This window comes from Bactrocera oleae, chromosome 3, assembly GCF_042242935.1.
Source record: "Bactrocera oleae isolate idBacOlea1 chromosome 3, idBacOlea1, whole genome shotgun sequence".
NCBI lineage: Eukaryota > Metazoa > Arthropoda > Insecta > Diptera > Tephritidae > Bactrocera > Bactrocera oleae.
In genome coordinates, this window is record NC_091537.1 from 21,892,544 (window position 1) to 22,180,901 (window position 288,358).

The following is a 288,358-nucleotide window of genomic DNA, read 5'->3' on the forward strand; positions in this document are numbered from 1 at the left end:
ATTTGTAAATTCCATTCCGTCAAAACTGCGCCGATGTGCCGGCCAATAATGAATCAAGCCAATTTTTGATACCATGTTTTGATATGAGCCTTATTCCATTGAGGGCCTTTGGCGTCGACTCGAACAAATGGTAGCCAGAAATAGCAAGATCTGAGCTAAAAGGTTTGTGAGTGAAACTTTTCAGCCGATTGTAAAAGTTCATAATACAGTACGTACTTCTGATCTCACCAAATGAATAGCATTAACTTGGCAACATGAATATTCAGTTTTGCCGTTGATTTGGTGGGTTTGTCAGGTGTCACATAGGATTTTATGTTTTTAGGGTGGTCGTAATGGACCCTATTTTCATCACCAATCGCAATCCGATGTAAAAACCACTTCTTTTGGTAGCGTTCAAGCTTTTAAACGTTTTGAAATGGATGTTTATTGGCTACAATCTTCATCGAGTACTCTTTATAATATCGACATTGACATCGACGCCACTGAAAGGTTCGCTTGCCCGAAAAAAAAACAAAAATATGCTATATATTACCTGCGAAAAGTGTGTATGTAAGGAGCAGTGGCGTAGCGTGCCTTGTCAGGGCCCCGTATAAAAATTTTTTTGGAGGCCCCTTTATGGAGGTAAAGATTTTTCACAAAAGAAAAAAAATATTGTGAGAAAAAATATTTATTTATCACATAATTTACCCATTTTACAAATAAAAATCGAATTTTAAATATTCACTCTCCTTGCCTTTTTTTCGCCAAACTGATTTATTAAATCATTTATGGCTGATGATGATTTTAGTTTTTCTAAAGTTTCTGCCTCTATGGACAATAGTGAGATGTCTGACAGCCGTTCTTGTTCCATCGAAGTTCTTAAGTAATATTTTATTAGTTTTAATTTTGAAAAACTTCTTTCTGCCGTTGCGGTTGTTACTGGAAGGGTCAAGAATAAAAAGCATGCTGTGATTACCTCAAGAAAACTGGATACAAGACTATTGAATTTTACTAGCAATAATTCAATGAGTTCTTTAATGGAATAAGTTTTTTTAATTTCAGAATTTAAGCATGTTTTTAGAGCCTTTAATTGGTCACAAAGATTAAGTGAGATGTCTTTACTGTATTTAGCAGACAGTTTTCCGGAAGCGTTTAATATCTCTTCGCTTGAAGAAGATAGGAGTTTCTCCGGTTGTAATATTTCGAATATACTACTCAGGTTGCTAAGACTCTGAAATCTTTCTTTAGTTTGAGAAATTAATATATTATATCTAAACAGCAATAGTATACATTGACTTTGAAATAGGATTCCGGGTCGGAAATTCTCTCGTCTTGTGATAACTCATCAAAAAAACGCTTCGTTATCTTTCGCCTACTGTTTTTAAAAACAGTTGTTACCCCCCACTCTTTTGCTAAATCTTTGGATTCATTTAGCAAACTATTAAATGAATTCTGATTTCTTAATTGGCACAATCTATTTAAAAGATTACTTAATAAAATACTAGATTTCTGTAAGTCATTATTTTCATGCTGTAGAGCTTTAGAAACAGGATTAATAATTTCAAATAGTGCAGAAAAAAATGTAACGAGCACTAAGAAATCAAAACTCTCTAAAATATTAATTATACTTTTACATTCTTCACGTTCATCTTTTTTATTTGAAATTAAATTTAGTTGGTACAAAGTTTTCATGATTAGTAAAAAATTTTTCTTTACTGCTAATAAAGCGTCGTTCCTAGAAGACCATCTGGTAGGACATACCTTTTTAAGGGTAATCAAATATTTTTCAGATGAATCGTCACTTAGCATAGCCCAGCGTTTTATACTATTGCCAAAAAAAGTATATATTTTTTCTAAATTATCGAAAAAAGTCGATACTTCACGAACATGTCTCGCAGCATCGTTCAAAACTAAGTTTAAAGCGTGCGCAGCACAATGAACATAATCGGCATTTGGAGCATGCTCTTTTATTAGGGTTTGTAATCCTCCATACACACCCGACATAATATTTGCTCCATCGTATCCCTGTCCTCTACATTTAGTCAAATCAATTCCATATTCTTTAGTCAAATTTAAAATGACAGTTTTCAGACCTGCAGCACTGCAATCGGTTACTGCTATAAATCCTAAAAAGGACTCACAGATTTTTATTTCTTTAGGCACATTATCATCATTTTCTGTAACCGAGATATATCGAAAAACTACAGATAGTTGGTAAATTTTTGACAAGTCTTGTGTTGTATCCAGAATTATTGTCAGAAATGGAGCTTTTTTAATTTCTGAGATAATATTGTTCCTAACGGTGGTACCAAGCAAACTAATAATTTCGTTTTGAATCGTAGGGCTTAAATAATTTATTTCACCTTTCGGTTTTAGAAGAAGTTCTTTTAAAGTTGCATCATAGTTAGATAGCAGACGTGAAATTGCCATAAAATTGCCAGAATCAGAATCATGCCCCCTCAAAGGTAGATTACAAGATACTAAAGTAATTATAACATTAATTATACGATGCAGTACATCTCTCCAGAATGTAATTTTACTATCGATTTCACTTTTCAATAGAGTATCGATGGTATTTCCTTGCAACCAATTATTATAAGAGAGTGAGGCACTAATATGCTGCTGTGACTTTTCATGGTCAAGAATAGTTCGTGTGAAATTGCTTCTAACCGAAACACCGTTAACACAAGCAGAGGAGTACGATTTGTTTTGACGATCTGCTAATAACCAACAGAAGTGACAGTACGGTTTGTTTAAAACGTTAGAATAACATAACCATGGTCTTATAATTTTTATGCCTGTCTGATTGAAATATGAATAATAATAAGCCGAAAAAGGTCGGTTATTTTCTGAAACTTTTGGAAATGGTCCTTGTGGTTTAAATGGACCTAATTTAAAAATTATTTTTCGTTCGCATTCAGTTAAATTTTCACCAAAATTTGCTCTATCTGATGAAATTATATTACAATCTGCAGATATATCAGAATCGTTGACTTGGGGTTCCTCGATTTCTGGATGGACATCCGATAAAGTATGTGCTTGGCTTTCTTCTATTTCCGGATGGATAATTGACGAAGAACATGCTTCAGAAGAATCTAAAAATAAACGAGTAATTGTTAAAAAATAAATACGAATGCCTTGATACTAAACTAAAAAGAGTTATATATAAATAAATAATAAATACTAAGGGTCACAGTAAGAGAGTGTTCAGTTCAGACGCAAACAGACTCTACGCGGATTGTGCTCGTACCTATTAGTAGATACAAAATCACCTGCAGCCCGTCCGTGCATTACTATACACCTGCGTGCTATTTAAACGCAGCGCGTAGTGTAGTGGCCATACAAAACGAGAACCCGAAAGCGAGTCTGCACATCTGAAGTTCTCAACACGCAATTAACGATACGATACGGACTGATAGACAAACAACAAAACAAATCGATCCTATAGATAAGTCAGAATTTTTTTTTTTTTTTTAATCACGGAACCCTAAAAACAGTATAATTGTGAAAATCGAGGGGGGAGACCACTTTTTGTGACGCACAGATGGACAGACCGAAATTAAAAGATTTCCTTGTTTATCACTACGGGCCCCTAATAAATGGGTTGGGTAGTACTTACCTTTCCAATCTAAATCACTCACAGTATCTTGTCTCTGAAAAAATGAAGAAATTTTGGGCACTTTTTTTATAACCTCGTCCCTTTTCTGTTTAATTTTTCTTTTCTCAGCGCCGCTGGGATAATCTCTTTACCTTTCACTCATTTCTTTTACAAATCGCTACTAATACTGCTAAACCAGAAGAACATTAACACATACAACATATAAAGCGCGTAAATAAACAGTGCACTGCACTCCGTGGTTTAACATTCAATGCAAAGTACAGCAACGTACACGTACATCGCGATATCGATGAAGGATTCCCGGGGATTCCCCGCTGAGTTGAAGATGAAGTAAGTAAAACGGGGAAGTCCCGCAGCCCGCCATAACGATGTAGAGTGTTGCCAACTTTTGAACGCACGCTTAAGGCGGGAAAAAAAGGAATTGCTTAGAATTTTGTCATTTGTAAAATAATATAAATTAGAAAGTTTTTATTCTTTTTCCTTACACACTTTGGGGGCCAACGTGGCCCGGGGGCCCCGTATAATTGATACGGCAAATACGGCGGTAGCTACGCCCCTGGTAAGGAGCATTGTAAAACAATTGTTTATACACAAGTTATTATTAAAAACTTGGATACAATTTAAATTTGATATGAATAAAAATAAATTTTTTCGAGTTAAAGTAATCCATATTCTATATTTATCACACATATGTATATATATGTTCCTTGGTTGGTTTTGCTAAATAAAAAAACTTGGGAATTTCTGTTAAAAATATAAAGTATATTTTATTATTGTTGCTAAACACAATATGCAAATTTAACAAAGCTTTAGTTTTTATACCGGAATACATAAATAAATTTACTGTTTGGCTCAAATTTGCCCCGCAGAACTTTAAAGTCAGTAATTTTTAGAACGTATGGTTTACAAACCACCATTTCAGTAATAATACTTTGGCCTTATAGCCATATGTACATATTTGAGCGAGTAATAATATCCTCGCCACGCTTTCCACACCACACCTTTGGCATACTGATCCTTCGGAAATTCTCCTCCTAAATACCTACCGTTTAGATTGCTGATAATAAAAAAAATAATACATAATTTTATATGAAAACTCCATATGATAGAAAATAATACATGGATAAAAAAAATAGTAATATTACCTGACATGACATTTTTGATACCACCAAGCTCCGGTATATAGTATTGCGCAGTTATCACTATTCTTGTCATTATGACTATCTTTAGTTGTGAATTTTTCCCCGCGATGGGTAGAGAAGGAGTCACCGGCGGTGCCTGAATATTGCCCAAGCGCAATTAACTCATATTTATCCTGAGCACTACCAATGGCGAAACTCTCGTACTTGGCAGCACGTTTCTCATTTTGAAAATCCTCTAATTCAAACCAAAGCTCATGGGCTCGCGAATGTGTCAACGCATGTATTTTATCCAAGCCGAGAAAGAAATTGGCATTCAAATCACCGAAACCGTGTTCATACTCGAACCACCCACGATAAAAGTCGGTGTCGTTGCTTTGTCGACGTTGAATTATAGTCCACGGTTCACCGCCGTTAGGATCACGAAGGCAATAAACAAAGAAAGCGTGATGAAGGTATTCAGGCAGATAAAGTTCATAAATGCCACTTTCTGCATATCTTCCGTTTTCTTGACGCATCGCTTCGGTACAAGAAGATGACTTTTTGATTGAGGGGGGCGCTGCTTCTAATTTTTTCTTATCTTCATTCCTAAAGTAAACATTTGTAATTTGTACGATTGTATATGAATTGTGAAATAAATATAAGCTGCTTACAACTTCGCTGTAATTTTCGAATCTAATAATTCCAGATTCGTCTTTACTTCACGTAGAAGCTGCTCCTTCATCGCCATTAATTCACTTTGCAAGCTAAGAAACAAAAGCAAACACTGTAAAGCCATATTAATACTCAATAACTTAAAAATAGATTACCGCAGATTATAATTCTCTAATTTGAGGCTCAAGAGCTCTACCTTGTTGACCGCGCTCTTCAATAAATCGTCATCACAAAGATAGGTGACAAATGGCTAAATAGAAAGCACACAAAAAGAAATTTTAAAATCAATATATTTTATTTAATTCAGCTTAAATACCGCAACATTGGCGCTACTTTGAAAAGGTGTCGAACAATTCACCAAATACAAAAGATGTCCACACAAAATGAACAAAACGATCAAACGATGCGCCATTCTCAGTCAAACTGAATGCGAAATTGATGATTGCGTTGTAAATACTCGCACTTGAGTAAAGAATTATATTGTTATTATAAATTAATTACTCTGCTGAAAATCATTTTGTTATCTGCTGAAAATCATTTTGTGTATATACAAGTACTTATGCATGTACTTATTTGTCGGGGATTTTTATTATGAGAGCGGAATCAATCTTATATTAGTAGTGAAGTAGTACTTAGCAAATGCGGAAGCGTAGTCTTCGGTGCATTATCGATGTATAAGTATACATTCAAATACATGGGAAACGACTGTAATACGATTTGATAAGTGGGTATGTCCGTGAATTTTAGAAAATTGGGAAAGAGCAATATCAATCGCTAATTCGATTCTAGTTTTTGAAATATAAATCCTGCAGTCAAATTAAAACTGATACTGTAGAGGGTATAGATTCGTCTCGAGCTTAAATCTAGTCGCACATTGTTTATTTATGACACCTAGGTGATCCGAAAACGGAGGATACCATGGAGAAAGTCAACAATCTCTGCTGATTAAAGATGCTCGACCTTAGCTACGTCGCAGTAGGTATCCTAAAAGACCACTTGGGTTATACAAGTACACTTCATGAAATATTTTGAATAAGGAAACTTTCGTTGCATTGGGTGCCGTGTGTGCTCACTTCGGACAACAAGCGAAAAAGTGATACCACTTTATAGTATTGTTTGGGACTGCTTAAACGCAAACCAAAGAAGTTTTTGAGTGGTTCATTGTCAACGAAACGTGGAATCGACTCACAAGATGTATTTTGCATTGCATTTCTGGAAAAGGGCAAACCGATAACATCACTCACATTACACCGCATTACTGGGCCGAATTGCAGAAAATCAGCTTTTATTTTCCAACTTGAAAAACCACTGACCTCAGAGAAATTTGAGTCGAATGAGGAGATTATCGCCGCCACGTACTCTTACTTTGCAGACCTCCAGATATGTGTTTGCAAATGACTTCAAAAAAAATCGCCATTTTCCAAAATTTTTTAAATCGATTTACTAACTACGCTTGATCCGAAATACAGCAAGAATATTGCAAAAAACATAATCTGAATGAAATAACATATCATATTTAAGGAAAAAAATAGGTCTAGACATTTATCTAAACGTATGTATTACCTATCACCTCAAAAAATGATCGATTCGCAAGCACCCACAGAAATACATTCGAAACGGCTGAAGTAGAAGTAAATTTGTATTCTAAACTTTCAATGTTTCTCAATGTGATAGATCCCTTTTGAAAGTGGTCGAAGCAGTTTGCTGCAACTATCTTAATTAAACATATAAGTATAAGAAGAAAAAAATCTCATTTCGGCTGTACTGAAGTTAAATTAGTCTTCATTTGTATGGCAAATATATGCTTTAGTGGTCCGATATCGGCGGTTCCCACAAATGGACAGCTTCTTGGGGATAAAAGGTTGTATACAAAATTTTAGATCGATATCTTAAATAGGGGGACTAGTTAGCGTATATAAAGACAGAAGAACATGGCTAAATCGACTCAGCTTGCCTTGCTGATCGTTTATATATAACATATACTTTATAGAAATTTCATGGCAAACTTAATATACTCTTTCTAGGGGTAATTATCGAGCTGAAGGATTATATCGATTTCCGTAAGGCTGTTCGTTCGTCTAAAAATTCTTGACAAAACTTGTTTTAAATTCCATTTATTAAGAAAAACTTTTCAATAATAGTACTTTGTTCTCATAGCCATACATACATATATACTTGTATGTAAATACTTATTTGAGTGAGTAGTTATGCCCGAGCTATCACTTCCCACCATTCCTTTGCCATAATTTTCCACTGGAACATGTCCTCCTAAATATAGACCATTCAGATTGCTGCAAATGGTACATAATTTTAAATGAGAATGCAGTATGATACGAAACTTGAGCACACCACCAAGCTCCCGTATATAGTACCGCGCAGTTCCTATCATCTTTGTCATTATCATTATCTTTAGTGGTGAAATTTAGGCCACGATGAGAAGTGAACGAATGGCCGAAACCGTGTTCATACCCTATCCCCATCTATCGTGGGTACGATAGCAGTCGGTGTCGTTGCTTTGTCGACGTTGAATTATAGTTCACGGTTCGCCACCGTTGGGATCTCGAAGGCAATAAACAAAGAAAGCGTGATGGAGGAACTCAGGAAGATAAAGTTCATAAACGTCACTCTCTGCATATTTCCCGTTTTCTTGACGTATCGCTTCGGTACAAGAAGATGGCTTTTTGATTGGAGGGGCGCTGCTGTTAATTAAACCCTGAACAGGAAAAATTAAGTTTGCCACGAAGTTTGTAACATCCAAAAGGAAACGTCGGAGACCCTATACAATATATACATAAATGATCAGCATGATGGGCTGAGTTAATTAAGCTATGTCCATCTGTCCGTCTGTCTGTACATACGCGAAATAGTCCCTCAGTTTTTAAGCTATCGGTCTGAAATTTTGCACCTGTCTTTTCCTCACTAAAAAGCTGCTCATTTTTCGGAACCGCCGATATCGGACCATTATAGCATATTGCTGCAATACAAACTGAACAATTGGAATCAAGTACTTGATCGATGCAATCTCCGAAGAAATTGTGTAGAACGGGTGACTATAGCATATAGCTGCCATATTAACTGAGCGATCGGAGTAAAAAGCTTGTATGGAAAACTTTTTCATTTGACGAGGTATCTTCACGAAATTAGGCACGAGTTATTATTGAAGGCAACAATGTATTATCCGAAGAAATTGTTCAGATCAGATCACTATATCATATAGCTGTAATACAAGTTGAACGATCGGCATCAAGTTCTTGTACAGAACCTTTGTATTTGTAAAGGGTATTATAACTTCGGCGCAACCGAAGTTAACGTTTGTTCTTATCCTTATTCCTAAAGTAAGAATTTGTAATTTGTACAAGCTTATTATGAATTTCTAAATAAATATTATATTAGCATCTTACCACTTCGCTGTAATTTTCGCATCTGCTCCTTCATTGTCATTAACTTACTTTGCAAGCTTAGAAATAATCAAAAATATAAGAAATAAAACGAATTATGTTCAATAAATAAATTAGTCCTTATTAGTCCGTAGATTATAGTTTTCTAATTTGAGACTAAAGTTCTCTTTGTTGACCGCGTTCTTTAATAAATCGTCATGACAAAATTTACCTTACTTCAATGGAAAAAGTGGAGGAAAAAAATAAACATTTTAAAATATAATTGTTCTTTTTAAAGATATACGAGTATAATATATATAAGATGTCGAACAATTCACCGAATACAAAAAGTATGCTAAGCAAAATAAAAAAAATCTCTTTCAATCGGTTTAATTATTTCTATGCACTGATTACTTTCTTATCAAATCTATGTGTATAAATAAATAATATTTCTTACAGATGTGTATTTTATACTTTTTAATAAACAATACTAAGCAAAAAACCAACGAGTATAGACCGTCTAAATTTGAGCGCAGCTGAATATTATATGTTCCCATGTAACGAAATATATCTAGGAAAACTTTATTGTAAAGAATGCCACATTTGAATAGATCTTCGATATCGAATATATTCGAACTTTGTAATCGATTTCTTCATTTTTAGCATTATAAGTGTTAGAGGCACATTCTTACTTGTTTTCTTTTTCTTTATTTTGCTTAATAGTAGAAATATGTATTTATTTTGAAATTTAGGGCTCTAAGATTGGAGCCATATTTTTACGCCAGTTTGAATTTTTTATATGTGCATCAAAAATGATGGAAATGGAGATTACAAAAGTTTAGTTTCGGTAGTTGCATTGATTCCATTTTACAAGAAAATACAGCAGTTCGTTTAGTTACGAAGTATAAAGAAGTAATGCACGTTTGATAGTTCTTATCAATTATAACGAAGCTAGTCGTAGTCTCACGCTCTATCTTTCTTGATTTGTAGTAATATTGTTTAACATTTTTTACTTCCTAATATTTGCTTTTACAGAAGGGAAATGATGTTACGTTTATAATAAACACAGATTGATAACTGATTTGTAATGAAACTGCACAGTCCACTGCGTACAAAATAAAGCCAAAAATTGTGCAAAAATATTGTTAATCTTAATGTTATTCGGAGTCGGCCAGACTCGAAATAACAAATCACTTACACATGCATCAGAGTTGCATCAAGTGTGAGAAACCATATTTTCCACAACATATTATTTAATCAGTGCGACCACTTAATATAGATTTAAAAATGCGCAATGTGTTAAATAACTCAATTGATGGGTTGTCATAACAAAAAGTACTTAGTACAACTCAAAACTATATTTTTACTGAATTAACAACAAAGCATTCCTTAACAATTTTAAGAATTTAGCAATATATATTAGCTGCAAACCATTTTGTTGTAATTTTCAAATCAAATGATTCCAGATTCATTTTTACTTCACCAAACTTGAGTGACGGAAGTGCTATAACGTTCCAGGAACATATGTACAATATAGACCCTGAACCGGGTATATTAAGTTTGCCACATTGGTTGTTACATCCAAAATTAAACATCGGCGACCCTATAAAATATATATGTATATATCTATATATATATGTATATATCTATATATATATGTATATACAAGTATCAGTACATTATCATATCTCTATCCACCCGTCTGTCCGTCTCTCTGTATACGTGAACTAGTCGCTCAGTTTTTGAGATATACTCGTAAACATGAAATTTTGTGCACGTCCCTTTCTCCCCAAGAAGCTGATCGCATGTGGGAACCGCTATAGCGGGCCACTATAACATTTAACTGTCATACAAACTGATTGACCAAATTCCAGTCCTGGTATGCAAATCTTGTTTATTTGACCAGGTATCTTCCGAAATTTGGCATGGATTATTGTCTAAGGCAATGGTGCAATCTCTGAAGAAATTGTTTTGTTCGGACCACTTTTGCATATTGTTGCCACACAAAATAACCGATTAAAATCAAATCCTTTTTGGGGAATCTTTTGTATTTGTGAACGGTATTATAGCTTCGCTGCAACCTAAGTTAACATTTTTTCTTGTTTAATAGGATATTCATAGTTGTATACATACTCGTATTTATTTGGTATATTTTAGCAGCAGCCACAGCCTTAGCCGAATTTGATTGGTCAATGGTTAGAGAGTAGCGAATAGAGTTGTTCAAGCAAAGTATTGTGGCAGTACTTGCGGTGCATTAACAGTCCTTTAACGCATGCGCAAAGATAGCGATTAAGTATTATATATGCCAAATCGATTCGAGCAAAATTAATGAAGGGGCTTTTGTCGAATATTGAGCTATGCTATATTTAATAATGGTATTGTTATCTTGGAATATAAGATATTTTCAATTCTGTTAATAAAGTTGAAAATCATTGTTTGTTGTTTTCTATCACCATAAAATCGGATATGTCTATTATTTCAGAAACTATAAAAGTATTTGTATAAATTATTTTCGTCTATTATGTAGACTTAATACACTCAACTTATTCACGTTTATAAATACTGAAGGTTGATAATTTATTTGTAATGAAGTCCAAAAATCTACTGCGTACGAAATATACCCAAAAAATTTAGCACAAATATCACTCGATACCGAAGCGCCATTCTCTGTAACAGAAGTTTGACGGAAAGTAACGGTACTCTGAAAATGTGAGGATAGCAGTACCCCAATTGTTATACATAAGAGCAACTAACTTTTTGTGCAGTAGTGTCGAGATAATAAATCGCTCACACATATGTACATATATCAGTGCTGAGCAAGCATATATCGTAAACTCAGAAAGCATAATAGAATCTCAATATTCAAATTATTTACATTATACAGGCCTTTTAATTTACAGGCGTCTAAGAAACCCTTCTGAAAAGTGTGAGGTATATCTTCAAACTAAGCATTCTCTTTTTAAAAAAGTTACCGCCTACAGAAAGTGGTTAACCTAAGCAAAAGAAATGCAAGAGATAGAAAACATAAGACGCTTTCGGAAAGCTATTAATTTAATTAACATTTTGGTATAAAACAAATATATGATTATTTCATATTATCATTTACTAAAAAACTATTTCAATAATAATACTTTGGTCTTATAGCCATATGTACATATTTGAGCGAGTAATAATATCCACGCCACGCTTGCCACACCACACCTTTGGCCAACTGATCCTTCGGAAGTTCTCCTCCTAAATACCTACCGTTTAGATTGCTGATAATAAAAAAAATAATACATAATTTTATATGAAAACTCCATATGATAGAAAATAATACATGGATAAAAAAAATAGTAATATTACCTGACATGACATTTTTGATACCACCAAGCTCCGGTATATAGTATTGCGCAGTTATCACTATTCTTGTCATTATGACTATCTTTAGTTGTGAATTTTTCCCCGCGATGGGTAGAGAAGGAGTCACCGGCGGTGCCTGAATATTGCCCAAGCGCAATTAACTCATATTTATCCTGAGCACTACCAATGGCGAAACTCTCGTACTTAGCAGCACGTTTCTCATTTTGAAAATCCTCTAATTCAAACCAAAGCTCATGGGCTCGCGAATGTGTCAACGCATGTATTTTATCCAAGCCGAGAAAGAAATTGGCATTCAAATCGCCGAAACCGTGTTCATACTCGAACCACCCACGCTAAAAGTCGGTGTCGTTGCTTTGTCGACGTTGAATTATAGTTCACGGTTCACCGCCGTTGGGATCACGAAGGCAATAAAAAAAGAAAGTGTGATGAAGGTATTCAGGCAGATAAAGTTCATAAATGCCACTCTCTGCATATCTCCCGTTTTCTTGACGCATCGCTTCGGTACAAGAAGATGACTTTTTGCTGCTTCTAATTTTTTCTTATCTTCATTCCTAAAGTAAAAATTTGTAATTTGTACGATTGTATATGAATTGTGAAATAAATATTAGCTGCTTACAACTTCGCTGTAATTTTCGATTCTAATAATTCCAGATTCGTCTTTACTTTACGTAGAAGCTGCTCCTTTATTGCCATTAACTCACTTTGCAAGCTTAGAAATAATCAAAAATAAAAGCAAAACTTCGAAGTCATATTTATGTTCATTAAATAAATTAGTCCTTACCGTAGATTATAGTTTTCTAATTTAAGACTCAAGTGCTCCAATAAATCGTCATCACAAATATAGGTGACAAATGGCTAAATAGAAAACACACAAAAAGAAATTTTAATATTTTTATAAATTATTTTATAAATAATATTTTTTATTTAATTAAGGTTTAATACCGCATCATTGGCGCTACTTTGAGAAGGTGTCGAACAATTCACCGAATACCAAAGATGTCCACACAAAATTGTCCAAACGATCAAACGATGCGCCATTCTCCGCAATTTCAGTCAAACTGAATGCGAAATTGATGATTGCGTTGTAAATACTCGCACTTGAGTGAAAAATTGTCTTGTTTTTATAAATTTATTACTTTATCGAAAATCATTTTGTTATCAAATCTGTGTATTCATATGTATATATTTAAAAATTGCACTACTGAAGTGGTACCTTGCAGGTGCAGAAGCGTAGTCTTCGGTTCATTATCGATGTTTAAGTATGCACTCAAATACATGGGAAACGGCTGAAATTCGCGGTAGGTCCGATAATCTCCTAGCCTCACCGCTTCGATGACGCCACTATCGAAAGCGAAATTTTATAGAATGCTCCTGTCAACAGTTGAAACAGAAAGTGAAATGAAAAGTGATGCTGTATAAAATATAGACTCGGCTGGCCCATTGGCGAACTGTCAAAAATTGGATTAAAGAATTTATAGGTGGTCGCACGTCTGACAACAAGTGCAAACGTGAGACCACTTCACACTGGTGGACCTAGAAAAAAGTGATATTCCACTATAACAACGCATCGACCCGTACCTTCACTGTCAACACTGCCAAATTGGTCGTATGAGAAAACGAAATTCTACCCCTTACCGAATAACTTTTATTTCCAAACTTGAAAAAATCACTCGCTGAACAGAAATGTGAATCGAATGAAGAGATTATCAATGCAGATTATCAAAACGGACTTCTACAATACTTTGCAGACATGACTTAAAGAAGAATAATTGTCTATAAGAGAATATGGATGCAAAAATAATACAAGCACATAAGTAATTCTAACTTCGCTACTTCGTTCAATATATAAATATTTATAGTAGTTATATGAGAGTTTTTAGTTTTTTGTATGAATTCAATACTGTTTTTTTTTGATTAGTTATTGCCGAATTTAATTTCAATTCCGCACAGTCAATCAAATGCAACTCCTAATAAGACCTAAGAGATCAAACTCATTTAACTATTATACAAATGCAAATATATAATTAAGTTTCATTTCCACAATTTCAGTCAAACTGAATGCGAAATTGATGACTACATTTTAAGTATCCGAACTTGGGAGAAACCCTTTATTTAATTACAATGATGAGCTGCTGAATTAAATGTTTGTGTATATATTTATTTGCATTGATCATGCTCGCCATAGGGCAAGATTTCACGACTGTGTCTAGAAGCAGAATTAGCTAAAAACTTGGATTTCCAGACTATTATCGACGCATTCGCAGCCGTCAAAGCTCGAAAAGCCTACTTCTAAGTTCCAAGTAATAGGAGGGGGATTTTAAACTGCATGTTCAAAAACTTAAACAACAACAACTTAGTCAACATATTTCATAAGAACCGTTTTTTCATGGATTAGGTCGATAAATAAATGTTTGAATGAGTCTCCCTTCATATTAACTGTCAAGTCTTGCTGTCTCTATATTCATATATTCTGGTATAATCTGAAAAAATATCTTTGAGTGAAATGTATGTATGAACTAACTTATACATTATTGACTTTCAAAATCATACAAAACAAATTGTTCCACCCAACATTAAAAAGAAAGAAAATTTAACACAGATGTGATGAGAGCATAAAACTCTACGTCGTATTTGACTTATCATTCAAAAACATTGAGGTAGTAAGTGGGAATATAGTTAATAAAATGTATAAAATATTAGAAACATTTCTGTATGGAGGTGGCGCTCCCCTTTTTACCCCTGTGTCCGGTTTTTATTTCGGCGGACCTGCGTATAAACCATAAATATCACAAACCACCACCACGACGTCGGCAGACCGTCCGATCCAAATACATTTCTTAAATTTGAACTCATGTGCAAAAATGACAATATTCTAGATATTACAATTCTTGCTCACATACTACTTGGTGAATGCAAATCGATGTGTTGGTCTTTTTTTGGTTATAAATGGCTTGTGAAGCTGTGAGATTAATTCTTTTCATTCAGTTGATATTCCACCCTGACGAACTAACGAAGTTAAATAAAAATTTTGCGTAATCTTTACTCTGAACAAACACCTACAAAACAGTTTTAAAATCTTGAAAATACGCAACGTAGTTTTTACGATGGAATCAGAGGGGCGTGCTATATTATGATATATAAAATCGGACGAAACCATTAATGGGGAACCCTACCGCAAATCCGGAATCCACAAATTGGCAGTAAGATGAAAAATGTTAAAGCTTCGGTTTGGCAAAACTGTGAATAAAGCTATTATAAATATTTTTCTTAAATAAACGTTCAACATTTGAAAAAAAAACCATGATTATATAGGGTGATCCATTTTAAGGCTCCCTACTTTTTAAAAACAGAAGGCAGAAAATTAATACTAACGGGAAATGTTTATTATCATTCGAAAGAACATTCTTTGGTATTTAACTTTTGAAGATTATCTCTTTCAAATGTTGGTCGCGGCTACGTCTCAGATGGCCAAATGTCGCCGAGATCCCGAGCTTCATATTCAGGCATCATATAGTCGGTTATCATTGCGCGATAACGGTCGCCATTGATGGTTACATTTTCACTGGTATCATTTTTGTAGAAATATAAACCGATAATTCCACCGACCCACAAACCACACCAAACCGTTGTTTTTTCTGGATGAAATGGCAGCTCTTGAATCTCTTCAGGTTGCTCTTCTTCCAAATGCGGCAAATTTGCTTGTTTACATACCCATTGAGATAGAAATGGGCCTCATCGCTAAACAAACCGAACTCTTGCGTCGTTTTATAACTAATGATGAGACTTGAATCTACCGCCATGATCCTAAATTGAAACAAAAACATTTACAGTGGACTGAAGCTGGTTGTTCAGCTCCGAAGTGAAATCACAACGATCAGCAAAGAAGGTTATGACATCGGGTTTTTGGGATACGAAAAAGAATTTTGCTCATTGATTATCTGCCGAAAGGTAAAACAATCAACTCTGAATATTATTACAGCCTTTTGGATCAGCTGGATTAAAAAAAATGGTGAGTAAAGCTCTGGTTTGCTGCACAAAAAAATCATTTTTCATCAAGACAATGCACCTGCTCACAAAAGTGTTTTTACAGGGACAAAATTCAGCAAATTAAAGTACGAATTGGTTGAGCATCCATCGCATTGATATTAGACGATGAATATCTCGTAAACGCTTAAATTGTAAAATTATAATTAAAATTTTCTATAAGACTTTGAGCTTTGCATTTTAAAATTACTTTTTTTCATATATTGTAGTTATAAAATTCAAAACTCTAAAGACAAATTTGCCACAAAAAAAAATTTACAATAGTCAAACTTCAACCGTTTATATCTTTTAAATATTAAGTGTACAAAAAAAATCGTAAGAGACAATTTTGTAGAGCATTCAATTTTATACAAAATCTATTAAGCGAAATGTGTTTTCAAGTAGTTGGAAGCGAGATTTGAATTTTTCTAACTAATAATACCGTTACAATTAAGAGCTCATACTCAAAAGCTGTCTATGAACCAATTTTTCAGAGTACGAAGCAAAAAAAAAACTTTTTTTTTTTTACCCACAATCCATACCATCTATCCAGTAGTACAAGTGCTGACACTAGCTAACACATAAATAAATACACATTTTTTTATATTTATTTTTAGTTATTTTCAATAATATTTCATTTATTCATATAATAATTTCATGTGTTTATGTAAGTGCTGAATGTTATTCAATGCTCAGAAGTAGATTTGTAGATTTGTTGTTGTTTTTTTTTTAATTGTAGATTATGAATTGCTATGCCTTAGATGTAGTAGTTGGCGAGTATACACCGCACGAACATACACACATACATAGGTAATGATAACATAGATTTGCGACTTTTCTCGTATATTTGTGTAAATCCGCGCTCACTTCATTAACAAAACACAAAATTTTCTTTTTTTCTTTTGCATGTATATATTATGTATATTTGAATAATTCTTCAAAAAATAAAAATACTATTTTAACAAAACCAAAATAGAAAAAACTGTTATATGCTACATACATAAATAAATATATGCATTTATATACACATATAAATATATGTATATAGTATGTATAGCATAACGCTCCCTACTAATAGGCGTGTATAGGTAAATTGTAATAAATTTACATACACATGTATATAAATGTTTCAACTTGAACGTGAGTAATTTTTTATTATGCTTCATAATTACTTTGCACTAAATATGTATTTAAACTCTTTTGCTACTACGATACTGTTTGTGACTCAAATTTGTAAGTTCTAATTGAGTTTGCTTGTGTGTTGGTGGCGAAGCAGAGTGCACATAAGGTACTTGCCACGCCACACACACACACACGCAAATGTGCTGTAAATTTTTATATTTTTTTTTTTCTAGACACTATAATTTTTATTATAATTTTTATTGTTGTTGTTAATTAAAATTTAACAACTATCAGTAACGATACGTCTATAACCTTGCAAAGCGTGTGCTTGTACTAACTTATTTGTTGTATTAAAAAAAAAATCATATCTTTATGTGTATATAAATAAAATATTTACAGCGCTTTTTTTTATATATTAACTGTAAAATTATAGCGATTAACTTTACAGCGGCGCACAAACTACTGCTTAAGGGTGCTAGACACTGTGTATAGTGTTAGACTTAGTAACTTAAAGGTAAGTATGTATGAAATAGAAATCGTTTGTTAATTAATAAACTTAATAATTCAATGCTTATATGTTTAGAAAAAAAATCTTAAAATTACTTATATTTGTATTTGTAGTGAAACAGTGTAAACATAAACGCTCGTTCATTGGTATAAATCATTGCTTGCGCGCTTTTGAGTTTTTATTTCAATATTTTAATTTTTATTTTAATTTTGTAAAATTTGCCTTATTCAATTTGATTCATTCATTACTAATCCTCAGCTTTCATTTTTTAATATATTTGAATAAAATAAATAAAAACATTAAAAAAATACTGTAAAAAAATTAATATGATTTCATTGCATTAATTGACCAAAGTGTACTAATAAAAAATTTTTCACACTAAATTTAATAAATTTCGATTGCAGCACAAAATTTGCCTAAAATTAACGATTTGCTTTAGCGCATTAACTAACTGACAGTTTTACCGAGCATATGTGACGCATATGCCACTACATACAACGCAACTTGCAACTTCGCTACTTCGTGCAACATATATAAATATACTATGTGTGGTATATGGTATACTACAAGTATAATGCTTGAGTGTTGATGAGATTTTTTAGTTTTTTGCATACATTTTCCTACTTTTAAATACAGCTGTTATTATTATTAATATTTTTTCTTTAAATATAACTATATTAAATTTTTGGTGTAACTTTTTGTGTTTGTGTTGAATTAACCCATTTCGTTTTTGTCTCGCAATCAACTCCTTACAGCCATGCTCTGTCACCGTTTCAGCGCACATTTACCACAACTATAATACAGTTATTTGTTTTTGTTTTTTGAAGAGCCAAGCTCTTCGGCTCCTCAACTCCCCACACGAGTGTTTGACACGGCACAAAAGGATCCTTACGCATTTCGTTTGCTTGCACCATATTTTAACGTGATTTGCTAAGCAAATACACGCTCTCAATAACTACACACACACACACTCAGATAAACACACACACGCGCACTATCTCACAGCAAGCGTCCTCCATTAGATTGGTGAGATGGATAGTGGCGCTGTTGCGGAATCGGGCATATACTCTTTCAGCAGGTCGCGTAAACGTAGTATCTCCTTGCCGGCGGCAGCTAAATCGCCTTGCAGCGAGAGTTCGCGCTCACGTAAACGTTTGATATCGCGCTGACATGTCTGCGTATAGAGAAGAAGAAGCATACGTTTTACTAAACGATTTTAGTGTCGAAATAAGTGCGTATTCAACTTACCACATTCTGTCGGAGCAAATCCAATTTGTCGCATTTGAGTCGTGTGACCTCTTGCCGCAAATTCTCCACCATCACAATTGTTTCGTTGCTTGGCGATGAGCCCATTAGGCTTTGTGAGCCATCCAGACATAGCGCACAGGCCGCTTTCGTCGATGACATGGCTTCGGCGGAAGACATCGATTCCAGTCCGGTGTCACTGTCGATGTAAACGGCACCGCCATCTATATGACCCATCATCGGATCGAGATCTACGCTATTCAAACTGGAGTCATCGCTGGTTTCGGACATTGTGGCCACGCCGGCGCCACCGTTGACTGGTGCTGAGGCGTTATTGCCGTTCTGCATATCCTTGGCTGAAGCTACACCGCCCAAATTTGCGTTATTGTTGTTTATGGTGTTGCTGCTGCTAAGCGGGCCGCGTGAGGTGATATCCGGCGATGAAGAGGTGGAGTCGTTCGACGATTTTGATTTCGAGGAAGATTTCGAAGCGGTGCGACTGCATGCCTAGAGAGATAGATAGATAGGAAGAGAGAGAGATATTGTTAGCTTTTTAGCTTCATAGAAAAACTACACACGCAATATTTACATTCAAATTCGGCGTCTCCGTTAGACTGTTGTCCTTCTTCGAAGTCGTCGACGAGGCGGATGAATTCATCTTCGTTGAGACGCTGAATTTCTCAACGCTGGGTGCTATGTTGCCGGTATCAACACTCTGTGAGCGCACGCGCGAAATGAGTGCTTTCTTTACGGTGTCTATGAAACGCGAACCGGCTGTGCTATTCTCTGACTTTGGTGTTTCTGGTGTTGGGCTGACAGTTACGCCATTCGTGAAATCTGTACCCAAAAAGTCACGCGTTTTCTCCTTCAATTCCTCCACTAGACTTTGTAAGAGCGAGGTACGCGTGCGCAATTCTAATTGCGCGAATTTCTCTGCCTTATAGCAGGCATTCTCAGCATTGATCAGTTTGGTCAGTATAAACTCTTTGAAGTCTTGGCCTTTGCGAAAAACAGCTGGATTGGGTAGTGTCGGTCCGAAGAACGGTACATCGTCACGTGCTGTCACACTGACCTTGTAGCGTGTATTCGGAGTATTTGGTTCTAGCGGTTGTACTACGATAAAAGCATGTAGAAAATGACTGGCGATCATGTCGGGTGAGAAAGGCGTATTCGATTCCTGGAATACGATCGCGACAATATCATTGCCGATATGTCGTTTGCGCTGCAGCTGTTGTGGATCACCCTCGGTGTAGGGTAACATTGTCGAAACGTGAAACATGATTTCGCGTTCCTTGAACACTTCATATATGGCGGTGTCGCCAGTGTGTCCATTCTGTATATCTAGACCACCACGATAGCCCTTGTGATCCTTCAATTTTATACGCTGACCTAAAACATCTAGGAATTCCTCAAATGCGGGCGATGAATTGTTGTTGCTAAAAAGTTCCTCCTCCGTAGTTTGTCCATATCTTTGGTATAGCACACCGAATTTAAAATTCGAGACCAACACATGCTCATCATATGCGGCAATCAATTGTGATGCCTTCGAACACAACACCGGTACAAAGTTCTCCACAGTAATTTGCTCATTTAACAGTCGAACAATTTTACCGGGTGTCGGATTGGGTGCCATACACGACATAGGTATTAGTTCATGCATTGTACCGGTACGAAGACGCAACAGTATGCGTGCATGTTCTTGATTTGCTACATTCTCTGTTTTAATTGATATCAATATCGGTCCAAGTAGATCATCTTGACCTACAAGATTCGAGTGTTCGCGCGCCGCATAAAAACGACGATAACATTTTGCCGTATCGTCTGTCTCGAATTTGGCCATCCAGGTAGTTTGCGGCAACATCGGATTGCCACGCGCATCAAATGAGCATTCATGCTCGGTGCCATCTACCCAGTAGCCGCCGTTCAATGGTAAAATAATCATTGGATATGGTGCGGTCTTGGCGAGCGCATCCTCCAACAGACGTTGTGAGGCAGGTATAGTGGACACAATCGAAGATTGTGAGGTCTGTGAAGATACCGACGATTGTGACTGATAATGCTGGCCATTAGAGAGTAACTGATTGGCAACGCCAACACCATTTCCAGTGCCTGAAACCAGGCCACCAATGCCACTTAGTTGTGGTGAAGCAGGTGTGGAATTCGCGGCTGTCGTAGACATTGAATGTCGCAGTGTAGAGCGCGAGCCGGAGTGTTGCAGACCATTGTGGTGAGTAAAGTTGCCAGATTGGGTGCCTTCGTGCGGGTGTGGTACACGTTCGTCATTCGAAGTGCGATGGTGCGCCTGCAAGTAAAATAGAAAAGGAAATTAATGAGTATTATTTTTGGAAAATATTGAAATTATTTTTTGTTGCTTTGGCATTTCTTCAGCTGTCTGAGCTCTCTACAATAGCTTTCGCTAAGTACTACTACGGTCAGTGGGTCGAAATGTTAAGCCCCTGTGTGTATTTTTTTTTCACTTATTATCTCCTATATTTTGGTCCAGATGCGGCAGAGAAATACTTCCGGGACCGGCTTGAACTGAATGTCGAACCCGATCAGTAAGATATAGAACCTTTCTACTAGGCGTTGCTCCAAAAATGACACAACTATTTTGTTACTCTCCGATTCGAACAGGAATACATCCCTGTAAGGACAGCCCAAGGCCGGATTAATTCAGTGTAAATTCTGATAACGTAAAACCGAAAGTCGCGAGACTTTTTTGCGCTAAGTTCTCAAAAAAAAGGAAAAATATATCACCTAGTCTATATCCGATCACAAGTTGTTCTAAAGAGCACAGACTGCTTGCGACAAAGTGCGACTATGGCAATATCTATATAATATATCTTCCGACCCAATAAAACCATGTGTGTCGCTTAAACCAATGTAATGATTATTTGCATACGATTACCATTCCAAAGAGCGCAGGAAATGAGACATTGGCGACGAACAAGCGCCGCTTGGGGTTGAATAGGCCGCTGGAGCACCATGGCAGGCCAACGCCGTGGGCAGCAGACATTAAGGCAGCATTATATGATTGCAGTGTCATATACATTTGTACCTATGTAGGCAACGGTATATACATAGGAGCGCATGGTAGCGATGGAGGAAGAATCCACAAGAGAAGCATCTACATGTGTGTATGCATGTATGTATGTATGTCATTTATCATTTCCAACCAGCGCGTTGTATGCCTGTTTGCATATTTTAAAATTTGCCTACTCCACAAATACAAATACATTTACATGCATACTTGCATGTAAAACACACGCGAGTATAAATTACATTTGTACGCTTGTAAATAGTGAATTTATATTGCTTGCCCTAACAGGCGCGTTGCATGCATCAAGCAGACAGCGTTGTCGGCAATATACGGAAAGACATAAAGGAATAGGTAAATTAAGCGTTGAAGAGGAGAAGAAGCATTTAGCAGCCGCGGTAGTGGCCGTTAGTGGTAGTGGCAGCGCATTCGCTTTGCTTACAATTTTAAGCGCTAGGAAATGACAGCGCACAAGCCACAATAACAATAATGTTGAAAATGGCGACACATGCGACAAAATATTTGCTGAGGTTAATGATTATTATTGGAAAATATAAATATCTGTGGGTTTGCAAAAATACATAGTATATGCCGTATGGTGATGATTAAACTTTTTCAAATTTCAAAAAAAGGTTCAAATTAACATTTTTCTGGCACGCTACAGTCAATAACGGTTAAATGGTGTTGCACAGTAGTTGAAATTGAGTTTATTTTCCCACATTTTTCCCTTTCGCGGTTACTGCACATTGACATATACCTGACACCCTTTAAGGGATTAGGTCAGCCTCAAAACCGGTCTAACTCTGACAATTTATTTCCGGCGTTAGAAAAAATTAATCGAATTTCCCTCATTCAAGCTTTTTTTAAATATACATATGTACATATATTTGACAACTAAAAGAATTTTATCTTGAAATTTGAAAAAACAAATGGAGGCTAGTGAGGAAATCTTTAGACACACCTCAATCAAGAGCGCTTCAAAGTTGGTACATATTATTTTATTGATTAATTTTTGGAAAGTCCTTAACTGACTTAAACCCATAAAACTTATTGAGTGGAATTAAAAAGGATTTGTTTGCGATCTTCTAATATATTTATGGCTACGTAAGTATTCGGTTAGTCAGGTTAGTCTGTTAGACAAATAATAATAATGTACAGAGAATTCACATAAAAATTGTCGAATGAGAACCAGCCTAATGTATTATATTCTTACGTATATGGCAGCAATAATAGCTAAGCCGTTAACTGCAAACGGAAGGATTTGACAATAAATTGAAAAATCGCTTATAAAATGTTTACATTTAACTGAAAAGCAACGTACGACAACAACAAAAATACATTAGAAAAACAAACGTACACATTGCAAATTAATAACTTCACAGAAGAAAGCCAATATATTACTTAAAGAAGAGTTTAGACGATTTAACACTCGGCTGAGTTGTTGTAAAATTTTTATATATTTCGAATTATGCCTTAGAACCTTTTTTGATATTTTTTTTCATGCAAACATATAATTTTTAATTTATACAAGTGTAAATAAGAAAATAATACAAATATAAATATAAATAAAATAAGTTTAATAACTAAGATTGCCTTGCAGAATTGCTTAAAATGGAGTTAGGCAGTTACGTTTTTCATAAGAAGAATATTTGTAGAACTGTAAAAGATCATATCAAAGCTTTTGCAGATAGAGTCAAATGAAGTGCAACAAAAAATGCTCTGTTATACATACAAATGCATAAATATAAACATTGTATGTATGTACATATGTATATACGAGTTTGGTGTCGAACGAATCCTACAATATAATATACGGTGAATTGTGGCAAAGTCTATGTGCTGACACAATTGTCAGTTACAAGCGTTTATTTGCCAATGTTTAGAAATATATACTATATATACATAGATGTAAGCATGTATGTACATATATACATACATATTTGTATGTGTGAGTCTTAATGGCAAATTGCAATACAGAGTCAGTACCGATCGTATATGGCTAGGTATAGTGAGCGTGCCACATATTGTGTATACTTATATAAGTATACAGATACTAATGTATATCTTCCTTCATTAGGTATAAATATGCATGTAGATACAACCATCCGCTGCGACATTTGTTGCCTTTTGGCGCTTATTGTGGCTTATTTGAGTTCAACGCGCTTCACAGACATAAGCATATACATATCTAAACATAACATACAAACGAATATTAGTGGTAACACGTATGTAGGTATGTATGTATTTCAGTTGGGATTATGTCCACATTTGGCCATTTTCCAAAACACACTGTGGCGCGCAGACAAACTCAGCACAACACCCGGAGAATTCCAAGAAGTGCTCCCCAAATGATGTCTTTTTTGGTTGGTGTCGTGGTTATAATTATTTGATTTCCTAGAAATATATACAACAACATGGAGTTGGTGCATGCTTACATATGTAGCAAATTTTATAAATATATACAAAACTACCTATGTATGTATGTATGTAACACTTTTCTGAACGTTGGTAGAAAATGCTGATAGTGAAAAAAAATGTTTGAGAATTTTCTGCTACTGCTGAAGTTTCGATGGTTTCTTTGAGTCTTAAAACGCCAACTGTGTACATTTGGCAACCTTATTCTGGTGTTTCTCATAAATTTTTCGATTATAATCTATTTTGTGGAGCTCAAAGGTGAAATACATACATATGCAAAATTTTCATAAAGATATTTTTTTTTGTCTTCGAAAATTTTTCGTTTACAAAATTTTCAATTATACATACACATGACAACTGACAAGCACTGAATCGTGTTACTCTACAAATGGTTTACAAATTATAATAGCTAATAGACACACAAATATTGATAACAGCCAATAAATTGCTTGATGGCGTCCGTTGTTGCCGCGCTACCACTGTGAGCGTCTGAAAATCTATTGCTGAATATATTATATATGAATTCATATCCAATGAACTCTCAATAAAAGCTTTGTTTATATGGTCGAAAATGTGAGTAGAATACGGTATTAACATATGAATGAGGCTAAAAATGTTGAAAAGGTATTAGAAAATTTATTTATAATCGCTTGAAGCTTTGAAGTCTCACTTGTACTAAATTTGGGTCGAAAAGCGAGTATTTAAATGGCAACAGCTTATAAGCTAACTGATATAAAAAAAAAAATTATTGAACTGCAATATTTATATGTAATAATTTTAGTTTGCTGCATTATGTTCTTCGAATGCTTGAGTTAAATGCAATAACTTTATTTTTTTTAGCTAAAATTTAGTTAGCTGTATTTTATTCTTTAAATAACTGGTATAAAATTGGTATATGTAGCATAAAAATATAATATGAATGTTTATACCAGTTGCTAAAATTTATATGTTCATTTTATTTGCATTAAATTCAGTAATTGCTGTTTTCGCCTATAAAATTTAAATTTTTGATAGCTAATAAGCTAACTGGTCTAAAAAATTTAAGTTTTAAATGAAGACATGAGTTCATATAATGGCATTATGTCTTCGGGAACAAGAAATGTGGCAAAGTGGACATACAACTGGCAAAGCTGCAATAACTGACGTAATATGTACAATATTAAATGTTTATACCAGTTGGTGAGGTATGTATGTATGTTCATATTTAATTGTATTGAATGCAGTAGTTGCATTCAAAAATACAATTTTAAATATTTGAGCCAATAAGCTAACTGGTCTAAAAAAGTTTAAGTTTCGATAGAACGGCAAAAGTTTCAAATAATGTCAATATTTCTTCGAGGCCTTGATGTGTGGAAAGTCTAACTTAAAACTGGTATAAATACAATAACTGGCGCAATCAACATATAACTGGTATAAATAAAATAACAAACATAATAAATTGAATATCCAGATTTAATACCAGTTAAGCGTTACCATACTGCATTAAATTTAACTATTATACAGTTTTAGTTGTCGTTTATCGTTTTCTCAAGTAAAATTAAAATTTTGACAAAAGAACACAGCTCAAACTCGGCTTAGTCTACTCTAAATAATAAATTTCTACTCCGTTTGAGGCACAGACTACTCTATATACTATATTTATATATACTTATCTGTCGCTTCAAAGTTTTAAGCCGAAAAGCAAATAATTGCACCAGGCCGTATCACACCCACACCCATTTAATTGCAGACAAAGGAAAAAGTTAAACAAAAACCAAATCTTTATTGTTGTTGGTGTTGCTGCACTTTCGCTTTTCGCTGGAGATGAACTTGTTTGTTTGCCACCGCCAACAGCGTGTGGTAATGAAGAGGCGTTTTACTGTCTGCAATGGTATGAACGCATTTCGCCCTAACTAACGAGTGGGGCACGAGCGCATGAGTCATCAAATTTACTACATAACACCACCAATGTTTCGACTTTCGAATTAGAAAACGAAATGAAATTTCAGACAAACCCAGATAAAAGATAAGGGAGCGATGCAGTTGATAACGAACGAAACGGTGAAGTAAGTTTTGATGATGTGTTTATTTTTATTTATTGCTTCGTTGCTCTTTTCGTAATTTCTTGTTGTGACAGGGAAACCCTCACAATTAACGCAAGGCAATTTAATAAGAGTTTTGTGTACTGCCACAGGGCACAGGGCGACTCTAAATGACTGCTCAAGTGACAGCTGACGATTGTGATGGGTTTCCAGCATGTTAATCACAGTTATGTATAAATGTAAATATGTGTAGCGTACTTTTTAGCGCGAAAACTTGCTAGACTCTGTAGAAAGTGTCGCAAATTAGGCCTAAATCGCCGACAACTAAGAATTATAATTATAGAAGAGACGTTTTCGAAATCGCTACAAATTAGCTATAATGAAGCCATAGACATACATACACATATAGTTGTCTATATAAATACATACACTTTTTGTAATCATGACTTGTTGCAACTCGTGCGTAATTGGCGAAATTAAAGCAAATCATCACATATGTCGGTCTATGGTTGCTAGCAATTTGTTAAAATTACTACTTAAATACATCCGTTATGTCAATATTAAGTCTACATGTACGCTTACATACATATACATACGCATATGGTTATGTATCTAGCTTAGTGTTCACTTTTCCGCCACGACAAGCCGACCGCCTGACAACTCTACTAAGCAGTTGTACTTGTAGATTAGCCTGTATACTTACTTCCATACCGTTTAAAAAACAGCATAATTACTTCTAAATTAGCATTTTAAAAATGCATTATTCTTCGCATTAATCTTCACTTGTGTCAACGAAAAAAAAAAATCTTGACTCTTGTGGAAAAGATGCCGGCGAAAGCTGTGCGCTGCGCATATGAATCGTGCTCCAGAAACTCGGACACACATGAACAGCATTAAACATATAAACAACTGTTGTTGTTATTGCTCATTACACATAATATTGAAAACATGTGTGCTGGCATATCAAAGCTGGAGACACAACAGCGTGTGCCAATTTAGCGTTAAGGCCGCTTAAACGCTTTTGTTGCGGCAGTTAAGCATGGCAGAACTAGAAGTGACAAGAAAAAAATCAAGAAATGAACCAGCAAGTCTCTTCACAGAATCATCTTCATCATCGTCATCGTAATATACTTCAAAATAAAGGCAATAAGTCGCGAGTGTAGCTATCAAAGCATTATTAGCGGCGTCAGCTACAGACTCCGTTGTGGAAAGTGGTCCATGACGAACGGCATTATTTTGACGCAATGCCGAAAACGAAGCGTACAACCAGTTTTAACCCACTTGAAGTATGTTGAACATTAAAATTTAGGAAAATGGGTAACAGGTCTAAGCAGCTGAGTCTGTAAAGGTAAAGTAGCGTAACGGTATATTGTCTATTGCTGAACTTGTTGCTTTGGTGAAATGAAAGTTTCGCTAACAAGAACAACAAATGATCTCAATAATTCCATTACACCGATGAATTCATATTTTAAATCATCACAGAGACATTTATCACCATTTGGGTCCATTATATATCAATTCTCTTAAAAATATATGGGAGCTTTTAAGCTCATATTAGGTATTGATCTAATTAAATTATATCGCTACGAAAAGTTAATGTGGATAAGGGCGCCCAAAAAACATGGAATGGTAATCCTTTTCGTAAAAGGAGAAAATTTCAGAAATTAAAATTATTTGATATTTGCACAAAACTTGTTTAAGCTTTTTTTGACAACTGTTAAATAAAAACAGTACTATTGTAGTATTGGTATTGCAGGAGTCTAATATGAAATTACATGAATGAGAAATTCTAAATTTACTAACCTGCAGTCAACACTCCACAGCCACTGTAAAATGTATTATTATTATTCGAAGCAAAGAAACAAATTTTAAAAAAGTTCAGAGTTTTAAGCTTATGCGCTTTTAAGTTTCTATGAACTTTTGTATGGTATATATTTTATTACTGTTGTTCATAAATAATTATTTGTTGATTTCAATCCGCAATATTACAAATTATGTAAAAAAAATGTTTATGTAAGCTTAAAGCTTTACGCTTCTACGAAATTTCTTATGGTTGTTAGAGGATCATTAAAAACACGTTATTATTTTTGTTGTTGTTAAACAATTATTACCTCAAAATTATAATGTTTTTCTGTCTATAAAACTTTCATTTTGAATTTTTATTGTACTCTTGATCGCAAAAAGCTTATCATATAAAATTTTCCAAAAGCTTGTTGGGAGTTAAAAACTTGTAAGCTTTCAAGCTGCTAGGTACAACTATGATATTTATATTGTTGTTCTCGTTTAATATTTTTTTATTTTAATCTTCAAATATTTTTGATCTACAAAGCTTTCATTTTACATTTAAAAATTAGTCTCCAGGTAGTGTAAACAAATAAAAAGCTACATTTTTAACCCCTTACTGAACATTTATTTCAGCAGAATTTATTAATTCAAGACTAAAAATAACAAATACGTCACTCTACAAAAAATGTATACTCCCGCAGACTAAACAAATCCCAGAATAAACCCTGAAAAAGAGTATTTAAGCATGAAACAAATACATAGAAAAGTCAAAATTTAAAAGCTCACTGAAGTCAGCGCATAAAATCGAGTCATTTTAAGCACGATTTTTTAACTGTCAATAAACAAAAGCTGCACAATTACACAACGGGATGTATATCCATCAGCACTTCGTGGAAAAGGCCTGATGAATAGACGAATTCTAAGTCAACAAAAGTCAACAGCCGCTTGAAGGACGCGCAAGTAAAAAAATGCTCATTAATTCCTGGCACTTGGAATGTATCACATATGTGACACCCTGTCGCAGACACAAGGATGAAAGCAACGCGAGAAAGAAGGGTCGGTAAACGATCGAAGCGAGTGTTAAACGAGTGCATACAAAATCAGTACGATTTTATTTACATACATTAAAATTTATTTAGAGAGCGTGCGATTACAAATGCCGAGCTGCGAACGAATGCCGGTGGCGGTGATGGTTGTGGGGTGGATTACATTGTTGTCGTATGGATATTAAAACAGAAAAAAATTTAAATAAAAACAGAAATGAATAAAACACCAAAAAACGAATATACACTTCTAAGAAGAAGTTTTTTTTTTTTATTTATTTATCCCAGGATACAAAGTACATATTACATATAAAGTTTAAAGGGGGAAGATCAAGTGTGTGCTGACGTGGGTGCAAACTTACAACGAATGGACCTAAATGAAATGTAAATGACATTGGCAATGCTGCTTTGACTGCTTTGCTATTTTAATGTTGTTGCTGCTGCTCTCGTCACTCCACATCATTTTGTGGACCAATGCTCCGCACTGCGAGTTGTTGAGTGATACGCAAATGAAAATGCGCGCAAATGCAATACAAGGCGACAAGCGATGACAGCAATGAAGCTGCAATAGCGGCACAGCACAACAGTAACGGTAAATTGCAGGCTAGGATACTGAGGAAAGCAGCAACACATTGACATTCAGTCGCGGTACTCAGACATGTGTCATAAAATTGTGACGACACCACCGCGTACCCCACTCTCTCTCTCGGCGTGGAGGCGATGTAAACGAGCACCTTATCGACATAAATTTGTGCACACTTGTAGATTTCTCACAATATTCAGAACGAATCGATTTATTTTTGTGCATTGAAATGATGCGCTCACACGCACTCTCTTACGCATATGAACCCCATGTGCGAGTGGATAACCATTTGTAAACTGCACTAACAACTCGTAAATGTAGAACTAGTCGATGTCAGCGTTATAAAAAATATATTAGTTATATGAAATTTATATTGTTTTGATTTCATCACAACTTCCTCAGTCCTCAATGCAATTTAAGAGCAAATTCTTTGTTTTTCAAAGGTTTTTAGCTTTTTCTGTTGGCAAATGTGATAAATTGTTATGTTTTTTATTAAATTTTTTTATTCTCTTTATTTCTTTATTTTTTTTTTTAACTTTGGAATATGTTGGAAATTCCTCAACTTTGAAATCAGTGCATCATTATCTCACTCTATCTCTTTTACTTAATATACTCAAGCACTAGTTTCCCGCCTGTCAAAAGTTTTCACCTTTTGAAGTTAGAAATTATAGAAAATTATATAAGTTTACTCATAATTGAATTCGATGGTCAATTAATCTACTGTCTCTCTCTTTTATTGATCAACAATTTTTTATAAAAGTTTTCAGAGCAAATCGAAAGCAAACTTTACATTAAGCAAATATATTAAGCTTTTGGTGCTGGAATATGGTGAAAGATTTTACACTTTTGTTCAGATATCATTTCAAATGTCAATTCCATGCTTCATTAACACGCACTCTCGTACCTCTCATAATTATTTTGAAAATAGTCCTCAATATAATTCAAATTAATGTTAGAATGTCTCCCTCTCTCTCTCTCCCTCTCTTTATATTTATTCCACTCACATAAAACTCTAAAATGAGTGAGTTATATTACTCTCTGAAACTAGTTTTCTAAGCAGCTCTTCTCACACACAATCTATTACTGGGTATATATTTCTTTATTTAGTTTATGCTTACGCCTTGGCCACCTATAATTTTGGGAATTATGACCGAATTGTAATATGTGCTTAGAAGCTAAGCAAACGTTGGCCTCGAAGTGCAGGCGGTGAATAGTCATTGTAAATTTGAATGCGTTTTTAGTACGTACTACAAAACTCGATGTCTCTATATACATACAAATATATAAGTGCATAGATATATGTATATGATATTATGTGATTTAATTTTTTCCTGCTCTTTAGTTTTCTTCTTTTTTTTTAATCTCAATGTAGTGCTGACAAATTTGGTAACACTAAATATATTACGCATATCACGCCTGCCACAACGACAGTAACTAATAAACAAAATTTGTAATCACGTGCGTTCTTTCGTAATGCTTTTTGGGTGTCTCTGTTTTACGTTTAAAATAAAGTTGTTTGCTTGTAAGTTTCGCGTGAGCAGTGTCAGTCGAAAAAGAGTAATTTTGGATGAGTGACAGTCACAGTGGTTGGCACTGACATGATTTATGGGCGTGTACTATTTTTGGTTGCCATGGTATGTCATGCCACATATACAATATAAATATTATGTACTAGTTAAAATATAAGAACAAGTTGAAGAAATGCAATATTCAAATTGGAGTCGGAAATTATGTGTGTAAGAAGAAAGGTAAAAGAGACAACAGCACGACATGTCTAGCATAAAAAGTTGCGTCAAAGTTTTAACAGCACAATGCAACTTTTTTGAGAAGAAATTTTTTTTAACAATTTACAAAGCTGAAAAAATGTCCACAGCAGCAGCAAATGTTCAAAACTTTGTCTTATGTATTTATTTTTAAATAACTTTTCATTGTAAGAAACGCATTTTGTTTATAAAAAAAAAGAAATAAATAAAAAAATTTCTTCATCAAAACTGAAAGTTTAATTTAAAAAAAAGAACATTTTTGCGCATAAAAGCGTGCTATATTCGCAATCTTAATATTCGACAGCCCCAATTTTTGTGTTTTTGTTGTAATTCCAACATTGTGCCTTGCGGTCATGATGCAAAATATAAACATTAAATCCGCTATGACTGCGAATATCGCTCGAAATTGGCACTACTGCGGCTTTTGCTTGCCACAAAAATAACTTCCAGCTGCGCGCCAACATCAAGCAAAATAATTGAAGAAGAAAAATTTCCGTCGAAATGAAGAGCGAAACAGGGCAAAATCATATGACCAGCGCAGTTCGTGCTTGCTCTATTTTAAAAATGTATAAACATTGCGACATTAACGCAACAGCGTTTACAAAATCTCCACACCAGCGCTGGTGGCATTAGCGGAATCCGCTGAAATATTGCGGAAAATACACGCAGCAAAGTCGAAACGAACTTATCTCGCTTTATTTCGGGTCTCCTTTGTATACACTTTAGTCATATACAAGTATATCACACAGTTGTTGAGTGCACTGTGTGACTAATTTTAAATCCACCAATAGTACCTCTCACAGCTCCTCACCCACTCTTGCGCTCACTCGCAGCAGCGAGATTTACAACTGTTTATCGCTCCCCTTTAACAATTTGTGGGCATTTGATAGCCGAATACAGTAAAGTGAAATGAAATAAGAGATTAAGCGACAATGGCACAAAGCGTTTGGCATTATTTTGGATTAGCTTTGGCGAGTAATTTTCGTGGTTTAGTAATACTCTATGTATATTATACTATTATGCGCAGTAATAATATTTAAATAGTAAAATATATAATGTAGCATTTGCAAGTTATGTATGTGCCAACTGGTTAATGTGTGGTTAATATGCAATGTGTTGAAATTTTGTTCCAAGCACAAACTGTGTATAATATTAAATGTTAATTTTAGGTATGGTTGAAGAGCGATTTGCATAATAAAGTCGTCTTTACTTTAATTACTCTCTTTAAATCCTTTTTAATTATGAGTGTGTGGTCGCTGGACTTGTTTGGAAAGTTCAGATAAAAAAAATTACAAAATTTAAAAAAAAAAAGAAATTAAAGAAAAACTTAAAAATAAATATATAAGCAAGAAATTTAAATTTAAAATTATTAAAAACTATAGAACTCAAAAAAAGTTGAAGAAAATATCCTCAAAAATAATAGAAACAACTTAAAACTTTTAATATACTATGTATGTACATTTAAAAATAAAAAAAATATTATTTAAATGTTTGACTGTTTTAAGGGAAACTTGTTTTTTCGTTTGAATTTTATATTTAATAGTCTTGCATATCTAAATGATCAGTATGTGGAGCAGAGTTGATTTAGGCACGCCCGTCTGTCTGTCCATTTGTATACGCGAACTAGTCCCTCAGTTTTTGAGAGATCGATCTAAAATTTTACACACATTATTTTCTCCCCAAGAAGCTGCTCTTTTGTCGGAAACGCCGAAATTAGATCACTATAGCATATAACTGCCTTACAAACTGAACGACTAGCATCAAGTCCTGGTATGGAAAACTATTCTATTTGACGAGATATCTTCATGATATTCGGCATGACTTATTTTCCAAAAAAATGAAGTAATCTCCTAAGAAATTGTACAGATCGGATAGTTGTAGGATATAGCTGCCATACAAACTGAACGATCGGAATTGAGTGCTTGTATGGAAGGCGTTTTCATTTGACGAGATATCTTTACCAAATTTGGCATGGGTTATTATACTAAACAACGGTACAATATCTAATCAGGCTGTTTAGATCAGACCACTATAGCACATAGCTGTCATGCAACCTGAGTGATCAAAATTAAGCCCTTGTGTAGAAAAATTTTTTATTTTTGAAGGGAAAACTAAATGTGAATTATTTCGGTCTACACTTTATATAAAATATTGCATTATTGATGCTTTTCACCTCAGCATTATCTTCACAATGCCTTGGATGTTGTCTTCAATATGCACCTAGCCTTATACCACAAGTTGCTTTAAATTAGATAATAATATTATATGCATATATTAATAGGATGGAAATCTTGTTTATTGGCTTCTCAGATACGGCTTCGATCTACTTTTTTATAAATATATATACCATAATACATATACATAAGTAGTCATAGTTGTTATCAAGAGTCTCAAACAAACTTACTTGGTTAAAGTAAGGATAATTTGATAATTTTCTAAAACTGTTTTTTAATTTATATTTACATATGTATATATGTGGAATTTCTAAAATTTGAAATCTTTATTTTTGACTACCTCCTTATAATTAATTTTAAACAATTTTCACACACATATGTATATAATTTTTGACATCACAGATCTATGCTTTATATGTCTTTTTCTGAATATCTACATATTTATGATAGATATAATATAAATAATTGTCCATATTTAAGTCAGTGGGTAGACAACGAATTGCTTCTTAAAGACCTACTGTTGATGCATACATATCTAGATATCTGCAAAGAAACACACAACCCAGATTTGACACTCAAAAACTAAATAGAATTGGCAAACTGGAACTTATGATAACCACTAAAATTAAATAGCAACAAAAAAAAAGCACAAGCAAACAATAATAAATCTACTGCATATGAAAATATTAAGAACAACAACAGCAGCATGAGCAATTTTCATGCATAATTTATTACTTAAAAATAGTTTAAACAATGCTTATCCATTTCCATACAAATAAACATGTTTTTATGGACAGCAGCGCCCACCTGCGCAATTCATTTATTTTGGTCTCAAATAAATTATATATATACATACATATGTATGCAAGGCAAAGTAGCAGACAAGTCGTTAAATGCTGTTCGGTAGGCGTTTAATTTGCTAATGACAGTTTAGTTTACGCTCACTTAGTCACACCAGACAAACAATTTGTTAAGTAATAGTATGTACAAGTATATACATAGCATATATGTATTCTCATATGTATGTGTGATAAATATGGGCATGGCGCATAAGCCGCTATATTGTATGCGCTTTGTTGGGGTGTATGTATGCATGCATATTGGTAGCTAAACAGCTGACACACCATCAGCGATTACCAAAAATGTCAACTTGTTCGCACGCCCATTGAATAATAATCACAGCGGCAACAGCAACAACAACAACATGAACGAAAATTATATTATTAGCTCAAATACAACAAAAATAATAGACTAGAATGTCATTTAAGTAGTCGTTAGGTGCAATAACTGAAAGCGAGTTTATCGCTGCTAACCGTTTATGGCGGAGCTACAGTACATATTATATATATGCTGCAACAACAACAATAACAGTAAGGTAAGTAGCACATGACGTATGATTTGAATGTAAATATGAGCATTTATAGATATATAATTAAATAAATACTTGTTTATTATGTATGTACTTGTTTATTATGTCTGCAAATAGCAGATATATATGTATGTATTTCCAATTATATATTTTATCATTTTTTTATTTCAAATCGCAGGAACTTTGAAGAAAGCTTAAGTCTGTAAACTAATTTAATGATATTATACAAGTATATGTACATAAATTATTCATATTACATACAAACATGCATACATATGTATATACATACATAGAATTTACAGGAACTTTCTCCAAGAAAAAATAATTTCCCTTCAATAATTGCGGTTGCTGTTCTTTTGTCATATATTATATTATATTATTTATAATAAAAGTTGATTTCACATGAATTATTCATAAACTTATTAAATATAAATAATTTATAAAATTTTAGATAAACATATATATACCAGCTGATTAAATCAAATGCCATTTTTATTTGAAAATTTACACCATTTTTATACTTTTCTTCAAACAATTTTAACATCAGAATTGCCTCCTTTCTCAACTTACTAAAACGTGACATTTCTTCTGTTGAAGCATTTGAAATTTTTATGTGTTTAACTTATTTACGTTTTGAGATCCTTTATAGACCATTATAAGGTTGGGAACAGTGATTAAGCCGAAGTAACTACCTTCGGGGCGACAAAATTGCTCGAAATAAATTCTCGTAAAAGCTTCCGAAAGTGTCATGAAACATTTCATTGTGCGCTATACTGGTATCAAAATATATTTAAATACTTTTTATGATTGAAAGTTCGAATTTTTTTGTATAACAACATACGAAACTTCCTTTTTTTGGTCATAATATACCTAGAAAAGTGCTCTGGATTTAATTTTTTGTATAAACAGCAGCATTGAGTCTACTATTGTATTTTTGACACCTTATTCGTAAAGGCGCATATTTTATTGGATCTGGTAATACACGTCGCCTTCCTTCCGAAAGCCGTTCCCACGGCAATCGGGTTTCTGCGAACGGTACCCCCGAATTTCCTTCCGGCCAAGGGCTGCCAACTCGGTGGATTTCTCCAAAATTATTTGAAGAATATTTTCTGCTGCTACAATAACAACGAAACGAAAAATTCGGAATCCGCCCGAAACGTAACCAAGATACGACACCAAAGCTTCCACGCTTCGGAATGTCTGCTCTGTAAGTAATTTTTCATTTACCCAAACATTATAAAAATCGAATTAACTGATTTGCATTGCTCACCCAACACTAACCACTTAGTTACCACTGGCTTTGTTACGTTTTCTGTGCCACTTGGGGCGCTGCTCTTATTTTGGGTTGCGTCATCGCTGCGGTCACTGCGTAATGTTTTTTTTTGCTGTACGCTTCGATTGCTTTAGTCGGCATTGCAAAGTGCAGTTGATAATATTTGTTTTTGTTTGAGTTACAGTGGGTGTTTTATAATTTTACAGGTCGCCGGGCAGCGGCGGGTCGAAACCTCAACGCTCAACTTGCTTGCGACATGGCAATGCCTAAACCAAACTCGATAGCGGTGAGTTCGAGCTGTAGAAATAAGGCTTGAGATGTAAACATGCAATAACAACAGCAATTTACATTCAATACAACAACAATAGACATATAAAAGAACAACAACAAGCGCCAGCAAATGTTTTGATTACGTGACTATGTGTCGACTGGCAACAATGCAGAACGATCTGCAATAAATAACAACAACTAATCAAAAGAAAACCAACAAAGTGGAACTTACAATTTCTGCACCTTCAAAGGCGACCCAAAGCTACACTCGCACAAACATACTACATATCTTTAATATATAAAGGCAGCTAAAACGGATTGTGTGCCGCTGTATGACCAACAGATCCGCCAAGCGACGATTCACGCACGACTGCTTGCTGAATATGCCGTGAGAGTGGGAGCTGCGCTTGGGAACGCTCGAAAGTAAGAAGGAATTGAAGCTTTCTAGAACGACATGCGACAAAACATAGCAAAAGGGTGTGGGTGCGTTTGCGCAGGCGCAGTGTTGCTCGCAGCAACCACTTTTTTGACTCTTATAATTATTGCATTTGTTTATTTTTTCAGGTAATTCAACTCTTAACTTTTACTATGTGCGCTTGGTCAACAGGCGTAGTTACCAACCTAAGTCTATATTTTTCGTTAACTCATGACCGTCGTAATAAATTACATATTATGGGCGGCGAGGAGTGAATCGAAGAGGCAGTGGCAAAGCCAGACGACGCATTGTGATGTGACGCCTCACTTACTCATGAGCAAGGGCGACGGTGCTGTGTAATAGCTCTGCGTATGCGATAATGTGAGTGCATGTCACTGAATACATACATACAAGTATAATTTAATGTATATTGCTATGCATACGCTTTCAACTTATGTTAGGGAACTTGAAAAATGACAGACATTGACATTACACCAACAAAAATGGCAACAAGCACTGAAAAGCCTTTGTGTGGAACGTGTTAAGTTCAGACATTCATGACCCTAACTAATCACCTAAGTTCTTTGTTTTCCAACACACTTAGCTGCTTGTGAAATTATTTCAACTTGAATTACTTTAATGGCGCACATGGATAGTCGACAGAAAACCCTTTCCCAGCAGAAAAGCCGCACAAATTATGCGACGTCCAAAAGCACCGTAGCGTTGTGTCTACGTCTAACTTGTTGATGAGAATTCGTCAGCGAAGCGTAAACAACAAAAGCGAATTTTAATCAACCACTCAGTGTGGCATTCTGAGACGTTTCATTAAAGCGCGCCAGGCAGGTACAAGGGCCCCAACTAGTTAGAGACAAGTTGAGTAGTGAAAAATGTGTCCGGGTGTGTGTGTGTGTGCAAAAATTTTGTGTTAGGCGCTGAAATATAATAATCATATATATCTATATACATATAAACATATATATATATATAAGTACATATGCATGTATGTATGTATATAATAGTGGTAATAGATTTCTTCCCAGCTGCTCCCACTTGTTCACATTTAATCTGCGAATCGTATCAGCGTTACCTGGGAAAATTGTGAGGCTTTATTGTTAGCGAGTTAATTGCTTAGCAGCCGGAAATGTCAAAATTTTAACAGCTTTTAGGCTGCGTGATTTTTTAATTATAAATTTTTATATTTTTAAATCTTTTTCAGCTTTTTAATTTTTTTACGCAGAACATAAGTTTGCCACGAAGTATGTACCATCACAAAAGGAAACGTTGGAGACTCCCTTACTTTTTGAGATATCGATCTGAAATTTTTCACAAACTTTTTCCTCCTCAAGAAGATAGTCATTTGTCGGAATCGCTGATATCGAACAATATTGCATATAGCTGCCATACAAACTGAACGATCGAAACTAGATTCTTATATGAAAAAACTTCTTATTTGCCGAGATATCTTAACGAAATTTGGCAGGTATTTATTATTCAAGATAACGCAACAATCTTCGAACATTTTTTTTAAATCGGTTCACTATAGCATATAGCTACCACATAAACCGAACGATCGGAATAAAGTGCTTGTATGGAAAACTTTTTTATTTTACAAGATACTTCACGAAGTTTGACAATAATTTCTTTTCCAGTTAACGGTATAATATCAGAAAAATTTGTGCAGATTGGACCATACAAACTGAGCAATGAAAATCAAGTTCTTGTATAAAAACTTCTTCATTCGTATTTGTGAAGGGTATTCTAGTTTCGATGCGACCGAAGTTAACAGTTTTTCTTCTTTTTTATATACTTTTTAATATCAACTTTTGTTTTCGTGTTGTTTTTCAGCACAATCTCTTGGTTTTAATGAGATAAAATATACGTAGTTTTTTATCATTTTTAACAGCCGTTTGTTAAAACTATTCCTCAAGAGGCTCATATTCACATTCACATGACATGTACAGTATATACGAAAACTACATCAACCAGCAGCTAATTTATTAAAGTGGCACAACTTCCGTGTCTTTGCCTAAATAGCAAAATACTTAGTGTGTTAACAAGTTTTTTTTTATTTTTGCAGCGCAAGTGTCTACATTTCAACTCAAGTACAGTCTGTACACTAAGTATGTTGCAAAATATGTTAATTCAATCTAAAAAAAAAGACATTTATTTGTGATTTCATCTAACAACGTCAACAAATTAGCTTCACTTAACAGTTCAACCAACTTTATATCAAACAAAATAGAGTCAATATGCTTGCTACATTAAATTAATTACAGCTACAACCACACCAAAACACTACGAAATTAGCGCTGTTGCAAATCCACCACAAAAAAACAAGGGAGTTATTCGCTAATGGCTCACGCGCACTCAAAGTATAATTTACATAAAAAATAAATAAATAAAAAAGGGGGTACGTTGTGATTTTTTGTTATCTTGCTTACAAAAGTGTCTATAAAGCATTTTTGTTGCTGTTGTTTGCCTGTTATCTCAGCAAATAGATCGATAATAAAATGTTCATGAACTCTAAAGTGTTAGCGGCTTTTTATATAAAGAGTTGTTGTGACGTTATCAGCTTACTGAAAGGGGCCAATCATTGCGACGCAATATCTCCTTTTATGAAACGTGGGTAAAATAATCAACAGGCGATAAGTGGATATATAGCACATACTATATATGAATATTGTGATGAAACTCAGCTATCGCTGCAATGCGGAAAGGTATCGGCACAGAAGTGCAATATAATTATTTATAGACATGCTTGGGTATTTATCAAGGTAATTATTAGCAAAAGCCAATTGTAATAATTTTTTTTTTTTTATTTATTTATTTTATAAAATTGAAGTTCATTGTTGACTTCGCGCACTTGTGCAGAGCAACGATAATGCTTACGTTTAATTTAAGTTGGGCTATTTCTTAGATGGGATATTTTAGGCTAAGTGAAATTTGTAAAAAATCCGTTCTGACACTGCTCGAACGAAGCCTAAGCACTTTAACCCTTATGTTAGTAGTCGGAACAGGGTACCCACCGCGGTGTATTTGTGTGAATAGCTTAAAAAAATTCAATATTTCATTTTAAGCTCTCAAATCGTCGTTTTTAAACTTAAAAGAAAGCTATTTGTAAGTTCATTTATTTTTTATTTTTTTTTATTCTACGTTGTTTTTTTTTTCTTTAAATTGTCACTAACTATTAATATTTGAAGAAAAAAACTTTATAGAATTTTTTTTTTTTTAATAAAATAAACAAAATAATAATAATACTCAGATCGGTTGCTAAAAGACGTCGGTAAAGTTGGTTACTAACATGAGGGTTAGGGGTCTAATACATACTTGGTATACTAAATAATACAGAAATGTGGGTGATATTGCAAGAAAAAAATACAAACTAGCAGGTAAAATTTGAGAAGATGTGATATGCACGAACTCTGGAGCTCGTCACGAAAACGTAGGATTGTCAAAACCATATTTTCAGCATATTTTTACCAAAATTTGCTTGAGTGTCTACACTCCGATGATAAGTTAACCAGTGTTAGCGCGCACTTCTCTAAAAGACAAATATTCAAACCATCCAATGACGATTTAAGAACAGCTGTTACCACCTCGTACAAGATAGCGAACACTAACGAAATTTACTAAACTACTAGTGTGGTACGCGCCCAACGATTGAAATAAATGTTCACGAGGTACGTGAATATATAGTAATCGGGATCGTGGTAATTTTTAATTACTTTTCGATAACACCGAATTGTAATTGAACCAAATTGTAATAAGATTTATATAGAATCTGCTAACTGTTCTGCTCCCAAGTGGAAACACACGCAGCAATATGATTAACAGAGCCCAAGACTATGTGGAACCAACGTTGTCATGATCAGCTGATACTAAACGTACAGTTATATAACACGTACACACTGAGTACTAGCGTGATGCTTTTTTACTTACTCACGGAGTCTACAAAGTATTAAGTCAAAAATATTTCATCTGTAAATTACGAGTTATCACTCCAGTTTTGTATGCTTAATTCCGAATGCATATGCATGCATATGACAATAAGACAGTTAATCACATTTACAAATACGCATGGTATATATACACTCAAACCTTTGTGTAAGTATTCATCACTTAAACTATGACCTCAATCATAAAATTTCGCACTACAACCAATGTAAATATTTATCCCTGCAGCCTGGTAAATTCATAAATTTACAATCACACCCCAAACAGCGTAAGAGTAGTGCTATGAAAATGAGGTCAACCAAATGGTACAGCGGCAGCATCAACAGCAACAGCGACAACAAGCAGCAAAAGTAGCGGAGAACAACGAAAACGAAGGCAATTATTTGTTGCAGAGGCTGCAAGCAACATTTAGAATGACGTCAGCAAAAGTACAGCACTGAATTGAAAGCGAAATCAATAGTTGGGCGGGCACATAAAGGCACGAAGGTGTGTGAGTGTGTTTGCTTATGGGTATATAAGGGCCAATGTGAGAACTGAGTCGAAGAAGAATGGTGGACAATTTCATTTTCACTGAAATCGCTTTTATAAAAAATGTATTTAAAATATGTTGAAAGTGAAAGAAAAAATGTATTTTAGGATAAAAAAAAATGTATAATAAATAAAATGTAAAAAACAATGTTTCTTTTGTAATAAAAATATGTCAAACATTATTTGTTGTAATGAAATATGTGGAAAAAAATATTTTTTGCAATTTAAATTGTAATGAAAAATATAAAGGATATATTATTTGTGAAAAAATATGTATAAAAATTTCTTTTAATAAAAATATATAAAATTATTTTTGTAATAAAAAATGCAAAAAATATTTTTTGGAATAAACAAATTTTTAAAAAATAGTGTTTGTAATAAAGGAAGTGTTACAAATAATTTTTATAATAAAAACACGAAAAAAAATAATTTTTGTTAGAAATGAAAAATAAAAAAAAATATTTTTTATATTACAAATAATATAAAAAATTGTTTGTTTGTATTAAAGAGAGTACAAATAATATTTTGATAAAAAAAAACGAAAACAAATAATTTTTGTAAAAAATTTTGGGTAAACAAAATATTTTGTGCAATAAAAAATTTAAGCAAATGTGCTTGAATTTTCATGTCATATATATATATGTAGTTTGCTCATATCAGCCTTTTATACACTCCATACAATTTTTTTGATTAAGAATACTATGAATCTACATATTCACCTTATAAATGCCATCAGTGCAGATTTATCTCCCAATAAAAATCAATACTTGCAAATTAAATTAATGAAAAATCACTGTTGTGAAATCTTTTTGCAGATATTATTGCCTTTTCAAAACTGCAACTACAACAATGTGCCAGCATTCGCACGGCAAATGGCGAATTTCCAGCAAGCTGGCGCCACAAATGCAAACGAGCGCATACATACATGAGTATTTGTGCGGCCCGCATGTTTCCTATCAGCCACAGTTGCACTGTACAAATGCTAACACAGGCAACTTGCCACTTTTAAAATGCACCACAATAGCAATAGCAACAACAACAAGCCGTAAATTGCGGTTCGTGTATTTAACTCAATTGCCTACAGCGCTCAAGAATTGGGTCAATGTACGCTTACTCCCTGATGCCTGCTGCCTGCTGCCTGCTGCCAGCAGCAGTCGACGTGTTCTGTAGTCAACAGTAAGCAGCAAGCAGCTCATTGTAATTTTCGCACACACTCCTCCCACTTTCCATATTCAAAGCTCAATATTTGCATTTCTGCAAACACTTGGCTGTCCATAGTAATTTTCCTTTCTTACAACATGCACATGTATGGTATGTATGTGTGTGTGTGTGTGTGTGTTGCTATTGTGTGCGGTGAAAGAACGAGAAAGTCTAGAGGAAAATGAATTTACACACACATACATACATACATATGTACGCCAATCAGCTCAAGAATGTGTAAATAGCGAAAACGTGATATTTGCATCCAAAGCTGCTGTGCGCTTTACATATTTCACTATACTTATTTGTTTTTGCTTTTTTTGTCTTTTTTCCAAGCTGTCGACAAATATTTGCAATATTATGGAAAAGCAATTGCAATCTGTGCATACAAGGCAGCCACCAAATATTAGCTCACCTACACATACTCTACGCTGTTTATCTGTGTCATGTGCTTGCGTGTGTATGTGTGTTAGTAGTAACATAATTGCAAATGCAAATATTAAGTGTTTTTGCAAAATATCGAAGAGTCAAGCGCTTAAGTGCACACAATTGGCTGCGGAAGACCTACATAGCAGTGTCACTTTGCTACAATCTAAGTGCTACTTCTAGTTTATGAATGTTTTAAGAATTATGTTATAGGAATTCCCGGTTTAATTTTTTAACATCATAAAAAAATATCTCTTAAGCGGCTTATGCTACCATAACCCAATAAAACATAATATAATGACACATAACATAACGTAACATACCATAACTTAACATGACATAATAAAATTATAAAAATTTTATTTTTTTTAATTAAAAAAAAACTAGAGAAAAAACTAGAATAACATAGCATACTATAACTTAGTGTAATATAATATAATATAACGTAACATGGCATACTACAATTATAATTTTCTTTTTAATTTTAAATAATTTTAGGTAGCATAGGAAAACATATCATTACATAGCATAACATAAAGTAACTTAACATTACATTTAAAATTATAACTAAATTATAAAAAGCAAATATGACGCAGGATTACGTAACTTAACATAACATAGGAAAACGTAGATGACATAACTTTGAGTAACATAACATGACATGACATAATAAAATTGTATCTTTTCTTGTTTTAATATAAGGCAAAATAGCAAACTTAACTTAACATAGCATTGCTTAACAAGACATACCAAAATTGTAACTATTTCATTTTATTTTTAATTAAAAAAACGGAACGTCACATAATGTAACTTAACATAACATAGGAAAACATAGCATGCCATAACTTAGCGTAACATGACACACTAAAACTGTAAGTTTTATTTATTTTTTTAATAATATAAGGCAACTAAACTTAACATAGCATAACATAACGTAACTTAAAATAACGTAAAAAGGTGTATTAAAATTATAAGTTTTAATTTTTCCGAATTTTTAAATAACATAGCGGATCATAACATTCTCAAACTGCATTCATCATTCTTTACCTCTACGAATCAAATTGATGAAAAAATATTCTCACATTGCAAATAATTTTTACGCACTTTGCTCGCCTATATTTCATAAACATAAAAATTTATAATTTTTATTATTTTTGTTTTTTTTGTTTAGTCATAAGCAATTTGTTTGTTTACTAATAGTTTTCTCAAGTACTCCAAATACAACACTCATAAGCAAACATGCTTATTTATCGGACAGCTTTCTGCTGAAAAGTATGCGCGAAAACCACGGCAGCAACATTGATTTCTTGGCTTTTGTGTGCTCGTGGCTTTGTGGTGCCGGAGGAGTCATCACAGCGCACAGAATACAAACATATAATCTGCGTGTATGCTTATGTATACAGATGTATGTATATTTAGGCGTGTGATTATTGGCGATCCACGGTCCGAAGCGATTTGTGGCGTGCGTTTCGCACTTAATCCGTCAGCACATTCGTCATTAGCAGGCCTTTTATCGATATAACAGCCGTTGCCATATCGCTTAAGTATACATTCATATGTATGTACTCTATATAAAACATTTATGTATATTTGTGAATTTCTATAGCATTTATTTCAACCAAAGTGCTTTGTAGCCAACGAGTAGTAAAGGGTGTTTTTTAGAGGTATAGAACTTTAAATTGCAATAAAACAACGATGGATTATTCGATTGACATGAATTTTATTTATCCGAAAGATAATCTTGTGGCATTATATAATATAATATTTTAAATATGATTTCTGGTATATGATCGGCATGGCTGGCTCGCATGTAGTCCAATCTGGACATCCAATTTTCGATGACTTTTTCCAACATTTGTGGCCATTATTTTCGAAGTAAAATTGCACTATTTGCAAGCGTTGTTCAGGCGTGAGTCTATTCATGATGTATTGTCAAACCAAACTGAGAATAAATCACTTGACAGCTGTTAAATCGGTCGCTATCTTGAACAGTAATGCCAAGGTAAAGTTCTATACCTCGAAAAAAACACCCGATATAAGTAGATATATATGGTATTAAGTCATGGACGGCTGTCAGAGAACTTTTTCCCTATTAAAACTGTAGTCATAGAATGGCAGATGAAAGAAAGCTTTTGAACATAAAGTAGTTTAATTATGCAATGATTTTTGAACATTACATGTTTTATGGACATTTCAAAATTTAAAGTGCAAAATATTTGTAAAAAATGTTTTCTACCTTTTGGAAAGAGTTAGCAGTGAATTACAAAAATATAAGATATTGCGAAGTCTTTAGACCTTTAAAATAATATATAATAATATATGTATGTATGTATGTGATGAGTAAATATAAAAAAGAACTATAAAAAATATTCAAATACATTTTTCAAAATTATTCAAAAAAATATATATATTTAAAATTTCGTAAGCATATTCACTCTCCAAACACTCACAAAAACACACCAAACTGCGTCATTGTCTTAAAAAATATTGCCTACATTCAGGCACATAACCCACTTATAGCAACTACACTATCATAATAGCACGTAACTATCAAGGCAAATTCGCTCAAGGTATTGAACGCACGCGAAAACGAACATACGAAGGTTACTCGCCATTTAAATAACAGTTTAACAAATGAAGATATGCATATATGAATACTTATACATGTGTACATACATATATACTTGTATTAACGGAGGCAAAACTCAAGTTGAAAGCTTGAACGCACCTGCTTTGGTTATTTATTGATTGCCACTACAAAAAATTGTGAGGTGAAAACGATTGTCTTTTTTTTGCACGCAAATCAACCGGCATAGTAAACCAATTAAGGAGAAAAGAAGAAACAATAAAAAACTGGAAATATAATATTAACAACAAATTTCAACACACCCATCTGCTTAGACACAATAAAGAAAGAAGAGAAAAAAGCACGAACATTGAAAGGTGCAAAAATAGTTTTTGGCAAAGCATATATCGATGTGTGTGTATGTATGTGTTTATGTGTGATTGCTTGGGGCTTTTGAATGATGACTAGCACCTGGCGCTTACCTACCATATATGATTTTAAGATTTTTTTGTATGAATTAGAAGTTAGTGTGCTAACCAGATGCTTCTCGTGGTTTTTTTTTAATGAAAATGCAATTTTATTGTAAGGAAGTGTCACAATCAAAAGTATATGACAAATAAGCAAAGACTTTAATGTGGAAACGCAGTTTCTATTTCAGCATGTCTTAGCATGTTTTGGATATATCAAAATCGATCACCACTAACTGCTGGATACATCTATTGACAAACAGCGGGAACTTAGTTGCGCGCCTAATACATGAAATTCACAACTTTTATTTTATTTTCAGCTTTTTTAATTAATTTCGTTATTTTTAATTTTTCATTTCAAAAAAAAATTATTCATTTCATTATTTTAAATATAAAAATTACAAAAAAAAATTATGAAAATAAAAAACAAATTTTTTTATTTAAAACTGTATTATAAGTTTCTGCTTTAGACTAATATTTTTTAATATCAAACCTTTTGTTTAGCATACATTTACATGATATTATATCACCTAGACTCGTAGACACCCAAAGGGGTCAATGTTTGGTGCATTCGTGCATTGCGTGTTGCAATCAATAAATACAGTTTTCTTTGAAACGTTTTCTTTTATACTGCATTTATTTAATATTTTTTATAAATTTTTTATTTTTTTTATTTACCCTCCACCACTTAGGCATCATTTATGCCATAAATTAAAGGTGGCAAATGCATATTTCATTTTTAAAGGTGGCTTTAACACATAACTGGACACGCTATTTTACAACAACGCGCAAAATGAGCGTGGCGTGGCTAACTGCATGTGTATATATGTATGTATATATAAACCAAGCTTCTTATATTAGTGCAAAAAACTATACAACAACAACAAAATAAAGATTAAGAGTTTGGTGTTGCATGAGTAGCATATAGGTTGTATACCTAAGTACATACATATTTATATATATAATATATACTATATTTGATTAGTTTTATATACATTTATATACATATTTATCTATATACCATAAAAACACATTTTCTTTATAAATGAAAACAGCAAGGTGCAAATATGAAGGGATAGTACATTGCTGCACATAAATTCATATATTAAAAATTACACACACACACACATAGTTACTTGCAATTGGTTGCTTGCATAGACAATGTGTGTAAATATGTATATAAATAACCGAGTTTCAGATCCAAAAACGAAGCTACAAAACTTATGAAAACAGAAATAGATATTTATCTATTTTTGCTTATATTTCAAGCTGTCAAGTGGGCGTGTTAAACAGAAAACTACAAAAACAATAACACAGACAAATATGTAGGTGTCCATAAATTTACTTAAATTTGATTGGGTTTTTTGTATATTTTTACTATTTTACAATCAAAATGCAAATAATAAATGGGGAAAAAATTAATTATAATTAGACATTTCGAATTTATCAAAACTTTCGGACAAGTAATTAATTATTGTTATTTTTTCTTAAATATTTTATTGTTATTTATTTTATTTTTATTTTTTTTAACTACATACACTTTATACAGTGTGAAAGGTAAAATATATATATGTTATAAACTTATTATTTGGAAACATAAAAGTCTCTGATTATCTAAAAAAGGTGATCTAGTAAAATAGATTTTGTTAAATTCGATTGTGCTGAAGCATGACAGAGGCTTAAATGTTTACAAAAATAAAGGTTATGTTGAATGTTTTTATGAATAAAAAAAAATTAATTATATATATTTGCGTAACAAAAATGTATAAAAAAATTTTTAAAAAAATTATATATTTTAAAAATTGGGATTGGAGTACTATATTTTTATTTTCACATTCATAAAATCCACAAGCAAATATATTTGTTTGCTATTTTTTTTTAGTTTGTTTATTTACTATTAATTATTAACTTTAACAAGGTACATTATTTATAAAAAATTCTGTAAATGTTGGACGTTTTAAATTTATTTCAAAATTTCATTCAAAGAGCGAAAAATACCACAATATTGGAAAAATTAAGAAAAACCATTATATTTAATATAACGGTAATTAAATAATAAAAAATATTTTAAAAATTGAAAATTATAAAATATAATAAAATAAATAAATAAAAATAAAAAATTATATAAAAAAATTTATATGTTAAAAACTTTAATTAATACATTTTTACTTGGATATTATGCAACTTAAAAAAATTATTAATTTAGTTTTTAATGTTTTTATTTATTGTTTTTATTAGTTTTATTATATTAGATACTTCATAAAATTAAAACCTCTGCTTTTTAGTTTTAATTTTTATAATTCTAGAAATGTTAAAACGTATAATTTTTTTTCAATATTTTTGGTAGGTAAATAATTAATTAAAAAAATTAATGTATTGTTTTTTTTTTTGTAATTAAAAATATTATTTATTATTAATATTATTTTACTTTTTATAATTTTGTTTTCGTTTTAAAATTCTAATATTTTATATTAATTTTTTTATTAAATTTATATCTTATATTATATTAGTGTTTTGTTAAAAGTATTTTCAGTTTTTTAATATTTTTTTTTACTAAAACATTTATATTGGTCCAAGGTGTAAATTAAAAAAAGTGTATTGTGGTTTTTACTAAAATTATTATTATAACTATTATTCTTTTTTTTCTTATTATTTTATTTAACTTTATATTTTTGTAATATTTTTATATATTTTTTATTAAAATTATAATTTGCATTATTTTTTACCTTCTATTTAGTTAATATGCTATATTTTTAAATTTTTTAAATTATGATTTTACTAAAAAATTGTATTGATATCCTGTTAAAATCCTATACTCTTGGGGATTTTAATTATATTAAAAATTTTACTTGTTCATTTTTCTATTTAGCTACAATTACAGCGAAAACAAATATTATCAAAACGAGCTTATAAATTACAGTTACTGACAGCTTAGAGTGGCCACCTTAAATGTTATCGCGCAAAGCATTCGTGCCACCATTAATATTGCCATACTCTGTTGTATCTCCGCATAAAAAGCAATAAAAATCGTCATAAATCTTTATAATTACTAAAATGTACAGTCATATTTCATATTTTAATGTTTTTTCTTCGGTTGCTTTTGGTCAGCAATGACTCAATGAATTTCAAATAGAGGTGTTGCAGGTGTGAACGCACCTTAAACGAAATAGTTAGCTTCTTTCGCTGATAGACGTCTGAGTGGTGTTTTGCACGCAGCCTCGCCAACTAGCAACAATAACAATTCATAAAAGCAGTCTAGTATACTTTCTTTTTCAATGTAAACAAAAAATAGAAATATAATATATGTGCATTTACGTGTAAATGAAAATTTGATGAAGTCAATCACGTAGTTTGACTTTCGCATAATTTTAGAAATTTGCTTAAAAGCTCTTGACACTTTGACGACTGGCTATAAAGCAAATTAATAGATTTCTGTTTACTTTCTAAATTTTTTCTTGAAACTGTGGCAAACTGGCCAAAAGGCATTTAAATTCAAAACAAAACCAAAAAAAAACAAAAGCAAAGACGTCCAAAAAGCATTTAATTTTTATAAGTTTGGGTGTATTAGAGATAGTGAATGCAAGAAAAAGTGTAAAAATTTGCATACGAACAAAGACAGCTTTATTGGCGCTGCCCGCTTAACAAGGACACTTTCAAAACATACACAGAAATAAAACAATTAATAATCAAAAAAATCACAGTTAATGAAATCAATTTCGAATTTTTAAGCCTAGTTGACTGTTTTTAATTTGTTTGGACTTTTGTCGCAGCCACCAAACCCCTGTAATACTAAAATATAGTGAATTAGTCAACCTTGAGTCCAAATATATTCACGTTTTGTTTGCTCAAATCGATTTTGGTTCGTTGCTCTGCTATCTCGCCTCAGCACGACGTCTTTTCAAGCTTTCAATGCTACTGTATTTATATGGGTCTCTGCTTTAAAATCAGCTTAAATCAAGGTTAACATATGTATTTCATTTAATTTGGTCTATGATGTTGTCTGCTGCCTGTTTTGAGTTTGTCTTTGTTTCTTCTTCGCGCCTAATTTTTGGAATTTTTCGCATCGTTCAAGTATTCGGGTGATTATTTTGTGTACAACGCAGATTTATTTGATTGATTGTTGGATTAAACGCCAAATTTGTTAAAACCAAATAAACAGCAATTTTATAATTACACGGCATCTGCTGGCAACAGCAGGTTGCTCTAATGGCAATTTTTGCTAAGTAAAAACTGTGTTTCGAGTTGCTTGTTGTAATTAAAGTGTTAAATATTAATTGAAATATTGGTATGAGTACGAGAAAAAAGTATTGAATAGGCTTTAGTTTTCAACAATTAAAACATAAATGATTTTGTTGTTTATAAGATTTAGGTTCATATGTATTAGGGTGGAGTGAAAAAAAAATTTTTTTTGCTTAACCTGAGGGTAAAATTTTGTAGATAATAAAAAAAAATTTAAAAAAAAATAATTTCTAATTAACAGGCGGCTTACTCACTCTTAAGGTAAATTACGGGATAACATTTTTTTTGAACAAAATTTCACATATATATAAAAATTACCGAAAAATCGACTAAAAATTTATTTTAACGCTTAAGGAAAGCATGTTGTCGTTTAAGACTTTTTTTAATTTACCAGAAAAAGGACTCTCCACAGCTTCTAGAACAGTTATCAAAATTATTTTACGAAAAATTTAACTCGAAATTTACTTTAAAAGTGAGTGGGCCTAGATGTTTAAAAAAAATTTTTTTTCCAAAAATTTTCTTTTTTTATAATCTACAAATTTTACCCTCAGGCTAAGCAAAAAAAAATTTTTTTTTTGCTCCACCCTAATATGTATAGTGTAGAAATATACTTAAATATGATCTAATGTAGAAAAAGGACTACTAGCTATCCACCAAGATGTGTAATGTTTACGTTCTGTTTGGTTATTATTGGTCTTGAAGAAACTGACGAAAAATTGGAGCAAATAATATAAGGTAAAAAACAAAATATATATTAATTTTGAACAAAAAACCTCGTACGAAAGATGCCACTAGTTTTACAAAAGTCTGAAAGGCAAAAATAATCAGAAATTTTTTTTTCTCTCATTTAATTTTTTTTTCTTGCATAAACCCTAAAACATATGGCTTACTTAAAAATATTGAAAAATTCTGTTGAAAGCCACATTTTGCAAAATTTTTAAGAAATTTTGTCGAAAATGTAAAAAAAAATACTTTTACGAAATTAAAAATTTTTTCTTGTTTAAACCTATAACACATCTCTTTTGTTGAGAAATATTGAAAAAAGTCGGATGGAAGCCATATTTCACAAATTTTTTAAAAAATTTATTAAACATTTGTGTAAATGTAAAAAAAACAAAAATTTTTACGAACTTTAAAATTTGTTTGGTACTATTAAGCTATTTTCTTGTTTAAACCAGTGAGAAATTTCGTTTCCAAAGCTTAAAAATTTTTGAAAATGAAATAAAAGTTTATTTTTTTAACAAAAAAAAAATGACAACTTTTATATTTGACTGTAACATTTTTTTATTTAATTATTTTCTGCGTATACCTAAGTCTAAAAGAAATTTATTTACTGAGAAAAATTAAAAAAAAAGCGTTTGAAAATTAATTAGAATAAACTTGGTTCAAAAATCTTTTAATTTTGTTATTAAATAATGCGAAAATTCAAATAAAAAAAAATGTTACTGAAAATGATTGTGAAATTATAATAATAACATTTTATATTGTTGCCATGTATCAGAATATATAATATTTTTTGCAAGATTCTTACGTGAAATATCATTTTCTTATAGGTTGTCATTAAATTTTTTTTGACGGAATTTAATTTGTATTAATTTTTTTTAATTTAGAATTTAAATCTTGATTTTGAAATTTTAATTTTGATTTTGTTTTATTAATTCAAAAATTTTGCAGCTAAATGCTTCAAACTGTACACAAAACGTGAAAAATTCTGAAAATTACTGTATATATATTTTTATTTATTTTTGTTTTTTTAACAAAAATTCATGAAAAAGTTCAAGCTTCATTCACAGCAATTTTACAGCTACTCAATGGCATTTAAATTAATTAAAATTTTTAATGAGCGCCAATGTCTTCCTCAGCAAGAATTTCAACACTTCCTCTGTCTAATTGTATTTATATGAGCACATGAGAGACTGTAAGTACACACATACACGCATACAAACACACAAACACAGATGAGAGATGAGTCTGCCTACTATTTAAATGTTAAGATTTAAACAAATTATCTTTAAATTACAAACAAATGCCATTGTCTGCCAAAAGACAATGAACGTACAATTAATTACGTGCTCATATCAAGAGACTGCGAAGTAAAAAGTGCACACATGTCTTCACCCGAAAACAATGTCAAATTGATGCAATGCAAATTCGCGATTCGAAGATACAATGAGCACTGTTACAACGGCAAATCAAATGTGCAGTTAGTTTTCTAAATGCTATTCTCCAAAAGCAAATAATAAAAAAAAAATAATAAAAAGCAACCAAAAGACACACATGCTCTTCAAAGACAAGGCAATACCATCAGATTTAACTGAATAGAAGAAAAGTGTACGAAAAAATCTGTGCGAAGAAATCTCATTGTGGTTGAATTGAATATTTAATTTCTTATTGTTTTTGCTTTGTTTTTGGCGCTAGCTCCAAGGTAGTCGTCATTGTTGGGTTGTTGAGGCCCAAAACCGCTAACTTTGACGTTTGAACCCCAACTGTGTTGAGCAAAGTGAAAATACGAGCGTACGTACATAGGTACATGTGTGCGAGCGACCAAACGAGCAAAAATCGCAAACAACTAAATTAGCAACGAAGAGTTGAAAGAAATCTACTTTTTGTACACAGTCTGTAGACTTCTTATGTGCTATTTTGCTTATCTTTTATTTCTCCATCTATTTTTTTCGATTTGTGCCGGCTCCCTTTAAATGCTTTCGCATTTTTCGATGTGTAAATTACGGCGTTAAAGCCGTTGGTTGAGTTGGTGCGGTCCACAAGAGTGCCCGATAACTCTGCGGAATGAGGCACACGAAGATATTTATTCAATTAGAAAAGATGTTCGTGGCTGCAGACGTGACTGGAGGCAACTGAAATACCAACGTTGCTCTGTTTTTATTCGTTTGGTATTACGAAAGAAATATAGAACAGAAAGGTATACATAAGTGAGTTCATATACATATGTAAGTATTAATGTGCATGCGAATTTGAGAGTGAATCACATCGTCAGTTAATGCTCAAATTAAGTAAGAACGGTGGTTTAAATGCTGAAGTTAAGAATTCGCTAAAATTCTTCTTAATAATTGCATGTTACTTTGACTAATATTAACTGACTTTTGTTTCCCAAAATTTGGAGAGTATTATAATATTTTGAAAGAAAACCCCCACTCTCTTGTGTTGAATTCAATTGAACACAGTATTTTTATAACATCAGAGCAGATATTAAATGTAGAGAATGGGAAGTGGCGAATCGAACAAAAAACTGGCATAAATCAAATAGACGTAGAAAGCCATTATACTATTTTGATAAGGAATCCCCTACTTTCTTGTGTGGTATTCAACTGAATGACATAAGCTCTTTAGCAGAACACAAAAGTAGGGAATGTTGAAGTCGAAAGCGATGGTATCACTTTGATGAGATATTTTTAAACTCTCTGAAACTAGCATAAATGAAATATAGTACACAGTGTTGGAATAGAAATAGATTATACCATTTTAGTTAAGGATTCTGGTACTCTCTTGAATTGAATTCAACTGGGTAACTTTGTTGCTGCTTTCACTTAAATTTTTCACAGGACAGAGAGCGGGTACTGGCGAATCGAACAAACAACTGACATAAATGAAAAAGGACTAATAAAGTGTTCTTATACCTTTTTTATTCAATTACAAAAAAGTACAACTCGAATATAATGATCAGATAATTACCGAATCGAACAGGCAACTGCCATACATGCATTGTGTCATTATAATCAAATACGAGTTAGAATGAATGAAGATTATTGAGTTCTCCTCACAAACTTTCGTGCTCAATTCAACTGGAACTAACTCGTTTGCGGAATCCACAGCACTTTGAGGCAAGCGAGCTCAACTTAAACTGAGAGACTAAAGAATCGGCAATTCGAAGGTGGATACTCAGACATACAATACATACATTTTTTAATTATTGATAGTTAACAAATATTTTTTTTTATCACTTCTGCAATGTAATGAATTAAAAAATTTCACTTTTTTCCACAGTTTCCCTCACTTGTAATTTACATTTGGTTTCACACTTTTTACGCGCGTCAGTTGGCAATTTCGTTGTGAAATGTGGCAAATTAGTGAGGGAGCGATAAAAGTGAAACAAGGAAAGTGTGCGCATAAATTGCCAATTACGAATGACTTACTAACTAAACAAACAGTTAGCAAATTAACTAGTTGACTGCCTTACTGGCTCACTGTCGGCACTTCGGCGTGGATGGATGCATGAATGACGGGCCAACTGATTTGACGCAGACAAGGCAATGAAATGTGTGTTTGTTGTTATTTGCAGAAACATCGCGGTATGTTGAGTCACGATTCACACTAATACACATACATACATACTCGTATATGCATACAGAGATTTGCATTTGTATGCACTAAGCTGAAAAAAATAAAAACAACAGCAAATGCAATTTACGCAACGAGATTAGCTTCTAAAGCGTGAAAACTACATAATTGGTTTTTTATTCGAAAAAAAGGTGGATTAACATTTACTTAGCAATGTACCGTTATTGCTGTTACATGTGGAATTAATGAAGGAATTCTCGATTTTGCAATTACAGCAGTAAGCTGACATACACAGGGAAGTAGTGAGTAACTGAATACAAAAGAAAAAGTGTTAATTGAACGAATGAATGAAAATATTTTAAAAAAAAATCCTTTCTTGCAACTTTTTTGATCTTTTAAGACACTTTTTTTTTGTCTAAGTGAAGAAATATTACTAAAAATTAAATTACTAAAAAATTTCAACCTTGAGCAGAACTGTGTATATATGTATGTTTATATATATTTCTTCTTCTTCTTTTAATTGTAGAAAAAGTTGTATAAACTATTTTCTAACAGTAAATATTTATTTCGAAAGAATTCTTTTGAAGGTGTTACTATACACAGAGTTGCATTTCTTATAATAAGTGTCTCAAATATATACCAATATTTACGTACTTTCATATAATCTGTCGGCTTTTCATAAAAGTCCAAACAATAATAAGAAACTTAATAGCTTCGAGTATAGTAATTGCAAACCCTGTGCAGCCGCTGTGAAAACGAACAATGAAAATATATGCGCCAACAATTGGAAATACAAAACGCTCAGCACTCAGCCAAATAGAAAAAACATGTCTAACCGACAGTATATACTTTTCCAAATACAAATAACACTTATATTTACATTCTAATGTTTATGTAATAGACAGAAGCTTACATGCCCTGTAGGAAGAAAATGCCATGGTGCTGACATTGCGCTGAAATAGCTGAGGAGAGTTTTCAATTGTTTCAGTGCGGCCAAATCTATGTAATTTTCTACAGTTTCTTTTCAGTGCTGCCAGTCTGTTTGAACAGCTGATAAAAGGTATTATGTTTGATAAATCGAGGGTACCTAATATCTAATATCCTCCTATCCTCTAATCCTAATATGATTTGGTACTTTTAAAATCTATTAATATGTCTGCAAACAAAAAATTTTCCAAAACACTCTTTTATTGGTTTAATTATGTTTCTATTTTAATTTTCCCACGAAAATTATGCAAAAAGTTAATATGGATAAAAAAAAAGGTTAATATTATATATAATATATCCTGAGCAAAAATTTTCTTCGCAAGATTTTCCTAGAGGGTCTTAGAATTACAACAAATATATTTATATCATAAGCATAATACACATAACTATATTTCAGAGTAATAAATGCGAACAGCTCTTCAATTTGTAAAAGTACTTTTTATAATAAACAACAACAACATTTTTATCATATTTGATATCATTTTATGTAACCAAATCACTTGCGAAAAGAGTAACACAAATAAGATATTATACATATATACAAAGCCTTTTGTTTCTAAATTAATTACTTCATCTTGTTTAGCTTCGGCTGCTCGCTCCTCAAGGCCGTTTAACGTGACTTTTTCAAGCGCTGCACTGTTGTTTTTGTATGTGCTTTTCGAGTGGCAGCTATTTAATTACACAGTGACATTTTTAGGCATCCAAGCCGATCGAGTTGACAATCAAAATTGGCGCAGATGGTCACCGGTCACCGGTTGCCAACCGCTGCACGCAATTTGTTGTTTGAACACCCTCAACTGTTCGGCTTGGGCGCCATAAAAGTCGCGTTCTACGCGTTCGCTTATTTGTGTGGAATTTTTCTTGCGGTATTTACTACAATTAAGCAACAATGCATAGAATTTGCAAAAAAAAAATCGTTTTCAACTTATCGGCCACACAATGGAGCTGCCGCTGCTGTGCGCATGCGTCGCCGTTTGAAGCGTTCAGCAGCGAATGGACGCCATAGAGAAGCGGCAAATGTGTAAGCACAAGTGGGTTAAGGTGTCGCGGCGCAGAATGAATAGTAGAATTGAGACCACCAGCAGCAACAAAACGGCAAATCGGCTTAAATGGTATTATCAACGCGCATTTTCTAATTGTGATTTCTTATTCAGGTCTTTGCTTAATTATGATTTTAGCGAAATTTCGACTTTGGCACGCTTCTAATACAGCCATATATAGACAAAGTGTATTTGATCAAAGTCGCGCAAAGCGCTTATACCGTCTGACTGAAGCCCGCATGAGACGCGTGTGCTGTACGCATTAAACGCCTTAGAATTGCGTGTCTGGCTGGCCACTTAGCGTTGACACTCGGTCGGCTTGCAAAAAAAAAATGTTCAAACGTCCAAGCGTTATGGCCTTGAGTGTGAAAATGACCTCTCTGCCTGTTATTTCTTTCAGTCGTATAGTTCACACCGTGAAAATAGTTGTCTAAGCACAAGCGCGTTCAAAAACATGCAAACATTTCGGATAGTATTACCATATTCTCTCATTCGTTCGCTTTAGTCGCGTTTTAGGCGTCAGTGCCATTGAACTTTTGCCTTTGCTGCGACGCATATCGCTTTGACAGTTATTAATTAGGCTGTCGCAAAAGTCGATTTGAAATGTCCCTTGAGTAAACACAGAGACAGAGTAATCGCTGAAAACACACGCCGAAAAGCCTGCTGACTTTCGCAGCACATCAATTACTCCAACACACAACTGCGCATGCTAGCTTAATTACATGTAACTATGTACATATGTAAGTATATGTAAGAATATATTTGTATATATTCATATATGTTTGTGTGTATATAGTAAGGACCAGCACTGTACTAGCACATTTTCCATTGCTCTTCTAAATTTCGTTCCCAAGCGGGTCAAGTTTCCAGCTAACAAACAAACTAAACCGACTAACTACATATCTAAATGGCTTAACGCTTGCGCTTTGACACAATTCACTAATGACGTGTTAAATATTTGCCAACGCATTAGCATTACTTATGCCTAACTTACATACTAGCCGAGCCGAGCATTCGCGGATTGAGGCAACACAAATAAAAATGTGCTCGCAAAGCGCTCGCATCAAATTTGATATACAAGTATGTATGAGGTAGAGAGGTCAGGTCGCTTGTGTTTAGCCAAACAATACAGTTAGATGTAACAAAGTAATTCGGAAAATTAAATTCAATTTTTATTAACTTTTTGTCAGAATTATTTTTGTTCTTCATAGAAGTCTTTACATTCTATTTTTGAAATGAAGCAAAAAAACTGGAAAAATATGGTGGAACTATATTCCAAAACTTATGTACATTTTAATCCAGCACTTACTTTGTTCTTTGAAGAAGCGTTTAGATAAAAATTTTCAAATAAAGAAGACGGTAGAGAAATTGTGTTAGATTTATGTTTTCCAAAGGCTAAATAGATTTTTTATAGAGCTGCTTCCAGAATTACATTCATTTGTGGTTTGGAAATCGGAAAAGCGATATGTTTTTGCCATTGTTGGCGAAGAAACTAAGTTATCTAGCTTAAGGACAAGTGCTCTCAGAGAAATAAATTACACTGCCTAGGATAAGCATTGCTTTTGCTGTATTTTAATAAAGCTCTGTTTCATCTGAGGTTGCGAAAAGATATAAAAACCCGTGCAGACTGCCAGTTGAATTTGAAAACAATCTTACTCTTTTGGAGAGTTCATGAACAACAACATAGTTTTTTATATCGAAATATTCATTTAAAATGTGGTGAAGTTGCACAGCAACTTGAGGTCATCCTATTTTCATCTGAATTGAGTTCTAGAATACCGAAGCTTAATCAAAGATAAGATCATAGATTATTTGAAACATATATTCTATAATATATTGGCTTAGCTCTCTAATAGCTCTTTAAAAAGCACTGCCACAATTAAAAATATATCAGGGGCAAATGCAACAGAACACTGACTAATCAAACTACCCACGCATACACACAATGACCAATAAATAACTCATAAATTTCATTAAGTAGGCAACTCAAACAAAACTTTGCTTTTGTGGGTTATTAAAATGAAGCTTTTAATAACACCAATACACATACAAATGCACACATGCATCTGTAAACATAAATTACCCTAATGAAATTCCCTGCTGAGCGGCGTCTAAAGTTTCAATGAGCTGGTCGCTCGTTGGTGGGCGTATATGATTCATTAAAAATTAATTTGACACGAGTGTTTGAGCCTTTAGCTGCAGTAAGGATATAATTACACACACACATAAGCGCATATGCGTGCGGATGTTCGTGTGTTGGCATATTTTGATTGGCATGGATTAGACTGGTGGGAAAACTAAGTAAATTAGTTTGATTTCCCTCCAAAGGCAAATAAATAGGCGCACACACACATACACAACTTATTAACGGGCGGCTTTATTAATGACCAACAACAAACAGCAAGCATAAATTTCGAAACCAAATAATGGCAACATGGCCTAGTATAGAATGATCAACAGTGAATGGATTAAGCGAGTATGTAATTGTAGACGAGTTTGTAAGTGAAGTGCCTGAAATGATGTCTTGCGGCACGACAGCGGCAAAATATATTGGATTAGGTCATATGCATACACTTACATATACAAAGAATGAGAGAGAATGGCAAATTTTGTAATAAAGTAATAAATATTGTAAATGCGGATAGTGAGTTATAAAGGTATATGTGTATATATGTGTGTATACTGTAAACACACCCTAGCGGGATGACGCCATTTGTGGCGACATGGTCTATGATTTCACTCTTGGTGAGACGTGCTAGTGTTGGTCTGCCTATTAGAAGTGAGTTCTTTAATGCATGCATTAATTACAGTATTGATTAAGTCATTTCCTTTTGAGAAAATTTACTTAATTTGAAAAACAAATGGAATTGTTTAGTAATAAAAAAGTTTTGAAATTTATAAATAATTATAAAGGTAATGTAAATCCGGAAATGTGAGTAGCTTTAGCACATGATGATCACAGTATTTTTCTAAGGTTAGTCAGTTTTATTAGAGTTAGTCAGTTTATAACCGTCAGCAGACAGAAAATAACCGGAATTATTTCTATTTTTCTGTAATGCATAAACAAATGGATATATATACATATTATACAATATATAATATATACCTTTTTTTCAACAGCATTAAGTTATATTATTTATGAACTAAATTAGCTATACGAGTAATTTTTTTTTAAAGAAATCATGACTAATCCAATACATCATACCCCCAACCAAAAATAAAAAAAACAAGTAGCACCAAATGTTTGCATATTCACCCAAAAACTATACCAGTTGCCTCACCATGTTTGGTAAGGTAATATGAAACCAAACAGAAAAGGATGTACTATTAATCGAAATGAAAACTTGAAGGCATATGTTGCCAAAAAATAACAGCACAGCAGGCAGAATGAAAGCAAAAAAGAGCTGAATTAAAAACTTGATCAACAGCTTCAAAAAAGGTCAGATTAGATGTGTATATTAATTGCACATGTCTATATGTATACGCATACGGGGGTAGACCTCAGTGGTAGTATTTGTTGGAATATAAGATAATATTCTCTACATATTAATCATATAACAAGTAAATGCAAAAATATATACTAAATTAATCACCTTAGCATAATGTGCGGGTTTCAGTACGTCAAATTCACTGACAGTCATAGTCAAACCAATGACAATCAGCGGTTGTCTTCTATTAATAGCTATTTATGACACCAATAAAGGGTTGAAACTGATAGCTTGTTGTCATTTTATACGTATTTCTCTCCAGTGGAAACAGTTACAACGAAACTGCAACTGCGAAACTAACTTTTTTGTCAGTGAATTTGACTTAATGAAAACCTCTCATTATATTTAATGTAATTTACTTGTTTTTCAAATTTGGCTTTTGAATATTTTGCAGTGGCAAAAAATGCATACAAATATTGCCAATATAGCTTAGTTCTGTGTGTCAGTGAATTTGACACAATACAAACCGTGCTTTAGATTTTACGTACTTTAAACATTATTATGATTTAATTAAACTTAATATACTCTAATAGATAACAATTTAATGAAAATATTACTTTCAACTTAAATAAATTAAAACTTAATAAATTAAAATTAAATAAATCGAAAAATTTTTAATTCCCAAGAAGCTGTCAAAAAATTATAAAAAATGTTTAAACGTATAAATTTCTTATCTTATATTAAAACTAACTGTTTATTGACTATATTATTATTGATATAATAAATACTTTTGACATTTTCTAATTTACAATAAAACATCAATTAATTTTATATTTTTTATAAAGAAATGTATCTCTTAAATATTTTTATATATATTATATATATTTTATATATTTATATATAATAAAAATTTTTTTCCTTCTCAAATTCCAACTGCTGTCCATAGTATTCAATCGGTAAATATTTAAACTCCACTTTTCGCTGCATGTGCCAATTCCGTTAATCAGCTGCCGTTGCGTCAACAACAGCTGACCAAAAGGAACATAGCAAAAAAAGTGGCAGCACTGAATGGATTATTAATTTGAAATTGATCGAACCACAAAAACAGCAAAACAAAAAAAAAACACACGACCAAAAGTTATGAATTGAGTGGCGCTGTGAAAAAACTGGGTATCAATTTTATATTAGCAGCTGGTTCCGGCGTAGGACAGCGCAAGACATATAAATATATTATTGCGTGCTGAACGTACATATAACTAAAGCAAAAACAACAACTATAAATGGTGTTTTATATATGACAACGGTAAACAGATGAAAAGTGAAAAATACCTGACACGTTCTACGCGGCAATGATACATGGATACGAGTGTACTATATATGTAATTGTATATATATATCTATATATAATATAAATATGTATAGTGTATAAATATGTATGTAAATATACTTACTCGTATACAACAAAATCTAACAACTAACTAAAAAGCCAGTAGAATAAAATATGCACGAAAAAAAGGTTTACAAGGTTGAGAAAAAAAACCGTTTAATGAAGTAAACGGTTAAAAATAAATAAGTAAATAAAATTAAAAAATGCGACAGTTGTGTGTTTAGCCGCCGGTAATGGGGATTTCAGGCTAATTGAGGGCACTACTCGTATTTGTGCAGCTGTTGCCACTTTGACGGTTGACAATAAACACTATCTATGCCTTTTTCAAATTTTCTAGGTTTGTAAGTATGTATATACAAATATACACAAGTATTGAAATGAGTTGGATGAGAGGGTAATTATCGAGCACACACGCCCGCCACGCGTACGTCTGCACGATAAGCCCTAACATATTGGTAATTTCTCCTCATATTGATTAGTTCAGATAAATGCTTACCATACATATATACGAATGTATGTGGTTATTTGGGTCGCAGCAAACAAAAACAAATATACATATTATTAAATAATAAATATGAAATGGCATTGCTATTGAAAATAGGCAAAATAAACCCAATAAAATATTACAACTTATTAGTTTTGTTGTTGAAGTCTATTTCTAGCGAAAAAATATTGCTATATGCCACATATGTGTGTATGTATATATTGCACATTACTGTATGTATTAACTAGCGTCTCGCATGAGAAAGCCAGTCAACTGGGGGTTTGCTGTCCAACTTTACTTTTAGTACGTTAAGCGCGAATTTATTACCCGAAACTTTGGTCAAATCACTAAAATATTGGATTATATTAGCTATATATTACTGTACAAAACTTAAGAGAATTTATAACATTATTATTACTAGTTTCAACAATATTTAAGCGAAAGTTTTCAATGTGTCAAATTCAATGAGAGTCGTAGTCAAACTAATGAAAAAAGTTGTCATTACACTAGAGTAGAAATTTATGAGAACAACACGTGGTAGAAATCATAAATTATTTATGATATTTTATTAATTTTTCTCGCAGTGATAGAAATTACAATATTATCAATTTAACTAACTTTTCAGCAAATTTGACACAATGAAAAATACGTATTATATTTTAAATATTTTCAGCGCTTTAAGAGATAATATTTGGCATTATAATTTAATTAATTGTTCTCGAAAATGTGGAAATACATACAGACAACGAAATTCTAATCTTGGCAATTTATCTTTTTGTCAGTGAATTTGAGCAAATGACAATCAAGCCTTATAATTTATATACTTTAAACGCTTTAAGAAAAAAATAATATATAGCATTAAAATTTGCATGTCAGCTGTTTAATTTTTTTCAAAATTATTGAAACACATACAATAAAATTGTAGTATTGTCAGTTTAGCTAACTTTTTGTCAGTAAATTTGACATCATGAAAACCGAGCATTATATTATATATATTTTAAGCGCTTTAAGAAAAAATATTTAGCACTATAATTTGATACATTTCTTTGAAAATGTGAAATCTTAAAAGGACATTGTAATATAGCCAATTTCTTGTTTTGTCAGTGATACATGCTTTGAACCATTTGAGAGAAAATACTTAGTATTAAAATTTTAATGACACTTGTTTAATTTTTCTCAACGTAGATAGAAATTATAAAGTAGTATTGCCCATTAACCAATATTTTCGTTAGTAAATTTAACAAAATGAAAACCGCGTGTTATATTTAACTTTTTTAAACGTTTTAAGAATAAGTATGTACCATTAAAATAAATTCTGCGATCAAACCACCATTAAATTATACTTATATTATTGTTAGCTATATGCTAAAAAAAAAACTCTCAAAACATATGCTGCGGGTTTTATAGAATATTTAAGACAAGCGATACTTGAACGAAATGTTTCTCATAATAATAAGAATAATGTTTATCGGGTCATACTTCTTTAAAGAAACCGTCGTAACAGTAACCATCAATGGGCACCGTTATTTAAAGATGTAGAATGAGTTGTTTTACCCAAAACAGCGCCGAAGACGTATCCCTTTCAACAGCGTTTGGTTCCAGCAAGATGGAGTAACTGCACACATAGCCAGACCGGTTATTGCGGAGCTCCAACGAAAATTTGAAAACAAATTAACAAGGTCACCTAACCTCACTGCACCAAATTTTTTTATGTGTAATTAGGTGTCGCATATGCGTGGCTGAGCATGGAGATAATTTACAGTCCATAATTTTTAAAAATATTTAATTATATAAAATAAATTAAAATAAACTATACAACAGCTAAAAACGCTTGCATTGATTAAAAAATAGTTATTACGGTTCGTTTTTGTAGCACGATTCGTGAGCCACCCTGTAGTTTAAAGACAAGCTATATAATCATTCTCGAATCTAATAAATAAACATTACGCATATCATCAATATTATCACATTTGATATCTCATTTACAACGTGGTTAACAGACGTATGCAAGTCATTAATTTGTTACCTAAAAGCTTCGCTGTGCGCATAAAATACAACAACAATAATTAATGTATGGTATTGGCTTCGTGGTGTGGCACAACTTCAACTAGTCAAAATTAATTAATGAGGCATCTGGGAGATGCTTAACTAACACAAGCACACACCCATATATATAAGTATATATTACGACTTATATACCTGAAGTAAAGTCAAAATTGAACAACAAAAAATATGGACTTGCAACAATATTCAGAAATCTAGCACAGGCACAGCTAAGAATGTTGCAAAGTGGCATTTGAACGGCTTGTCCACCGTTAGATAGCTTGAAACATGCCCCAGCCACTGTGTAGTCTAATGCGACAAACGCAGACAAATTGTCAGCCAAAAACTTGCAGCATAAACAGGTCTCTCTTTAGATATGCAGTATGCAGTATGGAGCAACCGCCTTTCCCTTTTCGGCCAAACATGAGGCCATGAGGACGACTGAAACACATGAGCATGAACATGTTTTATAACAACGGTAAAAACACCAACTTGCCCCTACAGAGCAGTAGAGCTGACAGTGTGGTGCAACGAGTTTAGATTGGGCAACAACTGCGGCAGCAGCAGCAGCAGCATCATCGTAATCGGCTTTATCGACATTTTGCTGCTAGCCAACAACAGCTACAGCAACAACTTTTAATTTTTTTCGTTTTTTATCATTTGTGGTTGCAACAAGTGCACGAGATGCAAATGTGTTAGCAGTTGTGGGCAATAAAAATGCAGTGGCCAACATTACGGGCGGGAAGTTGAAGCTAGTACGGTATATATGTACATTTGTATACTATATATAAGTGTTTATATATATATATATATATATATATATGTTTATACCCGCGTGTTGGTCGCTTGCAACAAGATTACGCTGCATAATGGTGTGAAAATATGTAGTAAAACCGTTATTTTTGCGCTAGCAACACAACAGCAACAGTGAATGCAATATTAAAAACCAAAAAACACCAACAACACACATAGACTATGTGTCTCAGTATATAGCCGCACATTAACTTTGACGCTTTGTAGTAGCCATCAACATGGCTGAATGTCACACATTGACAGCAGGTAACGTCATTAAATGCAGGAAGCATATGTAAAAAGCGCAACTTTGTTTACGTCGTCCATAAAGCAGTGGCGAAATGTGTGGAAAAAATGCGAAAACCCCGCAACAACTCAGCCACCAGCTTAGTTTAGCCAGCAATTATAAAGATGTTTAAGCTTAAGCCACATTTTAATTGAAGCTGTTGTTGTAGTGCAAGGCGATTGTGTGGGTTGTCAGCGGGCTATAAACGTGTGAGCGTTGAAGCTTAGTTGTGGCATGCAATATTTTTGTCACTGCAAATTTACGGAGTGTTTTTATTGCAGTTTTTTATTTATATATTTTTCTTTGCAACAGCACAGCCATCAAAAGAAAAATTGTTTAGTGGAGTTAACGGTGTTAAGTGCATGAGAAATAGTAGATGATGCGATCAGTGATCATCAGCAAAGCATATCAGTTTAATTATGTTGCTCTGTTTATATATAAGTGTGTACTAAAACACATAGATACCTCTATAAAAAGGGAAGTTATGGCGGTAATTACAGCAACAGCAACATCTCGCTGGGAAACATCAAATGTTTTGCTGTTGCAACAGCAGTTGAGACCTTTCAAATGACTACATAATGCACACCTGCAGCGTAAACAGTAGTGAAGGTTTGCAAGATAGCTATCGCTAGCTCTAAACCTGTTGCAAGAAAGGTAATTAGCGAGATAATCTATTTTTTAGGGTGAATTTTGGAGTTTTCACAGCTTTCTCAGAGTTGAAATAATATAATCTTTAATTGCAAGATTTATCGCTAAGGGAATTAAAATAAGCTGAAAAATTTCGAAATATAGTCTCCACTGGGTTGCTATTTTTTAATGCAGCTGATTAAGTACAATTTGACATTGCAAGAAAAAAATTAAAAGACTGTTGAGTTTTTTAAGTTTTGGTCTACATTGTATGTCGTAAGAACAAATTAATTCTGAAATCGAAAAAAAATTGCGGGTTGAATATTTTTTAATATAATTTTGTACTACATAACCTTAATTCGAGTTTTTTCTTTAAAATTAAAGCAACTAATTATTTTACGACGCCAAAACTATGAAAATTTTGAGGTTTTTTTATACCGGCTGTATAATTTGATAGTTACATAACCTCAATAAATTTTTTTATTTCAAAATTTCGTGTTTTCTATTGCAAAAAATAAAGAAAATAGCGAATAACATAATATTTTTGACTTCTTATGTTCCAATGCAATTATTCATTTTTATGCAATGCGCTACAACCTTTTTTGTAAAAGTAATCAAAAGTAATTACTTTTTATGACAAACAATTTTATTTTCATTTTCATTTTGCGCAATCATAAAAATATTTACGTTAATGATTTATCGAAACACACCCGAACAAACAGTTATGATGAGCTAAAGCCAATAAATTGCAGTGTAAGAGGGAAATTGAAGCTAAAGTTTCGTTTTAGTTGGGTAACATAAATCATTTTTTCAAATCATGTAACAGGCGCGCCTACATGAAGCAGCAAAGTTTCGAAAAAAAAAAAATGTAAAACAAAATATAAGTATATACAATATATCTCTATATATAAACACCGTTATGTGCCTGTATGTACTTATGCGTTGCACATATAATTTTCTTTCTTAATTTCTTTAATCTATGCAATAATTCATGAAAATCTGTCACCGCAGCTACTTTCGCAAATAAACCGCAACAACAACAACAAATTGCAACGAAAAAACTTATAATCACGCAACGCACAACATTTCTGACAAAATTGCCACATAATTTCTTCCGTTATTGATGTGCCACTTGCTGTTGTTGTTATTATTGTTGTTTCCACCACTTTTATTACAGCCAAACAATTTTGCAACAAATTATGATTCATATTTCTCTACTACCACTCAAATTCAGCAGTAAAATAAGTGAAACGTGGGAATGTGGCACATAAAGCTCACATACCTTTATTGTATCAACGCATACAACAATAACATAATAAAGTTGTAAATATTTTTTGTATAAAAATGCAAAATATTTTGACAGTTAAATACACTAACTTCTCAATAATACCCATAATAGGGAGTGGGAAGCGTGAAAGTCTGTTGAGGTACGGCATAGCGCACCTGCGTCGCCGCGCTGATGTCATACTCAATGTTGCAAGAAGCGGAAAGTAAAGCAAACGGAAGGAATATTAAAAGTTTTTTTTTACGCTTGTTTTTACATATACATACATTGGAAGATATATACCATATAAATATGTTGTTGTTGTATTAGTATATGAAACAACAAATATTGTGGTGAATGCGAACATTTCTCAACGAAATCAACAGCGTTCCCGATGTCATTGTTGGGCCACTTTATTTCCGCCGTCAATAATGCGCTCATTGTCTTACTTTTCCCAGCAAAACAGCAAATTACTGGCTCCCACCAGCACAAGCATTGGCTCAAGAAGGGCTTCGGTAACGTTAGGGCATGGTTGCTTTTGAGTTTGTATTACCAACAACAACGGCAGTCGCAACAGTCACTTGATAGCCGCAATTTGCTGTATGATGAGCCAAAACAACAGCTGGTGCAGGTCGTAGGGATATACAATATATACGTATGTATATTATAATAATCACATATACGTATGTACTATTATATAAATATGTATGTATATATGTATTTGAGTGTATATAATAATCAGCGCCGGTAAGTACTTGCCACACCGCCACAGCTACTTGAGCACTTGGCATACGCTCTATTAGTCAGTTTGGGAAATATACTAAATATATGTATGCATGTATATATGTACGTTGGCATTGTCAGGAAACGGTATCAGATTTCCTGTGCCATCTTCTACATGCTCCTTGCACTCTGTATTCCTGCTGCTTGTTGGAAATATTGTGAAACCGCAAGGCTGCCTACATATGTATATGCTTGCCACATGGTCTATATATTACTGTATGTAAGGCAAAAAAAATAAGTAAAGTCGCCTGGGAAATTATGACATGCCATATTGAAGTGGGAATGTGGAAAATTTCTGTTAGTGAAATTGCAATGCTAAAAAAATATAAAGGAAAGAGTACAAAACAAAAAAAAATTAATTTTAGTTTGTTACAAGTTGGATTTGAACAGCGGTAGAAGTCACAGCTAGCTTTACAGATATATAACAGTATATAGATATGTATTTATAATTGTAAGCCCCTTATTTCCATTTCGTATGCAAATTAATATGCTTCAAAAACAATTCAAACATTACCTTATTGTTAATGATACACGGCTTATTTGGCGGCTAATTCTGTTTTATTCTTGTACAAAGCCCTACCTCAGTTCCCATGAAACCTTTCCCTTATTACAGTGAGAAACAATAACATGAGACACAAGTAATTAAGCTTACTAGCTAGCGAGAATTCACACAATTATTAATTGCTAGCAACGAAATATTTTTGCAAGGTGCAATAAAATAAAGTCATTTACTTTTATTGCATGAAATTGTTGCAAAGAATTGGCTGAGAGGGCCAGCAGAGCGCTTATAAACCACAGAGTATGCAGCAACAGCTGTTGAATTGAGTCACTACGAGTGAACTAGATTTGCGTTTTGTGGATACTTATTATTTTATATGCCGAAAATTACGCAAAAGCAATAAAAACTTATATTACAGCTTTAAAAATCATATTTAACTAGTCAGGCACTAGTGCTGGGTGGCTAATCAGCAGAATAGTCAAATTTATAACAAACATCCATTTGTTAAATAAAAGATTTTAGATGCATTGAGACCAAATATGTCGAAGTAGCTTCACTAATTATTGCTGCATTAACAAGTAAAGTATTACCAAGTCGGTGAGATGATAAGTATGGTAGAAATACTAGTAATCTGATTCATTAGCTGTTGCCTCACACTCCATTGACTTCTTTGTGTAAATTTTCTCTAGCGTAATTGTTGAATTCTACATTATTTTTTAAATTTTTATTCAATAATTACTTCAAATACCGTTAGCGCTTAATTACATTTTAGCCGAGACACGCACCACAAATGAGAAGTGATACTCAACAAAAAATCAAACGAAAGTAATAGCATCGAGTAAAATTTTTATAAGTGTTTATTAAAAAAATTATAACTGATTAAGAATTATATTTGAGTGTAAAGATAAGAGGAAGCATGAAGCATTCAAAATTAAGAGGTTTATGGAAATTGAGCTCAAAATTCTGCAAATGTTAATATTGATATGAATAATAAAGAAATGTTTTTATATCAAATAACGGGTTCTACTTAAAAAATATTAAGAAGAAAAAAAACCATATAACGGTTTCATAAAAAAAATCAAAACAAAAAGCATAGGCTGAAATTTTTATTTTTATCTCAGCACAATAACTTGTTCTCTACCTTCAAATGTGGTGTGACTAATTTTCTTCGCATATTTTAATTTCAAAAATCTTTTATGCATTTAAAAATAAACAAATATTGTTTAAATATAATTTCTACGTGATATTCTCAAGCTCAGCACTATGTTACTTTCAAATATCTTCGCCTGAGTAAAAACTAACAGAAAAATTTAAACGAAATCTGATATCGCTTTCGGTAGCCAAGATGACTCAGCCTGCCCAGTCACCTTTTTGTAGTTAAACGAACAAAACTGGTCAAAAAACAAATGTAAAACCTAAAAAAAAAATTCGAAATTGCGAACAACAACTTACTTGACTTCAGAAAGCTCTTAAGTAGCAACAAATGTTTACTTTTGCGTATATAAACCGTTAATAAAGTTTTTTGGAAATACATACCTGCAAAGAAAAGACAAAAATTTTGTAAATATTTTATAAAACAAGGCATAAACATATTTTTCAAACCTAAATAACATAAATTCTAACGAAAAAAAAGGTTACCGCGCTAATATACCGTCAAAAGAATTTGTACCTTGTTTTAGCATTGAAACCACATGAAAAACTGAAACAAAGAGTGATACTATTACATGTATATAAGCATACATATATATTTACATTCTATTATATGAGTATTTTAAAAACCTGCAAGACGCTTTGTAAAGGTCGCTTGTGGTTTCCGCTAAAAATTTTGCGCTCGTATTAGCAAAATATAAAAAGTATTTTTACGCCAAATTTACTTAACATTTTCATATTCAATAACATGAATGCATACGCGTTAGCCTTAGTAAGCAGATAAAATATGCAGCCCTTGTTGGATTTATTACAAAACCGCTTAAAAGGATTTTGCGGTACATTGCGCCGCGTGGGGGCGCTATTAGGCCGCTTCATACACCTAGTATGCTCATATATAAAAATATATGTATGTATGTATATATGTATACATATATGCTCCCATATGTGTGTAGCCAAGGGATTTAACTTTTCAATAAAACCGCTAACTTTGTTCCCCTAGATCTCAAATCAGTTCGGAGTAGGTTGTGTGCTCCCTTTGACACTCACCTGGCTCATGTGCTTTGAATTTCGTGTGGGTGTGTTAAAGTTCTGCACGTGCGGCTAACTGTTTCCCCTCAACATAACACCCGCCCGCTTTGTGCCATTAGTATCGCGGCCCATTCACTACAACTTGGGGGGTACGCGCGTGCATGCGCCACAACGAATATTTCAACTGAAAATCATATTGCGTAAAGTTTCTCAACAACTGAAGCTAAAAGGCAGTCAATTTAAAAAATTCAAATATTTAGCGAAACATTTTAGATGGTTTTTTGGATGCCACGTTTACGAGTTATAAATGTGTGATTTGCTGGAAAAAATAGGTCAGTTGTTGGATTCAGTGAAAATAATAAATTAATTCTACATTCGGCAGCTGTCGAATACATATGAGTATGCGCAAAATAGCTGGCAAGTGATATATTGCAATGCAATAATAACAAAACAGTTGTTGTAGTTGGTAGTGGCAACAGAAAGACAGCTGTTTGCACAAGTGCCACGCTGCACATGCATTTCGGAGCTGAATTCCATATCTATTCACATATCATGTATAAATGTATATACAGCATACATAGAGCATGTATAACGAACGACATATCTACATAACAAAAACCAGCGTAAGAATAAAGGAAGCGACACAGCTGTTCGAATTCACGAGAAGCACTTACAAATACACACATACACAGTAGGTATGTGTGGCAGGTGAATGGTTGAATAGCTGGCGTCAGCCAAATGAAGGGAATGGGAGAAGTAGCATAACAAAATAATGCCTCAAGTGAAATATATATGTATATATACTATATAACTGCCAACCGATTGCATAATGTAGCCAATTTAAAGCATGAAATGAAACTGAAAAGGCAGGAAAAGAAATATAATATATTTTTACAGCACTTATGCAATATGAGTCTCCTTCAAACATAAGTATGTATGTATATATAGTATTTTCTTTAACTACGGTTAGAGCCACATATACCATATATAGTATAAATACTCACAAAAATTTATATTCATATTTTCTTAGCAGCAATTCACTTTAAGTCGAATAAAACACAAGAAAACTACTCACTAACTAACTTTTGGAAAAACACTTCAAGTGCCGTTAAGAGATAATTGCAACATCCTGACGTCTCGCAGCCGGCACAGCATAGTAGAATATATATATATATATATATTTGTATACTTGATATAAGTACTTAGAGAAACCAATAAGCCAAAAGTTTGTCGCGAAGTACGCAAAGTGTTCTGATCAAGAGCGGCGATAATGAAAGATTGTGGTAAACGTAGTTAGCCTGTGAAGCCAACCAGGCTGCGGACACTATTCCTAACAAGCGCTGCTAACTAACCAAATCAAGCTAAATGAGCACGAACGAAAGGCAGACTCATTAAAATAGAGATACGTGGGCAATGAGTGCAAATGAAGCGCTGTTGCACGAGGAAAGGCGATGACTATCCGCAGTATCTATGTATTTACATATATATACTTATATACATTTATATACATATGTACATAAGTATCATATATATTGGTCTCACGTAGCTTCAAAGGACTAAATGTTATTGCCAGGGCAGTGCAGTTGAGGATAATTTGCAGTTAGTTGTTGGGCGGGCCGTCGTTAGCAGGATTTTGGTAAACAAAAAACGAAACTACTACAGTTCATTTAGAATTATAATGAATTTTGGGGCAATGTATGGCTTGAGCTAACATGTGCTATGTTTGTAAACATATGTACATATGTAGTAACGAAACTGTAGTAGATTTTCTTCCAAAAAACAACTTTAAAAGTTATATAAAAGAAGTTTAAGCAAGCAAACTAAATCTATTTGGGCTAAATGTTGATGATTTTTACTTGAGAGAGCAGTAATTTGTACAAAAATCTCTAATTTTATTTTCTAAAACAGTTACTGTGAGAGCTAGTTTCAGGACTAAAAAGATAATTTAAAAATAAAGCTAAATTAAAATCACTAAAATGTATGGAAAAGAAGTGGTGATCTTATCATAAGAGCATGCAGTTCTTGGATTGTTCGGGAAAAATAATTACAAAGGTTGATGTTCATAATCTCCGGACTACTTAGGTTCAATGATTTTAATTCAGTAGCTGGAATGTTACAATACATCGAAAATGAGCCAAAAGTTCTCAAGATTTTTGTTGAGATATCCACAGATTTTGTTGAAGTTAGGAAACACTTTTACGCCATTGTGCACTCGGACACAACTGTTTCTTCGCCTGTAGTAAGTGCTACAAATTTTGACCTTTTCTAAAAATTTGGAGAGCACCCAACATAAAATAAGATAAGTTAGCGTTAAAGCGGTTTAAATATATTTCTGAAAACCACATATTTTCACCGTTATGATCTCCGAAACACTAACAAGAATGAAATTGGGTTTCCAGCGGTCTAAAACAAACTTTAGTTAACATTTTGTTTACTCTCCGAAAATCTTTCTCTCTTTTTCTCTCCCTTCGAATATAGTTTTCGCTCTCTTCGAACATATTATAATATATTATTTTTTTTTGGAGTGACAATCAAATAATAGAAACAGACATTCGAAAGGTATGAAGAGAGAGAGAGAAAGAGATATATACGAAGTAGTTTTTCATTTACTATAATTTTCTTCAAAATTCTTTCCAGAAATGCTACACAGTCAACTTAAAAATACAATGGTGGGGTTTTTTCCCAAAAATACTTACGCAAGAATATAAGGGACATATTCTCATATATACTCTTTATACCTAAAAAGTTCAGATGACTCTGCGCTTATTTATCTTAACATCAGCAAATACTCCTGTGCATGAGTGAAGCTGCCACAAAGTCGCCAAAATCGCTGAATTGCAACAGTGAAGCAGCAAAGCAATTAGAAAATGGGCATGTGAGAGAGAGAGAGTAAGTACTTATATAAGTATTACATATGAATATGAAAGCGCTTAGGGCAAAGCTTTTAAGGTGTAGCTACAAATACTTCTATGTTGCAGTTATAGCTATACATATATATGTAAAAAAGTACATAATATTTATTTGCTTTTGTTCATATTTTAGGCGTTACAGAATTGTTTTTTTTTCTTGTGCCTTTGCGAAATTCTCTCTCTTTTTCTAGAAATGCAAAGTTGTTTTATGTGATAAATATTTATGTGTTTAGGGATGGTTAAGGAAAATCACTTGTTTTAAAGGGTTAAGGAGAAGATAAAAATTTAACGCGAATAAATTTGAAAAAATAATATTAAATCAAAAGTAACTCGAAGTATTTTAAGTGATATTCTAACCCTCTTTTTACACCCTTATATACGCGAATTAATCCTTCCGTTTTTGAGATATCGATGAAATTTCGCACACGTCCTTTTCCCTTCAAGAAGCTGCTCGTATATCAGAATCGCCGATATCGGACCACTATAGCGCATAGCTACCATACAAACTGAACGATCGAAATAATGTTCTTGTGTGACTTTTTTATTTAACGGGATATCTTCACCGAATTTGGCATGTATTATTTTCTAAGGCAATGATGTAATCTTCGAAAAAATTATTCAGATCAATATTTTGTATTTGTATTTGTGAATGGTTTTATAGCTTCAGTTTTTTCTTATATGTTAAAATGACAACACCAACAAATATTTAAAATTAAAAAAAACATACTGATTACTTTTGGAATTAATCTACCAATAATTCTCAGTAAATGCTCTCAGTTATAAAAACATGTGCTACGTATATGTTATTAACCGATTTTCATAAAGAAATCACCAGTCACGTCAACTGATTTGCCCTACAAAAAGTTCGTTATAATCCAGATTAGTAACATCTTGTTCCAATATGAATTATAAGTGCTCCATTTAGCAAACGATTTGCACCTGTATTGAATGGAATGGTATTTAATAAACACAATTGATTCTATTACACCAATAATAAATATAAAAAAACACATACTATCCATATATAGCCACTAATAAAGCATACCCACTACAATTTATTGTGTAAACACATACATACATACACACAGATATATAGTATATCACCCAGAACACACCCTCATTCTATTCGCCCCCAGAGTTAGTTTTGCGTCATTTTCATGAACGTCGAGTGCATATTTGTTTTATTACTCGTCATGGCGCACCTTAAAGCAACAACAAGAAAAACAACAACAAAACCTACATATGAAACTATGCATTTAAGTCAAGCTAAACTGTGTACAACTAAACAAAGGTGGGTAAAGAATAAAGAAACAACAAGCAGTGGGGTATGAATGTGGCAACAACAAAATAAGGCTAAGAAAATTACAACAAAACAAATGTAACACACATTACTAGAAGCGGGTAAGTATTATATATAAGTAGATATGTACATGGATATGAAAAACGCTTGGCTCAATGTGGCTTTTGTTGACGCCACCAACATTATGGCCGCTTGTTGCTATTGTTATTACTGTTGGCAACGGTGTCGTTTGGCGTAAAGTGCAGCGTTGCTATTTTCCCGGCCTGTACTGTACAAAAAATGCCACGCTCAGCTTTTTGCCGTGCGGCTGTTATTATTGCTGCGGCTTAACGGCACATAGCAGAGCAGAGCGTTGCGGCTGCCATTATTTTCTGCAATGTCATGCCATAATGCAGATTCGTATTAAATTATGCTTCGATATGTACATATGTATGTATATTTGTATGCATGATTCCATGCGCCACAGCATAAGTTGTTGTGTGGGAAAACTTCTTGCGGCCAAGAGCGAAAATATGGCTACAAAACATTAAATGGAGGTGAAGCAATCGCAAAAGCGACCCCAGCAAAATGGCCAGCGGCCAATTATCAAAGCCAACGAGCGCAAACTTAACCCGCTAACGTTCATACACACACATGTTTGTATGTGTGTAGGTGTAGAGCGAGCGGGTTCTGGGCGGTGTCTTGATATTTCTGACTGATGTTTCTTCAATTTCTTGGTGACACACTTTATGATGCGCTGCGCAGAGGTAGAGGCATTTTAAATGTCATTTGTATGCTAGAAAACGTACGCGGACTCACAAAAAAGAAGAAGATCATGTTAAGAAACAAAAATGAAAAACAAGAAAAAGCGTTAACTTCAGTTGCACCGCAAATATAATACCCTTTACAAATACAAAAGATTTCTTACAAGAAGTTGATCTTGATCGGTCTGTTTGTATGTGTAGTGTAGTGACACGATCTAAACAATTTCTTTGGAAATTGCACCTTTGCCTTGGACAAAAATCTATGCTAAATTTCTTGAAGATATCTCGTGAAAATAAAAAGTTTTCCATACAAGCACTTTATTCCGAACATTCAGTTAGTATGGCAGCTATATGCTATAGTAATTCGATCTGAACAATTTCTTCGTAGATTGCGCCGTTGCGTTGGATAAAAACACATGTCAAATTTCGTGAAGATTTCTTGTCAAATAAAAAAGTTTTCCAAACAAGGCCTTGAGTTTGATCGGCCAATTGTATGGCAGCTATACATATATAGGCTATACTATGTTGTCCAATATCAGCGGTTTCGACTAAGCAGCAACTTCTTAGGAAAAAAAGGACGTGTGCAAAATTTCAGATCGATATTTCACAAAATTCAAGCCTAATTCCAGGATATACAAACAGCTATACGGACCTGGCTAAATCGACTCTGCTCATCATGCTGCTCATTTATATATACATTTTATAGGGTAATCGACTTTTTCTTCGTGGTGTTCAAAGCTTCGTTGCAAACTTAATATTCCCTGTTCAGGGCATAATTAGAGGCACGAAGAGCAAATGGGATACATAAGAACTGATTGAGGCACCAAAAATAAGAAGAAATCAAAAAATAGATGTCACGAGTTGCTGTTTTGTATTATGCTGTACGATGGGTCATACTCTTTATGCTGGTGACTCAAAATATCCCCAGCTGATTGACGTTCACGATAGTGGTTGGCTGCTATTCTATGACCATGACTATTGAACGTGGTCTAAAAGCGGCAAGAAAACAAAGCAAGTCTTGTAGAAACGCGGTGGCGCATAAAAGAACATTAGAGCATTTTGCGTATATAAAATAAAGAAGAGACAGATACAACCAAATGTATAGAATTACAGACAACTGTAAGACTATGGGTTTAAAACTTAATCTTAGCTAAGCGCTCTCAAAGCTTTACAGAATACAAAAATCAACCTAGCGCCATTGTAGCTTTCAGTTAATAACGAAACAATATTGATTTTTGTGTAACGAGTGGGCAAAACAGACCTCAATTCCTTGATTGATTTCGTGCTTTGCGAAAATAATGCTAGACATTAGTTATATTCTATTTTAATAATTTTTTCGTGTTTCGTTTTCGAGTTATTTATCATTTTTGCTATTTTTAACGCAAAAAAATTAGTTGCCATTTCGTTATTGTTTTTATTTTCATTGGTTTAATCGATTTTTTTCATTTTCCTTTTTTCGCAACCACTAGCTCACGCTCCTAGCTTCAATGGCCATAAAAATGACATCATAACATACCTTACATACGACGCGCAATAACACTAACTCGTTCAACTATTTATAACAACAATGGTCTGACACAAACACTGACAGTCGCCTACCAAGCGGTGCACGGTATTTTGACATGCGTCTTTTCGTGGCGCGACAGTACGCTGGTTGCCACCGAGCAGCAGACGAACGAACATTTACTCAAATTCCAAAAAATATAAAAACAAAATCATAAAAATAAATATAAAAAAGTACGATAAATGAAAAAAATCTTAAATCAAACTTAAAGAAACTGAAACTCCGCATGGAGTCGGAATGGTGGCAACTTTGTGATGGCGCAACAAAAGCGCCAAAACGTCGCTACCTTTTAGCTGTCATTAAAAACGTCATTACCAGTATTGCGCCAACAACAAAAACAACAAACAATTGATAATTGCGACGAAACATTTACGAAAATAATAGACGCGACGCAGCCTGGGTGATGACGTCTGGCGGTTGGCGGGAACTTAGCTTGAAGTTCGCCTGGCGTGCGGCCTAGTACAAAGCTTTTGTATGTATGTTTGTAGATTTGTATGTGAATTCAGCACGTTCGCCATCATTCTACGCCTGTCCGATTGTTCGCAAAGCTGTCGCAGAAACGTCGATTAAAGATTTAACCGCGTTCGAGCTGACGACCAAAGCCATGCGCAGCGCAAGGCATTGTAAGCGGTAAAAAATGCCGCCAAACAGCTTTCACCTGTACTAGTGGTAGTGCTGTGTATAGTTTATGCGTCTAAGTGATAACTGAGTTCGGCTAGATAGTTAGCCGCAGTGGCTAAGATTCGAAAGCCAGAGCGATTAGCGTAATTTTGGGTTCCGAGTAAACGCAAAAGTAACACGTGAAGCTAAAAGCAATAACAAAAACACCTAACAATAATTTTTAAAGCAATTACAAAATGGAATGGCAAAAATATGCGAGCGTTTAAGTAAACACGTCTCTAAAAATGTAGGCATTTATAAACGATGCCATTGTATGGAAATCATGCTTGCGAGGTGTCAATGGCGCATCAATTGGACATTTACGCTACAAATTTTCATGAACAGTCTTAAGTTTTTAGTAGCCGACAAAATAGTGATCGGTTAACATCGTGATTATGAATTTTAGACCTAAATATCGTTGTTAGACTCATTCAAATATTCGATTATCCGAAAAATCTATAAAATAAATGGAAATCAGTTCTTTTGAAATCCATATTCAAGACAGCAAACCAGTTCCCAGTAACATGTTGATTTGCGGCAAGGCAAGTTCATGTTGCTCTCACGCACTCTCTGCATTTTGCGACCATGAATAATTTTGATATTTGATTTTTGTACATCACAATTTTCCATTATGTTCATTTTTCGCATACGACTTTTTGTGTATAATTTGCTAAAACTAACAACTGTAGACGATCTGTTGTGCCTTTGTACATAATTTTATAATTTATTTCATACTACGTTTGACATCAATTGACAACTTGAACTTGAACGATATATTAAGATGCAAATTGAGAGAGACAACAACACAATTAATATGATGTGGAGCTTAAATTTGCTGTCAATGGCAATCACGAAATTCAAAACTTCAACTAGACTGTTATTATTGTGACACATACATATACTATATATGTATATATATATATATATTTTTTTTATACATAGTACAAGTAGATATACAAGTCTAGTGCTTTTTAGTGCGCACAGTTCAAAGGTTAGGATGGGTTATTATTATATGTGATTTAAAGTGATTTTAGGTGGCTATATATTTTTTTTATTTATTTGTTGCTTCTAACTCTATAAGGCATATAACATGCTGTCAAATACATAAATACACAATTTTCTACGTCCCTTTGCAGTTAAGTTAACAAATTGGTTTGAAAACAGTCAAAGTGATAGATGAGCTAAACTATTAGACACTCAAATCAATATTTGTAAACAATGTATAATACATATATATGTACATATGTATGTATATGCCCCACTAAGAGTTAAAATGAAAGTGTGCGAGCATTCCCCTACCTTTTTTGGTGTTCACCTACTAATGTTTGCTTATAAATATTTCTTTTGACAGCAATTAATGACGTTTGGTTATCAGAGAAAATCGAAAAAAGATAATTTAAGTTATATGTGAAAGTAAATAATAATCAAAATAATAGATAAAAACAGGTCGCTTTACTCCTGTACAGTTTCGTGGAAATTTGTAGTGTGGTGGAAATTGTCAAAAAAAATCAGTAGTCATAAACTAGTACTAAAACGAACAGCCACATTTTCGACTGTTTCAAATATTATTAACGACAATAACAAGAAAGAAAATATTATATTAAAAATTCGAAATATTATATTACTACAATAACTCTTAAAAATTTACTAGTAAGAAGTGTATAGTATCGCCTTGCAATACTACGATATAATGTCAAATTTGACAACTGCTAAAAAGTGACAGCTGAAAAGTAAGCGAAAATTATGATCTCGGAAATTATGTAGTGTGCGAGATGCCACTATCAAAATTCATGACAATTTAGAGCAATATTTTCAAGTTACTGCAACAAAAAATTTAAATCAAAGAATTTACTGAATTTGTAGAGTACTCTAAAGGAAGTTCACTTCATTTCGTTGTTCCGGGTCTCCGTTTGGTATGTAGATAAATTTTTCTTCGCATCTATTATGGTAAATAAAATTAAAAAAATTCTTAACAGCTGTCAATAAATGCAAGTGCAAGTACGACCACGCCACAAAAATTATATTGATTTTTACACCGCACTTGCAAAACTGTCAAGTGCATTTGACGTCATAAATATCAGCAGTGTAAAAGTGACATTTCCATAGATAAGCAAAAAGGAAAAAACAATGTCAATAACAACACAGCTTATTTGCTGACCATAAAATCGCCGACAAAACACGAATTATTGCCCGGCTGTTGACGGAAGATAGTCTGCACTGCAAATATAGTAAAATAAACTAAGCAAATAAGTTTGTTTGTTGTAAATAATATTTTTTTTTCTGATGTCGAAAGTTTCTGTTAGTTTTTTCAGATTTTGCAACAACAGCTAAGAAATCAGTCACACAAGATGTCAACGCCCAGAGCAGTATTGAATAATGAATAATTAAAGAAAAAGAAAATATAATTAACAAAAACTGCATTTCACATGCCATTAAAAATACCGCAATTGATTTCAAACGCGTTGACATTAACGCATTCGTCATTGTTACGTGTCGGCGCACCAATTCGCCAACTCACCACCAACGGACGAACGCATGGTGTTGTATAACAAAGTTGCTTGACCATTTTTGCAGAATTGCTGAGTCGCGATTGTCAATTTTATATAATAACTGCACATATTTGTAAATATGCATGTATATACATATATAACTATATAGTATGTAAGTATATAGAGAGGTCTGCATAGGCGTCCATGCTGAGCCCACCATGGTCAGCGGCGCCTAGCTGGTGGCGAAAGCACCGCGCACCTCATTGCCAATTGTCATTACAGCTGTTGACGGCTGATCGGTGCTAAGCAACTGCCGCTGGCCAAAGACCAAAAGGCGAAAATGTGGGCGCTATTATATAAACTTATGGAAGTAAGTACACAAGCGACTTTATATAACAACAATAAGTAAACAGGGAATACTAATTTAAAGCAAAAAGTAGATTTTTATCGAAAAAAGCAGCAAATAAATTTTAATTATATTTTTTGTTGACCTAACAGCAGCCCGCATTGAAGGCAAAGAGATTTTGAGAAACCTACGCCTGCACACACACGCGCCGTTTCCGCCCAAAAGTTAAATTCAGTCAGCTCTTTGAATTCAAAAATGCTCTTTTATAACATAGTGGCACAGATATTGACAGGATGTATGCAAATTAACGTAGATTTTTATGAACACATTCTTATGAGCAGCTTCAATTCACATTTCTTTTGCTTTTTAGTTAACCTTTTAATGACTTATATATATACACACATTATATATATGTAGATATATGGTATGTATACCTAGATGCGCGCTTTAAGGTTACTCAGCAATTGCTCAGGCAAATCATAGTTGAAATTTAAATGACTTACATAGAAATCATACAACTGAACTCAATTAAATTTTCTAAATTAGATTTTTTTCATGCTTGCTTAATTTATGAGAATGCCTCATACAATTTATGGCTCTTAAATAAATTGAACAATCAGAGATTGCGAATTTTAAAAACCAATTGACTTCTGAACTGATGATGGCATAAAATTGGCAGATTTAAAAAATCGTAAATATTTTAGTCTTGGAAAGTTGAAGTGCACTAGAAGGTTTGAAATTCGGTCTGAGAGCGTAAAATAAGAGTTTTTTGTTTACCAAAATGCCGGTTTTATTCAAAACTACATAAGAACTACGCCTTTTATACGCCACTCGCTTGTATATATTCTCCACTTACTTGTTAAAATGTGCATTAGAAAGCCACAAAAGTTATACAGTAAGCAACAAAAAATTTCAATTCAATACAAGAGAGAATGTGGATCCTCATTAAGGCCATATAAATGTTTTCTATTCCACATATTTTAATTTATGCCGTTTTATACCAATATAGGTTAGTATTTGGATACCTTAATAAAGTCATATAAAAGCTTTCCATTCAGTCTATCTTAATTTTATTCATTTATGCCAATTTATACCAGTTGCTTGTTCAATTCGTTACAATTCAAAGTTTGGCGGTTTGAAAAAAGGTAGTAGTAGTATGACTTAAGTACTATTTTTTAAATTGTTTTGCCGCTAAACACAGCTTTAATTTTTATAGAAATATTTGAGTTTAATTCTGTAATTAAATAACAGCTTTTACACAAAATATTATCTTCCAAACAAACTGACAGCTTAAAGAAAAACCATTAATTAATTTTAACTGTTCTTTTTTGGCACATAATTAGCTAAGTCGTCATTCTAGCATTTTTACCAGAATAAAGGTATGTAACAAAGATTTGGCTAGCTAAACCACTTTGCAAAACCAGTTTGTAGCAACCGTTTGTACAATAAGTATGAAACAAAGAACGGCGGAGCGAAAAACATTTTGTTGGAACATATGTGTTAAAAAAAATTAGTTAATTGAATATTAAAAACAAAAAATCAATAAAATAAAGAACTTCCTAATTTAAGTTGTTAGAATAGCTTATGTCAAATATTTTACAAAAGGCCGAAACTGGTCGAACCGTTAGTATAAGTATGGAAACTTACTTGCCAGGCAAAAAATATTGAAAATAAATTAAATACAAAAATATTATATTATATATGAACGTTAAGCTTCTTCGATGATGCAACTTCTAAAGCCAGTTTCACTTAGGCAATTTCACTTAAAATTATTTTAAATAACTGGATTTAATTTATCAAAATTGATGTTTCAGAATAATAACATTATTTGATTCAAATTACTGCTTAAACTATATGTTGCCCTTGTTATTTGTAAAAAAAAAAAAAACATTTTTTTAAAGAATGATTTTTCAATTAAAATTTTGTATTAATCAAAAATATAAAATTTACTAAAACATTTACTTCAAACTGCTCTTTTTAAGTAATTTCTATATTCAAACAGAATTCTCGCTTATTTTACTCCATGAACTAAAAATAGCTCTCAAATGCATAATGCCTTTGGTATGAGTTCTCCGTTGAGACTTGTCACAAATAACACAAAATCAATTTGCATCTCATTTGGTATTTTTATAGAAAGTAAGCACAAAGCTAAAATTACAAAACGGCGGCAGAAGTCATGAGAATATAGTGAAAGAGGACAAAAGAGATATTTGCAGCTTACAGACACGTGGGTATAAATATTTGTGTTAATATGTTAAAAAAGCAAAAGTCGATTTAAGAAAATTGGTTGAGTTCAAGTTATACTGACCATCTTACGCGAGACTTGAAGTTATTTTTGCGATAAACAGTATGAAAATATGCAAGTTATGATCGAACAGAGACACAAAATTACAACAGATTTGTACACAGAAATGAAAATAGCAACATAAGTTTTTTTGGAGTGAAGCTATTTTGGCATATATGGACTTTTTTAACATTTAATGGATCAAAATAATAATACTTATTCTTAGACGTGTTTTTCGAAAGGCTGTATTGTAAGAGTATAGATCATCCAGAATCTTTAGACCGCTATTCACTAATGAGTTATGCAAGTGATTACGGTATTTCTATAAATAAAAAATGTTAGCATATGCACTAAGCATATCTGAGATATTTGTTTGTATTTTATATATATGTATATCCGTATTTTCCAAATGTCATTAGCTACTGCCACATCTCACGCTGCATTAGCTACAAAAAAATGTCATATATATATAATAGCATTTGTTGCTTGTAATTGACCTTTTTGTCTCGCATGCAACCCGCATGAAGCGCTCAGCGAATGAATGCAAAAATTAGTGGCAGAAAAATGGCAAAAGCCAGCCGCACTCAAATGTGGTGAATCGGTGAATTTCTCCGAGGCGGTCAGCAAGGCAGCAAAGTGTGTGCACTTGTGTGTGCTTTGTTTTCAATACGATTTCAAATAATTCAAAACAAATTCCTTACACATAATTGAGCATTTTGTATGAAGTAGATAATTTGCAAGCCGCTTGAATGAAAGTTGTGTTTTCGTATTTCTTTTCAAATTTGAATGAAAGGAAATTGCACTCATGTTGATATGTATGTACAAATGTGTGTTTTTATACATGAATGTAAGTATATAAATATATTTTTATGCATTTGAAGTGGTGTATGCAAAAACAGGATGCAGTTGCTGATGAGAAAATGCAATATTTCATTGCATACATACAAATATATGTATACGCTTGCAAACGTGATTGATTAGAAATGAAAATGAAAAGTTAATTACAAAATTGTACGTGCTTTGCATGGACTACTTACACTTAATGCAACTAATTGGTGGTAAATTGTAAATATGTATGGTTATGCAAAATTAAAAATAACACATGTATACGTATGCATGTTTGTATGTATATAATATATATATGTATATACATATATAGATTTGTGTGCTTATTATTAAAATTTTTCTGTTAAAACTTCTTATGCATTTTTTATAAAAATAAATTTTTGTTGAAAATGTTTATTTTATAATAATATACTTTTAACAAAATAATTAATGATTTATTTTTTTTTACAAATTTTTTTTATTTTTAAAATAACTTATTTTTGATGAAAAATACTTTTGTTATATTTAACAATAAAAATTGTTTTATTTTTTTCATGAAAGCCTTTTTTATATTCTTGCATCAAAATAGTTTTAGGATCTATTTTTTTTTTTGTTTTTTAGAAAAATAACTTACATATTTTTGATGTATTTAATTTAATTTTTTTATATAAAATAAGTATATTTATTATTTAGGTAAAAATTTTTTTCATATCAATATGTTTTTTTATGAAAATATTTTTTAAATAATAATATCTCTTTAACAAAATAATTTTATAATTTTTTTTATAAAATATTTTTTTTTGATGCAAATATTATTTATAATTTTATTTATACTATTATTATTTAATTAATATTACGTTTTTTGATAAAAGCTTTTTATAGCAATGTTTGTTTTGATTGAAACATTTGTTAACTAATTGTAATTTTTTAACAAACTAATTTTTCTAATCTAAATTTTATTTTGCCAATAACAGTTCTCCACTAATATTGTTTTTTTTTTTTTTGTAAAATAAATTTATATTTAAATTATATAATTACATATCCAAGCACAAATCACTCAGTGTATGTTGCGACTCGCTCTTTCTCAATTAAAATTAATCAAAAGCATTAGAATAATGCAGTTCCCACACACTTACCCGTGCTTTTATTTCTTCACTGACTCGTCAGTGCAAAAATCAATCAGCTTGATGTACAGCTAGCAGCCTCCATAAACAAATGCTCAGGTATATTACAAGTTAACATATATAATTGTTAGTAGGTATGTATGTACGTTGAGACAGTAAGCTCAACGCTGTCGCATTGTGGCACCTTTGTGACTGTCCGATTCTGTATGCTCATGCGATAAAAATGTGGTTTACATTCACTTTTCGCTAAGCAAGTTACTTATGTAAATACATATACACGAGTGTGAGACAAATTCGTAATATTTGATACACTGAGAGAAAGGTGAGAATTTAGTTTGGGGAGGAAAAAAAAATTAAGAAAAAGCTAAAAAAATGCCGAAAAAGAGACTTAAAATTCTTGAAACGTAATAGTGGAAAACTTTTTAATCCAATGTGGTTGATCAACAAGTTTAGTGGCCCAATATATATGTATATTACTTCTGTAAATTTTTTTCATTGATATTTGATTATGGTTATCTGGTAACGCTTAACTCAATTGAAAAATTATACAGTCCAATTTTGAAGAACAATAAATTTCCAACAAAACTGTGAGTTTTTCAATTTAAAATGCAATTATAAAATTTAAAAAAAAAGTTGTGTCTTAAAATAATCAAACTTTAACCGTTAATATATTTTAAAGGGTTAGGTTTAGCCAAAAATCGGTAAGTAGTTTTTTGGAAGCGCGGTATGAATTTTTCTATCTTTATGTCAAAAAAATTCAATGAAATTGATTTAATTTTTTTTTTTGTGAACATAATAACATATATAGGAACCTTCGATAATTTTTGCATTTTGGATTGAATATTAGGTCACAGCTAACAAAATTTACATAGATTCTTTATTATAAAATAAAATAAAAATGTATTTTGTCTATCAACTAAAAATAAATAATTATTGTAAAACCAATTTATCGAAATATATATTTGTTTCTATAGCTTTTAGTTATATAATTTCATCGAATTTTCAAACTTTTTTATTTTTAGATAAAAACACTTATTTAAATGTCAAAAATATTACAAAAAGGTTTCAATACTATAGAGACTTAAATATTCATGTAAGTACATTGTTTGTATGTATTTTAATTTTCAATATTGTCAATTTTTAAGAAATATTTATTACTAAAAAACCACCAAAAGCTTCATATCTGGTTAAAAAAAACTGCATTTTTAACAGTGCATTATTTTCACTCGATAGTTGATTATGCAACTTGAATATAAAATTCTCACACACTTTAATAAAAAAAGGCAATAAATACTAATAGCAATAAAGCATGTTTCCAGTGTGCATAGGTCACTTACGTAACTTGGATAAATAAACTTGACTTCTTGTGGAAGGAATAAAAAAATAAAAAGAAAAAAATCAAATAAATACTCGCTAAACTTGATTTGCAGTCCATAAGAGAACTGCAAAATTTTGACAAGAAAAAAAAATAAAACAATTTAAAATGCAACAAAAAATATGTTTTAAATTACACAATTAATTTCAAGTAATTACAATAATATATTTTCAAATACATATGTACATATATGCATTTATATGCCCTCAAGCCGTTCGTCCCAGTTATGCAAATCCCATAATTCGCCGATTCGTTTTGTCGCTGCAGTTGGATTTGGCTTAGCTGAAACGGCTTAAACCGGAATTTTTAAAAACACAAACTTCTTTGACAGCGCCTTAAATGTTGGCAAAATTCATTACAAATAACGCTACAACAACAAAAATGTTGCCAAAAAACCGCAGATAGCTTTTGGGGTTTCGCAAGCAAAATGGCGGCGCAGCGTGACTAGTTTTTAATAAAAGGCTGTAAGATGAAAATGCCACAACCGCAGCCAACTGACAACAGCAACGCCAAAAAAACAAAAACCAACTAAAATCAATTTGAAATGCAGAATTGCTTTACAAGCTGCCAAAAACAACAAAAAATTGTATTTTTCATGCACACAGAAGCCTTTGCGAAAAAATCCAGGGAGAGTAGTTTTTGGTGGATGGTTGGTTGGTTGTTTGATTGTTGGTGGCACAATCCAACCAAACGGCAACTTACTGTAGCAAGTGTAACGGCACAGCAGCGTTGCCACCCACAGCTGTAGGCAATGCAAAAGCTGTGATGCTGTGCAGCTCAAAATGTTGCATATGCCGGCTTGTTTTTTTTTGTGGTGGCAACGTTGCCATAACAGCTCATGCAATTTCAATCAGCAAGAATGAAGAATCTGCCGCACAAACAACGGCATACGGGAGTTGTAGATATGTATACATATGTGTAAATACATACATATTTCTATACGGGCATGAATGTGCATATGTATGTGTGGCATGTTGGCATCAAACTTAACCAACGGGAACCGGTTCTTTTACGTTTTGTCATTGTGTTGTCAGTAGGCAAATCGAGTTTTCTAAAGCTTTAATTAGAATTTACTCGAGTGTGCAACGACATATTGCAGCAACAGCAACACACTCATAGTAGCTGATACTAGCAGCGATCATTCATTCTATGCACACATGTATGTATGTATATAAGCAACTAGCAGCCATTCAAGTAAATAAATCAGCGCGTACAAGAACTTGCGGCTCACCGGCAGCCGTTGCACAGTGGCAAAGTGTAAATTGCGTTTGTGGCATATATCGCATAATGTGCAATATACCATCAAAGTGACAATGGTTAGTCACAATACACACACATACTTATATATACCATACACACTCGTCAATGTGCAACCCGTTTGTAGCTATTTGCACAAAAGGGCCACTACTAATTAAATCAACAGTGGCACCAACGGTAGCACCAACGGTGGCAGACATGGTAGCAAAGCGCCACCATATGTTGCCGCTGCTCCCTCGACGCTGGTGTTGTTGTCCAACTATTGTTTTGTTGTACTTTAGCTGTCGCATTTTGCCTGCCACTCATTCAGTCTGCCTATTTTAGCAAGCGCCTGTGTGTGTGTGCATGTGTTTGTTGCAAACGCATTATGATGCATGATGCATGCATTCAACAGTCACTGCTCCTCGACTCCACTTGGCTTCGCGGCTGCCAGTGCTGCCATAATACGTAAAAGAAAGTTTTTCTGGGTCACAAACGCATAAAACGCTTTTAGGCGACACAACGGCAGCTATGTGATAGCAGTGAGGAGCGTGTCGCAAGCAAGTCGCATTTGCAATGTGTCGGAGGAAAGGAGCTGAAGATGTGGTGGAGCAGCACAGTGGTTGATAAATAAGCTGATGTTACTGCTAATAAGGAGAATTGGCATATGGAAATTTATGAATATTAGTGTTTTAAATAATACGGGTAATGGTATTGGTAATGGTAATGGTATTTGTACCTTTACCTTTGTAATTGTATAGTTATTAGTAATTGTAATGCTACTAACGATATAAACATGAGCAAATTGATGATTTTTTATAATCATGTAATGGTAATTGCATTGGTACAAAGGTTGGTAATGCTAATGGTATTCGTAAATGTTTACTCACAGTTATGTGGTTTATAGTATTAATATTGGAAAGTATTGAATATTGTAATGACATTAGAGGTAAATATTAGTAATAGGTAATGAAGTTTATATTGGCACGTGAAAATTGATAATGATACTGATATTTATATATCGTAATGGTATTTGTAAGTGCACTGAAATTTCTAATGGTACTGGTATTAGTAAAATATTTTTTTTTTATATTTTTGGAATTGGAACTTGTATTGTTATTAGTATTTTTGTTATTCAACACATAATCAGTGTTATCTAAATTGCAATTTTTTTTAGATCAATTTAATATTCCGGCTTATCAATTACATGATCTTCACTACCAACACACTGTAATCAGTAGAAAAATTGCATTTTAATTTCGAAAAATATGTTTGTGTATGTTAATACAACTGCTGTTGCTGTAAAGTTCTTTGCCGTCACTTGTGATTCAAAGCTAGAAAAGCGCGTGCTTACAAATGCTCTGTAAGGCAAACTTTTCGAACAAAACAACAACAAAAACTAAGCAACAACGTAATGCAATGCAGAAGTTACAGTTTTTTAAAACCCAATAAACTTTTAGGAGGATAGAGAGGCAAAGCAAATCTGCAAAGTATGAACCAGTGGCATGAAAAATAAAATGGAAGGGAGGGGATGAAGCAACACGACGCCGAGAACAGATAAAAATCATATGCTTTTAAAGTGTATGCACAAAAGTACAAGCGTTTCAGGGGAGGAGGAGCAATATGGGAAAAAAAGGAGGATAAGCCAGAGATTCTCAAATAGATAAATACAGACAGTAGCGCAGTTGGCATATTATCACTTTTGTTGCTGCGGGATTTGTTGCCAGTTAAAAGGGGATATCGTTGCGGAAGTAGTCAACTACTCGGAATTACAACAACCAATAGTTGTAGGCGTGTAAGATTATAATACTCAGCCTTGCGCAACATTTCCTTGGTTTTTGTGCATTTCTATTTGGTTGTGGCATACATTTGTTGCTGTAATTTGTATGCACTTTTAAAGCGTTTTGTAAAGAGACAGGGAAATACGCAAAAACAATCAGGCAAAAAAAAATTGTAGAAAGAAGTTCGTTGCTCTAGCGGCAAAATATGAATACAAAATTGTAGGTAAGTGTTTATAACGGACATAAAGTAATGAAAATATGAAAGCTGAGTATTCAAATATTTTATGCAAAGAAGCTCTTCAATGTAAAAGTTGGTTGATAGCGCGTAGTCGAGACCACTTAGAAGTTTTCATTAGAAACGAAATTGTTTCTTGTGCGCTTTTTTCTTTTTAGTGCAAGTTTTTTTCTATTTTCGGTTGAGCTTACAAAGCAGAATAGAATCTATTAGTGCATATAATAATCTGCCAGCTCTCTTGACCCACAATTTACACCAAAACTTTTCAATTATTTCTTAATTTCAGAAACATCATAGAATATCCGTTTGTTGACCCACTTTTCCTTTCGTTGAACTAAATTTCGAACGCGAATTCGAATTAACCAAATGTTGCTCTAATTTCATGCGCCGCGCTCGACTGCCTTACTTCAATCAAATAAAATACAACGTTTCCATGGCTTTTCAACTCAATTATGTGGAAATATTGAAACACTTATTAAAGTTCAACGCGCACTTTCTTGCTTTCTCGACAACATAAATCATCGTCGTCGCGCGTTGTGAAGCACAGAAAGCAAAATCAAAGTGCTGTGGTGTTAAGCAGTTAAGAGATTTTCTTCTTTCGTCTACATTTTTTTCAAACCGCATATTTTGTATATTTGACTTAATTGATTTTGAAGCTTTAACAATGACAAATTGTTAAAATTTGACACCATATTTACCGCATGAGTTCAACAAAATCGCTAACGGTTAATGCTGCAGGATATGGAAGTGGTTAGACAGTAAATTACAGGAAAAACACAACGATACAGAATAATACTTTAGAATGAGGTTGGGGCAGCAGAAGCGCTGCGACCGCTTTACCAACCAATCAAGTAGACAGCTGACTATTTAGCTCTAAGAATTGAGCTTATTGCCCATACACTAAGCTCTAATGAGAATTTCTCGCTTTTAATCGCATTAAGCGAGTTAAGCGTTTGAATTGTGCTTAGTCGCCAGTGGAGATTTTAAAGCGCAATCAACTGTTGAGGCTATTAAACCGCTAATAAGTGGCATTCTTGTGTCAATTGAGTAGACTAGCGTATACGAAAGTATAATTAACTACAGTTGAAGTAATTATAAAATGTTTAAAAAAATATTAAGCATACTTTTAGTTTGTATGTAGTTAAGTTATAAAAAAATTATTGAAAATTAAAAGAATGAAAATCTGGTTACTTCTGTCGACACAAAAGTAAAAGTATGTTACTGAAAAAGTAAAAAATCAATACAAATAAAAAATCTGGCAACATCTGCCAAGACACAAGTAGTTAAGTTATAGAAAATTATTTTTAAAAAATCTGGCATATTTTGCTAAGACAAATGGAATTATGTTATAAAAGAGTGTTACAGAAACAAATTTTAATATGGCACCTCTGACAAGACAAAAGAATTAAATTATCATCATCTTTTGTCGAGACAAAACGGGTTGAGTTACGGAACTAAATTCCAAAATAAAATAAAAATATGGCGACTTCTGCCAAAAAAACATCTTATATTGACATCTATCAACACAAAGCTGGTTGAGATATAGAAATAAATTTCAAAACAAAAAAAATTTCAGAATATCACTGGAATCTGGCAACTTCTCCCAAGACAACAATAGTTGAGTTAGAAAAAAATATTAAAAAATCTGGTAAATATTGTTTACACAAATTTGTTGAGTTGTGAATTATTTTAAAAAATATAAACAGTCTGACCATACTTGCCAAGACAAAATTAAATCAACTTCTCCAGATTTTACTACTTCTCAAGGTTTTTTGTTTCCTTTCATTGAAAAACAAAATCTGGCAACACTTGCCAAGACAAAATAAAATCAACTTCTACAGCGTTTATTTCTTCTCGGTTTTTAAAAAATTCCTTTTATTGTAAAATATAAAAACAAAAAAATCCGGCAACACTTGCCGCGACAAAATGAAATAAATTTCTTCAGATTATATTATACGTCAACGATTTAATTACCTTCAAGCATTCATATGACCGTTAGTCTTATTTTCAACATAAAAATAACTTAACTGTATCAATAATTCCATGCTTTTAATTAAAGACATAACTCCATATGAATAAATCAAATTCTTAACGGTTATCTCAAGCGTCTAGAAAAGAGTTAATAGACAAATGGAAAGCAACACTTTCGTTGGCTTGCTCTTTCAAAATCTAGTAACCAATAAATATGCAAATATTTACCAAAACATATAAGCTCATATTAATCGAACGTTAAAGTCAAACCAGAGATACAACATTATTATTATGTATCTGTCGCAGATGCTTACAACAGAAAATTTGGGTCAATGGCACTTGGCAGCACAAAAATGCTTGTAAAATTAAACTTGGCAGCTACTTTGGGTACCAAAAGCGTGAAATAGAATTAAAATGTAAATTTTACAAGTGTCTTTCTCATGCATTTGTGGTGATGAAAGCGAGTGAAATGTCCAACGGCAAGTGATGGCTATAAATTGTTAGTGTTTATGGCACAGTTGTATACAAAAGTGTACGTATGTAAGAAGGTATATATAAATTTGTAAAATAATTTGTTAATTAAGTATATACTTTACATTGCTATGCCATTTTATTGCACACAAATGCACACTTATTTGTGAGAAAAAATGTGCGGCTAAGAAAAATCAGCAACGCGCTTCATTAGCGCGGTCCACAAGAAAAACCAATTTGCTACACTTTTGCTCACTTCGCTGTCGTTATTAAATAATTTTCACTTGCTCAACAATTTACAAAAATAACAAAAAACATTTATTGGTGTGTTTGTGTATCGAAAATGATCAGCGGTGATTTAATAGATGCAAAGCAAACAAAGAGAGAAAAACTTTTACTTTTCTTTGAAATGTTCGTAAATATATCTATATGTATGTATGTATGTATGCACGTCTCTACGTAATAAATAAAGGAACCGCTATGTACGTTTGTTTACCATTTTACGAGACGGGAGATGACGTTGGCGCATCACGCCGGCCAGACAAAGGCATTAAAATTTAAAATAATGTAGTGGTAATGGCTTAAAATTTCTTCCACTTATTTTTCTTACCCCCTACATACATATTTATTGTGTTGTGCTGCTTTTGTGCACAAAAAATCAAGAGGCCCACAAGCAAAAAATAATCAACAAAAAAACACACAGAACGAGAGAAAGGTGATATTTATTGACTCATTGGCATGAATTTCACTTTCCTCGAATGTTTGGCTGAAATGATGATTAAGTGGAGAAATTTCTCCGAAGATGAGATCACATTCAGAGCAAGACTGCGAATTAAGAACAAGTGAATAAATTTTGATTTTGCGTGCAGCTGGGTTACTGTAGGCATGTAGGCTTATAAATACAATATAATATTGCAGAAATCATTCTGCTTAAAATGGTGTTAAAAGTAACCTAGTAAGTATAGTAGTGGCATTTTTTAAAGATAAAAATGTATTTCGGTAACTTTTTAAGCATACTTGGGTCATTTCAGTTCTTAAACTTTTTTAAACTTTATTAATCTTAATTAAATTTAATTTTTTTTAGCTCAAAATAGTTCTAGTTTAATACTTTATTTTTTAATTTCTTTTAATTTTTTAATTTACCTTTATTTTTTATTAATTTTTTATTTAAAATATTTTAAATTTTATTTTAAACATTATACGTGTTGATTTATTTATTTTTTTTAAATTTATTTTAATTTTTTAATACTACTTTATATTTAATTTTATTGTATTTAATAATATATATAATATAAATTTTTTTAATTCTTTGCAATTTTTATATATTTTTTCTATTTGTAATCCTAAATCTCAATGTTGTGTTTTATGTAAAGTTTTTTTATTATTTTAAGTTTTGCACTTCATTTTAAGTTTGAATTATCACATTTCTATATTTTTAATTTTTTCCTTGTTGTTAAAATTTTTTGTTTATTATTTTTTGCTTTCCGTTTTTAAATTTAATTTTAAATATTATTTTTTATACTTTATATTTTAATTTTTGGCAACTTTATAGTTCCTTTTATATATTTTTTAATTACATATTTTTCTGCGAACTAATTTTTTAAATTTATTATTATTTATTGGTTCTATACATTTCTTACAGATTTTTTGTCTAATTTCCATTAAAAAATTTTTATCTTAGTATTTGCAGTTTTTTTTTATTTTTTTATTTATTATTTTTAAATAATAATTTTTTATTTAATATTTTTTTAAACAACTTTTTATATATTTTAATGTTTAATTTTTATTTTTTTTTTTATTTTATTTTAAAGTCTAACTTTAATTAAATTAATTTTTTTCAATCATACTTTTTTTATATTTATAACTTTTTTATTTTAGTTTTAATTATTTTGAGACACATTATTTTTTTATTTATACATTTTCAAAATTTCGGTGCATTGACACACATTTCCGTTTTCTTTTTTTCCGTTTGTCAAGCAATAATCACTTCTTTGCCTCACATATATACATACATACTAACGATGCATATAACTTAAAATCTTCCACTGATTAAGTAATAACAGCGCCTTATTTTGAAAAAATGATGACGAAATGATTTCGTCTTCGAATATTTGTCACTGTATGACAGCGCATTGTCAGACTTTTGGCACCATTTCATTTGTCAAAACGCAAAACACACGACTTTTTGGCAACGAAACGACAATGCGTGGGTTAAAATGTAAAATTAAAATTTTTCTTCTGAGTTTCATGACATGGCAAAAGTATAGAGCATACAAAAGGAACGGTTGATGAAAAAATGTAAATGAAAATGGGTTGAAAAATGGAAAACACTAAGGAAGTATATTTTTAATCCACTTACTTCCTTAATAATTCATTTATGCGAATATAATTTTATTGTATTTTGTATAAAAAGTGTAGTTACTTTTTATACATAAAAATAAAGTTTAATTTTAAGAAACACACTCAACAAAAATAACTGTAAAATGTTAATTTGCGGAGGGTTCTAAGAAAGCCCTACAGATATACTTTACTGTTCTCTACTATTTATGTTAAGAGAGCTTATCGCACTCCTACTGAGTGAGTTGGTGTTGTTTAAATGCATATGATGAAATACACTTAAATCCATATACTTATGTACACATGTGAGTGGTTATACATAGAGAATTCATTTTTCGAAAGCATAGTGTATGTATAAAACGCGAAAAGTAGTAAATAGGGCATAAATACATTTTTACATACATTCTTACATATGTATGCATGTAGGCCTTACGTTCGTAGTCAAAGCTATTGGTATTTGCCATATACATACATCTTTATATACATATATTGATATATATGTAGATAAGTGCATATATTTGCTCACCATATTTTGTCTTATGCAAATAAATAAGCGTCACATACAAATTACTTCAAAATACTAGCAAAATTGCTGTCAGCTGATGTTGACATCAATCCAAAACGAAAATATTAGGCACCACGGCTCGCTCGCTACAAATTTATTTGCAAAGCAACGGGGGTCTACGCTTATCACTGACTTTAAGTGAAATTTCTTAATGTGCGCCCTTCTTTTTTGGTGAGCTATCAGAGACATACATATGTATATATATATATATGTGTGTGTGTGTTTGTATATATCAAACGATGCAGCAAATGTTGCCTAATTAAGAAAATCAGCTGCCTAGTGGCGACAGCTCGAAAGATAGGAAAATGTCGGTAATTGTTTGTGTATATATGTATATTCATATGTTTCAAAATTCTGCATAATATTTACTTTTAGATAAAAAACACAGCAACAACAAAAGTATAAAGTAGCTCACATTAATTTTGAAAAAATGCAATTTTGACATTTATTGAAAAAGCAATGTGACCTTTTTTTCCAACATTATGGTAAGAATTTTTTTCTAAGAAATTTCACTACTTGATAGATTATCCCTCACAAGCATATTTCTTTCAAACAACTTTAAATTGGACTGTATATATATATATATATATATATTTATATATATAATATTATATAATATATAAAATTAAATAATAAAAAATCCAAGAAAAACTCTCCGTTGACCTAAAAATTGTATTTGAAGTAAAAAATTTTGCGATTTCGCTTAAAAAATTTAATAACAAGGAAAAAATTTCTCTTAAGGGGTTACATCCACTTGCAAGACCGGAAAAATTCGTATTTTTGTAAATTTGTTTGAACTTTTAGAATCAGCGATTAATTTTTAAAAATATACTGGATCCCTTTGTTCCTATAGCCGATCACCAGAAGAACCTTCGGAAAAAGGTGTGAAAGGAAAATTTCAAGCCGATCGGTTCAGCCGTTTCAAATAAATTTTCCTCAACGGCTCTGAAAACAGCGTTTCGAAAAAAACACGTTTAAAGTTTTGGTAGCCGAATACATCAAGGAAAAAAATTCTACAGACTCGTTCATATCCCCGAAACTATTTGTCGGATCAACTTGAAATTTTTGTTGATATCGATTTTTTGAAAATTACCTTAAACTGACTAAAATAACTTATGTATTTAAAATTGTAATATGAAGAAAAATTTTATTAAAAATAAATATTTTTTTAATTTTTTGTTGATTAAAATGTGTTCTTATGGAGGATAATATCGAGCAAATTATGAAATTTCAAAAACAAAACTCCACAGAAGACAATGCAAAACTTACAAATATATTTTGGCCATTAAAAAAGTTTAAAAAGAAAATATGAAAGAAATTATGAGAAAATTTTTCTTTCAAAACTATTTTGAAAAAAAAGTTAAGAACCTTTTTAAAATAATGTTTAAGTCAATTGAAATATAATAAGCAAGAAATTGCGGATAGTCCAATATTTACAATTTTTTGCAAAGAATATGAGACAATTTTTCTTAAATTTTTTTTATAAAAAAATTTTAAGTTTATATTTTTAGTCATTGAAAGTTTTCCATGCATTTAATAATATATTAACAAAACAAATCATTTTTTTTATAGTTTTTTATATATAACTGAAAGTAAATAGGAACCAATTTCAAAAAAAAATAATGCTACAATAGTAATCAAAAATTTTCAAATTTATATTTAATTGTATTAAACTCTTAAATACTCATAGATTTATCCATATGTTAATTTGATTACATACATTGTTCTGGAAAATACCATATACATATGCATATGTTATTGTGCACATATACATATGTATGTAAGCTCATATGTGAAAAAGCATGCTCTTTATGCATATTTTGATAGCATATATGTATTTCGAAATTTGTATTGCTTTATTTTATTAATTTTTTTTTTCGAAATTTTTATTTAATTTTTACATATTTTTTAGTTTTTCTTATTTCTTTTTTTTCATTGTAGCACATATACATATGCATTTAAATTTTTTTTTTTGTTTTTGTAACATACATATGTATGTATTTACATACATTTTCATGTTTTCACCATCGTTCTATATTACAACGACGACAAGCCTCATACATAACTCAAAAGTTGTCTCCTATGGCCTCGACAATATGCGCAAGCATATGTATATACATATATATGACTGTATATCTTTACTTTGTGCCACTCTTGCAACATATGTGTCGCTGCAACGCCCCAATCACTCACAATTGACAATCCTTTAACGCTTCACTTCCCTTGGCAAATATGCATAAGCAATTTGCTAGCTTGTCATTCATTACATATATAAATATGATGGCTTATATGCATACATACATATTTATATGTATATTTGCAAGCGCATTGCATATAAATGCAACAAAAGCGTACTTATGCAAATACTTGCATAGATACATATATATTCTACAAATAAGATGCTACATATTTATGTGACTTTAAGCTGAATGTGTACGAGTGCCATTCATTTATGCTGATTTTTTCATCTTAACTGCACTCGAATGCAATGATTTCTTCGCCCATTTCGCCAACGACTTTGCTATTCACATTTGTAATTTGCAATTGCAGTCACAATCAAGCATGCAAATACATACAAACAAACATATAGATATACAAATATATATGTATATACACATATTTATACGTACAATACTCGTAGATGTATACTTGCATGTATGTATGCTACACTCAATCACATGCGGAAGGCATTTATTACGCCGCTAGCACACATATGCGCGTGTGTGTGTGTGCCAGTGCTTGGGTTTTCCTCACTTTTGCTTCCTTTTTCGTTCGTAGCTTCACACGTCGCGTCACATAATTGTTCGTCATCATTGCCATAAATTTTATGCATTTAAATCCTAAACGCGCAGGCATATCCGGTCGCTGGGTCGCTTGGTTGCACGGCAGCCCAATAATGAATTCGCGACGCAGGCGCTGGAGCATACGGAAAGTCACACACATACATACATACATAATACCTGGTGGACTGAAAATCGAAATTTCCTACACGCATACATACACACACATCTCGTTAGCCGCGACTTTCTCACCTCTTCATTTTTTATTGCTTTATTGTTCGGATATTAAGCCGGCTAAGCGTTGCACTCGAAAGGAGCTGTAGGTAGTTGCCAGAAGCAAGCAGCTACGAGATGGAACAGAACGCGAGGAGACGAGACGACGCCAGGAAACCTATATTTATACCCTTAACAGGGTATATTAAGTTTGTAAGACCTAGAAGGAAACACCCGATACCCCATAAAATACATGCATATGCAAATGATCAGAATGACGAGCTGAGTCGATTTAGCCATGTACATCCGTCTGTCTGTACATATGCGACCTATTCCCTTAGTTTTTGGGATATCGATCCGAAATTTTACACACGTCCTTTTCTCCCAAAAAAACTGCTCATTTGTCGGAAACGCCATTATCGAACCACTATAACATATAGCTGCCATACAAACTGAACAAGCAAAATCATGTCGTTATAAGGAAAACTTTTTTATATGACAAGATATTTTCACGAAATTTGTCATAAAATATTGTCAAAACAAAGCGTTACAATATCCGAAGAAATTGTTCAGATCAGACTAATATAGCATATAGCTGCCATACAAACTGAACGATCAAAATTAAATTATTGTATGGAATCTTTTGTGTTTGTGAAGGGTATAACAGCTTCGATGCAACCGAAGTTAACGTTTTTTCTTATTTTATAGACAAAATGCCATACAAAACCTACAAATGAAATGGATATTTGAATAATTCATGATGTGCCAGCATTAGCGTAGACTACAGCAGAGCGGCACGCGTGGCAGACGCGCAAGATCTAGGCGTTGTTGAAAGTTTACCTGTTATATTTATGCTACTTTTACATACAAATAGTTGTGTTCATATGTAAGTATGGTAAGTTGGTCTTACTAGCTACGTCACTGTGATTTTTGGGATTTAACACTTTTAGCAGCGCTTCTTACTAAAGCGGCAGGAAGTATGAGCACACGCGTACACACATGCATATAAGTCTACAAAAAGCAGGTTAACAGACTAACTAAACGTGTAGGTCATTATCCTGCCATCATTCGCCTGCTGTCCGCAGCAGCTGTCCATACACTCATTTACACCTCATTCACCGGCATTGTGGCATAATCGTCAATTTTTATTAGTATTTGCTTGAGTAAATGATTTAGTCATAAGATAAACGGGCGTTAAGTAAATATGCGCATCACAAACACACTTTAGCGCAAACATATTTTCTTGCAAATACAACTCGCTTATTACAAAAATCAATAATATATACACAAGTATGTGTGTGCTCACAATCAGATATGCGCGTGCAGCGAGTTACACAAAAATATATATAATTTAGTATATAAAAGTATCTGTAAATAGATATGCATGTGCACGCTTGCATTTGTGCGCTTATGTGTATTTGTGTTTTTGTTTATTCAAAAGTCCTTGGTGCGGGTTTTTGAACCTCGATTGCAATTGCAGGCACTTGAAAATTCCAGCCACACATCGGCAATGAGTTGCACAGACGTACATATGTGGCATGTGTACTTGCGCTTAGGTGAGTACAAGTATGTTATGCTTGTTGGTTTTTTGTGGTAATGTGCATTGTTTTGCCATTGTCGTCGTCACTGGCGTCTTGCGCTGCGGCAAGACGTCCGAAACCTGAGTTTTAAATTACTAGGAGACATACTTATATATTTCTATATGAATTTACAAAGAAGCATATTTTTTGGTTTAGAAGAAGAACAAAAAGTGAAGTTAGATTGCATTTAATATTTTCTAAAAACTCTGAAAATTGCATAGACTAGTACTTACGCTTTAAATATGAACTAAGGTCAGGTACTAATGTCTCATGAGCCTGAAATCCGAACCAAAGTTCAATTCTAATATCTCCTGAGCCTTGGCAATTTCTAGCCTCAAAATAAATAAGAGTCCAAATATACTAAAAGCCTCTTTTTAATATCAAATATTTAAAAGTAACAAAAATCTGCCAATAACAGTATTGTATTTAGCCAACCTAGATAAAATGTGATTGATTACCGATCTTTTTTTTGAATAACTCAATCAATGTTCTGTGGGCTATGATTTTATATGGTAAATTTTATATAATACCGAATCCAAATGTGCTTCTCAGAACCATCTCTAAAAGGATGCAATCGTGGTACCTGCGTCGCCACTACCCTACAAGCTCAATTGTATTAAAAAAAAGTATACCAAACTCGAAATAAATATATAAAGTTAACCTTTTGAATAGTTTAAGCTACTGGTATCTGCACGAAGGTAGCAGATTCCATTGTGACTAGGTGTCCTTATAGCTCAAATATATCGTGTAAGACACCTCCCAAACTTCCAAAATATCAAGTAAGCGGTATTCATTATAATGTAAGTAACACTAATGAGCTTACGATCCACAATCCTGAGAGCAAGGAAAATATGATACGAGTGGGTAGAATAATGCCAGTTGGCAATAGTCAACCTTGACATAATACAGTCAATTTTTAGACAATTTGGGAACACAGCAAGCTTTCTGAATTGACTGCATTGTCATTGCGATCTTATACCGCTAATATTTTATCTCCCAGACTTTGCGGGCTTAACTTTATTGAGCTTACGATCCCCAGCCTTGAAAGCTCGAAAATTATGATCAAAGAGGGTAGAATCAAGTCTGTTGGGGCCTGAGTCAGTGATCTTTCAATCTTAGATATAACTAATCGGACATAAACTTATCATAACAAATATTACGATTATTTAATTTTTAACAAATAAGCTCATTAGGCTGAATTTACTAAGATAACACCGACTTATATCACATTTACTATTGATATTACGATCCACAACCTTGAGAGCTCAGAAATGATAATAAAATAGGGAAGAAAGATGCCTTTGGAAACCAGTCTGTTTATGAGTCACGGCTAGTCCGGCATTAAGCAGTATTAGTATGACAAAGACTAACACTTCACCAGAGTTATTACGAATGGCAGCCTGACAATCTTCAAATCGTCTTCCAACAGCTAATGATTTGATTAAAAGTGATTTATATTTTTTCAAGCTTCAATTACTGTTTTCAGTCACTGTCACTCTCAGTGGCAAAAGCTGTAACTATCGAAGGTATTTACACCTAACAGTACACTAACATATATATTTATGTGCGGAAACAATGCAGCTGATGAGGAAGTTGGAAGCTTAATTGAATAATACTAAGTAAATATCCATATGAAATTTACATACACACACACACGTGGCTACAAGTTGAGAAATATATCAAAGCAAAAAAAAGTTAAAATTTCACAAGCTTCAAGCGACGCACGCCCACTAAGTAAATGTAGTAAAAGCATTTTAAACGAAATTTTTAAGTTTTCCAACATTAATGAATTACAAAATTCACTCGAGATAGGCGAGCGAATCCACGCATGTGAACACACACACAGCGTCAAATATATTTTATAGGTGACTTTACGGCGTAAAGGGCACGACTAGAGGGGTGTAAGGGGGAAATAGTGCTTGTAACACAGAAGCATTGGACCCAGACGCTTCGCACACTGTGCCTTTTGCGCCTTTGTGTAGATTTATTAGCAAGCAACAGTTGAAGGAGCCGGCTGAAGAGGCAACGGAGAGGCGTATAAGAGCGTGTAGATATGTGGGCACATCAATATATGTCTGGTTGTACATATGTGTGTTTGGTTGTGCGCACACACGCTTCACATTGAGTTCCCCCTAGACGGGCCGCTGAAGTGATCTCTTGCGCCAAGATGAATTAGCGTCTGACGGAGAAGAGACATGAGAAACTTCAAAAATGTACAACAATCTACTTGTATACATGTGTGTGTATGTGTACTCGTGTCTGCATGTAAATAACATTTTAAGACCCTTCCGCATAAAATTTACACACGAAAAATGGAAAAAACGAAAATAATTTGTAGTCGCAACAAAAGCGCAATAACGGTGCAAACGAAAAGTGTGGGCGCAGTTTGACTTACTGACTTGGCTGTTTGGCTGCCACGGTGTCCCAGACTAAAGCTGAAAGTAATGAAAAATACCGCAACGCAGGGCAATTCAACATAACGGAAAATGCATGAAGCAACTAAAAACTTATAGAGCGAGATAATAGCGGAGCAGCAGCAACAGCAGAGTGGGGTTAAAGGGCCATATATTCTAGTGTTGTATTGTTGTTGTTGCTTTTGTGTGCCAACAGATGTTGCAGGCACAACGGTGAGCGGTTGGATGTGGTTATAACCTTATAGATGGATATACTATACTAGTATGTATGTATATATATGTGGGTGTATGTGTATGATTTTTTTAGTGCTCTATGCGGACAAGGTGCAGATTGTTGATAAGCAGATCATTGAGACACAACAGCAGCCCAAAAATATAGAAGCACTATAATATTTATATGTGTGTATATATAGGTGTACTGTAGGTAGATAAAACAATTGAAGTGGATTTAACTGCAAATAAAGCAACAAAGAATTAATTTTCTAGTTTTTTTTTTATCTTTCATAAAGAATCTTCTGTTTGTTGGCTTACTGTTACAAAGCAACATACATATTTATATATGTGTATTTGTGTATAATGCATTTGATATGCGCACAAATGAGAGCGTGTGAGTATGCTAAACAAGTTAATAGCAAACGCATATGAGATAAAGCAAAATCTAATTAAGCAAATAAAAGTGGGCTTCAGACAGCAAACCACAACAATAACAACAAAAACAACAATAATAATAACCGCCGTTAGGCCCGCAACACCGATGAGAATTAATCTAACAGGAAAATTGCTGCACAGCTTCCGAGTGCGCCAAGCGCTTGCACTGCTGCAGCCGCTGCACACCTTACCTACGTGTGGTTTGGGAAAAAGGAGAAAGTTCACGCGCAGCGTTGGCCAAGACGGTAGTCTGCGTGGAAAGCCGCTGATCTTAACTAGCGATAACGGAACAATTCACACTTGCAACGGTTAATTTATATGCGAGAAACAAAAGAAAATTGAAATAGAAAAAAAGCGCTGGAAAATTCACTGGCGGTTTGAAAGCGAAATTCTGAAACAATGCGTGTGATGATGGGTAAAAGTTTGTCCACAGCAACAAAAAAAAAAAAAACACACACACATGCAGCAATACAAAAATACAATGACTTTGTGGCGAGTCACTAATAAACACATCAAAAGTTATGCCGCTGTAAATTGTTCGTGAAGAATAAATGCTTCAAATTGTAAATTATTTATGTGATATTTTATAAATGTATATATAAATATAAATATGTTTATACATATACATTTATTTAACAATTTATGTATGTAAAAGCTACTTTACGGCACAACTAGCTCATAATTTTAGATGGGGTTATCAGTAAGCAAGCAAGAAGCTCATTAAGAGACATATATTTGTGACATTTGCGCGGTTGTATGAGTGCATAAGCATATGCATACATATGTACATAAACATAAGTAAAACCATAGTTGATTGTAATATTTAGACAGCACATGTTGTAATTGTTACTTTTCTTGTGCTGTCAAAATGAGTAGCACATAATTTAATAAACAAATATGAATTTCATTATATGTATGTGTATATATGTATGTACGCACAAAGAGACGGGCATATATAACATATCATAACCAACACTTGTGGGTAAAAATTAAAATTAGCATAAATAAGCTAATGAAATTCGTAACACAAGCTTCAATTATGGTCTGTCAAAGTAGCCAGCAATAATAAATTGGGTTGGAATGGAAGGGAACACGATGAATGAGAGTAGAAATCACAACAACAAGAAAAATGTTAAATTCGGATACACCGAATCACAAATACAAAAGATTACATATAAGAACTTAATTTTGATCGTTCAATTTTTAGGGCAGCTATATGATATAGTGGTCAAATATCAGCGATTCCGACAATGGTCAGCTTCTTGGGAAGAAAAGTACGTGTGCAAAATTTGATATACATGTCTCAAAAACTGAGGAACTAGTTCGTGTATATACAGAAGGACAGACTGACGGACATGGCTAAATCGACTCAGCTCGTCCCATTGACCATTTGTATACCTATGTAAGTAAATAATTCTTTAAGGTTTCCTTCTGGATGTTACAAAGTCCGTGGCAAACTTAATATACCCCGTTCAGGGCATAAATATAAACAGCGACAGCAAAAGGTCACATACTTCTTAAACTCAGTGTTATTAATGCTTGCGATGATGATAAATACAAGTAAATAATATATTTATTTAAAAAAAAAATTATACATCCTTCTTACAGTCGTTTTTTTTAAATTTTATCATAAAACTTTCTAAATATTTTTGGATTTTAATGAAAATTTTAGTTATTGTAACAACAAAAAAATTATTTATAAAAATTTTAGTTATATTTTATATTACACACTTTTTCAAAATAGTGTAATTAATGCTCAAAACACCAAAAAAATATATTATTTCTTAAATATGCTGTCGCAAATCTTCTATGAAAATTACGATATCGCAGTTGGCACTTTAAGTATAATTAAAAGCATTCATACACATATGCATACATACAGACAGATATTAGCAAACTGTTCTCATATAAATTTATGATCATGTAAATTAGGAAGCAAAAAAAAAATGGGCATTGTCATTGAAAAATTTTATAGCGCTATTCTTACTTAACATTTAATTACAATGTTACACATCCATATATAATATATACGAGTACATAATTCTATATAGCTGACTATATATATTTTGAGGATGTATGTAAAGTCTTAACTGCATGTGTCGCGCGAACGCATTAAAATATAAAACAATGAAAAATAATGATAATAATTAAAACAGACATGAAGTACCCAAGCGGCATGCCGCCACCGATAAGCCGCCTACCACCAGAGCAATATTCGGAAAATAATCGTTACAACCACCAAACGATGCGATGAGACGGCTCAAGTAAAGTGTCAACGTGTTTCGAGCAAAAACGCTTTAATGGGCACTTATGTACATATTGGCATTACAAAAACACAAATTAATAAAAAAATGTATTGTGTACGCCTTCTAAAAGAAGTAATGTAGACGCCAGCGAGCAGAGTGCACCCTCACAAATTCTTAAAGTGGTGCGTTGCATAAAAAGTAAGCGAACGCTTAAGATAAGCACAAAGGTCACTTGAATTTATGTATGCGTATGTGTATGTGCGCATACAAGACGACAAAGGGGCGTTAATGCCACTTTATTGTTATTATTATTTATTTTGGTGGCAAAATATTGAAGCGCAAAGCAATAATAAGCTGCGGAAACACGAAAAAACAGTGTTGCAAGTTGGATGAGGAGATAGGGGAAGTGGGTGAGAAGTGCTGCCCACAAGATAACGGTAAAATTTTTCATATGCAAATGCCATGCAGACAATATTCTTTTAATATTGCTCAATAGTTATAATAAAATAATATATTTTTATATGTACTTTATATTTGTATTTGTGTGTGTGAAATGTGTATGTGCTGGTCATACGCGCTTTCGGAAGTGACTTATCAACTCCAGCACATCCGCAAATGAAAACCAACTGTGTTTTATTGTGCCAAGCAAAATGAAAGTTAATTTATTTGCGAGGCTAGAATATACAAAAAAACAAAATTACAACAAAAACTGGAACGCAATTTCATTCATACACTCAGGCCAAATCAATATGAAGGAGACATTTGTAATCTACAGCTGATAACGCGAACGCACTCAAACAAATTAGCACTGCTTGTGACCAAAAAAACAAAAAAAATATACAAAAAAAAAATTTTAAATTAAAAAAATAATAATAATATATTTAAAAAATAATAATAAATTAAACATGATAAAAAAAAATGTTAAAAAATAAAAATAAATTTAAAAAAAAAGCAAAACATCAGAAACAGACACAAAAGCAAACAACAACTGCCTTTCCCAACAATCAACGAAATTTCCAATTAACTAATTTCAGGTGCGCACATTCATTGCAATTCCGAATATTTTGTGCGCGCTCGTATGAATCACTTACCTCACGATTGTTGTTGTTGCCGCCGTTTGCATTACTGTGATTATTATTATTATTGCCGACAGAAGTTCGCGACCCGGGTAGATCGCGCCACCTAAGTACCCCCATGACGGCTTGGCGTACCCAACGTCGTTCGGCGCCTTCAGTATAAAATGCCACCTTCAGATCGGACACAGCGCGGACCAGAACTCAAGCTGTGACCACAGCACGGCACAATAATTTTATTTTTTTTGATTTTTCTTTAGAAAATATCTTGCGATGCTTCCAAGACACTTTGTAGAGAGCGTGGCGTAAAAAACCGCACGTTATGCTCGGCTTGCACTTTTGCTCAAGCGCGAGCTCTCGAAAAATGCGCCTACTGCTTTTCAAGTACCGCGGCGCTTATTGTCATGCAATTGCAGACAACGTGGGCGATATATCCATGGAAGCGTGCGGCCTCAAAGGTTGCTCGCTGCAAGAGTAGGCCGTCGTGGCAAGCTCTGCTGCGCTTCCTTCGTTCACTTTTTTCGCTGCTTGGTTGTGGGCAAGGCGAATTTCGCGCTTGGTAAGCTTGGTACACGCGCGCAAAAGCGGCGCGTCGTGTGCGCTACGTCAATGGGTGGTCTGGTGCACCGCCTTGGAGCGTAGGGCGCGCGCAGGTGCAGGGGCGCGTTTCAATTATGCTGGTTGTAATGCAGTTACAGCCGCGTTGCAGTTTTTTGTATTTTTGAAACAACTTTTTATTATTTTTTTATGTAATTTTTTGTTTTCCACACACAAACACACACACGTTTGGACACTCACGCGCACACACACGCGTTGTATTAGCGATTTTGCTGATTTTTTGCTTTCGTTTTACGAAAATGCTCGCTTAGTTCTTTTCGAAATTTTATTTCATTTTTGCGCTTTGCAGGTTTTTTTATTGTTGCTTTTGTATTTTATTTTCGTTTGTTTTATTTTTTCATTTTTATTTTTCAAACAACTTGTTTGGCAGGTTTTGCAGCACTAGTTGTCGTTGTCGGTATTGTTTTAATTTTATTACGTTTCTTGTTGTTTTTGTTGTTACTGTTGATGTTCAGTTAAGTTTCCAGCTAAACATGTACATTCGAAGCTGGGAGGTCGCGTTTAAGCGTTTGTTGAAAGTATTAAACCATTTCTTATGACTCGCGAGGAGGAATATTTTCTAGTAGAATTCGATTATTAAAGCTCCAACGCTGGTAATTTCTGCTTCCAAAGCGAATTTACATGTCAACATTTGCTTTGAGAAACAATGTTTTTATTTTTTAATTTAAATTAACATAATTTTTGCATTGGACAATATGCACTTTTGAACTTTACACATTCGTTACGACAGGTTTCACTCGCTTTCGAGATTGCTACATCTGTGCCAATACTTCCACAAGCATTATAATTCAATACACTTACGTTTTGGACAAAAATATCTTTATCCACCAGCTTTTCTAAATAATAATTCCTCTAGTTGTAATTATTTCACAAGTTCACAACGCTTATTAACACCTCAAGGTACTCAAAGGTACATAGCTAGTTAATCACCGATACTCAATTGAACAAATTCCACTTGAACACACACACTCGCATACATACGTTAAACGCACGTAAAATGTCAACGTAGCCGCACGTTGTCTCACTTAAACGTCCAATTCGTGCTCCTATTTAGGCCAGATTCAAGAATAACTCAATGAAAGCCAAATAAGCAAGACACAACAACAGCAACACTTCTACTTCATTCACGAAAGCGTAACGTTCGGCGCATCAATCCGTCCGTAACTATTTAACTCCGTTCGAAGCCACGTTCAAATACCGAATAAACAGCAAAGTAAAAAGTATCTCGCCGATACGAATTGCTGTTGGTGCGTTTGCCGCATGTGAGCGCAAGCATAGAGTGAGCGAACAGTAAACAACGCACAAAAAGCAATGACTGCAGTCACAACATAGGGTTGCCAGGTGGTGTTGTAAAGAAAAGTAATGCAACTGAGCACATAACGGTATTTAAATATGTATTAGGATTTTGGAAGACAAAATAGTGTTTGAAAAAAATGTATTTGTTATGTAGTTTTAGCAATTCGAAAAATACTCTCAAATATCTAATTATAATTTTATTATATAAGATTGCGTTAATTGAGAGCGTGCTGCTTCTTACAAAACTATTTTTTAATCCTTGTTTGCCAAATAACATTTTTTTATGTTGTTCACCTAACATTTTTGTGTGTGATTTGCATTCTATTTGCATTATCACTCAAAAACACGCTTTTATTGGCTGAAAAGTGTTAAAAATTTATTTAGGAATTAAAAAAAAACATTATGAGTTAAAAAACGTTTGACAAATTGTTGCTTTTGGACTATCGACACAACGTTATAATTATGTGATTATGATTATGTTATATAAAGAGGGATTTATCTAAATAATTTTAACAAAATATTTTTTTTTAAATTGCTGATTAAATCGGTTGTAAAAATAAAATTTGAGTTCAACAATTGAATCAACGTAGATTCAAGGTGAGCCAAGTTTACTCCAAAATATGTATTAGGCAAGGGTTTTAATTAGACCTCAAATAGTAAATTTGAAAATATATTTTATATTAAATTGCTGATATATACTGCTTTTCTGTATTAATTCACCGAAGTCCTTAAAGTTACCTTACAAATTAAGCTTATGTTAAATTATTTCAAACTAAGCTTATGTAAGAAAACTTTTTAATTTTTATTTAGCGCACCAAATTGTCGATTTATTTTGTACAAAATATTTTTTTCAGTAATCAAACTGCTCATATTTTAATATAATTTTAACGAAATTTCGAATATAGGAGCAATAAAAATTATAAATTGACTTAATATAATCTACTAAAGGCACTTAGTATCAATTTTTTATAAAAAAAAAATTGTTCTGTATTTCAAATTTATCGTTACTGAAATTATATGTGCAATTCTGTCTATATACGGATTATTGTTCAATGTATTGAAGTTAAATTTTAGCCATTAAATATAGAAATATATAATATTTTTGCATGATATATATTTTCTGTGAGTAGAGATATTTCAAAAACATTTTGAACAAAATTTAATTTATTTTTAACATATATTATATAATATAATATATTTTTAAAAACTATAAAGTGAAATTAAAAATTGATTTCAGCAAAAAAAAAATGATTATATAATATATTTTTAGAACTATTGAAAATCAAAGGTTTAAATTAAAAAATTTGTTGATAAATAAAAGCAAAAATAAATCTAAAATTATGGCAATCCTACCGCGCACTCAAACATGTTCGATGGCTCTCGTGCTTGCAGACAAACAGGCGCTTCTGCTTGTATGCTGCTGCACTTAACGGCTCTCTGGAATTGTAGTGGCGAATGTGTCGTGTAGGAAATTTTTGATGTCGAAGCAAATAAAATTTTATTATATCTTCTTTTATTTGAATAAATTATTTTGGTTTTATTAATGTTCTTTGCTATTAATAATAGTTTATTAAAAAATATTTATATGCTTTGCTCTGAATAAAATATTGTATATTTTAATTAAATATTACTTAAATAATTGAATTTTGTTCGAAATATTTATAAAAAAATGATAAAATGCATAATATAAAAATTGTATTTAAATCATGAAAAATACATCCGATTTAGTTGGTTAAGGACTCAGTAAAAACAAAAAAATACAAAAATTTATTTTTCTAATTATTACATTTTGAGGTTCTAAGCTATGTTTTATATAGAAGTTTGTGGTCTTACATATACATACATATGTTAAAACTCAAGTCTGATATTAATGTATGTATATATAATATATATTTTTATATGTGTGCATAAAAATATACATATACAGAAGTATGTAAGATCTTGGAATATATCCAATTATAATTTATTTCGCAGAAATTGTTATTGGGCTGCTTCGTTTCGTGATTATTTAATTTAGTTTAATTCCTTTGCAATACTTTAAACAACAATAAAAATAATATATAATTTAAAAAAGCAGATTTTTTTATTCAAATTCTTAAACAAGCCGCCGCCGATACACCAGAAATGTCGTTGATAAATACGTGTGCGTCACTTCAAAAACACCGTATATAAATATATATTTTGTATATACACTGATCAACGCACCGAAATTATATATACATACATATGTATGTAAATAAAAGCAACAAAAGGCCGACTGTTATCCATAATTGTTTAGAATTTACTATAATTTACGACTACAACAATGGCCGAATTAGTTTTTGTGGCCTTATTTGTAATAGAAGTCGTCTAGGAGACTAATAGCGGTCTAATAAGCATATTCATATACTCGTATGTATATATGTAAAGTAGAACATATGTATGAATGAGTGTTTCGAGCGCATTTTAGTACAAGATAGTACAAACCGACCTTGGCATTCGAGACTCTTAAAAGGTAATGCCGGGAATGCAATTTAGTGCATCTTATTGAATTTAAACAATTTAGTATGTTTACTTTGTTGTTGTGTACAGGCATATATGCTTGCATATACATGTATACATACACACACACACACAATATAAATGCACAAAAATACACTCCACCGCATGCATTTGCCTTACCGCCGCATATGAAGCTATCAACCAGCGCGGATGGCTCTGTATGTATGTAGGTGTGCGTTTGTTAGCCCAAAGCAGTGGCAGTCATATTCCAGTGAAATCAACATGTCAATCTCTAAAAGGCAACCGTAAAAATTTTGTATTTTTAGAAAAGAGATATAAAATCACAGATATATTTGACTTGAATTTTCAACATATGTAAACAAACAATTTCAAATGTACATACATATGGGTATGTACATATATGAGTATCTGTTGCTATTGATGCGCTAGTCGAGACGACTTGCTTGGCTTGTGTGATGACTAATAAGCGTATTGATTAGCTACGAAACGGATACAAAAGCGTAGAATTTAGTGCATGAGAGAGAAAAAGAAATTTATAGCGGTGCTAATAAGTGTCTCCTAATTATTTAATATTCTCTAAAACTGCCAAAACGTGACTTTCCAAAAGTGTTTTCAACATACATACATACATATATTTAGGAATTTATTTACATATGTGAAAATATTCCCGGTTTCTTATCAAAAATTACGTGATCGCCTTCGTTGGCGCTTTATTCCCTACCGCTTTGAAATCTTCAATAAGTAGTTGAGTAACTCGGTCTTCAATCACAGCAATTTCCTCAAAAATTTGGATTTGGTTACTGAGAGAAAGATAAACTTGCACTTTATATGACGCAGTAACCAAAACACATTCTTTTTTTGTTTTTTAGATAAAAATAAGATAATTGTACTTTATATGACTAAGTAATCCAAAAAAAAAAAAAATGAGTTTTCCAAAAAAACTTTATTTAAATAATTTAATAATAAAGTGATATGAAAAGATAGTAGCACTCAATTTATCATTGCAAGGACATAATAAATTACCAACAATAAAGAATCTATATATTCAGAAATACTTTTCATATGTACTTACACATATGCTAACATACTTACAAGCACAAGTACATGTGACTGTAATAAATAGCTGCTTTTGGGCAAGGTGAAAATTGATATGGAAAATAAATGCAGACATTCGTACAAAAAGCAAGACATTATACTAAAAAAGAGCAGCAAAATATAAGTATGTGTGCGTTTATATATGTATATATGTATATATATAAATGTGTATGCATAGATTCAAAAACAATTTAAATTGACAGCGCTAAAGTAAGCTTGCTGCCTTCTATTAAGTGAAAGCATTATGAAAGCTGTAGCTGTAATAATGCATATAAATAATATTCTAACCAAGTCTTACACCAAATGTATGGCAATTTTTTATTATTTTAAAAAATTTAGTCACACAATTTATATATTAGAAAAATATAATAAATTAGTATTTAAAAAGATATATAAAAAACTTCAAGTTAAAACATGTGCGATATATGTATGTATGTTTCAACAAAATATATTTTATAAAACCAAAAAAAACGTCTCATTAAGTTTGTATTAAAAAACGCCAACTAAATTAGAACGCTTCAAAAAACCCCTAGCGATAACTGAATTAATCAAAACACAGAAATCGCAAAATTGTGAGTAATTATCAACATACATAAATATATGTATGTGCACATTTACAAATGCTTCAAGCAGTTTTATCGCTTTATGTATATATGTAATAAGCTAAATTTTTTAACTTAAAAAAAGTTTTTTTAAAATTTTAAATAAATATAAATACTAATTACGATTTTCTTTATATTGTTTACATTTTATTATATATACTTTTTAAACTTTTTACTGGTTTTTTAAGCTGCGCTCCGGGACGCTCGCTTCGCTCGCTCGCCTAGTACCATATATAGTTATTACTGAGTTATTCAAATAAATATTTGAAAGCTGAGTCCTGAGTTGCTTTTGCTGACTTATTTTTAATAAAATGTAATTAGCTATATTAAGACAAAATCAAAGTCAAGTATTAATACATTTTCTCGATCGGGGTCTCTTTCTCTCAGAGAAAACTCTGTCTCGCATTATCTCTCTCCCTGCAAATCTTCTCAAAACACACGTGCCTGTTGTCCAACTGCTTAAAATGTTCTACTCAATGCATACGATTTCTTTCATTCTTTCAAAGTTCAATCTATTATGAAGACATAGACATTTTAAATATTACATAAGCAAACCCCATCTATACGTACCAATATGCTAATACCTATACCTACAACCCAAATGGGTAGCGCCATATGTTCGTCGATTTTCCCACAAATTTTTAATGTATGCACTTCACGACAACTGAACAAGAGTCCTTCACATTTGCTGCACTATAGAGCGCATGGCCACTCAACGGCATTCTCTGACTGCCACCGCTGGCATTTATTTAGCCGCACTTCAGGTGGCCACTTCACCATGAAATATGCATTTGAAAGGAACGCTTTGGCACATCACCGACGCACCGTTCATGAAATGGAAAACCGTTTTGCTGACAGCGGTTGCAGTAGCGCTGCAAATTGAGAGATATGTATGGAGAGAGTGTGGGGCACACGTCCTGTGGTGAGATTAGAGGACACAAAATTAACGTTGGCGGCATGAACACAGAGTGCGCATATGCGTCGATGGACATTATAGGTTATAATTGTTGTTGTTATTAGTTTTTTTTTTGATGTTGGCACACCAACCGCAACACACAAATTAGCAGAAATTTAGCAGGCACATAAATAATTAAGCGCAAATTACAATATCAGAGACATATAAATCTGTATGTAGGTTGTTAATATGTATATATAATATATTAGTATGTATGTATGTATGCACAACAGTGGAAATTATAAGCGACATTCGTGACTTAGAGCACATATATGTACACGCTCACATCGGTATAATTTTTGACTTTCATGTCGCTGGCCGTCACTGCCATGCCTCAGTTCCCCAACAAACAGATTTTTGCACGGAAAATTGTCGGAAAATAATTACAAATTTTAAACATATGGAAGTAAATATTTACTAATATGCGCAAGCACCAACGAATGTCAGCAATAACAACACATCTATGTAACTGAATATATTTCCATGGCAGAGTAGACGAGTCAGTTGCCTGGCACTGTTGCATGCCACGTTTGCTGCGGCGCTCGTATTACACTTTGTCAATTGGCAGGCGAGGCGGCCGCAAAATGTGCCAGCGCAGAGGCGTGCGGATATCGCTACAAGCGTGTTGTATATCATTGACATGACAAACGCGACAACAACAACTAAACAACAGCAAGAACTACAACCAGAAACAACAATAACAACAACAATGCCTATCTTTTCATTAGCACAGCTGGCATGGAAAACTTTCAAATGCAGTTAGATTTGACATATGCAACATGCAAGCAAGCAGAAACACCAGCAACAACAACAAAAGCAAAAACCTACAGCGACTAAATGACTATCATGCAGTGACTACACTCCCACACCGCCACACACACATGCATCCAAGCACATACAATGAAATAAATATCTTTCAACGCCGTCGCAAAAGATCGGGCGGACAACCCAGGCAATTAACAACTTCAACTCTATGTAATATATGTATGTATGCGTGTGCGTTAGAACCAGGCTGCTGAGTCGTTGATGCGCTGCTTACATGGCTGATCCGTAGGCAGCACTGCTTTAAGCCAGGCGAGGCTGTCAGCCAAACAAATAAATTGCGCGCTACCTTACCTTTAAACGACATTTATCTTCGAAGATGTTGTTGTTGCTAGTGTTTATGCTGTTGTTGTTGGCTTGTGGTTACATTGCTATGGCAGAGCGCGTAGTTACAGTACTGAACAATTTAATTTGTGTGGTCATAAAATGTTAAGTGAATGGCGATAGTAACGAAGACGAGAGAAGAAGCGAAAGGAAGAAAAATGAAGAAGAAAAAAATACGAAAATACGCAGCAAATAATTTTCCTAGATTAAGCTGAGGTAAAAGTGTACCTAATGTGGGTGTAAAGCGTGCAAAAATAAGCGAGAAAGACAAATGTTAATGATAATTTAAAAGAAAAACTGCTTATAGAAAATTAAATTGCAGGTAAAATTGTTATTTTGCTCAATTTTTTTTTAATAAATTTCTTGGTGGCTTGTAGTAGGCCCAATCTGAATTATAATTGAATTTAGATAAATATTGACAAACAACAAAACAAAAATAATAAATATAAGCAAATTTGTTAGAAATATTTTTTATGAAAAATTTTTGATACATAAATTGTTGTTACAAATTAATTTAATAATTTTGAATTTATGAAATTTTTTACATACATACATTTTTTTGTAATTATGATAAGTATTTTTATTATTTAGAGCTATTTTTCTTAATAAAAACTGTTGATACATATGCACATACATACATTTTTTATTAATGTTTTTTTTTTAATTGTTAATAATTTTTTTAAGAGTTTATAGTTTATAGCTTCTTTTTTATCAACTTTTTTTTAATTTTTTTTTTAATTTTAAAGCTATCAGTGCATCAGAACTATTTTTCTTAATAAGAGTTGTTGATATATATATTTTTTATGTATATATATTATGTTTTTTTTATGAAAAGTGTTGCTATAATTTTTTTTATATAATTTATTATATATGAAATTGTTTTTATAACTTTATTTTTAATTTTTTAATAATGTAAAATGATCACAACAGTGATTATAGTTAAAAAATAATTAAGAAATATTAAAAATATCAATTTCCTCGGATTATTTGTTCATATAATTGATTTGAATTCAATTAAGAAACTAAATAAATATTTGGGTATGTATTTGTGTTAGTACATACATATATACATATATAAATACGAGTTTATGCGTTTCTTTTTTTCTAAAATTGTTTAACTACAAAAATAAATCCAACATTCCACAATCCCAAAAATCCTCCAAAAATAACCTAACTCACTTATGCGCCTAAAAGCATGCTTGATTACTCAAACTGACGCTGATGTTCTCATAAGGCTGATTAAGTAAACGCATGCACACACACTTGTATGTTTTTTTGTGATATCAAAAATCAGGTGCATGCATATGTACATGTATAATATAAAACTCTTGTGTATACAGTAAACTCCCGTTTTACAAAACTTCAAATTTTCGCCAAACAAAAAAATTCATATTGAAGAACTTTAAAAAAAATATTGTATATGTGTATAAGAACAAAAATACTTGTATCTACAGTAAACACTCGATACACAAAACTTAATTTTTTTCATTAAAAAATTTAAAATTCGTGATAAAAATGTAAAAATATAACTGTTGTTGCTTTAGAAATCCGCTATATTTTAATTGGTTGCCTCTATTCACTTTTGTACAGGTTTCACTGTGCCATAATGACCGCAATGCATGCAATTTAGTCGCGCGACTGCACGCACACGCAAGTCACAAGTACATTATTTACACAAATTTAGCTGTCAAAGCAAATACTGCAAGTATGACAAGCTATGCGTCACAACAACAACTAAAGCATAATACAGCAACACGCGAAATAGTTACTAAAATACAGCGCAACAAAGAAATACACAAACATACAAAAACACACAATTGTTGTTGTCATTTTCCACATAATTTTTTGCATGTTTTTGTTGTTGTAGTTGTTTTTATTTTAACAAGAACGCAAATTGCGTGTTGCAAGGAGTTAACAGAGACTAAAATGGGGAAAAAATGAAACGCGCCAACAACAAAACACCAAACGAAATACAACGAACAACAGCAATATTTACAACGAAATGGAGCAACAACCTTTTGACACACCTTTCGGAGCGGCGGAATGGCGTAGTTCGCGCACAAAAGGCACTGCGACGCCCCATTTTCGCTGCTGTTGTTTCACAGGAGGACAAGCATGAACGTATGGATGTGTATTTGTATGTATGTATGTGTATTTGTATGTATGTATGCAGGCACAAAGTTGCAGAAAGTCAGCAGGAGAAACTTGTTAAGGATAAAAGGCGAGCAAGCATAGAACAAAAGAAAACAGAAAAGCTAGCGACTACCACAATGCTTATGTAATTTTCTAGGGCAGTGCGGCAGTAAGGCGCTTTTATTCATAATTCAATAGCGCTATTTAGGATTTCTAAAGAATTATTGCTCACTATTTAAATGCTTTTATGTAAGTGATTGAGACAATAATTTAAGCACATTAAAGAATAAGAATGGTTGAATATAGTGAAAATATATTCCAAGCTGAATGAAAACTCAGCTATATTAAATACTATTAAATATTATGCTATGACTTGATAAAAGCAAGTATTATTCGTAAAGTATCACACCTATATGGACATATACATGATTCTTTCTATGGCTTAGTTATTTCAAATTTGTGCATCATGCAATTTTCTTCTATTTTTAACTTAATAAAATGATAGTAATGAAAAAAAAAATATAATTAGCAAGTACGTTCTAAGAAACCGCTATTACGATCTTTATAAACGGTTTCAGCACAAAATGTTAAGAACATTCTCTGGTGTTTGTATTTGCTAAATTTAACTGTTAAATTTTTATATGGAAATCATTGCTCGCTCCAGCGCCACCTATATATAGCAAAGTCGCAATCCAAATGATAACTACTGTTGTATTCAGATACAGCGACATCTACTGTCGTAGATGTACACTGCGCTTACAGCTAGCCAACTCTAGAGGCCGTTATCCATCGGTCTATTCTTGTCCAGCAGCTTACTGCGCTGGCGCAAGCATTGATTGAAGCAGAATTTCAAATGCAAAATGGGTTTTGAAGGCGAACATTTGGTAGAAAACGTACTCTCAATGTTTGATTTATATTGCTGCTGCACACACTGTTGTTGCTACAACATTTCAATATTTATTTATTTATATGATTAAAATTGACCATTCTGCCGTGTTATTCATAAGTTATAAACCAAACACAAAAAATTGCATTGCCTTTGATTGCCGGCCAACGGAGTTGCCTGCCTTTGTTTGCTACATTTGATATAGGCCAGTAAGAAGCATTTGAAAATGATAAAAAGTGAAAAAAATTGTAGTATGTTGAAACCAATTGGAAAATAAAATAACAAAAATTAAAGGAAAGAGAATTTCGGTCGATCTGAGCTCGCGAAGAGGAAATGGAGGCGGTTGTTTGAATTTTTAAGAGTTAACAACTGTTTTTCTCGATTCCCGGCAAAACTACGAGTGCTACTTGTGCGAGTATATAGAAAGTTATAGAGCAATGTTGTAGGCAATAAAATGATTTACAACTTTTGTATCAACACTTTTCTTCACATAGCCTAAAATTTTATGTGAAAAATTAAAATTACCAATTTTTTGGTTCTTTATTTTGATCAGTTTCAAAAAAATTGTCTTTCACAAAATTTGGGGTAGACTAAAATTTTTTGGGTATGATGTAATTTTTTTAATTAAAAATATGTTTCTTTTCCCTTTATTTGGACGTAATATCGAAGAAAAACTTTGATTTGCAATCGAAAATTCTCACGTCAAAATAGCATCTCTTTTTTTTTATTTTGGATGATTTACTATAGTAAGTTTTCTCAGAATGCAAAAAAATGCCCACTACCTGACGCAAACCTGATATTTTTTACTCTGTTACTACGAAATAAAATGTCGACTGATACTCTATGACCTATACAGATACCTCCGAGAGGATGACTAAGTGTACAACAACAACCACATGATCTGGTACTCGTAGAAACGAAAAGGAAAAGTAAATGAATGTGTTACCAAAAAGTGGGTTGATGAGTGTTATGCTCTACGCCAACGAAGCATGAGTGCCGAAGACGACGAGGCTACTGGGAATCCAAACAACGCTGTTACTAACCAAAACTTCCAGAGATCTTTAAAATTCTTTTAGCTGACTGTATAATGAAATTGATCGAGAAAGCTGGCACTCTGCATTTATTAATATAATGTGTTGGGCATACTATGTATGTATGTATGTATGTATGTATGTATGTATGTATGTATGTTTCATGAAAATTTGGGTACGCGAAAACTCTATGCAGAATCGGTTCCGCGCGAGATCACAATCGATCGATTCTCCATGTCACAATCAATAGATACGATCGCAAAATGTCATGAATTGATACCATCTACAAATAGCTTATGCATCCAGCGAATTCTTCGAATTTGGCCCTAATGATTTTTTCTTCTTCCCACACCTCAACAAAATGTTGCGGGGAAAAAATTTGAAACCTATTTGGAAATTAGAGACCAGTTGTACTACAAAAATGTTATCCAAAGTTAGAAGCTCACAAAAATTGGTATATACATAGCTCTTGAAGGTAACTACTTATATTAAAATATTAAAAAAAAAAATTTCGACTGTCCTAATAATTGAGGGCAGTCGACCAGCTTGCGTCGTGACAAAAACTGAAACGGAAAAGTACTCTCTGTCCCATATTATTTAAGACTGTGCATGAACAATTCGCAATATGGTAACTACGTTAAGAGCAATCGAGTATATAGTCCTTCGAAAACGAAGAACTATGATATTAGTAGGTACTGTATGCATAGGGAATAATAGCAATATAACCACACAAATCGAAGCCACAAATTCTTCCCTTCACTACTTATAAATAGGAGTATGAATCGAATAAAACCATTTGAAGAGCAGCAGATGCAGCTCATACTAAAAATACGCCAACACATATTTCGATTATATTGGCAATACATATATTTGTATGAATGTATGGTATGTATGTTTGTACTATGAAAAAAATATGCATATAAAGGTACAAGTATATGTGTGTGCGTTATTTTCGGGGACAATGGCAGGATGAGATTGCATACTTCAACAAAAACTTTTATTATTAGACAAACTATCTGTACGTATGACTATTATAATAAATTGTATGTGTTGCTGTAGCTGCACAGTATAGTTGTTGTTGTGGGCAATGTTGATGTTTTTATTACATGTCAATGTTTTTTATTGCTGTCATGAAAGTAATTTTGTCAAAAACTGCTCGAAGCACAGGCACGCTCCACTAGGTCGAAACACATAAGGCAGCAAAACACACACAATATAAAAGATATAAAGGTATATACATGTATTGTCCTGTGCGGCACGGACTTAAGCAGGAGTATGCATACATGCATACACACATATCTTTTTGCTTCTGGCAGTGAACATCTTTGGGCACTGTGCTCGCATCGAAGCGAAATTTGTGCGCCTAATGCCCCGAGGCGCGGCACGAGCAACCTCACATTGCTGCAGTCTACACACAATGGCTAATATATTGCCGTAGGTCGTGGCTGCCGTCAACTGAGTATAGATGATTTGCGTTTTTTCGCTTGATTTTTAAGGATAATCCGAGTTACTTCTTTTACGACTATTTGCTATAGATATTTTTGGCATGTGTGTTTTTTTCATTGTTGAATGCACAAAAATTATTATATGACATTTTTCGAGGCATGTGCATTTTCCGTGCAGCACTCGACGGATTGTCGAAATTTAATGCCACACAGTGTGGTTATAAATATATGTGGGTATGTATGTGTGAAGGTGTATGCGGTGTAATAAAATATACGAGTGGGTCATGCTTGTCACGGAGTCAAAATAATAATAATAAGTGAGTAAGCAGTGCAAAAAACAACGGTATATTGCTAATGTTTTCTGGTTGAATAGATTTCAGTCGTAAAATGCTTGCTACGTTTAGGCGATTCGAGATTTTCAAACAATCGAATATTTTGATTTTGGCCTAAAGTAAACTCCCTCGAATTATGAGATATCGGTATGAAATTTTGCACATAACCTTTACTCTGAAAGAGGCTGCTTACTTGTCTGAAATGCCGATATCAGACCACTATAACATATAGCTGTCATACAAACTGACCAATCAAAATTGAGTTATTTTATAGAAAACTTCTTTATTTGAGAAAATATCTTCACGAAATTTGGTACGGATTAGATCGAACTACTCTGGCATATATATAGCTTTGGAGCAGCTGAAGTTAATGTTTTTTCTTGATCTCTTTTTAAATAATTTACCCATTAACATCGCTCGTAGAGGCCCTCTTGAGAAGCGTGCCTCTGAAGATTAGCGCAAAAACCGCAATTTTTGCATCAACAAGTCAATAAAAATATGTTGTATACACTCAAATACCTGTTTAACAAAGACTGAATGAAATAAACTTGATATCTTATTCTTTACTTCAAGAATAAATTCTCAAAATCCTTTAGGGCTTTAACCAGAGCTAACCCTTACTAAAAACCAACAAACATGCACGGTACAAATTACTTACCTGTGAGAAATAAGCTGGCAGCACACAGCGTTGATCGTCCAGACGAGAGCACTGTACGCGCTCCAACAGCTCGAAGAGATCCTGTGTGGCACCGCGCAATTTTTCCGGACTGTGCGACGCACTTCCGCTGCCGCTGCCTTTTTGCGAGCCCGCCATGAAAGCGTGTTGTCGCCTGCAAATAGGAATGTGAGAGGCGTTATGAGCAAAGTTATTTTACAAAAACAAAATAAACAGAAAAAAGAAAACAAACATAAAATACAAAAAATTACGAGTATTTAAAAAAATATATTTATATTCAGCGCGAAATTCATAAATCCATATGTATGTAGGTGTGTAGCAAAAGCAAATAAGTATATTGAAATAAAATACGACAAATAAACACCCACATGTGTTCAAACAGTGACGAGGGAAAAGTGGCCAAGAAACCCTGCTGGCGCCTCTGGCTCAAACGCACAACGCTAAAATGGTGAGTGAGGCGCCTAGAAGATGTCACAACAAAACCACATAAATAAACAAACAATTGGCATCTTCGAAAAGCGTTTTAAGAAAACGCGTACTTGAAGCTAAATATAAATCAATTGAAAATATGCCTGTTATCCCACACAAGTAGCGCACCTCTCCACCACTCCTATTTCCTTATCTATTTCGCACGTTTGCAGTTTTCATGACTATGAGTTCGAAAAACGTTCAAGTGGTCTCAACCGCAAAGCAGTCATCTTTCATTCGCAGGACTCAAATGTCAGTGACCGAATTTTGTTGTTGTTTGCATTACGAAACATATAGCTGTTTACTTAACTGTGAATTGTTTGGAAAGCGATTAAATGGTGGTTAATACATCTATGTGTCTGTTTTGGGTGCAGGATTTAATAATGAAAAAAAAAGATTTCTTCTCTGACGAGCAAACTAAAACTTTTTAACAACTACAAGGGTTTTTCGGGGTTCGGGATTAGAAAACAAAAAAAAATGTTAGTAATCGAAAATGGCTTTATTATTTTTAAAAATATTCTCCATTAAGACCTATACACTTTTTCATGCGTTTGAACCCATTGTCAAAGCACTTTTGCCACTCTGATTGAGTTATCTCCGAAATATGCGTTCTAAACGCATCAACGCCTTTTCAGGTGTCGAAAAACGTTGACCTCTTAGTCAAAGGAGTCATTCGGTGCCAAGGCAGGACTATACGGTGGATGACATAGTCGATGTATGAAAGCTCGCACTGTCGTGGTGAAAAGTGATCCGTCTTCGTATATTTTTTATCGTATCATATTTTTCTCTCAACCAATCGACACGAGCCTTTTTTTAGCGATTGACAAATTGTGTGGGATCCAACGTGAACAAATTTTTTTTTTACAGTCAAATGTTCATGCAATATTGAATTTATGCTGATCCCACTAATACCTATAGTTGTCTCAATCTCAATCGATAAACACTGGTCTTTATAGAAACAGAAACGTACATTAAGTTTATATACTGTATGTTCTTATGTACATATATATATTTTTTCTTCACACACATACATATACATATGTACATATGTTTTTGATTTCACTTTCGCTCTCCATTTTTATGGATTATTTTCTCTTTAAAAACTTCATGTTGACAAATATTTCTTTTATTGCATAAAAAAATATAAAATGTCAGAAGCACTTTTCAAAGCAACATTAAAAGAATTGCATTATCAACATGCAATGATTTCTCAATCGCTCAATCGGTGGAAATTTACAACCCCAAAAAGCAGTGATTTCTAAGATTTTCGACATGCAAGCTTTAAATAAATTTCTAAGGCATCTAAAGTAGCAGTAAAGAACACTTATGCTTATGTTCTTAAAGAGCATATATGGTACATATGTGTGTATGTATGTGCATGTAAGTATAAATATAGCCAGTGTTCGAAGCGGTGTGTTTGCGCAATTTTCATTCACTCGATTCACTTACACTCGATTCGAGTGGCACATAAAGAAAAGCTGCGCGCTGAAGTACCCTCAAAAACAGTAAAGTTGGCAAAGCGGACAATGAACAAGTTTTTTTTCTCCGCTTACAAAATTGTTCAAAATGTCAAAAAGACCACGAATGGTTTGCAATACGCACAAATGATTTGGGTAAGCCACATACAAAGAGATCCGTATGTATACATGAAGCTATTATATTTGTGGCTTTCTCATAAGCGTGTGAACAATTCGCCAGTTCAAAAGTGGCCAATAAAAGCTATTAAACTAGAAAAATGCGCATTTGATTTGAAATAAACGGAAAACTTGAGAAACTTGAGTTGTTTCTTAAACGCCTACAAGGAAGTAGAAGGAAGTAGGGTATGTTGTTTAAGGGGTTAGGAGAGCTTCGAATTTTCCAAAAAAAATTTAACTTCGGGTGTACCGAAGCTATAATATCCTTCTCAAAATTTCAAAAGATTCCTTATGATAACTAGATTTTGATCGATGATTGTATGGCAGCTAGATATGGTGACTCGATCTGAGCAATTTCTTCGGAGATTACACATCAAACGAAAAAGTTTTAAATACAAGCACTTGATTCCGATCGTTCAATGCATTTGCTAATGCATACGCTATATGCGATTGTTATCCGATCTGAAAAATTTCTTCGGAGATTACACCATTGTCTTAGACAATAACCCATGCTAATCAATCACACAAGCTATAAGATATAGTGGTCCGATATTGGCAGTTATGACAAATGAGCATCTTGGGGAGAAAAGAACGTATGCAAAAATTCAGATTGATATTTAAAAAACAAAACAAGTGACTAAATCTCTGTCTTGAAAATGTGATTACGAAGATTGGCCCTGTAGTCCATAAAATTTTTTTTTATATACACTCAAATGCAATCCTTGAGTGGAAATGAGGAATGTCGCCCGCAAACATTTTCTGTGCCAAATTCGACATTGACGGGCAATGCCCGCCACATATTTAGATGCTTCAAAAGTAGTAGTAGTAAATTTATGAAACTTAAAAACAACTGTTATTATATTTATACATTATCTTGGCTCTCTTTTTATCTTAAATTCATTGTAGGTAACGGTACTAGGCATTTTGTAAAAGAAAACAATTGTAATTTTTTTCTTTTTCAGTTATTCTGTGGGTTCAGAGTACTGTAGTTTCAAAGGAACCGCCTTTCCACATATGTTTTACTAAAAATTAAATAAGATCCATATTTTTATAAATATATTCATTAAAATTAAAATATTTTATTTTTATATTCTGATAACACCAGCACAGAGTTGCATTAAAATTAAATAGTTTCCACACCCAAGTTTCTTTGAAATTAAATTGTAAGGCAAGGAGTTAATAAGGTCTGAATGTGTGAAATTCAATGCTGTTTTTAATCTCAAATTAAATTGTCAAAATGAGAACGTTTTTCAGAACTGTGAACTGGCCTAATGTAAAAGCCCTTATGTAAAAGCAATCTAAAAACTCGTAAAATTTCGAAACTTTTTTCTTTAATATATAAAAAATTTAGAATATGTACAGATGTCTTTAATATTTATTTTTGTACTTAAATATGTGCTTTTCTATACACATATGTATGTATGTATATAGAAATAGAATTTCGTGCTGATGCACTTGCGTCAACACCTTCCTCTCAGCTCTTTACTTAATTTTTTTTCTTTCATATTTTCGTCACACTGTTATTCTTATGCATCAATTTACACTAAGGCATATACACATATGTAAAGGCGCATACATAAGTATGTATAATAGTCGGTGTTGACATAGTTTCCTTGTACAAACACTATAATGGTAATTGTCATCTGGGAAGAGGATGTTTTTATTGCCTTAGAATTTCCTAAATATGCAGCTGTTGCCGCCAACATTCACTCAGCACTCCCCTTAACAGTTACTCAGCCGTTCATCCTTGCACTAATACATGGAAATATATACAATGCATGTGTATGTGTGTGATTCGCTTTGCATATGACTATTTCTTAAAATATGAAAAATACGTCTGTCAAGCGCTTTGTTTTTCTACCAAAATTTCCAACTAAAAACATACATGTATACAGAAAAATGTACCGTTCCGCGCTCGGGCACAAAAGTATGTCAGCAGAAGGACGATTGCAGAGCGACGCGTTGACACTAATAAATTAACACCTACCAAATAAGGCGGAATTATAGTGCTACGCCTAAAGGATATACTTAGAAATATATATATATATGCATACCCTCATACATACATACTTATATACATACACATAGGCATATATACAAAGTGACATACATTTGTATTTCTAATGTTCCTGCAACTGCCGCTTGGCTTACATTTTGTAATGCAACATCACCGTGTTGTTGTTGTAACTTAGTGGTGGACTCTATGGAGCAACAATAGCTGCGACCACTGAGCTCCTGACAGGCGCGTCGCAATGTGTGCGCAATAATGGGAAAGTATTATTTTTAACTGTCTGGTACTCGACTCTGCAGAAATTCAGATTTTAGTGCAGCGCTGTTGATGTGTGTTAGTGTTGTTGTTGGAGATAGCGCGAGTTTACACAATGAAAGTGGCGGTTAACCCATTTCGAGCGGCAAAGAGCTGTTGACAGTTGTCTAAGCATAGGCATATGCAATTATTATTTAATAAGGACTTGAATAATGACAAGATGTATATACTCGTATACAAATGCATATATTATTCCACACATGTTTATATGTATGTTCATAAAAGTGTGTAAATGTGGGCGCACATATACTTATGTGTAATCTCCTTCATTTAACTTGCAAATTGAATATTTATTTAGCAGCTAGTTTAATTAACTTGCGGCAATCTAATGAGGTTGAAGTGAATTAACATGGAATATGAAGTCTGGCAATTATTTGCAGAGTCTTCAAGCCTGATACAACTGAACTAAAATTTCAGTACAAAGTAGAGCCCAAAAATCATTTAAGGGGTTATATCCACTTCAAGCAAAAAGATATGCGTTCTTCTTTTGTGAATTGGTTTTGAAGAGCATTTTAGTAAATGAAAAAATAAAAATATTATATAACATAATCGTATATTCAATTCGGCGTATAATTTTGAAAAACTTTAGATTTGGTAATGATCAAAGGACAAGTAACAATTTTGATTTTTGACAACATGGCGCCTTCCCAAAAAAACATCTTGTTCCTTCGAGTATTATCTGACTAATATCTCAAAACTCACAGAATTCTTCCTCACCGACTCTGAAAATAGCTTTCGAGGAAAACAGCAAAACGCTTCTAAAATTTTGAGCGCCGTTTATACCAAGTTAAAAAACGTTTACATATGTATATGTTACGCTCTTATCTCCGAAACCTATTTCCGCATTAACTTCAAATTTACGGAAGCGGAAAATATACTCTAATATTTGTATCTGCGTCCGATTTATTGATAATCGTTGTTCTTTTTGAAATTCATATGTGAATATAACCTTAAAATTAAAATTAAAATTATTTAAAAAAGTTTTAAATTTCATTAATAAAATTAATATTTTGAATTAAAAAATTACTGAGTTATAAATTAGATATTAATGCTTATAAACTATGCGATCCTAATAAGATTTCTTTAGTATTTCGTTGTAACTAGAGCCGTTTTCGATTCGCCAATTTCTCTGCTCGCTTTGAGTCCTATTCACTCGTTAAAAAGCTTACATATACAAATCCACAACGGGGTAAATGAGCTGAATTCGATACAAGCTGGCAGATATCGCATTAAAATGGTATAACGGCTCCTCAATAGTACTATGTTGTATAAAAGTTTTTACTATTTTAAAAGTTTCAAATGTGAAATATATCAAAATAATAATGTAATACCTATTTTTACTTAAAAAATATTTATTTATTGATTTTAAGCTCTTAAGATACGAACTACGTTATGGATACTACTCAAAGTCAAGGGATTTTACAAATTTTATTTGCTACGAAAAGCATAATTTTTTCTTCAAAAATAGAAGTAAAGGGCATAGTGAAGAGGGCCAAATTTCTCTTCTAACGTTTGCGAATCGACGGAAGCTTATCAGTCACTGTAGTTCACAGTTTTTGAGAGCTTTTTCTCTACAAAAGCAATTCGGCATTTCCTTTAATTTTGAAATTCCTTTCATGGTTGCAATAGCGCTCGGTTTAAAATTAATATTTACCTTATGTTCGGAAATTTGAATGTTATTATATATTTCTTGTATGTAATATGCAAATACGTATGAACACAATGAGCGACAACAAAAGATAATTTCAATAATGAGCGGCACGGCCCCTTCGTCTCTCCTCGTCGTCCCCTCGCTGACAAAAACCGGTTTGAGCGACAAAAAGAATTCTCGTCTGAGCTGCTCTAGTTAAACTGAGCTGCTAAAGATTAGGATTTTCTTTAACTCCCCCGATTTTCTCCAACTACTTTCAATTATAAAAACACATAAAAAAAATTTGAATATTTTTTATACAGTTTTGTATATAAAAAGCAAAAAATCTAGACCAAATTTTTGAAAATTAGTTTATCAATGTAAAGCAAGAAACATAATTTATAAATTTTTGTCAAGCAAAAAGTAATACAAGTATTAACAAAAAAATCTGTGTCACCGAAGCTATATTACCCTTCACAAATGCAAAAGATTCCTTACAAGAATTTGATTCAGATTGTTTGATGAGGCAGCTGTACGCTATAGTGATTCAATCTCAACAATTTCTTTGAAAATTCTAATATTGCCATAGACAATAACCCTTCCCGAATTTCGAGAAGATATCTCCTTAAATATAAAAGTTTTCCATGCAATGACTTGATTGCGATCGTTCAATGTATAAGGCAGCTACTAAACTCCTACTGTGTATGCTATAGTCGTCCGATATCGACGATTCCGACAAACGGCAAAATTCTTGGGGAAAAGAACGTGTGTAAAATTTCAGATCGATACCTCAAAAACTGAGGGAATAGTTCGCATATATACAGACAGACGCACTGACGGACAGACAAAAGGACGTGGCTAGGATTTCAGCTTCCTTCTGAGTGTTAAAAACTTCGTGGTAAACTTAATATACCCTGTTCAGGGTTTAAAACGCTAGATATGCAAAAGATAGAGTTAATCCCAAGTGAACTTTCAACAAATAATAGTGCTCAACGCCAAATCAACATATGATTACAGACAAAGCAAACTAATAGTGACATATTTACTAATGGCTTCACCTGTACTATTACTACAACAAATCCAATGTGCAATTCTGAAGTATGGTAAGTGAGCTTACATATGTATCTAAACTAATTTTTTTGTTGCTGCAAAAATGAGACGTGTGAAATTACCGCGAAAAACTGAATACGGAAATTTGATGAGCCACACACACCCCCTAACGGTACAGCATTAAATGCAAATTTATGCAAATCTGCGCAATTTTCACCACCCCTCTTCCAAAGTGTAATGAAATTGTGCTCAGAACTGTGTATAAATTTGTATCAGTGTGTGTCTGCATGTGTGTTGCACGTGTGTAGGTGTTTTCTTGCGTTTTTTCTCTACTTATTGGCGCAGCAGGTGCTTTTGCATGCTAAGCATTGCTCGTGTTTAAAGTTCAACCGCAACAAAACAATTATTTAATGTCAAATTCTTATCAGTTGGGCAGATTTAAGCCCGTCAACGGCGACAAAAGACAAGAAGAACCCACAGGCAGCATTGTGCTTGTTGTTCTCAGGCATGGTGTTGACAGGCAAAGCGATGAATGTGCGTCCACAAAACATTAGAATGCCATTTGGGTGTCTTCTAAGAAGCAGAAAGAATGAAATGACAACAACAACAACAAAAATAAGGAAAAGAAAGAAGAAATTTCGTTTGTTAGGCCAAATGGTGAATGAAAATTCCACACGTGTACCAAAAGAAAATGCATGCAATACAACAATAACAAAAATGCTTTGCGGAAACAGCACAGATTGGTATACTAACACACATACATGTAAATATGCGCGCATAATAAATGCATTACTATGTTGGGGCATGCAACCAAAGCAAACTTAAATCAGATTTTCTCACTTTTGTTAAGCAAGTGTGTGTGTGTAGTGTAAGTGCGAAAGAATTTCTAAAGTGCCTGTAAAGCAAAAGAAATCGATGTATAACACAGTTTGTAAATACACCACCAGCACCAGCAGATAGTTACGCCGCGGCGAGTGCAACAAATCTCTGGAGGCGCGCAGAAGAATGCAAAGGAAGTGTCTTGTGACAGCCAATGCATAATTAGAGAGCAAAGAAATTTTCGATCTACACACAAATATACATATTTCCTGCAATATTGTCACCGTAGCCATTGAAACGTTAATTGCTTCGAGATCTTCGTAAAGTCCCCGTAACGTAATTAATGCATTCTTCGGTGAAAATCTATTGGAAATAATTTTCATTCAATTATACTTGTGGCATTGTGGTGATGAATATTGCACGAACGTCGGGACACACTGACTATGTAATGTAGAAAATTAAACGCAGAAAATATGTGTGTCCTTATACTAAATGACCTGGAAACAATCAATTGTATGTGAATAATGGGTAAGTGGAATAAAAAAGTTTATGATTTCAGGATCAATGGCAGGCTAATGTATGAGAAAGTATTTTTATTTAAGGAATATGAAAAGTACTTAAATATATCTATACATGTGATAGGAAATATGATACTTGTGCTGCACAGTAGGAGGAAATTTTTTAAGAAGCACTGTAAAAACAGGAAAAAACTGTTAAAGAAATAATAAAATTAAATTATGCTGTGATATCGCTAACTATGACTTTTGTTGCAAATAATACTTTTATAATTATTTAAATTTTTTATTTCGAAGATAATATTATTTGTTTTTATTTTTTAATATTCATTGCTTTAATTTTGGTTTTTGAAATTTTTTTGTGCTTTTCATGCACGCATTTGTGTAACTTGAATAATTTTCTTTTATATTTCAATTCGTTTATTTTCTATGATTTAACTATTTTTAACTTTATGTACCAAATTGCTATATTTTTTATTTAATTATTTTTTTAATAAAGTAATAATTTTTTAAATTAATTAATAATTTTTTATTAAACATTTTTTTTTTCAAATTTGTTTTGTATTAATTTTTCTTTTGAGAAAATCTTAAATATTTTTATTTGTTAAACTAGTTTATATTATATTTTATATACATATTTTTTGTTATTTCCATTTTTGCACATATAATAGATTGTATTTAATTTAATATTGTGAATTTAATTTAATTTTGTTTAATTAATTTAGTGTAACATTCTTATTTTATTTATTAGGATATAATGGTTTTGTAATAATATAATGTTTTTTTTTATTTTATTAAGTTTTAAACTTTAAGTTTTTTATTTTTTTGTGAATATTTTATTTCGTGTTGTTTTTTAAAATAATTTAATCTATTTTTTTTTTTAATTTGATTTGATCTATTTGATAAATTTCTAATAAAATTGTAATTAAGTTTCATTTATTTTTTGTTTGTGTCTTTTAATCATTTTATTTATATATCTAAGGTTTTATGCGGTTGAATTTAATTTTTAGTTCATATATATGTTTTATTTTAGTTTACTTATTGCATTGAATATAACTTCTTGTTTTAATTTATTTTATTTTATTTTATTTTATTTTTTTTTAAATTATTTTGAAAAAAAAATTTTTACATTACTTAAGTAAAGTTTTCTTAATATTATTTTAACTAAATTTATTTCATTTTATTTTTTTATTTATTTTTATTTAATTTCATTGAATTTCATTTTACTTTATTTTATTTTTTTTTATCACTTTATTTAATTTAATTTATTTTTATTTTTTTTTACTTTAATTCAATTTGTTTTATTTTATTCATTATATTTCATTTTATTATTTTATTTTATTTTATTTAATTTTTATTTATATTATTTTATATTTTTTTATTTTATATTAATATATTTTGTATACAATTTTTAATACTTTCCTTAATTTTTTTTTCTATTTATTATTATTTTTCCTTAATTTTTTTTTCTTTTTTGTACTAAAATAAAATAAATTTGTTTTCCAATTTTCTCAGCATTTAATGATTATCTTACAAGTTGCACATATCCTTGCCAGCTGCTCTCTCAAACTTTAATACTCATTCTTTTCTTCACAAGCAGTTTGTAACTGACCAATCACTTAAAGCGTAAAGCAATAAATTTTCTTCCTTGCAGAAATTAAAGTAAACAAGATTTTCTACTTTTTCTCACCAAAACGCCTCTAAATCTACGCAAGTGCACATACGCACATGTATGTATATGTGTTTGTGTAGAGAGCAATAAAGGTGTCCTTATGCAAATTGAAAAAGCAATAAAATCCAATTGGTTAAGGCTCATTTTCAAGAAATGTGTGCACCTTTACAACAAATTTGTGGGTAAATTACGAGCCGGCTTGAGTACATATTTGCTTACTAAAGCCACTAGAAGCCGCTTTCAATGCTTTTTTATCCTTGCGCATGAGCCGCTCAAGAATCAATTGAAAGGGTTATATGCCAAACTAGTTTCCTTCGATATGGAGTTGAAGCAAGATTCACAAAAAACAAGTTTTTGCTACAAACGAAGCGGAAGAGGAGTGCTCGAGCAACACCCAAGAAAATGCTAAGTAGTATCTATTGAAATCGAATTTCCAGTGCACGACAACTCTTTTGTGGTGAAAGTCCTGTCTTAAGCGCTTTGTTTGTTGCAAGTTGTGCAGCTGAATTTTCCACGCTGCATTTTCTCTTAGCTGGCGCATCTTTTCTTTTCTTTTCAACGATCCTTGCAGGATTTTCTTTTGCTACGCCAAATGATTTTAATGACAATTCCGACAACTTGCAGGGTAATAAGCGAAATCCACTAATAAGACAAGCAGCACGGACCGCGCAAAAGGTAGTTCGCGCAGTTGTGGTAGCCACCCTTTCGTGCTACATGCAACGTTGTGGCTTTCTTTAAAGATTTAAAATCCTTCCTTTAGGTCCGCTTATTGTGCGCGGATTTTTGTTGTTCTTGTGTGCTTGTGGTGGCTGTTTGGCGTTTAATAATGCGCGCATCAGCGGATATTAATGACGGTGCATTTCCACCCCATTTCCGGCACGATTTTCTTCGCGTCACTTCGCATGCTCGGACGGTTAGGACTGTCGACAGTTCATTTACCGTTTATACACGCACACAAACCTAAGTTACCACTATTATTATGTATATGTATTTTGTCGAAGATTTTCTCACAGTTTTCTTTTACCGTTTTTTGCAGCTTTTCTTGCGTTTGCTACATTGACTTCAGTTCAACACACGCTAAGTTGTTGTTGCAGAAGGGTTAATCAAAGTACTTGCTGTGTCTACAACTGTTGGCATTAAGTTGCTTCGATCACTGTCGCGTCTTGGGGGGTCATCATTAATCAAATTCACATTAATTTGCTATTTTCACATTGACATTTTCACCATTGTTGCTGCCGGTGTTTGGCGTTGTTTTTATGCAGTGACTTTTGTGCTATCAGGTCCATTATTGTTTAGCCTTTTGTTGTAATCTTGTGCACATTCAAATTTTTCCGCGTAATTTCCACGATTTTTAAATGACTTTTTCCGGCATGTGGCATGTAAATAATGGTAAAAATTACCGTATATACTAAACATTGTATGCAACTCTGCATGCAATTTTCCTATTTCACAATACATTTTATTTTTATAAAAAAAAATATATATATCCCATTGTGCCGCAGCAGGATCACAATGTGTTGCCGTTGCATGAACTGACTAATAAGTCAAAATCTTTTACATCTATTATTATTTTTGACTTTTTCCCCATTAAACACACTATTAATTACAATAGCAACTTGCTTATGCTCGACACTTTGCTATTTCCCACTTAAATGACGTTTCTTTGTGTAATTGTTGCTATGCAAGTGCCGGTGTGTCCTGTCACCGTTAGAAGTTGTGACATTTCACAGCTATTCTCTTAGGCTATTGCCTTTGCTGGCGAGTCTAACGACCAGTTTGCCTATCAGGAGAGTGCATCGCACTTACAGGCTGCGAACGGTACATGTATGTATATGTATGTCAGATGTCCTGCGAGCCTATAGTGTGCACCAAGTGTGAGACAACTGGCAAACGCATGTGTATGTATGATATATATAGAGCTCTGCGTTGCGTTGCGTCGGTGCGCTATGAGTTTTGTGTTGTCGCACTTACATTTCCTCCTTTGATATAGTCTGCTGCTTTGTCGTTTTGACGTCTGTATTGCACTACGTGTCGCTTTGCATAATGTCCTTGCGATTCTTATCATTCTGCTCTATTTTCTTTTACATCCTTTTCCTGTTACAACTCGATGCGTTCACCAGTTTTTTATTACACTTTGCTTTTCCTGCTTTTTGTTGTCATTTCTATGCCGCTTTTCGTCGTCTAATAATCGCTTATTTCAATATATATGTAGGTACTGTAGTCAACTGCGAAATGTACTTATAATTAGACAAAATTAATTAGCCTTCCTCTATAGGAAAACATTACTCTATTGGCAGTTTAATTGATTTGGTACTTTGGCTTTTAAATTTTATTTCATATTAAGTTAATTTTAAGTCAAATAAAAAAGCTTTGGAGCGTTAAAGCTTTCGCTCGACTAGCCTCAGAGCTTTGTTGGTGTTTTTCAGCGGTTACTCAGAACATTTCGAGCATTTATTGTTTTGTCATTCGACTTCAGATCATCTAACAGTCCATAACACATGAAACATTTCCACTGCGATTAATCAATCTCGTTGCATCACACAAAAGTTATTGCATGAAAGGCATGTAAGTATATTTAATATATCCGAATTTTATATTATTTATATATATATGTAAAGGATTCGCGTTTGGTTAAATTACAATGATCAAAAAGAAATTAACCCGGAATTACGAAAACCTCGAGAAATTGTTCGAGCTTTCAATATTCTCTGACTCTCTCTGTATCATTCTCGCGATAAAAAAAGGTAGAGGCGGTTAGAGGTTTTTTGTGCAAGAAAATTTATGCTATACAGACGAAATATCCCCAGAAATGAATTTAACAGTTACATTCACAAGACTTCTTGATTGGGAACATATAGAGCTCGTGATCTCGGCTTCGGTCAAAAGTCATCTTTCCATTGTCTTTGTTGTAGTGTACTTACAGGTATCTAACTTCAGCTTTTTTAGACTTCAAGGGCAATTTAGATTTTTCAAAATTCATAAAAGCCGGAAACCTAAGCAATAGAGCTGACTTATATATATTCATAACAGCCGGTTCTATGTTACTGGATTGACCCAAATTTTATGCAGCCAAGTGCTATTATTTCGAAGCTCCAACTTTGTTTGGTTCGATAAATAACCACAATTTCCTCCGTCCCTTATGTTGGAAAACTAAGGCTGTCTAGATGTTTGAGCAATTTTAGGCTAAGTTCAGCGTTTCTCAATGTCATAAGAAACAACTAGAAGAGCTGATGCAAATTTAAGATATGAGATAAGTACTTTTAGGTTATGTTTAAGTGGCCTGAAGAACACCCAAGATGGGGTTTAAGTTAAAGATCGTCAGAACTGTCGAGTGTAACACAAGAGTGAACATCTAAGGTGGTAATTTAAGCCAAGAAAATGTTAAGCAAACAAATCTCCGGGTAGTTTGCAGCCTTAAAGCGCCAAATATTTCAACTATACAAAAACATTTAAAATAGCTCACAGCCCAAACATTATCACATAATAAAGGCCAAAAATTTTACATTATGTCTTTAACGCCCGAAAATGCCTGAAGTCACTTTCTTTGCTTATTTTGTTTTGTTTACTTCAAAATAGTAAAGGCAAACTTGCCCGACAATGCGTCTGAAAATATGCCATAAAGCGCCCGAGCAAATGCCGCAAAGTGCCAAATTGCCATTACGACGGCGCCACTTTCGACATCCTTCGTCACACACACACACACATACAAACGCACTAAAGAAAATCTAAGCCGCCAGCAAAATTTCAAAGACGCAAGAAACGAAAACATTCTTTCACTTGAACTTTTTCTATTCTTTGTCGAACTTTTTTTTTCCTTTTTTCTTTTATTTTTTGTTACGTTTTTTCTGTAAGGCAACGTTTTGTCTATAGCCGCACATGCCGCTCAGCGGACGCAGGCCGTCAATTGGCTAATAACCAGCAAGCCAAATCGAGCTACATACTATCTCCGCTTTGCCTTCGACTTCATGTGGGTAATAACCGCTAAACCGCGTAACTAGCGCTCCTCGCTTGCTTTCTTTCATCACCGACAGCTACCGGCATTCCCATTCAATTCATTCCATTATTCATGGCTGGTTGCAGTTATTATTTTTATTAGCACAAGTACGAGTCTACTGATATTTGAAAAGCTGAGCCGAGAGAGCGACGAGTCTTTTCACCCAGCGCTTTGCGCCTCGCTGCCGGTTCGTCTAATGTGTGAGTTGACTAACAGCGTTGCTAGCTGTACTAGTAGCTGAGTGTATGCTCGTTAGTGCGTGTGTGTGTGTGTGTATCGTGCTAACCGGCAAGTGGTGTTCTCGGCCACTTTGCATATTAATGACGACGTCGGCTATTACCGAGATTGTTGTCTTTTTTATTGGCATGACTGTTTTGGCTTTTGTTAGTTTTGTTGCTGTTTGAGTTATTTTTCGGTTGTGTTAATATGTTAGTATGTTGGTTTGTGTGCTTTTGTTGGTTATTACGCTAACCCACAATGCTGTCATAACCTGCTCATATGAATTTGTGGAGCTGAATGCTATGTGGCATGCCATAATTGGTGCAACCACGAAGCTGACTTGGTTGGCAAAGATGTTGCATGGTGGGTAATTTTCGTAAATATGATTCTACATTTTTAAAGGTTGATTAAAAAGTTTTCAAAAAAATTTTATCTGAACATTGTATATTTAACTTTTTTTTAATAGGTCTGAAATGAAATACCTTCAAAATTTTGATTAAAAAATAATTTTTTTTTATTAAATTAATTAGAATTTTTTTCAGTGTATAACCAGTGCACTTTTAAGCGTTCTTAAATCGTTTAGGAGTCCTCATTCAATTTATGGAGATGAAGTAAAGTTCTATGCCTGAAAGTATGAGATCCAAGGTGTTTTATCCTTGAACTCACAAATGCGCGAGAGTGAACAAGAAAAGTTTAAGATAATTGCACCTAATTTTTTAACAAGCAACTTCTACAACTGACATCCGATAAGGGTATAGAACCTTTTCCACGAGTCGTGTCTACGTAACCAGAACTGGATTTTATCTGGTCATGGACTATCAATTCGGCTACATTCCTTAAAATTATGTAGGGAATGTTACTGCCGCTGCAACAACAACCGTTCTGCTTTACATTTCTCCCTTTTTCGTTATTTTTACTAAGATCGATTGTCAAAAAATATACATGAAAAACCTAACTCAGTTAAATTCAATTATTCTAGATTAAATTAGATTAATTTAATTTAAGGTGATATAACCGTTTGGTATCTTATCTGTATGTGAATATGCCAGTTGTTTGTTCGATTCGTCACACCCTTCATTTTCCCAAATCGATCACGTTTGTTAACGGATATCATAATTGTGTTTTGAAAAATGTTGAATTTCGAATTTATGGAGATATTAGACACACACGACAGAAAAGAATAAAAAACTTAAATCTGATTAGCAGTTGAAGTAAACCAATTACTGTTATTATTTTTAATTGGTAATATAAGGTAAAGTAAAGACTGCGGTAAGCACTGTGCAAGCGTTTCTGACTGTTTACAGTTTATTTTTATTTTCTTTTATGTAAGTAAGCACTTTAGTCGACTGAATATAGGTGGTTTAGGCTAATATACAACGACTTTCACCGTTTTTTCAATACTTGGTATATTTCTGATTCACCTAACATATAAGAGGTCTTAGTAAAGTGGTATAAGGCTACATAATAAATAATATTATAACTCAAACTATAAAATTGTGCTGCAAAATAGGTCAAAAATCTGGTAATTAATACAAGTAGATAGTCGTATTATTATTCTTCGCACAACTGATAAAAAAGGTTTGAATGTGAAAGCTTTGAAAAAATTGTAATGTTTTTTTTTTTTATAAAAAATTGCAATTTGGTTACAAAAACTCTTGAGATTACTTTCAAAATGTATTTGTAATAGAAAAATTCAAGTATTGAGGTTGTATTAAACATTTTAAAAAATGCGCTTAACTTTACCACAAAAATTACAAAAAAAATAAACATAATTTTTGTCATATTTTTTTCTGAACCTACACACTGTGACATAAATGCCAAGTGCAACAGCACGAACTTGTGATATGGCGAGCGAGCTGTGTATAACACGCGGCCACTCGGTTATGGAGCGGAAGTGTTGCTACGCATCAACATTGTATGCGCTTTAGACCGTTACATGTTTAGTGACACCTCAAATCGGTCACGCGCACTGGACACCCACAATGCCACAATGCAACACAACAACAACTGGATGAGCGAGTGCACTGAAAGCGTAATCGTCAATGCAAATAATAACATTTAATGCAACGGTATAAAGTGACATTTAATGTGCAGACCGTTTTTGGAAGTGCTCGTAATAAAATATACAACTTTATAATCAAAGAACGCTCTGATAAGTAGCAAACTGAGAATAAGAATGAAAGGCAGATATTTGATACTTAAAAATTCGAGGGCAGACAATAGTGTGAGGCACACAATTTTGGAAATGCAAATAAAATATTCACATTACGGCATTCCCCATTTCCCCCTAAAGCGGACATTAACAATTTGTCTGCTTCCGCTCTTCCACGAGGCTCACTTAATTTGGCGCATTTTATGGTGCTATGAATATTTCTTCTATTCCGCGTATGCCAATTGCGATTACAAAGCGTTCAGCGTGCTTTATGCTGCTATTGGATAATACAACAACAATAACAATAAAGTTCGCGTTTCCTTCATGCTTTTATTTCCCAATGTTGGCGGTCATTGTTGGTGGCAGCGAATTTAGTCGTTGGCATAATATTTGGAAAACAACAACAACACGGCAAGAGCAAGTCAAACCAAATAAGACAGCACACAAATAATATGACGCCAACGCAAACAGTTTGTGGCCGCAGGAAACCGCAAAAACTCATTTCAATTAGAAATCAACAGCAAATTGCCAAATTACCTCGCGGCGAGTGTACACAAATTATTTGTGTTGTTGTTGTTTTGTATTATTTGTTGTGACTGAGTTTGAACTCTCCCATGTAAAACATGAAACGGGAAATAAAACGCCAATTGACACCGAACAACCGATTCGCATACAAATTTACAATTTACAGTTGCAAAGTTTGCAGATCAGAGATCAAATGGCGCAAGGCAACAACAACAACGCAAAAACAAACCAGTAAAACGCATAAAAATGAAAAATGTACTCTAGACAAATATAGAAAAATTATCAGATAATTTGCGGCTTAAATTGCTTAACTTGGCCATAAGCGTTATTCAATTTGTTGTTGTTGTTATTATTATTACTTTTTTTTTTGTTTTGTATTATTTTGCGCAACAACAGACAACTAATTGCGCGGTGCAGCATGACCAACAGCTCGCTCGCTGGCTAAGGGTATGCGAAAGTAGTAGGTGGAGTAAAGTACACATGTATGCGTGTGTGCATATTTATTTGCATGTATGTGTGTAATTGCACATGCGGTACGTAAGGCGCTGGCATGTGGGCGCATAAGTGCCGATTGCAGCGCACCAAACTATTTAACCAAACAAGGTCGGAGCCGCCGCCACCAACACTAACACCAACGGCGGCAGCAACTACACAATAATGGCAACAACAACAAAAAACACAATAAAAAGAAAGGCAACAAATGTAGCAGCATCAATTAGACAAACATGATAATTGCAAATAATGTAATGCAATACTTATAAGGACATTAGGGTGACACTAGGACACTAGGGCTAGCAGAATTTTTATATTTAATATGGCTGAAGATTAAAAAATTATTAAAACAAAAGACATTAAAAAATTCAAATCAGATAAAGCAAAATAATTTAGATAGTATTTGTTTGTTTGTTCGATTCGTCACCCTCTAAAGTTTGGCACATTGTACATATTAAAATATTTGCAACTTAAAACTTTTAGTTTAAATCAAATATTTCTTAAACTTAATGAAATTATGTTATGAAATATAACATACGCTGCTTGTTTCAATTAAAAAACAAAAAAAATTAATACGGAACAAATTTATTTTCTTATGGAATTAGCGCATCCTAATGTGGGTTTATATGTTCATAATTTTGCACGTTTAACAAAATAATTTCCTTGAACTAAGCAAATTTGAAATATTTCAGACAAAACTTAGAATTTTAGAAATAATTCCATACTTTTTATGGTCGAAGATCACAAGGTAAGCTCTTAGCTGAAATCCCGACTGTGTAGCAAAATTTATTATTGCGCCTAAACTCCGTTATTTCAATGTTTTGATGTTCGTAACAACCGGAAGGAAATGTCAAAGACCCTATAGAGTATATATATAAATGCTCAGCCTTCGTCCATCTGTCTACATATACGCGAACTAGTCCCTCAGTTTTTGAGATATCGAAATGAAATTTTTCATCCGTCCTTTTCTCCTCAACTCATTAGCTTCAGCTGCTGATTTGTCAGTTCCTGTAAGGAATCATTTGTATTTGTGAAGAGTATTATAGCTTTGGTGCAACCGAAGTTAACGTTTGATCTTGTTTTTGATTCAATTTCAGAATATAATATTTCCTGCTTAAAATTTAAATATACTATAAAACAACTCTTTACTAAAAATTAAAAACAAAATGTTTAAAATTCATCTATCAGTTCATTTTTTTCTGGTTCTACTTGTAGTTCCTTTCAAAATGCTAGAACTTAATAAATATATTCCTTTTGCGTATTGCACCGATTTTGAAATAATCAGGCAAATAATTTTCCCACTGATTTGTGGGGTATTATTTTTTTCTTTACGAAGTTAATAAATAATTTCAAATAATTAATTCTAAATATCTAAAACAAATTTAAAATGTATATATATGTATACAAAAGAATAAAAAATGTTAATACAATAAAATAGTAATATAGAAAGGCAAATTAAAAAATTAAACATTATTAAAGTAAAAATTTTAAAATAAAAAAAATAAACAATACTAAAAAAACTATAAAAAAAATTATAAAAAAACTAAAACTTTTAAAATTGTTTAAAAACATTAAATAAAAAAAGTTAAAAAAGAAAAACAAAGAAAATATTATAAACCAATAAAAATTGTTTAAACAAAATTAAATAATATGAAAAATAAATAAAAATTTGAAACTTTTAAAATTATTTAAAAAAAAATTTTAATTAAATATCAAAGAGTTAAAACATAAATTGAGATCAAAAATTAAAAATAAAAAATATAATAATAAAAATAATAAAAATACTAATATTAAACATAAATTAAAAATACATAAATTAAACATTAATCTGCAATTGTTGTTCGGTCAAAATTATACACAATAAAATAAATACAAAAGATTATATTTTCATTGATTTTATTAATAGCAAGTAAACATATTAAAATATTTTGAAGCTAAACATTGAATGGAAGTAATTTTTCCAATAAAATTTACTCAAAAATATATTTTTTAAGTTAACTAATAAAAAAATGTGGAAAACGGTTGGCCTCAAGGGCCATCCCTCCAACTTCCCTCTAATTTCATACGCTAACGTTCAAATTTCGCTTTTTTCACTGCTTTTGAGCTCTTCGAAATTTTTCGTTTTCGATATCTAGCAAGTAAATCAACCGATTTTTGAGATTTCTCGAAATCTACTGGTCCGATTGGGTCCAAACTTACACGAAATTCAAGTGCAATGAAACCCTTTGGAATGCCGTTTAGTTTATTCAAATCGGTTGAGCAGTTTAATAGTTATAAGAGGGTCACATACATCCACACACACACACATACATCCACACATACATACAGACATACGGACATCATCGTAGAAATGTTCGGGGAAGCTTCCTCGACCCTCAGAACGTCGAGATCTGTTGAGAACTCGATTTTTGCAAAATGGGGTGAAACCAATATCTTCCCGATTTTTAGAAAATTTTCCATTTTCTTAGCGGGAAGTTAAAAATTAAAACAAATTTTAGCAGTGTACTATAAGTCAAGCATTTACCAAATTAATTTTTAAATACGCTATAAAAACAATAATATATGTTTCTGCTTACATGCACACACATCTACACATGCATTCGTTTATGTGCATTTTACGGTAATTGCAATTACGCAGAGCTCTATGGACTATTATGTATCGATTCCCAACTTAATTTGCAATTAGCCAAAAATATCGACATTAATAATATGGCCACAGAGATCGCTGACGCCATTAATGATTGCATCGCCTGGGGCGGCATTGGAGGTGGTGGCGTTGATTGCAACACATGTGTTGCGCTGGGCAAGAAGCGGTTTGCTTACATTTATATATGTTTGTTTACATATGTATACATATTTGTACATACTTATATACTAATGCAATCATTTATGGCACTCACATGACATGATTTGTCAGCACTTGTCGCCGCAGCGTAAATGTCAAGCTGTGCGCCCATCAAATCAAAGCAAATCAAGCGCCGCCTGATTGATGTCAATAATGAAAAGCAAGGCTAAAGGCAAAATAATGTTATTATCAATTTAAAACTATAAACATTTTTTTTTTTTATTTTTTTTTTTAATATTATAATAATTATGACGTGCAACAGCTATAAACAATTGCAGCAGTAGCGGCACAGACAATGACAGACAACGCCCCCAAAAGCGTTAAATTAAACTTCTAACTCGTTTTGCCATAAGAAGTGATTGAAAAAAAACGTATATATGTATGTGAAATAAAAGTGGTAATGATTGACTTGAGACTTGAGAAAATGAACGTTTACAAGCGAACTATCATTATTAACAACTTGCGCGCACTTTAGTGGCAGTTTACGCTAAGAAAAAAATAATGAAAAGAAAAATATTTAAAAAAAAATGTAAAACAAGTAAAAGCGTTAACTTCGATTGCACCGAGGCTAGAATACCCTTTACAAATAACAAAGTTTTCCATATAAAAATTTAATTTTGATCGATCAGTTTGTATGACAGCTATGTATGTATATGCTATAGTGATCCGATAACGGCGGTTCCGATAAATGAACAGCTTCTTGAGTACAAAAGGTCCAAAAGTTAAGACTAAAACGCCTCATCTCGTCACACTGAAAATTTATATATATATTTTATAGGGTCTCCAACTTTTACTTATGCGTGCATTAAACTTCGTGGCAAACTTAATATTTATTTGTTCAGGGCATTAAAAAACAAATAAACATAATAAAACTCAAGTTTGCGGGCGTTTTTATGGCGCTGCTAAATAAATGCGCTGGGTTAACAACAAATAAGTGGAACTATCACACAATGCGCTTGTGAGGCAAATTGCCATTTTGGACCGACAATGAGCTTAAGCAAGAGGGACACTAGTGGTCAATTAAACAAACGCTTTTAGTATTGCTATTAAATGTGGAAAATATATGCACATATGTATGTATGTACTCTATAGATATACATATTTACTTTTCTATTGCATATGTTTACTCAGGCATACACATTATATATTTACGTTTTGTTCAGCTTCTATAAGAATTACTCCTCGGGCGTTCTCACCTTTTCCGATTCACCTTATTAGCTCAATTATGCTAATTAGGCAAGGAAAATCAAATAGAACGTAAATTAATTTATTAGCATTGCTGCCGTCGCGCAGCTTTTACGCGCGTTTACCTTTTTCAATAGAAATAAATTTATATATTTGTATGTAGGTGTATATTTGAGCGTGTGTACGAATTATAAATTCAATCGATTTCTGTTTCCTTTCAAGCTTGTTGAATGATTGCTTGTTTGTAAAGTAATTTATTGCGGACTCGCACAGTTGTTAATATGTCAATTAGTCGTGGTGGTTTGGACTAAATTAATTATGTGTGGTTAAGTGCGTGCGCTTTTTTCTAACATACTAACAGTAGAGAATGTATCTAGAGTGAAAAAACGGATAATATTTATGTTTATAAAAAATATGTACTTTCTGTTTATCTCTATATCTATATACATAGTTTAAAAAAATTAATTTCCAATATGTTTTTCAATACACCACGTGATAAATTTAAATCAGTTTCGCTGTGGTCAGCATCTACTCTCAATAATTTTATTAAATTTTAAGCAAATTGAACAATTCGAAAAGCCATTGTAAGAAGAAAGTCTGATAAATTAAAGGAACAAAAACAACTTATGGTAATCCCGATGAGTTTCTAGAGGTTTTGTACAAACAAAAAATATTTTTAAGGTCCTCACGAGTTGAATTTAAGTATTTATTGGTGTACTACAATATGCCAATTACAGATGACAGTTGTTTTTGGAAAATTTTCATGCATCTATTACTAATATTATAAATGCGAAAGTCCGTTTGTTTGTTAAGCTTTCACGCAAAAACTACTCAACAGATCATCATGAAATTTTGTACATATACTCTTAGAGGTGTCAGAATGAACATATGATACTTTTTATTACAAAATTTATAAATTTTTTACGGATTATTAAAAAAATTATTTTGGAAGATTATATATGTTTGGAAAATAAATGTGAAAATTTTGAAATTGAAAAAAAAAAGTTTGGCAGAAATGATTGTTTGTCGAAAAAATTAAAAATGAAAGAAAACATAAATGTATAAAAAACGTAAATCAGAAAAATAACACAAATATGGATTTGATGCGAGCGAAGCCGCGGGTAAAAGCTAGTAATTTTATAAAGAGTAAAAATATTGAACTACGACTGCTCATTTTTCATAATAATTATAAAATTGAAGGTAAAACAATTTATTTAAACAAATTTTTTTTTGTTTTTTTTTTTTGCGGGTGGCGAATGCTTGCATCACCAAAGCTGCCGTCAGAACAACGGTATGTGCCACTTACAACCCCTCTCTAAGGACCGTCGCCCACTCCGGAACCACATTTCATTGCATCAGGGGGGCGTTCCATTGTACTCTTAGAGAGATTTAAAAATTTAAGGCTAGCTACAATTTCGTAAATAAAAAAATAAGAAGTGTTCAAATATCTTAAAAATTAAGTGTCTTCTGATAAAAAGAAGGCAACTATTCAAAAACCCACAGACTCCTCTAACCGCACTCTTTTTTAGCACTTTATGTTCCTCCCTCAGTCAGTTTTTGCTTCAATGTGCTGTACTTCCAACTGCATTTGGCTATCAAATATTTGCATGTCGACCTTGTGGTCTCAACACGCCTGCTCACATAAACTAGCTACTTTTTAAGAGCACCCTTTAAAAACCGAAAGTAAAAGAGGCAAAAAAGCAACACGCAGACTACGCAACCACAACAAGATATTTATGTGCAATATATCACCAGTTACACGGCTACCTTTTTCCTTTTTACCCGGGTATCATTTTCAATTTCACTGCACAGACGAAATTTCGCTCTAAAGGTCATTCAGCCAATTTACAAATTTTGCACACCCGTTTACGGGACAGTTTATATGAGTGTGTAGTTTTAATCCCTCTTCAAATTGTTACGCGTATTTTTAAAATTAGAGAACGAGTATTAAATGCAGGATGTCTGTTTTAAAAATTTGTGGAAGGGTTGCCAGAAATAAAATATAATAATGGACTCTTTTCAAAGCGAAAAATTATAGTACACATTTTTTTGATAATGATTCGATTTAAAAGGTTAGGTTTATATAGTCTTGATAATCAAAATATTGTTAAACTATTTTCAGTTTTATTTTCTTAAAGAAAAATTTGAATTTTTATCCTTGTTTATTCACACTATTCGTTTTAAAAAAATATATTTATAGACCATAGTTGATAATTTTTGAAAACAAACAAAAAACATAGTACGATGAAACCCATCGGAAACGAAAGAAAAAATAACCAAAATTAAAGGAAAAATAATTTACGGGCGTTCTGAGGTCGGGAAGAGCGTTTAAGGATTAAAATAGCCTTATCTCGATTTCCATGAAAACTATGAGTTCTATAGAAAAAAGTTATATGGCTATGATGTAGGTAATAAAACAGTCTATAACTTTGTTAATCGACTTTTTTCACATAACCTCAAAATTTATGTGAAAAATTCAAATATCCCAGTTTTTGGGTTTTTATTATTAATTTTTATCTTGTACAAAAACAAATATTTTAAAATATTTATGTTCTCTCCTCTATTTTCACCTAATATCGACAAAAAACCCTCATCAAAAAAAAATGCGCAAGTCAAAATATCAGAAAATTTTTAAAAAGTCTGCTGTCTTTATATTTGCTAAAATCTCTACTTTTTATTGGTATACAAATTATATACATTATTGTGCTAACTATTCTCAGAAAATGCATAAAAAGATATTTTCTATAAAAAAATTTTTTTAAAAGTTTAATAAAACAAGTCCCCTTAGAAAACTCAAAAAAATTCTGGGCACATTGCTTCTTCGAAAAAAATTGTAACAACTTTTTCTGATACAGTTGAAATAGAGCTAAAAATCACTTCTTTTAAAAAATTTAAAGTTCTAAAAACTTTTTCTGACCACCCTATTTCTATGAAGCAATTTTATTTTGCGAAAATCATTGAAAGCCAATATTTGCCAAACTGCTATTGACTTTTTCCCTAGGCATGCAGCGTTGTACAACTCATTCGATTGTTTTTTTTAATTTTAGAATGTCAACTCGATTTGATATACGAGCATGCCACATACCCATAATTTTTCTAAGTAACCAAGTATGAATAACTAGCGAAATTACCGAAACTGTTGAAGGCAACATGGATTTACCGGCATTACACTTTTAATATCAGTGGCGATTGATCGCTATGTAATCGCTTGGACGATCGGCAATAGGGGTGAACGCGAGATTGCAGCAGCCGAAAGAGGTGCAAAAAACGCAGCAAAATGCATGCAGGAGTGTATAGAAAATATTTGTGTGTGTGTGTATGTCGGCTAAGCACATGCGTGTTTGTTGTTGCAATGCGTACGGCAAATAAACACATAAAAATGAAAAATAAATATTGAAAGAAAAGAGGAAAATAAATTGAAATGTAAAGGTCGCTTTTGATGATAGCAAATGAGTTGAGCAAAGGATGCTGGAAGGTACGACACACATACATATATCCCTACATATATAAATGCATTTTTTCTGCATTCTTTCCTATGCCATTTGCAACAATAACAATGACTGCTTGTTTGCATACAATTTAATTAAAATGAAAAGAATTGTGGAACTGCTAACAGCTAATTGCACTGATAATATCTAAGCGATTGCGCAGTACTTGGTGGCTGCTGTGTAGATTTGATATGAGAATAAAAAAATGTACAAAAAAAAATATAAAAAATTATGCGAAACAAAAAAAAATAATGCAAAAATAAAAAAAAAATACTTCTGATGCTTTTATAGTGTTCATATTAAAAATATATGCAAATCATTTTTTGGCTTGTGTAAACAATTTATATATTTATGTAACATCTGGCTTTTCCGATTTTTTTTTCGTGCAACATTCCTTGCTGGCATTGTTTATTTCCTGCTTGCGGCTTGTAGTTTTTTACTGTTATTGTTGTTATATTATTTGGCCACACTTCTATTTGCATTTTGCGAAAATTTGCACATTTAATTGCAATTTATATGCAACAACAACAACAAGCGTATATATTACAAGCACCCATATTTACCATATACAAACATATATACACACACATACCTTTATACTCTTGCACATATAAATGTCAGTGTCTGCCTTTTGCGCACCAGTAATTAAAATTTGCATATTTAATTTTTATATGCATGTTTTGCATATTTTCGGGCGTTTCAAGTGGCATGCGAAAATTGTTATCCTGCGCAGTGGTAGGGGGGTGAGAAGCAAAGGCCAAATGTGCGCTAGTATCAACAGTGTATTCTTTTGCAAAAATCAAATGTGTGTATTTGTGTGTGTGTTGGGTATGCTAATGCATATGCAAAGGCTATTAGCAGACGCCAAGCTGCGCTTGTTTGACAAACGTGCTTAATAACAATTTTGCACGACGCTTTGAACTGCTCACGCGCTTGCAATGCACGCTTAATATCGGCACACACACACATACAGATATGAATCCATGCGTATGCAAATGGTAATTCAATCAAAACATTTTGCGGCTTTTTGAAGTATTTTTGCATAAATTATTACGAATCTATAAGAAATTTACTCAAGAAAAACAAAAAAATTATAATAAATTTAAAGAAATAAAAAAAATGTGAAAACAGAAATAGCGAAAAAAAATTAATTTTCAAAAAAAAATTTATAAATAATATATATAAATAATATAATAAAATATAAATATTTTTAAATAAAAAAAGCAAAAATTTCTTTTAAAGGAAAAATTTAATTAAATATAATAATATCTTAAAAAAATTTAGAGAAGTTTGATCTGAAAACTATTCAGAAACAAAAAACACTTTTATAATATATAAAACAACAACAAAAACAAAAATTATTTTAAAGAAAACTCGTGAAACAATATTTTACATAATTTAAAAAACAACAACAAAACTAATAACTTATTTCCAAGAAAACTCGAAAAACAACCAAAATTTCTTTTGAAGAGAATTCGAAAAAATAATATATAAAAAACAACAAAAGGAAAAATTTATTTTAATATCAAAACAAATTTTGAAAAATGTAAAAACAACAATAAAAAGAAAAGCTTCCTTTATACTTACATCAATTTATAGAAAAAATAATAAAAAAAAGTTTTGAAGAAAATTCGCAAAAATGAAAACTATCGAAAAATATATAAAAACAACAAAAAACCGTATTCTAATAAAATTAAAAAAAAAAAAAATTACAGAAAACAATTAATTAAAAACCAACGCAAATAGATAAGGTTTTGAAAAAAATTAAACAAAACCAAATGTGTTTATTATTGACGAATATTCAAAAAAACTTTCATTTTAAAACAACAGAAAAATTGTATTTTGACAACAAATCTAATTATCATATAAAATTAAAAATTCAACAACAAAAACTAAAAATTTATTTTGAAGAAAATAAGAAAAAAAATTTAAAAACAATAATAATAACTCTTTTAAAGGAAAGAAAGAAAGAAAAGATTTAAATTATAGAACAAAAAAATTTTAATTAAAAAAAAAAACATTAACTAAAAAATTTTTAATAATTTTTATTTAAAAAAAAACTCTTCTGAAGAAATTTAAAAAACATTTTATTTGAAGAATATTCAGAAAAAAAAATCAATTAAAATCAACAATGAAAACTAAAAATTTATTTTGAAGAAAGTTTGAAACAAAAATCTCTTTCAAACAGAATAGCAAAAAAAATTTTTCATTAAAAACAACAAAAATAAAATATTAAATTTTTATTTCAATACATACAAAATTTTCTTCATGTGCCGCTTCCGCGCCACCAGTGTATAGGACTCCTTCTGCAGATTATTAATGTACTTCATCCTCTTAGCGATTATATGTTTCAATCGGACAATTTTGTATGTTTGTATTTATTTGTTTTTCTCACAAAGGAAAATTATTAAAAACCAACAAAGCAGGTAACAAATATTATTTGTGTTTCGTTGGCGTTTTTCCGCTTCGAAAAGTATACTAAGAATTAACTTTTTTCTAATAGAAAAGTAGAAAAAGAAAATCAGGTACACAATTTTCAATATTCGTTTGATTTACAGAAGATGTTATGCACATATATGTGTGCGTTTGTGTCGACGGAGGTCAAGTGTGTTTATGTTTGACTTTCCTTTATGGTTTTCATAATGTTTTCGAATTTCGAAGATATTACAATGTACTAAGAGGTTAGCTCTAGCAGGTAGGAATTTAGCTGTGCACTTATATTTTTTGGATCACTGATTGATTGAAAGTAAAGCAGTGATTTTCGGATGAAATTTTTATTTGTATATATTTGGTACAAAAACTGGTTTAGTAGTTATACAACAGCAACAATTTCAAAATATTTTGATATAAAAAACTTATTTGTTTCTTAAATGCTATAAGCAAACAGAATAAAATTGAATAAAAATGTTTTTCGTCACTTTTCATTTATTCTATAATATACTGCATATTATAAATATTGATTTGTATTTATTATTGCACTTTTCATTGTATTTATGTAATTATTCACTCGTTTGCTTCACGTCTCGTAAATACTTCTGTGAATGTTTTTGCATAAGTATAGCGGAAGTCACGTACAAAACGCAAAAAATTCTTTACGCATGCGCTAACGACACCACACAATTCGAAATCTACTTTACTACTGAAAGTAAATTTATTTAGCCGTTCTGTTTGCATCCCCTATGCGCATTGCTGGAAGCGAGGCATTGAACACCGTTTTCGTACGCGTAGTGACTTGTGCGCATGCGCAAGTCGCTTGAGTGCGTACTTCGTGCTACACAAGCGTTTACTAGCCTATTTCGCTTGAGTGTAAACAAGTTTGAAAGCAACAACGAACATGTTTGATGACGTTTAATATTAAACGAAGTTGTTCGAGGAGGTCTTTCTGGGTTGAATATTTTTATAAATCACGGTAACCGTAAATATTAGGTAAAGTAAAAAGTTCGTTCGGTTTTTTATTGATTTTTCAAAAGATGATGACTTTGTGTGCATTTGTCCGATTTAAGTCAAATGTGTGCCGTTTTATTCATAAACTTGTTGCGAACGAGATGCCAACTTCATTATACCCCTCTCGTAGAAGGCTGCGTCCCTATTGGCAAAAAACTCGGAGAGCCAATTTTCACAGGCCTCTCTTGAGGCTAACTTCTCACCGTTAAGCGCATTCGCCATGGACAGGAAAAGATGGTAATCACTTGGTGCCAGGTCCGGACTATAAGGTGGGTTGATTAGGACCTCCCATCCGAGCTCCCGGAACTTCTGGCGCGTCACCAAAGACGTGTGTGACCTGGCGTTGTCCTGATGGAACACAATTCGGCCTCTGTTGATCAAAGCTGGCCTCTTCTGGATGTGTGCTGCCTTCAAGCGGTCCATTTGTTGGCAGTAGAGGGCCGAATTGAGCGTTTAGCCATAGGGGAGCAGCTCGTAGTAGATGATTCCTTGCCAATCCCACCAAACACACAGCAAAACCTTCCTGGCCGTCAATCCGGTCTTGGCCACCGTCTGGGCCGCTTCCCCGAGTTTTGACCACGACCGTTTGCGCTCGATGTTGTCATAAGTGACCCAATTTTCATCGCCAGTCACAATTCGCTTCAGAAACGGGTCGATTTTGTTGCGATTCAGCTGCGATTCGCATATGGAAATTCGGTCCATCATGTTTTTTGCGTTAGATCGTGTGGCACCCAAACATCGAGCTTCTTTTTGAATCCAAGGTTATGCAAATGGTTCTAAACGGTTTTCTGGCTTATCTTTATTTCCTCATCAATTAAATAAGTGCTCACGTGACGGTCTGTTTCCACTATTTCCATGATTTTATCGCAATTTTCGACGACAGGCCTCCCGACGCGTGGTGCATCATTGACATCGAAATTACCGGAACGGAACTTAGCAAATCACTTTTGTGCTACACGTTCGTTTACAGTATCGGGCCCATAAACTAAATTAATTTTTTTCAGCCGCTTTGGCTGCTTTTTCGCCTTGATCGAAGAAAAATTGTAAAATATAGCGAATTTTCTCTTTGTTGGTGTCCATGTTTGACGAGCGCTCACAACGTACTGAGTCAATCAATCGAAAAACTGTCGAAGACAAACTTTTAGCGCCGTATAGTATGACATGATGCGACACGTAACACTAATACTATGGACAATAACGCCATCTCTTAGATAAAAACCGAACGAACTTTTTACTTTACCTAATATAAATGGGAATTTAGCTTACTAATAAGTGGTATTGAGTGACTCACAGGAAAAAGGCTTTTGAAAAGCAAATATATATATAAATGTGGATTCATGTTCACCCTCCACCATAGATTACCTGAATTGAAAGCGTATTGAAGTACAGACACAGCACAGCACACAGCATTAGATCACAAGATTCACAAATAACTCACATTTTATATAATTTCGATAGATATGGATATAACTACATAAACGGTTTGATAAAAATTGAATGAAGTACTACTTTGTGATATATCTGAACTATACAGATCTGAAAGATATGGGATATTATTGTTATAGATCTTTGGCTTAAGGGGTTAGGACTAATCAGAATTTAAAAAAAGATTGATTTTATTTACAAAATTAAAAAAAAAAACAACAAAAACTAAAAACTTATTTCGAACAAAATTCAAAAAAAAATTTTAAAAAAACAAAAAAAACTTCTTATGAAGAGAAATAAAAAAAACACGTGTGGCACTCGGGGATTGCCGCGGTAAAGTTATTGCATAAAATTAATAATGAGATATGTACTTGTATATGTATATGTATGTAGGTATGAGGTTAGTGTATCTTTAATTACTTACTAGCCACTAAGCTTCTGTTGTGTAATAAAGGTAGTATGCCAACATTCATCACAAGAAACCGACAAGAAGTACTAGATATCGTACTTGTGTCGCAAGAACAGGGTAAGCCAATAGAGAGTTCTCGAAGAACACTCCTTTTCGGATCACCGATATATTAAATGTATTATTGAGGAAAGGGCAGATAGAGCCAATAGCTTCAGGAACTATAGAAAACGAGCTGGAAAAACGTATTCCTATGATTCCGGTGTTTAAGCCCAAAAGCACATCCTCGTTAAACGATTCACGGAATCTTGCCGGCAAGCATTAGAGATGGCTTTTCCAATAACACGAAGTAGGGGTAGAATTGGTGGTGTCCCGAACTTAAAAAAATTACAGAAAGACTATAGAAAGCAGCTGGGCAGGGTATATTAACTTTGTTAAGGTATCTTCACGAAATTTGGCAAAAAAAAATCTACAAGACATCGCTACAATCTTCAAACATATTGCTCACAGCGAAACCCTAGATTCTCTGCTGCACCAACAGAGAATCAATTTAATATGAATCTGGAACACAACAAGCCAGCTGTATACCATATATCTAGAAATGTGCAAAACTTTAGCAACTTGCATACTATGTGGCAACTACTTTGCATAAAAAACTTGGAAGTTACTCGAAAGAAAAAATAATTCATAAAAAAAAATATGTTTTCTTTGGCCTCAAATCTTCCTTCCCCTGAAGTTGGCTACCACGCTACTTTGTCAATCAACTTTTCTACTTTTTCCAAAAAAAAAAAAACTTTCTACAAACTTCCATTGCAAGTGTCTTCAGGTACACTTTACAGCTGCCGCTACTACTCCACTGATATACTTCTACGCTAAAGCACTTCTAGTATTTATCGCTTTTTTTCCACACATTCAGCTTTCTTGCGGCATGCACTTGAATGCTTCGTTGATTTGCGAGCATTGTTCAGCTGTTAATTTGCGGTTGTTTATACATTTCTATCACCTCTTTAGCGGATCGTCGTCGCGCTTGTTTCTTTGCAGCAACAGCTTCTTGGCTTCGGCTTAACCTTTGTTAATTGTTTTCTTCTTATTTTCGCTTTGTTTGCCTACTCAACGTCAACGACTTGCTCGCCTTCTTCATAATATGCAAATTTATTTATTTATAACATAACTGTTTACCGCTTTTGCAGCGGTGTTTTTTTTTCTAGTTTACGCTGTTTACCGTTTGATTTGCGACCTTAACGTTACCCCTCCGCTGAGAAGGTCAGAGAGCGCAGTGAGATATTACAAGATACAACTCGTGTGAGGAAATCAATGAATGAATAGAGTAAAAAAAGTAATCGAGAATAATGATGTGGTTCTGCGGCTCATCCAAAAGTAGCATCAGAATAATGTCTGTGTGTGCGACTATTTCTTTGGTTATTTTTTTACGGCATTTAAATTTGTTACCGTTTCATAATTTTTTTCGTAACACCTTCTCCACTTCAACCACCACTCGTCGGTAAAACTAGAAACATTTTTTTTAATTTTTCAAAATTTTTTCTGGCTGCACTTTTGTTGCACGCTGTGATGTGTTGACTGTTGCACACGTGCTGCCGATTTGAAACCAGCAGCCATAGTTATGCGCCATTAGGGGTGCTATTGACCCAGGTAAGTTAGCACCCTTAGCTACTCTGCACCCAGATATTGCACCCGACAGCAGTTGGTTGTCTTTTTTCGGCTGAGTCCGCGCTCATTCCGCAATTGTCTACCGCCTTTCTAAGTTCTTCGGAAATGTCGTTGTTACAAATGCATAACTAATTTTTGTCTACACAAACAAATTTCGTATGCATTCGTTTTTGAATGGTTTTGCCTGAAATTTCTGTTTTGATTTCAATTAAAGTTTTTATTTCTTTGAAACGGCATCCAATTATTTTATTATGTTGTTACTTTATTTACTTTCCGCACAGTCGCCTGTGTGTCTGTCTACTGAATTGCCTTCGCTTTGCATTCACTCGCGCATTCACACAACTTTACTCCTTTACATGAATATATACTCCACCATTGAGGCAGCTGTAAGTGCATTAACCTTCTATGCGCCGCACACCCACTCTATACTCTTTGCAGGCGGCAAAAGAGGGCGTGGTGGCAGCGGCATTTCCCCAACTTGTCACTTCTTATTTAACACAAGCAATCTGTTATATCGTGTACAAACCGACACTGTCAGTCGATGTCACGGTGAATATATATATACTCGATACTCATACACTTGAATGTTTCACTAGTGGTAGTAAGTACATCTTTGAATAGGCCTTTGCGCCAGAAAAGAAGCCTCACAGTGTTCCGAATTCAAGCAGAGGCTGTTAAACTTCAAATAATAATCAGTTTTGCTTGGCTCTTTGTAAATAAATTAAGAAGACGAGTTGTGAAACCATATCAGTCTAATTAGAAATGCTGAGAAATAAATCTTATTTCATCACATGTAACCTCACAATCTGGTTAAAAGACTATACCTAGTATGTGTTGAAAGAAGAAATAATTTGTGAGGTTATGTTAATAAATATATGGTATGGTGGAAGAGAGTAGATCTAAGAAATAACATATTAATTTTTAAGTAATTAAATATATTCATATTGGTACAGATTTTTTAAATCAGTGTCGAGATAAAAGCTTATTTTATAAAAAAAATTTCGGATTTAGAGTAGGGCTCACCACTCTACAAACAAGAGACAAATGAACAATCGAAACAGTAGACTGAAATAGAAATTTTAATCGAATGAGGAGATTAAGTGTATCATTTAAAACGAAACTGTGTTGAGAAGAGAAATAAATTGCTATATTTTCATTTTCGGTTTTCGTTTGTGGATTAAGTTGTGAGTGAGTTGTGGAACTTATCGGAACGTCTAGTATTATAGTGCTTTGATTTTGAGGAGCGCTCAGATTGTTTCTTTGTTTGGACCAAAAAATATCGAGTGTTCGAAAAACAAGTAGCAGCATAATAAAAATATGAACAAAGAGTCGTTTTTGGGTATGTCTTGGGTTATCCTCATATACACCTCTGTATTGTGCACTTATCAAATAACTGCACTGTAGATGTTGTTTATAAAGAGTTACTAAGGTAGTCTGACTTCCTATAATTGTAAAATAAATAAATAATTAAATAATAAATAAAATATAAGTTATTTTTTCAAACTTATTTTTTGCCTCGCACACAATAGGGGAAATATAGGGGAATATGAAAACCAGACAAAATTTCTCAAAGGTGATATATCTCGTTTTCTCATCATCTATAACTCTTAACTCTCTTTTATCACAACAAGATAAATATTAATTGGGATAAGGACTAGATATTAATAGCATCATTTTCGGACTTATTTTTTACTTTAAATACAATAGAGGTGTACTAAGTAATATTCCGATATTTGCGGTGTCACAACCAAACAAAAACCCTCAGAAAAAGTATATATTTCGTTTTCTCATCATATATATCGTTCATAACATCAATATAACTATTAGTTAGGATAAAGACTAGACTTCAAGAATTAGCTCGATTCCTATTCGAGGAATAAGGTCCGTCGTCCGAGGAAAAAGTTTATAGCAAACATTAGAGGAGATCTTAGAAAAATTCAATATCAAATTATTTTCCTATTTTCTTATATTTTCTTTAGAAACCTGTCACTGTTACTCCGCACCAGAGAAACACGCAGCATTGTAGACGTACGACTCCATTGCCAGCTGCACCATTTGTAGGCATATTAGCACATAAAAGTTTTTTCACACACACACACCTCGAGCCACCGAAAAAAAGTAATATATTTTTATTTTACGGCATTTCCGCTTTATATTCATTTTCCAGTTGGCATTCATTGCAGCAATTTACCAGAACTCCGTCGGCTGGTTGCTTGCTCCACCGGCGTCTGGCAAAAAGGTTCAACAACAGCAACTGTAGCAGCAACATGTCCGAGGCAACACGGAACCGACAAGCCCGACATGCCCGACAAGGCTGCTCGACTCATAACCGTTGCGGGTACTTGTGCCGAGTATTTATGCTTGCAACATACACAAGCACAGACAGTTACATATGTATGCAAGCAATTACGACACAACACCTACTGCTACACCCTTGCACCCGGTGTAAGCGCCTAAAATGTGACGACAACAACAACAACAACTAGCGCTGACGTAAGGCCTTATCCTTGCTTTCCTTTTAGGAGCACTTGAACGTAGGTGAAACAGGGAGAGTGAAACACATAATTAACGAATTGCACTTGCTCGGCGGTGGCAGGCAACCAACAGTTGGCCGAGAAGAATTACAGCGCCAAGTTGTGCGGCTGTGTAACTGAAAAGCGGCACTTAAGATATATTTTATGTACATAATTTTCTTCTTTTTTTGTAATGAAATCCTGAAAATCTGCGCTTCGCTTTAAATTGCTGTAGCTACCGTTAGGCGCGTAGCTTTTAAATATTTCATAATTCTCGCTCAACCTGCAGTTCTAACTTTCGCAGCAACACTTACTCACACTTTCTAGCAGTCGAGTGCTGACTCCCAATCCTCCCGTGATACTCGGCATTTACACTCTCTCTCTGTTCCCTGTAAGGCCCAAAACCTTTATTGTTATTATTTTCTCATCTGCTTTTTTGTAGCTATTGTGTGCTTTTCGACTCCGTTTTACTGGAAAATTGTTGGCACACCATTTTAGAGTATTCATTATTATACACTTCACTTTTTCAAGGGAACGCCACCACGCTACACGCCTGAAAGTATGCATTATATTCATATTACCCACACACACGAAAGTAAACCTCCCGACATTGTTGCTCGAGGCACTTTGTAGTAGGCAAGTGTTGCCCGTATATATGCGCGCAATCGTGCCACATCCGATGGCATTGTCCTTTTTCGTAAAATTCATGCCACAAGGCTGTTGTCAGACCGACGACGTAAGAACTCCGAGAGACAATTTCGTTGCTGCCATGCCGTCGCCTTCCAGCACAAGTCAGCCCAATCAGGCCTGCAAGCATTATCCTCGTGTCTGTGGCAGACAGGCGGCGGTGTGAATGGTACAAATTGTTGTTTCCAATATGAATTACTTTAATGGGCATGAAATGCATAGTTTATCTATGTAAATCTGAAGAGCAATAGCTCGCCTTGATTGCATTAAAGGCATTTCGAATATTGAATAGCTTGTATGGTTACTAGAAATAATAAATTCAAGTGCTAAGCAATTAATCAAAAATCATTGTCGGGAGACTCACCACAAACAACAACGTGGCACACAAACAAGGTGCACCTTCATACGCGTGCGGTCCGATAATGCCTTAGTTTCACCGCTCGATAGCGATTTCTACGAAAAGAGAAATTTATTTTCGTACGGGATATGCGCGTAGACGATTAAGGTCAAAATTTCAGGTGAATTGCACTCGACAATATCGGTCAATGATTCGAGTCTTGTTTTTGAAATAAAACTCGCGCAATAAAAACAAAAAACGCATCTCAGTTAACGGTGACTCTCCTCCCTCGATGACAATCGTCAAAAATCAGCTTAACAGCTTTTAACTTGATCGCTCGTTGATTTCCGAAAATATTTCTGCTTCGTATTGAGAACGTCGACGAAACATAGATCCACTGGTGCACACCAGTGTCCAAGTAATATTTTAAATAGTGATACTCTTGGCGAATCTGCTCCGAAGATGGTGAATACAGTCCAATCGGTCGGAATGGCGAAATCCACACTTTTCTGTTATTCCCAAGGTGTGATCTAAATCGGCTACTTAAAAAGGGTCACAGGACTATGCCGAATTATTGGACCGATGCGACACCAAATTACAGAAAAAACGGCCCCATCACGATGACAACCGTTAACGGCTGCATTATTCATGGAATCCTACTGACTTGTCTCCGTACGACTTCTTTTGATTTTCTAGCTTGAAAAAGTCACTTGCGGGGCAGAATTTTTTAACGAATGAGGAGGATTGCAACACTCCGGAAGCCTCCATTGATAATATACAGAAAACGTACTTTTTGGGCGGTATGAAAAGGAAAGTAAAATAATTTTACGTTGAAAAGTAAATCGACATTTTGCAAAATTTTTATTTTTCATTTGTATGTCAAAGAATTATTCGAAGACCCTCGTATATATAGCTTCCTTAAATTAATATATACCATATGCACAAGTGTGTGTGTACTTAAACATTGCATAATTATAAAACACTAGATAAATATACCAACACGCTATCGAGACATCCCTAGACGTAGTACGTAGTATGTCTGCCAGATTTTCCACATTTTATTGTCTTCTACATGAAACCGCTACCCTCAGCTACATACGAGTAGACGAGTAGCTGTCAACGAGCCAGCCGGCATAACCGGTTGCCTAGCAGACTTTCACTGTCTGTTCTGCATATTGAATTTCATCTAGGCGCATTCTTCCTCTATCTGTTCTTCAATTCTCAATGCAGCACGAAAAGCTTGCTAGCCTCACTGACTGTTGCGCCGACGTTCTGTCTAACTGTTTGGGTGTTCCTAGTGGTGGGCTATCATACATCCTTGTCTGTTGGTCTTCTGCTTCTTCTTCACTGTCTATCCGGATGTGCCGGTGCATGTATGTATGTATATTCATCTGCACTTCTATCTAACTATACTTATGGCCTTTCTATCCATCACTGTGATTGCTGTGACTCTTTTGTACGCACGCACACTCTTCGCGCCCCGCATGTAGCCCGACACGAATGATTCTGACTCACACGTCGGTGTGTGTTGCCGCAATGAATGTGTCAATATGCAAATTGCCTACTCGTCATTCTTTTCCCTTTCCGTTTGGCAATTTTGTGCTTCAGAAATTTTCAAACACTTACTTATAAATGCACATAGTATATTTTCATCTGTATTACATATGCAGAAGGAATGAATATATGCGATTATTTGACACTGTAAAGACTTTCAAATATGAATTTAATGCATGCTTCAATCAAATACATTTTCTAGAAATATCAGAGAAAAGAGTTTGAAATATTTGTTCTTTGCGTTTTAACCTGCAAATATCTAATTTTGACCACAATCATCTTTGAATACTTTGATTTGAAAATTAGTAAAGATTACTAAATCACCCTTTGATAAAAAATATTGATTTAAAATAAATGTAATAAGGAGATCCGACCTATTTATAGAGATATTTTATTTAAAGGCCATCAGAGAGTCAGAGTTCTCTATACATGACATATAGGAAAACTCCGAATTTAGCTTCATTTGAACCTACACATATGATACCCTCAATTGAATTGGGAAATTTTAAAATCCAGTATGAAAAAAAAAAATTTAACAGGAAAAAAAATAAATTTGCTTGACAAAGTAGCTGAGGGCCCTGCATTTATCAAACACGTGGACTCATGAATATGACGTCGAAGATGTCCAACAATCTTTCGAATAGCGCTTCAAAAATGAGCCGAAACGGAAAAAACCATAATTCGCTGAAGGCACTGAAGACCATCCCAGCCGAGGCTTATAACAAGTGTATGAAACATTTTGTTAAGCTTTGGCATCGTTGTATAGGATAAGGAGTCTATTTTATAAAATATAAAAAGTATACAAGTTTTATTAAGCCATATTTCCGAGCCATATTTTATCAGAAGGTATTACACATCTCTTTTGAAAAAATTTAGTAAATGAAAGCTATGGGCATATTAGGTGTCGCGAAAGTTCATTTTCGACCAAAAAGAACAACAAATAGAAGTTTATGTGTAGGGTTTCGGGTTGTTAGACCGTTTCATCGTTGCACTCCGTAATCCAACATTCAACCATTCGATTGGGCTGCAATAAAGCGTGAAAAGACGCATATAATATTACAAGTATTGTTAAAGGGAATATATATTATCGGCTTCGAGGAGAAGCCGCCCAATTTGAAGACGATTGTTACACATCAATGAAAACGATAAATCTAAAACTTGCATTGGCTTCAAATTGCTTCTGTATCCGCCGTGTTTTCCAGATCTGGACACAAGCGATCTTACACAGTCGGGCAGTTTGACACCACTATCTAAGTGGAATTCCTGAAAAAATCAAACATTTTCTTGGATCTTTAAAAAAACATACAAATCCATCAGCCAATCGCTTTATGTGACAAAGTCATATATACCTAGACATACTCTGATATATAGCACACTGAGTCACATTGAAATGTTTAACGATATTTTCTCTATACACATATAAGTACATATACATATTTATTTTCAAACCCGATTTGTATTTGTTTCTGTACTAACCTTTATTCGACTTTCAATCAACAGAAATTTTAAAATCACAGACTTTGAGCAGCTAAGCACGAATCGAATTTGCGTACCGAAAAAACCCAATTCGCTTGAATTTGACAATTTCAATTCGCAAAACTCCAACCTTCACCTGAGTTTGACATTTGGCCGCAATTCAATGTCGGTTCGATCAAAATTAATTACAATCTAAATATATACATACATATATACATATATGTATGAGCATAAGTACGTATGCATGAACAGACCTGGGTATGAACATCCAAATTTTACGAGAAATTCTGCCAAATTTTCAAAAATTATTTGCAGAGTTCAATTAAACTGCAAATGAACAGGCCGATAGCCACACAAAACTACTTCGCCCGTTAGATACGAAAGCAATAACAACAAGTTGAAACGACATTGTCGCTGTCATGTTGACAGATGAGCAAAATAACGGAAAAAAGTGGCGGCTGCTGCTGGCAATTTAATAAAACAATCAAATTGCTGTCAGCAAAAAGTGTTGTTCGCAAGCTCTTCAACGGTCCCATTAAACGGCCGGCAATAAATAAATAAAGAAATAAACCAATTTGAAGCTCAATCATTTAACGCATGTTTTTTCCCCTGACAAGTCTGGTTTTTACGACTTATGTATGTTTGTAGGAATGTAAGCATGTCTACATGTGTTTCCAGATGACAAATGTGAAATCAATTTGAGTTCGTCCGCAAAATAATTTGTGGGCGTATGGTCAGTTGACCAAAATCAACGCATTGCGAAGCTCCAGATGTACACATGGTATATTGAGTCAATGTAATTATAGGCAGGAACTTACATACAAATTAAAAGTATACGAGCATATATATACATATATCCTTTTAGGTTCTGTTGGTGTGAACTAACTCACTCTCTCTCTCTCGCTTTCTTTCCATCTCTATCTCACAACGCCAGACCAAACACATCGATAGTGACTCGCCAACAATTTTGGAAGCTTGGTTGGAAGGTTCTTGTGCATCTATCTTATATTGCGGCCCTGGCACCAAATTACTTACTTAAATACTACTTGTTCCTGTTTATGGCGAATAATTTTGCTGCTTGAAAATTCGCTTCAAGAGAAGCTTGTGAAAAACGACTGTTCTAGTTTTTTGCCAACAGACATTGGATGATATATTTTTTTATATTACAATTATATACCATCTGATAAAATTTTGACTAATCCATTTAAACTGCGGCGCAAGCCAAATCGATACATTTTTTTTTGATTTTTTGGAATTCTTTTTTTTTCGCGGGAAGTTTTTTTATTTAACTCGTACCAAACGACCTGCATTTTTGCAAAAACGACGTCGAGTAGAGGTCGCAAATGAGATGGCTGACAACGTAGCTGAAGACCCTATATTCATCTAACGCATCTTTACTAGTGACGAGACGAGGGTTTATGAATATGTCATCGCAACTGTCCCACAATCCAGTGGCGCTCCAAAAATTAGCCTTAATTAAACCGAAACTGGCTTGAAGACCGAAGATTATAACAAGTCTACTGGAATTTGAACACGCTTTTATTAGCTCAGATGGAACCTATTTTGAAGGCGTTATTAAAGATTGATATTAAATTAGAATTTTTTTGGTCAAACCGAGTCAAAAAAGCCGAAGAGATAAATTGGAGAAAAAATAACTCGTTTTACAGGTATTCAGCACACTAAGAACAGCCTTACCCACGTCCAGAAAATAAAAAGTTTTGGCCAATTGTTTCCGTGCCATTGAAGATTAAATATTTCTAACATATAATAAAATAAAATCTAAGAGGCTGTTATATACACATATTATTTAAGTACACTTTACATATGTACATATATACTATATGTAGATTTATATATTTATATTTATTGAGTCTACCTTTAATAGTTCGTCAGCAGGTCACAAAAACCAAATAGCTCACGTAAACAATGCGGAAAACCAAAAAAGCAATATAGACACATTTCCGAATATTTATTGTATATATGAGCATAATAAGTAGACTTTTATGAGAAAGAAACTTCCATTGCTGTTTTCTCATTCGCATATCATTAAGCAAACGTTGTTGACCACAACAAAAACAATTGACTTTGGTCACATGAGCTGTCTTTCAAAATAATAGCAAGCGGCACAACCTTTCCCAACTCAAATGAAAAAAGCCAATCTGAAAACATGGAAACCAAATGGACTCTGCAATTGAATAATAACGGCAGGACACCTGAGTTGCCACAAGTATCCTTACACACCCACATACAAACAAAAGTGTATAAGTTCTGCTTATTTACTTCGTGGCAAGTAATTTTCACTATGATTGCATTACATTGAAGTTGACACAATGATAAATGAATGCAATGCTTTCAGCAACTCTCCGGACACAAGAAAGGCCCACTAAGGAGGCCAAAGTGCGTACGAACAAAATAAATTGAAGTTTAATTAAATTGAGCCGGACAGAACGGTTGTGGTCCAGCCGCCAAAGTAACATATAGCTTTTGAGATCGCAGGCGTTTATCTATTGTAGAAGAGATAAAATGAGAAAAAATGTGTCATGTCCATAAGGAGAGAGCTGAATGTGGCAAAACATCAAGTGAACACTACAAAAACATGAGCTCAAGAAAACGCCAGTAGGTCGAATGGGCGTGCAAGGAGCAGGAGGAACGCACAAGTGTGGTAGCCTACTGTTCTTTGGTGAGCAAGTAGACGATGTGTAGGCTAGATGGCTTTTCTGCTTATGCGAGCAGGTGCGACAAACCCAAACAAGTGGGTTGAAAGTGTTGACACGTGCACTCTTCAGCGAGCGGACAGCCAAAACAAAGAGTAATCGAAACAAAAACTTTACAGAAAAAATTGTATTAAAGTTGGAGGAGAGAGAAAAAAATAATAAAAATAATGAACCTTAATTGATTGAAAGGATATACAGTAATCTACAGTACACAAATGAAAGACTTGCAGTGAAAAAGAGTGAGAAATAATGTGAAAGATTGATTACATTTTGTTTTTGTAAAAAATAATTACTTAAAAGTAAATATTAAAAGCATTATTCAGGTGAGCCCGATATGGGCAATTTGTTTCTGAGCGAAAACAAGAAATTTAAGTGCCGTTAATTTGATCCTATATCATATTTGAATATCAATAAACTTAAACTTATAAACTCAAAAAAAAAAGATTTGAAAAAAAGTTAGCTTTGATTGCACTGACGCTATAATAGCCTTCACAGGCACAGTTTGACTGACAGCTATAAGCTATAGTGATCGGAACTAAACAATATGTTCGGAGATTTCGCGATGTCTTGGATAATAATGTATACCAAATTTCGTGAAGTTACATTGACAAATAAACAAGACTTAAGTTCGATCATTCAGTTTGTAAGACAGATATATGCTAAAATAGTCCGATATCAGCGGTTCCGACAAATGAGCAGCTTCTTGGTCTAAAAAGGACGTGTGCAAAATTTGAGATCGATATCTCAAAAACTGAATGACTAGTTGGGGTATACACAGACGGTCACACAGACAGACATGGAGAAATCGACTCAGCTGGTCTCGTCGATTGTATATATGTATATATACTTTATAAGGTCTCCAACATTTCCATTTAGGTGTGACAAACATCATATCCAACTTATATGCCCTGTTTCCAGAGTTTAAAATATATTAAATATCGCTTAAGAATAAAAGTAAAAATCTATATACTTAAACAGAGAGTTTATGGAGTAGTACTGGCTAACCATAAACATTTTTCTTTATGTAGAAGGTCACGTATGAACCGTCCAAATTCTAAGATCCCCTCTTCACGAATAAAAAACAATCATTCAAAATTTGTTCATTCTCCATTTTCCTAGAATCTAAACATATTGTATGGAATTTAAAATATGGTTGTTACAGAAGCTAATCATCCCTACAAATATATATTTTTTAAAGAATATCTATCAATCTGTCGTTTTTCTCAACTTTTGGAACAAGCAAGTTCTTGCCCCGATGCAAAGGTGAGTTTCAGATATATATATATATATATATATATATATATATATCAGAGTTTCAACAGTATTTGCTTGATTAGCACTACGGACTTTTATATATATGTACTCTTTCGTTTTCGAATGAAATATGTAAGATTAGCTGATTAAGCATGGTTTTATGGCGGTAGGTAATGAGAACAAAAGTTACCAGACAGCAATAGAATTTTACTAAAATGATCTTAAACAATTTTCTTTAGATATTCCAATATTCGTTATAAGTTAACATACTGCTGACCGGTCATCGATTGAACCAACTTATGATTCAAATAAGACTATATAACTTATAAGGGAATATATTTAACGACTGTGTCAAGGTCAAAGCTGGCAAGGCGTTTATTATTTGATATTTACAAAAAGAGAAAAGGAGAAACTCAACAGTTTACTTTTTAGTTATTCATCGAAATGGTATCGGCCATTTGCTAAATAATCGTAAAGAATTCAAAACTGCAGTAAAATTAAGAATGCCATTAAATTTTATATAAAAATTTAACGAGCAAAACACTATTTTAGCAGCATCGCCAACACCTGCGCAGTAAAAATGGCACATGCGGATGCTTAATGTACAGTAAAATACAGTTAAAAGATACCCAAAATCAATACTATTGATCAATTTTAAAAGTTTACTATATGATAGCAAAGTAAGCTGATTTAATCAACTTGAGAGCTCTTGTATTGTCAAGTTCAGAAGCACACCCTGATAAAACAGAAATTGAAATTGAGATTATTAAAAATCTTTATTTGGGGAATGACGATGGAGGCTACAAAATTTGAATAGTTCTAAATTTAACTTCCAACTCAAACTTAACTGTTTCTCCTACAATCTGGAGAACACTGTAAACAAATAACTGAGTAAATATGCTTATAGGAACCAAGTATAAACAACGCTGGTGGCAATCTTCAGCGCGTCGGTGTTATATCGACATCAAGTAGTAAACATTGCCGTTTCATGCAAATACATACATATATGTATGTACGTATGTATATTTACATATGTTCTTTTGTACAAATATTTAGTACTTATGGAATATTAGGAGGAAGCAGAAGACAAAGCAATATGGCAATAAACACGTTGTAATGCAGAAGAATCTGCGCTCGGTGCGAAAATTGATTTTGAAGTGCCAATAAATTTAAAAAATAATTGGAAAAAGGTGTGAAATTGATATGAATCGACACTTAAGTTGCCAGAAGGTGCGGTTCGGGCACGAATATGTCGACATTTTTTACACATACGAATACAAACATGTGTAAATGTAGGCTTTAATTCAAGGAAAACATTTGATAAATTAAAACTCAAAATTGATAAAAATTACTATAAAAGAAAATTTTGAAATAATGCCGCCAATTTGAAACCCGAAATCATTAAAATTGCTGAGGCTTAGAACAAGTTACATTATCGAAATCAAAGACATACATTTTCGAAGTAAAAAATATTATTCGTGTTGAATTAGTAATCCAGTGATATCAAAGTAACCATCAGACAAAAATTTTCAAAGATATTCATGGAAAATTTAAAAGGACAAATATGTCAAGTATCTCATGGAGGCAGGTACTTCTCAGTTTTTCTTAAAAAATCTAAAAAGCAATTAGTGCTATATGGAGGACGGCTAGCTCTTTCTAAAAAAATCGAATACTATAGATTCAAAAAAGGAGTGCAAAGTGTATCGACTTATATATGAATATACGTCATGGATTTTGAAATATTTTATAATATTAAACTAGCTACTCCCAGTTGTCGCAAAGATTTGAGAATGATTGGTCTTGAGATTGCTCGCCCAAGCAATATAAAAAAAAATTAATAAAATAATACTCTTAAAATTATTTGAATATCCTGAAACCGATTATTCGAATATTCGGTTTGTTACTGTTCGTATGAATATAATATCGGTTAATACCGAATAATACTATTCGAATAGTCGTTTGTTTGAAATGCAAGCACAAAATTTTATTATTGAATATTTCACTTTTTTCAATAAAAGTAAGAAAATGATTGAATGCTTACTATTTGAATTGTCGTAACGAACGGTTAACCGGACAGTTGAAAATTAGCGGTTTCGATAGTGCAAACCTAATATTATTATTTGAATATTGACCTATTCGGTTGATCCGGTCAGTCGATAAGTCGAATACCAAGAGCTCTACTACGTGGACTCAAAGCCAAGAATGATATATGTAAATAGAAGTTAAGACAGTTTCGTCTTATGGCCATCTTGTTTTGGGTCTGTTCAGTGAACGTGCGACGGGCTTGATGGTCGTTCAGCTTCAATTCTTGCACGAGTTGAATTTTGTACTTCGATACTCTGCTCCACAGCAGCAACAGCGTCTTCGGTGCGCATTGTACGGCGTATCTGAGCATGCGCATTATCCACTAGAGTAAACGTGGTGCGAAACCGATCTATGATTGCTCGATCACTGACTCTGCTGGGCGATTATGTTGACCGAATATCTCACGCAGCATCGCGTTCGCGCGAATCTAACCATTATTTTGATAATCAATTTGCAAGATTTGTAAACTTTGTTCTGGAGTTAGTCTGTTCATTAAGAAATGGCAAACCGAAAAACACCCGTTATATATTAAAACCAACCTTCATAGAACAATAAATCAACTAATAAATATGTTTTTAAATAACTCCACAGAGCAGTGGTAAAGTAAAAGTTAAAGTCCTTAGGGAATAGCAATCGCGCCTTAAGCTCACAATAAAATGTAAATATGTTATCGAGTCAAATTGCAAAGGAAGTTCAACTTAACTATTCGCGTTTTTAGAGCCAGTGTGCAATATATTTTTAAAGACTCTTTATGTACATGATTAAAGATATAAATTCACTATGCAATGTTTCATAAGGTGTGAAAATTGCACTTTTCTTTGCCACGAAAACAATGAAAATAGCGCGAAATGAAAAACGAGAATAACAATTCTTGCTACCAGCAAAAAGCAATTTAAATAAACAAACGCTCTCGGCATGGGGCATATGGATTTTCGCATTATTTTTGCAGCAGGATTCGTTTGGTGAAATATTGTTGCACGCTTGCATGTATATTGCCAATTGTATCAAAGGATGTTGCCACAGGTTATAAACATGAAATATTCAATAAAAATGCATATGCTCATGTGAGCAAAAACAACAATGTAATATTTTTTATCACTTTGACAGTGCCATATATTTACCTTTGATTGGGGGGGATTCACTAAGATTTTTATATTAATTTTTAACGTTTGCATGTACATACCTGAAAGAGAGAAGAAAATATTTATTCGAAAAATATTGACATTTTTAAAATAATACAAAAATAAATAGCAAAAAAAGATATTTTAAATAACATTGGAATAAAATATATTTATGATTTCGTCAAACTACAAATAAAATTTATATAGAAAAGTTGATTTAACTGTATAAAATCATATACGACCTCTATAAGGTCTACCATTTTGACAATAGTGTCAATCTTACACAAAGAGATCGCCCACACAACAACAAGTAAGCAACAATTAGTTTGTACAAATATATATATGTTCACATATGTGAAGTCATCACAGCATGTAACATTCCAACAACCATTTAACGTTGAATTTCGACGTAAAAGAGAAATTCGATAAGTCAGTGACTTCTCGCAGCTGATATTAATGTAAACAAAGAAAAATCCATCACAAATAAAAAAGTTTCCATACAAGAACTTGATTTTGATCGGTCGGTTTGTATGGCAGCTATATGCCACAGTAGTCTGATCTAAGCAATTTCTTCGGCGATTGTACCGTTTGCAAGGATTTTAGTTGGATCGGTCAGTTTGTATAGCAGCCAAATGCTTCAGAGGTCCGATATCGGCGATTCTGACAAATGAGCAATTGGAGCAAATGAGTTGAGGAGAAAAGGACATATGCAAAATTTCATTTCGATAACTCAAAAACTGAGGGACCACTTCGCGTATATACAGACTGATGGACGGACATACAGACGAACATGGCTAACTCGACGCATCTCATTATGCTGACAATTTATATATATAATTTATAGGGTCTTCGACGCTTGTTATAAATTTCACAGACTTAATATAATCTGCGCAAGTTATAAAAAGTATTTTTACAGCAAGTCGCACTTAATACATTCTGAAACCATCTTTCTCATATTGAAGACATAAAATTAAACAAAATATAAATAAATAGTTTACTTAGAAAACATCCCAAATTAAAATACTGAAATGATGAAAATTTTTAGATTAATTCTGACCAATCAACCGTTCCACGGGCAGTTGAGTCAAATAACTGAAACGGATCTCGATTTATATCCGATCGAAGCCTATCGACTCAGCTACATCTCCGAAAATCATTTGGGGAATATTCTTCGCCGCTACCATAACAAAAGTTTGAAAAAGAAAGCGACTTATCACAAAGCCCTCGTACCACCTCGTGCAATGTATAAACAGCACACTTCAAATTTAAAAATACTTGCATTTTTGATTTGAAAATAAATTTGAATTGGTGTCATAAACAGAAAAAGCATTCTTTCTACAGCGTAATGTATATCTAAGTATGCAAATACATATAGATACATAAATATAAATAGTGAATTGTAATAAATTTAACAGACTTTAAACTAATCACAACTAGTTCGTTTGGTACTAGTGCTGGTCCTTATTTCATTATTTGTATATATTTCGCTGAATTTGTTTCAAGTATATTGTAAATGGTTCCTTGACAGGCACTTGAGTATGTCTATAAACTTGTCAACCTTCTTGAACCCACAAACCGAATGATAACCCTACACCTGCACACTGTTGACATCTGTACGAACTCAGTTCCGGAATCGCTCCGGTGTCACAATACCGTACCAATATTTGCACACGAAACCACCAGCATATGCATATATCATGGAGCAGTGGGTGTGTGCGGCATGTGCTGCGACATTATGCGCTGGGAGGCAACCACATTATTCAATGACAGCTGCGGTTGTTCCGAGACAACATACAGAAAACATATAGAACACACAAAAATAAATATGTACACACAAATACATACACATGTACAGACATACACATGCATACAAAGATAAATGTGCAAGGGTGATGCAAATGATATATTTGTTGTGTGTTTGTCTAGAAGCCATTAACGCGACTCCCGCGAAAAAGCGCTGCGTCCAACTTACCAAAACGAAAATGAAAGCAAAAACAACAAACCGATATAGAAATAGTAATAGAAACAGCAACAGAAATCGAAAAAGCAAGCAAACTATTCATTGTCAAACTGCGAGCCATTACAATGTGACAACTGGCGGCTGGCAGCCCCATCTGCCAGCGCGGCACGTTGCATGTCGAAGTAAAAGCTGCATCCTCGCGCCAGCGACAACATGCAGCATAGCATGCAATGGACGATAATGACTCAAATAAAAATACGAAAATGTATGCTTGACTATATATTTGCTTTGGCTGCCAGCGCCGGGAAGATGTAGGTCAGCGCTGTTATGTATTATATTACAGATGCCGCAACTTTAGCGTCAAGCACTTTGGCCGAATGAGCCAGAACGGCGGAAACTATGTTAGAAAAACTAGCTGCCGTCCTCGCGCGCACACCGCTTTCTTCGCCACATGCAACATAAGTACGAATTTATGTTAGTGCATTTTTCAAGCGCATTCTCGGCACTTACTGGCTACCAACTCATTTTTCACATAGAATTATGAAACTTTTATTTAGTCAATTTAGTTCAAAAAGTATATAGACCAAGAAAAAACGTTAACTTCGCTTGCACCGAAGCTACAATAGCCTTCACAAATACAAAAGATTCCTTACAAGAACTTGGTTTTAATCAGTCAGTGACTATGCAAGCTATATGCTATAATGTTCAGATCCAAACAATTTCTTCGGAGATTGCACCGTTACTTTGCGCAAAAACCTGTGACAAATTAAGTGAAGATATCTCGAAAATAAAAAAGACTGGATCTGAATTGATCAGTTTGTATGGCAGCTATATGCTATGGTGATGTGATCTGAACAAACACGATTGCCTTAGGCAATAATACATGCCGAATGTTGTGAAGCTAATGTATATATTTTATATGTATATATTTTATAGGGTCTCCCACGTTTCCTCTTGGGTGTTACAAACTTTGTGGCATATTAAACATACCCTGTTCAGGGTATAAATATATATTTCAACAGTGTTTTGTTTGAATATATTTTGTTTGTGTCGTTTATTTGACTTGAATAAAGCGTTGAGATTACATACAGACAAAAGCACACTTGCGGAATGAAATTATATAAACTCGCAAAGTTCACAGCGGCTGGAAGTTAGAAGGATAAGAGCGTGACGTGAATCGCAGTTGAAGCTGAGAAGTTAAGAATTACTTTCAAAACTAGAATTTTGAGTTTCTTTTTGATTTATGTGTACGCATCATTTTGACATATAGGAAATGAATTAGCTGAGAAGAATTAAGTTTAAATTAAGGAAGATCTAAAATCTAAGTTATACCTGCTAGTAATAATGCTCTCTGACAGCTAGATAATCAATCTAAACAAAGACAATTTGAGAAGTATCAAAGATTTAAATTCGATTGGAACTGAGGATTATACATAAATTAGGAAAATTATAGTCAACGTTTATTGGAATTTTCTAAACAGTTGAATTTTTATCGAAGAGCAAAAGAACACTTAGAGAAAAATAGTTAGGTCAGATGAAGAAGTCGATACTAACAGGAATCTCACGTTGCGGACCTAAAACCTAAAGTATCCTCATAAATCGCTTGGAGCCTATTACAAATTTGTTGAGACGGCTAATGTCAGTTTCCGCTATGTCTCCTGATACGCCGAACATAAGACTACCAAAATGTTTCAAACTCAGTCTTGCAAAAGCTGTACAATGAAGAGTTAAAGTGCTGGGATATTTCACCTCACTTTTCTTCATAGTGCGTCTATTGCTACCGTCCAAGAACATAAGCAACGTTTTGTATTATTGAGTTTTGTCTCCCATTAGCCAGAATAGGGCCCGTGATGAAACCGCGAGTCTTTTGTTGCCACCAAATTTGCGCAAGGAGAATAATCTGAGATAATTAGAACACAAGGGCCAAAAAGTTCGTCAGTGCCTTCACTTGTACACGTATGGAACTTTTGTACTTTCACAAGTTCATTTTAACCAGACTTTGCAAAAGGGACTGAAGATAAAACAATACTCTCTTTACAAACACCTCATATCCCCATAACGAGTTCCTTCATTTCCTTGATCAATAAAAATCGAAGTCCTTTATGCTTTTTGATCAATGGTTACGAATCCAAGTGACTTTTACTAACTCGCTTGTACTCAGCTACTTAATATATAGCAGTTATCGGGGAAGGAATAAACAATCCTACAGTGAAACTTCAATCGACGTTGACCTCTCAGAAGGTATGATAACATTATTGCTGAAAATCTTAGTAAATATACAATCGATGAGTTGTCGAAAGATGACATTATAGGGTATGACTTTTAATCTTAAGAATTTTAGGCGAATTTTTTATGGAAGAAACATAATATAATATTATAATAGGCTTCAGTTAAGTTGCCATGGTACGACTTATAATCGTGTTTATTTCATATAGTAAGGGAGACTTCTTCAGTGAGTGGTATATTTTCGATTATATTGTCAGTGTACCATTTAATAGTCATATAAGCGCTGAAATGCAGTGGCCAAATTACGCAATTCAAAATAAAATTATATATATCCATAAAAACAACTAACCAAAGCGAGTGAAAATTAATCTCGACACCTCATTTGGCTCTGAAAACATTTGTAATCATGCAGCTAAAGTAATTTTAATTATGTCGGAACAAATCGCTACATTTATTTAAACAAACAATGCATTTATATTGCAGCGATAAATATTGTTCCCAATTGCAACTACTAAAAAATGGGTGTAAATGCCACGCCACAGGAGAACAAACAAAAATATATAGTGTCAGTAAAGCCAATAAGCCTAATTGATAGTGTAATGTACTTGCATTGTAGTTGATAATTAGATAGAGCTTATAATTTTGAAATTTTGTTATACACAAATATATGTATGAATATTGTATACAAATATTTAAAGAGCTCTCTAATTAGCTGCAATGTAGAAATGTTGCATTTGTATAAAAGCAACGCAGCACTATTAATTACTTAAATGACTTTATTAAGTTATATTCAGTTTAGTTAAAAATCACTTAATTTCAAATTATAAATATTTCCAGTGAATATTATACCAGCCGTATTCGATTCGCTACTTTTCAACTCGCTTTGTACGAGCTTTTCTCAAGGCAGATGGCAGACATGAGTACTGCTGCGCTTAAGTTCGATTACATATTACGTTTATCAGACTAGAGGTTGAATATTTTAAACCACTAAAGCTAAATCAACCAAACTTGACAAACTAGACAATAGCCCCGCCGACTCCCCATACAACGGTTATGTTGAAAAGTACTAAAAGCACGATAACTCACTCATAAATGCGTCACAATTGACCAATTTCAACCAAATGTGGCGTGTGAGGTTATCCAAACATTCCTATTATATGCAGTGAAAATGGGCGACATCGGTTGACAACCACGCCTACCTCATATAACCATATAATAAACTTTTAAATTCCCTCTGATTCTTTCACTTTACAGAATACAAATTAAACATCAATGAAGTTATCAGCCCTTTACACAAGCAGATCCCTCAAGGGGTTTCATCTTACGACCAAAAATTGTCGAAATCGGAATATAACGTTTCAATGCCCCAGATACTAAATATGTGGAGTCCAGTGCATATGGCTAAATTTTCACCGAACATGTCGGTCATTCTTGGTCTAGTATTGAAATTGGGGAGAATATTTTTGTGATGACTGCATTCCTTGTGCCAAAAATTTATCTATACTTCCCTCAGTCCCCATATCTAATATAAATATTTTCGAAATTATGGTTGACTTTATACCCCATCAATCGACCACTATATACGAAACTTAAATGAAATTCAGAAATAATCTCTTTCTAATAAGAAAAGCCCAAAAATTCCTTATTGGTATTTTTTTTTTGGCTTACCCTAATGTACATATATGATATTTACAAAAATATGTGATAGATTTCTTGAATATTTTTACATTCCAAAGAAGTCGAAAGAATATATCTATATACGAGAAAAAGAATATATCTATATATATTATATATATCATATGTACATACATACACCCGTATACAATTTGTCCTTAAGGCTGAGATTGTTGCACAGAGTGATTTTCTCTAGCTCAGAGAAGAAACTATGGTATGTATACTTAGTTCTTATGCTTATACGTCAGAGGCGAAAATTTGAAAAGATGCAATAAAGAAAAACTGTCAAACTTTAACCAGCTCTAAAATCTCTCTGCTATCATCTTTTGTTATTCTTGATTGTAGAAAACCTAGCAGAAATATTTGAAAAAATGTAAGTACTTTAGAAAAACCCAATTAGGCCGAAATCGATGGAAAACATTAATTCGTAACATGGAGGAATTGATTTCGAAAATCTTTAGAACTTAAGAAACCTAAAACATAGCTTACTAACCGAAAAACATCGGTATATTAAGAGATAAAAATCTGGATCTACTAACAAATGGTATTTAATAGGAGGCCAACAAGGGATGAATAAAGTTAAATTATCTAAAGTTCTCTGTAAGAAAATAGAAATGAAATCAACGAAGGCTTAAGATTTTAGCGACCACTAGTTGACTGCCTAGATTAAGACAGTGACTCTCACGAACTCATTATGTGTATTTTTGGCATTGCTAAGCCTCTCAAAGTAGCTCATCAACGACAACTCGGCGGTGACTTAATATTTGTCGGATAACAACAACAAAATGCATGTCAGAATTAAAGATAAATCTCACGTTTACATTCGTAGCAAGGTCACATGCATAATATAATATAATTGTTATTAAATATTAGTAAGGCGCGTTAATGTGTGAAAGCGGCTGTAATAATATTTGTTTACGGCGTTGCACTTTGTTGGCTATAATTTTCAATTACTTGTTGAGTTAGTGCTTTACTTAAATAATAAATGCAAATTTGTATGGCAAACAAAAGGAAAATTTGTTGAATTTAGCTGTCGCAACAGACATATGTTACATGCATACACAAACATACACACACAGGGGCATTGCGTTTGACTGCGCGGGCAACCGGCTGCTGCTGGGATCAATTAGTCTTTTTTTCTCTGTTGCCGCTCCTCGGTTTCTAACACGTGTTTTCATTAGATGATTTCATTGTTGTTGTTGTTCCTAGTTAAATTATGTTGTTGTGTCTGTGGCTATTGCCGCAGGTTTGTTGCTTTACTGCTGTAGTTGCGCAGCAGCATTGCCTTTTCTGTAGTGATCGTCAGCAACAAATGTTGACACAATTTTTGTTTTGTTGTTACAACTTGTATTTCTTTTTGCTTTTTTATTAATGTTTGTTTTAATATTTACACGGCCACCATTTAGTAGCGTTGCCGGTGCCACCACACTGTTGCTTGTCGTCGGCTGCTTTCAACATCAACACTATAAAGCGCCCCTGGCAGCTATTTGCGGCGTTTTTTTTTGCGTTGTTGCTTCCTCTTGGCGTTGGTACACTGGAAGTGTCAACGGTCAAATTTTAGAAACCTCTGTGAACACCGAAATTCTTAGATATAATTAATTGATGGCTGACGTGGACGGGTTGAGTACATACATACATACATATGGTATATATCACATGAAGGTCCCTAGACCTCAAATGCCGACTGAAATAAAATAGCACATTGTTTTTTAAATTTGTCTTTCAGCCGATCGTTAGCAAAGACCAATTGTTCTGAAAGTAAAGGTCTCCACTGAAAAAACCCACTATTTTGATAAAATTGGCAAGTTTCATTAAAGGTTAATTAGTTAACAACAGTTAAAAGTCGTGAAAACAAAAACAAAAAAAAACATTTAACATTTTTCTACAAAAAGGTTTTTGAACGAGCTCACTAACAAACTCGAAATCCGCTGGATTATATAAACAACTTCCCAAATTGGTGATTTTAAGCGTTTTTTAATTAACTTCAAGGGAGAGGTCTTGGAGAAGTATCTAAGTTGTTTTATATAAAGTTATATACAGTTTTTTTCGGCTAGATTTTATTTTTTATACTTTCAAAACCATATTACTTTGTAGCATTATTTTCAAAAGCACTTCCAGTAATTAAAAATAATATTTTTCTAATTGCGAGTTTTTCGGACCAGTGGCAATCAAGCTGCTGTGACTAGAACCCTTTATCGAAGTGGAACCCTCAACCATAAAGGAGCTCTTTCGAAGGGAGGAAAGAGCGAAAAGAGACCGGAGACAGACACTGACAGCAAACTTCTGCTTTTGGCCAGACAAAATAGTTGTTAAGAGAGTACAACCTTAAAAGGTTTGAACAAATTATTAAAACCCTGGGGATAAAACTAGGTTACTCGTGGCGCTAAATACAAGAGACAATTGTAAATCATGGGTACCGCCTTTTCAGAGAATAGTCGGTTGAGCGACACAGAGGCTGAAGTTCCGGAACACCTGCAACTAGAATGCTTACCACTATACATTAGTAAGATTTACATATCCTAGTAAGGAATTTTTCAAGGTGCTGTAATATGTGAGTATTTGTGAATACTGGTGTATACCTAATATTTACTACCTTAAAAGTAATAAAAAAAATCAGGAAAAAAGTTATCTTCGAATGCACAGAAGCTATAATATCCTTCAAAAATTAAAAACGTTTTCCATACAAGGACTTGATTTTGATTGGTCAGTTTGCATGGCAGCTATACGCTATAGCTGTCCGATATCGGCGGTTCCGACAAATGACCAGATTCTTGTGGAGAAAAGGACGTGTGCGAAATTTCAAACCGATATCTCAAAAACTGAAAGACTAAATCGATTCAATTCGTCACGCTGAACATTTATATATATTATATATACATATATTATAAAGGGTACCTGACGTTTCTATATGAGTATTATAAGCTTCGTGTCAAACTTAATATAGTACCTTGCTCAGGGTATACATATGTATATGTATGTATGTATATCTGAAAATAACAAGGGCGCACCCAGACCAGACGATTTTGGTAAAAACAAACTAAAAAGCCAAACTTTTCGACACCAGTTTTCAACATTTAATTAGACACCACTCAAATATACTTTTTGCACATTCTACTCTGACGGCGCCACTGTAAATAGCGGTGGCGCTGCAATACGATGCCGCAAATACAACATCACTACTTTGTAATTACCTTCAATATTTCTCCATTCATTTGCCATTTCGTATTTGTTTGCTATTTTTTCGCGCGCATTTCATGTTGCTTGTGCGCTTTTCGCCGCAATTTTCTCAGTAACTCCGAATAAATGTGGCAACGCTCGCGCTGTTGCAGCGTGGCTGTTGCACACATTCGATGCGGCTGTTCGCATTTGGCAAATTGGTTGTTAATCGTGTTTGTAATTATTTATTTGTGCACGTGTTAACATTTGTTTTCATTCAGCTGCAGTCTGGTTGTTGTTGTTGGTTTTTCGTTAATAAACACATGTGGCACTGCACTCACATGAAGCCAAAAACAAAGCGAATAAGCGCTTACAACAATGAAAATATAAATTGCTGTGACAACGGAAACACTCATTAGCTGCAACGGTTAGTGTGTATAATATTTTTCAGCACTTCCGTGCTAGTTTTTCTTGATTCACTTACATATATATATATCTATAGAAGTATTTTTAGTAAAAATAAATTCTCTCAAATGCCATTAGCATTCAAAACACCAACAACAACAACCAGTACTTGCGAATTTCTCACACCCAATTGCCCCAGTTCTGTCCCGATTCGCACAAATAATACAAGTATGTTGTCGTTTATTTGCATGCGTCTCCAAGTTGAAATCGTGCACCAAATTCATGTAAATAACAACAACTAAATATGTACACGAATGCACTTACATACGAGTATGTATGTACACATATATGTATGTATAATACTTGTATGTAGGAGCATAAGCACTTTTCGTAGCGTTGTGACGCGGTCGCAGCGGCTAAATGTGGTTGTTTGTTCTCGGCATGTTGGTTCGAGTTGTCGGTAAATTTCGACGATGACTATGCCGTGTTCGGTTTGCCACAGAACTCAGAGTAGCAAATCGAACAAACCAATATAAATCAAATATACCTGTATACTCAAATATAGATGGAATAGCAAGCGGTTACACGAGTTTAATGAGGTCTCCACCATATAATATTTAGAAGAGATATAATATATCGAAAACAAAGTTAGCTAGATGAGGAATATGGATATTGGGGTGGTCTGAAAGTCCTTTTTTCTTGGCTAGAAAATATTGAGGTGAATGATATTTTTAGATATTATTTATTTTCCGAAATCCTAATTCCAAAATATTAAGGATTCTAGTCTAGGTTTAAAAAAAAAATCATACTTTTTGCTTAAAAAACACTTTCGGAGTTTCAAAAACTTTACTCAATCTTGTATAGACAAGGCTCCCGTTTTATATTTATTTATTCAGGTAGTGCTTACAAGCAATTCAAATTCTGGAAAGGTGATTCGGAAGATAAACGCTGTAGCCGCCGTTTTGTATGAAAAGAAAATACATAGGAGAGAACTGGCAAATCAAAGATTGCGAAATGAAAAAGTTGTATACCGAGGAGATCTGAAAGTCATCTGCTCTCAAGTACAAAATCTTGAGATCAGATGATGAATAGTCATACCATTAAAAATACTCCGAAGAACTTGTCTATAGTCAAAGCATGTTTTTGAATCTTAATTATTTTTTAAAATCAGAACTCAGAACAAAACCACTTTCTAGTTTAGATTAAAAAAAAAATTATTTGTTTGGCATAAAATACTCTTATTTCTTAATCTTATATTGACTAGAATCTCGTTTAAGGCAGCACGAGTTCTTAGAAGCAGCTTCACTTGTGGGTCCCGCCGCTGCCTTAGCCGCTATTTTGCATCAAAGAAAGATATTTTTGGAACTTAAATATTTTCGAAAATCACAATTCGCACGATTGGGTCTAGTTTAGGATTTTCTAAAAAATTATTTTCTTCTTTAGTTTAAAATACAATTTAGGGACCCAAAAACATTGTCAATGTAATATTTTGTAGGCAAGGACTCAGTTTTTTACGTCGAAAGAAGAAGCTATTACAGCCGTAAACGGTTATTTTGCAGAGCTTCCGGAAAGTCACTATAGGATTGGCATAAAATTATTGTTGGATCATTGGTATAAGTGTATTGAAGTTAAGGGAGATTATATTGAATAAAAAATATATTTCGTACCAAAAACAGTATTTTTTCATTTCGAGCGCCGAAACTTTTCAACTAACCTGTATAGCCTAAATGAGAGAAATTCGATTACTCCTTCCTTACTGCCACATTAAATTAATAAAGTCAGGTCGCTTTTAATGACTCTAATCTGGCCTAACGCCTTAAATAAAATATTCTTGGGCTACAGACAATATGTTTCTGCCTGCGCGTTAGATTTGCCGAAAAATTATGAATTAATTGAGCTCCGGACAAAGATGAAACGATCTAAACTTTTTGGTCCGAAGATTTTAAGTACCGAAAAGAAAACCTCTTGGTTCTTCATATATTATATTAAAATAAGCAAGCAGCTGTTTTGGAATATTTTAGGGAAGTTTGGCCAAATTAATAAGCATTTAAATAAGATTTTGATTATTTATTCCAAAGACTAGAATAAACTGGCCTTGGAATATTTATTTAAAATAGATTTATGTTACATTGAGTTCAACCAAGGAACTTCAAACCCGAAATGATATATCATAAACATAGTATGGATGGTAATAACCATATTACCGAATTAACGATTTTACCGACGAAGTTTTTTCGAAACATACTTATGTTAAGTATTTGAGACTTCGGGAAAACAGTTATCACTTCTCGTTTCACTTGAAATCGTTTTGATTCGAGTTTTTTGATGAGCCTCGTAGCTTTTATGATCTAGTTTCGGCCTTGTGGCAAATACATAAATATATGGTATGGTTGAACCAATATACATATGTACATATACAACTTAAGCAACGCGCAACGCATCCCAAAGTACTAGCAAAGCAAAAACAAACATTCTGTGCGGGCAACAGCCGCCTACAATGCCACAGCACTTCGGCCCGCTTTGCAACTTTTCGGCAGCAACACGTTTTGCGAATATTGTTGTGTTTCGTTCTTGGCAGCTGCGCATCCACAACGCCTTGGGTGCCAAAAAGGCAACCTAAATAACGGTACACTACCTGACAAACCCACTTGCAGGCATACGAAAAGTAATATAAATACACGTACATATGTATCGTATGCATGTGTGTTTATATATGTGTGTGGTGGCAATTTCATTAGTGGCTATGGCTTTTGTTGTTCTTGTGTTGCATCTTCACTAGTTAACTGTGTAGCGTATAGGAGCTGCGCGTTTACAACAACACTTATGAAAGCGAAAATAAGCTGCGGAAAGAAACTAGTACAACAACAACAGCAACAATAACAGCACAAAGTTTTACAAGAAATTCAGCCGGAGGCAATTTTCCACTTGTGAAAATGTTCCAAACTACTTTATTCGTTAAGAGCGCTGCTATTTTCTTTGTTGTTTTTTTATTCTTGTTGCTACTATATTATTATAGCTGTTTTCCGTAGTTTATTTTATATATTTATTTTCGCGATTAACTTGCAAAGTTTTCGTAATTGTTAGCTGTAAATAAGGCGGTAATTTCAAGTTTTAATCAGGAACTCGGAGTTAACTTTGTGTAGGCAGATATGTTGATATGGATAAGTATATATACACACACATGTATATGTATGTATGTGAATGTGTGTGTATGCATGGAAGCACATCATTCATTGACGTAATAAAACATCGCAATAATCTTGAAACAGAAATTTCGCTTAGAAGATTACAGCAGAGATTTCGTACAAGTAATATTGTGATTCACAGGATCTCTGGTAGAATCTCTAGAAGCTATCTTTATTATGCTAATAACTCTAGATGATAGAGATTAATGATGATGAAACATAATTTGCATCAGAGTTAGTTTAGTGCCTAATAAAAATAATTTTGAAGTATCCACCAACTGGTCCTATAATTTTAACAAAGGATCCAAATCTGCAACTAAACTTTAAACTATATAACACAATCAGTTATATGGACGTCTTTATGATCTGAGCTGTTTACTTTGTGAGGCAGAATATAGTCTTCAAGAATATACAAGAATTTCGCAAACCTTCTAGTAACCTCAGTAACTGTTAGCGGAGATATGTGTCGGATATCATATTGATACATATATAATGAATAATATTACGTAAACTATCTCCGTATCCAACTTTGAACGTCTCTCTAAATAAAGCCTGTCTCAGATTTTGGCAACATATAGCACTTTGAGTCAAGAAATATAAACCCAACCAAAGGATTTCAATTTGTAAAGTTGACTGCAACCATCGAATTTCCATAAAAATAGTGTTATAGCATAGATGACTTAGACATTACAAGAGAAAGTTTCGTTGAGCTTCTTGAAGAAGATTCTTCGAAATTTATTTTGACCTTAGATAAGCTAGAAGTCCCAGAATAGATAGACACATAAATATACAAATCTTTAACTCTAATTCGAATGCGCAAAGCTTGCATAAGAATCTCTTTTGAACCCTAAACAGTGTAGTTAATATTGCCACGAATTTTGTAACACCTAGAAGGAAAAACGCTATAAAAAATATATAAATGATCAGCATGATGAGCTGAGTCGAGTTAGTCATATCCGTCTGTATGTTCGCTTGTCGGTCCATCTGTCTGTCTATATTGGATCACTATAGCATATAGCTGCCGTACGAACTGAGCGATCGGAATCAGCTCCTTGCTTTTGTGAAGGTTATTATAGCTACGGTGTGACCAAAGTTAACGTTGTTTGGTGTGCTTTTTTATGTTTTTGGTAGATCCATTTCTATCTCCTAATGTAGCAAATAATGGAAACGCCTTTTCGAATACAACTCTTTGTATCACTTGCCGCATCGTGATCAAGAAAATCAGTTTTTATATACAATATATGGTATGGTTTTCTTAATATGTGTATGTATACATATAAGTATGTATATACTGTATAATTAGTTATGTATATGAAATATAACTGTTGTAGGATTTTAACCACAAGTGAGGAATGTTTCAGATTATACAAGATATTGAACCAGAACGTTGACTCCGCGCATACCCATATCAATAAGTTATATGTGGGGCTCAAAGCTCAACTCTTCAGAAGAGTCAAAAAAGCATTAATATTTTTATATAAGTAAAAAACGAATACTATATATATAAATGTTTATCATTAAAAAACGATTAAAAAAATTATCTTAATGTTATATTGTGAAAATTAATATTTTAAATAAAAATAAAAAATTCAAAATAGAATATAAATTTAATTATGAATTTCATAATTTTGAAAATTTACCAAATATCCTCACATGCCATATACAAAGCCATGTTGTATGTATTCTTGCCCACTCTTGCTCTGCACTGCCTTATTACACTGTGCGTCGTCTCTTCGGCGTCTCTTTATTATTTGTGACAAATTTTCACGACACACTGTCGAAAAAATGAACATATTTGAACAAATGCATGATTGCCCCAAAAAAGGCGGGAAACTCATAACTTATGGTAATACAAGTGTTTTATAAGCCAAATTTCGGCTTCGAAAAATGCGTGCGCAGCAAAGAGATTTTCCATTCAATCAGGCACATAAAAGGCATCATGCATTTATTACATACGTTTTTAGTTATGTTACTTGCAACACGCAAGAGCCCAACAATAACTGTGTCGTTGATGTCGCATACAAAGCAGTTTGGCCAAAATGAGTGAGACAAAATATGAGCTATGGCCAAATGTAGTTGGTGGCATAATGAGCTATTGATAAAAATCAAAAGATTTGTTTTTGTAAATTTTTTAACATTTATTTTTCCACCAATTAACGTGTGGGTAATGACTCTATAAGCATTATATTATTATAGATACAAACAGATATATTTATTTACAAGTTTATATGCAAGAGTATTTTTGTATTTGTTGTGTATTTCGGTTTTTGGCGCTTTAACAATTCCGAACACGTTGCTAAACATCTATATAATTGTAGTACTTATTTTTTTTATAAAAAAAGATTCCATTCAAATATCAATGCCATAAAATTATTTGTTCGTTTCTTTTTGTACTCTTATGTATGTGTATATAAAATACTAAAATATGTGCATATATTATTTAGGCCATTAAATTATTTTCATCGTAGAGTTTTATTGTTGCTTATGAAAGTATATTATAAATGATTTTCATTATTGCAGTAAACTTTTTGTAAAGCTTTCGGCAGAGTTAGGCTTTGGCCCGCACCAGAATGTTCTACTGCAAGTGAGCGCGCTATTTGATTAAGCGCCATAAAAATTTATGAACGATTAGAGTCTTTAAGAACAAGAACAAAAAAAGTGTTAACTTCGGCTGCACGGAAGCTATAATACCCTTCACAGGTGCATTTTTTATAGCATAAATGTGTATAAAAAGATATATATCTTGATTTTCATCGGTCAGTTTATATGACAGCTAAGTGCTATAGTGGTCCGATCTGAACAATATGTTCAGAAATTGTAGGATGTTGTTCATATCAATTTAAGCGTATCCAACATTCAACTTGGACTTCATTCGAGTGGTTAACTTTTTCGACATTGTTTCTTTGCATTATTCGAAGCTTCACTGTTCGAAAAAGTTTTAAGGATTGTTAAATTATTTATATATTATATTGAACCTTGCGTAATTACCAAGTCGTATAACGTTAATCATGTACTTGGGTACCTTAATATGAAGTTTTGTGACTTTATAATGTCATCGAAACAAAGCTTAATTGTTGCACTGGCTAGACATGCTGGAATTTTTTGCTTAAGTGCCTTTCTCAGAAAATAAACAATTTTTCCCTATGTGCCTTATGCTAGTTTCTGTGACAATGTGTTAAAAGAGGTTAGGTCCACTTAACTTAATTAAGATAACTTAAGAGTAACTTAAACTTTGTCCAATTATCAGTCGACGCCGTTTTTGTGTTTTAACGTTTCAATTTTTAATAAATATAAACTATAGACACAGATTTTCACAAGCGATCCAAGTATATAGCTTAAATTTAGTTGACTGATAAGTAACTGTGTAAAGGGAGTTGACCTGCCAGTTAACCTAAAGCCTGCAATTGTTGACTAGTTTGGAAGCAATCTGTGGTTTCGACAATGTGAGCAATGCCGCGTGGCTGTTAGTTAATATGGTTGCTTTCTGTATACTTCCTTCGTTATTCAATAGAATTTCACGGACCTTCTCTATACCTAATACATCCCTTTCAATAAGCTGAACTTAATTTAAACTATTTACTAACTTAAACTATTCACTAACTGAAGATATTCAAATACACTAAAAACAAGTAAGGAAGGGCTAAGTTCGGATGTATCCGAACATTTTATACTCTCGCAAAGTCAAATGGTATACTCGTTTGAGATTTCTTTGCGGATTGACTGATATTTTCGGTAGAAGGTCAACTATAGGCACTGGGGTCCACATATTTAGTACTTAGGTGCTTGAAGTTTTGGTTCGATTTAGACAATTTTTGGTCACAAGGTGGCATACTAAAACGTATTATTCTCGCAAAGTTTTACCCCGATATAATCATTGCTGCTTGATGTGCATAGTGGAAAGTGAAAGAATCAGATGGAATTGAAAATTGTGTTATATGGGAAATAGGCGTGGTTGTAGTCCGATATCGCCCATTTTCGCACTATAACATAGAAATATGAAAAGAACGTTATGCACCGAGTTTGGTTGAAATCGGTTAAGCAGATCTCAAGATATGGGTTTTCACCTAAAAGTGGGCTGTGCCACGCCCACTGTCTAATTTTGAACGCGGTTCCTATGAAGTCATCTCATACCATCCCAGAGATAAAATTTAATGTCTCTGGCGTGTTTAGTGCTTGATTTATCGCGCTTTTAGTAGTTTTTAACAGTACCGTTATATGGGGAGTGGGCGGAGTTGCCACCCGATTTCAACTATTTTCACACCGTCAATAGAAGTGCTAAAAACATTTTCTTCTAGTGAATTTTGTTATTATAGCATTTGCGGTTTAGGAGATATGCACATTAAACCTATTAGAGGCGGAACCACTCCCACTTAAAAAAAAAAAATTTAAGTGCAGATGCCCCTCCCTAATGTGATCCTGTGTACCAAATAAAAGTCTTGTATCTTATTGCGGACTCAAGTTAGAGCTTGCACGGACGGACGGACGGACGGACAGACAGTCACCCGGATTTCAACTCGTCTCTTCATCCTGATCATTTATATAATATATGTATAACCCTATATCTATCTCGATTAGTTTTAGGTGATACAAACAACCGTTAGGTGAACAAAACTATTATACTCTGTAGCAACAGGTTGCGAGAGTATAAAAAGTGTCAAGACTAAGCTGTGACAACCGTTAGAAAAATTTTAGGTATGCTTTTTAATTACTTTTTATACTCTAATATCACGATAGAAATAACCTCGACATATTTTTCCGCATTGGAAAAATGCTTTTAATGAACTCTAAAATCAGAAAATTTTCACAACAAGAACAAAAACAGGAATGCCGACTACTTCCTTTCCGATTCAAGTTTGCATGAACATGTGTTGTTCCAAAGAAGTTTGTTCTTAAATCAAAAAGCAAATCATAAATATTTTAAAGGAATTTTTAAATACTTCCGATCACCGATAAAAATATGCACATACAAACATACATGTGATATATTATTGTAAGTGGTTAGCGATTGTTGGAATTATGAGAACATAAATCATTAAATACTTATGCACATAACGTAAGGACACATAAAAGGGGCACATATGCTTATGTGGATACATACATACCATATATAACAGAAAAACGACATGAAGTATAAAATGCTCTGTTTATATACAACATATACACGAGTATGTATATGCATATGTACACATGCTTGTAATATTTATGTATATACATAAATTCATAAAAGCCAAAACCACTTTTGGAATTTTATCCATTATTTCATATGTATATGGTATAGTATTTATATGCATTTACTTATGGAGGCGACAGTGGTACTGCACTTTAAAGCCACAGAACTTTAGTGTACAAATGCACATATTCGCTATATAAGACTAATGAAGTTGTAGTTTTCAGAGGTATTTTTGTGTGATAATTGCTTTTCTAATATGCTCTTTTGAGATTTGGTTAATAGCTACCCAAAAATTAAGAGTGGCTAAGTAGATCAGATTTTTGTTGTTATAACACATTATATATAACAAATATAACACATTTTCTATAAAGTGGAGAACCATATACAGTTTGACATGCTTCAATTATGAAATGTGTAAAAATTTTAACCTCCACGTTTACTCCATTTACTGTTACAAATTTATGCAATGCCGCCTAGTAGTACTTTAAAGTGCTTCTCAAAAGTGAAAGCTCAGGGTTATTTCCTGCGATTTCAAGTATACTGACTTCAGTAGCCGTACGCGAAGCAAAATCCAGTGAAAGTATCCGACGCGAGTATAATGACAACTATAACCTAGTAGCTTTAAATATTTGGTTTGTTATTATTCTCCAGTTTATATATTTAAATTAGAATATTTTAGGATAGATCGACGGGTTAAAATATTCGCGGTAGAATATGAGTGGACACAAATATGTCTAGATGTTGCGTTAGTCGTTTCACACTACAAAGAAGTTGAAAAAAGATATACAAAGAAAAATATATTCAGTTAATTAATAGATACAATACTTTCCCGTCGGCATTTTGTGCTTTTAACGTAGGTTAATGTATAACTTCTCACGAAGAATAAAAGCAGACAATTGTTTACTTCTCTCTTGAGTAGAAGCTTAATACAGAGTTTCAGCGCCATCTAAAACTTAACAATTTGTCAATAATGGTTCCGTATTGGGACCAGTGATTAGATTTTGCAATGGTAAGGCAAGCTTAGATTCTCTTTTTAAATGACTTTTAACTGGGACCAGTATTTAGATCTTCTAAAATGTAAATAAACCTTTAGGCGAACGTGAACGGAATACTCAGCTCAGCTGAATATAAAATTAAAGCGAAAATTATCTACTTTTCCGGCGATGTAGGTTACATCATAACTGTCTTCATCATAGTATTTCAATCAGAAGTACTATGGAATTTTCAAACAACCACAATCAAAATCTCAAACAGAATAGAACAATGAAGACTTTTGATTTAAGTGAAGGCAATTACTTGGAAATCATGGTTTCAGCACTTGCAAAACGAAATGTCAACCCTATCAATTGCAATGCAGTGTTGCTTCAAACTATCTTCTCATTTTAACTGACAAACCAAAGCAAATGTGCTCACAAGTCCATTAGTACGATTGTTGAGAGAATTATGTTAATAATGCAGTTTTGCACACATCAAAATATGATCCTGTAAACACGGGACTACTGGTTGCAGTACTAGTCCGTATTGAAACAAAACCCCTATTGCATTTGAATATTTACGTTTACTAGAAAAGTATACATTAATAGCAATAAAAGACTGAAATAGTTAATCGATAATCTTATTAAAGAAAGCAAAATAAATGCGTAGTCAAAAAACAAAAACCTAAATTAAAGAATTTTATCGAAAAATAGTTTCCTTCCAATTGGTCAATGGTCAAAAGTACCTAAAAAGAGACAAGCAAAATACCAGAGTTTATCTGTAATGACATTTGTATACAGCCGTCCCACCATCCATTTATTTTTAACAGTTACATTCCATTTGATGAATAGTGAGCGAAGTTGACTGCGGTTGTTTGACTATGCCCAAAATATGCCTGGTATTTGAAAGAAGCCACTAAAATGTCACATTTGACGTGGCTTCTTTTGAGATTAGTATGCTAGAAAACGAGGCATTGATCTAGATTTATTTTTGCCTAAATAGATTTTTTACTACCCTATAAAAACTGGTTAAATTTGGAGTTATTTGATTTTATGAAACGTCTCCGATCCCCGTGTGTTCTACACCTAGATATCTGGCGATCTTGGCCAGCGCTGGGCTACCATAGATTCGTGAGCTGTCGTAAGATCCTTTTGGCCCAAGAACGATTGAAAGACATTCAGTGAGCTACTTGCCCCCTCTCTAGTTATGGGGGTTCTAACTGGTCATTGCCCTATTGGCGGACATGCTGTAAGGTTGAGAATCTTGCAGGTCGCCAGCTGCAAAATCTTTATGCAAGAAGCGAGTTGAAAACAACTCAACACTTCCTTCTTGATTCTCTCGCGTTTGTGAGATTAAAGCTTTAACACTTGGAAGCTCACACTTTTACATATCCCACCGAGCTGGAGGGAATAGAAATTAAACGACTGAACAAACTGTTATTGCTCAAAAGTCGCTTGGCTGACTTATAAGATCAAAATCAAGAGTTCTGTTTTTATGGCTTCACAAAGGACTGCATATAGTAGTCCTAGTTCGATCTCTGGATTGGCCATCGAACCTAACGTAACCTAACTAAGTAATTAGTGCTACTATTTGCAGAACCTAAAGTTAACAGGCTAGGAAAACATTTCCGGAAAATATCAAAAAGGAAAGCCTTGACTATGAAGAAATATTTGACTTCACACCATTTCTTTAGCGTGGATAAAAACTTGGACTGTATTTAGTGTGTCGAAATAAATTTTCTCGGAGTTGTAAAGACAACAACACCAAAAAAACCACAGACTTTGACAGACGGAAGCTGATCGACTAAATGTTGGAAGGTCTTTCTTATTTCTTGAAAGGGTACAAGATCTAGTAAGTAGACTTGTAAAGTGCTCTAGAGCACTCTAGAAAACAATTAATGGCGTTATAAGCTCAGATGTGGTGAACGTAGATTTTAGAAGAAAAAATTTGACAGAGACAAAAGATTAAAAAACAGAAAAATGTCGGCCTAAAATTTTTAGAGAGCAATTTGTGCATATAAATATTTTCAAATCGTTTGCTCTTACACTTTTCACAATTTTAGAACATGAGCCGATCGGGTCTCGGTCCCTTGACCAACCGATTCACATATGGGATATAATTAAGAAGTTATATAAAAGCCGTTACTGACCGCCATTCACACTCACTTTCACATAAGCACACACAATTATACATATTGTTATGTATAACTCCGTTACCAGATTGTAAACCTCAGCAGCTCATCGCTTTTACTTGCTAGCCCATATTCTCATTGGCAATTATCTCGGTTATTGTGTTAAAAAATTCAAAATTTCGAACCACAAATCAAATGCTAAATACGAGCACAAGTGTACAACAACAATGAAAGCAACATATGAGCAATTTCTTGCAAAAGCGGACGGAACAATTATCTAATGCATTGCATGCGGCACGCAAAGGCACTGAATGCCACAACTGCAGTTGCAATGCCAATTACAACAAAGTGCATACAAGCTAATTCACTCATGTAAGTAAGTGTGTAAGGAGTAGAGTAGAGGCAAAGTTGGTACTTGTGCCACATATGAAATGAGCGGTAATACGCTGGCGAAGAATGCCGGCGTGGAGATGACTGTGCAACATACCATAAGTACGCGTGCTACAAACATGCAAGACGAAAATACGAAAATGTGCGAATCGAAGGCATATTTGGCCGAAATCCAAAAGGTGCAACAGACAGCCACAACTGCCGCAACAGACACACTTGGCGGCCATCACCCAACGAAGCCAAGAAGGACTTGTGAAATTTCATTGATTTGGGCAGCAAACGCGTGCCGCACACACCATACGCTCCAAAAGTCGGTAAAACATCCAAATCAGTTTTTTTGTTGTGTTTTTCAAAAATATTTGGCCAACGCATCGCCAATTGTAGCGCATGGTTGCACGTACATAGGTACAACCATTTGAGTGCAATTGTTGCTTACACACTTGGCGATCGAAAATGACAGTTGGGGCCAATACAAAATCAGCAATGTGGATGGATTTTTGAGTACTAGGGTAGTCCTGAAAATATCGAATTACCGAATTTTTCAGTCTCACCACATAAAACCGAAATGCTATTCATGATGATGACGCAAGAACTAAAGTTTACCAATCAGAAAAAAATTTACCAGAAATCTTCGACAAATTTTTACTTCCATAAAAAATATAACTGTACCCCCAGTCAAATAAGTGTTAAGTTTTTGCAAAAGGAATCACAATTTATCCATAAGAGATATATTTTTGTTTTCGTTGAAGCGGTTATCAAGTCTCCGCTTGGCTGGAAAGGTTGGGTTGGTTGTCATCGAAGTCATCTAACGGAAGGCTCAGGATACATGCTGTTTCGATAAGGTCAGTTCATAGGGAGAGGGGTGTTAAAAGAGTGGGGTTCGCTTGACATCCAAATAGATGGTTAGAGTCATGCGGGGACTCATTGCACGTTCGACATATATTTGGTATGTCGGGGTGGATACTGAATAAGTAAGAGTTTAACCAGTATCCAGTACAAAGTTCTTCGTCTGCGATAGGCGGGGGTTTGCACGCTGAAGGTGCTGAGGGTTCCACTCTGGATGGCAGTCAGCGCGTGTCTAAGGGCCTCGCTATATAGTAAATGTTTAACTATAGACATCAAAAGGTATTCTGTAACCCTTGGATATTAGATTAAAAAAACAGATGCCTCCAGAACAATTAGCCAATCTTAAGTTTGAACTCATTGAGATACATTTAATTCGCTCCAACCGATTTCATAACTTATCCATTTTTGATATAAAAATTAAACAATACAAGTATATATAGTTCTGAAAGTGTCTTAGAGAAATCTATGGTAAGCTTTGAACTCCTTGAGATACACTTTAATTCTCTCCAACTTATCATAGATAGATGTGTTCGACCAAAATAATATCAAATTTGAAGATTTATAACAATATTTTGGATATTAGATGAAATAAAATTAAATTTCTGGTGGTCAAATGAAGAAATCTTAAGCCACTGGAGGTACGTTTATAACCCTCCAATCAAGACAAAAATTTACATGTTCATGTCATATCCTCAACTTTAAAAATATTGATATCGGGGATGAGGTTTAGCAAACGAGATGTGTTCAAAAAACAACGAGAATTTTAAACTTAAAATTTCGCGTGTTTGGAGAGTCCAATAGTCAGGGTACATGCCCCTGTAGTACGATAAAATTTCCAGCTGTATTCAACCAAAAGTAATAGTGTAACGATACACCAGCCTCCTTATTCGCCAGACATGACTCCGTGTGACTTTTTATTATATCCAAAAATAAAGAGAACTTTGAAGGGACGTAATTTTACAATTTCGATGGAAGTTGTTGAAAGAGCTGAATGCTACCTCAAAAATCGAGTTTGAGAAATGTTTCGACGAATGACTTATGGTAAATGCATAATATCGAATCATTATTTTTGGAACTCACCTCGTATTTGCTATAAATACACTTTCTTATATTTAATGTATACCCTATTGTAAAAATATACTTTATCATATTTCATTCGCGTTACTTGCACTCACAGTTAATTAGTTAATTTACTACGAAAAATCGTTGAGCCAAATGTGTTGAAATTCACAAATTTCCTAAATTTTTTTTAAAAAATTTTAACCTTGCTAATGCGGGTTTGATTTGACCGCATTTACAGCCGTCTTTCGGCTTGCAATGACCAACTTTTTAATTGTTTTTTTGTTGTATTTAGTTGTGATCAAATCTTTTGCGAATTAGAGTTAAATAGTGATGTCATAATTTTATACATTCATGTATTATATCTCTGAATGTCTGCGATAATTAACACCGCTTTTCAAGCTCTATCATAATATCTTTTCACCAGCTGTCTGCCTGTGTGGTAAATACAAGCGAACGAGCGGGCAATAAATATTTAATGATAATTTGTACGGTGTTTGCAGTTGATTGCTCTTTTCGCGTAATTTTAAAATGCAATATTTTCCACTTACCATTAATTATAACAAAGACAACCCCACTGACCAAGTAACTGATATTTGGCGTACAAGAGACTATAGGTTGGATACTGATAGTTCATATATCCATCAGTTGTAATTGTAAACAATTGAAATATTTTTGGACGAATTACTACAAATGCTCGTGGATTTTCGAAGACCTTGCCATTAAAAATTATACTTTAAAATTAAGAGTTAACTTTTGAATCAAAGAAAATTTTAATGTTTCGAATCGCTTAGAAATTTCGAAAGGATTTTCGGACAATAAGTAAATAAGCAGGGAGTAGGGAATGATCACAGAGACCAGCTGAAGTTGTTTATTTTTTGAGTAAGTTCTCATGATAAGTAAAATCACCAATATGCCAATGGAACACGAAGATTAAAGTATGATTGAAAATATTTTAACCAGGGAAACATATTGTCAGAAAAAAAGGCTAAAGAAGTCAGTTTATTCCTCAAAAAAAATAGGATAGAAGACGATGAAAACAGTGGACGTCTAACTCAGGTAGCAATAGAAGAAAACATTAGAATACGAAACCTATATGGATGAGTGGTTGCCACGCGAGCTTGCAAAACTACCTACTCAATTTATTACTAAAATCGAAACTTGTTGATTCTAATAGTCAAAATCGCATAGGACTTGAAAACGCTAGCGGTCAATATTGAGATTGGAGACCGTATGCCAATATTGAACCTAACAGCAAATATTTATCTCGATAAAACCTCATAACTGCACTCATTCACGGTTTATTTTCTACAAACTTTCAACATCCATTCTACGCACCGTCATCCTAATCTAACTCTCACACAGTATTATACAATTTAGAGAGAAAGGATTCTTAATAATAGCTAGAAAACTCATCAATTTGTTAATTACAAGTAGCACTAAAATTAGAGAATCTTCTTGATTAGTAAACTGTAGTGGATTTATTCAAATTATTATTCTGTGAAACTTTGTGAAGATTATCCAGTATTGCCAGACTAATGCTATAGCATATTTTTTGCCATACTTTTTACAAACCCGGCGAATTGGCTGAAAACGGATATAAGCCATCTCAAAAAATTTGGGGTCTGTAGCTGTTCCATTGGGATTATTCGTGGCTTCACGAAAAATAAGCATATTTACCTAACCTAACTTTGTGGATATTATAATATCAAGAGTTGAGTGAACTGATGAAAGTGTATGTTCGTCAGTGGGTTCCAGAAGACAATATAAACAACGAGAACTGACATACTTGAGGCTTATCGCTAAATTCAATCAACTCAGGCGGTAAAACACTAAATTTTGTCGAAGTCAACTCATCAGTCATCATCCCGAATTCATTATTGCTATATCAAGCAAATTTGCCTTTAGACGCCGAATAATTACCTCTCTAAATGGAGTTTTCCAAAAAAAATTACTTTTAGTAGAATTTCCGATAATATATATTCCGATATATTCTTGCCGTTCATAATCTTAATATCAATATATCTCAAATTATTAATCACTGTGTCCAGAGAGTATGAATAAAAGTCGAGTACTTTTATAAATTATTAAATTTATTTTAAAAATCTCGCATATTCCTTCAATAATATCAGATTAACTCAATTCTATGGAAATATTCAAATCTTAAAGAAAGTAACATTTGTCTAGTAAGTAGGGATTGTCAGCATTTTTGTCTTTTCTCGCATTTACTGCATTGACTTTACTCAGCTTGATGTTTAAATACTTTTTAAAGTTTGCAATCGACTTGCTGTCTGTGTGTGCACTCCTCGACTTTGCAACGTCACACCTCACCACTGTGTCTAGTGGCAGTTTCCAGGCTTCCATAAGTGGTGCGCACGTGACATTTGAGCAGCTTTTGACATGCTTCAGTTTTATTTTCAATCTCTGACATTTTTCCCAACATTCTGCAATTTTTCCTGCACGTCGCCACACTGGCCGCTGCGCTGACGTACTAAAGACCACAGTGAAGGAACAGAACGTAGCAAAGTTGGTGTTTTATTTAGCCAAAGAATAGCATGCTAAACCCTTAGCAGCGTGCAACAAACTTGCATGCGATAATACACACACACGCGCACACATCCAAACAGCGAGTAACACATACAGGCATAAATGAAGCACGAAGAATGTACCGTATAACCTCATTGTTTCGCATTTTATTCAGTAACATTTTCATTTTTTGTTTGTCTTCTTCTTTTTGTTGTTGCTGTTGTTGTGTGTTTTGTAGTCGAAAGCGGCTACCGCTACTTTTGCTGCATTGCGCAATACTTTTGCAAGTGCATATCCACCTGCCTCTGTGTAGGTGTGTGCGGAGTTATTATGAGGCACAGCTGCTTGGCGTCACTTCGCCCCTTCGCTCACACACACCCACACACATGCACAGCCATGGATTGGCCAACTGGTGAAACAAGTGACAGCTATAACTACAAGAGCTACAAATTTATCCAGGGCTTTGTCCATTTACTTGGGATCAGCTTTTGTAGGGAAGACAAATGCAGACTTGCAAGCGCTGTTGTCATATAAAATTCTCAAGTTACGAGAATAACATTTATGAGCGCACATACACAGGCGCAGGAACACATACACACACGTATACTTAACTTAAAGTCGTAAATGCTCGTGTCAGGTGGGCATGCGGGGGTCACGACTACGTGATTTCTTTATAGCTCTACCCTATTTTTCTGATTGAGAAGAAAGTTTCAACAAAGTTGCTCGAGCAAAATAAAATAATATGATCGGTAGCGTATTTTGAAAATTATTTTCGTAGCAAAATATTTCTTTATTGTTGCTAAAATAGGGACTTTAACTTTATGAAAGAAATAAAACGTTTGTCAAATACATATATACATACTTTACATAAGCGTATAAATATAAACATACATATATGTATACATATCTACATTTTATAATGTAATCCGAAGTTGTTTATTGTTTAAGAGCAGCTGTCATAATTGCGCATGCGTGACAACTAAATAAAAAGCACGTACCTCTTACATGTACATATGTAAGTATTAGTCAATAGCATGCCAATCCGACATTTTTTGCTGTGCTTGAAAGCCCCGCGGCTTAAATAACCTTATTTTTATGAGCTTAGAAATTAAATTTCAATAATTTTGATTTCTGCTACAAACGGTTACAGTGGTTTTATAAACATTAGATATGGGAATTAGAATTTTTAAATAAGTGTTGTACAAGCAATCGGATTTATTGACATACACGTATGTACATATACATTATATCAGTATGATTCTGACAAGGTGAATTTTTTTCGTGTGATTTCTAAAAAGAAAATTGTTGCTTCGGTACACACTTTTGTAAAAGCGTAAAACTACTTGATGTAAGCTTATACCATCGATACTAAATATCCTCGCCAAATTTTTAAATATAAAGAATCGAACATGCAACTGGTATAAGGCCATACACTGGCATACGTTAGAAGAGATAGAGTAGCAAGTAGTTATACCGTAGTTATGAAGCAATCATGTATATTCACTCAAGATTAAATGGGCTCTATCTCAGTTTAGTCGTCCCCGTCATGATCATACAGTAGTATTCAAGCAGTCTGTTCCAGGCGATCCTTTCCCCTCCTGCCCTTCTTACCAAGACATTACCGATATGCGAAACGAAGGCAGATAAAGGTAATTGATTGCTGCTTGGCTGTCCACGTATATGTTTACACTCCTGATGCGTTAGAGAATAGCTTCGTGGATTTCCCAATAGCAGTTTTAATGCTACCTTATGCCTAACTCCGGACAACGTCCAGTGTGTTTAACGTGGGTACCACAGCTACCACGAATCTCCCCAAAGGGACAAACCCAATGAGCAGATTGGACCGAAATCCAAGGGCATTCTGCTCCCCGTGGTACCAAAGTTGAGCCTCCGGTAAGACTGTGTAGCCGAAACTACCCCTGTAACTTGAGCTACCCATTACTCCATGACTGGTGACATTTGTCGCTTGAACTTCAAATGTCTTTTTATTTGGAATCTCATTAAAAATATATAATATCAGTTCAAGCTGAGTATTATAGCACTATTACTGACATTACTATGCTGATATTTCTAGGCAAGGTAAAATAACAGTCATAATGAATTTGTTTTTTAGTATGCCTGGAAAAATTTAGAAATTGTACAAGTATTTTCGATTACATACCACTGTATTTTACAACCGTCGAAAAAGGTGCAATAATTACTATGAAATAGAGTGCCTATTTGCCAAAGCATAAATTTCACACCGCTCCAATGTAGCATTCGAAGTAGTTCAGATAACAGAGCTATAAACACACATACAAGTATTTAAAATTCGCTAAACGTTTCTAAACAATAATAAAATAGACGAAACAGGTTCTCATTGTTTTGAATCATGCCGGCAAAGATCAGTGAGAATAAATGTCAAAAATATTTAGAACTTAACTGAGAAGAATGTCAAGTCGATAAATTTTTAATACAAAAGAAAAACAAAACACAGAAAATGAAAAGAACTAAGTCAATATTTTGTGTGAAAAGAGAAAAGAAATTAAAATTTTAGCGCTAAATTCGTAAAAGCGGTCACCAGCAATGCGCCATTTCAAAATTTATGAACACGTGAGCTCAATTTACAATTCAATTTGCGCATAAAACCCGCTGTACGCAGCACAATTTTAATTACATACATATATTTGTGCGCCTAAGCTCCTCTGGAAATCTATTAACTTTCACGTTTTGTAATTGGATGTTGTGCGCGAAGGGATCAATGATGTAGCACGCACACAGTTCGCGTGCAGAAGTCACATGTCACTTGCCACGCGCCACATAATTTTTACTGCCCGCTTTCTTGTGTCACTTATGAAAAATATGTCCGGAAGCGCTGACAAGCAAGAAAAACTTGGATGTTGATTTAGCGGCAGCTATCCCCATTGAACAACTAAGCTGCTGTTCATGATAAATTCTATCTTGCTGCTCCCATCAGTTGTTTGACGTTTTTAATTACTCTTTAGACATTTGAAATGATGAGTCTAGTGGAGCTGGCAGTGTTGCTTATTACTTGCGAAATTTGTATATTAGAATATATCATAGATATTTACATAAATGTTCTCGAACCTTTGGAAAAATTGTGAAAGTTCTTTAAAGAATCACATCTGAGTCCCAGCTTAGAACTATAAATATTTCAACTTGAAAATAATTAGACGTCATTTTCGATTGGACGCTAAATTTGAGCTCTGTTTTATAAAAAAAAATAGCCGTGAAAGCAACAATAAAATGATCAAATTATCCATTAAATTCAATACAACTCAGTATCTGACTTACCCGTTAAATTGGTTATAGGTATTCCACATTTGTTCCATGATATTTTTATTATATTATGATATTCGATTTATTTCTATTGAAAAATTTAAGCTAGTTCCTGACCGAAGGAATTTTTTTAATTATGATTTTTCATAAACAATTAACTGTTGGTTTTTCCTGGAATCTGGAAAAAAATTTCCGGAGACCGCCATTTTGTTGATTTAAAAAAACAGAAAGGTTTCACTGGGTATTTGATTACAAGTATTTATAAAATAAAATAATTTTTTTAACCGATTGATTTTAGATAAATCCCCAAGAACTTGATCAACACAAACAGTCATTTCTTCTATTGATCCTAAAGGAAGCAGAGCCTTTTGGTTGGACGACACTTGGACAGTTAACGAGTAAAATACTTTAACTAGTTCAATTTATGTTAGAAAGAAGATGGAAGATGATCGCATGTCACGTGAGACTTTCGGAGAATATGTTCCGCACTTTAAACTTAGGTTTCCCTTTAATAAATTGAGTATTTCGTTGGCCGTATGGCCTGTAGCGCCGTCTTGTTGGAACCAAAGGTCATCCAAACCAACATCATCCATTTCGGTCAGAAAAGTCATTATTCGCTATAGCGTTCTCCATTGGCTGTAACGTTATGAACGGCTTTATTTTTGAAGAAATGCGGACCAATGCTTGTATGTGTATAAAGCACACCGAACAGTTACTTTTTGAGTATGTAACGGCGTCTCAACAACGACTTGTGGATTATCTTCACTATAAATGCGACAAATTTGTTTATTAACGTAGCGTCTTCGGGGCGCTCTGCACGGCATCTCTGGATTATACACTAGAGTAAACGTGGTGCGAAACCTATTCGTGATTGCTCGAATTACCGACTCTGCTGGGCGATTATGTCGACCGAATAACCATTATTTTTGTAATAAATTTGCACGATTTGCAAACGAACGTTCCGAAGTAAATATGTACATTATTAAATGGCAAACCAAACTGAATATATAAATGAAGTAACAGCTGTCAAAAAGACCAATAATAAGTATTGCCTGATTGAAACTCACACGACTAGAAAAACACGTTATTTTGAGGAGAGAATTTCTATTTGATGGGTTCGTCACTAGTGATAAAATATTTATACTAGAAAAATCCTGTATGCAATAATAGATCCATGATTCTTGCTTTGAAAAGTGGCAAAACTACTACAAAGATCATAACGAGTATCCTGCTTAAGAAGAGTATGAAACAAATACATAATAGAGCAAGCGGCTCCTTAATTTAATGTGAACGTCAAAAATAGAGCAACCGTTTGAAAAGATCACTAAAAAAAACTAGAAAAACTCGTATTTTCCAAAATGCACAATTCTGAACCAGGCTTCCTAATTCTACTGTAGATAATATTCAATATTAAAGGATGGAACAAATATATTGTCTCAGTTAATTTTGCGCTTTTGTAAATCGAAGCCGAAAGTATTGAGTTCCACGAAAGATATACTAAATATATTCACGAAATGGATATATGTAGACCATCCTTTAAACTTTCACGGTACTATAATTAACCCAATTTTTAGAGTGAAACACGCTTTTAATAATTGCGTGGCTAACACTCGTTGACAGCTTCTAGGAATAATTTTCGATCTCCAAAAGCTCACAAATAAATCGGAAGCTGCTTATCGACTTGTAGGTTCCTCCTTAAATACTAACAATAAATGCTTAAGTACTGCTAACTAATTAATAAATTACTGAAAATCACAGCAAAATTTTGATGGAACTCTCAGAAAAGCGGAGGCAGAAAGATAAGCTTAAAGCTGGCGTTGCTAAGACGAATTAATTCTTTGTTTAGCATAGCCTCCTATAATTTCCGTGAAATTGATAGTTCCGGCAATTTTCATACATTTTCAAGTGCATGAATTTCGTGTTTTGTTGTTGTTGTTTTTAAATAAATACTTGTTTGTATAGACATAAAGCACTAAGTCATTATCGGAGTGTAAAAGGCAAACAACGCGCCAATGTTTGCATACACCTACTTAATTGTTGTTGTTGCTGTGGTTTAAATTACGCGAAATGGCTACAAATGCCAACAAGTGTAAACAAACGCGCAACCAAATACGTTCTACAACAACAACAACAACAACAGCAATAAATACCGAAAACAGGTAATTTCAATGAAAATGAAACGCTTTCAATTATGAAGAGCGCTCCGCTACTAGACAACAATGTAGCCCATAAACAAAATCTCCCATTCAAAATTATTCCGCGGTATTCGGACCGGCTATGTGTGGATCTGCAACGTTCGAATCATAACAAAGCGGCCAATTCATTTAACAATAATGCGAATATTTAATTAAGTGGCGGCAGTGCGTGACGCAACGCTGACTTTAGTATTGCATAAAGTATTTATAAAAAAATATTTTATTACTATGAGAGAATTAATGCGCACGATTGTTCACGTATATATACTTAAATACTCTATATAGCCGTATGAATATATAATATACGAGACTTGTCGAATTATATATGGATGAAAATTGAAGTGAAAGACTTATCACAAGTAAATTTTAAGTAAAAAAGCACTGAAAACTGAGTAAGCATATAATTGAAGCTGGTTGCCACCTGCTTTTAATTTTAAAACACAAAATTGAACAAATTATCGAAATTTCAAACGAAGTAATCAAAACACAGAGGCTTATAAGGACGAACATTGTAAATAATTTGCAAAAATGTTGCCACCTGTTTCATTTTCTTACCATATTAAGTTTATAAAATAAACATATTATAACAATTTAAAGAAGCATATGGCAAATAGATGCGAAAATATTTATTTTAAGTGTTGCCATCTATTTAATTTTCCGATTAAATTAAATTTTAAAGTAAATCAATTATTGCAGCAATAACAATATATATATAAAAATTTTAAGAATTATTTTTTAAAAATGATTGCCCCCTGTGCAGACGTAATTATTTTTGGAAAGGATTGCTACTTGTCAAATTAGCCTATTAAATTAAGTTTTTAAAGTAAATCAATTATTACAACAAACATAACATGGTTGCCACTTATTTATAATTTTCTTAAATATATACAAAATATTAATTATCACAATATGGGCAGCTAGCTTAACAGTTTTATAAGAGATTTCTGTAGATGATATGTGAGAAAGGTTGCCCTCTGTTCAATAAAATTAGTTCAATGAAATTAGGAAAATAAATCAAAAACAATATTTGTAACACATTAAATATACTTACATTTGTATATATATAATGATACTTTAAATTAGAGGAAAATATATTTTGCAGTGTCAGAAAATTTTAAAGGAATTTTATGTTACTGTGAAATTTTAAGAAATTCAGGGCAGGATCTTTGTAAAAAAATCTAAAAAAATTAATTCGAGTTTATTCCCGTTTTGTTTAGTTTGCGAATGAAAAAGTATTAGTACTATATATAAAAAAATTAAGTTAAGTTAATCGTAAATTCTGAATATATTTCCTATTTAAAAACATTTTATTAAAATTCGATTTGCGTAACTTGCGATTCGTTTAATATACAGCGATGAATGAATGAAAGCTCTTTGTGGAACTTTTCAAAACTCTATGTTCGACGTAATTGAAAGAAGATATGATAATACTCCGATTTGAGTGAGCTTACCTGTACTCTTCAGCATGAAAACAGTTGAGTATTTTGGAGGAATTTCATATTTTAGCTTGAGGAAAAATTACTTTTAACAGCTTTGATAATAAAAGCTTTAAGTTGGCAGTAGTTGCAGAGATAACGATCATGCTTCTTCTTAAGCCATGTTCAAGAGTAGTATTTTCCAAATAAATAATACCTATATAAATTTCCATGGAATTGAAGTCTGAAAGTTTTACTGTCTTCAGTAAACTGTACCCATTAAAATTTTCGATTTTCGCCATAAACCATCACTTAAGCGTAATAATGCTATATATTTCACTTATAGTCATATAAATATGTAAATACATACATACATACATAACTATATATCTTGGCATACGAGAGTATGTTGTCATTTTTCAATTCGCTCATTTCAACACTTCGTTTAACGAATTCAGTAACTTAGCAAATGATTAATGATTAAGATCTTTCATCATTGCCCTAATATCAGGTGTGAAAGAATCAAATAACACATTATTAAACCATGCACCATATATAAAGCAATATTTTACAGTTTTTAGTTTGTTTTGCTTTGCAAAGGAGAGTAAAACTTTCACATTTTGATTCGGTGGTAATGTCTTGAGACCCAGTGACACATTTAAATTTAATGATTAGGCGCTGCTGTAATAAAATTAGTACATATGTATACTTGTATACTAATACAGTGTTAAGCAGTTAATAATCAGACTTTTGAAATGAACAAGTATGTTGTTTTGATTCACATTTTTCAATGATTATTTATTGGGAATTTTAAGAGTTTCTCAAATCGAGGCTGTTCACCCTATTAAAGTATTTTGCGGATTTGGTCTTTTTGGCACCTGTTATTTGATATACAAGGTGCGTTCCAAAGTAAACAGTAAAAAAGTAACGAAGTAAGCTCTAGTGGCGACATCTATATGTCAACTAGTGCGTTAGAATCTGATATCCTTTATCGACTTCCAGTAAAAATGTCATGAAATTTCATCTATTGGATATCGGTTATTGAGTTTTAAGTGTCAGTATGTTTTTGTCATCGGTGCGAAAATGAGCTTCGAACAAAGAGCCAACATTCAATTTTGTTTTTTAAATTGTCTCATCGATCGACCTTGTGGCCGATTATTTGACCAAAAATCACATTTTAACAATCAACGACTCCCCGTATTCACCTGATATGGCACCGTGCGACTTCTACCTTTTCGGAAAAATGCATTTGCCGATGAAAGGAAAGCGTTATGCAGACGGCCATACCGGACAACGAGCTAAAACACTCGTTCGACATGATTTTGGACCGTGCAAAAAGCTGTATTAAAGTAGAAGGAAACTATTTTGAATAAAATTAATTGATTTTGCCAATAAAACCATTTGTTCTTTTTTTTTTAAGGTCCTGTTTACTTTGGAACGCACCTTGTACATATTATAAATTCAGTTTGGTTTGCCATTTGCCAGAATTGAAGCCGAACGACCATCAAGCGCGTCGCACGTTTGGTGAATGGCCGCAAAACGACTTGGGCACCGAACCCGATTTTCACAAGAAAATTGTGTTCAGCGATGAAGCTCACTTTTGATCGAATGTTTACGTTAATAAACAAAATTGTCGCATTTGTAGAGATGATAATCCAGAAGTTATTACTTAGACGACATTATATTCTCAAAAAGTTACTGTGCTGAGAGACTGGTCAGAGGGAAACATGGTACATATTTCTTCAAAAATGAAGTCGTCCATAATGTGTTAGTCAATGGGGAACGCCATAGAGACATGATATTGACATGGGACTGTGGCGTGGTCTCCAACATCGTGCGATTTAACTGCTGAACTATTTTTTGTTGGGTTACGTGTATTCGCTTGTCTACGCAAACAAGCCCGAGACGATTGACACCGCGGAAAATAATATTCGGCGCGTTATTGCTGCAAAAAGTGGTCGAAAAATTGGCTTCTCGTCTGAAATTTATTTGAGCTATCCTTTATGATTATAATAAAGCTAAATTCTTGGCCATAATTTAATTAAATTATGTTTTAATTATTCTTGAAAACCACATGTCTAAAAAAGGCCAAAGCTTGTCCCAAAGCTAATCTGTTTCCCAGATTGAGAATGCTTTCGAAATCTTATTTATCTTTTTAGCAAAACACTCTCACAAAATAAAACTCGGAGAAGAATATCACTATAACTATGCCTAACAGAAACCTTGGTGTGAAATTAAGGTGGATGGAAAAATTGGATGGATTTTTTCCTGTAAAATAACTGACAATGATTCGAACCGACTGATATTTGATTGTTTTTCTGAAGGAAGTGCTCAAATGTAAGTGAGAGATCCGGGCAATTTACTTATCTGTTGATTTAAAACTTTTCACTAGATCCCAATAAGGACATCTACCTATGTTAAAAATAGGCTAGCAGAAGTCTATCAAACCTCAGAGTTTAACAATACAAATTTGAAATTGTTGTCTTTTCAAAAATTATTTCCATGTAAAAGCCAATTGCGTCTCCTGAGCAATTTTCCAAGCTTAACATTAAGTATCACTTGTGCTCGTCACCTATTTTATCTACTTTTTTTTATAGACAACATTAATAAAAATTTAACAGTTCATCTTAACAACCATTTCAACCAAAGCAAAACTCACTTCTCACAACATTAAAAATACAATTACTATATAGTTAAACAACACTGTAGACCAATAAAAAATCTAACAGCTCATTAACAAAAATATTATGCTCCCTGTTCTCAGGACAAATAATGAACATAATAAAGCAAGCAGTAAAATATACAAAGTTGGCTTTGGAAAAGAAATTGAAAATGTTATAGAAGCGCAAGCGTAACCCAAAACGTAATGAATACAACCAGAGATGGGTAGCTGTAGCTGAAAGTAATAGAAAAGGCTTATAAATATTATCACATAATCGAATTGTATAAAATTGATCGGACAAAGCCAAAAAACAAAAGCAAAGTGACATTATCACATTTAAAATATTTATAAAGCATGTGTAGATATGTAAGCAAGTAATTTACTGTTTGAAAAATACTTTGCAAATACTTATTCACATATATTCGATAAACGTTTATGAAAAAATTGTTTTGTTGTAAGCACAATTATACAATTCTACGCCGTTATAATCGCATGCTCTGGAATCAGTATTTATATATTATACAATACAAACTTATATGAATATGTATTTATAATTGTATGCAGTTACTTATACGAGCACTGCAACGAATATATCCACATTTCGTCTGCCAAATCCGCAAGCTCTTCAACAAGGCTTTATAATAACTAAAAACACTCACGTTGAGCGTTATCGTAATCAGCAGTAATGGAATGCCATAAATGCAGTGGTTTCGCTTTAAAAAATTCTTACACATGAACATCTACCAATACAAATGCGATTTGTAGTAAAGCTATGTTCACACTAAAGCGTAAATTGCAGTTAGTTGACATTCGTCTCTTAAACCAGTTTTTGAAAAAACATAAATAATATTTTTAATATTTTCAACTACATCAAGACAATTTTTAAATCTTAATATTAATATCAACTTATATTATTGTAATTAAATTAAATTTGCATTAAATTATATCGTTCTTTAGTTATAAAGTTTTATCATTATTATAGCCACCATTCGATTCATCATTCAAAGCTCTGTTGTTGAATATAAATTCATTGTACATATACATATGAGTTATGCTCTCTTGTCGAAAAATGCATGTATCAAGCAACAACAGTGCTTTCTATTTCTAAATTCAATACGAGAGCATATGTGCATACTTCAACAAACTGTTGCCATGTCTTTCTAATGCTTTTCTCCATTCTTTATGCGAGTTGTTTGTTCGATTCGTCAAGCTCACAAAAGCCGAGGGTAGCTTATAACTCATTCGATTTCTATTTAAGTTCGATTATTTTTTATTCAGAACTATTTTAAAATTTTAAGCACTGTATTTCATAGCGAAATATATTTATCAGTTCATTATTTTTGTCCTCCAGCAAACGCAAAAGAGTAAACTTTAATTACGAAATCTACAATATTGTATACCGACCATAAATCAATCAATTACGTGCACAGAATATCCGTTTTTTTTCAGCTAGATTATACGAATAAATAAATAAGTAAATATATAGGCATTATATCATGTAGATATGTATATTTTTTTTTAACTGAAGTGAACATTTGTTTAACAAATATTGAGAGTCTCTCTAATATATAATAATTATCATAAGAAGATTAAGACTAGTACTCGCCATAAGAGTGTCATGAATTGAAATCAGAGTCACTGATCGTTATTTGTTTAGCGTATTTAGGGACATCCTGTAGTCAGCTATAGATGAGCTTTCCGACTGTTGAAAGCATTGGTTTAGAATAGTCTCTCAAAAGTTTTGAAAACTTAGCATCCTTATGTCCGCATCTTTTGCGTGGAAAAAATATGGATACGATTTTATCAAAGAGTTTAGATAAGCATATATATACAACTATAAGCTCAAAATGTTTCTAGACTTATTGGTGCAAGATATGGAGCAAAGATAAATTTCAAAAGAAATCTGTATAACGCACATTAACAAAGCAGATTCGCTTTCAAGCTTCGCAACCGCAAATCGCTTTTTCCGCTGGAGTAAATCGCACAAGACGAACCGTTCATATTTCACTTCCCATTGCCTCAAACCAAGCGCAATATCTACTATATATGTACATATACTTATATGTACCTGTGTGCCTTGTTCTCATGACAAATCACTTGATTTTTTTATTTCCTTATCCACTATTAATGCCGTTACATAGTTTATTGGTTAGTTTAATAACATTATGAGCGTGAAACAAAATATACGCTGAATGACAATAGGAAAACATTTTTTTTTGTTTTTGCTTTGCGCTACACTTTCCACTCGAGGAATTCCATTGATTAGCTTGGCAAGCGCAGCGAGAGAGCGCGCGTGAATTAGCTACCGTCGTACGCTGCCAGCGTCAGCACGACAACTCAGCCTGGTGCATTGACCAAAGAAACAACGGTAATATGCCGTAAAAACAAAAGCAACCACACTGTATACTCAAGCCATAGGTAAATGAAATAAAAACCGTATCATCAAAGCCGTGTTTGTCTACAACGCAAAAACGGCAGTCGCGACGGCGTGCGTACGAATTTGCCTTCACAGTTCGGTGCGATGAGCGAGACGTGCAGGCGCGCACTTCACAACACAATTTCACAGCTCGAATTGCACAAATGGCAGCAAAAAGCGCGAAATGAAAATAGCAAAACGCCAACTTGTGTTGAATTACGAGCGGTAGTGGAATGCAATAAGGCAACAAACAAGCGGCCGCGTTAATAAAATGGTACGCTTGGGTGTTCATTTGCTTGATATGGCCGGCGCTCTTATTGGTGTGATTAAGTTTTTTATTATTTTTTTATTGCCGTGATTTTAGAGGACATGCGGTCCGTTAAAGCTTGGTATGCGCATGCGCAACTAATAAAATGACAAAATGCACGTATTAAGCAAATGTTTAATTAGAAGCCATTTTTACGAAGCACTTTCGGAATTACAAAGTTAAATTTTCTCGAAAGAAGAGTGTTAAGCCTTTGTAGCTGTGTCAAATGAGATAAGTGGATTCGTGAAAGAAACATTAAGGCTTAAAGTACGGTCATCCTTGTAGCTTATTTAGAGTATTTAAGGAATATAATAATTTATCGATAAAGTACTCTCAAATCCGACGCAGCAATACACATCATAATTTGAACGCGAAGCCTTCGTACACGACTTGCGACACCTAATTTATTTCAAATCTTGCGTTACAAGCAAAAAATATGGAAAAAAATTTAAGTTCATGGAGTAAGTATTATCACTTCCAATTTCGACGTTAAGCCACACAAGACTACGGAACCATTTGAGGTTTTCGAGTTAGATAACGGTTGGCTTAGCTGAGCTTCGAATTCTATGAGTTTCCTCTTTTAAAAGATAATACGGGAAACGAGACTGTAAACTTGTGTTATGAGTTAAAACCTTGTGTAAAAACTTAATCATGATAATCAAAAACGAATCAGTAAACCTTGGAAACTCGTTGACGAATAAGCCCTGGGGATAAACACTATTTTTTACTGAGTAACGAATAAATATACGTAGATAAATCTTTAGGAGAAGAAAAAATATTTTAACACAAAAACAGGATCCCTACAAAAGAATCAATAAAAGAACTGAACAATTTCTTCGAAGATTATACTGTTGCTTTTAACAATAATCCATGCCAAATTTCAAATTCAAAAGTTTTCCGTACAGGTACATAGTACAACTTGTTCGGAGATTTGTCGTTGCCTGATTGAATAATAAGTGAGCTGCTAGATCTAATCGAAAAATATAAAAGTGTTGAGTACTTCAAAGGAACGCACTCCTTTTTCTTTGTTTTTATCTGGGATAACCTATATGACGAAGTGTTTTATGATGTGATATATTTTTATACTTAGCTGAGGACCTTCCACTCCCAAAATATATTGTTATAAAGTGTAAAGATTTAAAAACCCTACCCTTTCTTGATACCGTCGGACCTACTTAACAGCATATATTTATGTATGTATTATACTACCCGAAATCTCATTACAACAACAATATTATGATATAATGAAGCTCTTGAAATAGTTAATAATATAGATAATAATAATCAGATATTAGAAAGATTGGAAACTTTCTCATACAGTTGACAGCGGCTTATATACTTTTAATAAAAAAGCGTTTGAAGAATTTTTTGTTCGATGGAAATCCAAAGGATTTAATTTGTTGGGAGAAGTTAACAAAGTACTTGCTACCACCTAACTTCCAGCAAATTACACTAAAGGTATGCTCTAAATTTTCAAATAAATAAACACAAGTATTTCTACAACTTATCCTTTACGAATGCCGGTTAGAATATCAAGAACCAGAGGTCTGAAAAAACTACACAACTCAAAATAATAAAATTAATTATTTTTTTAGTGAATAAGCAGGGTCTGCTTATTAGGATTCTAAATTTTTATACACTACAAAAAAAATCAAAAAAATTCTAAATTGTTATTTCAGCTAAGCATAATTATTAGAAATTGAATTAGCTTAACCTACCCTGGTGACGAACCACGTCCCACCGACTTTACACTGCCGCTGCTGCCGCATATTTGACGCTGTGGCACGCCCGGCACCGGATGATGATGTAACGGTGATGACGAAGCCGAGGCGGTCGGAGTGCGTCCATTGCTGCTGCAAGCGCTGCCACTGCCGCTGCGCTTCGGTGATGTCGAAGTGGAGGAGGACATTTTCGGCAGTGGCGCGTTATCCTGCGGACTCTCCGTATTCACCACCTGCTCCAGCATGTGAATTTTCAGCATTTTGTTGCTTTTTGGTTTCTTTGAAGGTATTTGCTATAGATGCTTGTTTTATTTTTAATTTTTATTTTAACTAATAAACTAATGTTGGTGGCATTAATCACCGGTTAGTGAGATTTTTATTTATTTTTTATTTTTTTGTTTTGTAAAATTTTTGGTTTTAATATTTGGATTAATTTGACATATACGTATGTGATTAGTGGCTAAATGTTTTCACTTTCAAAGCTATTATGACTTTGTTATTGCGCTTTACTTTTATTTTATAACTTATTTCATATTAATGCTGACTATTTTGGTCAGCGGTTTCACTCTCGCTTCCTTGTTTGGATAGCGCCAGAGACGGGAAAGCTATTTGAGCTGAAACCGACAATTTTCAATTATTTGTTGTTGGTGGCTATTGCTTAATAGCGGCTGGATATTTTAGTGTTGCAATATTTGAATTTTTTCTAGTTATGATAATTTTTTCACTTATTGATTTTAGATTTTTTTCAAATTTAATTTTCACTTCTGCATTGCCTGGTTAGCAATTCTGGCACTCATGTAGTAATTTATCTGTATGTGTTGCAATACATATGTATTCTTCTTGTATTTTTACCTTTTTGCGTTTAGTGCGGTTTTATGCTATCCTATATGCATAAAATATTTTATTATTTATTTAAATGTAAGCACACATACATACATACAGACATACATATGTAAATAAGCTATTAATATTTACAAATTTCTCAATTATTAATATTTTTAATAAATAAAACACGCCACTAATTTAAAATTTACAGTACTCAACACTTCCGCTCACTAGATATATTTTCAGTAGTTGTTGTTTTTTATTTCAGTACCTATATACCTATGTATGTAGCTTCACTTTGCATCCGTTCAATTTAATTTTCCCTCACTATTTGTTATTACTTTCGCATTCTTTACTGACTTTTTATAGCTTTAATAAAATTTATTAAAATTTTCATAATTCAAACGAGGTTCGTGATTCGTCGAGAGCCGTTGTTACGAGTGTATGCAAAGGTATATATGTATATCTATATCTATATGTACATATCTGTATCTGACTAGGTACTAGGTGTTTTTGCTCGACTGTGCGTGAACTGAGCACCGCAATCAACGTCAGACTCACTGGCACCAAATCAGTTGGTCGCCGGTCACCACACCGTAAAAAACAACAACAACAATATAAGTCCAAAAATTTGCTGATTGAACTCATCCAAGAAAATAGGAAAAGACAAAAGCAAAACTAAAATAATTTAACAATCGCTTCGGCAAACTTTGGCGCTCGCTAAGGGTTATGTTTATAAATACATGTACATATGTATATGTCTATATATATATGTGTGCAGAAGTAAGACTACGAAAATAAAAATAAATGTATAGGCAAGTGTCTGAGCGAAACCGAAATGATAGTCGAACCCTAATTAAAAAAAAATCCCATAAACATTTAGAAATGAGTAAACTCATTCAACATTTTCTCAAAAGCCTTAAGAATGAGATAAATAATTATTAAAACTAAAAAATATTTTACACTAAAATAAAAATAAAACAGGAAAAAGTATTAACTTCGTATGCACCGAAGCTAAAATAGGAACCCTTCACAAATAAAAAAATTTCATACCAAAACTTAATTTCGATATGGCAGCTACATGCTATAGTGGTTCGATCTGAACTCTTTATTCGGATATTGTACCGTTGCTTTAAAAAATAATTCATGTCAAATTTTGTGAAGATATCTTGTCAACTGAAAACTTTTTACATACAAGAACTTTATTCTGGTCGTTCAGTTTGTATGACAGCTATATGCTACAGTGATACAGTGAATCAGCTCAACTCGGCACGTTGTTCATGTACATATTTATATATTTTATAGAGTCTCCGACGTTTCCTTCTGGTTGTTACAAACTTCGTGGCAAACTTAACATACCCTGTTTAGAATATAAAAATGTTTAATGAGAACCGAAATCGAAATAGAATCTTCGATCAAAGGCTAAGGTTACAATTACATATTTTCAGTTTTGACTGTAAAGAGTTTGCTGCCGCCAGCTTTCTGCGTTTTCTTTAGTTGCTGTGCGTCGCGTCAATAAATATTTCAATTCATTATTTTATTTTTCGTTTCACAAGCGACTTACACAGAGACTCCAGCGATATGGGAGAGTGAAATGTGTGGAGTCAAGATAAGAAACAGATTTATAGGCTATAATAACTGCGAAAAACGCTTACAAAATAAAATATTTTTATTTTTGCTTCTTATTTCCTCTTTATAAGCAATATAATGAATGAAAAGTAAAAAGAGGAAGAATGAAAATAAGAGTATATACAATAATATTGGCACTTGTGGAGGGTGTATTACAGGGTAGGCCAAATTTTTCAACTGTGAAAAGTATTATACGAAATTGTAGTAAATTTACTTGAAAGCAAAGATAATGTTTAAAATTAAATAAGTTTAATTGTGCTTAAATATGTTATTGGTACAAAGCCGTGGTTAAAACAAAGGAAAAGACAAGCCTCCGAAAATATAATTGTGGGTTCTTTTATATATTTGAAATACATACATATATATATCAATATAAATACATATAAATTTACAATTTTTGTTTATGTTGCTCAATTATTACTCGTTATTATATGAAAACCAGGGTTGCCATAAATACATACAAACACATATGCAATTTAAAAAGCATAGTCGATTTGTGATTCAGAACAGGTTATTACATATACTTGTATTATATGAAATAAACGTTGTTATAATTAGTTATAGCGCCACAAAAACTTTAAGGGATTTTATCCGAAAAACATGTATTCCAGAGTTTATAATTTTGAACGGTATGCTGCATACATTTTATTAAAATGTAACTTTTTATAACTAATAATAGTGAGAATTTAAAAAAAACGTGACGAGAGGACGATTTACCCATGTTAGTTTTTCCGTCTGTCCGTGAATATATAATATAATATCTATACGCGAACTAGTCCTTCAGTGTTTGAGATACCCATCTGAAATTGTGCACATGTAATTTTCTCCGCAAGAAGTTACTCATTTGTCGAAACCGTCGATGTCTGATCACCTGTCATACAAACTGAACGATCAAAATCAAGTTCTTGTAAAGAAAGTTTTATTGTTTGACGAGATAACTTTATAAAATTCGAGATAACGGTACAATCTTTTAATAAATTGCTCAGATAGGACCACTATAGCATATAGTTACCATACAAACTAAACGATCAAGATCAAGTTCTTGTATGGATTATTGTTATGTGTGAAGGGCAACCGAAGTTAACGGTTTTACCTGTTTTTGTTTATATATATGTAGATAATAAATGTTAGCAACACAACTGTAAAACTACTCAAATATCTGTTATATAACTATTAATGTTGCCAAAATTGATAAATATATTGAATAACATAACTAATTGGATATCCAAAATGATTTTTTTTGAAATATTGTATGAAAACTAAGTCCATGGATTTAGTTATAGAAAGGTAAATTTCCAAATTACAAAAAAAATGTCAGTTGACAATTTTCAATTTTTGTTATAATTATTATTTTTATATTTTCAATATATTTTTAAGCGTAACCTCAAATATAATAATTTTTAATAGAAAATATGTGAATATAATATCATGATTACTTTGGAACCAAGAATCTGTCTCTTTCAAAGTTATATCGTATAATATATATAAATTGCACCTAGTCATCGCCGATAAAAATTTGAAGTTACAAATCCATAATACTTTTATTTTTTCTTAAGCCTAAAATTTGTATGTGTATGCCATAAGCGAGATCTATTGAAATCCACTTTTACAAAATCACGCGCCCAATTTGTATGCGCCTAAGTAATGTTCAACTGTCCGGAAAGACACGACTCATCAAAACGCTGACATGTTGCTTGATTTGATAAAAACATTTGCACGATGTTGAATGCTGAATTACATGACAGGGGAAGAGGTGTGGAGGTTATAACAGCAACGATGTAAGTATTGAGTTATGACGGCGTGATGAGAGTGTGAACAGATTAGACAAAGTGGGGTTGTACCACCAATGAGACAGCCGGAAAAGTTAATCACTGCGCAAATTTAGCAGAAACACATAAATACACCAATCCACATGTACATATGGTACATACATACATACATATATGTGTGTAAAGAAATGTAGAAGCAAGTGCTGATTTTGATAACAAAATGTTTATGTTTTCCTCTGTAGCCTTCCTCTCTCACCGTCTCTCTGCGTGGTGCTTTTAAAATGTACGTGAAATTTCAAACGGCAACAACAACATAACAACGTCGCTGATATGAAAAGGTGAGCTTAAAACTGTCAACTGTGGAATATGCAAATTATATCAATTTATAGCTGCTGACGTTAAGCCGCCAGCATGAAAATTCGGCAGCTTTCTGCCGGGGCATGATGATAACATTCAACAAGTTGCTCGTTGCGAAATCTCTTGCCTGAGGGCCATCATAAATTGAAAGTCATTTAGATTGTATGCAAGTTTGTATGTGTATTTTGATGGTTTGAATGAATGTTTTTGACATAAGTAAATGAATGTTATTTGTTTGCATGAATTTGATTTTTTCTTTTGAAATATTGTATTTTCGCCAAGGGTATGAATTTGAAATGACAAACTTTTTTATTACCGACTTAGACATATAAATTGTGTAATCAAACTTGAATATTTTGTATGTTAGCAAAGTAATCAAATGTCATTAAAAATCTATCCCAAAAACGATAAATTAAAATCACCATAAAATTGTATACCCTGAACAGGGTTTGTAACACTTAAAAAGGAAAAAGGATCAATGTAACGAGCTGAGTCGATTTAGCCATGTTCATCTGTATATACATGAACTATGGCCACAGTTTTGAAGATATACAAACTGAACAATCGAAATCAAGTGCTTGTATGGAAAACTCTTCACTTCATTTCACGAGGTATCTTCAGCAAATTAGGCACATATTATTGTCTATGGCAACAATGTAATATCCGGAGAAATTGTTCAGATCAGATCACTATATCATATAGCTGCCATAGTAATTGAACGATTGGAATTAAGTTCTTGTTAGGAACCTTTGTATTTGTGTGTGCAACCGAAGTTAACATTTTTTCTTGTTTTTTACTAAAGACAATATTTTGGTATCTCTCTCAAAAAGCTGTACTTAAACTTTTCATAGCAAAAAATTATAGAAGAGGTCAACAAAACGCTGGAAATTGAAAATTTAAATATATTTATATGTAGAAACATATGTGTATATCGCTTGACTTTTGTTAAAAAAACCTTATTGGACTTGAGCTCGTTTAATACATTGAATGAGAGCTCTCAGAAACTAGTCACATACATACAGTACAGTTGAAAATTGTAGAGAAAATGTTCCATTTACAGTTTGAGAGGCTTAAAGTATTAAGTCCCGATAAGTGGTTTAATAAAATTTTCACAGATTTTTAAATATGTCGAAATCGGTAAAAATTTAAAAGCAAAATTTGTCTCACAAAAACCAACAACACCTACAATTTTTGCAATTTCTGAATTAAACTCAGTTTATTATTATAATATTTAATCCAAACCTACCACATATTTGTAACTGCTCTAAATCGCCGATCTTGCCGTAGAAAGCAGATATTCTTCTTCGTCATCAGTGAATCAAATGGAAAATCGGTACAGAAAGATGAAATAACAAAAATGAAAAGAAAAATAATTTATGGGCGATCTGTGGACGGGGAGAGGAAGAGTAAGGGGGATTGATTTTACAAGGTAAAAATAAGTATATCTTGATTTTCGATAGAGCTACGAGTCCAGTTACAGGGTAAAGTTGTAATTGTGTAAGCAATAAAAATATCTGCCTTTTTCACATACTAAAAATTGAAATATGCTAACTTAAGCTGATATATTTTAATTGTCGGAGTGTTATAAATTATGTATGTAATGTACAATTTAAAGTTACACGTTTTTCGTTCTAGCATGAGCTATATTTTCCAAAAAATTCAACAAAATAATTTTTTTACGCTTTTTACAATTTTTTTCATAAAATATTGTAAAGCTATATTTTCAAACAAAAAAACTCAATTATAATTATTGCGCAATATCGCACTCCATCATAAATTACCGCCCAATTAAAACAAAAATAAGTCAATGCATATTATGTGAATACATGTATAAAAAACCATTTGTCATATTATAAATAATTAGATTATTCTAAGCCTACAGATATTAACTTGACATTTCATTGATAAATTATATCCTAATTGTACGTTGAAAAGAAAAAGAAATACACGACGAAAATGAAATCGAAATCAAAGTTGACAATGACACTGAGATTGATGACAATAAATAGTGTACACACACAAATCACTATTCTAAACCTTGAAAATTGCATTTTCATGAATTAAGAAGTGCTGGCTGAACTTTCTGCAATATTTATGAACATATTTACTATATATTATGTATGTATGTTGGTATGCAAATATGCATGCACACATATGAATGAAGCGACGAGCGCGTACCGTTAATGGAGCTGTCAACTCATGTAAAATAATTAATTAATTTCAAATATTTTAACTAGTGTAGATATATGTAAATATATACTAATAAATTTACATATAATATATATATGTATATACTAATAAATTTATATATAATACAAGTATATATGTGTATATACATATATTATTTATATATAACATATGTGTGGATTTGCGTTTAACTGTAAAAGTGCCCCTACAATATGTCAAATGTCACAAACAGTTAGTTTTTTTAAAACCAAAAACAAAAGTATTTTCGGAAAATCAATCAAACTATAAAGCGATAAAATGCTAACGCCCACATATTCAGCAACAAAAAATATATCAAAACAAGTAAGGAAGGGCTAAGTTCGGATGTAACCGAACATTTTATACTCTCGCAAAGTCAAATGGTATACTCGTTTGAGATTTCTTTGTGGATTGACTGATATTTTCGGTAGAAGGTCAACTATAGACACTGGGGTCCACATATTTAGTATTATACTTAGGGCTTGAACAGTTTTGGTTCGATTTAGACAATTTTTGGTCACAAGGTGGCATACTTTAAACGCATTATTCACGCAAAGTTTTACCTTGATACCCATTTTCGCACTATAACATAGAGGTATGAGAAGAATTTTATGTACCGAATTTGGTTGAAATGGGTTAAGCTGTGCCACGCCCACTGTCTAATTTTGAACGCGGTTCCTATGAAGTCATCTCATACCATCCCAGAGATAAAATTTAATGTCTCTGGTGTGTTTAGTGCTTAATTTATCGCGCTTTTAGTAGTTTTTAACAGTACCATTATATGGGGAGTGGGCGGAGTTGCCACCCGATTTCAACTATTTTCACACTGTAGGTAGAAGTTCTAAAAACATTTGCTTCCAGTGAATTTTGTTGTTATAGCATTAGCACATTAAACCTATTAGGGGCGGGACCACGCCCAATAATTAAAACGGCAGATGCCCCTCTGTAATGTGATCCTGTGTACCAAATAACAGTATTGTATCTTATTGCGGAGCTTAGTTATGGCAATTTATTTGTTTTTGAATAATGGCGTTTTGTGGGCGTGGCAGTGGTCCGATTACGCCCATCTGTAGTACCAACCGTCTCACGGTACCAAGAAACATGTCCACCAAACGATAAAGATATCTCAATTTTTACTCAAGTTAGAGCTTGCACGGACGGACGGACAGACAGTCACCCGGATTTCAACTCGTCTTTTCATCCTGATCATTTATATATATATATAACCCTATTTCTAACTCGATTAGTTTTAGGCGATACAAAGAACCGTTAGGTGAACAAAACTATTATACTCTGTAGCAACAAGTTGCGAGAGTATAAAAATATATTAAATAAAAAAAAGTATGCTCCACTGAAAACGAAAGAGATTAGAAATACATTTGTATGCCATTGTTCACTTTAAACTACCGTTACTGATAAGAAAGCTGAGTCAAAAGAGAAGAATAGGCGTATTTTGTAATATTTTTTCTGTGTACAAATTTTTTAATGGGTTTCCAATTGGAAAATGTCAATAAAATGCTTAAACTTTGTCAAATTGAATGTTACCGAAACTCAGTGATAAGGCGTTGGTAACTAAGGCAATCAGGATGTTACCAAATAATTTTTATTTACATAATTTTAGATATGTTTAGCTTAAAAAGTAGTTTGTGTTCCAGAAAACTGAAGGTCTAGGCGATCGTTTAGAAATTTATGACTTATTTCTGGCTCTTAAACAATTTCTAATTGGAGAACCGTGTGTACATACATATGTGGTAGAAAATTTCTTGCAGAGCTAACGATTTGCCATACTTTTTTTATTTTTTAGTTTTTCTATATTTTTTTAATTTTTTATTATTGTAAATTTACTTTATGCCAATTATTTTAACGGTATATAAATTTGATAGTTGATATAAAGTGCTAATTGAATATAATTAACGCTAACAAACAAAATTTCGCATTAATCGGTTTGCGCTTGGCTGTGGTCAAATTATGCACGTTCGATTCGCTGCGCAATTTTCTTGCTAGAGAGAATATACATACATATATTTCTGAAGGTGCAAAACCAAATTATTAAATATCAAGAAGCGATTATTCTACTCACACACACAGTTAGTTTAGTTTGTGCGCGATTCGAAGGTGAAATGCCGAACAACAATTTTACGATGTTTGCAATTAAATAAAATTTCACATTTTCCATTGAAGCATCAGCAAAACGTTCACAAAACAAAAATAAAGCCAAAATGTGGTAAGAAGAGACCACTTAACCCAAATTTAGACCAGAAAACGGCGGTTTGTAATTAATTTCAAATCAGAGTGAGTGGTAAGATGCTGTAGGCAAGTTATATTACAATGGTACTCAGGAAATGTTCAGCCACCGCAGATTGTTTTGATTTTTAAGAAGAATATTAGTTTTTATCATGTCATCTAGAAGTTCATGTTTATAATATATTTTTTTCAATTATAATGTAGAAATTGTTTGATAAAAACAAGATGGAACCATCTCAACACCGTCTCCTTTACTGGTCCATCTTAGTGAAGTGCAAAACACCGTGAATCTCACACCTTCAGCTATTTAGGTGACGATAATAAAAATACAACATTCAAGCAAATGTTGAATTGATTTAAGGCGCTTTCTCGATACATGAGTTCCAACCAAAACGCATTTCTATATTCACAATTGACTATACTTATTGGTAAAAATGTGATCTCTACCTTTTGGATCAGCCATTGAATCTAACCTAACCTAGTAGTTATAAAGATCATTTGTTTAGAGCGATTCATGCTAAGTATCGTGGCGACTAGTAGTATGGTTGAGAAAACCCCCTCAGACAACAAATACATATTTCGACGGAAGACCTCATAAATTGCTAAGACTGACATGTTAGGTTAGGTTCGATGCCTGATCCACTTGGACTACTATATGTAGAGTCCTTTGTGAAGCCATAAAAACAGAACTCCTGTATCCGATCTTAAAAGTTGGCAAATCGCCTTATAGCAAAAAAAAAATTTGCTTAGGCGTTAATTTGTATTTCCACCATCTCGGTGGGATATCGGAAAGTGTGAGTACCCAAGTGTTAAAGTCTTGATATCACAAACGCGAGACAATCAAGAACGAAGTGTTGAGATGTTTCTATCTTGTCTTCTTCCATACTCAACCTTAAAGCGTGGACGCCGATAGGGCATTGGCTTGTTAGAAGTCACACAACTAGGGCGAGGCTACCCTTACAGAGGGCGAAGAGTTCACTAGATCTCTTACGATCGATCTTGGGCCAAAAAGATCTTGAGACAGCACAAAAACCGATGGTAGCCATTAGTAGAGCACGCGAGGATAGTAGAGTACCGACTCGTTCCCATTCTACTGAAAGCGGGACTCGATGCCATTGATAACGAGGTTAGACATTCTTTAACCAGCCTTAAACTCCCGGTTAATGACCTCAAGGTTATTATTGTCAAACTGCTATCGGAGTGGTTAATGACAACTCTGAAGGAAGGTGCACTCCGAAGCAGTAAATCTACCGCTACCTTAATAGCGGGAACTTCGGCGTAAACAACGCTACAATAGTCAGTAAGTCTAAAACCCAAGAGATTTCCTGACAAAGCAAAACAAAAATTTCGATGACATCATTTCTTCGACATATTTATCAAAAAAGTAAAAGCAAAAGAAACTGAAAATCTAATAACTTTAAAAAATAAATCTTTCGAAAATTTCTAAAAAAAAAAAAAGTTTCACGGAAAAATCTGTATTTCAAACGGCCTAAAATTTTATTTTCTCCAATTCTTAGAGATAGAACTTTACTTCGAACTTCAGCTTTTAATCTAAAAAAAGAAATTATGCTAAAAATAGCTGTTAAGATCAGCAGCTCCGATTAACTTAACGTATTGAAAAACAATATTGTCCAACTTACACGAAATTACTGTAAAGGAGTCAGTTTCATTACCTATTTCCTTCGCTTGGACAAATCCGACAGATTTTATTTATATATGTTACGATTTCGGTACGAAGCTCAGGAAATCACTCAACGCTAACCTAGACGAAAGCTAAAAAACTTTTACTTTTCAAATGACTTTCTTACTACAAAAAAAACTTATTTTCTCACTTTCAATTCACTAGTCTCCTAATTCGAAAATTTTGCAATAAGTTTCCTAATTGAATTCAAAATGCATATTTGTATAAGCTTAAAATAACTAAAACCATAATTTAATACATTTACAAATTCAACGCGTCCGAAAAAGTCGGTGAAATTCGAAATAATTTTCTCTTCGTCGCACAACAACATAAGCGAACTATCAGTGTAAACCTTGGCAAGTGAACAATTAATTGATAAATCAAACGATACAACAAACAATGCGTGAACAATTAAAAGCACACTTTCAACGACAGTCAGACTGATAGACAGTCAGTTTGAGCTACGACAAGTTATTCTTGGGAGCACGTGACTTAAAGTAAACAAAATTCCACAGTGCACTCTATCTAGCTTATTATATATTCCCAATGTGTTTTCACTCGCGGAAGAATTTAAGCATTTCTTTAAGAAAGGTTTTGCACTTTCGTGATGAGTTGATAGTGGCTTTTCTTTTCTGCAGGTTTTTAAAGCTCAATTATTGATGTAGACACGCTTATGTAATTTTACTTTACAACAACAGGTCCAATGCAAGGTGATCTGAGAGTAAATATTTACTATTACAACACGTTTGTAGTTATTAACGGTCACATTACAAATTATAGTTTTGTTTTAATTAAGAAATATTTAATGGGGTGTCAAATGAGTTTAAATATATTGTGGGTTCTTACATATGAAGCAAGCATTGATAAAAATTTTTAAAGGATTCTATATGTCGGAGCATTGCTTCAAGCATCGAATAGTTTAGGTTATTTTCTAGCTAATGTGTAATTTTCGCAACAGTTACTATTGCGGATAGTTCAAGATTTTCCACATTTTCATTATTCAGGAATAATAGGTTAATCAATATCTGATTCAACGTTGAGCTTCTCGGTATAAAATCTAACTACTAACCAGTGGTTGATATTTCCTGAGCGTTCACCCTGTCAACTGTTTCTTTATACCCTTATCAAGCGTTACGAAAAAGGCTATCAAAAACGGTTACGATGAAAAGATCTAGAGACCATGTAGTGAATAACCTTCTCAGGTTCCCGCTAATAATAATTTACTAATTTTGCTACATCTCAAATAGGACGACTGCTAGTTATTGAAATGGCTTTAAACATTGCCCAAACAGTTTAAACGAATATTATTTCACTTTTTAACCGATTAAAAACCAGGCTTAGTTCCGGCAAGAATAACATGATATGAGACTCTCATTTTTCTCTGAAACGCGTACCCTGATTAAGTTGGTAGCGATAGAGATCAGGGAATTTTGAACAGCTGATATCAAATAAAAATAGCGGGATAACAGAATAACCCCGCTAATAGTATCTGACATAATCAGTACGAAACAAAAGTCCATCGAACTACACAGTTAATATCGAATCTTGTGCAATTTTAAAAAGTATTAAATTTTTATATAAATTATGAAACATTTCAGTTATTTACTATATACGGACTGATTTGTACTTATTCATAAATAAAAAATTAATACACGTATTTAAGGATGTATATGCGTGATATAGATACATAGGTCCACCGTGGACCCGAACACCTGAAAATAACATCGAAAGACAAAATACATACAAGTATAAAATGCTTAATCTAATCTTATCGACAATGGTGGTCTGAAACCGTGGTAAGATTCATTAGTTAAAATGTATGAAAGTTGTTTTAATGGCAAACTTGCTTTATTCAAGTGCTTTAAAATTGTGAGTAGCCGAAGTGTCTATTCTTTTTTTGTTGACCTTTACAATATTTAAATTCATTATTTTGCCATATATAATGGACAAAGGTTTTTCCGAATCAATGATGCGTTTTCAAAAAATTATTTAAAAATTCATGTGTCCTCAAAAGTTTTCACTCTACCCTCAACAAAGAAAAGAGTAAGGATGATTTATTTTTAAAATCCGTTTGTTTTTACCATGAATAAGTTCACCCAGAACACTTACGACCCCTTTCGACAACCATACAAAACCAACGACTATTAAAAATAAATGTTTTTTTAATACATTTAGAACTAGTACCTAACCGACTGGGCACCCACTATTACCTATAGACACATAAATTATGTGAAAAAGGAGAATTAAATATGAATAGCTCACTATATAAAAAAAAGCGTACTGATAAGAAAATATTTCAAACTAAGTCATACGACCTTGAAGCTTATATGAGCAACTAGAAGATGAAATTTGCACAACAACATTGTTTATGTTTATGTTACGATATATTGATTTGAAATTTTTCACACGTTCTTTTCTCTTCAAGAAACTGCTGGTTTGTCGAAACCGCCGATATAGAACCACTTTAACATATAGCCACTATACAAACTGAACGATTGACAGCAAGTGCTTGTATAGAAAACTTTTTCATTTTAAGATATATATTTCACCAAATTTTGCATGGGTTATATCCACATAATTTACGAGATGACACTGAGGGGCATCGAACAATATAATTAAAATTTTTGTACTTTAGATGATTTAGCGCCGAGTTATGAGTGGCACTGCAATTCAACGTATACCAGAGTAATTGATGCAATTGCGGTACTTTTTAAAATGTTTCTATTTTAATAGAATATTCTTTAAACATTTCACAGAAACTTTCCATAACGTACTATTGGTTTTTAAAAATATGTTTTACTTGTTTCATAAAAAAGTTCATAAAAATAGGCCTGGTTTTACACGAAATAACCCTACTCCCTCCACCTTAATTATTCAAAAAAATATTAAGAATTTGGCATTGAAAAAATGCAAGCCAGTTACCTTTCTCGAGCTTTATGTCTATAGTTAAATATACATTTAGAAATACAATATTTCTTTTAAAGAAATTTATACTCAAATAGTTGGGCCACATAACTTTTATGGATAAATTTACTTTCAGAAAAATTATTTTTGGTTTAACTGTTTAACGATATTAAAAAATTGTTCTTTGCTCATGTTCACAACAATAGGGTCTATGACCCGCATTTAAAACACCCAAGACTGTAATGACACGCATTATTGAATTTAAAACAACAACAACTGCAAATATTTTGGCAATCATTGGATCGTCTTTATTGGACATACAGCGTTTAATTATTGATAGCTCATTTAATTGGTGTAAAAAATCAAAACCTGCGACATTTTATACAAAATAATTAACGCACTATGTTTTTTTATATACCTACATACATAATATATATATTTTATATATATTTTTGTGTTTAATACAATTAATTTTTGTATGTAGATATGTAGGTATGTATGCATGTTAATATGTCGCTTTTATTTCAACATGCTTTACTTCAAAATTCACTTAATCACTGCTCACGTTTGAATAATTGATTTGAATTTAATTTGAACTTGACATTTTATTTTGCAAAGCACGCCTACCAAAAACTCACACAAGCTGAACTTTCTGCAAAACTGTCTGAAAGTTTTCGCACAATCACTAGCGCAGACCGAAACGCTCGAGCCACACACACACGTACAAACATACGCTGCTTTATCGCCTTGCTGGTTCAGAACGTGCTTAGCATTGCATCTTTTAATTTCCGAAGTGAAACTTTCACACAAACCAAAATATAATACCAAAAACAAACGAACAAAGATGGTCGATCTTACTTTGATAATTTTCGCAATAATTCCTGTTGCTCTCTTTGGTCTGAAATATTAATAAATTGCACAATTGGACACACAAATATCAACAACTTTTCATGCGCAACAACAAAAACGAACTTTGAACAAAATTTCAATTTAGATTTCTTCGCGATTTTTTTTTACTTTTTTCTTGCGTTCTTTAAGTGTTAAAACTGTTTTAGCACTTTACGCGAACGCCGTTTTTGTCGACCGCTGCGACATCGAACGCACGAAAACGAACACAACTAATTTCAAACAATATTTGCGGCAAACTAAACCAGCCGACCGACGAAGTGAACTGCTAAAAATTCAATCCGCGCGACGCTACGCGCCTCAGTTGCTCAGTTGAGTGCCGCAAGTGCCAGAAAGCGGAGAAAAAGCACAAAGACACAAAAACAAAGCGAAAACGCAAAGCAAAACAAACGCAGCGGAGACAGCAATGAAGTGGCTGGAAGCCAGAGGCAGTGGAATGTAAGTGACAAGTGATTGTGTGCGTTAAGCTCTACTTGCGGAAGCTTTTAAACTTCCAAAGCGGCTTTGAAAATCGTTATAACAAATCCATAACTGTTTAGCGGATTTGAAAGAATTTAAAAATAATTTTTAATGAAAGAGCTTATAACCTAAAAATGTGTTTATAACAATGCGCCACTAGCAAATATTACAGCATTATATTTGAAGATATACGAATAAGTTCCACAACTCCACCACAATTCCGAACTTTACACAAAAACACCGGCACTCGTAATTAAGTGAGAGCGCGTTGGAAAGCAAAGCAAAATCTTGCTCAGCGAGTGGGAGGGAGTTGATAAGAAGAGCAAATAGCAAAGCGCCAGCGCCGGCAACTACAGCGCGAGGGAGTTGGGAGCAAATGCACCGTTGCACTACAAAATACATATAAACTGCAGCAAAAGAGCGGCAAAAGCAAAATCAGAAATTTAATGGAATGGAGATGTGGAGTTGAAAGCAAACGCTGCATTTGGACGTCGCGCTAACTGTTGTTATGCAAATATTGCGCATGTTATCACAAAGAACAATATGTGTGAAGTGCATTTTTGAGCGCAAGAGAGACAAACTAGGCAAATACATCTTGAGCGAATTGTGGAAATGTGTTGAAATATGCATTTGTAGCGATAGCGGCGTTGCTAAAGCACAGTGTGTCACTCATAGTTAAATATGTCTTTCAAATCAGTCTCAAAAGGGAACAAACACTGAAACTGGAACACATTTTGTAAAATATGTACAATAATAAAAATTATGGTTTAAAAGATATGTGTAAATGAATAATAATATGAATTTGAATAGAAAAATTACTTAGATCATAGTAATATGATAAATCAAAAGTTAGGCCTTCTCTGACGGCTCTCGACCTACCCCTTTAAAAGCAAATTTCAAATATATAAAAAAAAGCTCTTTAAAAAAGTTTATTAGGGTACTTACTCTTGAGGGATGGTACAAAATTAAAGATAAACAATAATGAATTAATAATATCATTTTAACAAATATCTGTTATCTGTTTGTTAATTAGTTTGCAGCATTTAAAGAAAACGTTCATCCTTTTTCAAACGCACCTTCATGTAAATCGGATGACAGATGCTAAAGTTACAGCCATTTCAATATAAGCATGCAGTTAAACTTTTTTTATAAAGTGCGAACACTTATAAAATTTTGTGTTAAACTTGACAAAATCCCGTGAGATATGCAAATTGATGAAACAGCTCATAACGATGATTTTATGAGTCGAACCCACTTTTATAACTGGTTTATCGATTTAAATATGGTCGTGAGGATTTAAATGACGACTAAGGACCAGGTCGTCCAGAAACGAGTAATCGTGCTGAATTAGTGGAAAAACCTTTGAAATTATTAGTAGTCATACAAAATTTACTACGATAATGTTTGCTGAGAAATTTAATACAAGTAAAGACATTATTTGGAAAATTTTAACTGAAGACTTTCGTAAAAGAAGGGTCCGTGCGTCCATATGAATTAGATGAAGACCAAAAAAGTGAACGAGTTTTGATGAAAATATAGTTTTTTCTCATTAACCACTGTCCGTGTTTGTCTAATCTATCACCACGTGGTCATTTGCTATTTCCAAAACTGAAAGTCAACATAAAAGAAGCATTTTATGAAGATATCCCAGCCTTTACAAAAAGCAGTAACCAAGGCGCTGAAGAACATTCCTATAAATGACATAAAAAACTATGCATTCGCTGATTATGATTATTCCAAATGTTGTATTGAGTTCAATGGATTCTTCTTTAAATAAATAAAAACTTTGAAAGTTAATATAATAGGAATTTTATTCTATATCCAAAAAGTTCGATACCTTGTACCACTAAAATTATATAATTCATTGTAAAAACTGGCATAAATATTTTTCGAATAAAAATATCATTTAAAAAATGTGTATCATATATAATTTAACACACTGTATTTATGTAAAACTCTAGAAAAGCCGGCAACTAAAACCAGTGTTGCTGTTTTGCACAGAGAAAGTACATGCGGTGTTCACCTAAATGGGAATTTTTATACCCCAAACAGGGTTTATTAAGTTTGTAAATGATCAGTGTGAAGAACTGAATCGGTTTAGCCATGTTCGTCTGTCTGTACGTCTGCCTGTATATGCACGAGATTGTTCGTTAGTTTTTGAGATATCACTTTGAAGTTTTGCACACGTCCTTTTCTTACCAAGAAGCTGCTTATTTGTCGGATCGATTATAGCATATAGCTCCCATAAAAACTGACTGATCGAAATCAAAATAAATATCGTTTTATACAATTTTATGCTATAAAAAGTGCATTTGTGAAGGGTACAATAGCTTCGGTGCAGCCGAAGTTAACTTTTCTTTGTTTATCCTTATATTTTAGAGGCTTCCAATTCTTTTCAAATTAATGGTTATTTTGTTCTTTTTAATAAAAAAAAAATAAAAGAAAGCAAAACCTGAATCAAAATAAACCGAAAGCAAAACGAAAATTTCAACGAAGCTGTGTATTATCACAAAACTTTCGAGAGTGGCAAATCGAACAACCAACTTATATATCCACATAATCGCTTTTATTGATTTTAAGTGAATGACTTTCTTGTTGCTTTCATATATGTATGTAGGGGCCACAATTTCAGATGCCTTAGGGATACTTTAAGCCCTAGCCTATTGGCAACACTGGGGAGGACGCTATTTACTACCTAAACAATAACTGTACACTAGCAAAGGCAATAGCGTATGATTGTAGTAATAAAGCGAAGCCTAACAAAAATTCAGCTCGTCGAGGATGAGTGCAAAGCAGGAAAAATCTGCTTTCATATGGTTGCATTTCCTCACTCTACAACAAGGAAAACAAATAAATAAGCTCACTACAAAAAACAAATGTATATTTTTACATATATATGTATGTATGCAAGTAAATGAATTCGATTTGTGACCGATGGTCTTCTGTTTCTGCATATCGTGTTCAGAGCACTGATATGTATGTATATAAACATACATATGTACAAATATGCATATAATCACACACATGCATACCTACCCGGCTTCAACAGAATTTTGTAGTCGTGTTTACAAAATCGCATCAGAAATTATTTGAACACACATTTAAAATATCTACATACATATGTATGTATGTTTGTGTATGTATGTACATGTGCATGTCTCACACATCCTGAGCCGGTTTTTGTTTTAACCCAGCAGCGCCTTATCAATTCATCAAAACATTTGCTTCAACCATCGGCAAAAAATGTAAACAAATGCCGGTTCTCTGTCGCGCCGCTTTGTTTTTGTTTGGCGCTCTCACGCTCTCTTTTCTTATCACTTCCAAAACGTGAATGGCCTCGTTGAGCCAATGACTTTTCTTTCCCGTTTGCGTTTGATTTGTGTTTGCAGTACTGCTGTGTTTCATTTATTTTCTTTCTTTTGGATATGTTCAAGCTCAGCGTGCTCCAATGTTTATTTGTGGATTGTGGATACTGGAACCCTGCGTTTTCTGCACCCTCCTATTCACTTTGGTATCCAATTGCGGGCGGTTTTCCATCGCCCACAAAAGCAATCAACACTATTTTTCCCACTTGTAAGGCTTTGTTTTTGGATCTACCACACTCTTACCGCCTTATTGCTCTCTTACTCTGGTGCATTTGTGCTCTCCCACATACAGATGACTGCTTTTGTTGCTGATAATATGGGCTGGTGCAGTGTGGGTCGGCTGAGTTGGTGATGATGCAAAGCGTGGTGTTGATAACAAATTCTATGTTGTGCTATCAGAATCAGCATGAACGGCAATTATTAAACCGTCCAACACAAGCAAATGCACATACATATATGTGTATGTATCTATGTATGTTTGTGTACACATACAACTAGTATTTCTTGTAAAATTTGATTTTTGAACGAATAAAGCGCAACTCTCGGGGCCATCGAAAATTTTAGTTTGCAGTCTTTTGAAATTGTAGGGTATCGAGGGGAGGAGATGTGTATGTCTTGTGTAAAGACAACGGAAAGTTTAGAAAACGCCTGGAGTGATATTGAAAGATATTTGTAAAAGTTGACAAACTTTTAGGCTACAATTCGATAATGGCCTGTATTGTGTTAGCACAAATAGTCTATACTTATGTAAGTATATATGTATGTACATATGTATGTACATAAATATATCTATATTTAATGTTTGAATTTTAAATAAATATTTAAATGGGTTTTAAATTGAGGCAAATTGGCAATAAAGAAAGGTAAATAAAATATTCTGTCCAAAATGTTGGCAAAACCGACTGCCTATACGTCATATAACAAGGATTGTTGTTAGGATAAGGAGCAAAAGAAATAATAATATGGTATAAAGACAGCTAGAGCTTTTCCTATAGTTTGTCGATTAAGGCGCACATCTATACCTTTAGAAAACGTACTAAATCGATATTTCAAATAGTTTTCGAGTTACAGCCTTTTACTTTAGCCAGTTAGTTCATATACCGTCATCAGTTAATTTTTAAACGCGTTTTTCTCTAAACAGCATTTTTTCAACTGGTTACAGTGATACTCGGAGACAAATGACTTGATCACTATCACATTTTGCATGTTTCGTACACCTATAGTTCTCCATACCATGACTTACTAGCCTTTGATATGATCAAAAATCGATTTTGGCAGACCAAAAATGACTAAAATTTTAGATTAATTTCAACTCTGATCATAGATAGCTAGACAATAGATCATTATACGGACAATATCTTCTAGTAGAGAAATACGCCCTTTCTTTAGGCTGTCACACTAGGTGTGCCGCTTAAAAAATGAGCGTTTGATATTGTCTACCATATATTCAACGACATTTAACATATCTTCCGGTTTTCAAGAAACTGGCATGACTAATAGATATAGACTAACTAAGTATATTGTGGGATCTACTTATAATTATGTTTTCCAACATTAAATTCAAATGAATAACTGCACTTTCTAGTATTCATTTTTAACAAGAGAGCAGGGTCCGTATATGGTATATTGGACAGAGTATTTTGTAAAATTTTGGAGATAAATTTCAGAACAACTATCGAGAAAGTCCATTGGGGTGTTTGTATTGTATACATACCTACATGGTGAGCTCTGAAAACCATTAACTCATTCTGTGCGGCTAAAACTTCTTGCGAAACATGAGTATGTTAGTACAGAACCAAAAAAAAATTTTGTTTAAATTGTGTGGTCTGTTTTTTTTTTTTTTTGTTTGTTTGGTTAAACTCCGTTATATAAAGTTTGAATAATGTTCCTGATTTTGCCGTAACTCTTGAAATGTAAAGAATATGTATCGATGGAATGCGCGGAGCACATCTCAATTCGCTAACTCCACTAATTCCAAAATCAAATAATTTACGTTTATCGCTGAAGATGGTAAACCACGGTTTTAAAGTCTGCCTCGTCGAGGGTAAATAATTATAAAGGAATTTCTCCAATAATCATCTCACCTTCTTCCTGACAACTTCACAAATATAAATTTGAAAAATTCTTAGGCGTAGCGTATGTGTATATATGGAACAGTAAATAGTCAGAATAATATCAAAACTCTCTAAGAATAGTCTACATGTGGACAACAAATCTCACACCCAACCTTAGTGCAGTAACAATTATTAGCAAATATTATTGCCGACTATTATCATAAACTGTCAAAATAGTTTGCCATTATCACGCGTATATCGGAATGTTTATAAATACCAATCGAAATATTAAATTGACTATCCGAAAGATCTGATTTTGAATCAAATTTTGACCTTGATACCAACTTAACATCGATTGGTGCAGATTGAAGAACCTGATAACGAGTATCGAAAAGGCCTCAGAAATTTAAAGCACAAATTTTCGAATTTCTCGCGACACAATACAATAAGACAAGAAGTAATCGATAGGATTAGTAATCAGCTTAATACTCATACCTGAAACACTTTGTCACAAAAAAACTAACCAAAAAAACTTTTTCAAAACATGAAAAAGCGTTAGCTTCATATACCCTTCACAAAAGTAAAACCTTCCATGGAAGAACTTGTCAGTTCTTAAGGCAACTATATGCTATAGTGGTCCGATTCGGCGGTTTCGACAAATGAGCAGCTTGTTTGGGAGAAAAAGCCGTGAGCAAAATTTCAGGTATCGACATCTCAAAAAGTGAAGGACTGCTTCGCGTATATACAGATAGACAGACAGATATGCCTAAATCGACTGGGCATGCTGATCGTTTATATATTTATCAGTCTATCTCTCTTTAATTTAAGGTAAAAAGGAAAGGTATGTGAAAAGTTATTGAAAATTGCTTACAGCTTTTAATACAGTATAAACAAAACATAATTTGAATGTAGATATATGGTAAATAGAATACAATATTTCTATAAAGTATTTTAACTCATATAAACAACGAAATAATTCTTTTACTTAACAAAAAAAAATGAAGTTGTGCGGCAGCTTTGTACGGATTATAACTCCCAAAATTTTAACTCAAATAATCTTTAATTTGTGTATAAATACACGTGTGTAAATATAAATAATACATACATAAGTATGGTATGTACATTCCTTACCACTGTAACATGTTGGCTTTTGTCATAAGTTTTCAGATAACTGGCCTTTTATCTGCCGTAAAATTATTTTTACACCGCTGATTTAATTAAATATTTATGTAACAAAATCATATTGGTTGCAGTTAAACATTCCTACTAGTCATAAAAAGAAATGCATTGTCGCTACCGCTTTAAAGGCATTCCACCGACTCTCATAAGTAAAACGAGGACAAATTAACTGCAAATATTTGTGTGTGCATACATGAACATACACATGCGTTTGTTGTAACAGAAAAAGATTTTATTTGTAATAAAACTGTTATACATACATACATGCATATAAATAATATGTCTTTAAGATTACAGTGTAGCCAAGTTCTAGAGTGGCGAACCGAACAAGCAACTGGTCTATCGGTGTACCGGTATGAAGTGAGCGTTAATATACAAATATGTTGGTAGGGAACATTTGTTGTGAACGAGCCATACTTTTTTCGGTTGGCATGACATTTGTCAAACATATTCAATAACCTTACAGCCATTGAACAAACAACATCATGTATTTTCATTTTGTTGAAAATGTCAAATTTTGTACCGGAAAGGCATGATTTGCGGAGAGTATTAATTTTTTATTTCCATTTGAAGAAAAGTGCTGCAAAGTCGCATCGAATACTTGTCGAGGCATATGGTGATCATGCTCTATCAGAAGCATCATGCAAAAGTTAGTTTCCACGGTTCAGAGATAATGATTTTGAAGATCACCAAAAAAGTTTAAAGACGCCGAACTGGAAGCAATATTGGATGAAGATTATACTTTTAGTCAAAAGCGAATGGCAGCCATGTTAAATGTTGCACAACAAACAATTTCAGACCACTTGTAAGCTATGGGAAAGATCCAAATGTTTGGAAAATGGGTGCCACATGAATTGAATGGAAGACAAATGGAAAACCGAAAACACACTTGTAAAATTATGCTCAAAGACAAGAAAGATAAGTTTTGCATTGAATTGTCACTGGCGATGAAATATTGATTCATTTTAAGAATCCTAAATTGAGAAAATCATCGTTGATTCGGGACAACCATTAACATTGACTGAAAAAACAGATCGATTCGGTAAGAAGGCAATACTCGGTGTTTAGTAGGATCAGAAGGGTGTGGTATATCATGAGTTTCTAAAACCTGGTGAAACTGTTAATACTTATCTCTACAGACAACAAATGATCAATTTGAACCATGCATTGAACGAACCAGAATGTTCCAGAAGATACGGCAAAGTAATTTTGTTACACGACAATGCACACAAGGCAAAATCGGTTCAGGATACAATTCTCTGTATTCACCAGACTTGGCCCTTTCCGATTACCATTTGTTTTCATCGATGGGACATCCATTGGCTGAGCAACACATTCCTACGCATATTTTAAAAATTTGAACGTAAATTTTCGTAGAATAACCCATATATATTTACAATATTCGGACAATACATTTACAATAGTCAGACAATACATTTCATAGAATATTTCTCAAAACAAATTAGCAAAGTCTAATTATCGTTACTACTTACAAAAAATATACATAGTTTTATCGACCAGCGTTTAAATTTTGTAAAATATTATATTAGGAAAATCTTGATGCTGATTCACATTGTTCAATTCTGCGCGTTTGCAAACTTTCAACGTTATCACATTCAATTGGATTTTCCCAGCAGTCTTTATGAAATAAGCTCATACAATTGTAATTTATTAAGAATTTCACATTTTTAATGACTAGTGATTCAGCCGCAATATAACTGTAGTAGCATTAATAATATGAATTTATATAAACAATTACTACAAAATAGTTATGAACTTCCGCCTTTCACTCGGAATTATGCTATTTTGGTATATGCATGTTACAGAAAAATCCGTCTGAAAATAAAAATAATATTCTGGAACGATAAAATTTAGTATTGCAAGAGAGATTGATATTTCATTCTGTTATTAGTACGAAATAAGAACGTGAATGTTCTTATCGATATCCAAAAACATTTGCCACGTGTTTTTTCCGGCAAGTCAATCGATGATAGTTTTTTTATAGTACTGGTTTTACCATACATATTTTCTGTAGATCTTCTTGTCTTGAGATGAGTTTCAATTACAGATATTATATAACCTAATTAGATATACAATTATAGCCACAGATTCAATAATGAAATTTATTAGTCGCTTGTTGGTTAGTACATACCCCCAGTATAGTTTTAGAAACTACGTAAGCTCGGTTCAGATGTATCTGTTTGTTCAACTTCCATTACTACCGATAACCACTGGCACTTATTCGTTTCAATAGACTACTTTGGGAGGAGAGCAAAATGTCCTCGTCTGCACTCGGAATAGAGTAAGATGCTGAACGATAAAGATTAGGTTAGGTTAGGTTAGGAAGTCGATGCTAAGAAGGATCACACTTGGACAGTTTAAAGGCCGGTCCATTGTGATACCTAAAAACTTCTATAAAGCTTGATCAAAAGACCCTTACATGTCGACAAAGCGCTTTGAGCCTATAACAAATTTATTGAGACGGCTAATATCCGTTTCGGCTAAGTCTTCTGGTCCGCCGAATGTATGACTACCGAGATGTTTCAGTTTCAGCCTTTCAAAAGCCGGAGAGTGAAAGAGAAAGTGCCTGGATGTTTCCACCTCACGCTCCTCCATACAACTTTGACAACTAGCATCGGGTAGTATTTTAAGCCGTACCGCATGAGTGCCCATTGAACAGTGTCCAGTGAGAACTCCTACAATAGCGACGAGATGAACTTGATTGTGATGACGGACAAAAACAACTACAGGCATTCAACAATAAAAAATATTCTGATGGGTTAAGAAAGCTTCGTATATACGTTATTTCCTAGCGGAACACTCTGGATAATTCTTTATTTTCTCAGACTTCAAAGAAAAAAGCAATAAGAAGAAATCATAAATATTATAGATAACTTGAGAAGATCCCAAATAAATTATCTTTATAATATTTAAAAAAAAAACAAGAAAAAACGTTAACTTTGGATACACCGAAGCTATAATGCCCTTCACAAATACAAAGAATTCCATACGAGGACTTTATTCCGATCGTTCAGTTTGCATGGCAGCTGTATGTTATAGTGGTCTGATAGCGTCGATTCCAACAAATCAGTAGCTTTTTGGTGAGAAAAGGACGTGTGCAAAATTTCAAATCGATATCTCAAGCACTGAAGGACTAGTTCGCATATGTACAGACGGACATGACTAGATCGACTCAGCTCATCATGATAATAATTTATAAATATATTTTATAGGGTCTCCGCTTCCTTCTGGGTGTTAAAAACTTCGTGGAAAACTTAATATACCTAGTTCACGGAAAAAAAACCAAAATGACATAGTGTATCAGAAGTTGTTTCAGATATCTCCTAGGATCATATCGTTTCTGCAGCATTTCCATGTAAATTTTAAAGTTAATTAGTATCGAGCTACTTTTTGAGAGTATTATTCAGCTATAATTTCAAAACTTTTTTCAATAAAAACTTACATTTTCTTCAATTTCACTTCGTCACAGCTCTCCAAGCGTTTATAGCTTATGTTGCATCTATCACGTCCACCACTCAACATACCCCTCACACCGTAAGCGCTGTTCGGTGGTGCCGAAGTGCGATATTCCAAAAAACTACAACTTTTTTTCAAACTAACACCAGGCTTGGAGCTATTGCGCCAATATTTTAGCATTTTATGAAATTTGCCATGTTCACTGCACTCTAGCGCGTTCAAATTGTCATTGCTGTCGAAACTTGTGCTACTCAGAGTTCTGTACGAGCTCATTTTCGAGCGTTATTCGAATTTAGGAAAATAAGATTTGCGAAAATGCGTTGAAAATGTTTTAAACTTGTGTTATTGAAATAAAAATTGCGTTTAAAACTTTTATTGTCCCACATGACGCGTTATCTTTCGTAACTTCCAACCGCAAACTGTTTAAAATCGAAACTGAATTACTCGCCTCCACTAAACGAGGCTTGTCAGGCAGGCCACTGGCCGCTTACTCTGTCCGCGCCGTTATGGAATGTGCATGTGTAAGCGATTACAATTACATTTCCTCACTTCTTAAATTCTATTGTGCCTTATTTATATGCACACTCTTTCTCAATCGAGATTTTTTTATGCAGTCTGTCAATGCATTCATAAAAATATACGCGTCTAATTGCCACTTCAAAAGTTGTTATTGCAAAACTGAATAGAATTATTTACAATAACTCGGCTCAAGTCGGCAAAGCGGCTTACGAACTGTGTAAATGAATACTTTAAGCGCACAAATGCATTTGGACGAGAATCTGTGGACTTGTATGGAAGTTCATTTAATCTTTTATAGTTAACATGATAAAAAAAGTTCGGTTTTTTCAAGAAGAGGCGAGAAAACTCACACACACTCACAACATAAAAACAATTATAAAGCGTCACGACGAAGTGCTACTCTGCAGATTAATGCAGAGTAATGTAGAGTAATTTAATTAAAAAACTTGAAAATTACTATTTTTTATGCAAAAGTGAGCGAAGAGCAGGACAATCGCTAAAAACCCTCAACCCCATTTCCACAAAGCAGCGAAGAGCGCCTGCTAAAAGTGAGTGAGAACTACACAGCACATAACGCTTCAAAGAAATACATATAGATGCAATCTAGCATTGTTTTTGCTTACTTATATAATTGTTGTGCGTCAGCATGTAATTAATATTGGACAGTGGTCACAATTTTTTTTTTTACATTACCAACAAAGGCATGCTCCAGCGATATGAGCTCTAAAAATTTGTTCACAACACCAACTGAGCGCACACTTGCTCTCATACACATATTTACATACACACACGTAAATAAACAATTTACATATTTTCCCGCAAATAGTATGTCGTACTTTTTATTGGCTTTTTGCCAGACTTTAAGGCGTCATTTATGGTTGATAATTGCAAACAACCCAATCTCTTGAGTTGTTTGCGAGTAAATGAATACAGAAAGAAGTAAGGATAGACTACATGTGAGCGATACAGAATCATGAGTATGTTTTGTACATTTTAGTAATATAAGGGAGAATTAATATTTAGTTTTGTCAAACAAGCCCTGCGGACTTTATGGAAGACATACTAAAGGAGGGGGTGAGAGACTGATTTTTGTTTTTTTATTGCCGATATTATACTTTATACTAAAAGTATAATGGCTATGAGAGATTCGATTCAAAGGCAGGAACGGACCTTTTAGGGGTTACATGGGTTTCGTCGAGCAAAAAATGCCCTATTTAAAAATTTTTTTTTCATATAAAAAATGAAATATTTTATTCAAACTTTTTATTGTTCCGAAGATACATATTTGATAAAGATTTTGTAAAAATTTCAAAAGACTCGGTCATTACGACGTCATTTCCGGCAGTTTCTCGGAAGAAAGGTGCTTCCGCGTTGACAGCAGAACTTCTGACAGGATCAAAAGTAAAAAGAAAAAAATACGGGTTTAAGCTAAGATATTGGACGGAGAAAAAACAAATAAAGTGAAAATTGTATTTTTGGCAGACTTTTTTACAAAAACATACAAAATACCTCGTCGTCTTTTTAAATAGTTGTAATTGAGCAAAAATCCTCCGTGGTGAGACCTTGTAAATTATATCTCAAAGACCTGTGTAAAATTTCATAAAGATAAGTTGAGTAGTTCGTGAGAAATTTTGACAACCGTCTTTGAAAACACAGTTTCGAGAAAAACGCGTTTAAAGCTTTAAGTAACTACATAGCTCACCTCGAGCGCGCCACTTTTTAAAGTTGTATCTCCAAAACTATTACTGGTGTCAACTTGAGAGTTTAGGACAATAGTCTTTGAGAAGTTGTAGAATTAAATAAGAGAATAAAAAACCATTTTTGTTTGAAGCTTTGAAACCAATTTAACCCCTAAAGGTACGTCTGCAATGGATCGATAGCTTTTTATGCTGTTTGGTTTTACATACGTTTATTTTTCTGGTAGAACCCCTGAATATAATAACTTCATATTACTAAACTTTATCTATAACAGTTCCGCATTCTCAGGAAACTAAGTTTTGCTTGCAATTCTCAAAGACATCATCCTTTGAATAATAACTAAGGAGACCGCTACTTAGGGGTTACTCCTTTTGGAATTATATAAATTCGGTAAAATTCAGTCACATAGATTCGAATATCTTAAGGCCAGAGTATATTATATGTTTATCATCGATGACATTTACATACATTGAAGTTGCTTGGGAAATAACTGTGACTGCCATAAATTCCATCTGATTACCACAGTATTAAACGAAAACCTCAAGGCTTTTGAGCTTGTTAGGCATGACTCAGGCTATAATTTCTTTAATTATATGACCTCTCCTCCTACTTCGATAAGAGTTAAATTATTGTGGCGAAACTTGCGGTGTATGAATTAGTGGTAAAATTATCTTTGGGGTATTAGTTTACAAGCTAAGCTTGTGATAGCTTCTGATAATGTTTTCTGACTTATGTCAGAAATTGGGATCACATGTCAAAGATATGTATGTAAGTATGTGTCTCATTTAAGGACAAAGATTTCTGATTATCTTCAAATATCACTATAACACCTAACAGATACATTTGGAGCTAGATATTTGAGCAAGTTATAACCAGATGATAAACCATTATATTGTAAACGAACATGGGTATAGTTATACATGAATAATTATTTTTATGACTCGCCAAACCCTTAACAAAAAACTCCTAAATAGCTTTGAAAAATGCAGTTTTGAGAAAAACGCGGTTCATGGTTTGATCTGCTGCAGCTGACTGACTCGCACACTTCGATAGTACAGTAGATTTGAGAGAGAAAACATTTTTTGTCATTATTATATCAGTTGAATAATATATTTAGGACTCTAAAGTGTCTTTTTAAACCAAAAATGTAATAATAATCTATGTGTGTGACATCTAGATTGGCCTAATCCCCTATTGGTATGAAGTCTCATTTGCATATTTAGAATATCGTCACAGTACTTTTATGATAATCAAAATCTGAATCGGGAATTATTTTTCATATACTTAATATATATTTTTCATTCACATAATTTTCATATTGTAAAATTTTTCAAGTGTGTTTTTTTAGACAAGTGATTTTTACCTAGAAAAAAACGCATTTAGCTTAAAACTATGGCCAAAAGTTTAACTTTCTTATAAAGAAAATGGCATTAAAAGACTCGTCAGAGTCCCACGACGCGAGATAATGTGCTCACCAAAAGTGTTCTTCAAAATTGATTGTTTCCTTGAAGATATAACATCCTACAATAGCTTGTAGATTACCATCACTCGACATGCGACAAGTTTGTACATTAACTTACCTATTCAACCAAAAGTGAGCTTTATCTCTGAACAATTGGGCGCATTCACCAAACACCCGACGAGCGTGATGGTCGTTCGGCTTCAATGGAACAAGTTGGATATTGTAGTTAGTGGATAGGCACAGTTTTAATTGTTGCGCGCGATTATCGGCTATCATTCGGCTCTTCTTCGATACTCTGCTCCGCAGCGGAAAAACCGTCTTTGGAACGCAGTATACGGTGTCCCCGAGGATGATCATTACTGATTCATGCTTGTTGGAATCCCGGCGCTGCTAATCGATTAGGTCGACCGGTTAGTGACGCAGCGTGCGATACGTCGCGCGAACCGAACCATTATTTGGGTTATACATTTGCACGATTTGCAAACGTTGTTCTGGAGAAATGATGTAGATTATGAAATAGCGAACCAAACTGAGTATAAATAAAGTAACAGCTGTCCAAGAGACCAACTCCGTAAAAAGTGTTGCCTCATTGATAACCACACGTCTAAAAAAACCACCGTTAAATACATTTTAATGTATTTTTTATATTTAGCTCTAGATACTTCCAAGTGGTTTAGTACAAAAAATGTACTAAATTTACGACTTACTATACTTCCAAAAATAACATTTTTCCTAACCCTTTTACTAAAGTCAAATAATTAAATAACCAATCCTTAACCTTTTGCGGAAATAAAAATATAATTATAACTGTTTTAATTTATTTTGCTGATATTTAAGGGTCAAATACTCGGCGACCAAGAAAACATACGCAGAATTCGCTTTGACCATTTGAATCCGATATAATTGCTAATTGACTCATGACCGCTCGCTGCTCATTTCTCATAACTCGCCTCAACGTAACATGCCGCTGCGCACAGCTGTTGTTGCAGCCGAGCTAGAGTAACTTCAGTGGCTTATCACTTTATCAACGTTCATTTCCAACTGTGCCCCACAAATTAGGATATAATTTGTAAAAGGCAAAGGTTTTCGACAGATCATCCCGCTGCGGATAACTACCCGAAATGAAGAAAGATAACACAGAAGGGCGCTTTATGAATTGTGGATGCGCACCTTTTCCCCCGCACAGCTGTTTGATGTGGCACAAACCAACTTTTTATGTGTGTGTGTGTGTATAAATGGAGTAGATCCCTTAATTTGTGTGGTTATAATCCTACGCTTTTTCCCTTAGACCGTCGAAAATGTTGCCAAAGAAAAGTGCAACGTCAGCAGCATGTTCGCTGTGTGACATTTACAATGTGTCTGCAATTTATATGTCTCACTTTCCGCTGTGACGGCAAAAAGTCATTAATTTGAGAGTGTGTATGTGAATGTAGGCATGTTGGTGTGTATGTGTGTGTTTGTTTTTCTGTGAATTTTGTAATCTGAGTAGAGCAGTTTTACTTTTTACTTCAACTTTTCATTTATCTGCTGAAGTGACATTTGGCCAGCGCGGAGTTGCCACTTACAACTAACGCTTTTAATACAAATTTCTCCAGGCATTTGCCTAAATTGAGTGCGAAATTTTTTGTGTGCCAACTGACTGCATTAATTAAGTGCATTTCACTAGCGGTAAACATCAGCGTGCATTTTGCATAACACTTTTAGTACATGTGTACCAAATGTAAGTATATATATACATGTATGTATCACACTTCGCGGATAATAAATTTCGCACTCTGATCAGGTTTGCCTTGCACTTATTCACGATAAAATGTCAAAATGTCAATCCTGTTGTTTTTCGTAAAATTTCAGTTTTCAAATTAAATTATTTACATACATATTTATGTACATATATGTTTACATGTATTGTATATATGTATGTATTTACCGCCTTGAGCTTTATACAGGTTTATGTATGAGGGCTACGTCTGTATTCACAATATGTTTGGAAGATATTTCCCGACTCGATGGGACTTAACAAAATCTCTCATTACAATATACATGCATGCATACATATGTATGTATGTATAATAGTAGGCTTTTTGCAATAGCAGTTTTTCAATAACTCCTGTCTAACATTAGAACCCGACAACCTATTAATAAGTTTTACAGACAATTGACACGTGACACTTTCTTTTTAGAGTGGCATTCATCTCGAAGTACGGTTATATACACTACGTACAAGCTTCGATCATTCATACTATATAGCTAATGATCCCTTAACTGAATTTCATTTGGAATTATAATTGAGCGAAGACGAAGAGTCTCCTTGGTTGGAGCTAATTTAGAAACTTGATCGGTAAGTAAAATTTTATTTGTGATCCAAAATCAGTCCGTGCGTTCCACTAAATCAAAAGCTTCTTAGGTCGTTGGAAGTTTAGAGATCTATTCCGACATTCCGTGGATCCATATTACTTCTATGAAATTTCCGAAAACTTATAAGAGAATAATGGGAAAATATTTCTTTCGAATGAGTCAAGAAAGGAAGCATCAAATTTCTGATGCTCGTCTGATTCTCATTCGAAAAAAACAGAAGCTATTAGCTCACTGGTACAAAGGTTAGACTGGATTTCACAGGTATCATTATCGTCTACTTCAAGATTCAATTTTAAGAAGTTATAAACTCGAATAAAGAGGTAGCAATAAGAGAGGTAAATAAAGCAAACGAGCTCTGATATAGATTGACCAACATTTCTTTCCAAGAAGATGATGTAAGGTTATGATTAATACCGGTTAATTCCATTTTAAATTTATTAACAGCTGAACAATTTGGTTTACTTAAATAAATAATGGCATGCTAAAGAATCGGTGGGGTCTCTCATCAAAAGATGTGCTTTGGCTTTACGAAACCGTAGTTAAGCCAATACTTTTCTGTAGTGTATTTGTCTGGTGGAGGTCACTCGGTAAAGCCACACTCGCTAAACCGCTACAAAGTGTTCAACGAGCGGCTCTCATTGGCATCAGTGGTACGTAAAATACCAGCATATAGCCGACAAATGCATTGCTGCGAAAGTTACTATCAGACTCCGAAAAACTGGACACATTAAGAGTCCCAGAGATGCCTGGCCACAGCGGAATCGTCGGAAATTGTAAAGCTTGATGAGCTTGCAAGAAAGGGCACCCATGCCCAAATTTCATGAAGATGGGAAAAAGCAAGGGTTTCCCTATTTTCATTCATTCGGAGGCTGAATCTATGGGCTTCGCGTGAGCTCAGCAAGCGTTGGTCAGCAACCAGTACTTGTGAGGTTTCGAAAGCCTTTTGACCCAAGGTGAACGTAAAAGGTCCATTGAACTGCTAGCTCTTAGCAAAGCTCATATGATAGGCATCTTAACTGGACACTGTCCCATTGGCACTCACAGGTTGATGCTACACATATTGGTAGATGGAACTTGTCAAAGTTGCAATGAAGAAGTTGAGGTGGAAAAATCTAGATACTTTCTCCTCCACTGTTCAGCTTTCGCCAGGCTAAGGTCGAGGCAACTCAGTTGCCATAATTTTTACGAACCTGGCGAATTGGCTGCAATCGATATTAGCCGCTTCAATAAATTTGTGGCAAGCTCTCGGCGTTTTGTTGATGTGCAACGGTCCTTTTAATCCATACCTAGGAGTTATGGGCATCAGAACGGACACGGCAAAAAAATATTTTGTTCTATGACCACCAACTGTTCTCACAATTCACATGATTAAATTATTGAAAAATTTATTCTTCCATAATACTCAGGGTAGGCTAGTCCTTGTCTTGCTTAGACGTTTTATTTCTATTCCCACCAGCTCAGTAGGACGGCTGAACGTATGAGCTCAAGGCAGGCAGGAAGGAAGTGGAGATGTAGTATAGATCCCCTCCGAGTTGGTGTATCCTCGGTATCGCTCAATGATCTGGGGTCTTCACGGCACTCAACTCCTGAACTGTGATCCAAAGACTCCAAGTCGTTTTAAAAATCACATTTCACTAACTAAGCAACAAATAATGTGAGGACTAAAAATTATTTTAGCTTCCGCTCTAAGTTCGGTCTCGAGGACTCAAAGTATTGCAAAAGTAAATATTATGAAAGTCAAAATTCAATCTACAAAGTACAAATATATCCTGGGGTTTATATATTAGAACCGTAAAGAAGAAAACCTTTCTTCGCATACTTATATGTATATACATTTATAGTAAATGTCGGCAATAAAATGAGGACGTGTGCATAAATATCCACAAAAACCTAACCCAATGTAAATTTAGTCGTCAATAAATACAAATACATCCTGTTGTAATTAAATTGTTTTAAAAGCAGTGAGATACCTTTCCTATAAAAAGCAAGAAGTAATGTAAAACCATAAGAGGGACATTTCAGCACCTTTTCGTATTATCAGCGAACCGTTACTAAGTGTCACACTTATCGTTGCGAAGGCATCTACTATCCGGATAAGTCCTGCCATTCATTTACTTAAGTGCACAACTGTTGAGCGCAACTTCCTGCAAGTGTGACTTATATGTATATGTATGTATGAATACAACCACGTGTTTGTATGTATGTGTGTGTGTGCGCAGAAATGAGCACGTGTCAGGAATGTGCCATGTGTTGGTGAATTAAAACGTTTGTAGTCATTAACAACACTGCATTTTAATTGCTTCGGCTTTTATTTCTGCTCTAACATTTTCCTTTTTCTTCCTCTACATTTTCCTTTGACATTTGTAACATTCAGGCGAGCTTAGGAACAAGTTCGTAGGCGTTGAAACTATTAATAAATGTGGTTTGCAAACATTTAGAACGTGCATGTCATACGAATATCATCATTATTGTACTAATAATGTATTATATGATACAGGATAAAACATAAATAACTTCCTGTTCATTATTCATATATAAGAATGTCGAATATTATAATATTTACGACTGCTCCTTGACGTGTTCACAAATTAGTTCCAATTACCTTTCGATTATCAAGCATAGTGACGTCGATGACATGAACTTAACTAAATTCTTAGCAGAAGGATCTTACGAAAATCATTATAAGGCAAAGAATAATGAAAAATTGCTGACATTATTTATGCCAAATAGGTCTAAGAGTATGGTAAGTATACACATATGTGCTTCATTTGGTTTCATCGCTTCACAATAGGCGCCAGTTAAAAAAGTGCGACCACAATATTCTTCACTTGGTCCTTTCAAAACAGAAGTGTAGCAAATACCTTCGTAGAAACATTTTCCGCAACTCTCCTACAGCGACAAAAAGAAGTGACAAGGAACCAAATCTACACAGGAACCATACAATTAGTTTAATTTATATTTAATCCGCTAAGTTAAAATTATTTTGCTGAAGAAAACGTAGTTTCCATGTTTTTCTAATTTACAACAATCAAACAAAACTTTCAAATCTTTTGATAAACTGTTAAAATTAATCAAAGCCTCCATAAGCCATTGTTAGTTGATTTGAAAGGCGTGTGCTTATAAGTATACATACATACATATTCATATGTATGTACTTGTTGAGTTGAGTGAAATACAATTTTCTAATTTCATTGATGCCGAAAACTTTTCCAGCTCATCAATTTCAAGCAAGTCTTATCGCGAACAGATGAATAACATTTTGCGCCGAGGCTCCGATATGCTCACATCGTTTTAACTTCTCTTAACCTATTTAGCAAATTTTCGCTTTCTAAGGCATAAAGGAGACATAAAGAACAAAACATGAAAATAAAACAGAAAACTTGTTTACAACTCACATATGAAAGCGATGCGAAAAACAAAGTTTGTACCCTCTGGCCCCCCTCCGTGCTTATACGCACCCATTCACTGATTTCATCCTCATCACTTTTGTGTCTGTTTTCTGGAAAATGTTCCTTTGGCACAGATTCGCACAAAACTCGATTGCATTAGAAACTCAGTTTTCTTCACATCTTCATAGCATTGTTGTTTTGTAAGAAAATATACAAAACTGACTCAACTACTAACACACTTATGGATGTGTGCATATATGTATACATGTGTGTACTGTTATGTAAATGCGTGATATAAATTGTTTGAAATCTTAAAAAGCAAGAAATAAAACATAAACTGACACAATGCGCGAAAGAACGAGCACAAAAAAGCATAAAAGTGTGTCACTGCTCAAGCAAACACACACATGCATGCATAAATGTGTGCAAATGTGTTCAGGACTATTTATTACGACTTACTAATGCGTGTGTGACAACAAAAAGTTACAATGTTGCGGTGGCGGTGAATTCTAGGAAATGCAAAATTCGTAGGCGGTGAGACATAACATCTCTTTCTCTATATATATATATGAGTACATATGTATATGCGTATATGCAACTACCCACACAAGTCCAGAATTGTATGTACATATGAATAACTGTTGTGATCACTTTGAATTATTAATATAGTTTTGTGTTACTAACTTCTTCGGTCGAAGAAGCTAACTTGATTGCCGGATACCTCACCAATATTGGTTACGCGTCAAATTTATAAACTATGTACATATGTGTGTAATATCCTGTATATACATATACTGTGGCGAAAGTCCGTGTAGTAAATTTCTGCTTCAAAAATATTAAGAATTAGTAGAGTCAGTAGTAGCGTAGTGGTTATGTAGTCCATAAGTTGTAAATTGACACTTTTAAGTGAAGTCAAGTTTTTCTCTGCACGTGCTCTTATCCAGTATTATCATCCAACAACAATTTTCATCGCACAGTGCGTTCAAAAAATAACGATTTTTACTTTGCGTGATCAGTTTAAATTTTTTTGCAAGTTATCACGAAATACGAGTTACTCGTAGACTGAGCAATGGTTTCTTCTGAAGAAGGGGAAATGCGAGGAATTTGTTTAAAAAGAGATAAGATGTTTCTCTATATACTATATGGGACAGACTTCAGAGATCTAGCATCAAATGCAGCAGTAATGTAATCGAACACTTACTTTCGAAAATACACATTGAAAAAAAGTTGCATTGAGCGCAGGAAAACGTCGAACGTGATTGGAGCAAACTATTTTAATAGTTACAGATGAGTCAACTTTTATATTGTTCAACACCTTGAGACATGTTTGGCTAAGTAAAGGACAGACAATTATTCAAAGTAGAGTTAAGCATCCTCAAAAGTTTTATGGATGCTTCTTTGCTCATGGATTTGGGGTTTTAAGGTGCTTCACAGAAAACCTAACCGCCGTTAGAGTGATATAAGATATAAAAAGGTATATACTTGTTTGTATAAAAAGGTTTTACTGAAGCCAGTTGATATACTTAATGGCAAACATAACCGTGATTGGATACTGTAAGAAGACAATGATCCGAAACAAAAGAGCAGACTCTGTACTCAATGGAAGCAAGAAAACTATATTGTTACTTAAGATTGGCCATCACAGTCACCAGCCAATCTAAAAGAGAATGTTTGGGTCTTAATGAAAGCTGAAATATTAATAAAACATTTAAAATCAACAAAAGATTTCATTTCGGCTATTCCAACATACCTGAAGATCGCTTTCTGTGGAATATGCGGAAAATTGAGTTGCAAGTTGCCATCTATGATGTCAGGCAATAATAGACAACGCGGAGATTGGATTGAAGTATTGAATAAACGTCAGCTATTACAAAGCAACCTATTTTCTATAATTACAACTTTTTAGTAATATTATAGTAAAAAGCGCAAATGAAAGCGAAATCTCGGTCAAGTATTTATCAGAGATATACCATAAGCCCCATCTATTTTTATAAATATGTATATAGGGAGTATATAGGGTCTCTTATGGATACTCGTCGCGCCATCTTGTATATCGGTATGTAATTCAATAAATTCTAAAAGAACTGCTTATATATCAAAAACATTTTTTTATTTAATTTTCATATTTACTTTTCAATAAACTCTAAAAAATAATCGGGACACTTCTAAATATCTGGGCGCCCAGTCATAGTCACCTTTTTCTGATATCTCACGTCCCGATAATGTTTGATAATATTACAAGTGATATTGACGGGCGATCGGAATTATTTTTTGTATTCACCACCCCTAATATAGGTGTAAACTCAAATCTTCACTCAAAATGCACTCGACTCTCGAATGCTGGGCAGTAACACTCTTTAAAAGCTTCAGTCGCTTAATTCGATCGTCTTGATTGTTGATGAACTACATAAGTACATGCTGTCGATATCTCACTGTCCCGAGCTTGAAAAAATTGAATAGTACAATATTTTCAGATGATTCATGTTGAACTACTATTTTCAATTTCTGCATTGTTATTTTATCGTCGTTTCGTTGCGAAGCAATTATTGGTTTGAACTATACTGATTTTTCTTACTGACATAAAATATAAGGGAGTTTACATTGATAGATTGGAAACATAGAAAACCGTTTAATTCTATTTTTTTTTATTATACTTAAGAAAATCTTTAAAATAAAAGCTTATAAGAGTCTTATATCATTTATCGACATGTAAGGGTCTATTGGTCTGGCTCATAGGAGTTTTGGGTACCACAACGGACCGGCGTTTAAGCTGTCCAAGTGTGATCCTTCTTAGGATCGACCCTCTAACTTAACCTAACCTAACCTTATATCATTTAACATTATGGAAATGTCGGATCTTAAAGATAATGACCTTCAGAAATAATTATAGCATATTTTTTAATGATTTCGAGCATTTGTGGTGACACCAAACATTTAATGAACAGCTGGAAAACCTAACAAAAACCTAATGAAAATAACGACCCATCTGAAGAGATCAAAAACTTGTAATCTGTGTAAGTAAGTTGTACGATCTACAATATCAGTTATCTACTACACTTTTTAAATCCTATTATTACTCCATTGTTATCCTAGCAATGCGGCTTTTGTCTCTTTAATGAACTCTCTTCAGTTCTAAAACAAGAAAATGAGGACTAATTATGGGCTTATGTTTAAGTAAAAAACATGTACGTACAATGTATAGTTGCATTCAAATAACACGAAAATTCAAGTAATATGCCATATTGATCGTAAGAGGGTATATGTATATGAGTAAACATTAATGGAAGACAAGAAACAAGAAAGTCTTGAAGTGGGGTCTAGTGTGGTATGTATTTTTTTAGTTGAGGTCCTTTCGTTAATCCATAATCGTATATTCATGAATTGTAACTAGTTATGACCCTCAGCCTAACAACTATCTTCAAATAATAATAATTCTTATTATCCACAAAACAAAAGAAAAACCAACTTGTATTCATCAAATCATGAAAAAGGGCGAACCGAACTAACAACTGGTATAAATAGCATACATACTAGTATAATAATGTCATACAACAAATGTCTTGTTTTGCACTAAAACTAGAAGCTAACTTATTTTATATAAAATTCTCAAACATACAAACATAGTGGTCATAAAATTGTCGCGTAGAAGAGGCGAGTTCTATTTCTATGAACCCTATATGACAAGTTAGGCTATAAATTATGCAAAAATTAACAATAGCTCTAATGAACACATCACGTGCGGCCAGTTTGTGCACCCTTAATTTTGCAACTGCAATCCCTCAACTTTCTACGACTAACTGAGGGTGGTTGACAAACCGTTTGACCAGGTATCGGACTTGCGTATGCCCTCAAATTTGCTATTATTGGCAGTTTAACCATTAAAATAAAATTACGAAATATTTGTTCTACAAAAATGTATTGTTTTTTTTGTGAAAAGATTTTTATTTGGCATTGTTAGCGCCAATTGAGGCAATTCGATTTGGAATTGGGTTTATAGGCAACTTATAGCGCATATGCAAATATGTCGCGTATGTATGTGTGCTCTTGGACGGACATTATCGTAAAATAAATTGGCAACGGGCAATCGAGCATTGATTTATGGTGATTATAACAACTACAAAGCATGTCCTTTGTACATTTTTTTATGGAATACCTATAAATCTTGGTTTCAGCAATTAGCTGATGAAGAGATTATGGAATTTTTATAACAGTTTTGCCAAATCTCGCACTCAAATCTACTAACCATAAATAATTTGCACGCCGGTAATAACTCATACATAAGTAGTTCTGACAATTTTATTAGAAGTGGCATGCATATATTTACGTACATACATATATAACTGCATACATACATATAATACATCTATGTATATCTATATATAAGTACCCAACTAAGTGTTATTAAGAATAATAAAAAATCTTAAACCATTGGCAGCGTCTAATAAGTGACCACTGCAGCGGTCATAAAGTATCACCATTTTATGTGTGGTATAACGGCGAAGGTGGCAACGGTAGTGGGCATGTGCACTTGTTAAACTATCCAACTGCCAATTGAGTTGTTGTTAAGTTGAAGTACTAACGCTTGGCGATGTTTAGAGAACAATTGTCGCCTTGAACAGCTGTCTTCTGAATGGGCAACGTGGGTGTGACTTTGAAAATGCAGAATATGGAGAAACAAGTAGTGGCCTAATGCTCAAATCACGATATTACAACTGTGAATATACCATTTTATTAAACGTATGGATATACATAAATATACTACGTAGTATAAAGTAGTTATAAAAAGTTGTTTCTATTACAAGCAAGAACGCTAAGTTGTGGTACGCGGGATCGAGCCATAGTTCAGAGAAACAGTTGTTTTCAATAAAAGTATCCCTCAAGCATTAATTGTCCAATTTTATTTTGGACACAAAAAGTTTCTAAGAGTATTAGATATAAGTATGTTCATCCAGCCTTTGTAAAAATAACTTGTAGTCTCATACTCATATGTACAGGTTAGAAACAGATGTTCTATATAGCATTAGATAGAATACTTCAGACTTAAATGGTTAAAAAAGGAATGAACATGAAGCCAACTATAAAAACGTAGATTCAGCCGAGTAATATAACTTGGTTGTCGTCATCAGAAAGTCGAGTCAATATGTAATATATGTATATTTATGTATTGGGTTGACAACTAAGTAATTGCGGATTTCACTCATAGATGGCTTTAGTTTTTTTTGAAGATGATGAAGAAGAATGAACATGAAGCCAACTATAAACAATTAGATTCAGTGCTCAACATTGTCTTGGAAAAAAAAGCCGAGTAATATAACTTTGCATATTTATGTAATTATATGCAAAGAGTTGTCTAGTACGAACGCGGTTGTCTATTTCTATTACTACCTGCTGTCGGTAACAAACATGTTCGAAGAAGTCTTGCATGAACTTGTCTGATGTTGAAAGAATATCGGTTGCTTAGATCTTGGTCGTAGAGTTTTGTGCGTTTGAGTGCAAGTTGCGGTTGCATGCTACACCGTACAAATTACTGCTATAAAATTTCATATCTTACTTTGATCACTATCGCAGGTTTATGATTGAAACCTAGTCTTAAGATGAAGATGAAGAATACTAAACTTTAAACTTTATAGTATAGAAAGTGAACTATGAGAGGAGCAACTGGTGATCGTTTTACCTCTACATTACGAAAGAAGCGACAAACTTCACTTGGATTTGAGAAACTATTCTGAATTTAAACCAGAAATTCATCTGATATGCATATTTGTTTATCTCTGAAATATATGTGATTATTGTTTTTGAGTAGAGAAGAACACCGGCTGTACGGAATTTAGCAAAAACTTTCTTGTATAGGTGCCGCAAATATTGTTCCGCCCCGATAATTCCAAGCAATAATGACAAAACCAATGCCCAGTCCGATTGAAAATTTCCAAAAAATGTATTTTAAATTTAACAGAAAAGCTTTTTTGAGAAGTATGTTACCACTCTTCGGAAAAAAAAGATACGTGTGGCACTCGGGGACTGCCGCGGTAAAGCATAGCATTTTTTATCAAATTTTTTTCTCTACTTTACATTTTTCAATACTTTATCAAAAGAATAAATGTATTAGCACTCAATTAATAAATGTTTTTTATAATTTTCTATTAAAAATTAATACTACTAAGCATGACATCACAAAAGATTTCATTACATACATTTCAATTGAACGTTTTCTTTCATTTTCATTGTTTTATTATGTGTTATTAATTAAATTTTATTGTAATTATCTTAAATATTATTATTTTTGAATCACCCTGCTCTTTGAATGATTTGTTCCGCTTGAGACATTCGAAAAAACGCCTAAAAGTATGCATTTTGCGTATACTTTGTGATCGTGTTAGGTTTATTTCCGTTACGGAATTTCTTAGTTTAGTCCCCGCGCTCAAAGCCCGCGATAGAAGCTACAAAAAAATTAAAAATTGAATACACTTTTCTTGTTATAATTGTTTTTATTATATTATTAGATTATGAGTGCGGTTAGTATTGGATAAGAAGTCTAAATGTCGTTAAAACTGATGTTATGCTGTGAAGCACCTGTAGTAGATATATAAGTAAGTACACTATCCAACAACTTCACAATATTAATTTATTTCATATTTTGTATTGAGAAATTGCGGTTAGAAAAATATTAATTACTAATATATGTAAGATGTTAAGGAAATAATATCACTCTGCGATAGCTCAAACTATCTACGGTAACGTAACGAACAAACACTTGCAATAAATCACATAGAGTAGCTTAATCAAATAAAAACAAGAAGAATCGTTAACTTTGGCCGCAATGTAGCTTCACAAATATAAAAGTTTCCATACAAGGACTTGATTTTTGTCGTTCAGTTTGTAAGGCAGCTATAATTTTTAATTTAGCTATAGTGGTCTGAACCATTTATTCGAAAATTATGCCGCTCCTTTGGACTATATTCTCTAGTTAATTTTGTATAAATATCTTGTCAAATAAAAAGGTTTTTCATACCAAATTGATTTTGATCGTTTAGTTTTTATGAAATACATATATAAATCTTTTAGGGTATCTGACGTTTCCTCTGGGTATTATAAACTTCGTGGCAAATTTAATATAAACTGTTCAGGGTATAATAACAAACAATTATACCGCTTTAATAGGATATCCCCAAACTATTTTTCAAAAAACTCAACTAGATATCTATGTTGTTCTATCACACCGAAATAGAGCTGAAAGGTAGTGAGAATAAAATTAACAGATCAAAGCCGGCTTACATAAACTAAAGAAAGCAATTATAATATACTTAAATGGCGGGTGATAGTTTTTAATCGGCTTTGAGAGAAAGTCTCTTTCTACTAATTTATAATTGTTAGTATTTCGGATAAACCATATACAGGGTCTACTAACAAGAACGACGTGATGCTAAAATAAAATAAAATATTTGGTTAAAAATTAGTTCTGTTTTGTTTTTTATGAAGATAATTTTAGGAACTATATGATTTGAACAAAATGTCGGCCAAATGGCCACTACGGCTCCGTTTCCATATCTCCATCCTATTTTCGATATCCCAGTGCAGCATTTTGGCTGGAATTTCGGCTATAGTGCGCTGAATGTTGTCTTCGAGCTCCTCGAGCGTTCCTATTGGTTGACGCTGTATATCGCTCAAAGCTCCAAAATGTTTAGGAAAAAATTATAATTTTAGCTTAACATGTTTCAATCATATAATTAATCAATCATACAAAACTCGAATATGAACCCACCACCTCATGATTGTTTAGAAATAAAAAAAGTCTTAATCTACATCTGTATGTATGTATTAAATACATATGTATATGCGAATGTACTTATTATACATAAGCTATTGATCAAATCAATCACATTCAGGCAATCAGTTCAATGATTAAGATATCAGTTTTTAGATAGGCGAAAAATATATTAGTTTCTGGACTTATAATACAAATATATATATTTTTTTATATACATGTATAGATATGTGTGTCTGTATGTATTATATTACAGAATTCTTCTCTTTTACATAACGTTTTAATTAACTACTTGATATTCTGCATAACTAATTCGTAAGCTGAACACAATTAATTCGCTCCATTTCCAGCGTCAGCTGAGGTATTACAAAAAAAAGTGGAGATTTGCATAGTAAAATCTCAGATTACATAACCGGCAAGCTGACATGCACATTATACATATGTACGTAAATTTAACATTAGAGCACAACTTCTAACCAGCTAATAATCCAATGAGTACACCTAACTCAAGAACGCATGTGCACACATGCAGACACGTGATTGTATAAAAAAAAGAAATTAAAAATGTTCCATATATTTTCAATTTTATAATTCCACAGGCGTGACAAATTGCGCCTGCATTGGTTAAAATCTATCGCTTTTTGTGTCTGCGCATGCCCAACTGACAGCTCCGACACACAGGCATTTTGCGCACGCGCTTACGATTACAAAAAACACCTTTTGCACAGCGAAAATTGATGATCTCGTGTCAAATGCATTGTAACTGTCAGTTGGCACAGCCTACATACATACATACATATGTTCGTGTGCTTGTGCGCATGCTCACCCGCTTTTTTGCCTTTATTCGTTTTTTATGTTTTGAGGGTAAACAAAAACTGGGTTATCAGACCACCGGTTCAATGCACCTCCGTTCTACGTGCAACAACAACAAACAAGCTCATCTGCATGTAGTTGTCAGATTTTTTATACGCTTGGCCGAACTGCAGTGTTTGTAATTTGGTAAGGGGTTGAAACAATTTTGCACGCACTTATGCAAACACAAGTACCTTTACAAACACATACATACAAACACATGCGTAGCGCCGCAACTTGCTTTGTGGAAGCTGCATTTGTTGTATGTTCAATTAGATCACCCCATATAACGGTGTTGTTGTTTTTAAGCGCAAACTTGTATTGCCGAAATCATTATGCCCCTTTGTCTGCTGTCAAAAAGGACGTCTGTTGTGATATATGACTTCTAACTTCAATGCAAAATAATAAAATGCACATTTTGCATAAAAAACAAAAACGCGAAATGCCTCTCTGCACTAATACATTGACATCTAGGTATGCATATAAGCTTATATAATACCATTCGAATTGACTAGTCATTGGACAATGGTCATCCAAGGTGGTTATGTGTTAAGCATCAATTTATCTTTATTAATAAGGATTTCTCTATGACAGTTTATTTACATTTGGAATTACATAGTTTGAGTTGTACACATATCGTAGATACAGATATACATATACATATAGTTATGTCAGCGAACATTTGGTCCCAACAGCTTCAAATAAAATCAAGTCTTGGAACAAGAAGATATAATATATTAGACACAATGGCAACTGCAATTTTTGTGATTTTAGTTTGTAATTGGGTGACTTTCTACAGTTTCTCTACATTCAAAATGCTCAAACTCGGCCCCACGCTGTCTATTTATGTCGCTTAAAGGCAGTTTTATACGCGTTTTCCAAAAACTAGTGTTTTTAAAGTTTTGACACGATTCTCACAAAACTATAAAAAATCTTCGAAATCTGTAAATTTTTACTGATTCACAAAACATCTCGCTATGTTTAGACACGAAATTTTTTTGGAATTTTATTTTCTGATTTGAACAAGGTATATTAAGGAGTAAAGGGTAGTCAGAGGCAAAAATAGAGAATTTCCAGTATTTTTTTTTTGGCTATTAAATCATGTGATTTTACAAAAGTAGTAATATGGCATTATTATACAATGTTTTGACTTAAGTCACGAAAATTTCAAAAAAAATTTTTTTTTAATTTATAGCTGTAAAGTTATAGTTGTCTGTGTTGACCCAGTTCCAAAAAAAGGTCCTTGCGGTGACAACCATAAGTCCTTGGAGATTCATCTAAAATCAATCGAATAAAAAAAATAGTTTTATAAATAGATAATCCTGGGCCTGATCGAAGCTTTTTCAAAAGTTAACAAAATGGCGGCTTCAGGAAATTTTTTTCTAGATTTTTGCGAAAAAATCGAAATTTTTGAAAAAAAATGTATTATGTATTCTGAAAGCTGTATAAATTTCATTAAAATCTACAGAGCGGTTTTCAAGTTGCAGTTGTCAATAGTTCAAAAAACATAGTTTTGAGAAAAACGCATTTAAAGTTTCACACTAGATTTACGTAAGAAATACTAGCTACCTGGTTTCGAGCGCTTTGAAGTGTCCGAGCGCTCTTTGTTATTTGTCGAATAACCCAAAAAGTAATTATTGGATCAAAAAAAATTCTGACTATCCTTAACCCCTTAAGTTTGGCACAAAGTTGGTAACACATTGTTTTTTTTGTGCAGTATATACATATGTATGTTCATAAATGATCAGCATGATGAACTGAGTCGATTTAGCCATGCCCGTCTATATATATGTACGTATACACATCCCTTAGTCAATCGATATCTCAAGATTTAAAATTTTGTACATATCCTTTTCTCCCCAAGAAGTTGCTTATTTTTCCGATATCGGACCACCATAGTATATAGCTACCATACAAAGATCGGAATCAAGCGCTTGTATGGACAGCTTTTTCATTTGACGAAATATCTTAACGAAAATTGACCCATGTCCAATCTCCGAAGAAATCTTTCAGGTCGATCAGAATCAAGTGCTTGCATAAACACTTTTATATTTGACGAGATATCTTCACCAAATTTGGCATGGGTTACTCCTCAAGACAATGATCAAAGTTCTTGTACGGATTTTTTATTTGTGAAGGGTATAATAGCTTGAGTGCAACCGAAGTTAACGCTGTTTCTTGTTTTTTTTTCGGAAAACCATATTATGCTTTAAACCGAACACATTAAAATATGTGAAAGTATTTATTTTGGTATAGCAGTCAAGTAGTTAAAGTAAAATAAGAAACATTTTAAAAACCGTTATTCTTTTTTAGTTATTTGAAAATTATTTACGGCAATAAAATATGTATTTTTATAGACATTGACACTGTTAAGCGGATTAAAAATCAATACCTTCAGTCTAGAAACATTCCATACATGAAAATTAGGTATGAACGGAGAATATATATGTACATATCTTCTAAATTAATATACGCTTATACACACATATGTACATATGTATATCTAAAACGATTTACGGTAAATGCTTTGGCTTTATACGAAGACTGGAAGATAATACATTAATATAAAAGCTTTAAAATATATAACATTCGCTAACAACTAAAAATATATGACCTGTGTATCTTTACTAAATGAAGCGAGTACACTAAAACGGAAGTATCAACTTGATTTAAGTCTCCATTCAAATGTCAGGCAACAAAATTTCTCATGTCAAAACAAGTACAAACATACACACACAAAAAACTTCAGAAAAATTATCGGGCGCAACTGCAAAAACACGGCAACACACCTTCAATTGTTCGTGAACATCACGCTTTAATTGTTTGCAACTATCTACATATGTACTTATACATTATGTGTATAGGTATATACCAAAAAAGTCAGTATACACTATTGACTTTTAAAAATAACAACAAAATAAATGCATAAGAAATAAAAATAAATTTCCACAATTAACAACAAAATAACTTAACCATTAAAGTAATAGTAACGGTAACAAGGCATGCATAAACAACAAACGCATACTGAGCAACAACAATTGCATTTCAAACACTGACATCATCAGCTTGACGCTTCACACACGCACACACACACACGCAGGCAACAATCAACACATGCCGACAAGTGAAGCCGCGTCTCGCCGATGTGGCACCGGCTTGGATGGTATTCATTCCGAACGCGCGACGAATGAGCGCTGAGATTGGCGTTTCGCGTTTTCTTCACATCAATGCAATTGATTTCATTCCAATCACAGCAGCGATGAGATCGAAACAAATGGCACTCAGGCGACTTTCCTCTGATTAATCGGAATGATGTTTCCTACAATTTACATGCCTATCGACTCATCTGCAACCAAGCCATGTATGTACATACATATGTATTATATATAAGTACATACATACAAGTATGTGCAAATGAAAAATACTTCGATTTAGTGTAAAGTTAGGTTCATATTAATATTATCGGTATGCAAATTTTTAACAAATTAATTAAATTTTTTAGGCGAAAGTTTAATACGCGGCGCGGATGTAAAAGAGGCAAACTAAATTTATGCCATTTAGAAATTTAAATTAATTCACAATTCAATATTTTATTCAATTTTAGTACTAATTAGGCACTTACATATGATAAGATAAATTCGTTTTGGTAGGGCGGTATTTTGTTATAATTAAAAAAATACGAAGAATGGCCAATGACAAGAAACAGTCGGAGAGAGCCTAATTTAGCGGAAAAGGGTAAGCAATATTTTGCCCTGAATCGCGTAAATTGCCATGAAGTTTGTAACAACCAGAAAGAGACGTCGGAGTACCTATAAAATGCTCATATGTGGGAACCGCCGATTTCAGATCACTATAGCATATACTTAGCTGCCATACAAACTGACCGATCAAAGTTTCTGTAAGGAACCTTGTGCTTGTGAAGCGTACTTAGCTCCAGTGCAGCCGAAGTTAACGTTTTTTCTTGTTTTGAACTAATTTTCACTAACAGAGATACATAGAAGTCCACCATGGAGTAAATTTTTCCACAATCTCATCACCTTCACTAATTAAAAAGACCAAGTTGACTCTTCAAAGCACTATTTCCATATCTTCGTGGAATTCGTCGGATAATTAAAGTGTAAATACAAATTTTCTTAGTAAAACTTCTAGAACCACTTTTTGCTAACTAATTTTTATATCCGGGGTTGTATAGCAGATCGTATTTACATTCTCTAATAATATAGACGCAACTGTACTATACACTTATGTAAGATTGTGGATACTTAGACTGTAACACTTAAAAATACAAATAAACATGAGCTGGGAAATACTCAAAACGCACTTTTTAAAAATTTCCATGAAAGCAACAAAGCAAACATTAAAGCATATTGTGCAACGCCTAATTTCTCACATCTTATAGCCGTTTAATTAGTAGATTTAGTGATGCAGAATTTAGCTCTAAACAATTTGGAGTGTTGATTGTAGGTGTATAGGGCTCTTATAAGCCCTTGTTGTTGAAAGCTGAATAATTAATGTTTTTCTAGCTTTAAAGAAACGGCCGAACTTAGAGCATTAAATGTGCCTTTAGTCTGAGATAGCAAAGTTATTGGAAACAAATCGTCTTGAGTAGCGTATCATTTGACTGAATTTCCATTATGTTGCTTAAGTATGCAGTGGAGCTAGTTATATAATCTTAGTAATATTAAAGATATGCTCATATAACTATAAATTAATTGTTGAAGTTAGATTTCTAAAATGTCAAAATTGAAGGTGAGACTGTTAAAGTCGAAGTTATGACGTTTAAGTATGGATTGCGAATGAAGACAGTTATGAACATCCCCGTTGTATTAGGATTAAAAATTTATTGGCAGTTATGTCTAAACTTTATTAAGAAAACTATCGTCATGTCCTTTTGTATAAGCCGACTCGGGTGAAATAAATATCCTTAAAGAATGCACATTACAGACGGGAGGTAAATGCTGTAACAAATCTATCTTCTCTATGTTCAAAAAAAACCGTTTTGAATAAGTTAGAAACGGCTAATCAAGAGGCAACCTATAGAAAATATTGTGTATTTATTCAGGCAATATCACTAAGAAAATACATATGTAAGTAACATTCTCACCTATAGACCAAAATGTTTTAAACCGAAGTCACCGCGAACCAGACGCCGACAGCGCAAGTTAGTATGCCTTATTTTGCGTATTGTTTTTAAAAAAATACTGTGTGATGCCAAACGGAGCCAAGGGGTGCATCTGCCTTTAAGTATCCTATTTAATAGCGGAAATATAGGGTTTTCCAATAAGAGTGATATGATTTTTTTTCAAAAAGAAACACATTAATTGTTAAGGAAATTCAAATATTTTTATTTAATGTGAAATACAATCGATACAATTAAGTTTTGAATATAACATCATTCAAATATCATCCACGACTTCTTTTGTATGAACGAATTCGATGAAACCAATTTTCAAGTACTAGTACTAGTAATAGCACGTTCAATATTGACCTCTAAAGCTTGAAGAGAGTCCGGTTTATTGCTAAAGACAAATGACTTCAAATAATCCCAAAAGAAGTAGTCTAATGGTGTCAAATCACAACTTCTTGGAGGCCATTCAATGTCACAATTTCTTGAAATTATCGAATCTCCAAACTTTTCTCGCAAAATTCGGTTGTTGCACGTGCTGTGTGGCACGTAGCTTCGGCTTGTAGGAACCAGATGTTTTCAAGATCAACTTCTTCCAATTGCGGCCATAAAAAGTTGGTTACCATCGATCTATACCGCTCCTGATTGACAGTAACGGTGCCGCCATCTTCATTTCGAAAGAAGTACGGACCGATGATTCTACCAGACCAAAATCAACACCAAACTGTCAATTTAGGTGAAAGTAATGGTTGTTCATGAATAATTTGTGGATTTTCTTCGCACCAGAACAGTGATTTGTTTATTTACCGCACCACTCAGATGAAAGTGATGGACGATTATTACGACCATAAAATGTCAAATGCGCATGAAAAGTTGCAATTAGAGCACGATTTTTATACTCTCGCAACATGTTGCTACAGAGTAGAATAGTTTTGTTCACCTAACGATTGTTTTTATCACCTAAAACTAATCGAATTAGATATAGAGTTATGTATATATAAATTATCAGAATGAAGAGACGAGTTGAAATGCGGGTGTCTGTCCGTCCGTCTGTGCAAGCTGTAAATTGAGTAATATTTAAGACATCTTTATGAAACTTGGTTCACATGCTTCTGGGTACTGTTAAAAACTACTAAAAGCGCGATAAATCAAGCACCAAACATGTCAGAGTCATTAAGTTTTAACTCTGGGATGGTACGAGATGACTTTATAGGAACCGCGTTTAAAATAAGACAGTGGGCGTGGCACCGCCCACTTTTAGGTGAAACCCCATATCTTGCGATCTGTTTAACCGATTTCTACCAAATTTGGCACATAACATTCTTCTCATATTTCTATGTTATAGTACGAAACTCGGCGAAACCGGATTACAACTACGCCAATTTCCCATATAACACCATTTTAAATTCCATCTGATTCTTTCACTTTCCACTATGCAAATCAAGCAACAATGATTGTATCGGGGTAAACCGTTTAAAGTATGCCACCTTGCGACCAAAAATTGTCTAAATTCAAGCCCCTAGGTACTGAATATGTGGACCCCAGTGCCTATAGTTGACTACTTACCGGAAATATCGGTCAATGTGTAAGATATATAATTTAAATTCATATAATAAAATAAATAAATGAAACTCCTGATAATAGTATGTCTTTTTGTCAAAAATGGGTTGAATCGGATCAATACTTCCTTTAATATGAAATTTTGCCAACACCTAGTAATTTCCCGGGCTTTGATCCTTGCAAGTTGCGAGAGTATCAAATGTTCGGTTACATCCGAACTTAGAACTTCCTTACGTGTTTAATTTTTTTATATACGATATATTTATATAATATTATGTTATTATATTGTAAAAATTTACTTAACTGATAAAGCTAAAATGGATCAGTATATACTACATATACACTTTTGTAAATATATTTTCACAAAAAAGTTGTTGACACATTAAACTATAATTATTGATATATATATGATTACTGATTTTGGGTTGCAGTAAAGCACATATGTATATGAATACTATAGTAAAATTATTGAAAACTCAACCATTATATTAAATTCGGGTAATATATTTAATATTCTAATATATTCTTGCCAATTTATGGCTATTAAAGCGGAATCGGTGGTTGATTATGGCATTTTTAGTTTCTGCTTTCAAATACTACGAATTTGTGGACGGTGTATAAATCAAATTACGAAAATTTAGATAGGAAGATACGACAACTCGCTTGCTTTGTATCTAAATCCATATCTTATTTTATTTCTACTATTACGGTCCGCAGTTAGATGAACAGAACTATAGATTTGCTCTTGACGTGCTAAAATTCTATAGAACTGTCAAAAAACCAAAATTTGTACAGAGCAAGAAAGGATTGATATCAGAATATATGGGATTATTGGTTAATTTTTTTTCTAGCATTTACTGCTAATTCGAACAAAGTTCTTTTGGTGAAAATTTTGCTAAGGATCTGAAAATTTAAAAAATTAAAAACTGTGATTTTGAAGTGAAGCGGCTTATTCTAATATAGGGGCATGATATATTAATTTTTGAAGTGTCGTAAAAAAAAGACAATTCATGTTTTTACTATCCAATTTTTTATAGGTATTTATTAACATTACAAGAATACAAGAAAAAATCAAAAAATATAAGGAGTAAAAATTTCAAAATTTTTTTAATTTATTTACAACAATTTCGCAATGTCTGGTTCTACAAAAAAGGTTTGAAAAAAATATTTCATGTTCAAAGGGTGACTCCCTGAACGATAACATAATAATATATAAAGAAGACTCTCTAAAAAGAAAATGGGTTCAGTAGCAACTGAGAAATCGTGGGTATTGTTTTGAAAAAGACAGTTTCGAGAAAAATTCGTTTAACGTTTCAATTCCAACAAAACCAGTTGGGATGCCGGGTCAGCTAAATACCTACGAGGTGTGTTCAAAGGAAAAGGTGAATTTTGAATTGTTTTGAAAAGCTTTTATTTGAACAATATCTATTTTTCCCCTTCAAAGTTATCCCCCTCGGATATAATACACTTTTGCCAAAAAGCGTCCAATCTTCAAAGCACTTCTGAAACGCGCGCTGACTTGATCTCATCAATTATGGCAAAACGTTTTCCTTTCATTGGTTTCTTCAGTTTTGAGAATAGGAAAAAGTAGCAAGGAGCCAAATCTGGTTAATATGGTGGTTGAGGCATGGTTACGGTTTTGTTTTTGCCCAAAAAGTCACGAATAAGCATTGATGTGTGAGCTGAGACTTAGCAATTTCGGAACAAACTTCGCTGCCACACGTTTCATAATACCCTCTGCAACTTCCTTAATAATGATTCGACAATTTTCAAAAACAATTTTTTTTTACTGTTTCGATGTTTTCTTCGCTTGTTGACGTGGTCGCACGTTCAGGATGTTCATCGTCATCAACATCTTCTCGGCCTTCTGTAAAGCGCCTTTACCACTTAAAAACACTTTTTTGAGACAAAGTGGCCTCACCGAATGCCACAGTCAACATTTCAAGTGCCTTGGAGCACTTTATTCCACAGTCAAAAATCGGTAAGCAAACAAAAACGTGACTAACCTTTTCTGTTGTCAAAAACAAATTACTAATCGAAATTTGCTACTAACGCAATTATAACAAAAACAAAATATCGATAATCGAATGTACACAGCCCGCAAAAATCAAAATTCACCTTTTCCTTTAAACACATCTCGTATATATCCAAATATAATTTGAGTTTTGAAATCTCCTCTTGTAGACATATTCTTCAATAGTTAAACTTTGAAAATATAAAAAAAAAATGATTTTTTGTTATTTCTAGACTAGAAGCCCTTAAACAGTTCGCCAAACTTTAGAGTTTCAGATTTTTAGATAATCAAAATATCAACCACATTAATATATAAAATACTAATATCTAAGTCTTTTAAATAAAAAGTCACGTAACACGTTGGCGTACATTATGACTAATAAGTTGCCATGTGCCACTAAATATTCATAAAACCGCTATTACAAAGTGCAAGTAAATTCAGTTTATTTGTCACTACTGTTTGTATAAATGTTTATGCATTCGTAGCGGGTGAGTATGACTGCGCCTGCGCAGCAGACATCTTCACGTTAAAATTCTTCTTTTTGTTGCTGTACTCAATGCCTTGACAATTGCTTGGAAGCGACGGCAGTGAGGTCGGGTATTTGTACCGTAATTGCCAAACTAAATGTTGCTGCCGCTAAGTAAGTGAGTACCAACATTTTGTATGCCATCAAAGCTAACTGCAACTTTGAGGTGTGGAAAATCAACAGCAACAAAAATATTCTGTGCTTGTTATTATCCGTGTGACTGCGCGTCAGGCAAAATTGATGGAGATAAGCGCACATTTTTACATACACAAATGTATGTATATTATATACGAGCATACAATGTTGAAGACTTGAATTACCAAATTACGAAAAAATACTGTGAATTTGGCAGTGGCTGTGGCTCTGGCTCTGGCTCTAGAGACCCGCACACAATCAGAGACAGCACGATGACAGGTTACGCCATCTGTGATGGCGACGGTGGCTATGCGCTCGCATGACTGCCACTCCAGAATACCGCGCACAGCTACAAATCTTTTGATTTGCGCCAAAAGATAAAGAAATACCAAACGCATAACATTAGTATATATATATAGTACATATACATATACGAGTATATTTATTTTGTGGAGGTTTATATTTATAGGCATGCATCTCGAGGCGTGTTAGCCCATCCATCTAGCCACACAATTGCGGTTAAATGCCAGCGAAGCTTTTGTATTAAATTTGCCAACGATAATTACAAGCTACATACAATTAATTGTGAATATTTTGGGTCAAAGGGAGGAGGTATAATCGGTGCGCAAGTCTATTGCCCACGCCGTTATTATGTATAATAACGGTATTATTGTGGTGGCTCAGCAAATTTTACTTGCAGAAAATCAAATTTATGAAATTTGACATTTTCCTAGTCAAAGAAATGATTCGTGTATTGCGGCCATTTAGTTTACAAAAGTTTATTTTCCCTCTTTGACAACATATTCACATGCATAAGCGTGTAGCACTCTCTAATGCGGAACACAAATGTTGCGTTTTTATGTATTGAACCCCTACATTTTTCATTTCACGCCAAATCAAGATGCCGTTGTTGTTGCTGTTGACTTTATTTCTTGCTTAGTTGCAAACAAGTATAAGCGCCCGCAAATAACCTGACATAAATGGCTCGGTTTGCATATAAAATATATATGTATGTGTGTGTGGCACAGTAACATATTTACACCCACAACTTAATGCAGTCAATGCAAGTGCACGCGCCAAAAAATGTGCCAAGCCCCCCAAACCATTATGCCACTCTGATGGCTTTATTGCCGCCACACACACACACACACAGATATAACTATATACGACTGCATAAAAGCCATGTGAGAAAAATCTACGATTTTTAATTGAATTACTAATATTTTTGCACCTGAAGGAATATTGATACATTTTTTGGGAAGTTTTTTCATGAAAGAAAAACACTTGCAGTTTTTCTGCTTGGTAAAGGGCAATCTCTATTAGATAAAACTTTGTTTCTTAAAAAGTTCAGAAAACTTGGCCTTGTCCAAAAAATATGGATCGTCTCTTTGAAGTCGATCAAAGTTGTTGGACAGATTAATCCCCTAGAACACACTAATGTCAGCTGCTCATAGACTTCTTTACTCGGAAAGTAGCAGCAAGTTCTCCTATAAAATGAAGGAATTGGGAGGTTGAAGCAGCACAGATTATGGACGCCATCCTAAACCAGTTAAACTTAGGTAAATCAGACTATATACTTCCAAGATTAGATTTCAATGGTCACGTCCGGGTGAGGATACTCTCTAAACATGAAATGAAAAGAGGCTTAGTAGAGGACGTTGATACAACCTCTATTAATTAATTAATCTTATTGATTCCAGCGTAGTCAAAAATTACAGGAAGGGTTTTAACTCACTGCAGGTCAACTCCACTTATCAATAATTTGGGTTCCCGGCCAAAGGCACATTTTCGGCAACGAAAAATCAGACGAGTTGGCCAAACTAGAAATCTTTTTAGATATGCAGATATGTGCGAAGTATGATATGACTAGAACTAAGGAGATGCAGTAATAGTATTTACAGACTTACCGCTACTATAACGGGACACTGACCTTTTGAAAATCATGCACTAAAAATATGTTTGTCCTATAATAGTATTTGCCGCAGCTGCGAACTACTTGTATAAGGGAACCGTTTTCCACTTTCTCTGTGAGTGCCCAGCTCTAACACAAGCCGAACATAGAATACTAGGAATTCATCAGACACCAAACCTTGATAAGCTGTCTACAAAAAGGAAAACGGATATATGTATGAAAGTAGTTTCATTGAGAGCACCAAATAGTTTGGACGCACAGCTGAAACGAGAATGGTCAAAATGGTGTATCCGACGCTAACTGAGCCCAGTGTTGCAGCACTCCTACCTACCTAACTATTATACTAAAGTAATACTAATGTGTCAAGTTGAAAAATTTTTCTTCGAAACATGGATATTTTCTGTACCATAGAAAATAAAAATCAAAATAAAGAGACTTTTATTTTGAATTTTAAGAGAGCATATATTGGCAAGAAATAGTATTTGTTGGAACTCCACATTGTCTTATATCGACAAAATCTTAATATTAAATCAATGTATATATTTAAATCAATCTTTTGTCAACCCTTCGCTTAAATTTAAGGAATAGGGATATTGCGCCTTGAAATTAATACTAAAGTTATGGCTCTGAAAAGTTTAATTTGGAATAATAAAATACTATGAGAAGCTATCAAAAATCCTTTTCAGATCAAATAAATACGCAAAAGGATGCTTAATTTTACTATCAAACGTATAAAACTTGCATATATCTAACTCACTGTGATCTCTAAATATAGGTAAGATTAGTTACGGGTACCTCAAACATTTTCAAATGATTTTACTTCCGTAAAAGAATTAGAAATTGACGCTCTTGGAGGCTAGCAATATTTAGTTAATTGCTACGTTTTCTCTTTATTGTCATCTATTAGACTATAAAAATCCTTAGTAAAGAAAAGGGAAGTAGTTAGTTGAAGATCTGATTTCCCTACAGGGTGTGCTCACACATACCACTGCATTGGATAAAAACGTGTTTGACCACAATTGTGCCACTGTTGCAACCACATTTTGAACCCGCAATTTTTACACATAAAAAAGTTAAGAAAAAATGTCAAATGCTGATTGTATGAGCCATGCATAAACCATTAGACCCAGGCTTTTTGCAGTTACCTAACTACAAACTGAGGTACAAATATTTATGTATGCACATATATTCAGTTTTATAGACTCTATATATATTATTAACCGCTATGCGGGTGTATAAATTTGTCCTTTTTATTTAAAATGTAAACAATTTTGTGTTTAAAATTAGACTTGAAACACATAGGGGAATCTTACTGAGATTACATAATTATAATATACTCTACCTTAGTTATTGTATCACTTTTCTTGAAGGAATCGACAAGATCTAAATATTTGGGGAAGGCAATGTACCATATTGTAAATCTCCTAGCCTTGACATTTGCACTTTGAAATGCATATAGCATAACGGTAAAAAAACGCTAAATGTTAGACAGCACATGAACGTATGTAGAGTGCTTCCGGCCTGCAAGCTTCACGACTTATATAGGAGGATAGTAGGAAATAGACCTGGAATAGAAGCAGAGATAAACTTCGAAAGAATGTACATTCCATTTCTGTTTTGCTTTGTAACTCAATCCTCATCTTTCAAGCGAACGTACTGTAAACAACACAAAAAGGATTATAGAACAAGAAACAACTTTTAGTTCCACCGAAGCTACAATATAATACCCTTCAGAAATACAAAACATTCCATATAAAATCTTGATTTGATCGTTAAGTTTGTATGGCAACTATATGCTATAGTGGTCCGATATCGGCGGTTCCAACTAATAAACAGCTTCTTGCGGAGAAATCGACTCAGCTCTTCATGCTGATCATTTATATATATATTTTATAGGGTCTCCGACGTAATAATACCCTGTTCAGGGTATAAAAATGAGGCATTAAACATTCACAACTTCGTTGAAGAACTCAAATTTTTTTGGAAAAAAGCAAAAACAGTTCTGGAAATAGAATACCGTACTTAGAAATCTGATGGGTCAACCAGTATTGGTATATATGTGGCTAGAATTAAGGATAATTTGACCAATTGCGACAATTTTGGCAAAAGAAATCCCACAAAGATGAAAATACATGAATATTTCATTTATATTAATTAAATCATTGTTATATCCTTCCCAGCGCAACAGCAAATTTAATAAAACAAAAGAAATCTTAGGCGCATACAGAATTCAATAATGGAAGTTGTATTGCAACGGCTCCAAATATTTAAAACGTCGTATAATCTACAGATTAAAGATGTCATTCCTACCATATTCCCAGTACGCAACTGAAACGACCTGGATTTACCATATATTAATATTTGACCAAAGATTTTCATTACGCCAACTATCCCCAAAACAACTTATTCCACTGTAAAAACAAAACATCAATCGGAATCGATGCCAATCTTGTTTATTTAAATTTTTTTTTTGTCCAAAGATTCCATTCATAGCAAATTGTTGAGTACTTCAAATTATTAATAAATCTACATGACAGGTTTCGCTGACTTAAACTTCAAAATATTATCAAAAAAATATTGAAATGATTAATTATTTTTTGCTCATTCTTCTGGCATTACCACCACACCTTTCGTCCCATATGTCTATACTTATGGTACATATAAACGAGTTAATGTTAATTTGTACGCAAAATTTAATTATATTGTATAACTGTTTCTTCGGCAAAATATGTAAAAGAAATTTCCTATAAAAAATTTATTATTTCCTGAAAAATTAATTTTGATGGCGATGATACAGAGATATGCCGAAACATAATTTAGATGACAGATGACAGATATTTTTTAAAAAACAATCCGCCATATTGAGAATATCTATAGATATAATCTTACATACAAGTATATGTATGTACATATGTATAAAGAAATTTTATAATTAAATATTGAAATTGCTTATAAATTTTCATAAAATATAATTTTTTACATTTGGTATACATAAAATATGTATTCGTTCGAAGACACAAACGCAGCCCTTAACACCCTTACTCCACTCTTTTATACTTACATTTATATATACATATCTATGTATGCCCCCACATTCTACATATCTCAATTATGGTTTGACATTGTTATCGCCGCTGTTCTTCAAAGTTCTAACAACTCTTAATCAATTAATAATTCAATAATTGTTACTTGCATGAACTCCGTTACCGAATGAATTTTTTAATAGTTTTTCTATTTCCCATGATTGACGGCTCGAACGATTTTTGTTCGAATTTTATGCCTTTTAAGCAATTATTTTAAACGATTGTAAACTAAATGATAGATTTGTATTCACTTTTTAGACTTCTTTCAAGGCTCTTTCGTCGTTGAGGTGTGTTTGCCAATCGAAAGAAAAAGTGGAAAAATAATCAAATATTGGTTACGTCACTGCTCGTACCAAAGATGTTTTATGCTTGGCCATGAAGAGCTTCAATGCAATAATTATTAGGAGAGTTCACCTACTTACAAATAAGCTAAACAAGACTTTACACGCGTTCTTCCCCTTTTTTTGTAGAATGTTATGGTTGTGCAAGCTACTGTGTGAAATGAGCAGGCCAAGAGCCACTTTGCCAAATATACTTCTTGAAGTGGTCTTACTGCTCATAGCTACACATATAATTTCATTGGATGAATTAAGACGCAGTAGTAGCTTCTGCTAGCTATTTTACGAATTTCTTTTACGACTTATGGGTAATGTCTTGTACATAATAATAAAAAACAATCCCTGTAAGGAATAATTAGAATGGAAGCGCTAATGAACTGTAGTCAAACAAGCATTTTCGATTCTTTCTGCCAATTTGTGGATTCCATCCCGAAAGAACTGTGCCGACTTGACTACCAAGAAAGAATCAAGCCAATTTTTAATACCATGCGCAATTTCTGAGCTGTAAGGCGGGAGAGGCAAAACTTCTCATCCGCTATTTTCTAAATAGTTTTTAACCGGTCTTGCAACATGAGACCGAGCGTTATCACGATGGACATTGGGCTGCCCAGTACGTTCTTCGTTTTCCAAGCCAAAATCACCACTTTTAAATCGTGCAACCACTGTCGGCACGTTCGTTCAGCTAGAGTATATTCAACATCAACTTCCACTAAACTACGTTGACTTTTGGTTGAGGTTTTCCTCATATTATATAATTGGCCAGCGTGATGAGCTAAGTCGATTTAGTCCTGAATTTAGTAAAAATTTAGCACAAATATAACTCGATACCCTAGCGCTATTCTCTGTAACGGAAGATTTGACAAATGTTATACATAAGAGCAACTAACCTTTTTGTGCAGTAGTGTCGAGATAACAAATCGCTCACACATATATCAGGGCTGAGCAAGCATATATGGTAAACTCAAAGAGCATAGTAGAATACATTCAAATTATTTATATTATACAGGCCTTTTAATTTACAGGCGTCTAGGAAACCCATCTGGAAAGTGTGAGGTATATCTTCAATCTGATAATTTTATTTTTAAACAAGTTACCGCCTACAGAAAATGGCTAACCTGAGCAAAGGAATGCAAGACATCGAAAACATTTTCTGAATTAGGAATAAAATAGTCTTATTCAGATTGCACTTAAACAGCCGCAAACACCAATATGAAGTGGTCTCAGGTTTGCGCTTGTTGCCAGACGTGCGATCACTTTTAAACTCTCTAAACCAATTTTTGACAGTTCGCCAATGGGCGAGCCAAGTCTATATTTTATACAACATCACTTTTTATTTCACTGCGTACTTCTCTTCTAAAATCTGTAATCAATTTACTGGCCGCTATTGCTCTTTTTAAATTTTTCTAAAATCCAAAAAAACAAAACTAAGAGTCCGTTTCAACTGTTGACATACTATTAAATCGAGTAAGTACATGCATAAGTACATACATATACACAGATTTGCTAACAAAATGATTCTCGGCATAGTAATAAATTTATAAAAACAATATAATTCTTCACTCAAGTGCGAGTATTTACAACGCAATCATCAATTTCGCATTCAGTTTGACTGAAACTCTGGAGAATGGCGCATAGTTTGATATTTTTGTCCATTTTGTGTGGACAACTTTTGTATTCGGTGTAATGTTCGACACCTTCTCAAAGTAGCGCCAATGATGCGGTATTTAACCTTAATTAAATAAAATATATTGATTTTAAAATTTCTTTTTGTGTGCTTTCCATTTAGCCATTTGTCACCTATCTTTGTGATGACGATTTATTGGAGCACTTGAGTCTCAAATTAGAAAACTATAATCTACGGTAAGGACTAATTTATTTAATACGCATTAATATCACTTCGAAGTTTTACTTTTATTTTTGATTATTTCTAAGATTGCAAAGTGAGTTAATGGCAATGAAGGAGCAGCTTCTACGTGAAGTAAAGACTAATCTGGAATTATTAGATTCGAAAATTACAGCGAAGTGGTATGCAGCTAATATTTATTTCAAAATTCATTAAAAAATCGTAAAAACTATAAATGTAATATATGTAATTTTTCCAGTAGTAATGAAGATAAGAATATTGGTGTTTGCGGCTGTTTAAGTGCAATCTGAATAAGACTATTTTATTCCTAATTCAGAAAATGTTTTCGATGTCTTGCATTCCTTTTGCTCAGGTTAACCATTTTCTGTAGGCGGTAACTATTTTAAAAATAAAATTATCAGATTGAAGATATACCTCACACTTTCCTGTAAATTAAAAGGCCTGTATAATGTAAATAATTTGAATGTTAAGATTCTACTATGCTCTTTGAGTTTACCATATATGCTTGCTCAGCCCTGATATATGTGTGAGCGATTTGTTATCTCGACACTACTGCACAAAAAAGTTAGTTGCTCTTATGTATAACATTTGTCAAATCTTCCGTTACAGAGAATAGCGCTAGGGTATTGAGTTATATTTGTGCTAAATTTATGACTAAATCGACTTAGCTTGTCATGCTGATCATTTATATAATTAGGGTATTCACAAGGTGTCATATTATGTCATATCGTCGTATTGTATTATTTTTTTATGACGGTCATATCAACACTGTTGTTGTTTCCCATACAAAAGTGAAATACGACAAATATAACACGGCGAGGTATGTTTTTTTAATGTGCTATTCTATCGGCTGTATCTGTTTACTTTTTTTATTGTTGACGTTTAAGTGTCTAAAATTAATAAATTAAATAAATTTCATCAATCTTTTTAATAATATGGAAGGAAGCCACAATATTCTGCTAAAGTTGAAAGTATGTAAGTCCCTAGAGTCATAGATGTAATTTTCTTTTAAAAGTCGCGTCCTGTGTGACATCTACATTTACATCAAAAACACCTCTTATGGAATACGAACAATTCTCAAAGCCGTTTGCATGTCGTGACATTATAGGTATATCCGTTATTAAAATAATACGGAGTCAACCATACTATTCTGAGTCTCTTCACCATTTTTCGGATACATATCGCAATTTCAATATGTAGTCTAAATTCGGAATATTTCCAGTAAAAGGCTGCAACAAGTCATAAAATTCGTAGAACTGTACTGGGGCGAAATTTTAATGACCGAATGACCGAATAATAACCGAAAACTAACAAAAACAGATCCTAGATTTTTTTGACTACTTTTTAAGAGTTGACGTACCGCTTCTCAACGGCCTTTGCTTATAAGTGAGTTAACATCGACCAATTCGGTACCAACATTTGGCGCATTATTACCGAGATAAGACCGGATATACATACTGGAAAAAGCGGTGCACAAGATATATGATAACAACATAATTTTTTAAATTTTCGTTAAGTTAATACATTATACAAAAAGGTGTATGGGAAATCGAAGAATATGGCAGCTTTAAACTCCCTGTTTTCCACTTTTATAAATATATACATTACCCAATACCATTTAGACATAAGTCTTCTTTTTATAAATCTTTGTTGCATTTAACATAAATATAATTAAAACTTACACTTTACCTTAATTAGCCTTTGACCTTCACTCTTTTCGGCAAACAATGAATTGAAAGTATTAAAAATGATCCACAACAATAAAAAAAGAATAGTAGAGGTCACCGCAAACATGTAACTGTAATAAAGCATTACTATAATTTGGGCTAAAAAGGTGTATTTAACGGTAATTAGTGGCAAACAAAGTCAACGATAAGCATCAGTTTAATGGTCCAAGCCAGTAAACCGTTATAATTCAATTAAATCTATTGAAAACCCTATCAAACATTTAATTTCTCAGCCAGGCAGCCAATCAAGTTTCCAACAGCACACGAATAAGTATATACAGAAATATATACTTATGTACATATGTATGTATGATTGTCAATTAGTTTCAGCTATGCGCATGCGTCAGTCAGTACACAACAAGCGCATAAATGCCGATTAAAAAGCGCAAGTGTATATAATTACAAGCTGCAGTGATACAATAGCGCGGTGTCATGAAAAAATGCTCAGAGATATTTACTTTAGGTTTGTGCCGTGGACATTGTATATACATACATATGTATTATAAATGTATGTATATATGTATACATATATATATGGTTGTATATATGTATATATGTTGCATTAAGGATCGAGCTAACACAATGCACCAATAAACCACATTTAATATGAATTTGTTGGTAGCTAAGTTGCCCGGTTGTTTGGTATTCCGAGCCGAAGCGCTTGTTCGAAGAGTCTGCGAAGTGTGGTGAGCATAAAAAATTAGAAGTGGTTGAGGTAAGACTCAACAACTTGAGAGACTTTGCCGAACATACTGCTAATGGTTGCTCCCATGGCGCCAAGCTCGCCGCTAACAAGTTTAATTTGTATACCATTTACGGACTTTTTATAAATTTACAATAAAAATAATATTATTAAGTTTGATCTTCATGAAGCTTATTTTTTCATGCTATATTTTCATTAAATGATGGTTATAAGTCCTATGTATAGGTATTTAGTATTCAGCCTTAAAAAAAAACAATTTTTAAATGTTATATTTGATCAAGAAATATATTTATTTGAAAGTTCACTATATTGTGGAAAATTACTGGTTTAGTTATTAAGATGAGATCTCACTGGCTTAGATATGGAACTTTATTTTAATTGTTGTCCTACCTTTAAGATCAAGTTTTTTTGTAGAACCTATATGAACTTAAATATTATGAATGATTGAGTTCTCACTAGTTTAGATACAAAAGGTTTATGAAGTTTTTGTCAATTTTATTGCCTCAAAAACGTTGAACTATGTACATACAAAATGAAGTATACATATATGATCTTAGTATTGGATGGTATACAAGTTTGAAAAAAAATTTTATCGTGAGACCTGAACAGTTATAATTCATATTTTTTATATATATGCATATGAAAAAAATGTGGAGCCTATTTGGACCTTAACAATATAGATTATGTTCAATATTTTTTTAAGATGAACCCGCACTAGTTTAGATATGAATTTCATTAGAAAAATTGGTTAAAATTATCTCCTCCTTCAGAACACTGAAAATATTAGAATTAAAAATAAGTTCATTTTCGATATCTATGAGAAATAAAAAAGCTTTCTAGATCGGAAATATATGTAGTTATGTATGTATATGAGCGTAGTTTTTGGTAAAAACAAAAGCACTTATCACTTTATTACCTCATTTAAAAAGCGCTAAAGTATTCGTGACTTAAACAAAAGCTATTAGAGCTTTTAAGCCGACTTACTTAGTGTTCTTCTTATTTTTAATATTATTTGCAACACAGAAATTGCTGGAAATAAAAGCATAAAACCTAACCAAAACAACTGATTGATTCATTTTAAAGTTATTTCCATGACCAATAAATACATATCTAAATAGGGTCACCTTATCCAAGATAGATATATATAATTTTTTTTTTTGTTATATCCCCATCCTTAAATTTCTTCAAGTTCAAAAACAACTCTAACCTACCTCGTTCCGACTTTTAAAGGCATAATAAACCAATCGAGTAAGAACAACCTAAAACCTCGCAGTGTGTGGAGGGTAGAGGGCCTTCCACATCCTTAGAAACCTGTTGAATTATCTATGTTATAAATATTTACAATGTACAAATTGTCAATAATGGTATTAACCCATGCATGCCTGTTTCCTCTCTTTACCACAAGCATCTCTGCACTTTGTAAAGAATGAAAACGAAACTGAAAGCCAAACCGACTATAATCGAAGTCAAGATTAAAACTGAAATTGAAATTAAAGCTCAACTCACTCAATGCTGCAGCTGACTGCTGAGACTCGACTTGAGCGGTTCGACGAATGACGACAGCGCGCTCGCTCGGTCGTTTGGGTAAAGTGTGTGCATAGCGTAAGTCTGGCTAAAGGCAAAGTTGAAGCCGATGTTAAAAGTAAAGTTGTAGTGCGGATATTGTAAATATACACTCGAAAAAAATAGTAAAAAATAGTGGCAGAGCAATCAGTTATGTGAACCTGCTACCAAACACCAACACATGTGTGTGTGTGAGTCTGCAATTTGCTCAGAAGAACGCCACAAATATGCGGTGAGATATTCATGCCTCTACTTTAGTCAAATTTGTTTAGCTTGGTGCTTATGGGTTTAGTCGCGGTTTTGCAGGCGCAGCGCTCAAACGCAACGGTTTTATATAGCAAATTTAAAAGGTGTTGGTAAGCTAATGTGGAATTTAAAAGATTTTAATTGAACAATTTTTAAAATTTTGAAATGTGATTTTGAAATTAATTAATTTAATCAATTATGTAGTGTATTACTTATTTTGCAATAAGCTGTGTTGTATAAATAATTTAAAATAAAAATTGATAAAAATTATCATTAATTACCACGAGATCCCTCAAAAAACCAGCAAAAAAGTATACAAGAGATTATAAAAAATCAAAGTACCCACGCTACGATTCATCAATGTAAACTCATTCATAACGAAAATGTGAAAATTATCCAAGCAAGTGTGAGACCCTAAAAAGCCGTGCTTTGCAGCCGCAGCAACAGCAATAACGTGTAGAGACTTTCAATGGGAAAACAATTAAAATTTGCATTCATTAAGTGGTGGAAAAAATTGCAGGTGAGCAAAAAAGTAAATATAAAGGTAAATATGTATGTGTGTGAAACGCTGTGTAAAGAATTCGGTTTAAATTGCGCAGATACAGTGCATTCTGCAAGAATGTCATTAAAAACACAAAAAAATTAAAAATTTATTTTTAATTACATATATTAAAAAAAATTGGTAAAATTAAAAAATTAAATTTAAAATAAAAAATATATCAAAAAAATTAACAGCAAAAATAGTTTGATCGTAAAAATATTTTACAAAATTAAAAAAAACTTATTTTAAAATAATTAAAAATACTGACAAAAAAAAATTTAATTGCAAAAATATTCGGCAAAATTAGAAAAAATAAATTAATAATAATAGAAAAATTGAAAGAATTTAATATTATTACACAATTAAAGATATGGAAAAATATTAAATCAATAATTAAATAACAAAATGAAATAATTAAACAAATATGAAAAAGAATGGCAAAAATTATAAACTATAATTAATTAAATATTAAAATTAAATTTTTAATAAAAAAATATTTATTAAAATATAAAATAATAAAAAATTATATTTAAAAATTTTTAAATAAAGTTAAATACTTCATTGCAAAAAAATTTAACAAAACATACATGTAATAAACAAATAAAAAAATTTAAAAGAGTTTTAAAAATATTAAAACAATAAAAAATTAATTAATAATTAAATAAAGCAAATAAAAAAAATTATTAAATAATTGTTGGCAAACATTAAAATTAAAAAATTTAAATTATTTATTTTTACAAAAATATACAAATCCCATATTAATGTATCTTATTTTGCGCGACACCAATTCCAACCACAATAATCCATTGACTCATACTCCATTGTCGCTGAGTTTATTAATAAAAAAACAACAACAACAAATAGTACAACATGAACATTATAAAAAAAAAATAGGCAAAGCGCCATGCTATTGCAAAATCTTAAGCGCATATGAGCGTTCATAATGTCCACACACATACGTACACACAAAAATACATAACATACACACATGGCTATAATAAAGTACTTTAAAAAAGATCTAATAAAATGAAATCGAAATTTAAGCTGCTCGTTCGCCAATAAAAGGCTTGTGAATAAGTCAAGTCACAGCGCCAAAGGTGAAGTATGTAGCAAAATCGAAGCGATATATAGCTGAAATGCATATACACATATACATACATATGTATGTATATAGGTAAGCTTATAGCATTAGGTAATAAATAGCATAATCCACCCGCCGCCGTTGTCGTCATTGGCGGCTCCAGCGCTGATCATTTAAATCGGATCAACGCCGTAAATCAATGCATTCACTTGAGCTACTGTTTGATATTACGTATAGTATATAATATATTTCATACAATAATTATTGAATGCAGCGAGGAGCATGTAGAAGTATTTTCAAGCATATACCATAAATATGCACTTACATGCATGGTAATGCAAACGAGCACAAATGTTCGCACAAACAATATACTCGTCCGTTTACCAACAACTGACCATATGAAGAAATCTTTGTACAACGTTTAATTGCTTACTTTATTATTAAGGAAAATCGCCTAGTTTTTCTCGCCACATATTGAAATCATGCAACGCTTCGTTTGCTGCAACAAAAATTCAATACTTGCATTCAAAACATTCGAAACACGACAATTTAAACACAACTAATGATAAATTAAACAAAATTATTAGTCAAGAGCGTGTAATAAATCATATGTGTGTCCGAGTATACATCCAGATATATGTATGTGCATTAGGGTGGAGCGAAAAATTTTTTTTTTACTTAGCCTGAGGGTAAAATCTGTAGATTATAAAAAAAGAAAATTTTTGGAGAAAAAAAAGTACCCACCCAGTTTTAAAGTAAATTCTCGAGTTAAAATTTTTATTTCGTAAAAAATTGTTGATAAGTGTTCTAGAATCTGTGAGAGTTCTCTTTCTGGCCAATTCAAAGTTATCAACTTTAAGAAAATTTTTGTGATCATTATTGGAGTTTACAAAAAAGTTTTAAACGAAACATGCTTTCCTTAAGCGTTAAAATAAATTGTGAGTCAAAAACTGTCAAATTCGGTGTATTTTATATAAATGTTAAGAGTTTAAACCAAAAATAATTTTTTTTTGTCCAGATTAGTTAGATCTTTTTTTATAATCTACAGATTTTACCCCCAGGCTAAGCAAAAACATTTTCGCTCCACCCTAATGTACATATATACACATATGAATCGAATTGTATGTCTACAATAATTAAAATATAATTCTTGAGTGAAATTAGTTTTGAATCTAAATGCTGCATGAAGGTCGATGGCATACTGCGGTATTTTAATACAGCTGCCATGTGGAAACTCAACAGACTTAGCATATGCTGAGACAAGTTGAGACCAAGCAATTTGAGTTAATATATTATTAGAATTCCATCGAACTGATCAACTTTTTAAGAATGTGGGAATAGGCAGGCCGAAAAGTTCGTATTATTTGAAAAAAAAAAAACAGTTCTTTTCAGCTACCGAAAGCAATACATCGATTATAGCGATCAACCTACATTATGATATAATTTTTGTACGCCTGGTCCTTTGATCCAAAATAACCAACAGTCTCAGCGATTTCTTGCCTGCTACAATTCTATTGAGCCAGATCCAAATTTTACGCTAGATTTTGTAAAAATTCAAGGCAATTTTATGATCGTTTTTATTCATTTGAGACAATGCATTATAGTATCTATCGTAAGCTGGCGCTTTACCAAATTCACCTCCAATATTCTTGAACGATCTCCCTAACTCTTTCTTCCGAAACATTTTTGGTACCAGCTATTTTAATCAACTTCTTTTTCCGCTCATGCAATAATTCTGCAAATTTTTTGCAGTTAGTGTCTTTAACATCCTCGTTTGAAGTCTATAATAATAATTCGGAGCTTGCATCTTCACTAAAGTGTGAATATTATCCCGTGATTAGCTCACAATTGGATCACAAATGTAAAGCCTTACAGAGCATTTTTAATGACAAGTTAAAACTTACGACTTGGTGATTTATAATTTCAATACAAAATACTCACCAATTCCCCTATGGGTCGGTGTGGCTACGCTGATTTGGATTATTGGCATACAAATCCGCGTCTTTAAGAAACCTCACAATTTTCATATATATATATATATATATACCTATATAATATAACCTCCAATAGTCGTGTAAACATATAACGCTAAAAGGGTTTGACGCCACATTTCTTTCTCATAAGTTGAAAAATTCCTTAAAACTTAAGAGAATTCATGATTCCAGTGCATCAAGCAGATGAACATATAATATAGATGTATAAAAATATGTACTTTTTCATAATATATGTAGAAATACTGCCGTTACTAATTGTGTTTAGTGCAAAAGCAAGGCCGATGAAATTGCTAAAGAGAGCAGCCTTACCCCAATTTCATCTGATTAGGAATGAGTCGGTACTCCGTTGTCATCTCGCGATCCCCCATTAGATCTATGAACTTCCCGTAAGCTGGCGCTGATCAAAAACCAGAGCTTATGTGGCTGAGAGATCCTTCTGGCATATAATGACACGCAAGAGGTCCTCTGATATGTTTGCTAATAGCAAGGTTAAACTCACCGCAATGGTAAGTGCTCTGACTGTACATTGTCTCACAGACTTACATGTGAGTCTACATACATATCTTGTTGGTTGTAAATTGCCAAAGCTGTATGGATGTAGGCGAGGTATTATCATTTCGGCATTTTCCGCTCAACTGTCCAGCTTTGGCCAGACTGAGGTTGAAACATTTCGGTAGACACACCTTCGACGAACCTAGCGAAGTGTTTAGGATTGATATTAGTCGCCTTAACAAATTGGTGATAAGCTCAAAACGCTTCATCGTTCACAAAGGACTACCGTTCACAGTAGTCCAAGTGGAATGGATGCGAGGATCACTCTTACGACCTAACCTAACCTACTCCGTTTAGAAGTTAAATACTTACTTACACTTAAATAACTAAAAAATATGCGTACTCAAAATATGTAAACTTTCCGAGACGTTTTGTAATCGGTAACTCAAAAATAGTTATATTTGGACCTGTTGCAAACTGAAGAAAAATGTTGTGCTTTATGCGGCTTGATAGTTGTTAGGTGAAGTGTTCCTCGTTACTTAAGCTCTTTAAAATGCATCGGGTTGCAGTTGAAAATTCGCTTCAAAAATATTCCGGAAACAAAAACTACGCGGAGAATAAATTTTGTATAAGAAGATTAACAGTTAGAGTCCATCCTTCCTTTCGGCGCTATAATCGAAGAACCATTATTTCGTTAGAATTATCTTATCGGCCTTTGCTTGAATTTTATTTGTCAAAACGTGTACTTCGCATTCCTTCGTCTAACCCAGCTGCGAGTAGTTGCAGTTTAACATTTGAGAATTTACGGAATTTGGTTCCCCCTATATAATAGATTAGAATTTATCGAATATATTTTAGAATTCTTAAAAAATCTTTTACCGATATCACATATAGATTAATTCAAATTTTAGAAAAACAATTTCAAAATTGTGTCTTGGTAGTAAATGATTATTATTATTTTTGGTACTACTATCAGGTAATACCACTTGAATTATATGATTTTTATACACATACTTAATTGCCTAAATATAAAGGTAAAGCTTAAGAATGAGTGATATAGGTTAAGGTAAAAAATAAGTTATTGAATTTTATTAGAGTTCGAAAGCCGTCTACTCATAGATTCAGTTAAGTAAATCCGATCCATTTAATTGGTATATGCTTAAATTCACTAGGTCAAGGAAAGTGACAACTATTTTAGGGAATACTTCATTCAAGAATTTGAGAAAACTTAAGCAAATTCTTTAAAATTTGAAATCCTTTCGAGGTTATACATGCATACAATCATCATGAAACGCCACAAATCACTACTATACATGCACATATTATATAATATGTAATCGAACGACTGGTCATGGATCACGGTTCTACCCAGTATTTGTTCAAAAGACCTGTCAAAAGGCATTGCTAGCACGTTTGCTTACTTACAGACCTGCATATTTACGAGTACATGCAAATATATACCACTTCCATCATTTATTCGTACCCTCAACTGTGTACTTCAGCCAGTTACTTTGTCAGACACTTCCATAATAAACAAATCGTCGGAATGAATCGAATCACAATTTCATAGACGAAACGAAATGAGAAGTCAAGTAAAAGGGTCAACCACCAGCCAATTTGGCAGCTAAGCGGCACGGCTGCCAACAATTGCAACAACAGCAACCACGACAGAAATATGCACAGATTTTATTCGTATACATACTTGTACATACATAAGTACATATGTACGAAGTACCGAGTGACTACCGCAACCACAGAGCTGTTGACCAGGACAATTGACTTCTTTGCAGCTCCATTCATACACACAAACATAGTACATATATACAAGAATATATGTATTTAAATACATAAGTGTTTGCATTGCAAACTAACAATTTTGCAGCTATTGCAGACGGACAAATCTTCATGGCAAATTCGTGGGTTTTTTTTCTCTTCTTGGCCAATAACTTGGACCAGCATTCGCTTTCATTGATGGTGGGAACTGTAGGTTTGTTTTGTATTTTTTTTTTTTGTTTTTTGTTGTGGGTTTTTGGATGATGCAGACAGCGATTCGCCGCAAGCAAGTTGCGGCTGGTGGTCGTGACGGATGCGGTGGTGTTGTCTACAGCACCAAGCTGATGGAGGCACAAATAGTCAAATAGTTTGACAACCGAGCAGATTTTTATTTGCGATTTTATTTGTTTCAGTTTTGTTGTTTTAATTCTCATACTTCTTAGTTATAAGTCAATGAGGAGTTCCAAAACGAAAATTTTATGTTTTGTTGTTGTTGTGCAGTTAACGATGTTTTTGGTGTTTCGTAAGTTGTAATAAAATTGGTTTTTGATAACATTTCGAAAAATTCGATGGTAAAATTAAAACAGCAAATAATAACATCGTGAATTTCAGACAGATTTGCTCGTTATTTTGTTGAATAATTGGTTTTTAAGCGCAACCTAATATGACGAAGGTGCGCCTGGTAGCAACATGTGGCAATAAAACGTACATAACGGTATTATTGTATAAAACAATAGAAAGCATACTAAGCTGAATATTTTAGATTGAAAAATATATGCCAAAAAGTAAGGAGGCGCCAAGTTCGGGTGTAACCAAACATTTTAAAACGCGCGAGCTAATATTTTAAGGTATTGGAACAACTTTACGGACAAAAAAAAGAATGTTGAAAATATTTTAAAATTCATCGTTTGGCGAAACCGTGTATGGATCACAATTATATGGGGTACCTTAATTAAATTATATTGCTAACTCAACTGAATGTGTGTGATATAAACTCAACGAAAAGGACAGAATTTGATATGTTGGTATAAGAGGAAAAAATCAACTAGAGAATCAGGAATCATTATATAAAGGTTATGAGGTTTAGATCAAGGTTCAGAAGTTTGAAATACTTATATTAGGTATATGGGGGCACCACGAAATATTATTACTAGAAAACGATGTTCTCTGAGTTTCATTAAGACACCTCACCAAATGAACAATATTATAATTAATAATAGGAGAAATTTTCTCGGAATTTTATCTATTTTAGGCACAAGTACACACTTTTATTAAAAAGACACGCTCTCTAAATTGCATTAAGAAAACTCACATATTTACCTATATATACGGTATATGGTAAGATCCCGGAACCGGAAGTTTAGCAATAAAAAACGTAAACTTCGGTTGCACCGAAGATATAAATGTAATGCCAACTATATCTATAGGGACTCGATCTCAACTACTTCGAAGATTGCACCGTTGCCTTGAACAATAACCCATGCCAAATTCCTTGAAAATATCTCATCAAATGAAAAAGTTTTCCATATAAGCACTTTATTTCGATCCTTCAGTTTGTATGTCGGTTGGTTAGAACCGGGTGCAAAACTTCATATCTATATCCCACAAACTAAGGGGCTAGTTTGCATATATACAGACAGACGGACAGAGAGATGGACATGGCTAAATCGACTCAGCTCGTCAGGCTGATCGTATATATATATGTATATATTTTATGGGGTGTCCGATGCTTCCTGCTAGGTGTCACAAACTTTGTGGCAAACTTAATATACCCTGTTCAGGGTATGAAATATGTATATTTCCTATTCCCCATAGGGAAATTATTGACCCGTTTTTATCCATTTTTGACAGTTCGACACACTTTGACAAAAACCAAAATTTTCTTCAAATTTCCATAACAACATATGTCTCGCAGATTAATTCGGTATCTGAAGGCTTGCAAAGTTATCCGATTTCAACAGCTTTTAGCTTCAAAGGCACTCTTTGTACAAAGTTTGATTCCGATATCTTCTTTGGTAATTGATTACACAGTAAAGTGAAAGAATCAGATAGAATTTAAAATTGTGATATATGGGAAGTAGGCGTAGTTGCGGTTCGATTTCGCACATTTTCCAATGTAACATAAGAAGATCGGTATAAAGTCGAACTCGGTTTAAAATAGTAATGTAGTTCCTGGTTTTAGGTGTTACAAGCAACCGTGAACAAAATCTTCGCAAAGAAATTCAATCAAGGTGGCGTCCTTGTAGATTAAATCTATATATGTACAATATATTCTTGATTGAAGAAACGCCATTAAAAAATACGATTTTACTTGATTTTATTGAGCAAATTAAATAAGTTATTATAATTTTATCACTTTTTAATAGTTTTCATCTCATCAAAGCCTTATTGTTTGCTTTGCCTCTTTTTCTATTCTACAGCAACGCGAAAGAATAAAAAAATTACTGCCACACTAGTATTACTGCAACGCACGTCCCCATAGCCTTAGCGAATCACCAAACACATAAGAAAAGCAGATAAAATTAGTAAATAGCGTGGTTAAAGCTAGCAATGAGTTGCAATCGACATCTTAACTACAGCAGAACTTCGCCGAACATCAATAAATAACGAGCCGATACTTACGCCATACCGTCTAACTGGTTGGTTGGCGTGCCAAAGATGCGTTCACTTACGTAATCGAAATCAAAGTGCAATAGCCAGCAAATCCCGCTAACAAAGCCGTGCCTATAAGTGCACTCATGGCTATTCGCATCGTAGCTTCATTTGACTATTCTGTAGCTTCAACTCTTTCTCACCCGAAGCGCAATTGACATTTTCATTTTTGGTGACTTCTTGTGCACACGCTTACGGTGTGAGTGTGTTTGTATGTGTGTTGTAAGCGTCGAAGCAACAGCAGATCGCTGATTTAACTTTGCGAAATCGATTAGCACCGGCAAAACTTCAAAAGCACAACAGGTGAATAGTTGAAGGCATAATGGCTAGCTCGACTGGCGGCCGAGATGCCATTGAATGCGATACTAACGCTTCTGCAATGGCCATAAATATGGCCGAGACTATCAAACCAAACAATTACATGGTCAGCAGCAGAAAACATCAAAACGATGCCCACAGCAACAGCGAGAGGCCGAGTAAAAAACTAGAATCAGCGAAATTCGGGCATATGAGTGGACGCACAGCTGAGGGTCTGCGTCGGCAAGCGACCAAATATCCACACGGCCTGAATATCAGCATACAAACAGTGACCACTAATGAACACCAGCACACCACTAGTAATGGCAACAACAATAATAACAGCAATAATAATAGCAGTCTACATGCGAGCAGTGACCTGAATGCAAATTATGGCTACTCACGAGCTTCCACGCTGCGCAGCAGTTGGGGTGGCAACAACAATGACAAACGGCAAACGACCAGCGATTTGAATGACGGCATTAGACACACCTCAAATGGCAGGGATGCCGCAGCAACGTCGGATAACTGCCACCGCAAATATCGCATTAGTATGATCAGCAGTCCGGAAAATCTGGCCGAATTGCAAATGCGCCGCTACAAGTATCCACTCACCGGCAACTACTATCTGGACACACAAGATGCGACGAGTATGAAACAACCGCCCCCGTTGCCGGTGCTGCGCACATATCTACAGCGTTTCGGTCGTTGGAAATATCTACGCTGGCCCATCATATTTTTAGCGAGCACATTGCTATTCTTCGGTCTCATCACCTATTGCATTTGGCTGCACGATGTGAGCGTGGCGCGGGAGCGTTACCAGCGACGACGGCAGGAAGTCAGCAAGGAGGCACAGTTAGCCGATAATGAAGCGCAGCTCATCAACTTTGTTGCAAACACAGTGGACGTGTGGCAGCGTGTTGATGAAAGCATTGCAACCACAACAACTACTCCGGCAACCAGCACCACCAATTCAACCATAGTTGTAACCACAGACCACAATCAGCAACACCTACAGGAATCGACGATTTTACGTGCAATTAGCACTCAAGCGCGCCAACCGCCCAAGCAGCAACAACTGACAACATTCAAGTATGTGGTGCCTTCGAAAGGTGTCGTCGTCGGCGACAAAAAGCAGCACAAAGCGGATGTTGATAAAGACAGAGATGAGACTATGTCCGAAACCACGACATATGCCAGCGCCGAAGCGGCTCTGATACCTACTAATGTGCTGCATTACAGCGGTTTTAATGGACATCAGAACAGCTTTGGTGTGCCCATTGAAGAGGGTCACCGCATTTTGAGGCTCTTTAATAATGTAAGTACCATTGCATTCGATAATTTTGTATATTACTCTAATCAGTTTTGGACTTATGCGCTCTGAATCTGCAAGCATTCATGTTCTTTCTATATGGATGTAGGGCTGAGATTATGTTAATATTAGATAAGGTCCTAACCTCCCCCCACGGTACAGATCCCTGCGCCGGAGTTCTCGAAGATCCCACTTGAATAGTTGAAACACCGGTCCTCTATGATCTCAGAAAAAGACTAATATATTATTTCCAATTCGCTCGATTTAGCGAAGGGACGACATCAGAGACATTTCAATCTCAGTCTAGCAAAAGCTTGAGGAGAAAATAATATTAATAGTTACAACCAAGTAAAGACACTTCATGGATTCTTTTAATTGCATAAAGTGAAGATGTCTACAAATACTTCCTTTTATTTATACTACCATATTTTTCTCATACAGGGCCTTTCACCATATCAACCCTTTACCCCAACAACTAAGTCTTTGGCTAAGGTATCACCCACGATACCACCGCTTGCAAAATCTAAGCCAACACATTCCATGTCATCAGGCTTCCGTACCACCGCGCAAGATAACGGTTGTTACTCAACCACGCTGCCGATGTGTCAGGGTATCCTGGACTATGATTTAACATATAATTCCACAACTAAATTACAGTTTAACGATCAACAAGCTTTTCAGCAGCTAGTAGAATCGAATTGTTCAACACGTGCGCTCGAGTTTATTTGTGTAACACTAGAACCGGAATGCAGACCTTCGCATATTGGTATATTGCCACCTTGTCGGAGGATTTGCAAAGGTACTTACTACCAATAAATTATAGAAAAATCAGTTTAAAGTTGTTGTTTTCTTTTAATGTCTATCCCTTTCTGTTAAAGCCGTACTCGAAGCCTGCTCCATCGTCATAGCCAATTGGGACGCGCTCAACGAGCTGTTTGACTGCAATATCTACCCCGACTCCAACGATCCGCACAAATGTGAAGATCCCACGAGAAGACGCGATTACTGCTACGACAACGAATTCGCTTGCTATGACCGCACCTGCATACCGCAACAATGGCAGTGTGATAATATTAAGGATTGCGCTGCTGGCGAGGACGAAGAGAGCTGTTTGATTTGCGATCATCAGGATGAGTTCCGCTGCCGCTCTAATGAGAAGTGTGTGCCCGAGTCGGTGCGCTGTGATTTGAAATATGACTGCTTCGATGGATCTGATGAGGAGGAGTGTGATGAGTACGGTTCCGGAGATGAAACAGCGGTCACTTTCGATGAAGCTGCTTTAAATTCATTCCCACGCGTATTCTCCTATGCTAGTTTCCTATCGCCCAATCAAACTAATGAAGGTTTATATACCTACATCACGGCAGCTACGGACGATGAGAATGGCACGAAGTTTCAGGTGCATGAAATCACCAATCGCACTAGCGGCATATCTACCGAAGATGTGACAAACAGTGTTCCCGGTGATGGGCCAAAAGGTTTCGGTGAGCTTTTGAGTCTTACTCCCACTCTTTATTATCTCACAAATGTTCATATATATTTTGCAGTGAACTTCCGTGATAGCAAGGAAATCATGATGACTAGCGATACGGAGAATAAATTCAAGTACTCTTCGGCTGCCACCACCTCACGTCTCGCAACAACAAATCACAACAATAATAGCTTGATCAGCGGCAATAAAGTGTCCTTTGGTGCCACCACACCTCTGCAACCGGCCGCCTCAATGCGCATCGCCGTCACTACCGAACCGGTCAGCACATCCAAAGACGACATAGATAATGACGACAACAAGAGCAAAAAAGCGCCGGCAAACACTTGTGCGCCCCATCAATTGCGTTGTGTGAGCGGTGAGTGCATCACAGTCAATCAACTCTGCGACAAGGTGAGCTTATGCTACGAAGATTCACTCTGAAGTGCTTGGTAAAGTGTTGATTGTATTTGCAGAAAATTGACTGTCCAGATGGTGCTGATGAGCTGCTGTGTATCTACAAGGAGCAGCGCAGTTCGACAACAACAACAATGCGCAGCAGCACAGACGGTCCTTCAAGCCGTAGGCGGAGTGTGCGCACGCAATCGACGACGCCGGCAGCGACGACAATACGTACGGATAAACGCTCCTTGACACGTACAACAATAAAGAGAAAGGTGAAAACCTAATGTTGCAATAACAACAACGGCATCGTAATGGCTACTTGAATTTTTTATTGTTGCACACTTTCAATTTTATCTAACTGTACAGCGCGTGTGTGTGTGTGTTTTGGTTAAGTCCTACATAGTATTGTATTTTTCTTGTTGTTCTATACTCACCTGGCTATACTTTTCCAATATTCTTTTCTACATTTAAGCATTATATATAGTAATGAATATATATTTAGCTTATTTACTGCGTACCTATGTCGTTGCTTGTTTTAAACAAAAAAGACATTTATATTTTTAGTATTTTTATTGTTACAACTATATCTACGGATATATATAAATATTTACATATTTTAAAGAAAATGTTTATTATATTTCTTGATTCATACTCTTCTTATCATGTGTAGTTGATTTTAAGGTTATGTTTTAATATGCAATGCTGTAAATAATAACTTTATTTTATTATAAACTCGAAAAGTAAAAGTAAACAATGTAGTTTTATAATATATTTCGTACAACTAAAGGTTATTTTAGGTTAGAACAAGCAGAAAATCTTGTTTAGATGGAATATTAGATAAGCCTTGCCGACTACAAGCTCCTTAAAGTCCTTTAAAGATCAGAATTTGTAAAAATTTTAGTGAATTATATAAATGTTATTATATTTATACTCTGCGCGTCAGCAATAAATATAATATGGACACCTTAAAGCATCGTGCTGTTTAATTTGGTAAGTAATCTCAATTTCAGCCGAGAAAACGTAATCTTCCCTAATCTGGCTTTTATCTGGGCTGTATATAGAAAAAGCCATTTCAGTTTTAAAGATCAATTTAAATATATGCGGTTCTAGAAGATTTTCGATAAGGGATTTGCCAAAGATTTATAAAAATTTGGGTGTTTAGATTGAAAATGCAAGAAATTATATGACTGAACGAAATGAAGAAATATGCTGGATAGCAAGTATACTATTAAGTAGAGGCATTTAACGATAGTACGTGATTTTGTTAGATGACTAGGTTCCATAATTACATAAAGACATGTACAAATAGAAACATTTACATCAAATTTAAAATACGCTTAGACCTGCCATAAGTTCTGTTACAAGTTCAGGCTGTTATAAAAATGAAACTATAATAAATTTTTCAATTAAGTTAATTTTATTTAATATTAAATGAGCGATATACAAAATCTTATTCGAAATGGTTATATTATATTTTGCTTTCACACAAGCGCTGAAACGCTTCGGCCATTGATCACTAGCAGCACGCAAAATTTCTAATGGTATTGACGACGATTCTCAAACCAAAAATATTTTGAAACTCTCCAAATTTCGGTGGGATCTTCAACAAGCCATGCTCTACAATTCTGCAGCCCAATGGAATCAAATTGAACTTTCAGACAGCCAATCATCTGCAACTATAAAACCAGGAATATTATATTTAAGCTACTGCTGGGGGGGTTCTCCTTGTGTGCTGGAGCAAAATCTTGCTGGAAGATCCAATGCTCTGCATCGAAGGGAATATTGCTTAACTGTTTTACCACGTTTGTCACAGAAGACAAGTGCTGTGACGTCTTTACAGGAGACTCCCCACGTTAAACTCTTAATTAATAAACATTTTGTTTATTAAAAACTGCAAACCTTTTAATCTGTGAAAAGTTGACTTTTATGGTCGTTGACAGCGAAGAAGAAGCCGCTTGCATATGAAGATCATCTCGGACATTGATCTAGTCTATATATTCTATTCCCTTGAAATAATTTTCTGCTCTCTAAGGGGACTCTAAATAGGGTATATTAAGTTCGCTACGATGTTTGTAAAACCCAAAAGCAAACGTCGAAGATCCCATAAAGTATACATGCAAATGATCAGCGTGACGAGCTGAGTCGATTTAGACATGTCATTGCAACATGTAGGTAGCTACCATACAAGATGACCGATCAAAATCAAGTTCTTATATGGAAAACTTTTAATTGGCATACTATCTTCACGAAATTTGGCATGGATTATTTTTCAAGGCAACACTACAATCTGAGAACAATTTTTTTAGATCGGGGTACTATAGCATATAGCTGCCATACAAGATCTTAATAAAATTTATATTTTCCCTGTTAAGTAACCTTAATTCGATTTTAAGGTGGTTTATATTAAACCACATGAATAGAAATACCTAGCACAACGTTTTTTGTTATATGCAAACCGTTAGTCAGTTAAATTTTTAGATTTAACTAGTAGTTATGCTTATACCTATAGTTGCTATATAAAATTAACCTTTTTCTTGTTTAGTATTCAAATATATCTGAGAGTAGAAAAAACTGGAAAACTCTGCTGCTATCAAATCCCGTACGTTGAATGCGAAAAAAATTATAATGCCAAATTATGTAGTTTTTCCTTAGTTTTCAATGTATACCATATGTTGAAATGTTAGTGTTATTTAGTAAGGCCATGTTTGCTGCCAGACATGCCTCAGTCTCGGCGATTTCTTTTCAGCAACCATTCTCTTCAAGTCTATGAAAAAGTCACTGGGACCAGATCTGGAGAATACCGTGCATCTGTAAGTAATTCGATGTGCCATTGCATATAAATTTATCATAATTTTCATTAATTTATCATGCAAGGAGTCCATTACCCAAAAGTTCATGAATGATATCTTCAACACGTTCCTTGGTTATGATGTTTCAAATTATTTTCTGGACTATTTCATGTTTTCGTCCGCCTTTTTCAGACGACTTCAGTGCTTCTATGGCCTAGTAGGAATTTAGGTTCGCAAGAGACCGGCTCATAAAGAAACTTATTAATATTCGCAGAATTTTTTCAAAAGAAATTGGTATCTCATTAACAATCAAGCTCCAGTTTTTTTTTCATTATGTTAGAAAATAGGCCATATCTCCGGAAGCATTTTTTAATTTCTATGAAATTTAGTGCACATAATTTTTTTTTCCTTTCAATTCTTGAAGCGAAGAAGAAATTCTGAAAGATTTTATAATTGAATTTTCTCTTTAAGATTTTTTCTTTAAAAAACAAAACTTATATACATAACTACATACTAATATCTCATTAAGTACAGTTTTGCACGTAAAAAGTAAATGGCCTAAAATTACATTATTTAATACTTGATCCGAAGATCTTTGTATTTAATTACATTTTTTACACGTCTCGGCATACTTTCAACTAAATGTTCTATTTTTCCTTCGGTATACTTCTCCATTCGATTTGTTCTCTGCTCCATAGCTCCTCCATATTGATTGGCGCTGTTCGATATTTGCACAATCTCCTGTTTACAATTGCTCACAAATTTCCAATCGGTTGGATGAGCTGAAATCGTTTACATTGGAGCCAGTGAGTAAGAATGGCGGTGTGTTTCGCATCGTTATCCTGTTGAAAAACGATCTCTTCATTTGGATAAGCACACTTCTCCATAAAGTCCGATAAATTTGATTGTAGACTATTCAAATAGTATTTTTTTTCCAGTGATTTTTACTAACGGACCAATGTTCCACCAAATGAAGCACCCCCATACCATGAGACGGCCGTCACCGTATTTTACAGTCTCTCGCACATGATGTCGTTGAAGGTTTTCATGTGGGTGACGCCAGTAGTACTGTTTGCCATCCGATTGGAAACGAGTGATTTTCGATTCAGCCGACCAGATAAGCTTTTTCCAGTCTTCTATGGACCACTTTTTATGTTCCTTACAAAACTTTAGACGCGCGTTAATATTTTTATTAGATAAAGCAGGTTTCTTTTGTTTAATGAGCTCTCCAAGCGGTCCATTCGCTGACAGTCTTATTTATGGCGATTGCAGTGTTCTATTAACCGCTGTAGTGAGTCTTCTGACTATGTGCCTAGCATCAGCATTTGTTAACAATCGTGAGAGTCCTCGCACGTTCGGGGAACCAACTACTTTGCATCGTTTTTTTATAGCCACAACACTGCTCACAGCTAACTTAAACTGACTAGCAATCGAAAGGCCAGAAACAACCTTTGCTTTAACCTCGGATGAAACTTTTCACATTTTGTAAGAAAACACTGATTGTCTAATATCGTATGTTTATGCAACTGATAATCAACTAAAACTAAAAGCTAACCCACACTAAGTAAGCTCATTAAAAAATATGTTATGTTTTACGGCATCATATCAAATTCAAGGCATATTGAATTCATATTTAGTAAAACGAGCAAAACTGAACTGAGTGAGTTTGTTTTAGATTTGGTAGAACTATTCAATTTTTTTTTTTTGAAATTTTATTAGTATTCGAATTTTGTTGTAAATTAAACAAAGAACTAACACTTTAAATTAACGTTTGAGCTAACAGTTAAAATGTTAGATACTGAAAGTGCAGAAGTGGTGCACAATCGAACGGTTTTGCTCGCCACTGTATATACTGTTTGTATATTAAATGACGATTCCCTTATAAATGCGCACAAGGTAACAAATTGTAGAACTCAAATGAAATGTTGAATAAAAAATCGATTTTGATTGATCGTTTCATCGGAAATCCGATTTAGTTTTTCCTCTTTTTTGCCAACATTTTTTATTGAAAACAATTTATGCGCATGCATTCATCAGCCCCTGCTGACATTTTCGCACAAAACGGCACACAAACAACACACACTTCCATGTAAATGCATGTACAACTGCAGGCTGCCCCTCGCACTCGCTTACATAATCACTTAATCCCAGCAGGGCGTATTAATTTTTCGGTTTCTGGCAGCAATATCTCATGACACCTAATTATTTTCTCTTTTCAGCACTTTTTACACATTTTTTGCTACAATATTTTTATACCTTTTTACAGAGGAAACAGAATAAAAATGCAGCGTATTAATTGGAACACGCTGAAACGTTTAATTGTGATTTGGATTACTCAAAAAGTTTGCGATATTCGCCAACCGATAAACCAGCGGCAAGCGGCAGCTGTTTGTCGGCAACTACCACCGCCACACCTCCGCACAATTAGTTGATATCAATCACTGCTTCGGACATTTCGGCCGGCACTTTCGTACTTTTCACAAAATTCTCCAGTTTCTTGGCAAAATGCAACAGAAACAGTTAAATAAAAGGAAAAGGGTTGATAGCATATATTTGTACGAAGATAAGTGAAGGGGTAAGGTTAGCAAAAACATGATTGGGATTCGATAAACATATACATAATACTTTAATTTTTTTTGTAAAAAGGCAAAAGGCTGTCAGATATCAGTGTTTAGCTTTAACCCACTAAAGTCACTAAAGGTCATACCATATATGTATCTATGGATGTATTGTGCAAAGCCTACCTGTCAGGTTCACTGATTTCCATTTTCGTCACGTGACCGCCGGCAGCTTTATACTGAGGCTGGTAGTTTCTTGAATCCATTCGTTGTACCAATCGACTTTTAAGAATATGGACCCCTGTTATTAGTGTCGTTGTCCTATCAAAACTGCAAACCTTCACACTGCTTCCTATTTAATACGGGATGAAAAAATTCCCTGGAATGGATATGATCATTGATTTTCCTTTCTTCGGAGTAGCGACTATCGTGGAAAACCAATTTCATAGTCTACCTCTAAGATTAACAGATTTCCATTATTATCATGACCACCGGTAGATTTATGCTCAAAAGTTTCATTTATACCTGGTCATCACAGCATTCGTTGATGCTATCGGCCTAGAAGAATAGCGGACCCCTGTTAATAGTGTCCTATCAAAAGCGAACCTTCACACTGCTTCCTATTTCTTCAAGAATTTTCCTGTTTTCGGCAAAGCGAATATCGTGAAAACCAATGTTCAAAGTTGCTCTGTTAGATGAAAGTCAGTATCTTCAATATTTGTTTCCAGGTCATTATTTTGTTTGTTTTTAATGTTGTTGACTCCAGCTCAATTATTAAAGATCAGTTCCCATTATTCAGCTAATTCCATTATTGTGAACGGTTCCTACATACTCGGTACATCTGTCACGTGATCGAAAAATTTCCTAATTTAGTTTCACATACATAGGTGGACGAGGGGCAAATTAGGTGTCAAAACGCTTTCCCCACTTAGGTAAAGTTACTAGTTTTCGAAACTTTCATCATGTTAGGAAACAATCAGGCAAGTCCTATACAAATTTTGTTAACACTTGTGGCTTGTTTGGGGGTTGGAGTAAATCTGATCCATACTGTTTCGGGTAAGAGTACAAGTTTTGCTAAGACTCTTTCGGAACTTTTACTTCCCCCAAAATTATCTTATAAGTCGAGTCCTAAGGACTTCCAACAACGATATCATGTCGTTCTTGACACAGAGTTTT

The 288,358-nt window shown here is 33.5% G+C and overlaps 3 protein-coding genes and 1 pseudogene across 9 annotated transcripts; 1 reads left to right on the forward strand and 3 right to left on the reverse strand.

Annotated features, from left to right (window-relative positions):
• Positions 1-4,339: 4,339 nt before the first annotated feature.
• LOC106626163 (microfibril-associated glycoprotein 4) lies at positions 4,340-5,868 on the reverse strand. The gene is made up of 5 exons (XM_036366760.2): positions 5,708-5,868; positions 5,547-5,641; positions 5,391-5,483; positions 4,744-5,325; positions 4,340-4,655 (listed from the first exon to the last, which is right to left on the reverse strand). Exons 1-5 carry the CDS (start codon positions 5,801-5,803, stop codon positions 4,517-4,519), a joined length of 1,005 nt encoding a protein of 334 aa, XP_036222653.2. The 5' UTR covers positions 5,804-5,868; the 3' UTR covers positions 4,340-4,516.
• Positions 5,869-11,886: 6,018 nt separating this feature from the next.
• Positions 11,887-13,205, reverse strand: LOC106625089 (microfibril-associated glycoprotein 4-like; annotated as a pseudogene).
• A 4,070-nt stretch (positions 13,206-17,275) lies between these two features.
• RapGAP1 (Rap GTPase activating protein 1) lies at positions 17,276-231,475 on the reverse strand. 7 transcript variants are annotated; one of them, XM_036366744.2, is made up of 6 exons: positions 220,406-220,704; positions 205,931-206,816; positions 120,520-120,691; positions 19,619-21,331; positions 19,033-19,536; positions 17,276-18,958 (listed from the first exon to the last, which is right to left on the reverse strand). In XM_036366744.2, exons 2-6 carry the CDS (start codon positions 206,191-206,193, stop codon positions 18,803-18,805), a joined length of 2,808 nt encoding a protein of 935 aa, XP_036222637.2. In that variant the 5' UTR covers positions 206,194-206,816; positions 220,406-220,704; the 3' UTR covers positions 17,276-18,802. The 7 variants fall into 7 exon arrangements, with proteins under 7 accessions (XP_036222637.2, XP_036222639.2, XP_036222636.2 ...); XM_036366746.2 differs by having other exon boundaries at positions 220,186-220,704; XM_036366743.2 differs by lacking the exons at positions 205,931-206,816; positions 220,406-220,704 and adding an exon at positions 230,974-231,475.
• A 38,068-nt stretch (positions 231,476-269,543) lies between these two features.
• LOC106618015 (uncharacterized) lies at positions 269,544-282,435 on the forward strand. The gene is made up of 6 exons (XM_014235522.3): positions 269,544-270,340; positions 278,122-279,968; positions 280,404-280,761; positions 280,841-281,446; positions 281,510-281,844; positions 281,907-282,435. Exons 2-6 carry the CDS (start codon positions 278,676-278,678, stop codon positions 282,117-282,119), a joined length of 2,805 nt encoding a protein of 934 aa, XP_014090997.2. The 5' UTR covers positions 269,544-270,340; positions 278,122-278,675; the 3' UTR covers positions 282,120-282,435.
• The last annotated feature ends 5,923 nt before the right edge of the window (positions 282,436-288,358 follow it).

Coding starts and splice junctions, on each gene's coding strand:
- LOC106626163 (XM_036366760.2), bottom strand. CDS start 5,803: ATGGCGCATCGTTTGATCGTTTTGTTCATTTTGTGTGGACATCTTTTG. Junction 5,642..5,707: donor AAAGTAGCGCCAATGTTGCG/GTATTTAAGCTG, acceptor CTTTCTATTTAG/CCATTTGTCACCTATCTTTG. Junction 5,326..5,390: donor TCGAAAATTACAGCGAAGTT/GTAAGCAGCTTA, acceptor TGTTTACTTTAG/GAATGAAGATAAGAAAAAAT.
- RapGAP1 (XM_036366743.2), bottom strand. CDS start 231,260: ATGAGCTCGTACAGAACTCTGAGTAGCACAAGTTTCGACAGCAATGAC. Junction 21,332..120,519: donor TGCCAGCTTATTTCTCACAG/GTAAGTAATTTG, acceptor TTTTACTTGCAG/GCGCACCATCGCACTTCGAA. Junction 19,537..19,618: donor CGGAGACGCCGAATTTGAAT/GTAAATATTGCG, acceptor CTATCTCTCTAG/GCATGCAGTCGCACCGCTTC.
- LOC106618015 (XM_014235522.3), top strand. CDS start 278,676: ATGGCTAGCTCGACTGGCGGCCGAGATGCCATTGAATGCGATACTAAC. Junction 279,969..280,403: donor TTTTGAGGCTCTTTAATAAT/GTAAGTACCATT, acceptor TTTCTCATACAG/GGCCTTTCACCATATCAACC. Junction 281,447..281,509: donor TGATGGGCCAAAAGGTTTCG/GTGAGCTTTTGA, acceptor TATATTTTGCAG/TGAACTTCCGTGATAGCAAG.